This window comes from Pelophylax lessonae, assembly GCF_965119305.1.
Source record: "Pelophylax lessonae genome assembly, chromosome: 2".
Classification (NCBI taxonomy): domain Eukaryota; kingdom Metazoa; phylum Chordata; class Amphibia; order Anura; family Ranidae; genus Pelophylax; species Pelophylax lessonae.
The window spans coordinates 167079848-167368205 of NC_138769.1; positions in this window are offsets into that span (position 1 = coordinate 167079848).

Here is a 288358-nt window from a genome sequence, read left to right on the forward strand (position 1 = left end):
TAATATGCAGGCAGAAGAGGGGCACGTGGTATATAATCACATTTTGCGTTGCCTTAGATCTCTGCTTGCCTCGGCAGCACATATACTAAAATTGGAACGATACAGAGAAGATTAGCATGGCCCCTGCGCAAGGATGACACGCAAATTCGTGAAGCGTTCCATATTTATTTTTTGCTCTGATCTGGACAGAAGGTGAGCCGTTTAGCGCTCAGCAATTTACCCTTTGACGCTAGGGCCCAAAACGCGTGTTGCTGCAACAGGATCTGCTGGGATTATATATCGTTATTTCAGGAGCTAGGTGTCAGTGTTACATAGTAAGTGAGGTTGAATAAAGACAATAGTCCATCCAGTTCAACCTGTGTAGGTGTGTGTGGTTGTAATCATTTCCCATACGCCTGAATGTTTTGATCCTTGAGGTGTACATCCAAGAATCTTTTAAAAGTAGCCATACTCCCCAAAGTTACTACCATTTGTGGTAGAGAATTCCACAGTCTAGTATCCCTTTCTGTAAAGAACCCACTGCGTAGCCTGAGGTTAAAACGCTTCTCCTCTAATCACATTGTATGGCCTCGTGTCCTCATGCATTCCTTGCGACTGAATAGGTTTTTTCCTATGTTGAGATCACCGTTGAGGTATTTATAAATCGCTATCATGTCCCTTCTCAGGCGTCTCCTCTCCAGGGAGAATAAATCAAGCGCTTGTAAGCGCTCATCATAATTAAGGTCCTCCAATCCCCTAATCAGTTTAGTTGCCCTTCTCTGGACTCTCTCCAGCTCCAACACATCCCTTCTGAGGACTGGTGACCAAAACTGGACAGAATACTCCAGATGCGGTCGGACCAGTGTTTTATAAAGTGGTAGGATTATAGTTTTATCTCTGGAATACATCCCCTTCCTTATGCATGCTAATATTCTGCCGGCCTTGGCAGCTGCAGCTTGACATTGCATGCTATTGCTAAGTCTATCTTCTACTAAGCTCCCCAGATCTTTCTCCATTTTTGATTTCCCCACAGTTTCACCCCCTAATGTGTATTGTGCTTTTATGTTTTTTTTTGTCCCCAAATGCAATACCTTACACTTCTCCACATTAAACCTCATGTAGTTGCCCACTCTGCGATTTTGTTCAGGGCATTCTGTAAGATTCCTGCCTGACGATGCGAAGGTATCGCCCTGCTTAATTTTGTGTCATCTGCAAAAACCAATATCGAGCTGCTGATCCCATCCTCAATGCTATTTATGAATAAATTGAACAAGATTGGTCCCAGGGCTAAACCTTGGGGGACCCCACTTTCCACACCAGACAAGTCTGAGAATGCGTTATTTATTACCACCCTTTGACCAGTTGTTTCTCCAAAAGCATACCTTATTTTCTATAATAAGCATTTGTGGGGAGCTGTAGCAAACACCTTAGCAAAGGTCAGGTACACCACATCCACAGGTCTCCTCCTATCTAGCTCACAGCTCACCTCCTCGTAGAATGTTAACAGATTGGTCAACCTTCCTTCCTGCACATTTCTCTCTTTTCTTTGACCTTTAGAAAATGATTTTGCTATTTTCCCTCTTCTCATGAAATCTGCTGACTTGGCAGTTTGACCGCAGCTGCTTTCCCTTCTTGCATTCTCTGGCTCTACAGGAAATCTGCCTCCACTAAGTGATCAGCATAATTTATTCGCTTTTGGTGCTAATGGAAAACCAGCTCATGGAAAATCCTGATGTTTCCGACCAGTAAATTCAATTTTGGCTAAGAATATTTTGCCCCATCTCATTTGCCCCTAAGCTTTCGGAAGGCTTGATGCTTCAAAACTATTATGGAAGCTCATATGCGACTCTCCCTAATATGCAGGCAGAAGAGGGGCACGTGGTATATAATCACATTTTGCGTTGCCTTAGATCTGTGCTTGCCTCGGCAGCACATATACTAAAATTGGAACGATACAGAGAAGATTAGCATGGCCCCTGCGCAAGGATGACACGCAAATTCGTGAAGCGTTCCATATTTATTTTTTGCTCTGATCTGGACAGAAGGTGAGCCGTTTAGCGCTCAGCAATTTACCCTTTGACGCTAGGGCCCAAAACGCGTGTTGCTGCAACAGGATCTGCTGGGATTATATATCGTTATTTCAGGAGCTAGGTGTCAGTGTTACATAGTAAGTGAGGTTGAATAAAGACAATAGTCCATCCAGTTCAACCTGTGTAGGTGTGTGTGGTTGTAATCATTTCCCATACGCCTGAATGTTTTGATCCTTGAGGTGTACATCCAAGAATCTTTTAAAAGTAGCCATACTCCCCGAAGTTACTACCATTTGTGGTAGAGAATTCCACAGTCTAGTATCCCTTTCTGTAAAGAACCCACTGCGTAGCCTGAGGTTAAAACGCTTCTCCTCTAATCGCATTGTATGGCCTCGTGTCCTCATGCATTCCTTGCGACTGAATAGTTTTTTTCCTATGTTGAGATCACCATTGAGGTATTTATAAATCGCTATCATGTCCCTTCTCAGGCGTCTCCTCTCCAGGGAGAATAAATCAAGCGCTTGTAAGCGCTCATCATAATTAAGGTCCTCCAATCCCCTAATCAGTTTAGTTGCCCTTCTCTGGACTCTCTCCAGCTCCAACACATCCCTTCTGAGGACTGGTGACCAAAACTGGACAGAATACTCCAGATGCGGTCGGACCAGTGTTTTATAAAGTGGTAGGATTATAGTTTTATCTCTGGAATACATCCCCTTCCTTATGCATGCTAATATTCTGCCGGTCTTGGCAGCTGCAGCTTGACATTGCATGCTATTGCTAAGTCTATCTTCTACTAAGCTCCCCAGATCTTTCTCCATTTTTGATTTCCCCACAGTTTCACCCCCTAATGTGTATTGTGCTTTTATGTTTTTTTTTGTCCCCAAATGCAATACCTTACACTTCTCCACATTAAACCTCATTTGCCATGTAGTTGCCCACTCTGCGATTTTGTTCAGGGCATTCTGTAAGATTCCTGCCTGACGATGCGAAGGTATCGCCCTGCTTAATTTTGTGTCATCTGCAAAAACCAATATCGAGCTGCTGATCCCATCCTCAATGCTATTTATGAATAAATTGAACAAGATTGGTCCCAGGGCTAAACCTTGGGGGACCCCACTTTCCACACCAGACAAGTCTGAGAATGCGTTATTTATTACCACCCTTTGACCAGTTGTTTCTCCAAAAGCATACCTTATTTTCTATAATAAGCATTTGTGGGGAGCTGTAGCAAACACCTTAGCAAAAGTCAGGTACACCACATCCACAGGTCTCCTCCTATCTAGCTCACAGCTCACCTCCTCGTAGAATGTTAACAGATTGGTCAACCTTCCTTCCTGCACATTTCTCTCTTTTCTTTGACCTTTAGAAAATGATTTTGCTATTTTCCCTCTTCTTATGAAATCTGCTGACTTGGCAGTTTGACCGCAGCTGCTTTCCCTTCTTGCATTCTCTGGCTCTACAGGAAATCTGCCTCCACTAAGTGATCAGCATAATTTATTCGCTTTTGGTGCTAATGGAAAACCAGCTCATGGAAAATCCTGATGTTTCCGACCAGTAAATTCAATTTTGGCTAAGAATATTTTGCCCCATCTCATTTGCCCCTAAGCTTTCGGAAGGCTTGATGCTTCAAAACTATTATGGAAGCTCATATGCGACTCTCCCTAATATGCAGGCAGAAGAGGGGCACGTGGTATATAATCACATTTTGCATTGCCTTAGATCTGTGCTTGCCTCGGCAGCACATATACTAAAATTGGAACGATACAGAGAAGATTAGCATGGCCCCTGCGCAAGGATGACACGCAAATTCGTGAAGCGTTCCATATTTATTTTTTGCTCTGATCTGGACAGAAGGTGAGCCGTTTAGCGCTCAGCAATTTACCCTTTGACGCTAGGGCCCAAAACGCGTGTTGCTGCAACAGGATCTGCTGGGATTATATATCGTTATTTCAGGAGCTAGGTGTCAGTGTTACATAGTAAGTGAGGTTGAATAAAGACAATAGTCCATCCAGTTCAACCTGTGTAGGTGTGTGTGGTTGTAATCATTTCCCATACGCCTGAATGTTTTGATCCTTGAGGTGTACATCCAAGAATCTTTTAAAAGTAGCCATACTCCCCGAAGTTACTACCATTTGTGGTAGAGAATTCCACAGTCTAGTATCCCTTTCTGTAAAGAACCCACTGCGTAGCCTGAGGTTAAAACGCTTCTCCTCTAATCGCATTGTATGGCCTCGTGTCCTCATGCATTCCTTGCGACTGAATAGGTTTTTTCCTATGTTGAGATCACCGTTGAGGTATTTATAAATCGCTATCATGTCCCTTCTCAGGCGTCTCCTCTCCAGGGAGAATAAATCAAGCGCTTGTAAGCGCTCATCATAATTAAGGTCCTCCAATCCCCTAATCAGTTTAGTTGCCCTTCTCTGGACTCTCTCCAGCTCCAACACATCCCTTCTGAGGACTGGTGACCAAAACTGGACAGAATACTCCAGATGCGGTCGGACCAGTGTTTTATAAAGTGGTAGGATTATAGTTTTATCTCTGGAATACATCCCCTTCCTTATGCATGCTAATATTCTGCCGGCCTTGGCAGCTGCAGCTTGACATTGCATGCTATTGCTAAGTCTATCTTCTACTAAGCTCCCCAGATCTTTCTCCATTTTTGATTTCCCCACAGTTTCACCCCCTAATGTGTATTGTGCTTTTATGTTTTTTTTTGTCCCCAAATGCAATACCTTACACTTCTCCACATTAAACCTCATGTAGTTGCCCACTCTGCGATTTTGTTCAGGGCATTCTGTAAGATTCCTGCCTGACGATGCGAAGGTATCGCCCTGCTTAATTTTGTGTCATCTGCAAAAACCAATATCGAGCTGCCGATCCCATCCTCAATGCTATTTATGAATAAATTGAACAAGATTGGTCCCAGGGCTAAACCTTGGGGGACCCCACTTTCCACACCAGACAAGTCTGAGAATGCGTTATTTATTACCACCCTTTGACCAGTTGTTTCTCCAAAAGCATACCTTATTTTCTATAATAAGCATTTGTGGGGAGCTGTAGCAAACACCTTAGCAAAGGTCAGGTACACCACATCCACAGGTCTCCTCCTATCTAGCTCACAGCTCACCTCCTCGTAGAATGTTAACAGATTGGTCAACCTTCCTTCCTGCACATTTCTCTCTTTTCTTTGACCTTTAGAAAATGATTTTGCTATTTTCCCTCTTCTCATGAAATCTGCTGACTTGGCAGTTTGACCGCAGCTGCTTTCCCTTCTTGCATTCTCTGGCTCTACAGGAAATCTGCCTCCACTAAGTGATCAGCATAATTTATTCGCTTTTGGTGCTAATGGAAAACCAGCTCATGGAAAATCCTGATGTTTCCGACCAGTAAATTCAATTTTGGCTAAGAATATTTTGCCCCATCTCATTTGCCCCTAAGCTTTCGGAAGGCTTGATGCTTCAAAACTATTATGGAAGCTCATATGCGACTCTCCCTAATATGCAGGCAGAAGAGGGGCACGTGGTATATAATCACATTTTGCGTTGCCTTAGATCTGTGCTTGCCTCGGCAGCACATATACTAAAATTGGAACGATACAGAGAAGATTAGCATGGCCCCTGCGCAAGGATGACACGCAAATTCGTGAAGCGTTCCATATTTATTTTTTGCTCTGATCTGGACAGAAGGTGAGCCGTTTAGCGCTCAGCAATTTACCCTTTGACGCTAGGGCCCAAAACGCGTGTTGCTGCAACAGGATCTGCTGTTATTATATATCGTTATTTCAGGAGCTAGGTGTCAGTGTTACATAGTAAGTGAGGTTGAATAAAGACAATAGTCCATCCAGTTCAACCTGTGTAGGTGTGTGTGGTTGTAATCATTTCCCATACGCCTGAATGTTTTGATCCTTGAGGTGTACATCCAAGAATCTTTTAAAAGTAGCCATACTCCCCAAAGTTACTACCATTTGTGGTAGAGAATTCCACAGTCTAGTATCCCTTTCTGTAAAGAACCCACTGCGTAGCCTGAGGTTAAAACGCTTCTCCTCTAATCACATTGTATGGCCTCGTGTCCTCATGCATTCCTTGCGACTGAATAGGTTTTTTCCTATGTTGAGATCACCGTTGAGGTATTTATAAATCGCTATCATGTCCCTTCTCAGGCGTCTCCTCTCCAGGGAGAATAAATCAAGCGCTTGTAAGCGCTCATCATAATTAAGGTCCTCCAATCCCCTAATCAGTTTAGTTGCCCTTCTCTGGACTCTCTCCAGCTCCAACACATCCCTTCTGAGGACTGGTGACCAAAACTGGACAGAATACTCCAGATGCGGTCGGACCAGTGTTTTATAAAGTGGTAGGATTATAGTTTTATCTCTGGAATACATCCCCTTCCTTATGCATGCTAATATTCTGCCGGCCTTGGCAGCTGCAGCTTGACATTGCATGCTATTGCTAAGTCTATCTTCTACTAAGCTCCCCAGATCTTTCTCCATTTTTGATTTCCCCACAGTTTCACCCCCTAATGTGTATTGTGCTTTTATGTTTTTTTTTGTCCCCAAATGCAATACCTTACACTTCTCCACATTAAACCTCATTTGCCATGTAGTTGCCTACTCTGCGATTTTGTTCAGGGCATTCTGTAAGATTCCTGCCTGACGATGCGAAGGTATCGCCCTGCTTAATTTTGTGTCATCTGCAAAAACCAATATCGAGCTGCTGATCCCATCCTCAATGCTATTTATGAATAAATTGAACAAGATTGGTCCCAGGGCTAAACCTTGGGGGACCCCACTTTCCACACCAGACAAGTCTGAGAATGCGTTATTTATTACCACCCTTTGACCAGTTGTTTCTCCAAAAGCATACCTTATTTTCTATAATAAGCATTTGTGGGGAGCTGTAGCAAACACCTTAGCAAAGGTCAGGTACACCACATCCACAGGTCTCCTCCTATCTAGCTCACAGCTCACCTCCTCGTAGAATGTTAACAGATTGGTCAACCTTCCTTCCTGCACATTTCTCTCTTTTCTTTGACCTTTAGAAAATGATTTTGCTATTTTCCCTCTTCTCATGAAATCTGCTGACTTGGCAGTTTGACCGCAGCTGCTTTCCCTTCTTGCATTCTCTGGCTCTACAGGAAATCTGCCTCCACTAAGTGATCAGCATAATTTATTCGCTTTTGGTGCTAATGGAAAACCAGCTCATGGAAAATCCTGATGTTTCCGACCAGTAAATTCAATTTTGGCTAAGAATATTTTGCCCCATCTCATTTGCCCCTAAGCTTTCGGAAGGCTTGATGCTTCAAAACTATTATGGAAGCTCATATGCGACTCTCCCTAATATGCAGGCAGAAGAGGGGCACGTGGTATATAATCACATTTTGCGTTGCCTTAGATCTGTGCTTGCCTCGGCAGCACATATACTAAAATTGGAACGATACAGAGAAGATTAGCATGGCCCCTGCGCAAGGATGACACGCAAATTCGTGAAGCGTTCCATATTTATTTTTTGCTCTGATCTGGACAGAAGGTGAGCCGTTTAGCGCTCAGCAATTTACCCTTTGACGCTAGGGCCCAAAACGCGTGTTGCTGCAACAGGATCTGCTGGGATTATATATCGTTATTTCAGGAGCTAGGTGTCAGTGTTACATAGTAAGTGAGGTTGAATAAAGACAATAGTCCATCCAGTTCAACCTGTGTAGGTGTGTGTGGTTGTAATCATTTCCCATACGCCTGAATGTTTTGATCCTTGAGGTGTACATCCAAGAATCTTTTAAAAGTAGCCATACTCCCCGAAGTTACTACCATTTGTGGTAGAGAATTCCACAGTCTAGTATCCCTTTCTGTAAAGAACCCACTGCGTAGCCTGAGGTTAAAACGCTTCTCCTCTAATCGCATTGTATGGCCTCGTGTCCTCATGCATTCCTTGCGACTGAATAGTTTTTTTCCTATGTTGAGATCACCGTTGAGGTATTTATAAATCGCTATCATGTCCCTTCTCAGGCGTCTCCTCTCCAGGGAGAATAAATCAAGCGCTTGTAAGCGCTCATCATAATTAAGGTCCTCCAATCCCCTAATCAGTTTAGTTGCCCTTCTCTGGACTCTCTCCAGCTCCAACACATCCCTTCTGAGGACTGGTGACCAAAACTGGACAGAATACTCCAGATGCGGTCGGACCAGTATTTTATAAAGTGGTAGGATTATAGTTTTATCTCTGGAATACATCCCCTTCCTTATGCATGCTAATATTCTGCCGGCCTTGGCAGCTGCAGCTTGACATTGCATGCTATTGCTAAGTCTATCTTCTACTAAGCTCCCCAGATCTTTCTCCATTTTTGATTTCCCCACAGTTTCACCCCCTAATGTGTATTGTGCTTTTATGTTTTTTTTTGTCCCCAAATGCAATACCTTACACTTCTCCACATTAAACCTCATGTAGTTGCCCACTCTGCGATTTTGTTCAGGGCATTCTGTAAGATTCCTGCCTGACGATGCGAAGGTATCGCCCTGCTTAATTTTGTGTCATCTGCAAAAACCAATATCGAGCTGCTGATCCCATCCTCAATGCTATTTATGAATAAATTGAACAAGATTGGTCCCAAGGCTAAACCTTGGGGGACCCCACTTTCCACACCAGACAAGTCTGAGAATGCGTTATTTATTACCACCCTTTGACCAGTTGTTTCTCCAAAAGCATACCTTATTTTCTATAATAAGCATTTGTGGGGAGCTGTAGCAAACACCTTAGCAAAGGTCAGGTACACCACATCCACAGGTCTCCTCCTATCTAGCTCACAGCTCACCTCCTCGTAGAATGTTAACAGATTGGTCAACCTTCCTTCCTGCACATTTCTCTCTTTTCTTTGACCTTTAGAAAATGATTTTGCTATTTTCCCTCTTCTCATGAAATCTGCTGACTTGGCAGTTTGACCGCAGCTGCTTTCCCTTCTTGCATTCTCTGGCTCTACAGGAAATCTGCCTCCACTAAGTGATCAGCATAATTTATTCGCTTTTGGTGCTAATGGAAAACCAGCTCATGGAAAATCCTGATGTTTCCGACCAGTAAATTCAATTTTGGCTAAGAATATTTTGCCCCATCTCATTTGCCCCTAAGCTTTCGGAAGGCTTGATGCTTCAAAACTATTATGGAAGCTCATATGCGACTCTCCCTAATATGCAGGCAGAAGAGGGGCACGTGGTATATAATCACATTTTGCGTTGCCTTAGATCTGTGCTTGCCTCGGCAGCACATATACTAAAATTGGAACGATACAGAGAAGATTAGCATGGCCCCTGCGCAAGGATGACACGCAAATTCGTGAAGCGTTCCATATTTATTTTTTGCTCTGATCTGGACAGAAGGTGAGCCGTTTAGCGCTCAGCAATTTACCCTTTGACGCTAGGGCCCAAAACGCGTGTTGCTGCAACAGGATCTGCTGGGATTATATATCGTTATTTCAGGAGCTAGGTGTCAGTGTTACATAGTAAGTGAGGTTGAATAAAGACAATAGTCCATCCAGTTCAACCTGTGTAGGTGTGTGTGGTTGTAATCATTTCCCATACGCCTGAATGTTTTGATCCTTGAGGTGTACATCCAAGAATCTTTTAAAAGTAGCCATACTCCCCAAAGTTACTACCATTTGTGGTAGAGAATTCCACAGTCTAGTATCCCTTTCTGTAAAGAACCCACTGCGTAGCCTGAGGTTAAAACGCTTCTCCTCTAATCACATTGTATGGCCTCGTGTCCTCATGCATTCCTTGCGACTGAATAGGTTTTTTCCTATGTTGAGATCACCGTTGAGGTATTTATAAATCGCTATCATGTCCCTTCTCAGGCGTCTCCTCTCCAGGGAGAATAAATCAAGCGCTTGTAAGCGCTCATCATAATTAAGGTCCTCCAATCCCCTAATCAGTTTAGTTGCCCTTCTCTGGACTCTCTCCAGCTCCAACACATCCCTTCTGAGGACTGGTGACCAAAACTGGACAGAATACTCCAGATGCGGTCGGACCAGTGTTTTATAAAGTGGTAGGATTATAGTTTTATCTCTGGAATACATCCCCTTCCTTATGCATGCTAATATTCTGCCGGCCTTGGCAGCTGCAGCTTGACATTGCATGCTATTGCTAAGTCTATCTTCTACTAAGCTCCCCAGATCTTTCTCCATTTTTGATTTCCCCACAGTTTCACCCCCTAATGTGTATTGTGCTTTTATGTTTTTTTTTGTCCCCAAATGCAATACCTTACACTTCTCCACATTAAACCTCATGTAGTTGCCCACTCTGCGATTTTGTTCAGGGCATTCTGTAAGATTCCTGCCTGACGATGCGAAGGTATCGCCCTGCTTAATTTTGTGTCATCTGCAAAAACCAATATCGAGCTGCTGATCCCATCCTCAATGCTATTTATGAATAAATTGAACAAGATTGGTCCCAGGGCTAAACCTTGGGGGACCCCACTTTCCACACCAGACAAGTCTGAGAATGCGTTATTTATTACCACCCTTTGACCAGTTGTTTCTCCAAAAGCATACCTTATTTTCTATAATAAGCATTTGTGGGGAGCTGTAGCAAACACCTTAGCAAAGGTCAGGTACACCACATCCACAGGTCTCCTCCTATCTAGCTCACAGCTCACCTCCTCGTAGAATGTTAACAGATTGGTCAACCTTCCTTCCTGCACATTTCTCTCTTTTCTTTGACCTTTAGAAAATGATTTTGCTATTTTCCCTCTTCTCATGAAATCTGCTGACTTGGCAGTTTGACCGCAGCTGCTTTCCCTTCTTGCATTCTCTGGCTCTACAGGAAATCTGCCTCCACTAAGTGATCAGCATAATTTATTCGCTTTTGGTGCTAATGGAAAACCAGCTCATGGAAAATCCTGATGTTTCCGACCAGTAAATTCAATTTTGGCTAAGAATATTTTGCCCCATCTCATTTGCCCCTAAGCTTTCGGAAGGCTTGATGCTTCAAAACTATTATGGAAGCTCATATGCGACTCTCCCTAATATGCAGGCAGAAGAGGGGCACGTGGTATATAATCACATTTTGCGTTGCCTTAGATCTGTGCTTGCCTCGGCAGCACATATACTAAAATTGGAACGATACAGAGAAGATTAGCATGGCCCCTGCGCAAGGATGACACGCAAATTCGTGAAGCGTTCCATATTTATTTTTTGCTCTGATCTGGACAGAAGGTGAGCCGTTTAGCGCTCAGCAATTTACCCTTTGACGCTAGGGCCCAAAACGCGTGTTGCTGCAACAGGATCTGCTGGGATTATATATCGTTATTTCAGGAGCTAGGTGTCAGTGTTACATAGTAAGTGAGGTTGAATAAAGACAATAGTCCATCCAGTTCAACCTGTGTAGGTGTGTGTGGTTGTAATCATTTCCCATACGCCTGAATGTTTTGATCCTTGAGGTGTACATCCAAGAATCTTTTAAAAGTAGCCATACTCCCCGAAGTTACTACCATTTGTGGTAGAGAATTCCACAGTCTAGTATCCCTTTCTGTAAAGAACCCACTGCGTAGCCTGAGGTTAAAACGCTTCTCCTCTAATCGCATTGTATGGCCTCGTGTCCTCATGCATTCCTTGCGACTGAATAGTTTTTTTCCTATGTTGAGATCACCGTTGAGGTATTTATAAATCGCTATCATGTCCCTTCTCAGGCGTCTCCTCTCCAGGGAGAATAAATCAAGCGCTTGTAAGCGCTCATCATAATTAAGGTCCTCCAATCCCCTAATCAGTTTAGTTGCCCTTCTCTGGACTCTCTCCAGCTCCAACACATCCCTTCTGAGGACTGGTGACCAAAACTGGACAGAATACTCCAGATGCGGTCGGACCAGTATTTTATAAAGTGGTAGGATTATAGTTTTATCTCTGGAATACATCCCCTTCCTTATGCATGCTAATATTCTGCCGGCCTTGGCAGCTGCAGCTTGACATTGCATGCTATTGCTAAGTCTATCTTCTACTAAGCTCCCCAGATCTTTCTCCATTTTTGATTTCCCCACAGTTTCACCCCCTAATGTGTATTGTGCTTTTATGTTTTTTTTTGTCCCCAAATGCAATACCTTACACTTCTCCACATTAAACCTCATGTAGTTGCCCACTCTGCGATTTTGTTCAGGGCATTCTGTAAGATTCCTGCCTGACGATGCGAAGGTATCGCCCTGCTTAATTTTGTGTCATCTGCAAAAACCAATATCGAGCTGCTGATCCCATCCTCAATGCTATTTATGAATAAATTGAACAAGATTGGTCCCAAGGCTAAACCTTGGGGGACCCCACTTTCCACACCAGACAAGTCTGAGAATGCGTTATTTATTACCACCCTTTGACCAGTTGTTTCTCCAAAAGCATACCTTATTTTCTATAATAAGCATTTGTGGGGAGCTGTAGCAAACACCTTAGCAAAGGTCAGGTACACCACATCCACAGGTCTCCTCCTATCTAGCTCACAGCTCACCTCCTCGTAGAATGTTAACAGATTGGTCAACCTTCCTTCCTGCACATTTCTCTCTTTTCTTTGACCTTTAGAAAATGATTTTGCTATTTTCCCTCTTCTCATGAAATCTGCTGACTTGGCAGTTTGACCGCAGCTGCTTTCCCTTCTTGCATTCTCTGGCTCTACAGGAAATCTGCCTCCACTAAGTGATCAGCATAATTTATTCGCTTTTGGTGCTAATGGAAAACCAGCTCATGGAAAATCCTGATGTTTCCGACCAGTAAATTCAATTTTGGCTAAGAATATTTTGCCCCATCTCATTTGCCCCTAAGCTTTCGGAAGGCTTGATGCTTCAAAACTATTATGGAAGCTCATATGCGACTCTCCCTAATATGCAGGCAGAAGAGGGGCACGTGGTATATAATCACATTTTGCGTTGCCTTAGATCTCTGCTTGCCTCGGCAGCACATATACTAAAATTGGAACGATACAGAGAAGATTAGCATGGCCCCTGCGCAAGGATGACACGCAAATTCGTGAAGCGTTCCATATTTATTTTTTGCTCTGATCTGGACAGAAGGTGAGCCGTTTAGCGCTCAGCAATTTACCCTTTGACGCTAGGGCCCAAAACGCGTGTTGCTGCAACAGGATCTGCTGGGATTATATATCGTTATTTCAGGAGCTAGGTGTCAGTGTTACATAGTAAGTGAGGTTGAATAAAGACAATAGTCCATCCAGTTCAACCTGTGTAGGTGTGTGTGGTTGTAATCATTTCCCATACGCCTGAATGTTTTGATCCTTGAGGTGTACATCCAAGAATCTTTTAAAAGTAGCCATACTCCCCAAAGTTACTACCATTTGTGGTAGAGAATTCCACAGTCTAGTATCCCTTTCTGTAAAGAACCCACTGCGTAGCCTGAGGTTAAAACGCTTCTCCTCTAATCACATTGTATGGCCTCGTGTCCTCATGCATTCCTTGCGACTGAATAGGTTTTTTCCTATGTTGAGATCACCGTTGAGGTATTTATAAATCGCTATCATGTCCCTTCTCAGGCGTCTCCTCTCCAGGGAGAATAAATCAAGCGCTTGTAAGCGCTCATCATAATTAAGGTCCTCCAATCCCCTAATCAGTTTAGTTGCCCTTCTCTGGACTCTCTCCAGCTCCAACACATCCCTTCTGAGGACTGGTGACCAAAACTGGACAGAATACTCCAGATGCGGTCGGACCAGTGTTTTATAAAGTGGTAGGATTATAGTTTTATCTCTGGAATACATCCCCTTCCTTATGCATGCTAATATTCTGCCGGCCTTGGCAGCTGCAGCTTGACATTGCATGCTATTGCTAAGTCTATCTTCTACTAAGCTCCCCAGATCTTTCTCCATTTTTGATTTCCCCACAGTTTCACCCCCTAATGTGTATTGTGCTTTTATGTTTTTTTTTGTCCCCAAATGCAATACCTTACACTTCTCCACATTAAACCTCATGTAGTTGCCCACTCTGCGATTTTGTTCAGGGCATTCTGTAAGATTCCTGCCTGACGATGCGAAGGTATCGCCCTGCTTAATTTTGTGTCATCTGCAAAAACCAATATCGAGCTGCTGATCCCATCCTCAATGCTATTTATGAATAAATTGAACAAGATTGGTCCCAGGGCTAAACCTTGGGGGACCCCACTTTCCACACCAGACAAGTCTGAGAATGCGTTATTTATTACCACCCTTTGACCAGTTGTTTCTCCAAAAGCATACCTTATTTTCTATAATAAGCATTTGTGGGGAGCTGTAGCAAACACCTTAGCAAAGGTCAGGTACACCACATCCACAGGTCTCCTCCTATCTAGCTCACAGCTCACCTCCTCGTAGAATGTTAACAGATTGGTCAACCTTCCTTCCTGCACATTTCTCTCTTTTCTTTGACCTTTAGAAAATGATTTTGCTATTTTCCCTCTTCTCATGAAATCTGCTGACTTGGCAGTTTGACCGCAGCTGCTTTCCCTTCTTGCATTCTCTGGCTCTACAGGAAATCTGCCTCCACTAAGTGATCAGCATAATTTATTCGCTTTTGGTGCTAATGGAAAACCAGCTCATGGAAAATCCTGATGTTTCCGACCAGTAAATTCAATTTTGGCTAAGAATATTTTGCCCCATCTCATTTGCCCCTAAGCTTTCGGAAGGCTTGATGCTTCAAAACTATTATGGAAGCTCATATGCGACTCTCCCTAATATGCAGGCAGAAGAGGGGCACGTGGTATATAATCACATTTTGCGTTGCCTTAGATCTGTGCTTGCCTCGGCAGCACATATACTAAAATTGGAACGATACAGAGAAGATTAGCATGGCCCCTGCGCAAGGATGACACGCAAATTCGTGAAGCGTTCCATATTTATTTTTTGCTCTGATCTGGACAGAAGGTGAGCCGTTTAGCGCTCAGCAATTTACCCTTTGACGCTAGGGCCCAAAACGCGTGTTGCTGCAACAGGATCTGCTGGGATTATATATCGTTATTTCAGGAGCTAGGTGTCAGTGTTACATAGTAAGTGAGGTTGAATAAAGACAATAGTCCATCCAGTTCAACCTGTGTAGGTGTGTGTGGTTGTAATCATTTCCCATACGCCTGAATGTTTTGATCCTTGAGGTGTACATCCAAGAATCTTTTAAAAGTAGCCATACTCCCCGAAGTTACTACCATTTGTGGTAGAGAATTCCACAGTCTAGTATCCCTTTCTGTAAAGAACCCACTGCGTAGCCTGAGGTTAAAACGCTTCTCCTCTAATCGCATTGTATGGCCTCGTGTCCTCATGCATTCCTTGCGACTGAATAGGTTTTTTCCTATGTTGAGATCACCGTTGAGGTATTTATAAATCGCTATCATGTCCCTTCTCAGGCGTCTCCTCTCCAGGGAGAATAAATCAAGCGCTTGTAAGCGCTCATCATAATTAAGGTCCTCCAATCCCCTAATCAGTTTAGTTGCCCTTCTCTGGACTCTCTCCAGCTCCAACACATCCCTTCTGAGGACTGGTGACCAAAACTGGACAGAATACTCCAGATGCGGTCGGACCAGTGTTTTATAAAGTGGTAGGATTATAGTTTTATCTCTGGAATACATCCCCTTCCTTATGCATGCTAATATTCTGCCGGTCTTGGCAGCTGCAGCTTGACATTGCATGCTATTGCTAAGTCTATCTTCTACTAAGCTCCCCAGATCTTTCTCCATTTTTGATTTCCCCACAGTTTCACCCCCTAATGTGTATTGTGCTTTTATGTTTTTTTTTGTCCCCAAATGCAATACCTTACACTTCTCCACATTAAACCTCATGTAGTTGCCCACTCTGCGATTTTGTTCAGGGCATTCTGTAAGATTCCTGCCTGACGATGCGAAGGTATCGCCCTGCTTAATTTTGTGTCATCTGCAAAAACCAATATCGAGCTGCTGATCCCATCCTCAATGCTATTTATGAATAAATTGAACAAGATTGGTCCCAGGGCTAAACCTTGGGGGACCCCACTTTCCACACCAGAAAAGTCTGAGAATGCGTTATTTATTACCACCCTTTGACCAGTTGTTTCTCCAAAAGCATACCTTATTTTCTATAATAAGCATTTGTGGGGAGCTGTAGCAAACACCTTAGCAAAGGTCAGGTACACCACATCCACAGGTCTCCTCCTATCTAGCTCACAGCTCACCTCCTCGTAGAATGTTAACAGATTGGTCAACCTTCCTTCCTGCACATTTCTCTCTTTTCTTTGACCTTTAGAAAATGATTTTGCTATTTTCCCTCTTCTCATGAAATCTGCTGACTTGGCAGTTTGACCGCAGCTGCTTTCCCTTCTTGCATTCTCTGGCTCTACAGGAAATCTGCCTCCACTAAGTGATCAGCATAATTTATTCGCTTTTGGTGCTAATGGAAAACCAGCTCATGGAAAATCCTGATGTTTCCGACCAGTAAATTCAATTTTGGCTAAGAATATTTTGCCCCATCTCATTTGCCCCTAAGCTTTCGGAAGGCTTGATGCTTCAAAACTATTATGGAAGCTCATATGCGACTCTCCCTAATATGCAGGCAGAAGAGGGGCACGTGGTATATAATCACATTTTGCGTTGCCATAGATCTGTGCTTGCCTCGGCAGCACATATACTAAAATTGGAACGATACAGAGAAGATTAGCATGGCCCCTGCGCAAGGATGACACGCAAATTCGTGAAGCGTTCCATATTTATTTTTTGCTCTGATCTGGACAGAAGGTGAGCCGTTTAGCGCTCAGCAATTTACCCTTTGACGCTAGGGCCCAAAACGCGTGTTGCTGCAACAGGATCTGCTGGGATTATATATCGTTATTTCAGGAGCTAGGTGTCAGTGTTACATAGTAAGTGAGGTTGAATAAAGACAATAGTCCATCCAGTTCAACCTGTGTAGGTGTGTGTGGTTGTAATCATTTCCCATACGCCTGAATGTTTTGATCCTTGAGGTGTACATCCAAGAATCTTTTAAAAGTAGCCATACTCCCCAAAGTTACTACCATTTGTGGTAGAGAATTCCACAGTCTAGTATCCCTTTCTGTAAAGAACCCACTGCGTAGCCTGAGGTTAAAACGCTTCTCCTCTAATCACATTGTATGGCCTCGTGTCCTCATGCATTCCTTGCGACTGAATAGGTTTTTTCCTATGTTGAGATCACCGTTGAGGTATTTATAAATCGCTATCATGTCCCTTCTCAGGCGTCTCCTCTCCAGGGAGAATAAATCAAGCGCTTGTAAGCGCTCATCATAATTAAGGTCCTCCAATCCCCTAATCAGTTTAGTTGCCCTTCTCTGGACTCTCTCCAGCTCCAACACATCCCTTCTGAGGACTGGTGACCAAAACTGGACAGAATACTCCAGATGCGGTCGGACCAGTGTTTTATAAAGTGGTAGGATTATAGTTTTATCTCTGGAATACATCCCCTTCCTTATGCATGCTAATATTCTGCCGGCCTTGGCAGCTGCAGCTTGACATTGCATGCTATTGCTAAGTCTATCTTCTACTAAGCTCCCCAGATCTTTCTCCATTTTTGATTTCCCCACAGTTTCACCCCCTAATGTGTATTGTGCTTTTATGTTTTTTTTTGTCCCCAAATGCAATACCTTACACTTCTCCACATTAAACCTCATGTAGTTGCCCACTCTGCGATTTTGTTCAGGGCATTCTGTAAGATTCCTGCCTGACGATGCGAAGGTATCGCCCTGCTTAATTTTGTGTCATCTGCAAAAACCAATATCGAGCTGCTGATCCCATCCTCAATGCTATTTATGAATAAATTGAACAAGATTGGTCCCAGGGCTAAACCTTGGGGGACCCCACTTTCCACACCAGACAAGTCTGAGAATGCGTTATTTATTACCACCCTTTGACCAGTTGTTTCTCCAAAAGCATACCTTATTTTCTATAATAAGCATTTGTGGGGAGCTGTAGCAAACACCTTAGCAAAGGTCAGGTACACCACATCCACAGGTCTCCTCCTATCTAGCTCACAGCTCACCTCCTCGTAGAATGTTAACAGATTGGTCAACCTTCCTTCCTGCACATTTCTCTCTTTTCTTTGACCTTTAGAAAATGATTTTGCTATTTTCCCTCTTCTCATGAAATCTGCTGACTTGGCAGTTTGACCGCAGCTGCTTTCCCTTCTTGCATTCTCTGGCTCTACAGGAAATCTGCCTCCACTAAGTGATCAGCATAATTTATTCGCTTTTGGTGCTAATGGAAAACCAGCTCATGGAAAATCCTGATGTTTCCGACCAGTAAATTCAATTTTGGCTAAGAATATTTTGCCCCATCTCATTTGCCCCTAAGCTTTCGGAAGGCTTGATGCTTCAAAACTATTATGGAAGCTCATATGCGACTCTCCCTAATATGCAGGCAGAAGAGGGGCACGTGGTATATAATCACATTTTGCGTTGCCTTAGATCTGTGCTTGCCTCGGCAGCACATATACTAAAATTGGAACAGATACAGAGAAGATTAGCATGGCCCCTGCGCAAGGATGACACGCAAATTCGTGAAGCGTTCCATATTTATTTTTTGCTCTGATCTGGACAGAAGGTGAGCCGTTTAGCGCTCAGCAATTTACCCTTTGACGCTAGGGCCCAAAACGCGTGTTGCTGCAACAGGATCTGCTGGGATTATATATCGTTATTTCAGGAGCTAGGTGTCAGTGTTACATAGTAAGTGAGGTTGAATAAAGACAATAGTCCATCCAGTTCAACCTGTGTAGGTGTGTGTGGTTGTAATCATTTCCCATACGCCTGAATGTTTTGATCCTTGAGGTGTACATCCAAGAATCTTTTAAAAGTAGCCATACTCCCCGAAGTTACTACCATTTGTGGTAGAGAATTCCACAGTCTAGTATCCCTTTCTGTAAAGAACCCACTGCGTAGCCTGAGGTTAAAACGCTTCTCCTCTAATCGCATTGTATGGCCTCGTGTCCTCATGCATTCCTTGCGACTGAATAGTTTTTTTCCTATGTTGAGATCACCGTTGAGGTATTTATAAATCGCTATCATGTCCCTTCTCAGGCGTCTCCTCTCCAGGGAGAATAAATCAAGCGCTTGTAAGCGCTCATCATAATTAAGGTCCTCCAATCCCCTAATCAGTTTAGTTGCCCTTCTCTGGACTCTCTCCAGCTCCAACACATCCCTTCTGAGGACTGGTGACCAAAACTGGACAGAATACTCCAGATGCGGTCGGACCAGTGTTTTATAAAGTGGTAGGATTATAGTTTTATCTCTGGAATACATCCCCTTCCTTATGCATGCTAATATTCTGCCGGTCTTGGCAGCTGCAGCTTGACATTGCATGCTATTGCTAAGTCTATCTTCTACTAAGCTCCCCAGATCTTTCTCCATTTTTGATTTCCCCACAGTTTCACCCCCTAATGTGTATTGTGCTTTTATGTTTTTTTTTGTCCCCAAATGCAATACCTTACACTTCTCCACATTAAACCTCATGTAGTTGCCCACTCTGCGATTTTGTTCAGGGCATTCTGTAAGATTCCTGCCTGACGATGCGAAGGTATCGCCCTGCTTAATTTTGTGTCATCTGCAAAAACCAATATCGAGCTGCTGATCCCATCCTCAATGCTATTTATGAATAAATTGAACAAGATTGGTCCCAGGGCTAAACCTTGGGGGACCCCACTTTCCACACCAGAAAAGTCTGAGAATGCGTTATTTATTACCACCCTTTGACCAGTTGTTTCTCCAAAAGCATACCTTATTTTCTATAATAAGCATTTGTGGGGAGCTGTAGCAAACACCTTAGCAAAGGTCAGGTACACCACATCCACAGGTCTCCTCCTATCTAGCTCACAGCTCACCTCCTCGTAGAATGTTAACAGATTGGTCAACCTTCCTTCCTGCACATTTCTCTCTTTTCTTTGACCTTTAGAAAATGATTTTGCTATTTTCCCTCTTCTCATGAAATCTGCTGACTTGGCAGTTTGACCGCAGCTGCTTTCCCTTCTTGCATTCTCTGGCTCTACAGGAAATCTGCCTCCACTAAGTGATCAGCATAATTTATTCGCTTTTGGTGCTAATGGAAAACCAGCTCATGGAAAATCCTGATGTTTCCGACCAGTAAATTCAATTTTGGCTAAGAATATTTTGCCCCATCTCATTTGCCCCTAAGCTTTCGGAAGGCTTGATGCTTCAAAACTATTATGGAAGCTCATATGCGACTCTCCCTAATATGCAGGCAGAAGAGGGGCACGTGGTATATAATCACATTTTGCGTTGCCTTAGATCTGTGCTTGCCTCGGCAGCACATATACTAAAATTGGAACGATACAGAGAAGATTAGCATGGCCCCTGCGCAAGGATGACACGCAAATTCGTGAAGCGTTCCATATTTATTTTTTGCTCTGATCTGGACAGAAGGTGAGCCGTTTAGCGCTCAGCAATTTACCCTTTGACGCTAGGGCCCAAAACGCGTGTTGCTGCAACAGGATCTGCTGGGATTATATATCGTTATTTCAGGAGCTAGGTGTCAGTGTTACATAGTAAGTGAGGTTGAATAAAGACAATAGTCCATCCAGTTCAACCTGTGTAGGTGTGTGTGGTTGTAATCATTTCTCATACGCCTGAATGTTTTGATCCTTGAGGTGTACATCCAAGAATCTTTTAAAAGTAGCCATACTCCCCGAAGTTACTACGGTTTGTGGTAGAGAATTCCACAGTCTAGTATCCCTTTCTGTAAAGAACCCACTGCGTAGCCTGAGGTTAAAACGCTTCTCCTCTAATCGCATTGTATGGCCTCGTGTCCTCATGCATTCCTTGCGACTGAATAGTTTTTTTCCTATGTTGAGATCACCGTTGAGGTATTTATAAATCGCTATCATGTCCCTTCTCAGGCGTCTCCTCTCCAGGGAGAATAAATCAAGCGCTTGTAAGCGCTCATCATAATTAAGGTCCTCCAATCCCCTAATCAGTTTAGTTGCCCTTCTCTGGACTCTCTCCAGCTCCAACACATCCCTTCTGAGGACTGGTGACCAAAACTGGACAGAATACTCCAGATGCGGTCGGACCAGTGTTTTATAAAGTGGTAGGATTATAGTTTTATCTCTGGAATACATCCCCTTCCTTATGCATGCTAATATTCTGCCGGCCTTGGCAGCTGCAGCTTGACATTGCATGCTATTGCAAAGTCTATCTTCTACTAAGCTCCCCAGATCTTTCTCCATTTTTGATTTCCCCACAGTTTCACCCCCTAATGTGTATTGTGCTTTTATGTTTTTTTTTGTCCCCAAATGCAATACCTTACACTTCTCCACATTAAACCTCATTTGCCATGTAGTTGCCCACTCTGCGATTTTGTTCAGGGCATTCTGTAAGATTCCTGCCTGACGATGTGAAGGTATCGCCCTGCTTAATTTTGTGTCATCTGCAAAAACCAATATCAAGCTGCTGATCCCATCCTCAATGCTATTTATGAATAAATTGAACAAGATTGGTCCCAGGGCTAAACCTTGGGGGACCCCACTTTCCACACCAGACAAGTCTGAGAATGCGTTATTTATTACCACCCTTTGACCAGTTGTTTCTCCAAAAGCATACCTTATTTTCTATAATAAGCATTTGTGGGGAGCTGTAGCAAACACCTTAGCAAAGGTCAGGTACACCACATCCACAGGTCTCCTCCTATCAAGCTCACAGCTCACCTCCTCGTAGAATGTTAACAGATTGGTCAACCTTCCTTTCTGCACATTTCTCTCTTTTCTTTGACCTTTAGAAAATGATTTTGCCATTTTCCCTCTTCTCATGAAATCTGCTGACTTGGCAGTTTGACCGCAGCTGCTTTCCCTTCTTGCATTCTCTGGCTCTACAGGAAATCTGCCTCCACTAAGTTATCAGCATAATTTATTCGCTTTTGGTGCTAATGGAAAACCAGCTCATGGAAAATCCTGATGTTTCCGACCAGTAAATTCAATTTTGGCTAAGAATATTTTGCCCCATCTCATTTGCCCCTAAGCTTTCGGAAGGCTTGATGCTTCAAAACTATTATGGAAGCTCATATGCGACTCTCCCTAATATGCAGGCAGAAGAGGGGCACGTGGTATATAATCACATTTTGCGTTGCCTTAGATCTGTGCTTGCCTCGGCAGCACATATACTAAAATTGGAACGATACAGAGAAGATTAGCATGGCCCCTGCGCAAGGATGACACGCAAATTCGTGAAGCGTTCCATATTTATTTTTTGCTCTGATCTGGACAGAAGGTGAGCCGTTTAGCGCTCAGCAATTTACCCTTTGACGCTAGGGCCCAAAACGCGTGTTGCTGCAACAGGATCTGCTGGGATTATATATCGTTATTTCAGGAGCTAGGTGTCAGTGTTACATAGTAAGTGAGGTTGAATAAAGACAATAGTCCATCCAGTTCAACCTGTGTAGGTGTGTGTGGTTGTAATCATTTCCCATACGCCTGAATGTTTTGATCCTTGAGGTGTACATCCAAGAATCTTTTAAAAGTAGCCATACTCCCCGAAGTTACTACCATTTGTGGTAGAGAATTCCACAGTCTAATATCCCTTTCTGTAAAGAACCCACTGCGTAGCCTGAGGTTAAAACGCTTCTCCTCTAATCGCATTGTATGGCCTCGTGTCCTCATGCATTCCTTGCGACTGAATAGTTTTTTTCCTATGTTGAGATCACCGTTGAGGTATTTATAAATCGCTATCATGTCCCTTCTCAGGCGTCTCCTCTCCAGGGAGAATAAATCAAGCGCTTGTAAGCGCTCATCATAATTAAGGTCCTCCAATCCCCTAATCAGTTTAGTTGCCCTTCTCTGGACTCTCTCCAGCTCCAACACATCCCTTCTGAGCACTGGTGACCAAAACTGGACAGAATACTCCAGATGCGGTCGGACCAGTGTTTTATAAAGTGGTAGGATTATAGTTTTATCTCTGGAATACATCCCCTTCCTTATGCATGCTAATATTCTGCCGGTCTTGGCAGCTGCAGCTTGACATTGCATGCTATTGCTAAGTCTATCTTCTACTAAGCTCCCCAGATCTTTCTCCATTCTTGATTTCCCCACAGTTTCACCCCCTAATGTGTATTGTGCTTTTATGTTTTTTTTGTCCCCAAATGCAATACCTTACACTTCTCCACATTAAACCTCATTTGCCATGTAGTTGCCCACTCTGCGATTTTGTTCAGGGCATTCTGTAAGATTCCTGCCTGACGATGCGAAGGTATCGCCCTGCTTAATTTTGTGTCATCTGCAAAAACCAATATCGAGCTGCTGATCCCATCCTCAATGCTATTTATGAATAAATTGAATAAGATTGATCCCAAGGCTAAACCTTGGGGGACCCCACTTTCCACACCAGACAAGTCTGAGAATGCGTTATTTATTACCACCCTTTGACCAGTTGTTTCTCCAAAAGCATACCTTATTTTCTATAATAAGCATTTGTGGGGAGCTGTAGCAAACACCTTAGAAAAGGTCAGGTACACCACATCCACAGGTCTCCTCCTATCTAGCTCACAGCTCACCTCCTCGTAGAATGTTAACAGATTGGTCAACCTTCCTTCCTGCAAATTTCTCTCTTTTCTTTGACCTTTAGAAAATGATTTTGCTATTTTCCCTCTTCTCATGAAATCTGCTGACTTGGCAGTTTGACCGCAGCTGCTTTCCCTTCTTGCATTCTCTGGCTCTACAGGAAATCTGCCTCCACTAAGTGATCAGCATAATTTATTCGCTTTTGGTGCTAATGGAAAACCAGCTCATGGAAAATCCTGATGTTTCCGACCAGTAAATTCAATTTTGGCTAAGAATATTTTGCCCCATTTCATTTGCCCCTAAGCTTTCGGAAGGCTTGATGCTTCAAAACTATTATGGAAGCTCATATGCGACTCTCCCTAATATGCAGGCAGAAGAGGGGCACGTGGTATATAATCACATTTTGCGTTGCCTTAGATCTGTGCTTGCCTCGGCAGCACATATACTAAAATTGGAACGATACAGAGAAGATTAGCATGGCCCCTGCGCAAGGATGACACGCAAATTCGTGAAGCGTTCCATATTTATTTTTTGCTCTGATCTGGACAGAAGGTGAGCCGTTTAGCGCTCAGCAATTTACCCTTTGACGCTAGGGCCCAAAACGCGTGTTGCTGCAACAGGATCTGCTGGGAATATATATCGTTATTTCAGGAGCTAGGTGTCAGTGTTACATAGTAAGTGAGGTTGAATAAAGACAATAGTCCATCCAGTTCAACCTGTGTAGGTGTGTGTGGTTGTAATCATTTCCCATACGCCTGAATGTTTTGATCCTTGAGGTGTACATCCAAGAATCTTTTAAAAGTAGCCATACTCCCCGAAGTTACTACCATTTGTGGTAGAGAATTCCACAGTCTAGTATCCCTTTCTGTAAAGAACCCACTGCGTAGCCTGAGGTTAAAACGCTTCTCCTCTAATCGCATTGTATGGCCTCGTGTCCTCATGCATTCCTTGCGACTGAATAGTTTTTTTCCTATGTTGAGATCACCGTTGAGGTATTTATAAATCGCTATCATGTCCCTTCTCAGGCGTCTCCTCTCCAGGGAGAATAAATCAAGCGCTTGTAAGCGCTCATCATAATTAAGGTCCTCCAATCCCCTAATCAGTTTAGTTGCCCTTCTCTGGACTCTCTCCAGCTCCAACACATCCCTTCTGAGGACTGGTGACCAAAACTGGACAGAATACTCTAGATGCGGTCGGACCAGTGTTTTATAAAGTGGTAGGATTATAGTTTTATCTCTGGAATACATCCCCTTCCTTATGCATGCTAATATTCTGCCGGCCTTGGCAGCTGCAGCTTGACATTGCATGCTATTGCTAAGTCTATCTTCTACTAAGCTCCCCAGATCTTTCTCCATTTTTGATTTCCCCACAGTTTCACCCCCTAATGTGTATTGTGCTTTTATGTTTTTTTTTGTCCCCAAATGCAATACCTTACACTTCTCCACATTAAACCTCATTTGCCATGTAGTTGCCCACTCTGCGATTTTGTTCAGGGCATTCTGTAAGATTCCTGCCTGACGATGCGAAGGTATCGCCCTGCTTAATTTTGTGTCATCTGCAAAAACCAATATCGAGCTGCTGATCCCATCCTCAATGCTATTTATGAATAAATTGAACAAGATTGGTCCCAGGGCTAAACCTTGGGGGACCCCACTTTCCACACCAGACAAGTCTGAGAATGCATTATTTATTACCACCCTTTGACCAGTTGTTTCTCCAAAAGCATACCTTATTTTCTATAATAAGCATTTGTGGGGAGCTGTAGCAAACACCTTAGCAAAGGTCAGGTACACCACATCCACAGGTCTCCTCCTATCTAGCTCACAGCTCACCTCCTCGTAGAATGTTAACAGATTGGTCAACCTTCCTTCCTGCACATTTCTCTCTTTTCTTTGACCTTTAGAAAATGATTTTGCCATTTTCCCTCTTCTCATGAAATCTGCTGACTTGGCAGTTTGACCGCAGCTGCTTTCCCTTCTTGCATTCTCTGGCTCTACAGGAAATCTGCCTCCACTAAGTGATCAGCATAATTTATTCGCTTTTGGTGCTAATGGAAAACCAGCTCATGGAAAATCCTGATGTTTCCGACCAGTAAATTCAATTTTGGCTAAGAATATTTTGCCCCATCTCATTTGCCCCTAAGCTTTCGGAAGGCTTGATGCTTCAAAACTATTATGGAAGCTCATATGCGACTCTCCCTAATATGCAGGCAGAAGAGGGGCACGTGGTATATAATCACATTTTGCATTGCCTTAGATCTGTGCTTGCCTCGGCAGCACATATACTAAAATTGGAACGATACAGAGAAGATTAGCATGGCCCCTGCGCAAGGATGACACGCAAATTCGTGAAGCGTTCCATATTTATTTTTTGCTCTGATCTGGACAGAAGGTGAGCCGTTTAGCGCTCAGCAATTTACCCTTTGACGCTAGGACCCAAAACGCGTGTTGCTGCAACAGGATCTGCTGTTATTATATATCGTTATTTCAGGAGCTAGGTGTCAGTGTTACATAGTAAGTGAGGTTGAATAAAGACAATAGTCCATCCAGTTCAACCTGTGTAGGTGTGTGTGGTTGTAATCATTTCCCATACGCCTGAATGTTTTGATCCTTGAGGTGTACATCCAAGAATCTTTTAAAAGTAGCCATACTCCCCGAAGTTACTACCATTTGTGGTAGAGAATTCCACAGTCTAGTATCCCTTTCTGTAAAGAACCCACTGCGTAGCCTGAGGTTAAAACGCTTCTCCTCTAATCGCATTGTATGGCCTCGTGTCCTCATGCATTCCTTGCGACTGAATAGGTTTTTTCCTATGTTGAGATCACCGTTGAGGTATTTATAAATCGCTATCATGTCCCTTCTCAGGCGTCTCCTCTCCAGGGAGAATAAATCAAGCGCTTGTAAGCGCTCATCATAATTAAGGTCCTCCAATCCCCTAATCAGTTTAGTTGCCCTTCTCTGGACTCTCTCCAGCTCCAACACATCCCTTCTGAGGACTGGTGACCAAAACTGGACAGAATACTCCAGATGCGGTCGGACCAGTGTTTTATAAAGTGGTAGGATTATAGTTTTATCTCTGGAATACATCCCCTTCCTTATGCATGCTAATATTCTGCCGGCCTTGGCAGCTGCAGCTTGACATTGCATGCTATTGCTAAGTCTATCTTCTACTAAGCTCCCCAGATCTTTCTCCATTTTTGATTTCCCCACAGTTTCACCCCCTAATGTGTATTGTGCTTTTATGTTTTTTTTTGTCCCCAAATGCAATACCTTACACTTCTCCACATTAAACCTCATGTAGTTGCCCACTCTGCGATTTTGTTCAGGGCATTCTGTAAGATTCCTGCCTGACGATGCGAAGGTATCGCCCTGCTTAATTTTGTGTCATCTGCAAAAACCAATATCGAGCTGCTGATCCCATCCTCAATGCTATTTATGAATAAATTGAACAAGATTGGTCCCAGGGCTAAACCTTGGGGGACCCCACTTTCCACACCAGACAAGTCTGAGAATGCGTTATTTATTACCACCCTTTGACCAGTTGTTTCTCCAAAAGCATACCTTATTTTCTATAATAAGCATTTGTGGGGAGCTGTAGCAAACACCTTAGCAAAGGTCAGGTACACCACATCCACAGGTCTCCTCCTATCTAGCTCACAGCTCACCTCCTCGTAGAATGTTAACAGATTGGTCAACCTTCCTTCCTGCACATTTCTCTCTTTTCTTTGACCTTTAGAAAATGATTTTGCTATTTTCCCTCTTCTCATGAAATCTGCTGACTTGGCAGTTTGACCGCAGCTGCTTTCCCTTCTTGCATTCTCTGGCTCTACAGGAAATCTGCCTCCACTAAGTGATCAGCATAATTTATTCGCTTTTGGTGCTAATGGAAAACCAGCTCATGGAAAATCCTGATGTTTCCGACCAGTAAATTCAATTTTGGCTAAGAATATTTTGCCCCATCTCATTTGCCCCTAAGCTTTCGGAAGGCTTGATGCTTCAAAACTATTATGGAAGCTCATATGCGACTCTCCCTAATATGCAGGCAGAAGAGGGGCACGTGGTATATAATCACATTTTGCGTTGCCTTAGATCTGTGCTTGCCTCGGCAGCACATATACTAAAATTGGAACGATACAGAGAAGATTAGCATGGCCCCTGCGCAAGGATGACACGCAAATTCGTGAAGCGTTCCATATTTATTTTTTGCTCTGATCTGGACAGAAGGTGAGCCGTTTAGCGCTCAGCAATTTACCCTTTGACGCTAGGGCCCAAAACGCGTGTTGCTGCAACAGGATCTGCTGGGATTATATATCGTTATTTCAGGAGCTAGGTGTCAGTGTTACATAGTAAGTGAGGTTGAATAAAGACAATAGTCCATCCAGTTCAACCTGTGTAGGTGTGTGTGGTTGTAATCATTTCCCATACGCCTGAATGTTTTGATCCTTGAGGTGTACATCCAAGAATCTTTTAAAAGTAGCCATACTCCCCGAAGTTACTACCATTTGTGGTAGAGAATTCCACAGTCTAATATCCCTTTCTGTAAAGAACCCACTGCGTAGCCTGAGGTTAAAACGCTTCTCCTCTAATCGCATTGTATGGCCTCGTGTCCTCATGCATTCCTTGCGACTGAATAGTTTTTTTCCTATGTTGAGATCACCGTTGAGGTATTTATAAATCGCTATCATGTCCCTTCTCAGGCGTCTCCTCTCCAGGGAGAATAAATCAAGCGCTTGTAAGCGCTCATCATAATTAAGGTCCTCCAATCCCCTAATCAGTTTAGTTGCCCTTCTCTGGACTCTCTCCAGCTCCAACACATCCCTTCTGAGCACTGGTGACCAAAACTGGACAGAATACTCCAGATGCGGTCGGACCAGTGTTTTATAAAGTGGTAGGATTATAGTTTTATCTCTGGAATACATCCCCTTCCTTATGCATGCTAATATTCTGCCGGTCTTGGCAGCTGCAGCTTGACATTGCATGCTATTGCTAAGTCTATCTTCTACTAAGCTCCCCAGATCTTTCTCCATTCTTGATTTCCCCACAGTTTCACCCCCTAATGTGTATTGTGCTTTTATGTTTTTTTTGTCCCCAAATGCAATACCTTACACTTCTCCACATTAAACCTCATTTGCCATGTAGTTGCCCACTCTGCGATTTTGTTCAGGGCATTCTGTAAGATTCCTGCCTGACGATGCGAAGGTATCGCCCTGCTTAATTTTGTGTCATCTGCAAAAACCAATATCGAGCTGCTGATCCCATCCTCAATGCTATTTATGAATAAATTGAATAAGATTGATCCCAAGGCTAAACCTTGGGGGACCCCACTTTCCACACCAGACAAGTCTGAGAATGCGTTATTTATTACCACCCTTTGACCAGTTGTTTCTCCAAAAGCATACCTTATTTTCTATAATAAGCATTTGTGGGGAGCTGTAGCAAACACCTTAGAAAAGGTCAGGTACACCACATCCACAGGTCTCCTCCTATCTAGCTCACAGCTCACCTCCTCGTAGAATGTTAACAGATTGGTCAACCTTCCTTCCTGCAAATTTCTCTCTTTTCTTTGACCTTTAGAAAATGATTTTGCTATTTTCCCTCTTCTCATGAAATCTGCTGACTTGGCAGTTTGACCGCAGCTGCTTTCCCTTCTTGCATTCTCTGGCTCTACAGGAAATCTGCCTCCACTAAGTGATCAGCATAATTTATTTGCTTTTGGTGCTAATGGAAAACCAGCTCATGGAAAATCCTGATGTTTCCGACCAGTAAATTCAATTTTGGCTAAGAATATTTTGCCCCATTTCATTTGCCCCTAAGCTTTCGGAAGGCTTGATGCTTCAAAACTATTATGGAAGCTCATATGCGACTCTCCCTAATATGCAGGCAGAAGAGGGGCACGTGGTATATAATCACATTTTGCGTTGCCTTAGATCTGTGCTTGCCTCGGCAGCACATGTACTAAAATTGGAACGATACAGAGAAGATTAGCATGGCCCCTGCGCAAGGATGACACGCAAATTCGTGAAGCGTTCCATATTTATTTTTTGCTCTGATCTGGACAGAAGGTGAGCCGTTTAGCGCTCAGCAATTTACCCTTTGACGCTAGGGCCCAAAACGCGTGTTGCTGCAACAGGATCTGCTGGGAATATATATCGTTATTTCAGGAGCTAGGTGTCAGTGTTACATAGTAAGTGAGGTTGAATAAAGACAATAGTCCATCCAGTTCAACCTGTGTAGGTGTGTGTGGTTGTAATCATTTCCCATACGCCTGAATGTTTTGATCCTTGAGGTGTACATCCAAGAATCTTTTAAAAGTAGCCATACTCCCCGAAGTTACTACCATTTGTGGTAGAGAATTCCACAGTCTAGTATCCCTTTCTGTAAAGAACCCACTGCGTAGCCTGAGGTTAAAACGCTTCTCCTCTAATCGCATTGTATGGCCTCGTGTCCTCATGCATTCCTTGCGACTGAATAGTTTTTTTCCTATGTTGAGATCACCGTTGAGGTATTTATAAATCGCTATCATGTCCCTTCTCAGGCGTCTCCTCTCCAGGGAGAATAAATCAAGCGCTTGTAAGCGCTCATCATAATTAAGGTCCTCCAATCCCCTAATCAGTTTAGTTGCCCTTCTCTGGACTCTCTCCAGCTCCAACACATCCCTTCTGAGGACTGGTGACCAAAACTGGACAGAATACTCTAGATGCGGTCGGACCAGTGTTTTATAAAGTGGTAGGATTATAGTTTTATCTCTGGAATACATCCCCTTCCTTATGCATGCTAATATTCTGCCGGCCTTGGCAGCTGCAGCTTGACATTGCATGCTATTGCTAAGTCTATCTTCTACTAAGCTCCCCAGATCTTTCTCCATTTTTGATTTCCCCACAGTTTCACCCCCTAATGTGTATTGTGCTTTTATGTTTTTTTTTGTCCCCAAATGCAATACCTTACACTTCTCCACATTAAACCTCATTTGCCATGTAGTTGCCCACTCTGCGATTTTGTTCAGGGCATTCTGTAAGATTCCTGCCTGACGATGCGAAGGTATCGCCCTGCTTAATTTTGTGTCATCTGCAAAAACCAATATCGAGCTGCTGATCCCATCCTCAATGCTATTTATGAATAAATTGAACAAGATTGGTCCCAGGGCTAAACCTTGGGGGACCCCACTTTCCACACCAGACAAGTCTGAGAATGCATTATTTATTACCACCCTTTGACCAGTTGTTTCTCCAAAAGCATACCTTATTTTCTATAATAAGCATTTGTGGGGAGCTGTAGCAAACACCTTAGCAAAGGTCAGGTACACCACATCCACAGGTCTCCTCCTATCTAGCTCACAGCTCACCTCCTCGTAGAATGTTAACAGATTGGTCAACCTTCCTTCCTGCACATTTCTCTCTTTTCTTTGACCTTTAGAAAATGATTTTGCCATTTTCCCTCTTCTCATGAAATCTGCTGACTTGGCAGTTTGACCGCAGCTGCTTTCCCTTCTTGCATTCTCTGGCTCTACAGGAAATCTGCCTCCACTAAGTGATCAGCATAATTTATTCGCTTTTGGTGCTAATGGAAAACCAGCTCATGGAAAATCCTGATGTTTCCGACCAGTAAATTCAATTTTGGCTAAGAATATTTTGCCCCATCTCATTTGCCCCTAAGCTTTCGGAAGGCTTGATGCTTCAAAACTATTATGGAAGCTCATATGCGACTCTCCCTAATATGCAGGCAGAAGAGGGGCACGTGGTATATAATCACATTTTGCATTGCCTTAGATCTGTGCTTGCCTCGGCAGCACATATACTAAAATTGGAACGATACAGAGAAGATTAGCATGGCCCCTGCGCAAGGATGACACGCAAATTCGTGAAGCGTTCCATATTTATTTTTTGCTCTGATCTGGACAGAAGGTGAGCCGTTTAGCGCTCAGCAATTTACCCTTTGACGCTAGGACCCAAAACGCGTGTTGCTGCAACAGGATCTGCTGTTATTATATATCGTTATTTCAGGAGCTAGGTGTCAGTGTTACATAGTAAGTGAGGTTGAATAAAGACAATAGTCCATCCAGTTCAACCTGTGTAGGTGTGTGTGGTTGTAATCATTTCCCATACGCCTGAATGTTTTGATCCTTGAGGTGTACATCCAAGAATCTTTTAAAAGTAGCCATACTCCCCGAAGTTACTACCATTTGTGGTAGAGAATTCCACAGTCTAGTATCCCTTTCTGTAAAGAACCCACTGCGTAGCCTGAGGTTAAAACGCTTCTCCTCTAATCGCATTGTATGGCCTCGTGTCCTCATGCATTCCTTGCGACTGAATAGGTTTTTTCCTATGTTGAGATCACCGTTGAGGTATTTATAAATCGCTATCATGTCCCTTCTCAGGCGTCTCCTCTCCAGGGAGAATAAATCAAGCGCTTGTAAGCGCTCATCATAATTAAGGTCCTCCAATCCCCTAATCAGTTTAGTTGCCCTTCTCTGGACTCTCTCCAGCTCCAACACATCCCTTCTGAGGACTGGTGACCAAAACTGGACAGAATACTCCAGATGCGGTCGGACCAGTGTTTTATAAAGTGGTAGGATTATAGTTTTATCTCTGGAATACATCCCCTTCCTTATGCATGCTAATATTCTGCCGGCCTTGGCAGCTGCAGCTTGACATTGCATGCTATTGCTAAGTCTATCTTCTACTAAGCTCCCCAGATCTTTCTCCATTTTTGATTTCCCCACAGTTTCACCCCCTAATGTGTATTGTGCTTTTATGTTTTTTTTTGTCCCCAAATGCAATACCTTACACTTCTCCACATTAAACCTCATGTAGTTGCCCACTCTGCGATTTTGTTCAGGGCATTCTGTAAGATTCCTGCCTGACGATGCGAAGGTATCGCCCTGCTTAATTTTGTGTCATCTGCAAAAACCAATATCGAGCTGCTGATCCCATCCTCAATGCTATTTATGAATAAATTGAACAAGATTGGTCCCAGGGCTAAACCTTGGGGGACCCCACTTTCCACACCAGACAAGTCTGAGAATGCGTTATTTATTACCACCCTTTGACCAGTTGTTTCTCCAAAAGCATACCTTATTTTCTATAATAAGCATTTGTGGGGAGCTGTAGCAAACACCTTAGGAAAGGTCAGGTACACCACATCCACAGGTCTCCTCCTATCTAGCTCACAGCTCACCTCCTCGTAGAATGTTAACAGATTGGTCAACCTTCCTTCCTGCACATTTCTCTCTTTTCTTTGACCTTTAGAAAATGATTTTGCTATTTTCCCTCTTCTCATGAAATCTGCTGACTTGGCAGTTTGACCGCAGCTGCTTTCCCTTCTTGCATTCTCTGGCTCTACAGGAAATCTGCCTCCACTAAGTGATCAGCATAATTTATTCGCTTTTGGTGCTAATGGAAAACCAGCTCATGGAAAATCCTGATGTTTCCGACCAGTAAATTCAATTTTGGCTAAGAATATTTTGCCCCATCTCATTTGCCCCTAAGCTTTCGGAAGGCTTGATGCTTCAAAACTATTATGGAAGCTCATATGCGACTCTCCCTAATATGCAGGCAGAAGAGGGGCACGTGGTATATAATCACATTTTGCGTTGCCTTAGATCTGTGCTTGCCTCGGCAGCACATATACTAAAATTGGAACGATACAGAGAAGATTAGCATGGCCCCTGCGCAAGGATGACACGCAAATTCGTGAAGCGTTCCATATTTATTTTTTGCTCTGATCTGGACAGAAGGTGAGCCGTTTAGCGCTCAGCAATTTACCCTTTGACGCTAGGGCCCAAAACGCGTGTTGCTGCAACAGGATCTGCTGGGATTATATATCGTTATTTCAGGAGCTAGGTGTCAGTGTTACATAGTAAGTGAGGTTGAATAAAGACAATAGTCCATCCAGTTCAACCTGTGTAGGTGTGTGTGGTTGTAATCATTTCCCATACGCCTGAATGTTTTGATCCTTGAGGTGTACATCCAAGAATCTTTTAAAAGTAGCCATACTCCCCGAAGTTACTACCATTTGTGGTAGAGAATTCCACAGTCTAGTATCCCTTTCTGTAAAGAACCCACTGCGTAGCCTGAGGTTAAAACGCTTCTCCTCTAATCGCATTGTATGGCCTCGTGTCCTCATGCATTCCTTGCGACTGAATAGTTTTTTTCCTATGTTGAGATCACCGTTGAGGTATTTATAAATCGCTATCATGTCCCTTCTCAGGCGTCTCCTCTCCAGGGAGAATAAATCAAGCGCTTGTAAGCGCTCATCATAATTAAGGTCCTCCAATCCCCTAATCAGTTTAGTTGCCCTTCTCTGGACTCTCTCCAGCTCCAACACATCCCTTCTGAGGACTGGTGACCAAAACTGGACAGAATACTCCAGATGCGGTCGGACCAGTGTTTTATAAAGTGGTAGGATTATAGTTTTATCTCTGGAATACATCCCCTTCCTTATGCATGCTAATATTCTGCCGGTCTTGGCAGCTGCAGCTTGACATTGCATGCTATTGCTAAGTCTATCTTCTACTAAGCTCCCCAGATCTTTCTCCATTTTTGATTTCCCCACAGTTTCACCCCCTAATGTGTATTGTGCTTTTATGTTTTTTTTTGTCCCCAAATGCAATACCTTACACTTCTCCACATTAAACCTCATGTAGTTGCCCACTCTGCGATTTTGTTCAGGGCATTCTGTAAGATTCCTGCCTGACGATGCGAAGGTATCGCCCTGCTTAATTTTGTGTCATCTGCAAAAACCAATATCGAGCTGCTGATCCCATCCTCAATGCTATTTATGAATAAATTGAACAAGATTGGTCCCAGGGCTAAACCTTGGGGGACCCCACTTTCCACACCAGAAAAGTCTGAGAATGCGTTATTTATTACCACCCTTTGACCAGTTGTTTCTCCAAAAGCATACCTTATTTTCTATAATAAGCATTTGTGGGGAGCTGTAGCAAACACCTTAGCAAAGGTCAGGTACACCACATCCACAGGTCTCCTCCTATCTAGCTCACAGCTCACCTCCTCGTAGAATGTTAACAGATTGGTCAACCTTCCTTCCTGCACATTTCTCTCTTTTCTTTGACCTTTAGAAAATGATTTTGCTATTTTCCCTCTTCTCATGAAATCTGCTGACTTGGCAGTTTGACCGCAGCTGCTTTCCCTTCTTGCATTCTCTGGCTCTACAGGAAATCTGCCTCCACTAAGTGATCAGCATAATTTATTCGCTTTTGGTGCTAATGGAAAACCAGCTCATGGAAAATCCTGATGTTTCCGACCAGTAAATTCAATTTTGGCTAAGAATATTTTGCCCCATCTCATTTGCCCCTAAGCTTTCGGAAGGCTTGATGCTTCAAAACTATTATGGAAGCTCATATGCGACTCTCCCTAATATGCAGGCAGAAGAGGGGCACGTGGTATATAATCACATTTTGCGTTGCCTTAGATCTGTGCTTGCCTCGGCAGCACATATACTAAAATTGGAACGATACAGAGAAGATTAGCATGGCCCCTGCGCAAGGATGACACGCAAATTCGTGAAGCGTTCCATATTTATTTTTTGCTCTGATCTGGACAGAAGGTGAGCCGTTTAGCGCTCAGCAATTTACCCTTTGACGCTAGGGCCCAAAACGCGTGTTGCTGCAACAGGATCTGCTGGGATTATATATCGTTATTTCAGGAGCTAGGTGTCAGTGTTACATAGTAAGTGAGGTTGAATAAAGACAATAGTCCATCCAGTTCAACCTGTGTAGGTGTGTGTGGTTGTAATCATTTCTCATACGCCTGAATGTTTTGATCCTTGAGGTGTACATCCAAGAATCTTTTAAAAGTAGCCATACTCCCCGAAGTTACTACCGTTTGTGGTAGAGAATTCCACAGTCTAGTATCCCTTTCTGTAAAGAACCCACTGCGTAGCCTGAGGTTAAAACGCTTCTCCTCTAATCGCATTGTATGGCCTCGTGTCCTCATGCATTCCTTGCGACTGAATAGTTTTTTTCCTATGTTGAGATCACCGTTGAGGTATTTATAAATCGCTATCATGTCCCTTCTCAGGCGTCTCCTCTCCAGGGAGAATAAATCAAGCGCTTGTAAGCGCTCATCATAATTAAGGTCCTCCAATCCCCTAATCAGTTTAGTTGCCCTTCTCTGGACTCTCTCCAGCTCCAACCCATCCCTTCTGAGGACTGGTGACCAAAACTGGACAGAATACTCCAGATGCGGTCGGACCAGTGTTTTATAAAGTGGTAGGATTATAGTTTTATCTCTGGAATACATCCCCTTCCTTATGCATGCTAATATTCTGCCGGCCTTGGCAGCTGCAGCTTGACATTGCATGCTATTGCTAAGTCTATCTTCTACTAAGCTCCCCAGATCTTTCTCCATTTTTGATTTCCCCACAGTTTCACCCCCTAATGTGTATTGTGCTTTTATGTTTTTTTTTGTCCCCAAATGCAATACCTTACACTTCTCCACATTAAACCTCATTTGCCATGTAGTTGCCCACTCTGCGATTTTGTTCAGGGCATTCTGTAAGATTCCTGCCTGACGATGCGAAGGTATCACCCTGCTTAATTTTGTGTCATCTGCAAAAACCAATATCAAGCTGCTGATCCCATCCTCAATGCTATTTATGAATAAATTGAACAAGATTGGTCCCAGGGCTAAACGTTGGGGGACCCCACTTTCCACACCAGACAAGTCTGAGAATGCGTTATTTATTACAACCCTTTGACCAGTTGTTTCTCCAAAAGCATACCTTATTTTCTATAATAAGCATTTGTGGGGAGCTGTAGCAAACACCTTAGCAAAGGTCAGGTACACCACATCCACAGGTCTCCTCCTATCAAGCTCACAGCTCACCTCCTCGTAGAATGTTAACAGATTGGTCAACCTTCCTTTCTGCACATTTCTCTCTTTTCTTTGACCTTTAGAAAATGATTTTGCCATTTTCCCTCTTCTCATGAAATCTGCTGACTTGGCAGTTTGACCGCAGCTGCTTTCCCTTCTTGCATTCTCTGGCTCTACAGGAAATCTGCCTCCACTAAGTGATCAGCATAATTTATTCGCTTTTGGTGCTAATGGAAAACCAGCTCATGGAAAATCCTGATGTTTCCGACCAGTAAATTCAATTTTGGCTAAGAATATTTTGCCCCATCTCATTTGCCCCTAAGCTTTCGGAAGGCTTGATGCTTCAAAACTATTATGGAAGCTCATATGCGACTCTCCCTAATATGCAGGCAGAAGAGGGGCATGTGGTATATAATCACATTTTGCGTTGCCTTAGATCTGTGCTTGCCTCGGCAGCACATATACTAAAATTGGAACGATACAGAGAAGATTAGCATGGCCCCTGCGCAAGGATGACACGCAAATTCGTGAAGCGTTCCATATTTATTTTTTGCTCTGATCTGGACAGAAGGTGAGCCGTTTAGCGCTCAGCAATTTACCCTTTGACGCTAGGGCCCAAAACGCGTGTTGCTGCAACAGGATCTGCTGGGATTATATATCGTTATTTCAGGAGCTAGGTGTCAGTGTTACATAGTAAGTGAGGTTGAATAAAGACAATAGTCCATCCAGTTCAACCTGTGTAGGTGTGTGTGGTTGTAATCATTTCCCATACGCCTGAATGTTTTGATCCTTGAGGTGTACATCCAAGAATCTTTTAAAAGTAGCCATACTCCCCGAAGTTACTACCATTTGTGGTAGAGAATTCCACAGTCTAATATCCCTTTCTGTAAAGAACCCACTGCGTAGCCTGAGGTTAAAACGCTTCTCCTCTAATCGCATTGTATGGCCTCGTGTCCTCATGCATTCCTTGCGACTGAATAGTTTTTTTCCTATGTTGAGATCACCGTTGAGGTATTTATAAATCGCTATCATGTCCCTTCTCAGGCGTCTCCTCTCCAGGGAGAATAAATCAAGCGCTTGTAAGCGCTCATCATAATTAAGGTCCTCCAATCCCCTAATCAGTTTAGTTGCCCTTCTCTGGACTCTCTCCAGCTCCAACACATCCCTTCTGAGCACTGGTGACCAAAACTGGACAGAATACTCCAGATGCGGTCGGACCAGTGTTTTATAAAGTGGTAGGATTATAGTTTTATCTCTGGAATACATCCCCTTCCTTATGCATGCTAATATTCTGCCGGTCTTGGCAGCTGCAGCTTGACATTGCATGCTATTGCTAAGTCTATCTTCTACTAAGCTCCCCAGATCTTTCTCCATTTTTGATTTCCCCACAGTTTCACCCCCTAATGTGTATTGTGCTTTTATGTTTTTTTTGTCCCCAAATGCAATACCTTACACTTCTCCACATTAAACCTCATTTGCCATGTAGTTGCCCACTCTGCGATTTTGTTCAGGGCATTCTGTAAGATTCCTGCCTGACGATGCGAAGGTATCGCCCTGCTTAATTTTGTGTCATCTGCAAAAACCAATATCGAGCTGCTGATCCCATCCTCAATGCTATTTATGAATAAATTGAACAAGATTGATCCCAAGGCTAAACCTTGGGGGACCCCACTTTCCACACCAGACAAGTCTGAGAATGCGTTATTTATTACCACCCTTTGACCAGTTGTTTCTCCAAAAGCATACCTTATTTTCTATAATAAGCATTTGTGGGGAGCTGTAGCAAACACCTTAGAAAAGGTCAGGTACACCACATCCACAGGTCTCCTCCTATCTAGCTCACAGCTCACCTCCTCGTAGAATGTTAACAGATTGGTCAACCTTCCTTCCTGCAAATTTCTCTCTTTTCTTTGACCTTTAGAAAATGATTTTGCTATTTTCCCTCTTCTCATGAAATCTGCTGACTTGGCAGTTTGACCGCAGCTGCTTTCCCTTCTTGCATTCTCTGGCTCTACAGGAAATCTGCCTCCACTAAGTGATCAGCATAATTTATTCGCTTTTGGTGCTAATGGAAAACCAGCTCATGGAAAATCCTGATGTTTCCGACCAGTAAATTCAATTTTGGCTAAGAATATTTTGCCCCATCTCATTTGCCCCTAAGCTTTCGGAAGGCTTGATGCTTCAAAACTATTATGGAAGCTCATATGCGACTCTCCCTAATATGCAGGCAGAAGAGGGGCACGTGGTATATAATCACATTTTGCGTTGCCTTAGATCTGTGCTTGCCTCGGCAGCACATATACTAAAATTGGAACGATACAGAGAAGATTAGCATGGCCCCTGCGCAAGGATGACACGCAAATTCGTGAAGCGTTCCATATTTATTTTTTGCTCTGATCTGGACAGAAGGTGAGCCGTTTAGCGCTCAGCAATTTACCCTTTGACGCTAGGGCCCAAAACGCGTGTTGCTGCAACAGGATCTGCTGGGATTATATATCGTTATTTCAGGAGCTAGGTGTCAGTGTTACATAGTAAGTGAGGTTGAATATAGACAATAGTCCATCCAGTTCAACCTGTGTAGGTGTGTGTGGTTGTAATCATTTCCCATACGCCTGAATGTTTTGATCCTTGAGGTGTACATCCAAGAATCTTTTAAAAGTAGCCATACTCCCCGAAGTTACTACCGTTTGTGGTAGAGAATTCCACAGTCTAGTATCCCTTTCTGTAAAGAACCCACTGCGTAGCCTGAGGTTAAAACGCTTCTCCTCTAATCGCATTGTATGGCCTCGTGTCCTCATGCATTCCTTGCGACTGAATAGTTTTTTTCCTATGTTGAGATCACCGTTGAGGTATTTATAAATCGCTATCATGTCCCTTCTCAGGCGTCTCCTCTCCAGGGAGAATAAATCAAGCGCTTGTAAGCGCTCATCATAATTAAGGTCCTCCAATCCCCTAATCAGTTTAGTTGCCCTTCTCTGGACTCTCTCCAGCTCCAACACATCCCTTCTGAGGACTGGTGACCAAAACTGGACAGAATACTCCAGATGCGGTCGGACCAGTGTTTTATAAAGTGGTAGGATTATAGTTTTATCTCTGGAATACATCCCCTTCCTTATGCATGCTAATATTCTGCCGGCCTTGGCAGCTGCAGCTTGACATTGCATGCTATTGCTAAGTCTATCTTCTACTAAGCTCCCCAGATCTTTCTCCATTTTTGATTTCCCCACAGTTTCACCCCCTAATGTGTATTGTGCTTTTATGTTTTTTTTTGTCCCCAAATGCAATACCTTACACTTCTCCACATTAAACCTCATTTGCCATGTAGTTGCCCACTCTGCGATTTTGTTCAGGGCATTCTGTAAGATTCCTGCCTGACGATGCGAAGGTATCGCCCTGCTTAATTTTGTGTCATCTGCAAAAACAAATATCGAGCTGCTGATCCCGTCCTCAATGCTATTTATGAATAAATTGAACAAGATTGGTCCCAGGGCTAAACCTTGGGGGACCCCACTTTCCACACCAGACAAGTCTGAGAATGCATTATTTATTACCACCCTTTGACCAGTTGTTTCTCCAAAAGCATACCTTATTTTCTATAATAAGCATTTGTGGGGAGCTGTAGCAAACACCTTAGCAAAGGTCAGGTACACCACATCCACAGGTCTCCTCCTATCTAGCTCACAGCTCACCTCCTCGTAGAATGTTAACAGATTGGTCAACCTTCCTTCCTGCACATTTCTCTCTTTTCTTTGACCTTTAGAAAATGATTTTGCCATTTTCCCTCTTCTCCTGAAATCTGCTGACTTGGCAGTTTGACCGCAGCTGCTTTCCCTTCTTGCATTCTCTGGCTCTACAGGAAATCTGCCTCCACTAAGTGATCAGCATAATTTATTCGCTTTTGGTGCTAATGGAAAACCAGCTCATGGAAAATCCTGATGTTTCCGACCAGTAAATTCAATTTTGGCTAAGAATATTTTGCCCCATTTCATTTGCCCCTAAGCTTTCGGAAGGCTTGATGCTTCAAAACTATTATGGAAGCTCATATGCGACTCTCCCTAATATGCAGGCAGAAGAGGGGCACGTGGTATATAATCACATTTTGCGTTGCCTTAGATCTGTGCTTGCCTCGGCAGCACATATACTAAAATTGGAACGATACAGAGAAGATTAGCATGGCCCCTGCGCAAGGATGACACGCAAATTCGTGAAGCGTTCCATATTTATTTTTTGCTCTGATCTGGACAGAAGGTGAGCCGTTTAGCGCTCAGCAATTTACCCTTTGACGCTAGGGCCCAAAACGCGTGTTGCTGCAACAGGATCTGCTGGGAATATATATCGTTATTTCAGGAGCTAGGTGTCAGTGTTACATAGTAAGTGAGGTTGAATAAAGACAATAGTCCATCCAGTTCAACCTGTGTAGGTGTGTGTGGTTGTAATCATTTCCCATACGCCTGAATGTTTTGATCCTTGAGGTGTACATCCAAGAATCTTTTAAAAGTAGCCATACTCCCCGAAGTTACTACCATTTGTGGTAGAGAATTCCACAGTCTAGTATCCCTTTCTGTAAAGAACCCACTGCGTAGCCTGAGGTTAAAACGCTTCTCCTCTAATCGCATTGTATGGCCTCGTGTCCTCATGCATTCCTTGCGACTGAATAGTTTTTTTCCTATGTTGAGATCACCGTTGAGGTATTTATAAATCGCTATCATGTCCCTTCTCAGGCGTCTCCTCTCCAGGGAGAATAAATCAAGCGCTTGTAAGCGCTCATCATAATTAAGGTCCTCCAATCCCCTAATCAGTTTAGTTGCCCTTCTCTGGACTCTCTCCAGCTCCAACACATCCCTTCTGAGGACTGGTGACCAAAACTGGACAGAATACTCTAGATGCGGTCGGACCAGTGTTTTATAAAGTGGTAGGATTATAGTTTTATCTCTGGAATACATCCCCTTCCTTATGCATGCTAATATTCTGCCGGCCTTGGCAGCTGCAGCTTGACATTGCATGCTATTGCTAAGTCTATCTTCTACTAAGCTCCCCAGATCTTTCTCCATTTTTGATTTCCCCACAGTTTCACCCCCTAATGTGTATTGTGCTTTTATGTTTTTTTTTGTCCCCAAATGCAATACCTTACACTTCTCCACATTAAACCTCATTTGCCATGTAGTTGCCCACTCTGCGATTTTGTTCAGGGCATTCTGTAAGATTCCTGCCTGACGATGCGAAGGTATCGCCCTGCTTAATTTTGTGTCATCTGCAAAAACAAATATCGAGCTGCTGATCCCGTCCTCAATGCTATTTATGAATAAATTGAACAAGATTGGTCCCAGGGCTAAACCTTGGGGGACCCCACTTTCCACACCAGACAAGTCTGAGAATGCATTATTTATTACCACCCTTTGACCAGTTGTTTCTCCAAAAGCATACCTTATTTTCTATAATAAGCATTTGTGGGGAGCTGTAGCAAACACCTTAGCAAAGGTCAGGTACACCACATCCACAGGTCTCCTCCTATCTAGCTCACAGCTCACCTCCTCGTAGAATGTTAACAGATTGGTCAACCTTCCTTCCTGCACATTTCTCTCTTTTCTTTGACCTTTAGAAAATGATTTTGCCATTTTCCCTCTTCTCCTGAAATCTGCTGACTTGGCAGTTTGACCGCAGCTGCTTTCCCTTCTTGCATTCTCTGGCTCTACAGGAAATCTGCCTCCACTAAGTGATCAGCATAATTTATTCGCTTTTGGTGCTAATGGAAAACCAGCTCATGGAAAATCCTGATGTTTCCGACCAGTAAATTCAATTTTGGCTAAGAATATTTTGCCCCATTTCATTTGCCCCTAAGCTTTCGGAAGGCTTGATGCTTCAAAACTATTATGGAAGCTCATATGCGACTCTCCCTAATATGCAGGCAGAAGAGGGGCACGTGGTATATAATCACATTTTGCGTTGCCTTAGATCTGTGCTTGCCTCGGCAGCACATATACTAAAATTGGAACGATACAGAGAAGATTAGCATGGCCCCTGCGCAAGGATGACACGCAAATTCGTGAAGCGTTCCATATTTATTTTTTGCTCTGATCTGGACAGAAGGTGAGCCGTTTAGCGCTCAGCAATTTACCCTTTGACGCTAGGGCCCAAAACGCGTGTTGCTGCAACAGGATCTGCTGGGAATATATATCGTTATTTCAGGAGCTAGGTGTCAGTGTTACATAGTAAGTGAGGTTGAATAAAGACAATAGTCCATCCAGTTCAACCTGTGTAGGTGTGTGTGGTTGTAATCATTTCCCATACGCCTGAATGTTTTGATCCTTGAGGTGTACATCCAAGAATCTTTTAAAAGTAGCCATACTCCCCGAAGTTACTACCATTTGTGGTAGAGAATTCCACAGTCTAGTATCCCTTTCTGTAAAGAACCCACTGCGTAGCCTGAGGTTAAAACGCTTCTCCTCTAATCGCATTGTATGGCCTCGTGTCCTCATGCATTCCTTGCGACTGAATAGTTTTTTTCCTATGTTGAGATCACCGTTGAGGTATTTATAAATCGCTATCATGTCCCTTCTCAGGCGTCTCCTCTCCAGGGAGAATAAATCAAGCGCTTGTAAGCGCTCATCATAATTAAGGTCCTCCAATCCCCTAATCAGTTTAGTTGCCCTTCTCTGGACTCTCTCCAGCTCCAACACATCCCTTCTGAGGACTGGTGACCAAAACTGGACAGAATACTATAGATGCGGTCGGACCAGTGTTTTATAAAGTGGTAGGATTATAGTTTTATCTCTGGAATACATCCCCTTCCTTATGCATGCTAATATTCTGCCGGCCTTGGCAGCTGCAGCTTGACATTGCATGCTATTGCTAAGTCTATCTTCTACTAAGCTCCCCAGATCTTTCTCCATTTTTGATTTCCCCACAGTTTCACCCCCTAATGTGTATTGTGCTTTTATGTTTTTTTTTGTCCCCAAATGCAATACCTTACACTTCTCCACATTAAACCTCATTTGCCATGTAGTTGCCCACTCTGCGATTTTGTTCAGGGCATTCTGTAAGATTCCTGCCTGACGATGCGAAGGTATCGCCCTGCTTAATTTTGTGTCATCTGCAAAAACCAATATCGAGCTGCTGATCCCATCCTCAATGCTATTTATGAATAAATTGAACAAGATTGGTCCCAGGGCTAAACCTTGGGGGACCCCACTTTCCACACCAGACAAGTCTGAGAATGCATTATTTATTACCACCCTTTGACCAGTTGTTTCTCCAAAAGCATACCTTATTTTCTATAATAAGCATTTGTGGGGAGCTGTAGCAAACACCTTAGCAAAGGTCAGGTACACCACATCCACAGGTCTCCTCCTATCTAGCTCACAGCTCACCTCCTCGTAGAATGTTAACAGATTGGTCAACCTTCCTTCCTGCACATTTCTCTCTTTTCTTTGACCTTTAGAAAATGATTTTGCCATTTTCCCTCTTCTCATGAAATCTGCTGACTTGGCAGTTTGACCGCAGCTGCTTTCCCTTCTTGCATTCTCTGGCTCTACAGGAAATCTGCCTCCACTAAGTGATCAGCATAATTTATTCGCTTTTGGTGCTAATGGAAAACCAGCTCATGGAAAATCCTGATGTTTCCGACCAGTAAATTCAATTTTGGCTAAGAATATTTTGCCCCATCTCATTTGCCCCTAAGCTTTCGGAAGGCTTGATGCTTCAAAACTATTATGGAAGCTCATATGCGACTCTCCCTAATATGCAGGCAGAAGAGGGGCACGTGGTATATAATCACATTTTGCATTGCCTTAGATCTGTGCTTGCCTCGGCAGCACATATACTAAAATTGGAACGATACAGAGAAGATTAGCATGGCCCCTGCGCAAGGATGACACGCAAATTCGTGAAGCGTTCCATATTTATTTTTTGCTCTGATCTGGACAGAAGGTGAGCCGTTTAGCGCTCAGCAATTTACCCTTTGACGCTAGGGCCCAAAACGCGTGTTGCTGCAACAGGATCTGCTGGGATTATATATCGTTATTTCAGGAGCTAGGTGTCAGTGTTACATAGTAAGTGAGGTTGAATAAAGACAATAGTCCATCCAGTTCAACCTGTGTAGGTGTGTGTGGTTGTAATCATTTCCCATACGCCTGAATGTTTTGATCCTTGAGGTGTACATCCAAGAATCTTTTAAAAGTAGCCATACTCCCCGAAGTTACTACCATTTGTGGTAGAGAATTCCACAGTCTAATATCCCTTTCTGTAAAGAACCCACTGCGTAGCCTGAGGTTAAAACGCTTCTCCTCTAATCGCATTGTATGGCCTCGTGTCCTCATGCATTCCTTGCGACTGAATAGTTTTTTTCCTATGTTGAGATCACCGTTGAGGTATTTATAAATCGCTATCATGTCCCTTCTCAGGCGTCTCCTCTCCAGGGAGAATAAATCAAGCGCTTGTAAGCGCTCATCATAATTAAGGTCCTCCAATCCCCTAATCAGTTTAGTTGCCCTTCTCTGGACTCTCTCCAGCTCCAACACATCCCTTCTGAGCACTGGTGACCAAAACTGGACAGAATACTCCAGATGCGGTCGGACCAGTGTTTTATAAAGTGGTAGGATTATAGTTTTATCTCTGGAATACATCCCCTTCCTTATGCATGCTAATATTCTGCCGGTCTTGGCAGCTGCAGCTTGACATTGCATGCTATTGCTAAGTCTATCTTCTACTAAGCTCCCCAGATCTTTCTCCATTTTTGATTTCCCCACAGTTTCACCCCCTAATGTGTATTGTGCTTTTATGTTTTTTTTGTCCCCAAATGCAATACCTTACACTTCTCCACATTAAACCTCATTTGCCATGTAGTTGCCCACTCTGCGATTTTGTTCAGGGCATTCTGTAAGATTCCTGCCTGACGATGCGAAGGTATCGCCCTGCTTAATTTTGTGTCATCTGCAAAAACCAATATCGAGCTGCTGATCCCATCCTCAATGCTATTTATGAATAAATTGAACAAGATTGATCCCAAGGCTAAACCTTGGGGGACCCCACTTTCCACACCAGACAAGTCTGAGAATGCGTTATTTATTACCACCCTTTGACCAGTTGTTTCTCCAAAAGCATACCTTATTTTCTATAATAAGCATTTGTGGGGAGCTGTAGCAAACACCTTAGAAAAGGTCAGGTACACCACATCCACAGGTCTCCTCCTATCTAGCTCACAGCTCACCTCCTCGTAGAATGTTAACAGATTGGTCAACCTTCCTTCCTGCAAATTTCTCTCTTTTCTTTGACCTTTAGAAAATGATTTTGCTATTTTCCCTCTTCTCATGAAATCTGCTGACTTGGCAGTTTGACCGCAGCTGCTTTCCCTTCTTGCATTCTCTGGCTCTACAGGAAATCTGCCTCCACTAAGTGATCAGCATAATTTATTCGCTTTTGGTGCTAATGGAAAACCAGCTCATGGAAAATCCTGATGTTTCCGACCAGTAAATTCAATTTTGGCTAAGAATATTTTGCCCCATCTCATTTGCCCCTAAGCTTTCGGAAGGCTTGATGCTTCAAAACTATTATGGAAGCTCATATGCGACTCTCCCTAATATGCAGGCAGAAGAGGGGCACGTGGTATATAATCACATTTTGCGTTGCCTTAGATCTGTGCTTGCCTCGGCAGCACATATACTAATATTGGAACGATACAGAGAAGATTAGCATGGCCCCTGCGCAAGGATGACACGCAAATTCGTGAAGCGTTCCATATTTATTTTTTGCTCTGATCTGGACAGAAGGTGAGCCGTTTAGCGCTCAGCAATTTACCCTTTGACGCTAGGGCCCAAAACGCGTGTTGCTGCAACAGGATCTGCTGGGATTATATATCGTTATTTCAGGAGCTAGGTGTCAGTGTTACATAGTAAGTGAGGTTGAATAAAGACAATAGTCCATCCAGTTCAACCTGTGTAGGTGTGTGTGGTTGTAATCATTTCCCATACGCCTGAATGTTTTGATCCTTGAGGTGTACATCCAAGAATCTTTTAAAAGTAGCCATACTCCCCGAAGTTACTACCATTTGTGGTAGAGAATTCCACAGTCTAGTATCCCTTTCTGTAAAGAACCCACTGCGTAGCCTGAGGTTAAAACGCTTCTCCTCTAATCGCATTGTATGGCCTCGTGTCCTCATGCATTCCTTGCGACTGAATAGTTTTTTTCCTATGTTGAGATCACCGTTGAGGTATTTATAAATCGCTATCATGTCCCTTCTCAGGCGTCTCCTCTCCAGGGAGAATAAATCAAGCGCTTGTAAGCGCTCATCATAATTAAGGTCCTCCAATCCCCTAATCAGTTTAGTTGCCCTTCTCTGGACTCTCTCCAGCTCCAACACATCCCTTCTGAGGACTGGTGACCAAAACTGGACAGAATACTCTAGATGCGGTCGGACCAGTGTTTTATAAAGTGGTAGGATTATAGTTTTATCTCTGGAATACATCCCCTTCCTTATGCATGCTAATATTCTGCCGGCCTTGGCAGCTGCAGCTTGACATTGCATGCTATTGCTAAGTCTATCTTCTACTAAGCTCCCCAGATCTTTCTCCATTTTTGATTTCCCCACAGTTTCACCCCCTAATGTGTATTGTGCTTTTATGTTTTTTTTTGTCCCCAAATGCAATACCTTACACTTCTCCACATTAAACCTCATTTGCCATGTGGTTGCCCACTCTGCGATTTTGTTCAGGGCATTCTGTAAGATTCCTGCCTGACGATGCGAAGGTATCGCCCTGCTTAATTTTGTGTCATCTGCAAAAACCAATATCGAGCTGCTGATCCCATCCTCAATGCTATTTATGAATAAATTGAACAAGATTGGTCCCAGGGCTAAACCTTGGGGGACCCCACTTTCCACACCAGACAAGTCTGAGAATGCATTATTTATTACCACCCTTTGACCAGTTGTTTCTCCAAAAGCATACCTTATTTTCTATAATAAGCATTTGTGGGGAGCTGTAGCAAACACCTTAGCAAAGGTCAGGTACACCACATCCACAGGTCTCCTCCTATCTAGCTCACAGCTCACCTCCTCGTAGAATGTTAACAGATTGGTCAACCTTCCTTCCTGCACATTTCTCTCTTTTCTTTGACCTTTAGAAAATGATTTTGCCATTTTCCCTCTTCTCATGAAATCTGCTGACTTGGCAGTTTGACCGCAGCTGCTTTCCCTTCTTGCATTCTCTGGCTCTACAGGAAATCTGCCTCCACTAAGTGATCAGCATAATTTATTCGCTTTTGGTGCTAATGGAAAACCAGCTCATGGAAAATCCTGATGTTTCCGACCAGTAAATTCAATTTTGGCTAAGAATATTTTGCCCCATCTCATTTGCCCCTAAGCTTTCGGAAGGCTTGATGCTTCAAAACTATTATGGAAGCTCATATGCGACTCTCCCTAATATGCAGGCAGAAGAGGGGCACGTGGTATATAATCACATTTTGCATTGCCTTAGATCTGTGCTTGCCTCGGCAGCACATATACTAAAATTGGAACGATACAGAGAAGATTAGCATGGCCCCTGCGCAAGGATGACACGCAAATTCGTGAAGCGTTCCATATTTATTTTTTGCTCTGATCTGGACAGAAGGTGAGCCGTTTAGCGCTCAGCAATTTACCCTTTGACGCTAGGACCCAAAACGCGTGTTGCTGCAACAGGATCTGCTGTTATTATATATCGTTATTTCAGGAGCTAGGTGTCAGTGTTACATAGTAAGTGAGGTTGAATAAAGACAATAGTCCATCCAGTTCAACCTGTGTAGGTGTGTGTGGTTGTAATCATTTCCCATACGCCTGAATGTTTTGATCCTTGAGGTGTACATCCAAGAATCTTTTAAAAGTAGCCATACTCCCCGAAGTTACTACCATTTGTGGTAGAGAATTCCACAGTCTAGTATCCCTTTCTGTAAAGAACCCACTGCGTAGCCTGAGGTTAAAACGCTTCTCCTCTAATCGCATTGTATGGCCTCGTGTCCTCATGCATTCCTTGCGACTGAATAGGTTTTTTCCTATGTTGAGATCACCGTTGAGGTATTTATAAATCGCTATCATGTCCCTTCTCAGGCGTCTCCTCTCCAGGGAGAATAAATCAAGCGCTTGTAAGCGCTCATCATAATTAAGGTCCTCCAATCCCCTAATCAGTTTAGTTGCCCTTCTCTGGACTCTCTCCAGCTCCAACACATCCCTTCTGAGGACTGGTGACCAAAACTGGACAGAATACTCCAGATGCGGTCGGACCAGTGTTTTATAAAGTGGTAGGATTATAGTTTTATCTCTGGAATACATCCCCTTCCTTATGCATGCTAATATTCTGCCGGCCTTGGCAGCTGCAGCTTGACATTGCATGCTATTGCTAAGTCTATCTTCTACTAAGCTCCCCAGATCTTTCTCCATTTTTGATTTCCCCACAGTTTCACCCCCTAATGTGTATTGTGCTTTTATGTTTTTTTTTTGTCCCCAAATGCAATACCTTACACTTCTCCACATTAAACCTCATGTAGTTGCCCACTCTGCGATTTTGTTCAGGGCATTCTGTAAGATTCCTGCCTGACGATGTGAAGGTATCGCCCTGCTTAATTTTGTGTCATCTGCAAAAACCAATATCGAGCTGCTGATCCCATCCTCAATGCTATTTATGAATAAATTGAACAAGATTGGTCCCAGGGCTAAACCTTGGGGGACCCCACTTTCCACACCAGACAAGTCTGAGAATGCGTTATTTATTACCACCCTTTGACCAGTTGTTTCTCCAAAAGCATACCTTATTTTCTATAATAAGCATTTGTGGGGAGCTGTAGCAAACACCTTAGAAAAGGTCAGGTACACCACATCCACAGGTCTCCTCCTATCTAGCTCACAGCTCACCTCCTCGTAGAATGTTAACAGATTGGTCAACCTTCCTTCCTGCACATTTCTCTCTTTTCTTTGACCTTTAGAAAATGATTTTGCTATTTTCCCTCTTCTCATGAAATCTGCTGACTTGGCAGTTTGACCGCAGCTGTTTTCCCTTCTTGCATTCTCTGGCTCTACAGGAAATCTGCCTCCACTAAGTGATCAGCATAATTTATTCGCTTTTGGTGCTAATGGAAAACCAGCTCATGGAAAATCCTGATGTTTCCGACCAGTAAATTCAATTTTGGCTAAGAATATTTTGCCCCATCTCATTTGCCCCTAAGCTTTCGGAAGGCTTGATGCTTCAAAACTATTATGGAAGCTCATATGCGACTCTCCCTAATATGCAGGCAGAAGAGGGGCACGTGGTATATAATCACATTTTGCGTTGCCTTAGATCTGTGCTTGCCTCGGCAGCACATATACTAAAATTGGAACGATACAGAGAAGATTAGCATGGCCCCTGCGCAAGGATGACACGCAAATTCGTGAAGCGTTCCATATTTATTTTTTGCTCTGATCTGGACAGAAGGTGAGCCGTTTAGCGCTCAGCAATTTACCCTTTGACGCTAGGGCCCAAAACGCGTGTTGCTGCAACAGGATCTGCTGGGATTATATATCGTTATTTCAGGAGCTAGGTGTCAGTGTTACATAGTAAGTGAGGTTGAATAAAGACAATAGTCCATCCAGTTCAACCTGTGTAGGTGTGTGTGGTTGTAATCATTTCCCATACGCCTGAATGTTTTGATCCTTGAGGTGTACATCCAAGAATCTTTTAAAAGTAGCCATACTCCCCGAAGTTACTACCATTTGTGGTAGAGAATTCCACAGTCTAGTATCCCTTTCTGTAAAGAACCCACTGCGTAGCCTGAGGTTAAAACGCTTCTCCTCTAATCGCATTGTATGGCCTCGTGTCCTCATGCATTCCTTGCGACTGAATAGTTTTTTTCCTATGTTGAGATCACCATTGAGGTATTTATAAATCGCTATCATGTCCCTTCTCAGGCGTCTCCTCTCCAGGGAGAATAAATCAAGCGCTTGTAAGCGCTCATCATAATTAAGGTCCTCCAATACCCTAATCAGTTTAGTTGCCCTTCTCTGGACTCTCTCCAGCTCCAACACATCCCTTCTGAGGACTGGTGACCAAAACTGGACAGAATACTCCAGATGCGGTCGGACCAGTGTTTTATAAAGTGGTAGGATTATAGTTTTATCTCTGGAATACATCCCCTTCCTTATGCATGCTAATATTCTGCCGGTCTTGGCAGCTGCAGCTTGACATTGCATGCTATTGCTAAGTCTATCTTCTACTAAGCTCCCCAGATCTTTCTCCATTTTTGATTTCCCCACAGTTTCACCCCCTAATGTGTATTGTGCTTTTATGTTTTTTTTTGTCCCCAAATGCAATACCTTACACTTCTCCACATTAAACCTCATGTAGTTGCCCACTCTGCGATTTTGTTCAGGGCATTCTGTAAGATTCCTGCCTGACGATGCGAAGGTATCGCCCTGCTTAATTTTGTGTCATCTGCAAAAACCAATATCGAGCTGCCGATCCCATCCTCAATGCTATTTATGAATAAATTGAACAAGATTGGTCCCAGGGCTAAACCTTGGGGGACCCCACTTTCCACACCAGACAAGTCTGAGAATGCGTTATTTATTACCACCCTTTGACCAGTTGTTTCTCCAAAAGCATACCTTATTTTCTATAATAAGCATTTGTGGGGAGCTGTAGCAAACACCTTAGCAAAGGTCAGGTACACCACATCCACAGGTCTCCTCCTATCTAGCTCACAGCTCACCTCCTCGTAGAATGTTAACAGATTGGTCAACCTTCCTTCCTGCACATTTCTCTCTTTTCTTTGACCTTTAGAAAATGATTTTGCTATTTTCCCTCTTCTCATGAAATCTGCTGACTTGGCAGTTTGACCGCAGCTGCTTTCCCTTCTTGCATTCTCTGGCTCTACAGGAAATCTGCCTCCACTAAGTGATCAGCATAATTTATTCGCTTTTGGTGCTAATGGAAAACCAGCTCATGGAAAATCCTGATGTTTCCGACCAGTAAATTCAATTTTGGCTAAGAATATTTTGCCCCATCTCATTTGCCCCTAAGCTTTCGGAAGGCTTGATGCTTCAAAACTATTATGGAAGCTCATATGCGACTCTCCCTAATATGCAGGCAGAAGAGGGGCACGTGGTATATAATCACATTTTGCATTGCTTTAGATCTGTGCTTGCCTCGGCAGCACATATACTAAAATTGGAACGATACAGAGAAGATTAGCATGGCCCCTGCGCAAGGATGACACGCAAATTCGTGAAGCGTTCCATATTTATTTTTTGCTCTGATCTGGACAGAAGGTGAGCCGTTTAGCGCTCAGCAATTTACCCTTTGACGCTAGGGCCCAAAACGCGTGTTGCTGCAACAGGATCTGCTGGGATTATATATCGTTATTTCAGGAGCTAGGTGTCAGTGTTACATAGTAAGTGAGGTTGAATAAAGACAATAGTCCATCCAGTTCAACCTGTGTAGGTGTGTGTGGTTGTAATCATTTCCCATACGCCTGAATGTTTTGATCCTTGAGGTGTACATCCAAGAATCTTTTAAAAGTAGCCATACTCCCCGAAGTTACTACCATTTGTGGTAGAGAATTCCACAGTCTAGTATCCCTTTCTGTAAAGAACCCACTGCGTAGCCTGAGGTTAAAACGCTTCTCCTCTAATCGCATTGTATGGCCTCGTGTCCTCATGCATTCCTTGCGACTGAATAGGTTTTTTCCTATGTTGAGATCACCGTTGAGGTATTTATAAATCGCTATCATGTCCCTTCTCAGGCGTCTCCTCTCCAGGGAGAATAAATCAAGCGCTTGTAAGCGCTCATCATAATTAAGGTCCTCCAATCCCCTAATCAGTTTAGTTGCCCTTCTCTGGACTCTCTCCAGCTCCAACACATCCCTTCTGAGGACTGGTGACCAAAACTGGACAGAATACTCCAGATGCGGTCGGACCAGTGTTTTATAAAGTGGTAGGATTATAGTTTTATCTCTGGAATACATCCCCTTCCTTATGCATGCTAATATTCTGCCGGCCTTGGCAGCTGCAGCTTGACATTGCATGCTATTGCTAAGTCTATCTTCTACTAAGCTCCCCAGATCTTTCTCCATTTTTGATTTCCCCACAGTTTCACCCCCTAATGTGTATTGTGCTTTTATGTTTTTTTTTGTCCCCAAATGCAATACCTTACACTTCTCCACATTAAACCTCATTTGCCATGTAGTTGCCTACTCTGCGATTTTGTTCAGGGCATTCTGTAAGATTCCTGCCTGACGATGCGAAGGTATCGCCCTGCTTAATTTTGTGTCATCTGCAAAAACCAATATCGAGCTGCTGATCCCATCCTCAATGCTATTTATGAATAAATTGAACAAGATTGGTCCCAGGGCTAAACCTTGGGGGACCCCACTTTCCACACCAGACAAGTCTGAGAATGCGTTATTTATTACCACCCTTTGACCAGTTGTTTCTCCAAAAGCATACCTTATTTTCTATAATAAGCATTTGTGGGGAGCTGTAGCAAACACCTTAGCAAAGGTCAGGTACACCACATCCACAGGTCTCCTCCTATCTAGCTCACAGCTCACCTCCTCGTAGAATGTTAACAGATTGGTCAACCTTCCTTCCTGCACATTTCTCTCTTTTCTTTGACCTTTAGAAAATGATTTTGCTATTTTCCCTCTTCTCATGAAATCTGCTGACTTGGCAGTTTGACCGCAGCTGCTTTCCCTTCTTGCATTCTCTGGCTCTACAGGAAATCTGCCTCCACTAAGTGATCAGCATAATTTATTCGCTTTTGGTGCTAATGGAAAACCAGCTCATGGAAAATCCTGATGTTTCCGACCAGTAAATTCAATTTTGGCTAAGAATATTTTGCCCCATCTCATTTGCCCCTAAGCTTTCGGAAGGCTTGATGCTTCAAAACTATTATGGAAGCTCATATGCGACTCTCCCTAATATGCAGGCAGAAGAGGGGCACGTGGTATATAATCACATTTTGCATTGCCTTAGATCTGTGCTTGCCTCGGCAGCACATATACTAAAATTGGAACGATACAGAGAAGATTAGCATGGCCCCTGCGCAAGGATGACACGCAAATTCGTGAAGCGTTCCATATTTATTTTTTGCTCTGATCTGGACAGAAGGTGAGCCGTTTAGCGCTCAGCAATTTACCCTTTGACGCTAGGACCCAAAACGCGTGTTGCTGCAACAGGATCTGCTGTTATTATATATCGTTATTTCAGGAGCTAGGTGTCAGTGTTACATAGTAAGTGAGGTTGAATAAAGACAATAGTCCATCCAGTTCAACCTGTGTAGGTGTGTGTGGTTGTAATCATTTCCCATACGCCTGAATGTTTTGATCCTTGAGGTGTACATCCAAGAATCTTTTAAAAGTAGCCATACTCCCCGAAGTTACTACCATTTGTGGTAGAGAATTCCACAGTCTAGTATCCCTTTCTGTAAAGAACCCACTGCGTAGCCTGAGGTTAAAACGCTTCTCCTCTAATCGCATTGTATGGCCTCGTGTCCTCATGCATTCCTTGCGACTGAATAGGTTTTTTCCTATGTTGAGATCACCGTTGAGGTATTTATAAATCGCTATCATGTCCCTTCTCAGGCGTCTCCTCTCCAGGGAGAATAAATCAAGCGCTTGTAAGCGCTCATCATAATTAAGGTCCTCCAATCCCCTAATCAGTTTAGTTGCCCTTCTCTGGACTCTCTCCAGCTCCAACACATCCCTTCTGAGGACTGGTGACCAAAACTGGACAGAATACTCCAGATGCGGTCGGACCAGTGTTTTATAAAGTGGTAGGATTATAGTTTTATCTCTGGAATACATCCCCTTCCTTATGCATGCTAATATTCTGCCGGCCTTGGCAGCTGCAGCTTGACATTGCATGCTATTGCTAAGTCTATCTTCTACTAAGCTCCCCAGATCTTTCTCCATTTTTGATTTCCCCACAGTTTCACCCCCTAATGTGTATTGTGCTTTTATGTTTTTTTTTGTCCCCAAATGCAATACCTTACACTTCTCCACATTAAACCTCATGTAGTTGCCCACTCTGCGATTTTGTTCAGGGCATTCTGTAAGATTCCTGCCTGACGATGCGAAGGTATCGCCCTGCTTAATTTTGTGTCATCTGCAAAAACCAATATCGAGCTGCTGATCCCATCCTCAATGCTATTTATGAATAAATTGAACAAGATTGGTCCCAGGGCTAAACCTTGGGGGACCCCACTTTCCACACCAGACAAGTCTGAGAATGCGTTATTTATTACCACCCTTTGACCAGTTGTTTCTCCAAAAGCATACCTTATTTTCTATAATAAGCATTTGTGGGGAGCTGTAGCAAACACCTTAACAAAGGTCAGGTACACCACATCCACAGGTCTCCTCCTATCTAGCTCACAGCTCACCTCCTCGTAGAATGTTAACAGATTGGTCAACCTTCCTTCCTGCACATTTCTCTCTTTTCTTTGACCTTTAGAAAATGATTTTGCTATTTTCCCTCTTCTCATGAAATCTGCTGACTTGGCAGTTTGACCGCAGCTGCTTTCCCTTCTTGCATTCTCTGGCTCTACAGGAAATCTGCCTCCACTAAGTGATCAGCATAATTTATTCGCTTTTGGTGCTAATGGAAAACCAGCTCATGGAAAATCCTGATGTTTCCGACCAGTAAATTCAATTTTGGCTAAGAATATTTTGCCCCATCTCATTTGCCCCTAAGCTTTCGGAAGGCTTGATGCTTCAAAACTATTATGGAAGCTCATATGCGACTCTCCCTAATATGCAGGCAGAAGAGGGGCACGTGGTATATAATCACATTTTGCGTTGCCTTAGATCTGTGCTTGCCTCGGCAGCACATATACTAAAATTGGAACGATACAGAGAAGATTAGCATGGCCCCTGCGCAAGGATGACACGCAAATTCGTGAAGCGTTCCATATTTATTTTTTGCTCTGATCTGGACAGAAGGTGAGCCGTTTAGCGCTCAGCAATTTACCCTTTGACGCTAGGGCCCAAAACGCGTGTTGCTGCAACAGGATCTGCTGGGATTATATATCGTTATTTCAGGAGCTAGGTGTCAGTGTTACATAGTAAGTGAGGTTGAATAAAGACAATAGTCCATCCAGTTCAACCTGTGTAGGTGTGTGTGGTTGTAATCATTTCCCATACGCCTGAATGTTTTGATCCTTGAGGTGTACATCCAAGAATCTTTTAAAAGTAGCCATACTCCCCGAAGTTACTACCATTTGTGGTAGAGAATTCCACAGTCTAGTATCCCTTTCTGTAAAGAACCCACTGCGTAGCCTGAGGTTAAAACGCTTCTCCTCTAATCGCATTGTATGGCCTCGTGTCCTCATGCATTCCTTGCGACTGAATAGTTTTTTTCCTATGTTGAGATCACCATTGAGGTATTTATAAATCGCTATCATGTCCCTTCTCAGGCGTCTCCTCTCCAGGGAGAATAAATCAAGCGCTTGTAAGCGCTCATCATAATTAAGGTCCTCCAATCCCCTAATCAGTTTAGTTGCCCTTCTCTGGACTCTCTCCAGCTCCAACACATCCCTTCTGAGGACTGGTGACCAAAACTGGACAGAATACTCTAGATGCGGTCGGACCAGCGTTTTATAAAGTGGTAGGATTATAGTTTTATCTCTGGAATACATCCCCTTCCTTATGCATGCTAATATTCTGCCGGCCTTGGCAGCTGCAGCTTGACATTGCATGCTATTGCTAAGTCTATCTTCTACTAAGCTCCCCAGATCTTTCTCCATTTTTGATTTCCCCACAGTTTCACCCCCTAATGTGTATTGTGCTTTTATGTTTTTTTTTGTCCCCAAATGCAATACCTTACACTTCTCCACATTAAACCTCATTTGCCATGTAGTTGCCCACTCTGCGATTTTGTTCAGGGCATTCTGTAAGATTCCTGCCTGACGATGCGAAGGTATCGCCCTGCTTAATTTTGTGTCATCTGCAAAAACCAATATCGAGCTGCTGATCCCATCCTCAATGCTATTTATGAATAAATTGAACAAGATTGGTCCCAGGGCTAAACCTTGGGGGACCCCACTTTCCACACCAGACAAGTCTGAGAATGCATTATTTATTACCACCCTTTGACCAGTTGTTTCTCCAAAAGCATACCTTATTTTCTATAATAAGCATTTGTGGGGAGCTGTAGCAAACACCTTAGCAAAGGTCAGGTACACCACATCCACAGGTCTCCTCCTATCTAGCTCACAGCTCACCTCCTCGTAGAATGTTAACAGATTGGTCAACCTTCCTTCCTGCACATTTCTCTCTTTTCTTTGACCTTTAGAAAATGATTTTGCCATTTTCCCTCTTCTCATGAAATCTGCTGACTTGGCAGTTTGACCGCAGCTGCTTTCCCTTCTTGCATTCTCTGGCTCTACAGGAAATCTGCCTCCACTAAGTGATCAGCATAATTTATTCGCTTTTGGTGCTAATGGAAAACCAGCTCATGGAAAATCCTGATGTTTCCGACCAGTAAATTCAATTTTGGCTAAGAATATTTTGCCCCATCTCATTTGCCCCTAAGCTTTCGGAAGGCTTGATGCTTCAAAACTATTATGGAAGCTCATATGCGACTCTCCCTAATATGCAGGCAGAAGAGGGGCACGTGGTATATAATCACATTTTGCATTGCCTTAGATCTGTGCTTGCCTCGGCAGCACATATACTAAAATTGGAACGATACAGAGAAGATTAGCATGGCCCCTGCGCAAGGATGACACGCAAATTCGTGAAGCGTTCCATATTTATTTTTTGCTCTGATCTGGACAGAAGGTGAGCCGTTTAGCGCTCAGCAATTTACCCTTTGACGCTAGGACCCAAAACGCGTGTTGCTGCAACAGGATCTGCTGTTATTATATATCGTTATTTCAGGAGCTAGGTGTCAGTGTTACATAGTAAGTGAGGTTGAATAAAGACAATAGTCCATCCAGTTCAACCTGTGTAGGTGTGTGTGGTTGTAATCATTTCCCATACGCCTGAATGTTTTGATCCTTGAGGTGTACATCCAAGAATCTTTTAAAAGTAGCCATACTCCCCGAAGTTACTACCATTTGTGGTAGAGAATTCCACAGTCTAGTATCCCTTTCTGTAAAGAACCCACTGCGTAGCCTGAGGTTAAAACGCTTCTCCTCTAATCGCATTGTATGGCCTCGTGTCCTCATGCATTCCTTGCGACTGAATAGGTTTTTTCCTATGTTGAGATCACCGTTGAGGTATTTATAAATCGCTATCATGTCCCTTCTCAGGCGTCTCCTCTCCAGGGAGAATAAATCAAGCGCTTGTAAGCGCTCATCATAATTAAGGTCCTCCAATCCCCTAATCAGTTTAGTTGCCCTTCTCTGGACTCTCTCCAGCTCCAACACATCCCTTCTGAGGACTGGTGACCAAAACTGGACAGAATACTCCAGATGCGGTCGGACCAGTGTTTTATAAAGTGGTAGGATTATAGTTTTATCTCTGGAATACATCCCCTTCCTTATGCATGCTAATATTCTGCCGGCCTTGGCAGCTGCAGCTTGACATTGCATGCTATTGCTAAGTCTATCTTCTACTAAGCTCCCCAGATCTTTCTCCATTTTTGATTTCCCCACAGTTTCACCCCCTAATGTGTATTGTGCTTTTATGTTTTTTTTTGTCCCCAAATGCAATACCTTACACTTCTCCACATTAAACCTCATGTAGTTGCCCACTCTGCGATTTTGTTCAGGGCATTCTGTAAGATTCCTGCCTGACGATGCGAAGGTATCGCCCTGCTTAATTTTGTGTCATCTGCAAAAACCAATATCGAGCTGCTGATCCCATCCTCAATGCTATTTATGAATAAATTGAACAAGATTGGTCCCAGGGCTAAACCTTGGGGGACCCCACTTTCCACACCAGACAAGTCTGAGAATGCGTTATTTATTACCACCCTTTGACCAGTTGTTTCTCCAAAAGCATACCTTATTTTCTATAATAAGCATTTGTGGGGAGCTGTAGCAAACACCTTAGCAAAGGTCAGGTACACCACATCCACAGGTCTCCTCCTATCTAGCTCACAGCTCACCTCCTCGTAGAATGTTAACAGATTGGTCAACCTTCCTTCCTGCACATTTCTCTCTTTTCTTTGACCTTTAGAAAATGATTTTGCTATTTTCCCTCTTCTCATGAAATCTGCTGACTTGGCAGTTTGACCGCAGCTGCTTTCCCTTCTTGCATTCTCTGGCTCTACAGGAAATCTGCCTCCACTAAGTGATCAGCATAATTTATTCGCTTTTGGTGCTAATGGAAAACCAGCTCATGGAAAATCCTGATGTTTCCGACCAGTAAATTCAATTTTGGCTAAGAATATTTTGCCCCATCTCATTTGCCCCTAAGCTTTCGGAAGGCTTGATGCTTCAAAACTATTATGGAAGCTCATATGCGACTCTCCCTAATATGCAGGCAGAAGAGGGGCACGTGGTATATAATCACATTTTGCGTTGCCTTAGATCTGTGCTTGCCTCGGCAGCACATATACTAAAATTGGAACGATACAGAGAAGATTAGCATGGCCCCTGCGCAAGGATGACACGCAAATTCGTGAAGCGTTCCATATTTATTTTTTGCTCTGATCTGGACAGAAGGTGAGCCGTTTAGCGCTCAGCAATTTACCCTTTGACGCTAGGGCCCAAAACGCGTGTTGCTGCAACAGGATCTGCTGGGATTATATATCGTTATTTCAGGAGCTAGGTGTCAGTGTTACATAGTAAGTGAGGTTGAATAAAGACAATAGTCCATCCAGTTCAACCTGTGTAGGTGTGTGTGGTTGTAATCATTTCCCATACGCCTGAATGTTTTGATCCTTGAGGTGTACATCCAAGAATCTTTTAAAAGTAGCCATACTCCCCGAAGTTACTACCATTTGTGGTAGAGAATTCCACAGTCTAGTATCCCTTTCTGTAAAGAACCCACTGCGTAGCCTGAGGTTAAAACGCTTCTCCTCTAATCGCATTGTATGGCCTCGTGTCCTCATGCATTCCTTGCGACTGAATAGTTTTTTTCCTATGTTGAGATCACCGTTGAGGTATTTATAAATCGCTATCATGTCCCTTCTCAGGCGTCTCCTCTCCAGGGAGAATAAATCAAGCGCTTGTAAGCGCTCATCATAATTAAGGTCCTCCAATCCCCTAATCAGTTTAGTTGCCCTTCTCTGGACTCTCTCCAGCTCCAACACATCCCTTCTGAGGACTGGTGACCAAAACTGGACAGAATACTCCAGATGCGGTCGGACCAGTGTTTTATAAAGTGGTAGGATTATAGTTTTATCTCTGGAATACATCCCCTTCCTTATGCATGCTAATATTCTGCCGGTCTTGGCAGCTGCAGCTTGACATTGCATGCTATTGCTAAGTCTATCTTCTACTAAGCTCCCCAGATCTTTCTCCATTTTTGATTTCCCCACAGTTTCACCCCCTAATGTGTATTGTGCTTTTATGTTTTTTTTTGTCCCCAAATGCAATACCTTACACTTCTCCACATTAAACCTCATGTAGTTGCCCACTCTGCGATTTTGTTCAGGGCATTCTGTAAGATTCCTGCCTGACGATGCGAAGGTATCGCCCTGCTTAATTTTGTGTCATCTGCAAAAACCAATATCGAGCTGCTGATCCCATCCTCAATGCTATTTATGAATAAATTGAACAAGATTGGTCCCAGGGCTAAACCTTGGGGGACCCCACTTTCCACACCAGAAAAGTCTGAGAATGCGTTATTTATTACCACCCTTTGACCAGTTGTTTCTCCAAAAGCATACCTTATTTTCTATAATAAGCATTTGTGGGGAGCTGTAGCAAACACCTTAGCAAAGGTCAGGTACACCACATCCACAGGTCTCCTCCTATCTAGCTCACAGCTCACCTCCTCGTAGAATGTTAACAGATTGGTCAACCTTCCTTCCTGCACATTTCTCTCTTTTCTTTGACCTTTAGAAAATGATTTTGCTATTTTCCCTCTTCTCATGAAATCTGCTGACTTGGCAGTTTGACCGCAGCTGCTTTCCCTTCTTGCATTCTCTGGCTCTACAGGAAATCTGCCTCCACTAAGTGATCAGCATAATTTATTCGCTTTTGGTGCTAATGGAAAACCAGCTCATGGAAAATCCTGATGTTTCCGACCAGTAAATTCAATTTTGGCTAAGAATATTTTGCCCCATCTCATTTGCCCCTAAGCTTTCGGAAGGCTTGATGCTTCAAAACTATTATGGAAGCTCATATGCGACTCTCCCTAATATGCAGGCAGAAGAGGGGCACGTGGTATATAATCACATTTTGCGTTGCCTTAGATCTGTGCTTGCCTCGGCAGCACATATACTAAAATTGGAACGATACAGAGAAGATCAGCATGGCCCCTGCGCAAGGATGACACGCAAATTCGTGAAGCGTTCCATATTTATTTTTTGCTCTGATCTGGACAGAAGGTGAGCCGTTTAGCGCTCAGCAATTTACCCTTTGACGCTAGGGCCCAAAACGCGTGTTGCTGCAACAGGATCTGCTGGGATTATATATCGTTATTTCAGGAGCTAGGTGTCAGTGTTACATAGTAAGTGAGGTTGAATAAAGACAATAGTCCATCCAGTTCAACCTGTGTAGGTGTGTGTGGTTGTAATCATTTCTCATACGCCTGAATGTTTTGATCCTTGAGGTGTACATCCAAGAATCTTTTAAAAGTAGCCATACTCCCCGAAGTTACTACCGTTTGTGGTAGAGAATTCCACAGTCTAGTATCCCTTTCTGTAAAGAACCCACTGCGTAGCCTGAGGTTAAAACGCTTCTCCTCTAATCGCATTGTATGGCCTCGTGTCCTCATGCATTCCTTGCGACTGAATAGTTTTTTTCCTATGTTGAGATCACCGTTGAGGTATTTATAAATCGCTATCATGTCCCTTCTCAGGCGTCTCCTCTCCAGGGAGAAAAAATCAAGCGCTTGTAAGCGCTCATCATAATTAAGGTCCTCCAATCCCCTAATCAGTTTAGTTGCCCTTCTCTGGACTCTCTCCAGCTCCAACACATCCCTTCTGAGGACTGGTGACCAAAACTGGACAGAATACTCCAGATGCGGTCGGACCAGTGTTTTATAAAGTGGTAGGATTATAGTTTTATCTCTGGAATACATCCCCTTCCTTATGCATGCTAATATTCTGCCGGCCTTGGCAGCTGCAGCTTGACATTGCATGCTATTGCTAAGTCTATCTTCTACTAAGCTCCCCAGATCTTTCTCCATTTTTGATTTCCCCACAGTTTCACCCCCTAATGTGTATTGTGCTTTTATGTTTTTTTTTGTCCCCAAATGCAATACCTTACACTTCTCCACATTAAACCTCATTTGCCATGTAGTTGCCCACTCTGCGATTTTGTTCAGGGCATTCTGTAAGATTCCTGCCTGACGATGCGAAGGTATCGCCCTGCTTAATTTTGTGTCATCTGCAAAAACCAATATCAAGCTGCTGATCCCATCCTCAATGCTATTTATGAATAAATTGAACAAGATTGGTCCCAGGGCTAAACCTTGGGGGACCCCACTTTCCACACCAGACAAGTCTGAGAATGCGTTATTTATTACAACCCTTTGACCAGTTGTTTCTCCAAAAGCATACCTTATTTTCTATAATAAGCATTTGTGGGGAGCTGTAGCAAACACCTTAGCAAAGGTCAGGTACACCACATCCACAGATCTCCTCCTATCAAGCTCACAGCTCACCTCCTCGTAGAATGTTAACAGATTGGTCAACCTTCCTTCCTGCACATTTCTCTCTTTTCTTTGACCTTTAGAAAATGATTTTGCTATTTTCCCTCTTCTCATGAAATCTGCTGACTTGGCAGTTTGACCGCAGCTGCTTTCCCTTCTTGCATTCTCTGGCTCTACAGGAAATCTGCCTCCACTAAGTGATCAGCATAATTTATTCGCTTTTGGTGCTAATGGAAAACCAGCTCATGGAAAATCCTGATGTTTCCGACCAGTAAATTCAATTTTGGCTAAGAATATTTTGCCCCATCTCATTTGCCCCTAAGCTTTCGGAAGGCTTGATGCTTCAAAACTATTATGGAAGCTCATATGCGACTCTCCCTAATATGCAGGCAGAAGAGGGGCACGTGGTATATAATCACATTTTGCATTGCCTTAGATCTGTGCTTGCCTCGGCAGCACATATACTAAAATTGGAACGATACAGAGAAGATTAGCATGGCCCCTGCGCAAGGATGACACGCAAATTCGTGAAGCGTTCCATATTTATTTTTTGCTCTGATCTGGACAGAAGGTGAGCCGTTTAGCGCTCAGCAATTTACCCTTTGACGCTAGGACCCAAAACGCGTGTTGCTGCAACAGGATCTGCTGTTATTATATATCGTTATTTCAGGAGCTAGGTGTCAGTGTTACATAGTAAGTGAGGTTGAATAAAGACAATAGTCCATCCAGTTCAACCTGTGTAGGTGTGTGTGGTTGTAATCATTTCCCATACGCCTGAATGTTTTGATCCTTGAGGTGTACATCCAAGAATCTTTTAAAAGTAGCCATACTCCCCGAAGTTACTACCATTTGTGGTAGAGAATTCCACAGTCTAGTATCCCTTTCTGTAAAGAACCCACTGCGTAGCCTGAGGTTAAAACGCTTCTCCTCTAATCGCATTGTATGGCCTCGTGTCCTCATGCATTCCTTGCGACTGAATAGGTTTTTTCCTATGTTGAGATCACCGTTGAGGTATTTATAAATCGCTATCATGTCCCTTCTCAGGCGTCTCCTCTCCAGGGAGAATAAATCAAGCGCTTGTAAGCGCTCATCATAATTAAGGTCCTCCAATCCCCTAATCAGTTTAGTTGCCCTTCTCTGGACTCTCTCCAGCTCCAACACATCCCTTCTGAGGACTGGTGACCAAAACTGGACAGAATACTCCAGATGCGGTCGGACCAGTGTTTTATAAAGTGGTAGGATTATAGTTTTATCTCTGGAATACATCCCCTTCCTTATGCATGCTAATATTCTGCCGGCCTTGGCAGCTGCAGCTTGACATTGCATGCTATTGCTAAGTCTATCTTCTACTAAGCTCCCCAGATCTTTCTCCATTTTTGATTTCCCCACAGTTTCACCCCCTAATGTGTATTGTGCTTTTATGTTTTTTTTTGTCCCCAAATGCAATACCTTACACTTCTCCACATTAAACCTCATGTAGTTGCCCACTCTGCGATTTTGTTCAGGGCATTCTGTAAGATTCCTGCCTGACGATGCGAAGGTATCGCCCTGCTTAATTTTGTGTCATCTGCAAAAACCAATATCGAGCTGCTGATCCCATCCTCAATGCTATTTATGAATAAATTGAACAAGATTGGTCCCAGGGCTAAACCTTGGGGGACCCCACTTTCCACACCAGACAAGTCTGAGAATGCGTTATTTATTACCACCCTTTGACCAGTTGTTTCTCCAAAAGCATACCTTATTTTCTATAATAAGCATTTGTGGGGAGCTGTAGCAAACACCTTAACAAAGGTCAGGTACACCACATCCACAGGTCTCCTCCTATCTAGCTCACAGCTCACCTCCTCGTAGAATGTTAACAGATTGGTCAACCTTCCTTCCTGCACATTTCTCTCTTTTCTTTGACCTTTAGAAAATGATTTTGCTATTTTCCCTCTTCTCATGAAATCTGCTGACTTGGCAGTTTGACCGCAGCTGCTTTCCCTTCTTGCATTCTCTGGCTCTACAGGAAATCTGCCTCCACTAAGTGATCAGCATAATTTATTCGCTTTTGGTGCTAATGGAAAACCAGCTCATGGAAAATCCTGATGTTTCCGACCAGTAAATTCAATTTTGGCTAAGAATATTTTGCCCCATCTCATTTGCCCCTAAGCTTTCGGAAGGCTTGATGCTTCAAAACTATTATGGAAGCTCATATGCGACTCTCCCTAATATGCAGGCAGAAGAGGGGCACGTGGTATATAATCACATTTTGCGTTGCCTTAGATCTGTGCTTGCCTCGGCAGCACATATACTAAAATTGGAACGATACAGAGAAGATTAGCATGGCCCCTGCGCAAGGATGACACGCAAATTCGTGAAGCGTTCCATATTTATTTTTTGCTCTGATCTGGACAGAAGGTGAGCCGTTTAGCGCTCAGCAATTTACCCTTTGACGCTAGGGCCCAAAACGCGTGTTGCTGCAACAGGATCTGCTGGGATTATATATCGTTATTTCAGGAGCTAGGTGTCAGTGTTACATAGTAAGTGAGGTTGAATAAAGACAATAGTCCATCCAGTTCAACCTGTGTAGGTGTGTGTGGTTGTAATCATTTCCCATACGCCTGAATGTTTTGATCCTTGAGGTGTACATCCAAGAATCTTTTAAAAGTAGCCATACTCCCCGAAGTTACTACCATTTGTGGTAGAGAATTCCACAGTCTAGTATCCCTTTCTGTAAAGAACCCACTGCGTAGCCTGAGGTTAAAACGCTTCTCCTCTAATCGCATTGTATGGCCTCGTGTCCTCATGCATTCCTTGCGACTGAATAGTTTTTTTCCTATGTTGAGATCACCATTGAGGTATTTATAAATCGCTATCATGTCCCTTCTCAGGCGTCTCCTCTCCAGGGAGAATAAATCAAGCGCTTGTAAGCGCTCATCATAATTAAGGTCCTCCAATCCCCTAATCAGTTTAGTTGCCCTTCTCTGGACTCTCTCCAGCTCCAACACATCCCTTCTGAGGACTGGTGACCAAAACTGGACAGAATACTCTAGATGCGGTCGGACCAGCGTTTTATAAAGTGGTAGGATTATAGTTTTATCTCTGGAATACATCCCCTTCCTTATGCATGCTAATATTCTGCCGGCCTTGGCAGCTGCAGCTTGACATTGCATGCTATTGCTAAGTCTATCTTCTACTAAGCTCCCCAGATCTTTCTCCATTTTTGATTTCCCCACAGTTTCACCCCCTAATGTGTATTGTGCTTTTATGTTTTTTTTTGTCCCCAAATGCAATACCTTACACTTCTCCACATTAAACCTCATTTGCCATGTAGTTGCCCACTCTGCGATTTTGTTCAGGGCATTCTGTAAGATTCCTGCCTGACGATGCGAAGGTATCGCCCTGCTTAATTTTGTGTCATCTGCAAAAACCAATATCGAGCTGCTGATCCCATCCTCAATGCTATTTATGAATAAATTGAACAAGATTGGTCCCAGGGCTAAACCTTGGGGGACCCCACTTTCCACACCAGACAAGTCTGAGAATGCATTATTTATTACCACCCTTTGACCAGTTGTTTCTCCAAAAGCATACCTTATTTTCTATAATAAGCATTTGTGGGGAGCTGTAGCAAACACCTTAGCAAAGGTCAGGTACACCACATCCACAGGTCTCCTCCTATCTAGCTCACAGCTCACCTCCTCGTAGAATGTTAACAGATTGGTCAACCTTCCTTCCTGCACATTTCTCTCTTTTCTTTGACCTTTAGAAAATGATTTTGCCATTTTCCCTCTTCTCATGAAATCTGCTGACTTGGCAGTTTGACCGCAGCTGCTTTCCCTTCTTGCATTCTCTGGCTCTACAGGAAATCTGCCTCCACTAAGTGATCAGCATAATTTATTCGCTTTTGGTGCTAATGGAAAACCAGCTCATGGAAAATCCTGATGTTTCCGACCAGTAAATTCAATTTTGGCTAAGAATATTTTGCCCCATCTCATTTGCCCCTAAGCTTTCGGAAGGCTTGATGCTTCAAAACTATTATGGAAGCTCATATGCGACTCTCCCTAATATGCAGGCAGAAGAGGGGCACGTGGTATATAATCACATTTTGCATTGCCTTAGATCTGTGCTTGCCTCGGCAGCACATATACTAAAATTGGAACGATACAGAGAAGATTAGCATGGCCCCTGCGCAAGGATGACACGCAAATTCGTGAAGCGTTCCATATTTATTTTTTGCTCTGATCTGGACAGAAGGTGAGCCGTTTAGCGCTCAGCAATTTACCCTTTGACGCTAGGACCCAAAACGCGTGTTGCTGCAACAGGATCTGCTGTTATTATATATCGTTATTTCAGGAGCTAGGTGTCAGTGTTACATAGTAAGTGAGGTTGAATAAAGACAATAGTCCATCCAGTTCAACCTGTGTAGGTGTGTGTGGTTGTAATCATTTCCCATACGCCTGAATGTTTTGATCCTTGAGGTGTACATCCAAGAATCTTTTAAAAGTAGCCATACTCCCCGAAGTTACTACCATTTGTGGTAGAGAATTCCACAGTCTAGTATCCCTTTCTGTAAAGAACCCACTGCGTAGCCTGAGGTTAAAACGCTTCTCCTCTAATCGCATTGTATGGCCTCGTGTCCTCATGCATTCCTTGCGACTGAATAGGTTTTTTCCTATGTTGAGATCACCGTTGAGGTATTTATAAATCGCTATCATGTCCCTTCTCAGGCGTCTCCTCTCCAGGGAGAATAAATCAAGCGCTTGTAAGCGCTCATCATAATTAAGGTCCTCCAATCCCCTAATCAGTTTAGTTGCCCTTCTCTGGACTCTCTCCAGCTCCAACACATCCCTTCTGAGGACTGGTGACCAAAACTGGACAGAATACTCCAGATGCGGTCGGACCAGTGTTTTATAAAGTGGTAGGATTATAGTTTTATCTCTGGAATACATCCCCTTCCTTATGCATGCTAATATTCTGCCGGCCTTGGCAGCTGCAGCTTGACATTGCATGCTATTGCTAAGTCTATCTTCTACTAAGCTCCCCAGATCTTTCTCCATTTTTGATTTCCCCACAGTTTCACCCCCTAATGTGTATTGTGCTTTTATGTTTTTTTTTGTCCCCAAATGCAATACCTTACACTTCTCCACATTAAACCTCATGTAGTTGCCCACTCTGCGATTTTGTTCAGGGCATTCTGTAAGATTCCTGCCTGACGATGCGAAGGTATCGCCCTGCTTAATTTTGTGTCATCTGCAAAAACCAATATCGAGCTGCTGATCCCATCCTCAATGCTATTTATGAATAAATTGAACAAGATTGGTCCCAGGGCTAAACCTTGGGGGACCCCACTTTCCACACCAGACAAGTCTGAGAATGCGTTATTTATTACCACCCTTTGACCAGTTGTTTCTCCAAAAGCATACCTTATTTTCTATAATAAGCATTTGTGGGGAGCTGTAGCAAACACCTTAGCAAAGGTCAGGTACACCACATCCACAGGTCTCCTCCTATCTAGCTCACAGCTCACCTCCTCGTAGAATGTTAACAGATTGGTCAACCTTCCTTCCTGCACATTTCTCTCTTTTCTTTGACCTTTAGAAAATGATTTTGCTATTTTCCCTCTTCTCATGAAATCTGCTGACTTGGCAGTTTGACCGCAGCTGCTTTCCCTTCTTGCATTCTCTGGCTCTACAGGAAATCTGCCTCCACTAAGTGATCAGCATAATTTATTCGCTTTTGGTGCTAATGGAAAACCAGCTCATGGAAAATCCTGATGTTTCCGACCAGTAAATTCAATTTTGGCTAAGAATATTTTGCCCCATCTCATTTGCCCCTAAGCTTTCGGAAGGCTTGATGCTTCAAAACTATTATGGAAGCTCATATGCGACTCTCCCTAATATGCAGGCAGAAGAGGGGCACGTGGTATATAATCACATTTTGCGTTGCCTTAGATCTGTGCTTGCCTCGGCAGCACATATACTAAAATTGGAACGATACAGAGAAGATTAGCATGGCCCCTGCGCAAGGATGACACGCAAATTCGTGAAGCGTTCCATATTTATTTTTTGCTCTGATCTGGACAGAAGGTGAGCCGTTTAGCGCTCAGCAATTTACCCTTTGACGCTAGGGCCCAAAACGCGTGTTGCTGCAACAGGATCTGCTGGGATTATATATCGTTATTTCAGGAGCTAGGTGTCAGTGTTACATAGTAAGTGAGGTTGAATAAAGACAATAGTCCATCCAGTTCAACCTGTGTAGGTGTGTGTGGTTGTAATCATTTCCCATACGCCTGAATGTTTTGATCCTTGAGGTGTACATCCAAGAATCTTTTAAAAGTAGCCATACTCCCCGAAGTTACTACCATTTGTGGTAGAGAATTCCACAGTCTAGTATCCCTTTCTGTAAAGAACCCACTGCGTAGCCTGAGGTTAAAACGCTTCTCCTCTAATCGCATTGTATGGCCTCGTGTCCTCATGCATTCCTTGCGACTGAATAGTTTTTTTCCTATGTTGAGATCACCGTTGAGGTATTTATAAATCGCTATCATGTCCCTTCTCAGGCGTCTCCTCTCCAGGGAGAATAAATCAAGCGCTTGTAAGCGCTCATCATAATTAAGGTCCTCCAATCCCCTAATCAGTTTAGTTGCCCTTCTCTGGACTCTCTCCAGCTCCAACACATCCCTTCTGAGGACTGGTGACCAAAACTGGACAGAATACTCCAGATGCGGTCGGACCAGTGTTTTATAAAGTGGTAGGATTATAGTTTTATCTCTGGAATACATCCCCTTCCTTATGCATGCTAATATTCTGCCGGTCTTGGCAGCTGCAGCTTGACATTGCATGCTATTGCTAAGTCTATCTTCTACTAAGCTCCCCAGATCTTTCTCCATTTTTGATTTCCCCACAGTTTCACCCCCTAATGTGTATTGTGCTTTTATGTTTTTTTTTGTCCCCAAATGCAATACCTTACACTTCTCCACATTAAACCTCATGTAGTTGCCCACTCTGCGATTTTGTTCAGGGCATTCTGTAAGATTCCTGCCTGACGATGCGAAGGTATCGCCCTGCTTAATTTTGTGTCATCTGCAAAAACCAATATCGAGCTGCTGATCCCATCCTCAATGCTATTTATGAATAAATTGAACAAGATTGGTCCCAGGGCTAAACCTTGGGGGACCCCACTTTCCACACCAGAAAAGTCTGAGAATGCGTTATTTATTACCACCCTTTGACCAGTTGTTTCTCCAAAAGCATACCTTATTTTCTATAATAAGCATTTGTGGGGAGCTGTAGCAAACACCTTAGCAAAGGTCAGGTACACCACATCCACAGGTCTCCTCCTATCTAGCTCACAGCTCACCTCCTCGTAGAATGTTAACAGATTGGTCAACCTTCCTTCCTGCACATTTCTCTCTTTTCTTTGACCTTTAGAAAATGATTTTGCTATTTTCCCTCTTCTCATGAAATCTGCTGACTTGGCAGTTTGACCGCAGCTGCTTTCCCTTCTTGCATTCTCTGGCTCTACAGGAAATCTGCCTCCACTAAGTGATCAGCATAATTTATTCGCTTTTGGTGCTAATGGAAAACCAGCTCATGGAAAATCCTGATGTTTCCGACCAGTAAATTCAATTTTGGCTAAGAATATTTTGCCCCATCTCATTTGCCCCTAAGCTTTCGGAAGGCTTGATGCTTCAAAACTATTATGGAAGCTCATATGCGACTCTCCCTAATATGCAGGCAGAAGAGGGGCACGTGGTATATAATCACATTTTGCGTTGCCTTAGATCTGTGCTTGCCTCGGCAGCACATATACTAAAATTGGAACGATACAGAGAAGATCAGCATGGCCCCTGCGCAAGGATGACACGCAAATTCGTGAAGCGTTCCATATTTATTTTTTGCTCTGATCTGGACAGAAGGTGAGCCGTTTAGCGCTCAGCAATTTACCCTTTGACGCTAGGGCCCAAAACGCGTGTTGCTGCAACAGGATCTGCTGGGATTATATATCGTTATTTCAGGAGCTAGGTGTCAGTGTTACATAGTAAGTGAGGTTGAATAAAGACAATAGTCCATCCAGTTCAACCTGTGTAGGTGTGTGTGGTTGTAATCATTTCTCATACGCCTGAATGTTTTGATCCTTGAGGTGTACATCCAAGAATCTTTTAAAAGTAGCCATACTCCCCGAAGTTACTACCGTTTGTGGTAGAGAATTCCACAGTCTAGTATCCCTTTCTGTAAAGAACCCACTGCGTAGCCTGAGGTTAAAACGCTTCTCCTCTAATCGCATTGTATGGCCTCGTGTCCTCATGCATTCCTTGCGACTGAATAGTTTTTTTCCTATGTTGAGATCACCGTTGAGGTATTTATAAATCGCTATCATGTCCCTTCTCAGGCGTCTCCTCTCCAGGGAGAAAAAATCAAGCGCTTGTAAGCGCTCATCATAATTAAGGTCCTCCAATCCCCTAATCAGTTTAGTTGCCCTTCTCTGGACTCTCTCCAGCTCCAACACATCCCTTCTGAGGACTGGTGACCAAAACTGGACAGAATACTCCAGATGCGGTCGGACCAGTGTTTTATAAAGTGGTAGGATTATAGTTTTATCTCTGGAATACATCCCCTTCCTTATGCATGCTAATATTCTGCCGGCCTTGGCAGCTGCAGCTTGACATTGCATGCTATTGCTAAGTCTATCTTCTACTAAGCTCCCCAGATCTTTCTCCATTTTTGATTTCCCCACAGTTTCACCCCCTAATGTGTATTGTGCTTTTATGTTTTTTTTTGTCCCCAAATGCAATACCTTACACTTCTCCACATTAAACCTCATTTGCCATGTAGTTGCCCACTCTGCGATTTTGTTCAGGGCATTCTGTAAGATTCCTGCCTGACGATGCGAAGGTATCGCCCTGCTTAATTTTGTGTCATCTGCAAAAACCAATATCAAGCTGCTGATCCCATCCTCAATGCTATTTATGAATAAATTGAACAAGATTGGTCCCAGGGCTAAACCTTGGGGGACCCCACTTTCCACACCAGACAAGTCTGAGAATGCGTTATTTATTACAACCCTTTGACCAGTTGTTTCTCCAAAAGCATACCTTATTTTCTATAATAAGCATTTGTGGGGAGCTGTAGCAAACACCTTAGCAAAGGTCAGGTACACCACATCCACAGATCTCCTCCTATCAAGCTCACAGCTCACCTCCTCGTAGAATGTTAACAGATTGGTCAACCTTCCTTTCTGCACATTTCTCTCTTTTCTTTGACCTTTAGAAAATGATTTTGCCATTTTCCCTCTTCTCATGAAATCTGCTGACTTGGCAGTTTGACCGCAGCTGCTTTCCCTTCTTGCATTCTCTGGCTCTACAGGAAATCTGCCTCCACTAAGTGATCAGCATAATTTATTCGCTTTTGGTGCTAATGGAAAACCAGCTCATGGAAAATCCTGATGTTTCCGACCAGTAAATTCAATTTTGGCTAAGAATATTTTGCCCCATCTCATTTGCCCCTAAGCTTTCGGAAGGCTTGATGCTTCAAAACTATTATGGAAGCTCATATGCGACTCTCCCTAATATGCAGGCAGAAGAGGGGCACGTGGTATATAATCACATTTTGCGTTGCCTTAGATCTGTGCTTGCCTCGGCAGCACATATACTAAAATTGGAACGATACAGAGAAGATTAGCATGGCCCCTGCGCAAGGATGACACGCAAATTCGTGAAGCGTTCCATATTTATTTTTTGCTCTGATCTGGACAGAAGGTGAGCCGTTTAGCGCTCAGCAATTTACCCTTTGACGCTAGGGCCCAAAACGCGTGTTGCTGCAACAGGATCTGCTGGGATTATATATCGTTATTTCAGGAGCTAGGTGTCAGTGTTACATAGTAAGTGAGGTTGAATAAAGACAATAGTCCATCCAGTTCAACCTGTGTAGGTGTGTGTGGTTGTAATCATTTCCCATACGCCTGAATGTTTTGATCCTTGAGGTGTACATCCAAGAATCTTTTAAAAGTAGCCATACTCCCCGAAGTTACTACCATTTGTGGTAGAGAATTCCACAGTCTAATATCCCTTTCTGTAAAGAACCCACTGCGTAGCCTGAGGTTAAAACGCTTCTCCTCTAATCGCATTGTATGGCCTCGTGTCCTCATGCATTCCTTGCGACTGAATAGTTTTTTTCCTATGTTGAGATCACCGTTGAGGTATTTATAAATCGCTATCATGTCCCTTCTCAGGCGTCTCCTCTCCAGGGAGAATAAATCAAGCGCTTGTAAGCGCTCATCATAATTAAGGTCCTCCAATCCCCTAATCAGTTTAGTTGCCCTTCTCTGGACTCTCTCCAGCTCCAACACATCCCTTCTGAGCACTGGTGACCAAAACTGGACAGAATACTCCAGATGCGGTCGGACCAGTGTTTTATAAAGTGGTAGGATTATAGTTTTATCTCTGGAATACATCCCCTTCCTTATGCATGCTAATATTCTGCCGGTCTTGGCAGCTGCAGCTTGACATTGCATGCTATTGCTAAGTCTATCTTCTACTAAGCTCCCCAGATCTTTCTCCATTTTTGATTTCCCCACAGTTTCACCCCCTAATGTGTATTGTGCTTTTATGTTTTTTTTGTCCCCAAATGCAATACCTTACACTTCTCCACATTAAACCTCATTTGCCATGTAGTTGCCCACTCTGCGATTTTGTTCAGGGCATTCTGTAAGATTCCTGCCTGACGATGCGAAGGTATCGCCCTGCTTAATTTTGTGTCATCTGCAAAAACCAATATCGAGCTGCTGATCCCATCCTCAATGCTATTTATGAATAAATTGAACAAGATTGATCCCAAGGCTAAACCTTGGGGGACCCCACTTTCCACACCAGACAAGTCTGAGAATGCGTTATTTATTACCACCCTTTGACCAGTTGTTTCTCCAAAAGCATACCTTATTTTCTATAATAAGCATTTGTGGGGAGCTGTAGCAAACACCTTAGAAAAGGTCAGGTACACCACATCCACAGGTCTCCTCCTATCTAGCTCACAGCTCACCTCCTCGTAGAATGTTAACAGATTGGTCAACCTTCCTTCCTGCAAATTTCTCTCTTTTCTTTGACCTTTAGAAAATGATTTTGCTATTTTCCCTCTTCTCATGAAATCTGCTGACTTGGCAGTTTGACCGCAGCTGCTTTCCCTTCTTGCATTCTCTGGCTCTACAGGAAATCTGCCTCCACTAAGTGATCAGCATAATTTATTCGCTTTTGGTGCTAATGGAAAACCAGCTCATGGAAAATCCTGATGTTTCCGACCAGTAAATTCAATTTTGGCTAAGAATATTTTGCCCCATCTCATTTGCCCCTAAGCTTTCGGAAGGCTTGATGCTTCAAAACTATTATGGAAGCTCATATGCGACTCTCCCTAATATGCAGGCAGAAGAGGGGCACGTGGTATATAATCACATTTTGCGTTGCCTTAGATCTGTGCTTGCCTCGGCAGCACATATACTAAAATTGGAACGATACAGAGAAGATTAGCATGGCCCCTGCGCAAGGATGACACGCAAATTCGTGAAGCGTTCCATATTTATTTTTTGCTCTGATCTGGACAGAAGGTGAGCCGTTTAGCGCTCAGCAATTTACCCTTTGACGCTAGGGCCCAAAACGCGTGTTGCTGCAACAGGATCTGCTGGGATTATATATCGTTATTTCAGGAGCTAGGTGTCAGTGTTACATAGTAAGTGAGGTTGAATAAAGACAATAGTCCATCCAGTTCAACCTGTGTAGGTGTGTGTGGTTGTAATCATTTCCCATACGCCTGAATGTTTTGATCCTTGAGGTGTACATCCAAGAATCTTTTAAAAGTAGCCATACTCCCCGAAGTTACTACCGTTTGTGGTAGAGAATTCCACAGTCTAGTATCCCTTTCTGTAAAGAACCCACTGCGTAGCCTGAGGTTAAAACGCTTCTCCTCTAATCGCATTGTATGGCCTCGTGTCCTCATGCATTCCTTGCGACTGAATAGTTTTTTTCCTATGTTGAGATCACCGTTGAGGTATTTATAAATCGCTATCATGTCCCTTCTCAGGCGTCTCCTCTCCAGGGAGAATAAATCAAGCGCTTGTAAGCGCTCATCATAATTAAGGTCCTCCAATCCCCTAATCAGTTTAGTTGCCCTTCTCTGGACTCTCTCCAGCTCCAACACATCCCTTCTGAGGACTGGTGACCAAAACTGGACAGAATACTCCAGATGCGGTCGGACCAGTGTTTTATAAAGTGGTAGGATTATAGTTTTATCTCTGGAATACATCCCCTTCCTTATGCATGCTAATATTCTGCCGGCCTTGGCAGCTGCAGCTTGACATTGCATGCTATTGCTAAGTCTATCTTCTACTAAGCTCCCCAGATCTTTCTCCATTTTTGATTTCCCCACAGTTTCACCCCCTAATGTGTATTGTGCTTTTATGTTTTTTTTTGTCCCCAAATGCAATACCTTACACTTCTCCACATTAAACCTCATTTGCCATGTAGTTGCCCACTCTGCGATTTTGTTCAGGGCATTCTGTAAGATTCCTGCCTGACGATGCGAAGGTATCGCCCTGCTTAATTTTGTGTCATCTGCAAAAACAAATATCGAGCTGCTGATCCCGTCCTCAATGCTATTTATGAATAAATTGAACAAGATTGGTCCCAGGGCTAAACCTTGGGGGACCCCACTTTCCACACCAGACAAGTCTGAGAATGCATTATTTATTACCACCCTTTGACCAGTTGTTTCTCCAAAAGCATACCTTATTTTCTATAATAAGCATTTGTGGGGAGCTGTAGCAAACACCTTAGCAAAGGTCAGGTACACCACATCCACAGGTCTCCTCCTATCTAGCTCACAGCTCACCTCCTCGTAGAATGTTAACAGATTGGTCAACCTTCCTTCCTGCACATTTCTCTCTTTTCTTTGACCTTTAGAAAATGATTTTGCCATTTTCCCTCTTCTCCTGAAATCTGCTGACTTGGCAGTTTGACCGCAGCTGCTTTCCCTTCTTGCATTCTCTGGCTCTACAGGAAATCTGCCTCCACTAAGTGATCAGCATAATTTATTCGCTTTTGGTGCTAATGGAAAACCAGCTCATGGAAAATCCTGATGTTTCCGACCAGTAAATTCAATTTTGGCTAAGAATATTTTGCCCCATTTCATTTGCCCCTAAGCTCTCGGAAGGCTTGATGCTTCAAAACTATTATGGAAGCTCATATGCGACTCTCCCTAATATGCAGGCAGAAGAGGGGCACGTGGTATATAATCACATTTTGCGTTGCCTTAGTTCTGTGCTTGCCTCGGCAGCACATATACTAAAATTGGAACGATACAGAGAAGATTAGCATGGCCCCTGCGCAAGGATGACACGCAAATTCGTGAAGCGTTCCATATTTATTTTTTGCTCTGATCTGGACAGAAGGTGAGCCGTTTAGCGCTCAGCAATTTACCCTTTGACGCTAGGGCCCAAAACGCGTGTTGCTGCAACAGGATCTGCTGGGAATATATATCGTTATTTCAGGAGCTAGGTGTCAGTGTTACATAGTAAGTGAGGTTGAATAAAGACAATAGTCCATCCAGTTCAACCTGTGTAGGTGTGTGTGGTTGTAATCATTTCCCATACGCCTGAATGTTTTGATCCTTGAGGTGTACATCCAAGAATCTTTTAAAAGTAGCCATACTCCCCGAAGTTACTACCATTTGTGGTAGAGAATTCCACAGTCTAGTATCCCTTTCTGTAAAGAACCCACTGCGTAGCCTGAGGTTAAAACGCTTCTCCTCTAATCGCATTGTATGGCCTCGTGTCCTCATGCATTCCTTGCGACTGAATAGTTTTTTTCCTATGTTGAGATCACCGTTGAGGTATTTATAAATCGCTATCATGTCCCTTCTCAGGCGTCTCCTCTCCAGGGAGAATAAATCAAGCGCTTGTAAGCGCTCATCATAATTAAGGTCCTCCAATCCCCTAATCAGTTTAGTTGCCCTTCTCTGGACTCTCTCCAGCTCCAACACATCCCTTCTGAGGACTGGTGACCAAAACTGGACAGAATACTCTAGATGCGGTCGGACCAGTGTTTTATAAAGTGGTAGGATTATAGTTTTATCTCTGGAATACATCCCCTTCCTTATGCATGCTAATATTCTGCCGGCCTTGGCAGCTGCAGCTTGACATTGCATGCTATTGCTAAGTCTATCTTCTACTAAGCTCCCCAGATCTTTCTCCATTTTTGATTTCCCCACAGTTTCACCCCCTAATGTGTATTGTGCTTTTATGTTTTTTTTTGTCCCCAAATGCAATACCTTACACTTCTCCACATTAAACCTCATTTGCCATGTAGTTGCCCACTCTGCGATTTTGTTCAGGGCATTCTGTAAGATTCCTGCCTGACGATGCGAAGGTATCGCCCTGCTTAATTTTGTGTCATCTGCAAAAACCAATATTGAGCTGCCGATCCCATCCTCAATGCTATTTATGAATAAATTGAACAAGATTGGTCCCAGGGCTAAACCTTGGGGGACCCCACTTTCCACACCAGACAAGTCTGAGAATGCGTTATTTATTACCACCCTTTGACCAGTTGTTTCTCCAAAAGCATACCTTATTTTCTATAATAAGCATTTGTGGGGAGCTGTAGCAAACACCTTAGCAAAGGTCAGGTACACCACATCCACAGGTCTCCTCCTATCTAGCTCACAGCTCACCTCCTCGTAGAATGTTAACAGATTGGTCAACCTTCCTTCCTGCACATTTCTCTCTTTTCTTTGACCTTTAGAAAATGATTTTGCTATTTTCCCTCTTCTCATGAAATCTGCTGACTTGGCAGTTTGACCGCAGCTGCTTTCCCTTCTTGCATTCTCTGGCTCTACAGGAAATCTGCCTCCACTAAGTGATCAGCATAATTTATTCGCTTTTGGTGCTAATGGAAAACCAGCTCATGGAAAATCCTGATGTTTCCGACCAGTAAATTCAATTTTGGCTAAGAATATTTTGCCCCATCTCATTTGCCCCTAAGCTTTCGGAAGGCTTGATGCTTCAAAACTATTATGGAAGCTCATATGCGACTCTCCCTAATATGCAGGCAGAAGAGGGGCACGTGGTATATAATCACCTTTTGCGTTGCCTTAGATCTGTGCTTGCCTCGGCAGCACATATACTAAAATTGGAACGATACAGAGAAGATTAGCATGGCCCCTGCGCAAGGATGACACGCAAATTCGTGAAGCGTTCCATATTTATTTTTTGCTCTGATCTGGACAGAAGGTGAGCCGTTTAGCGCTCAGCAATTTACCCTTTGACGCTAGGGCCCAAAACGCGTGTTGCTGCAACAGGATCTGCTGGGATTATATATCGTTATTTCAGGAGCTAGGTGTCAGTGTTACATAGTAAGTGAGGTTGAATAAAGACAATAGTCCATCCAGTTCAACCTGTGTAGGTGTGTGTGGTTGTAATCATTTCCCATACGCCTGAATGTTTTGATCCTTGAGGTGTACATCCAAGAATCTTTTAAAAGTAGCCATACTCCCCGAAGTTACTACCATTTGTGGTAGAGAATTCCACAGTCTAGTATCCCTTTCTGTAAAGAACCCACTGCGTAGCCTGAGGTTAAAACGCTTCTCCTCTAATCGCATTGTATGGCCTCGTGTCCTCATGCATTCCTTGCGACTGAATAGTTTTTTTCCTATGTTGAGATCACCATTGAGGTATTTATAAATCGCTATCATGTCCCTTCTCAGGCGTCTCCTCTCCAGGGAGAATAAATCAAGCGCTTGTAAGCGCTCATCATAATTAAGGTCCTCCAATCCCCTAATCAGTTTAGTTGCCCTTCTCTGGACTCTCTCCAGCTCCAACACATCCCTTCTGAGGACTGGTGACCAAAACTGGACAGAATACTCCAGATGCGGTCGGACCAGTGTTTTATAAAGTGGTAGGATTATAGTTTTATCTCTGGAATACATCCCCTTCCTTATGCATGCTAATATTCTGCCGGTCTTGGCAGCTGCAGCTTGACATTGCATGCTATTGCTAAGTCTATCTTCTACTAAGCTCCCCAGATCTTTCTCCATTTTTGATTTCCCCACAGTTTCACCCCCTAATGTGTATTGTGCTTTTATGTTTTTTTTTGTCCCCAAATGCAATACCTTACACTTCTCCACATTAAACCTCATGTAGTTGCCCACTCTGCGATTTTGTTCAGGGCATTCTGTAAGATTCCTGCCTGACGATGCGAAGGTATCGCCCTGCTTAATTTTGTGTCATCTGCAAAAACCAATATCGAGCTGCCGATCCCATCCTCAATGCTATTTATGAATAAATTGAACAAGATTGGTCCCAGGGCTAAACCTTGGGGGACCCCACTTTCCACACCAGACAAGTCTGAGAATGCGTTATTTATTACCACCCTTTGACCAGTTGTTTCTCCAAAAGCATACCTTATTTTCTATAATAAGCATTTGTGGGGAGCTGTAGCAAACACCTTAGCAAAGGTCAGGTACACCACATCCACAGGTCTCCTCCTATCTAGCTCACAGCTCACCTCCTCGTAGAATGTTAACAGATTGGTCAACCTTCCTTCCTGCACATTTCTCTCTTTTCTTTGACCTTTAGAAAATGATTTTGCTATTTTCCCTCTTCTCATGAAATCTGCTGACTTGGCAGTTTGACCGCAGCTGCTTTCCCTTCTTGCATTCTCTGGCTCTACAGGAAATCTGCCTCCACTAAGTGATCAGCATAATTTATTCGCTTTTGGTGCTAATGGAAAACCAGCTCATGGAAAATCCTGATGTTTCCGACCAGTAAATTCAATTTTGGCTAAGAATATTTTGCCCCATCTCATTTGCCCCTAAGCTTTCGGAAGGCTTGATGCTTCAAAACTATTATGGAAGCTCATATGCGACTCTCCCTAATATGCAGGCAGAAGAGGGGCACGTGGTATATAATCACATTTTGCATTGCCTTAGATCTGTGCTTGCCTCGGCAGCACATATACTAAAATTGGAACGATACAGAGAAGATTAGCATGGCCCCTGCGCAAGGATGACACGCAAATTCGTGAAGCGTTCCATATTTATTTTTTGCTCTGATCTGGACAGAAGGTGAGCCGTTTAGCGCTCAGCAATTTACCCTTTGACGCTAGGGCCCAAAACGCGTGTTGCTGCAACAGGATCTGCTGGGATTATATATCGTTATTTCAGGAGCTAGGTGTCAGTGTTACATAGTAAGTGAGGTTGAATAAAGACAATAGTCCATCCAGTTCAACCTGTGTAGGTGTGTGTGGTTGTAATCATTTCCCATACGCCTGAATGTTTTGATCCTTGAGGTGTACATCCAAGAATCTTTTAAAAGTAGCCATACTCCCCGAAGTTACTACCATTTGTGGTAGAGAATTCCACAGTCTAGTATCCCTTTCTGTAAAGAACCCACTGCGTAGCCTGAGGTTAAAACGCTTCTCCTCTAATCGCATTGTATGGCCTCGTGTCCTCATGCATTCCTTGCGACTGAATAGGTTTTTTCCTATGTTGAGATCACCGTTGAGGTATTTATAAATCGCTATCATGTCCCTTCTCAGGCGTCTCCTCTCCAGGGAGAATAAATCAAGCGCTTGTAAGCGCTCATCATAATTAAGGTCCTCCAATCCCCTAATCAGTTTAGTTGCCCTTCTCTGGACTCTCTCCAGCTCCAACACATCCCTTCTGAGGACTGGTGACCAAAACTGGACAGAATACTCCAGATGCGGTCGGACCAGTGTTTTATAAAGTGGTAGGATTATAGTTTTATCTCTGGAATACATCCCCTTCCTTATGCATGCTAATATTCTGCCGGTCTTGGCAGCTGCAGCTTGACATTGCATGCTATTGCTAAGTCTATCTTCTACTAAGCTCCCCAGATCTTTCTCCATTTTTGATTTCCCCACAGTTTCACCCCCTAATGTGTATTGTGCTTTTATGTTTTTTTTTGTCCCCAAATGCAATACCTTACACTTCTCCACATTAAACCTCATTTGCCATGTAGTTGCCTACTCTGCGATTTTGTTCAGGGCATTCTGTAAGATTCCTGCCTGACGATGCGAAGGTATCGCCCTGCTTAATTTTGTGTCATCTGCAAAAACCAATATCGAGCTGCTGATCCCATCCTCAATGCTATTTATGAATAAATTGAACAAGATTGGTCCCAGGGCTAAACCTTGGGGGACCCCACTTTCCACACCAGACAAGTCTGAGAATGCGTTATTTATTACCACCCTTTGACCAGTTGTTTCTCCAAAAGCATACCTTATTTTCTATAATAAGCATTTGTGGGGAGCTGTAGCAAACACCTTAGCAAAGGTCAGGTACACCACATCCACAGGTCTCCTCCTATCTAGCTCACAGCTCACCTCCTCGTAGAATGTTAACAGATTGGTCAACCTTCCTTCCTGCACATTTCTCTCTTTTCTTTGACCTTTAGAAAATGATTTTGCTATTTTCCCTCTTCTCATGAAATCTGCTGACTTGGCAGTTTGACCGCAGCTGCTTTCCCTTCTTGCATTCTCTGGCTCTACAGGAAATCTGCCTCCACTAAGTGATCAGCATAATTTATTCGCTTTTGGTGCTAATGGAAAACCAGCTCATGGAAAATCCTGATGTTTCCGACCAGTAAATTCAATTTTGGCTAAGAATATTTTGCCCCATCTCATTTGCCCCTAAGCTTTCGGAAGGCTTGATGCTTCAAAACTATTATGGAAGCTCATATGCGACTCTCCCTAATATGCAGGCAGAAGAGGGGCACGTGGTATATAATCACATTTTGCATTGCCTTAGATCTGTGCTTGCCTCGGCAGCACATATACTAAAATTAGAACGATACAGAGAAGATTAGCATGGCCCCTGCGCAAGGATGACACGCAAATTCGTGAAGCGTTCCATATTTATTTTTTGCTCTGATCTGGACAGAAGGTGAGCCGTTTAGCGCTCAGCAATTTACCCTTTGACGCTAGGGCCCAAAACGCGTGTTGCTGCAACAGGATCTGCTGTTATTATATATCGTTATTTCAGGAGCTAGGTGTCAGTGTTACATAGTAAGTGAGGTTGAATAAAGACAATAGTCCATCCAGTTCAACCTGTGTAGGTGTGTGTGGTTGTAATCATTTCCCATACGCCTGAATGTTTTGATCCTTGAGGTGTACATCCAAGAATCTTTTAAAAGTAGCCATACTCCCCGAAGTTACTACCATTTGTGGTAGAGAATTCCACAGTCTAGTATCCCTTTCTGTAAAGAACCCACTGCGTAGCCTGAGGTTAAAACGCTTCTCCTCTAATCGCATTGTATGGCCTCGTGTCCTCATGCATTCCTTGCGACTGAATAGTTTTTTTCCTATGTTGAGATCACCATTGAGGTATTTATAAATCGCTATCATGTCCCTTCTCAGGCGTCTCCTCTCCAGGGAGAATAAATCAAGCGCTTGTAAGCGCTCATCATAATTAAGGTCCTCCAATCCCCTAATCAGTTTAGTTGCCCTTCTCTGGACTCTCTCCAGCTCCAACACATCCCTTCTGAGGACTGGTGACCAAAACTGGACAGAATACTCCAGATGCGGTCGGACCAGTGTTTTATAAAGTGGTAGGATTATAGTTTTATCTCTGGAATACATCCCCTTCCTTATGCATGCTAATATTCTGCCGGTCTTGGCAGCTGCAGCTTGACATTGCATGCTATTGCTAAGTCTATCTTCTACTAAGCTCCCCAGATCTTTCTCCATTTTTGATTTCCCCACAGTTTCACCCCCTAATGTGTATTGTGCTTTTATGTTTTTTTTTGTCCCCAAATGCAATACCTTACACTTCTCCACATTAAACCTCATTTGCCATGTAGTTGCCTACTCTGCGATTTTGTTCAGGGCATTCTGTAAGATTCCTGCCTGACGATGCGAAGGTATCGCCCTGCTTAATTTTGTGTCATCTGCAAAAACCAATATCGAGCTGCTGATCCCATCCTCAATGCTATTTATGAATAAATTGAACAAGATTGGTCCCAGGGCTAAACCTTGGGGGACCCCACTTTCCACACCAGACAAGTCTGAGAATGCGTTATTTATTACCACCCTTTGACCAGTTGTTTCTCCAAAAGCATACCTTATTTTCTATAATAAGCATTTGTGGGGAGCTGTAGCAAACACCTTAGCAAAGGTCAGGTACACCACATCCACAGGTCTCCTCCTATCTAGCTCACAGCTCACCTCCTCGTAGAATGTTAACAGATTGGTCAACCTTCCTTCCTGCACATTTCTCTCTTTTCTTTGACCTTTAGAAAATGATTTTGCTATTTTCCCTCTTCTCATGAAATCTGCTGACTTGGCAGTTTGACCGCAGCTGCTTTCCCTTCTTGCATTCTCTGGCTCTACAGGAAATCTGCCTCCACTAAGTGATCAGCATAATTTATTCGCTTTTGGTGCTAATGGAAAACCAGCTCATGGAAAATCCTGATGTTTCCGACCAGTAAATTCAATTTTGGCTAAGAATATTTTGCCCCATCTCATTTGCCCCTAAGCTTTCGGAAGGCTTGATGCTTCAAAACTATTATGGAAGCTCATATGCGACTCTCCCTAATATGCAGGCAGAAGAGGGGCACGTGGTATATAATCACATTTTGCATTGCTTTAGATCTGTGCTTGCCTCGGCAGCACATATACTAAAATTGGAATGATACAGAGAAGATTAGCATGGCCCCTGCGCAAGGATGACACGCAAATTCGTGAAGCGTTCCATATTTATTTTTTGCTCTGATCTGGACAGAAGGTGAGCCGTTTAGCGCTCAGCAATTTACCCTTTGACGCTAGGACCCAAAACGCGTGTTGCTGCAACAGGATCTGCTGTTATTATATATCGTTATTTCAGGAGCTAGGTGTCAGTGTTACATAGTAAGTGAGGTTGAATAAAGACAATAGTCCATCCAGTTCAACCTGTGTAGGTGTGTGTGGTTGTAATCATTTCCCATACGCCTGAATGTTTTGATCCTTGAGGTGTACATCCAAGAATCTTTTAAAAGTAGCCATACTCCCCGAAGTTACTACCATTTGTGGTAGAGAATTCCACAGTCTAGTATCCCTTTCTGTAAAGAACCCACTGCGTAGCCTGAGGTTAAAACGCTTCTCCTCTAATCGCATTGTATGGCCTCGTGTCCTCATGCATTCCTTGCGACTGAATAGTTTTTTTCCTATGTTGAGATCACCGTTGAGGTATTTATAAATCGCTATCATGTCCCTTCTCAGGCGTCTCCTCTCCAGGGAGAATAAATCAAGCGCTTGTAAGCGCTCATCATAATTAAGGTCCTCCAATCCCCTAATCAGTTTAGTTGCCCTTCTCTGGACTCTCTCCAGCTCCAACACATCCCTTCTGAGGACTGGTGACCAAAACTGGACAGAATACTCCAGATGCGGTCGGACCAGTGTTTTATAAAGTGGTAGGATTATAGTTTTATCTCTGGAATACATCCCCTTCCTTATGCATGCTAATATTCTGCCGGCCTTGGCAGCTGCAGCTTGACATTGCATGCTATTGCTAAGTCTATCTTCTACTAAGCTCCCCAGATCTTTCTCCATTTTTGATTTCCCCACAGTTTCACCCCCTAATGTGTATTGTGCTTTTATGTTTTTTTTTGTCCCCAAATGCAATACCTTACACTTCTCCACATTAAACCTCATGTAGTTGCCCACTCTGCGATTTTGTTCAGGGCATTCTGTAAGATTCCTGCCTGACGATGCGAAGGTATCGCCCTGCTTAATTTTGTGTCATCTGCAAAAACCAATATCGAGCTGCTGATCCCATCCTCAATGCTATTTATGAATAAATTGAACAAGATTGGTCCCAGGGCTAAACCTTGGGGGACCCCACTTTCCACACCAGACAAGTCTGAGAATGCGTTATTTATTACCACCCTTTGACCAGTTGTTTCTCCAAAAGCATACCTTATTTTCTATAATAAGCATTTGTGGGGAGCTGTAGCAAACACCTTAGCAAAGGTCAGGTACACCACATCCACAGGTCTCCTCCTATCTAGCTCACAGCTCACCTCCTCGTAGAATGTTAACAGATTGGTCAACCTTCCTTCCTGCACATTTCTCTCTTTTCTTTGACCTTTAGAAAATGATTTTGCTATTTTCCCTCTTCTCATGAAATCTGCTGACTTGGCAGTTTGACCGCAGCTGCTTTCCCTTCTTGCATTCTCTGGCTCTACAGGAAATCTGCCTCCACTAAGTGATCAGCATAATTTATTCGCTTTTGGTGCTAATGGAAAACCAGCTCATGGAAAATCCTGATGTTTCCGACCAGTAAATTCAATTTTGGCTAAGAATATTTTGCCCCATCTCATTTGCCCCTAAGCTTTCGGAAGGCTTGATGCTTCAAAACTATTATGGAAGCTCATATGCGACTCTCCCTAATATGCAGGCAGAAGAGGGGCACGTGGTATATAATCACATTTTGCATTGCTTTAGATCTGTGCTTGCCTCGGCAGCACATATACTAAAATTGGAACGATACAGAGAAGATTAGCATGGCCCCTGCGCAAGGATGACACGCAAATTCGTGAAGCGTTCCATATTTATTTTTTGCTCTGATCTGGACAGAAGGTGAGCCGTTTAGCGCTCAGCAATTTACCCTTTGACGCTAGGGCCCAAAACGCGTGTTGCTGCAACAGGATCTGCTGGGATTATATATCGTTATTTCAGGAGCTAGGTGTCAGTGTTACATAGTAAGTGAGGTTGAATAAAGACAATAGTCCATCCAGTTCAACCTGTGTAGGTGTGTGTGGTTGTAATCATTTCCCATACGCCTGAATGTTTTGATCCTTGAGGTGTACATCCAAGAATCTTTTAAAAGTAGCCATACTCCCCGAAGTTACTACCATTTGTGGTAGAGAATTCCACAGTCTAGTATCCCTTTCTGTAAAGAACCCACTGCGTAGCCTGAGGTTAAAACGCTTCTCCTCTAATCGCATTGTATGGCCTCGTGTCCTCATGCATTCCTTGCGACTGAATAGTTTTTTTCCTATGTTGAGATCACCATTGAGGTATTTATAAATCGCTATCATGTCCCTTCTCAGGCGTCTCCTCTCCAGGGAGAATAAATCAAGCGCTTGTAAGCGCTCATCATAATTAAGGTCCTCCAATCCCCTAATCAGTTTAGTTGCCCTTCTCTGGACTCTCTCCAGCTCCAACACATCCCTTCTGAGGACTGGTGACCAAAACTGGACAGAATACTCCAGATGCGGTCGGACCAGTGTTTTATAAAGTGGTAGGATTATAGTTTTATCTCTGGAATACATCCCCTTCCTTATGCATGCTAATATTCTGCCGGTCTTGGCAGCTGCAGCTTGACATTGCATGCTATTGCTAAGTCTATCTTCTACTAAGCTCCCCAGATCTTTCTCCATTTTTGATTTCCCCACAGTTTCACCCCCTAATGTGTATTGTGCTTTTATGTTTTTTTTTGTCCCCAAATGCAATACCTTACACTTCTCCACATTAAACCTCATGTAGTTGCCCACTCTGCGATTTTGTTCAGGGCATTCTGTAAGATTCCTGCCTGACGATGCGAAGGTATCGCCCTGCTTAATTTTGTGTCATCTGCAAAAACCAATATCGAGCTGCCGATCCCATCCTCAATGCTATTTATGAATAAATTGAACAAGATTGGTCCCAGGGCTAAACCTTGGGGGACCCCACTTTCCACACCAGACAAGTCTGAGAATGCGTTATTTATTACCACCCTTTGACCAGTTGTTTCTCCAAAAGCATACCTTATTTTCTATAATAAGCATTTGTGGGGAGCTGTAGCAAACACCTTAGCAAAGGTCAGGTACACCACATCCACAGGTCTCCTCCTATCTAGCTCACAGCTCACCTCCTCGTAGAATGTTAACAGATTGGTCAACCTTCCTTCCTGCACATTTCTCTCTTTTCTTTGACCTTTAGAAAATGATTTTGCTATTTTCCCTCTTCTCATGAAATCTGCTGACTTGGCAGTTTGACCGCAGCTGCTTTCCCTTCTTGCATTCTCTGGCTCTACAGGAAATCTGCCTCCACTAAGTGATCAGCATAATTTATTCGCTTTTGGTGCTAATGGAAAACCAGCTCATGGAAAATCCTGATGTTTCCGACCAGTAAATTCAATTTTGGCTAAGAATATTTTGCCCCATCTCATTTGCCCCTAAGCTTTCGGAAGGCTTGATGCTTCAAAACTATTATGGAAGCTCATATGCGACTCTCCCTAATATGGAGGCAGAAGAGGGGCACGTGGTATATAATCACATTTTGCATTGCCTTAGATCTGTGCTTGCCTCGGCAGCACATATACTAAAATTGGAACGATACAGAGAAGATTAGCATGGCCCCTGCGCAAGGATGACACGCAAATTCGTGAAGCGTTCCATATTTATTTTTTGCTCTGATCTGGACAGAAGGTGAGCCGTTTAGCGCTCAGCAATTTACCCTTTGACGCTAGGGCCCAAAACGCGTGTTGCTGCAACAGGATCTGCTGGGATTATATATCGTTATTTCAGGAGCTAGGTGTCAGTGTTACATAGTAAGTGAGGTTGAATAAAGACAATAGTCCATCCAGTTCAACCTGTGTAGGTGTGTGTGGTTGTAATCATTTCCCATACGCCTGAATGTTTTGATCCTTGAGGTGTACATCCAAGAATCTTTTAAAAGTAGCCATACTCCCCGAAGTTACTACCATTTGTGGTAGAGAATTCCACAGTCTAGTATCCCTTTCTGTAAAGAACCCACTGCGTAGCCTGAGGTTAAAACGCTTCTCCTCTAATCGCATTGTATGGCCTCGTGTCCTCATGCATTCCTTGCGACTGAATAGTTTTTTTCCTATGTTGAGATCACCATTGAGGTATTTATAAATCGCTATCATGTCCCTTCTCAGGCGTCTCCTCTCCAGGGAGAATAAATCAAGCGCTTGTAAGCGCTCATCATAATTAAGGTCCTCCAATCCCCTAATCAGTTTAGTTGCCCTTCTCTGGACTCTCTCCAGCTCCAACACATCCCTTCTGAGGACTGGTGACCAAAACTGGACAGAATACTCCAGATGCGGTCGGACCAGTGTTTTATAAAGTGGTAGGATTATAGTTTTATCTCTGGAATACATCCCCTTCCTTATGCATGCTAATATTCTGCCGGTCTTGGCAGCTGCAGCTTGACATTGCATGCTATTGCTAAGTCTATCTTCTACTAAGCTCCCCAGATCTTTCTCCATTTTTGATTTCCCCACAGTTTCACCCCCTAATGTGTATTGTGCTTTTATGTTTTTTTTTGTCCCCAAATGCAATACCTTACACTTCTCCACATTAAACCTCATGTAGTTGCCCACTCTGCGATTTTGTTCAGGGCATTCTGTAAGATTCCTGCCTGACGATGCGAAGGTATCGCCCTGCTTAATTTTGTGTCATCTGCAAAAACCAATATCGAGCTGCCGATCCCATCCTCAATGCTATTTATGAATAAATTGAACAAGATTGGTCCCAGGGCTAAACCTTGGGGGACCCCACTTTCCACACCAGACAAGTCTGAGAATGCGTTATTTATTACCACCCTTTGACCAGTTGTTTCTCCAAAAGCATACCTTATTTTCTATAATAAGCATTTGTGGGGAGCTGTAGCAAACACCTTAGCAAAGGTCAGGTACACCACATCCACAGGTCTCCTCCTATCTAGCTCACAGCTCACCTCCTCGTAGAATGTTAACAGATTGGTCAACCTTCCTTCCTGCACATTTCTCTCTTTTCTTTGACCTTTAGAAAATGATTTTGCTATTTTCCCTCTTCTCATGAAATCTGCTGACTTGGCAGTTTGACCGCAGCTGCTTTCCCTTCTTGCATTCTCTGGCTCTACAGGAAATCTGCCTCCACTAAGTGATCAGCATAATTTATTCGCTTTTGGTGCTAATGGAAAACCAGCTCATGGAAAATCCTGATGTTTCCGACCAGTAAATTCAATTTTGGCTAAGAATATTTTGCCCCATCTCATTTGCCCCTAAGCTTTCGGAAGGCTTGATGCTTCAAAACTATTATGGAAGCTCATATGCGACTCTCCCTAATATGCAGGCAGAAGAGGGGCACGTGGTATATAATCACATTTTGCATTGCCTTAGATCTGTGCTTGCCTCGGCAGCACATATACTAAAATTGGAACGATACAGAGAAGATTAGCATGGCCCCTGCGCAAGGATGACACGCAAATTCGTGAAGCGTTCCATATTTATTTTTTGCTCTGATCTGGACAGAAGGTGAGCCGTTTAGCGCTCAGCAATTTACCCTTTGACGCTAGGGCCCAAAACGCGTGTTGCTGCAACAGGATCTGCTGGGATTATATATCGTTATTTCAGGAGCTAGGTGTCAGTGTTACATAGTAAGTGAGGTTGAATAAAGACAATAGTCCATCCAGTTCAACCTGTGTAGGTGTGTGTGGTTGTAATCATTTCCCATACGCCTGAATGTTTTGATCCTTGAGGTGTACATCCAAGAATCTTTTAAAAGTAGCCATACTCCCCGAAGTTACTACCATTTGTGGTAGAGAATTCCACAGTCTAGTATCCCTTTCTGTAAAGAACCCACTGCGTAGCCTGAGGTTAAAACGCTTCTCCTCTAATCGCATTGTATGGCCTCGTGTCCTCATGCATTCCTTGCGACTGAATAGTTTTTTTCCTATGTTGAGATCACCATTGAGGTATTTATAAATCGCTATCATGTCCCTTCTCAGGCGTCTCCTCTCCAGGGAGAATAAATCAAGCGCTTGTAAGCGCTCATCATAATTAAGGTCCTCCAATCCCCTAATCAGTTTAGTTGCCCTTCTCTGGACTCTCTCCAGCTCCAACACATCCCTTCTGAGGACTGGTGACCAAAACTGGACAGAATACTCCAGATGCGGTCGGACCAGTGTTTTATAAAGTGGTAGGATTATAGTTTTATCTCTGGAATACATCCCCTTCCTTATGCATGCTAATATTCTGCCGGTCTTGGCAGCTGCAGCTTGACATTGCATGCTATTGCTAAGTCTATCTTCTACTAAGCTCCCCAGATCTTTCTCCATTTTTGATTTCCCCACAGTTTCACCCCCTAATGTGTATTGTGCTTTTATGTTTTTTTTTGTCCCCAAATGCAATACCTTACACTTCTCCACATTAAACCTCATGTAGTTGCCCACTCTGCGATTTTGTTCAGGGCATTCTGTAAGATTCCTGCCTGACGATGCGAAGGTATCGCCCTGCTTAATTTTGTGTCATCTGCAAAAACCAATATCGAGCTGCCGATCCCATCCTCAATGCTATTTATGAATAAATTGAACAAGATTGGTCCCAGGGCTAAACCTTGGGGGACCCCACTTTCCACACCAGACAAGTCTGAGAATGCGTTATTTATTACCACCCTTTGACCAGTTGTTTCTCCAAAAGCATACCTTATTTTCTATAATAAGCATTTGTGGGGAGCTGTAGCAAACACCTTAGCAAAGGTCAGGTACACCACATCCACAGGTCTCCTCCTATCTAGCTCACAGCTCACCTCCTCGTAGAATGTTAACAGATTGGTCAACCTTCCTTCCTGCACATTTCTCTCTTTTCTTTGACCTTTAGAAAATGATTTTGCTATTTTCCCTCTTCTCATGAAATCTGCTGACTTGGCAGTTTGACCGCAGCTGCTTTCCCTTCTTGCATTCTCTGGCTCTACAGGAAATCTGCCTCCACTAAGTGATCAGCATAATTTATTCGCTTTTGGTGCTAATGGAAAACCAGCTCATGGAAAATCCTGATGTTTCCGACCAGTAAATTCAATTTTGGCTAAGAATATTTTGCCCCATCTCATTTGCCCCTAAGCTTTCGGAAGGCTTGATGCTTCAAAACTATTATGGAAGCTCATATGCGACTCTCCCTAATATGCAGGCAGAAGAGGGGCACGTGGTATATAATCACATTTTGCATTGCCTTAGATCTGTGCTTGCCTCGGCAGCACATATACTAAAATTGGAACGATACAGAGAAGATTAGCATGGCCCCTGCGCAAGGATGACACGCAAATTCGTGAAGCGTTCCATATTTATTTTTTGCTCTGATCTGGACAGAAGGTGAGCCGTTTAGCGCTCAGCAATTTACCCTTTGACGCTAGGGCCCAAAACGCGTGTTGCTGCAACAGGATCTGCTGGGATTATATATCGTTATTTCAGGAGCTAGGTGTCAGTGTTACATAGTAAGTGAGGTTGAATAAAGACAATAGTCCATCCAGTTCAACCTGTGTAGGTGTGTGTGGTTGTAATCATTTCCCATACGCCTGAATGTTTTGATCCTTATAGTGTACATCCAAGAATCTTTTAAAAGTAGCCATACTCCCCGAAGTTACTACCATTTGTGGTAGAGAATTCCACAGTCTAGTATCCCTTTCTGTAAAGAACCCACTGCGTAGCCTGAGGTTAAAACGCTTCTCCTCTAATCGCATTGTATGGCCTCGTGTCCTCATGCATTCCTTGCGACTGAATAGGTTTTTTCCTATGTTGAGATCACCGTTGAGGTATTTATAAATCGCTATCATGTCCCTTCTCAGGCGTCTCCTCTCCAGGGAGAATAAATCAAGCGCTTGTAAGCGCTCATCATAATTAAGGTCCTCCAATCCCCTAATCAGTTTAGTTGCCCTTCTCTGGACTCTCTCCAGCTCCAACACATCCCTTCTGAGGACTGGTGACCAAAACTGGACAGAATACTCCAGATGCGGTCGGACCAGTGTTTTATAAAGTGGTAGGATTATAGTTTTATCTCTGGAATACATCCCCTTCCTTATGCATGCTAATATTCTGCCGGCCTTGGCAGCTGCAGCTTGACATTGCATGCTATTGCTAAGTCTATCTTCTACTAAGCTCCCCAGATCTTTCTCCATTTTTGATTTCCCCACAGTTTCACCCCCTAATGTGTATTGTGCTTTTATGTTTTTTTTTGTCCCCAAATGCAATACCTTACACTTCTCCACATTAAACCTCATGTAGTTGCCCACTCTGCGATTTTGTTCAGGGCATTCTGTAAGATTCCTGCCTGACGATGCGAAGGTATCGCCCTGCTTAATTTTGTGTCATCTGCAAAAACCAATATCGAGCTGCCGATCCCATCCTCAATGCTATTTATGAATAAATTGAACAAGATTGGTCCCAGGGCTAAACCTTGGGGGACCCCACTTTCCACACCAGACAAGTCTGAGAATGCGTTATTTATTACCACCCTTTGACCAGTTGTTTCTCCAAAAGCATACCTTATTTTCTATAATAAGCATTTGTGGGGAGCTGTAGCAAACACCTTAGCAAAGGTCAGGTACACCACATCCACAGGTCTCCTCCTATCTAGCTCACAGCTCACCTCCTCGTAGAATGTTAACAGATTGGTCAACCTTCCTTCCTGCACATTTCTCTCTTTTCTTTGACCTTTAGAAAATGATTTTGCTATTTTCCCTCTTCTCATGAAATCTGCTGACTTGGCAGTTTGACCGCAGCTGCTTTCCCTTCTTGCATTCTCTGGCTCTACAGGAAATCTGCCTCCACTAAGTGATCAGCATAATTTATTCGCTTTTGGTGCTAATGGAAAACCAGCTCATGGAAAATCCTGATGATTCCGACCAGTAAATTCAATTTTGGCTAAGAATATTTTGCCCCATCTCATTTGCCCCTAAGCTTTCGGAAGGCTTGATGCTTCAAAACTATTATGGAAGCTCATATGCGACTCTCCCTAATATGCAGGCAGAAGAGGGGCACGTGGTATATAATCACATTTTGCGTTGCCTTAGATCTGTGCTTGCCTCGGCAGCACATATACTAAAATTGGAACGATACAGAGAAGATTAGCATGGCCCCTGCGCAAGGATGACACGCAAATTCGTGAAGCGTTCCATATTTATTTTTTGCTCTGATCTGGACAGAAGGTGAGCCGTTTAGCGCTCAGCAATTTACCCTTTGACGCTAGGGCCCAAAACGCGTGTTGCTGCAACAGGATCTGCTGTTATTATATATCGTTATTTCAGGAGCTAGGTGTCAGTGTTACATAGTAAGTGAGGTTGAATAAAGACAATAGTCCATCCAGTTTAACCTGTGTAGGTGTGTGTGGTTGTAATCATTTCCCATACGCCTGAATGTTTTGATCCTTGAGGTGTACATCCAAGAATCTTTTAAAAGTAGCCATACTCCCCAAAGTTACTACCATTTGTGGTAGAGAATTCCACAGTCTAGTATCCCTTTCTGTAAAGAACCCACTGCGTAGCCTGAGGTTAAAACGCTTCTCCTCTAATCACATTGTATGGCCTCGTGTCCTCATGCATTCCTTGCGACTGAATAGGTTTTTTCCTATGTTGAGATCACCGTTGAGGTATTTATAAATCGCTATCATGTCCCTTCTCAGGCGTCTCCTCTCCAGGGAGAATAAATCAAGCGCTTGTAAGCGCTCATCATAATTAAGGTCCTCCAATCCCCTAATCAGTTTAGTTGCCCTTCTCTGGACTCTCTCCAGCTCCAACACATCCCTTCTGAGGACTGGTGACCAAAACTGGACAGAATACTCCAGATGCGGTCGGACCAGTGTTTTATAAAGTGGTAGGATTATAGTTTTATCTCTGGAATACATCCCCTTCCTTATGCATGCTAATATTCTGCCGGCCTTGGCAGCTGCAGCTTGACATTGCATGCTATTGCTAAGTCTATCTTCTACTAAGCTCCCCAGATCTTTCTCCATTTTTGATTTCCCCACAGTTTCACCCCCTAATGTGTATTGTGCTTTTATGTTTTTTTTTGTCCCCAAATGCAATACCTTACACTTCTCCACATTAAACCTCATTTGCCATGTAGTTGCCCACTCTGCGATTTTGTTCAGGGCATTCTGTAAGATTCCTGCCTGACGATGCGAAGGTATCGCCCTGCTTAATTTTGTGTCATCTGCAAAAACCAATATCGAGCTGCTGATCCCATCCTCAATGCTATTTATGAATAAATTGAACAAGATTGATCCCAAGGCTAAACCTTGGGGGACCCCACTTTCCACACCAGACAAGTCTGAGAATGCGTTATTTATTACCACCCTTTGACCAGTTGTTTCTCCAAAAGCATACCTTATTTTCTATAATAAGCATCTGTGGGGAGCTGTAGCAAACACCTTAGAAAAGGTCAGGTACACCACATCCACAGGTCTCCTCCTATCAAGCTCACAGCTCACCTCCTCGTAGAATGTTAACAGATTGGTCAACCTTCCTTCCTGCAAATTTCTCTCTTTTCTTTGACCTTTAGAAAATGATTTTGCTATTTTCCCTCTTCTCATGAAATCTGCTGACTTGGCAGTTTGACCGCAGCTGCTTTCCCTTCTTGCATTCTCTGGCTCTACAGGAAATCTGCCTCCACTAAGTGATCAGCATAATTTATTCGCTTTTGGTGCTAATGGAAAACCAGCTCATGGAAAATCCTGATGTTTCCGACCAGTAAATTCAATTTTGGCTAAGAATATTTTGCCCCATCTCATTTGCCCCTAAGCTTTCGGAAGGCTTGATGCTTCAAAACTATTATGGAAGCTCATATGCGACTCTCCCTAATATGCAGGCAGAAGAGGGGCACGTGGTATATAATCACATTTTGCGTTGCCTTAGATCTGTGCTTGCCTCGGCAGCACATATACTAAAATTGGAACGATACAGAGAAGATTAGCATGGCCCCTGCGCAAGGATGACACGCAAATTTGTGAAGCGTTCCATATTTATTTTTTGCTCTGATCTGGACAGAAGGTGAGCCGTTTAGCGCTCAGCAATTTACCCTTTGACGCTAGGGCCCAAAACGCGTGTTGCTGCAACAGGATCTGCTGGGATTATATATCGTTATTTCAGGAGCTAGGTGTCAGTGTTACATAGTAAGTGAGGTTGAATAAAGACAATAGTCCATCCAGTTCAACCTGTGTAGGTGTGTGTGGTTGTAATCATTTCCCATACGCCTGAATGTTTTGATCCTTGAGGTGTACATCCAAGAATCTTTTAAAAGTAGCCATACTCCCCAAAGTTACTACCATTTGTGGTAGAGAATTCCACAGTCTAGTATCCCTTTCTGTAAAGAACCCACTGCGTAGCCTGAGGTTAAAACGCTTCTCCTCTAATCGCATTGTATGGCCTCGTGTCCTCATGCATTCCTTGCGACTGAATAGTTTTTTTCCTATGTTGAGATCACCGTTGAGGTATTTATAAATCGCTATCATGTCCCTTCTCAGGCGTCTCCTCTCCAGGGAGAATAAATCAAGCGCTTGTAAGCGCTCATCATAATTAAGGTCCTCCATTCCCCTAATCAGTTTAGTTGCCCTTCTCTGGACTCTCTCCAGCTCCAACACATCCCTTCTGAGGACTGGTGACCAAAACTGGACAGAATACTCCAGATGCGGTCGGACCAGTGTTTTATAAAGTGGTAGGATTATAGTTTTATCTCTGGAATACATCCCCTTCCTTATGCATGCTAATATTCTGCCGGCCTTGGCAGCTGCAGCTTGACATTGCATGCTATTGCTAAGTCTATCTTCTACTAAGCTCCCCAGATCTTTCTCCATTTTTGATTTCCCCACAGTTTCACCCCCTAATGTGTATTGTGCTTTTATGTTTTTTTTTGTCCCCAAATGCAATACCTTACACTTCTCCACATTAAACCTCATGTAGTTGCCCACTCTGCGATTTTGTTCAGGGCATTCTGTAAGATTCCTGCCTGACGATGCGAAGGTATCGCCCTGCTTAATTTTGTGTCATCTGCAAAAACCAATATCGAGCTGCCGATCCCATCCTCAATGCTATTTATGAATAAATTGAACAAGATTGGTCCCAGGGCTAAACCTTGGGGGACCCCACTTTCCACACCAGACAAGTCTGAGAATGCGTTATTTATTACCACCCTTTGACCAGTTGTTTCTCCAAAAGCATACCTTATTTTCTATAATAAGCATTTGTGGGGAGCTGTAGCAAACACCTTAGCAAAGGTCAGGTACACCACATCCACAGGTCTCCTCCTATCTAGCTCACAGCTCACCTCCTCGTAGAATGTTAACAGATTGGTCAACCTTCCTTCCTGCACATTTCTCTCTTTTCTTTGACCTTTAGAAAATGATTTTGCTATTTTCCCTCTTCTCATGAAATCTGCTGACTTGGCAGTTTGACCGCAGCTGCTTTCCCTTCTTGCATTCTCTGGCTCTACAGGAAATCTGCCTCCACTAAGTGATCAGCATAATTTATTCGCTTTTGGTGCTAATGGAAAACCAGCTCATGGAAAATCCTGATGATTCCGACCAGTAAATTCAATTTTGGCTAAGAATATTTTGCCCCATCTCATTTGCCCCTAAGCTTTCGGAAGGCTTGATGCTTCAAAACTATTATGGAAGCTCATATGCGACTCTCCCTAATATGCAGGCAGAAGAGGGGCACGTGGTATATAATCACATTTTGCGTTGCCTTAGATCTGTGCTTGCCTCGGCAGCACATATACTAAAATTGGAACGATACAGAGAAGATTAGCATGGCCCCTGCGCAAGGATGACATGCAAATTCGTGAAGCGTTCCATATTTATTTTTTGCTCTGATCTGGACAGAAGGTGAGCCGTTTAGCGCTCAGCAATTTACCCTTTGACGCTAGGGCCCAAAACGCGTGTTGCTGCAACAGGATCTGCTGTTATTATATATCGTTATTTCAGGAGCTAGGTGTCAGTGTTACATAGTAAGTGAGGTTGAATAAAGACAATAGTCCATCCAGTTTAACCTGTGTAGGTGTGTGTGGTTGTAATCATTTCCCATACGCCTGAATGTTTTGATCCTTGAGGTGTACATCCAAGAATCTTTTAAAAGTAGCCATACTCCCCAAAGTTACTACCATTTGTGGTAGAGAATTCCACAGTCTAGTATCCCTTTCTGTAAAGAACCCACTGCGTAGCCTGAGGTTAAAACGCTTCTCCTCTAATCACATTGTATGGCCTCGTGTCCTCATGCATTCCTTGCGACTGAATAGGTTTTTTCCTATGTTGAGATCACCGTTGAGGTATTTATAAATCGCTATCATGTCCCTTCTCAGGCGTCTCCTCTCCAGGGAGAATAAATCAAGCGCTTGTAAGCGCTCATCATAATTAAGGTCCTCCAATCCCCTAATCAGTTTAGTTGCCCTTCTCTGGACTCTCTCCAGCTCCAACACATCCCTTCTGAGGACTGGTGACCAAAACTGGACAGAATACTCCAGATGCGGTCGGACCAGTGTTTTATAAAGTGGTAGGATTATAGTTTTATCTCTGGAATACATCCCCTTCCTTATGCATGCTAATATTCTGCCGGCCTTGGCAGCTGCAGCTTGACATTGCATGCTATTGCTAAGTCTATCTTCTACTAAGCTCCCCAGATCTTTCTCCATTTTTGATTTCCCCACAGTTTCACCCCCTAATGTGTATTGTGCTTTTATGTTTTTTTTTGTCCCCAAATGCAATACCTTACACTTCTCCACATTAAACCTCATTTGCCATGTAGTTGCCCACTCTGCGATTTTGTTCAGGGCATTCTGTAAGATTCCTGCCTGACGATGCGAAGGTATCGCCCTGCTTAATTTTGTGTCATCTGCAAAAACCAATATCGAGCTGCTGATCCCATCCTCAATGCTATTTATGAATAAATTGAACAAGATTGATCCCAAGGCTAAACCTTGGGGGACCCCACTTTCCACACCAGACAAGTCTGAGAATGCGTTATTTATTACCACCCTTTGACCAGTTGTTTCTCCAAAAGCATACCTTATTTTCTATAATAAGCATCTGTGGGGAGCTGTAGCAAACACCTTAGAAAAGGTCAGGTACACCACATCCACAGGTCTCCTCCTATCAAGCTCACAGCTCACCTCCTCGTAGAATGTTAACAGATTGGTCAACCTTCCTTCCTGCAAATTTCTCTCTTTTCTTTGACCTTTAGAAAATGATTTTGCTATTTTCCCTCTTCTCATGAAATCTGCTGACTTGGCAGTTTGACCGCAGCTGCTTTCCCTTCTTGCATTCTCTGGCTCTACAGGAAATCTGCCTCCACTAAGTGATCAGCATAATTTATTCGCTTTTGGTGCTAATGGAAAACCAGCTCATGGAAAATCCTGATGTTTCCGACCAGTAAATTCAATTTTGGCTAAGAATATTTTGCCCCATCTCATTTGCCCCTAAGCTTTCGGAAGGCTTGATGCTTCAAAACTATTATGGAAGCTCATATGCGACTCTCCCTAATATGCAGGCAGAAGAGGGGCACGTGGTATATAATCACATTTTGCGTTGCCTTAGATCTGTGCTTGCCTCGGCAGCACATATACTAAAATTGGAACGATACAGAGAAGATTAGCATGGCCCCTGCGCAAGGATGACACGCAAATTTGTGAAGCGTTCCATATTTATTTTTTGCTCTGATCTGGACAGAAGGTGAGCCGTTTAGCGCTCAGCAATTTACCCTTTGACGCTAGGGCCCAAAACGCGTGTTGCTGCAACAGGATCTGCTGGGATTATATATCGTTATTTCAGGAGCTAGGTGTCAGTGTTACATAGTAAGTGAGGTTGAATAAAGACAATAGTCCATCCAGTTCAACCTGTGTAGGTGTGTGTGGTTGTAATCATTTCCCATACGCCTGAATGTTTTGATCCTTGAGGTGTACATCCAAGAATCTTTTAAAAGTAGCCATACTCCCCAAAGTTACTACCATTTGTGGTAGAGAATTCCACAGTCTAGTATCCCTTTCTGTAAAGAACCCACTGCGTAGCCTGAGGTTAAAACGCTTCTCCTCTAATCGCATTGTATGGCCTCGTGTCCTCATGCATTCCTTGCGACTGAATAGTTTTTTTCCTATGTTGAGATCACCGTTGAGGTATTTATAAATCGCTATCATGTCCCTTCTCAGGCGTCTCCTCTCCAGGGAGAATAAATCAAGCGCTTGTAAGCGCTCATCATAATTAAGGTCCTCCATTCCCCTAATCAGTTTAGTTGCCCTTCTCTGGACTCTCTCCAGCTCCAACACATCCCTTCTGAGGACTGGTGACCAAAACTGGACAGAATACTCCAGATGCGGTCGGACCAGTGTTTTATAAAGTGGTAGGATTATAGTTTTATCTCTGGAATACATCCCCTTCCTTATGCATGCTAATATTCTGCCGGCCTTGGCAGCTGCAGCTTGACATTGCATGCTATTGCTAAGTCTATCTTCTACTAAGCTCCCCAGATCTTTCTCCATTTTTGATTTCCCCACAGTTTCACCCCCTAATGTGTATTGTGCTTTTATGTTTTTTTTTGTCCCCAAATGCAATACCTTACACTTCTCCACATTAAACCTCATTTGCCATGTAGTTGCCCACTCTGCGATTTTGTTCAGGGCATTCTGTAAGATTCCTGCCTGACGATGCGAAGGTATCGCCCTGCTTAATTTTGTGTCATCTGCAAAAACCAATATCGAGCTGCTGATCCCGTCCTCAATGCTATTTATGAATAAATTGAACAAGATTGGTCCCAGGGCTAAACCTTGGGGGACCCCACTTTCCACACCAGACAAGTCTGAGAATGCGTTATTTATTACCACCCTTTGACCAGTTGTTTCTCCAAAAGCATACCTTATTTTCTAAAATAAGCATTTGTGGGGAGCTGTAGCAAACACCTTAGCAAAGGTCAGGTACACCACATCCACAGATCTCCTCCTATCTAGCTCACAGCTCACCTCCTCGTAGAATGTTAACAGATTGGTCAACCTTCCTTCCTGCACATTTCTCTCTTTTCTTTGACCTTTAGAAAATGATTTTGCTATTTTCCCTCTTCTCATGAAATCTGCTGACTTGGCAGTTTGACCGCAGCTGCTTTCCCTTCTTGCATTCTCTGGCTCTACAGGAAATCTGCCTCCACTAAGTGATCAGCATAATTTATTCGCTTTTGGTGCTAATGGAAAACCAGCTCATGGAAAATTCTGATGTTTCCGACCAGTAAATTCAATTTTGGCTAAGAATATCTTGCCCCATCTCATTTGCCCCTAAGCTTTCGGAAGGCTTGATGCTTCAAAACTATTATGGAAGCTCATATGCGACTCTCCCTAATATGCAGGCAGAAGAGGGGCACGTGGTATATAATCACATTTTGCGTTGCCCTAGATCTGTGCTTGCCTCGGCAGCACATATACTAAAATTGGAACGATACAGAGAAGATTAGCATGGCCCCTGCGCAAGGATGACACGCAAATTCGTGAAGCGTTCCATATTTATTTTTTGCTCTGATCTGGACAGAAGGTGAGCCGTTTAGCGCTCAGCAATTTACCCTTTGACGCTAGGGCCCAAAACGCGTGTTGCTGCAACAGGATCTGCTGGGATTATATATCGTTATTTCAGGAGCTAGGTGTCAGTGTTACATAGTAAGTGAGGTTGAATAAAGACAATAGTCCATCCAGTTCAACCTGTGTAGGTGTGTGTGGTTGTAATCATTTCTCATACGCCTGAATGTTTTGATCCTTGAGGTGTACATCCAAGAATCTTTTAAAAGTAGCCATACTCCCCGAAGTTACTACCGTTTGTGGTAGAGAATTCCACAGTCTAGTATCCCTTTCTGTAAAGAACCCACTGCGTAGCCTGAGGTTAAAACGCTTCTCCTCTAATCGCATTGTATGGCCTCGTGTCCTCATGCATTCCTTGCGACTGAATAGTTTTTTTCCTATGTTGAGATCACCGTTGAGGTATTTATAAATCGCTATCATGTCCCTTCTCAGGCGTCTCCTCTCCAGGGAGAATAAATCAAGCGCTTGTAAGCGCTCATCATAATTAAGGTCCTCCAATCCCCTAATCAGTTTAGTTGCCCTTCTCTGGACTCTCTCCAGCTCCAACACATCCCTTCTGAGGACTGGTGACCAAAACTGGACAGAATACTCCAGATGCGGTCGGACCAGTGTTTTATAAAGTGGTAGGATTATAGTTTTATCTCTGGAATACATCCCCTTCCTTATGCATGCTAATATTCTGCCGGCCTTGGCAGCTGCAGCTTGACATTGCATGCTATTGCTAAGTCTATCTTCTACTAAGCTCCCCAGATCTTTCTCCATTTTTGATTTCCCCACAGTTTCACCCCCTAATGTGTATTGTGCTTTTATGTTTTTTTTTGTCCCCAAATGCAATACCTTACACTTCTCCACATTAAACCTCATTTGCCATGTAGTTGCCCACTCTGCGATTTTGTTCAGGGCATTCTGTAAGATTCCTGCCTGACGATGCGAAGGTATCGCCCTGCTTAATTTTGTGTCATCTGCAAAAACCAATATCAAGCTGCTGATCCCATCCTCAATGCTATTTATGAATAAATTGAACAAGATTGGTCCCAGGGCTAAACCTTGGGGGACCCCACTTTCCACACCAGACAAGTCTGAGAATGCGTTATTTATTACCACCCTTTGACCAGTTGTTTCTCCAAAAGCATACCTTATTTTCTATAATAAGCATTTGTGGGGAGCTGTAGCAAACACCTTAGCAAAGGTCAGGTACACCACATCCACAGGTCTCCTCCTATCAAGCTCACAGCTCACCTCCTCGTAGAATGTTAACAGATTGGTCAACCTTCCTTTCTGCACATTCCTCTCTTTTCTTTGACCTTTAGAAAATGATTTTGCCATTTTCCCTCTTCTCATGAAATCTGCTGACTTGGCAGTTTGACCGCAGCTGCTTTCCCTTCTTGCATTCTCTGGCTCTACAGGAAATCTGCCTCCACTAAGTGATCAGCATAATTTATTCGCTTTTGGTGCTAATGGAAAACCAGCTCATGGAAAATCCTGATGTTTCCGACCAGTAAATTCAATTTTGGCTAAGAATATTTTGCCCCATCTCATTTGCCCCTAAGCTTTCGGAAGGCTTGATGCTTCAAAACTATTATGGAAGCTCATATGCGACTCTCCCTAATATGCAGGCAGAAGAGGGGCACGTGGTATATAATCACATTTTGCGTTGCCTTAGATCTGTGCTTGCCTCGGCAGCACATATACTAAAATTGGAACGATACAGAGAAGATTAGCATGGCCCCTGCGCAAGGATGACACGCAAATTCGTGAAGCGTTCCATATTTATTTTTTGCTCTGATCTGGACAGAAGGTGAGCCGTTTAGCGCTCAGCAATTTACCCTTTGACGCTAGGGCCCAAAACGCGTGTTGCTGCAACAGGATCTGCTGGGATTATATATCGTTATTTCAGGAGCTAGGTGTCAGTGTTACATAGTAAGTGAGGTTGAATAAAGACAATAGTCCATCCAGTTCAACCTGTGTAGGTGTGTGTGGTTGTAATCATTTCCCATACGCCTGAATGTTTTGATCCTTGAGGTGTACATCCAAGAATCTTTTAAAAGTAGCCATACTCCCCGAAGTTACTACCATTTGTGGTAGAGAATTCCACAGTCTAGTATCCCTTTCTGTAAAGAACCCACTGCGTAGCCTGAGGTTAAAACGCTTCTCCTCTAATCGCATTGTATGGCCTCGTGTCCTCATGCATTCCTTGCGACTGAATAGTTTTTTTCCTATGTTGAGATCACCGTTGAGGTATTTATAAATCGCTATCATGTCCCTTCTCAGGCGTCTCCTCTCCAGGGAGAATAAATCAAGCGCTTGTAAGCGCTCATCATAATTAAGGTCCTCCAATCCCCTAATCAGTTTAGTTGCCCTTCTCTGGACTCTCTCCAGCTCCAACACATCCCTTCTGAGGACTGGTGACCAAAACTGGACAGAATACTCCAGATGCGGTCGGACCAGTGTTTTATAAAGTGGTAGGATTATAGTTTTATCTCTGGAATACATCCCCTTCCTTATGCATGCTAATATTCTGCCGGTCTTGGCAGCTGCAGCTTGACATTGCATGCTATTGCTAAGTCTATCTTCTACTAAGCTCCCCAGATCTTTCTCCATTTTTGATTTCCCCACAGTTTCACCCCCTAATGTGTATTGTGCTTTTATGTTTTTTTTGTCCCCAAATGCAATACCTTACACTTCTCCACATTAAACCTCATTTGCCATGTAGTTGCCCACTCTGCGATTTTGTTCAGGGCATTCTGTAAGATTCCTGCCTGACGATGCGAAGGTATCGCCCTGCTTAATTTTGTGTCATCTGCAAAAACCAATATCGAGCTGCTGATCCCATCCTCAATGCTATTTATGAATAAATTGAACAAGATTGATCCCAAGGCTAAACCTTGGGGGACCCCACTTTCCACACCAGACAAGTCTGAGAATGCGTTATTTATTACCACCCTTTGACCAGTTGTTTCTCCAAAAGCATACCTTATTTTCTATAATAAGCATCTGTGGGGAGCTGTAGCAAACACCTTAGAAAAGGTCAGGTACACCACATCCACAGGACTCCTCCTATCTAGCTCACAGCTCACCTCCTCGTAGAATGTTAACAGATTGGTCAACCTTCCTTCCTGCAAATTTCTCTCTTTTCTTTGACCTTTAGAAAATGATTTTGCTATTTTCCCTCTTCTCATGAAATCTGCTGACTTGGCAGTTTGACCGCAGCTGCTTTCCCTTCTTGCATTCTCTGGCTCTACAGGAAATCTGCCTCCACTAAGTGATCAGCATAATTTATTCGCTTTTGGTGCTAATGGAAAACCAGCTCATGGAAAATCCTGATGTTTCCGACCAGTAAATTCAATTTTGGCTAAGAATATTTTGCCCCATCTCATTTGCCCCTAAGCTTTCGGAAGGCTTGATGCTTCAAAACTATTATGGAAGCTCATATGCGACTCTCCCTAATATGCAGGCAGAAGAGGGGCACGTGGTATATAATCACATTTTGCGTTGCCTTAGATCTGTGCTTGCCTCGGCAGCACATATACTAAAATTGGAACGATACAGAGAAGATTAGCATGGCCCCTGCGCAAGGATGACACGCAAATTTGTGAAGCGTTCCATATTTATTTTTTGCTCTGATCTGGACAGAAGGTGAGCCGTTTAGCGCTCAGCAATTTACCCTTTGACGCTAGGGCCCAAAACGCGTGTTGCTGCAACAGGATCTGCTGGGATTATATATCGTTATTTCAGGAGCTAGGTGTCAGTGTTACATAGTAAGTGAGGTTGAATAAAGACAATAGTCCATCCAGTTCAACCTGTGTAGGTGTGTGTGGTTGTAATCATTTCCCATACGCCTGAATGTTTTGATCCTTGAGGTGTACATCCAAGAATCTTTTAAAAGTAGCCATACTCCCCAAAGTTACTACCATTTGTGGTAGAGAATTCCACAGTCTAGTATCCCTTTCTGTAAAGAACCCACTGCGTAGCCTGAGGTTAAAACGCTTCTCCTCTAATCGCATTGTATGGCCTCGTGTCCTCATGCATTCCTTGCGACTGAATAGTTTTTTTCCTATGTTGAGATCACCGTTGAGGTATTTATAAATCGCTATCATGTCCCTTCTCAGGCGTCTCCTCTCCAGGGAGAATAAATCAAGCGCTTGTAAGCGCTCATCATAATTAAGGTCCTCCATTCCCCTAATCAGTTTAGTTGCCCTTCTCTGGACTCTCTCCAGCTCCAACACATCCCTTCTGAGGACTGGTGACCAAAACTGGACAGAATACTCCAGATGCGGTCGAACCAGTGTTTTATAAAGTGGTAGGATTATAGTTTTATCTCTGGAATACATCCCCTTCCTTATGCATGCTAATATTCTGCCGGCCTTGGCAGCTGCAGCTTGACATTGCATGCTATTGCTAAGTCTATCTTCTACTAAGCTCCCCAGATCTTTCTCCATTTTTGATTTCCCCACAGTTTCACCCCCTAATGTGTATTGTGCTTTTATGTTTTTTTTTGTCCCCAAATGCAATACCTTACACTTCTCCACATTAAACCTCATGTAGTTGCCCACTCTGCGATTTTGTTCAGGGCATTCTGTAAGATTCCTGCCTGACGATGCGAAGGTATCGCCCTGCTTAATTTTGTGTCATCTGCAAAAACCAATATCGAGCTGCTGATCCCGTCCTCAATGCTATTTATGAATAAATTGAACAAGATTGGTCCTAGGGCTAAACCTTGGGGGACCCCACTTTCCACACCAGACAAGTCTGAGAATGCGTTATTTATTACCACCCTTTGACCAGTTGTTTCTCCAAAAGCATACCTTATTTTCTAAAATAAGCATTTGTGGGGAGCTGTAGCAAACACCTTAGCAAAGGTCAGGTACACCACATCCACAGATCTCCTCCTATCTAGCTCACAGCTCACCTCCTCGTAGAATGTTAACAGATTGGTCAACCTTCCTTCCTGCACATTTCTCTCTTTTCTTTGACCTTTAGAAAATGATTTTGGTATTTTCCCTCTTCTCATGAAATCTGCTGACTTGGCAGTTTGACCGCAGCTGCTTTCCCTTCTTGCATTCTCTGGCTCTACAGGAAATCTGCCTCCACTAAGTGATCAGCATAATTTATTCGCTTTTGGTGCTAATGGAAAACCAGCTCATGGAAAATTCTGATGTTTCCGACCAGTAAATTCAATTTTGGCTAAGAATATTTTGCCCCATCTCATTTGCCCCTAAGCTTTCGGAAGGCTTGATGCTTCAAAACTATTATGGAAGCTCATATGCGACTCTCCCTAATATGCAGGCAGAAGAGGGGCACGTGGTATATAATCACATTTTGCGTTGCCCTAGATCTGTGCTTGCCTCGGCAGCACATATACTAAAATTGGAACGATACAGAGAAGATTAGCATGGCCCCTGCGCAAGGATGACACGCAAATTCGTGAAGCGTTCCATATTTATTTTTTGCTCTGATCTGGACAGAAGGTGAGCCGTTTAGCGCTCAGCAATTTACCCTTTGACGCTAGGGCCCAAAACGCGTGTTGCTGCAACAGGATCTGCTGGGATTATATATCGTTATTTCAGGAGCTAGGTGTCAGTGTTACATAGTAAGTGAGGTTGAATAAAGACAATAGTCCATCCAGTTCAACCTGTGTAGGTGTGTGTGGTTGTAATCATTTCTCATACGCCTGAATGTTTTGATCCTTGAGGTGTACATCCAAGAATCTTTTAAAAGTAGCCATACTCCCCGAAGTTACTACCGTTTGTGGTAGAGAATTCCACAGTCTAGTATCCCTTTCTGTAAAGAACCCACTGCGTAGCCTGAGGTTAAAACGCTTCTCCTCTAATCGCATTGTATGGCCTCGTGTCCTCATGCATTCCTTGCGACTGAATAGTTTTTTTCCTATGTTGAGATCACCGTTGAGGTATTTATAAATCGCTATCATGTCCCTTCTCAGGCGTCTCCTCTCCAGGGAGAATAAATCAAGCGCTTGTAAGCGCTCATCATAATTAAGGTCCTCCAATCCCCTAATCAGTTTAGTTGCCCTTCTCTGGACTCTCTCCAGCTCCAACACATCCCTTCTGAGGACTGGTGACCAAAACTGGACAGAATACTCCAGATGCGGTCGGACCAGTGTTTTATAAAGTGGTAGGATTATAGTTTTATCTCTGGAATACATCCCCTTCCTTATGCATGCTAATATTCTGCCGGCCTTGGCAGCTGCAGCTTGACATTGCATGCTATTGCTAAGTCTATCTTCTACTAAGCTCCCCAGATCTTTCTCCATTTTTGATTTCCCCACAGTTTCACCCCCTAATGTGTATTGTGCTTTTATGTTTTTTTTTGTCCCCAAATGCAATACCTTACACTTCTCCACATTAAACCTCATTTGCCATGTAGTTGCCCACTCTGCGATTTTGTTCAGGGCATTCTGTAAGATTCCTGCCTGACGATGCGAAGGTATCGCCCTGCTTAATTTTGTGTCATCTGCAAAAACCAATATCAAGCTGCTGATCCCATCCTCAATGCTATTTATGAATAAATTGAACAAGATTGGTCCCAGGGCTAAACCTTGGGGGACCCCACTTTCCACACCAGACAAGTCTGAGAATGCGTTATTTATTACCACCCTTTGACCAGTTGTTTCTCCAAAAGCATACCTTATTTTCTATAATAAGCATTTGTGGGGAGCTGTAGCAAACACCTTAGCAAAGGTCAGGTACACCACATCCACAGGTCTCCTCCTATCAAGCTCACAGCTCACCTCCTCGTAGAATGTTAACAGATTGGTCAACCTTCCTTTCTGCACATTCCTCTCTTTTCTTTGACCTTTAGAAAATGATTTTGCCATTTTCCCTCTTCTCATGAAATCTGCTGACTTGGCAGTTTGACCGCAGCTGCTTTCCCTTCTTGCATTCTCTGGCTCTACAGGAAATCTGCCTCCACTAAGTGATCAGCATAATTTATTCGCTTTTGGTGCTAATGGAAAACCAGCTCATGGAAAATCCTGATGTTTCCGACCAGTAAATTCAATTTTGGCTAAGAATATTTTGCCCCATCTCATTTGCCCCTAAGCTTTCGGAAGGCTTGATGCTTCAAAACTATTATGGAAGCTCATATGCGACTCTCCCTAATATGCAGGCAGAAGAGGGGCACGTGGTATATAATCACATTTTGCGTTGCCTTAGATCTGTGCTTGCCTCGGCAGCACATATACTAAAATTGGAACGATACAGAGAAGATTAGCATGGCCCCTGCGCAAGGATGACACGCAAATTCGTGAAGCGTTCCATATTTATTTTTTGCTCTGATCTGGACAGAAGGTGAGCCGTTTAGCGCTCAGCAATTTACCCTTTGACGCTAGGGCCCAAAACGCGTGTTGCTGCAACAGGATCTGCTGGGATTATATATCGTTATTTCAGGAGCTAGGTGTCAGTGTTACATAGTAAGTGAGGTTGAATAAAGACAATAGTCCATCCAGTTCAACCTGTGTAGGTGTGTGTGGTTGTAATCATTTCCCATACGCCTGAATGTTTTGATCCTTGAGGTGTACATCCAAGAATCTTTTAAAAGTAGCCATACTCCCCGAAGTTACTACCATTTGTGGTAGAGAATTCCACAGTCTAGTATCCCTTTCTGTAAAGAACCCACTGCGTAGCCTGAGGTTAAAACGCTTCTCCTCTAATCGCATTGTATGGCCTCGTGTCCTCATGCATTCCTTGCGACTGAATAGTTTTTTTCCTATGTTGAGATCACCGTTGAGGTATTTATAAATCGCTATCATGTCCCTTCTCAGGCGTCTCCTCTCCAGGGAGAATAAATCAAGCGCTTGTAAGCGCTCATCATAATTAAGGTCCTCCAATCCCCTAATCAGTTTAGTTGCCCTTCTCTGGACTCTCTCCAGCTCCAACACATCCCTTCTGAGGACTGGTGACCAAAACTGGACAGAATACTCCAGATGCGGTCGGACCAGTGTTTTATAAAGTGGTAGGATTATAGTTTTATCTCTGGAATACATCCCCTTCCTTATGCATGCTAATATTCTGCCGGTCTTGGCAGCTGCAGCTTGACATTGCATGCTATTGCTAAGTCTATCTTCTACTAAGCTCCCCAGATCTTTCTCCATTTTTGATTTCCCCACAGTTTCACCCCCTAATGTGTATTGTGCTTTTATGTTTTTTTTGTCCCCAAATGCAATACCTTACACTTCTCCACATTAAACCTCATTTGCCATGTAGTTGCCCACTCTGCGATTTTGTTCAGGGCATTCTGTAAGATTCCTGCCTGACGATGCGAAGGTATCGTCCTGCTTAATTTTGTGTCATCTGCAAAAACCAATATCGAGCTGCTGATCCCGTCCTCAATGCTATTTATGAATAAATTGAACAAGATTGGTCCCAGGGCTGAGCCTTGGGGGACCCCACTTTCCACACCAGACAAGTCTGAGAATGCGTTATTTATTACCACCCTTTGACCAGTTGTTTCTCCAAAAGCATATCTTATTTTCTATAATAAGCATTTGTGGGGAGCTGTAGCAAACACCTTAGCAAAGGCCAGGTACACCACATCCACAGCTCACCTCCTCGTAGAATGTTAACAGATTGGTCAACCTTCCTTCCTGCACATTTCTCTCTTTTCTTTGACCTTTAGAAAATGATTTTGCCATTTTCCCTCTTCTCATGAAATCTGCTGACTTGGCAGTTTGACCGCAGCTGCTTTCCCTTCTTGGATTCTCTGGCTCTACAGGAAATCTGCCTCCACTAAGTGATCAGCATAATTGATTCGCTTTTGGTGCTAATGGAAAACCAGCTCATGGAAAATCCTGATGTTTCCGACCAGTAAATTCAATTTTGGCTAAGAATATTTTGCCCCATCTCATTTGCCCCTAAGCTTTCGGAAGGCTTGATGCTTCAAAACTATTATGGAAGCTCATATGCGACTCTCCCTAATATGCAGGCAGAAGAGGGGCACGTGGTATATAATCACATTTTGCGTTGCCTTAAATCTGTGCTTGCCTCGGCAGCACATATACTAAAATTGGAACGATACAGAGAAGATTAGCATGGCCCCTGCGCAAGGATGACACGCAAATTCGTGAAGCGTTCCATATTTATTTTTTGCTCTGATCTGGACAGAAGGTGAGCCGTTTAGCGCTCAGCAATTTACCCTTTGACGCTAGGGCCCAAAAAGCGTGTTGCTGCAACAGGATCTGCTGGGATTATATATCGTTATTTCAGGAGCTAGGTGTCAGTGTTACATAGTAAGTGAGGTTGAATAAAGACAATAGTCCATCCAGTTCAACCTGTGTAGGTGTGTGTGGTTGTAATCATTTCCCATACGCCTGAATGTTTTGATCCTTGAGGTGTACATCCAAGAATCTTTTAAAAGTAGCCATACTCCCCGAAGTTACTACCATTTGTGGTAGAGAATTCCACAGTCTAGTATCCCTTTCTGTAAAGAACCCACTGCGTAGCCTGAGGTTAAAACGCTTCTCCTCTAATCGCATTGTATGGCCTCGTGTCCTCATGCATTCCTTGCGACTGAATAGTTTTTTTCCTATGTTGAGATCACCGTTGAGGTATTTATAAATCGCTATCATGTCCCTTCTCAGGCGTCTCCTCTCCAGGGAGAATAAATCAAGCGCTTGTAAGCGCTCATCATAATTAAGGTCCTCCAATCCCCTAATCAGTTTAGTTGCCCTTCTCTGGACTCTCTCCAGCTCCAACACATCCCTTCTGAGGACTGGTGACCAAAACTGGACAGAATACTCCAGATGCGGTCGGACCAGTGTTTTATAAAGTGGTAGGATTATAGTTTTATCTCTGGAATACATCCCCTTCCTTATGCATGCTAATATTCTGCCGGCCTTGGCAGCTGCAGCTTGACATTGCATGCTATTGCTAAGTCTATCTTCTACTAAGCTCCCCAGATCTTTCTCCATTTTTGATTTCCCCACAGTTTCACCCCCTAATGTGTATTGTGCTTTTATGTTTTTTTTTGTCCCCAAATGCAATACCTTACACTTCTCCACATTAAACCTCATTTGCCATGTAGTTGCCCACTCTGCGATTTTGTTCAGGGCATTCTGTAAGATTCCTGCCTGACGATGCGAAGGTATCGCCCTGCTTAATTTTGTGTCATCTGCAAAAACCAATATCGAGCTGCTGATCCCGTCCTCAATGCTATTTATGAATAAATTGAACAAGATTGGTCCCAGGGCTGAGCCTTGGGGGACCCCACTTTCCACACCAGACAAGTCTGAGAATGCGTTATTTATTACCACCCTTTGACCAGTTGTTTCTCCAAAAGCATATCTTATTTTCTATAATAAGCATTTGTGGGGAGCTGTAGCAAACACCTTAGCAAAGGCCAGGTACACCACATCCACAGCTCACCTCCTCGTAGAATGTTAACAGATTGGTCAACCTTCCTTCCTGCACATTTCTCTCTTTTCTTTGACCTTTAGAAAATGATTTTGCCATTTTCCCTCTTCTCATGAAATCTGCTGACTTGGCAGTTTAACCGCAGCTGCTTTCCCTTCTTGCATTCTCTGGCTCTACAGGAAATCTGCCTCCACTAAGTGATCAGCATAATTTATTCGCTTTTGGTGCTAATGGAAAACCAGCTCATGGAAAATCCTGATGTTTCCGACCAGTAAATTCAATTTTGGCTAAGAATATTTTGCCCCATCTCATTTGCCCCTAAGCTTTCGGAAGGCTTGATGCTTCAAAACTATTATGGAAGCTCATATGCGACTCTCCCTAATATGCAGGCAGAAGAGGGGCACGTGGTATATAATCACATATTGCGTTGCCTTAAATCTGTGCTTGCCTCGGCAGCACATATACTAAAATTGGAACGATACAGAGAAGATTAGCATGGCCCCTGCGCAAGGATGACACGCAAATTCGTGAAGCGTTCCATATTTATTTTTTGCTCTGATCTGGACAGAAGGTGAGCCGTTTAGCGCTCAGCAATTTACCCTTTGACGCTAGGGCCCAAAAAGCGTGTTGCTGCAACAGGATCTGCTGGGATTATATATCGTTATTTCAGGAGCTAGGTGTCAGTGTTACATAGTAAGTGAGGTTGAATAAAGACAATAGTCCATCCAGTTCAACCTGTGTAGGTGTGTGTGGTTGTAATCATTTCCCATACGCCTGAATGTTTTGATCCTTGAGGTGTACATCCAAGAATCTTTTAAAAGTAGCCATACTCCCCGAAGTTACTACCATTTGTGGTAGAGAATTCCACAGTCTAGTATCCCTTTCTGTAAAGAACCCACTGCGTAGCCTGAGGTTAAAACGCTTCTCCTCTAATCGCATTGTATGGCCTTGTGTCCTCATGCATTCCTTGCGACTGAATAGTTTTTTTCCTATGTTGAGATCACCTTTGAGGTATTTATAAATCGCTATCATGTCCCTTCTCAGGCGTCTCCTCTCCAGGGAGAATAAATCAAGCGCTTGTAAGCGCTCATCATAATTAAGGTCCTCCAGTCCCCTAATCAGTTTAGTTGCCCTTCTCTGGACTCTCTCCAGCTCCAACACATCCCTTCTGAGGACTGGTGACCAAAACTGGACAGAATACTCCAGATGCGGTCGGACCAGTGTTTTATAAAGTGGTAGGATTATAGTTTTATCTCTGGAATACATCCCCTTCCTTATGCATGCTAATATTCTGCCGGCCTTGGCAGCTGCAGCTTGACATTGCATGCTATTGCTAAGTCTATCTTCTACTAAGCTCCCCAGATCTTTCTCCATTTTTGATTTCCCCACAGTTTCACCCCCTAATGTGTATTGTGCTTTTATGTTTTTTTTTGTCCCCAAATGCAATACCTTACACTTCTCCACATTAAACCTCATTTGCCATGTAGTTGCCCACTCTGCGATTTTGTTCAGGGCATTCTGTAAGATTCCTGCCTGACGATGCGAAGGTATCGCCCTGCTTAATTTTGTGTCATCTGCAAAAACCAATATCGAGCTGCTGATCCCGTCCTCAATGCTATTTATGAATAAATTGAACAAGATTGGTCCCAGGGCTGAGCCTTGGGGGACCCCACTTTCCACACCAGACAAGTCTGAGAATGCGTTATTTATTACCACCCTTTGACCAGTTGTTTCTCCAAAAGCATATCTTATTTTCTATAATAAGCATTTGTGGGGAGCTGTAGCAAACACCTTAGCAAAGGCCAGGTACACCACATCCACAGCTCACCTCCTCGTAGAATGTTAACAGATTGGTCAACCTTCCTTCCTGCACATTTCTCTCTTTTCTTTGACCTTTAGAAAATGATTTTGCCATTTTCCCTCTTCTCATGAAATCTGCTGACTTGGCAGTTTGACCGCAGCTGCTTTCCCTTCTTGCATTCTCTGGCTCTACAGGAAATCTGGCTCCACTAAGTGATCAGCGTAATTTATTCGCTTTTGGTGCTAATGGAAAACCAGCTCATGGAAAATCCTGATGTTTCCGACCAGTAAATTCAATTTTGGCTAAGAATATTTTGCCCCATCTCATTTGCCCCTAAGCTTTCGGAAGGCTTGATGCTTCAAAACTATTATGGAAGCTCATATGCGACTCTCCCTAATATGCAGGCAGAAGAGGGGCACGTGGTATATAATCACATTTTGCGTTGCCTTAAATCTGTGCTTGCCTCGGCAGCACATATACTAAAATTGGAACGATACAGAGAAGATTAGCATGGCCCCTGCGCAAGGATGACACGCAAATTCGTGAAGCGTTCCATATTTATTTTTTGCTCTGATCTGGACAGGTGAGCCGTTTAGCGCTCAGCAATTTACCCTTTGACGCTAGGGCCCAAAAAGCGTGTTGCTGCAACAGGATCTGCTGGGATTATATATCGTTATTTCAGGAGCTAGGTGTCAGTGTTACATAGTAAGTGAGGTTGAATAAAGACAATAGTCCATCCAGTTCAACCTGTGTAGGTGTGTGTGGTTGTAATCATTTCCCATACGCCTGAATGTTTTGATCCTTGAGGTGTACATCCAAGAATCTTTTAAAAGTAGCCATACTCCCCGAAGTTACTACCATTTGTGGTAGAGAATTCCACAGTCTAGTATCCCTTTCTGTAAAGAACCCACTGCGTAGCCTGAGGTTAAAACGCTTCTCCTCTAATCGCATTGTATGGCCTCGTGTCCTCATGCATTCCTTGCGACTGAATAGTTTTTTTCCTATGTTGAGATCACCTTTGAGGTATTTATAAATCGCTATCATGTCCCTTCTCAGGCGTCTCCTCTCCAGGGAGAATAAATCAAGCGCTTGTAAGCGCTCATCATAATTAAGGTCCTCCAGTCCCCTAATCAGTTTAGTTGCCCTTCTCTGGACTCTCTCCAGCTCCAACACATCCCTTCTGAGGACTGGTGACCAAAACTGGACAGAATACTCCAGATGCGGTCGGACCAGTGTTTTATAAAGTGGTAGGATTATAGTTTTATCTCTGGAATACATCCCCTTCCTTATGCATGCTAATATTCTGCCCGGCCTTGGCAGCTGCAGCTTGACATTGCATGCTATTGCTAAGTCTATCTTCTACTAAGCTCCCCAGATCTTTCTCCATTTTTGATTTCCCCACAGTTTCACCCCCTAATGTGTATTGTGCTTTTATGTTTTTTTTTGTCCCCAAATGCAATACCTTACACTTCTCCACATTAAACCTCATTTGCCATGTAGTTGCCCACTCTGCGATTTTGTTCAGGGCATTCTGTAAGATTCCTGCCTGACGATGCGAAGGTATCGCCCTGCTTAATTTTGTGTCATCTGCAAAAACCAATATCGAGCTGCTGATCCCGTCCTCAATGCTATTTATGAATAAATTGAACAAGATTGGTCCCAGGGCTGAGCCTTGGGGGACCCCACTTTCCACACCAGACAAGTCTGAGAATGCGTTATTTATTACCACCCTTTGACCAGTTGTTTCTCCAAAAGCATATCTTATTTTCTATAATAAGCATTTGTGGGGAGCTGTAGCAAACACCTTAGCAAAGGCTAGGTACACCACATCCACAGCTCACCTCCTCATAGAATGTTAACAGATTGGTCAACCTTCCTTCCTGCACATTTCTCTCTTTTCTTTGACCTTTAGAAAATGATTTTGCCATTTTCCCTCTTCTCATGAAATCTGCTGACTTGGCAGTTTGACCGCAGCTGCTTTCCCTTCTTGCATTCTCTGGCTCTACAGGAAATCTGCCTCCACTAAGTGATCAGCATAATTTATTCGCTTTTGGTGCTAATGGAAAACCAGCTCATGGAAAATCCTGATGTTTCCGACCAGTAAATTCAATTTTGGCTAAGAATATTTTGCCCCATCTCATTTGCCCCTAAGCTTTCGGAAGGCTTGATGCTTCAAAACTATTATGGAAGCTCATATGCGACTCTCCCTAATATGCAGGCAGAAGAGGGGCACGTGGTATATAATCACATTTTGCGTTGCCTTAAATCTGTGCTTGCCTCGGCAGCACATATACTAAAATTGGAACGATACAGAGAAGATTAGCATGGCCCCTGCGCAAGGATGACACGCAAATTCGTGAAGCGTTCCATATTTATTTTTTGCTCTGATCTGGACAGAAGGTGAGCCGTTTAGCGCTCAGCAATTTACCCTTTGACGCTAGGGCCCAAAAAGCGTGTTGCTGCAACAGGATCTGCTGGGATTATATATCGTTATTTCAGGAGCTAGGTGTCAGTGTTACATAGTAAGTGAGGTTGAATAAAGACAATAGTCCATCCAGTTCAACCTGTGTAGGTGTGTGTGGTTGTAATCATTTCCCATACGCCTAAATGTTTTGATCCTTGAGGTGTACATCCAAGAATCTTTTAAAAGTAGCCATACTCCCCGAAGTTACTACCATTTGTGGTAGAGAATTCCACAGTCTAGTATCCCTTTCTGTAAAGAACCCACTGCGTAGCCTGAGGTTAAAACGCTTCTCCTCTAATCGCATTGTATGGCCTCGTGTCCTCATGCATTCCTTGCGACTGAATAGTTTTTTTCCTATGTTGAGATCACCGTTGAGGTATTTATAAATCGCTATCATGTCCCTTCTCAGGCGTCTCCTCTCCAGGGAGAATAAATCAAGCGCTTGTAAGCGCTCATCATAATTAAGGTCCTCCAATCCCCTAATCAGTTTAGTTGCCCTTCTCTGGACTCTCTCCAGCTCCAACACATCCCTTCTGAGGACTGGTGACCAAAACTGGACAGAATACTCCAGATGCGGTCGGACCAGTGTTTTATAAAGTGGTAGGATTATAGTTTTATCTCTGGAATACATCCCCTTCCTTATGCATGCTAATATTCTGCCGGCCTTGGCAGCTGCAGCTTGACATTGCATGCTATTGCTAAGTCTATCTTCTACTAAGCTCCCCAGATCTTTCTCCATTTTTGATTTCCCCACAGTTTCACCCCCTAATGTGTATTGTGCTTTTATGTTTTTTTTTGTCCCCAAATGCAATACCTTACACTTCTCCACATTAAACCTCATTTGCCATGTAGTTGCCCACTCTGCGATTTTGTTCAGGGCATTCTGTAAGATTCCTGCCTGACGATGCGAAGGTATCGCCCTGCTTAATTTTGTGTCATCTGCAAAAACCAATATCGAGCTGCTGATCCCGTCCTCAATGCTATTTATGAATAAATTGAACAAGATTGGTCCCAGGGCTGAGCCTTGGGGGACCCCACTTTCCACACCAGACAAGTCTGAGAATGCGTTATTTATTACCACCCTTTGACCAGTTGTTTCTCCAAAAGCATATCTTATTTTCTATAATAAGCATTTGTGGGGAGCTGTAGCAAACACCTTAGCAAAGGCCAGGTACACCACATCCACAGCTCACCTCCTCGTAGAATGTTAACAGATTGGTCAACCTTCCTTCCTGCACATTTCTCTCTTTTCTTTGACCTTTAGAAAATGATTTTGCCATTTTCCCTCTTCTCATGAAATCTGCTGACTTGGCAGTTTGACCGCAGCTGCTTGCCCTTCTTGCATTCTCTGGCTCTACAGGAAATCTGCCTCCACTAAGTGATCAGCATAATTTATTCGCTTTTGGTGCTAATGGAAAACCAGCTCATGGAAAATCCTGATGTTTCCGACCAGTAAATTCAATTTTGGCTAAGAATATTTTGCCCCATCTCATTTGCCCCTAAGCTTTCGGAAGGCTTGATGCTTCAAAACTATTATGGAAGCTCATATGCGACTCTCCCTAATATGCAGGCAGAAGAGGGGCACGTGGTATATAAACACATTTTGCGTTGCCTTAAATCTGTGCTTGCCTCGGCAGCACATATACTAAAATTGGAACGATACAGAGAAGATTAGCATGGCCCCTGCGCAAGGATGACACGCAAATTCGTGAAGCGTTCCATATTTATTTTTTGCTCTGATCTGGACAGAAGGTGAGCCGTTTAGCGCTCAGCAATTTACCCTTTGACGCTAGGGCCCAAAAAGCGTGTTGCTGCAACAGGATCTGCTGGGATTATATATCGTTATTTCAGGAGCTAGGTGTTAGTGTTACATAGTAAGTGAGGTTGAATAAAGACAATAGTCCATCCAGTTCAACCTGTGTAGGTGTGTGTGGTTGTAATCATTTCCCATACGCCTGAATGTTTTGATCCTTGAGGTGTACATCCAAGAATCTTTTAAAAGTAGCCATACTCCCCGAAGTTACTACCATTTGTGGTAGAGAATTCCACAGTCTAGTATCCCTTTCTGTAAAGAACCCACTGCGTAGCCTGAGGTTAAAACGCTTCTCCTCTAATCGCATTGTATGGCCTCGTGTCCTCATGCATTCCTTGCGACTGAATAGTTTTTTCCTATGTTGAGATCACCGTTGAGGTATTTATAAATCGCTATCATGTCCCTTCTCAGGCGTCTCCTCTCCAGGGAGAATAAATCAAGCGCTTGTAAGCGCTCATCATAATTAATGTCCTCCAATCCCCTAATCAGTTTAGTTGCCCTTCTCTGGACTCTCTCCAGCTCCAACACATCCCTTCTGAGGACTGGTGACCAAAACTGGACAGAATACTCCAGATGCGGTCGGACCAGTGTTTTATAAAGTGGTAGGATTATAGTTTTATCTCTGGAATACATCCCCTTCCTTATGCATGCTAATATTCTGCCGGCCTTGGCAGCTGCAGCTTGACATTGCATGCTATTGCTAAGTCTATCTTCTACTAAGCTCCCCAGATCTTTCTCCATTTTTGATTTCCCCACAGTTTCACCCCCTAATGTGTATTGTGCTTTTATGTTTTTTTTTTGTCCCCAAATGCAATACCTTACACTTCTCCACATTAAACCTCATTTGCCATGTAGTTGCCCACTCTGCGATTTTGTTCAGGGCATTCTGTAAGATTCCTGCCTGACGATGCGAAGGTATCGCCCTGCTTAATTTTGTGTCATCTGCAAAAACCAATATCGAGCTGCTGATCCCGTCCTCAATGCTATTTATGAATAAATTGAACAAGATTGGTCCCAGGGCTGAGCCTTGGGGGACCCCACTTTCCACACCAGACAAGTCTGAGAATGCGTTATTTATTACCACCCTTTGACCAGTTGTTTCTCCAAAAGCATATCTTATTTTCTATAATAAGCATTTGTGGGGAGCTGTAGCAAACACCTTAGCAAAGGCCAGGTACACCACATCCACAGCTCACCTCCTCGTAGAATGTTAACAGATTGGTCAACCTTCCTTCCTGCACATTTCTCTCTTTTATTTGACCTTTAGAAAATGATTTTGCCATTTTCCCTCTTCTCATGAAATCTGCTGACTTGGCAGTTTGACCGCAGCTGCTTTCCCTTCTTGCATTCTCTGGCTCTACAGGAAATCTGCCTCCACTAAATGATCAGCATAATTTATTCGCTTTTGGTGCTAATGGAAAACCAGCTCATGGAAAATCCTGATGTTTCCGACCAGTAAATTCAATTTTGGCTAAGAATATTTTGCCCCATCTCATTTGCCCCTAAGCTTTCGGAAAGCTTGATGCTTCAAAACTATTATGGAAGCTCATATGCGACTCTCCCTAATATGCAGGCAGAAGAGGGGCACGTGGTATATAATCACATTTTGCGTTGCCTTAAATCTGTGTTTGCCTCGGCAGCACATATATTAAAATTGGAACGATACAGAGAAGATTAGCATGGCCCCTGCGCAAGGATGACACGCAAATTCGTGAAGCGTTCCATATTTATTTTTTGCTCTGATCTGGACAGAAGGTGAGCCGTTTAGCGCTCAGCAATTTACCCTTTGACGCTAGGGCCCAAAAAGCGTGTTGCTGCAACAGGATCTGCTGGGATTATATATCGTTATTTCAGGAGCTAGGTGTTAGTGTTACATAGTAAGTGAGGTTGAATAAAGACAATAGTCCATCCAGTTCAACCTGTGTAGGTGTGTGTGGTTGTAATCATTTCCCATACGCCTGAATGTTTTGATCCTTGAGGTGTACATCCAAGAATCTTTTAAAAGTAGCCATACTCCCCAAAGTTACTACCATTTGTGGTAGAGAATTCCACAGTCTAGTATCCCTTTCTGTAAAGAACCCACTGCGTAGCCTGAGGTTAAAACGCTTCTCCACTAATCGCATTGTATGGCCTCGTGTCCTCATGCATTCCTTGCGACTGAATAGTTTTTTCCTATGTTGAGATCACCGTTGAGGTATTTATAAATCGCTATCATGTCCCTTCTCAGGCGTCTCCTCTCCAGGGAGAATAAATCAAGCGCTTGTAAGCGCTCATCATAATTAATGTCCTCCAATCCCCTAATCAGTTTAGTTGCCCTTCTCTGGACTCTCTCCAGCTCCAACACATCCCTTCTGAGGACTGGTGACCAAAACTGGACAGAATACTCCAGATGCGGTCGGACCAGTGTTTTATAAAGTGGTAGGATTATAGTTTTATCTCTGGAATACATCCCCTTCCTTATGCATGCTAATATTCTGCCGGCCTTGGCAGCTGCAGCTTGACATTGCATGCTATTGCTAAGTCTATCTTCTACTAAGCTCCCCAGATCTTTCTCCATTTTTGATTTCCCCACAGTTTCACCCCCTAATGTGTATTGTGCTTTTATGTTTTTTTTTGTCCCCAAATGCAATACCTTACACTTCTCCACATTAAACCTCATTTGCCATGTAGTTGCCCACTCTGCGATTTTGTTCAGGGCATTCTGTAAGATTCCTGCCTGACGATGCGAAGGTATCGCCCTGCTTAATTTTGTGTCATCTGCAAAAACCAATATCGAGCTGCTGATCCCGTCCTCAATGCTATTTATGAATAAATTGAACAAGATTGGTCCCAGGGCTGAGCCTTGGGGGACCCCACTTTCCACACCAGACAAGTCTGAGAATGCGTTATTTATTACCACCCTTTGACCAGTTGTTTCTCCAAAAGCATATCTTATTTTCTATAATAAGCATTTGTGGGGAGCTGTAGCAAACACCTTAGCAAAGGCCAGGTACACCACATCCACAGCTCACCTCCTCGTAGAATGTTAACAGATTGGTCAACCTTCCTTCCTGCACATTTCTCTCTTTTCTTTGACCTTTAGAAAATTATTTTGCCATTTTCCCTCTTCTCATGAAATCTGCTGACTTGGCAGTTTGACCGCAGCTGCTTTCCCTTCTTGCATTCTCTGGCTCTACAGGAAATCTGCCTCCACTAAGTGATCAGCATAATTTATTCGCTTTTGGTGCTAATGGAAAACCAGCTCATGGAAAATCCTGATGTTTCCGACCAGTAAATTCAATTTTGGCTAAGAATATTTTGCCCCATCTCATTTGCCCCTAAGCTTTCGGAAGGCTTGATGCTTCAAAACTATTATGGAAGCTCATATGCGACTCTCCCTAATATGCAGGCAGAAGAGGGGCACGTGGTATATAAACACATTTTGCGTTGCCTTAAATCTGTGCTTGCCTCGGCAGCACATATACTAAAATTGGAACGATACAGAGAAGATTAGCATGGCCCCTGCGCAAGGATGACACGCAAATTCGTGAAGCGTTCCATATTTATTGTTTGCTCTGATCTGGACAGAAGGTGAGCCGTTTAGCGCTCAGCAATTTACCCTTTGACGCTAGGGCCCAAAAAGCGTGTTGCTGCAACAGGATCTGCTGGGATTATATATCGTTATTTCAGGAGCTAGGTGTCAGTGTTACACAGTAAGTGAGGTTGAATAAAGACAATAGTCCATCCAGTTCAACCTGTGTAGGTGTGTGTGGTTGTAATCATTTCCCATACGCCTGAATGTTTTGATCCTTGAGGTGTACATCCAAGAATCTTTTAAAAGTAGCCATACTCCCCGAAGTTACTACCATTTGTGGTAGAGAATTCCACAGTCTAGTATCCCTTTCTGTAAAGAACCCACTGCGTAGCCTGAGGTTAAAACGCTTTTCCTCTAATCGCATTGTATGGCCTCGTGTCCTCATGCATTCCTTGCGACTGAATAGTTTTTTTCCTATGCTGAGATCACCGTTGAGGTATTTATAAATCGCTATCATGTCCCTTCTCAGGCGTCTCCTCTCCAGGGAGAATAAATCAAGCACTTGTAAGCGCTCATCATAATTAAGGTCCTCCAATCCCCTAATCAGTTTAGTTGCCCTTCTCTGGACTCTCTCCAGCTCCAACACATCCCTTCTGAGGACTGGTGACCAAAACTGGACAGAATACTCCAGATGCGGTCGGACCAGTGTTTTATAAAGTGGTAGGATTATAGTTTTATCTCTGGAATACATCCCCTTCCTTATGCATGCTAATATTCTGCCGGCCTTGGCAGCTGCAGCTTGACATTGCATGCTATTGCTAAGTCTATCTTCTACTAAGCTCCCCAGATCTTTCTCCATTTTTGATTTCACCACAGTTTCACCCCCTAATGTGTATTGTGCTTTTATGTTTTTTTTTGTCCCCAAATGCAATACCTTATACTTCTCCACATTAAACCTCATTTGCCATGTAGTTGCCCACTCTGCGATTTTGTTCAGGGCATTCTGTAAGATTCCTGCCTGACGATGCGAAGGTATCGCCCTGCTTAATTTTGTGTCATCTGCAAAAACCAATATCGAGCTGCTGATCCCGTCCTCAATGCTATTTATGAATAAATTGAACAAGATTGGTCCCAGGGCTGAGCCTTGGGGGACCCCACTTTCCACACCAGACAAGTCTGAGAATGCGTTATTTATTACCACCCTTTGACCAGTTGTTTCTCCAAAAGCATATCTTATTTTCTATAATAAGCATTTGTGGGGAGCTGTAGCAAACACCTTAGCAAAGGCCAGGTACACCACATCCACAGCTCACCTCCTCGTAGAATGTTAACAGATTGGTCAACCTTCCTTCCTGCACATTTCTCTCTTTTCTTTGACCTTTAGAAAATGATTTTGCCATTTTCCCTCTTCTCATGAAATCTGCTGACTTGGCAGTTTGACCGCAGCTGCTTTCCCTTCTTGCATTCTCTGGCTCTACAGGAAATCTGCCTCCACTAAGTGATCAGCATAATTTATTCGCTTTTGGTGCTAATGGAAAACCAGCTCATGGAAAATCCTGATGTTTCCGACCAGTAAATTCAATTTTGGCTAAGAATATTTTGCCCCATCTCATTTGCCCCTAAGCTTTCGGAAGGCTTGATGCTTCAAAACTATTATGGAAGCTCATATGCGACTCTCCCTAATATGCAGGCAGAAGAGGGGCACGTGGTATATAATCACATTTTGCGTTGCCTTAAATCTGTGCTTGCCTCGGCAGCACATATACTAAAATTGGTACGATACAGAGAAGATTAGCATGGCCCCTGCGCAAGGATGACACGCAAATTCGTGAAGCGTTCCATATTTATTTTTTGCTCTGATCTGGACAGAAGGTGAGCCGTTTAGCGCTCAGCAATTTACCCTTTGACGCTAGGGCCCAAAAAGCGTGTTGCTGCAACAGGATCTGCTGGGATTATATATCGGTATTTCAGGAGCTAGGTGTCAGTGTTACATAGTAAGTGAGGTTGAATAAAGACAATAGTCCATCCAGTTCAACCTGTGTAGGTGTGTGTGGTTGTAATCATTTCCCATACGCCTGAATGTTTTGATCCTTGAGGTGTACATCCAAGAATCTTTTAAAAGTAGCCATACTCCCCGAAGTTACTACCATTTGTGGTAGAGAATTCCAGTCTAGTATCCCTTTCTGTAAAGAACCCACTGCGTAGCCTGAGGTTAAAACGCTTCTCCTCTAATCGCATTGTATGGCCTCGTGTCCTCATGCATTCCTTGCGACTGAATAGTTTTTTCCTATGTTGAGATCACCGTTGAGGTATTTATAAATCGCTATCATGTCCCTTCTCAGGCGTCTCCTCTCCAGGGAGAATAAATCAAGCGCTTGTAAGCGCTCATCATAATTAAGGTCCTCCAATCCCCTAATCAGTTTAGTTGCCCTTCTCTGGACTCTCTCCAGCTCCAACACATCCCTTCTGAGGACTGGTGACCAAAACTGGACAGAATACTCCAGATGCGGTCGGACCAGTGTTTTATAAAGTGGTAGGATTATAGTTTTATCTCTGGAATACATCCCCTTCCTTATGCATGCTAATATTCTGCCGGCCTTGGCAGCTGCAGCTTGACATTGCATGCTATTGCTAAGTCTATCTTCTACTAAGCTCCCCAGATCTTTCTCCATTTTTGATTTCCCCACAGTTTCACCCCCTAATGTGTATTGTGCTTTTATGTTTTTTTTTGTCCCCAAATGCAATACCTTACACTTCTCCACATTAAACCTCATTTGCCATGTAGTTGCCCACTCTGCGATTTTGTTCAGGGCATTCTGTAAGATTCCTGCCTGACGATGCGAAGGTATCGCCCTGCTTAATTTTGTGTCATCTGCAAAAACCAATATTGAGCTGCTGATCCCGTCCTCAATGCTATTTATGAATAAATTGAACAAGATTGGTCCCAGGGCTGAGCCTTGGGGGACCCCACTTTCCACACCAGACAAGTCTGAGAATTCGTTATTTATTACCACCCTTTGACCAGTTGTTTCTCCAAAAGCATATCTTATTTTCTATAATAAGCATTTGTGGGGAGCTGTAGCAAACACCTTAGCAAAGGCCAGGTACACCACATCCACAGCTCACCTCCTCGTAGAATGTTAACAGATTGGTCAACCTTCCTTCCTGCACATTTCTCTCTTTTCTTTGACCTTTAGAAAATGATTTTGCCATTTTCCCTCTTCTCATGAAATCTGCTGACTTGGCAGTTTGACCGCAGCTGCTTTCCCTTCTTGCATTCTCTGGCTCTACAGGAAATCTGCCTCCACTAAATGATCAGCATAATTTATTCGCTTTTGGTGCTAATGGAAAACCAGCTCATGGAAAATCCTGATGTTTCCGACCAGTAAATTCAATTTTGGCTAAGAATATTTTGCCCCATCTCATTTGCCCCTAAGCTTTCGGAAGGCTTGATGCTTCAAAACTATTATGGAAGCTCATATGCGACTCTCCCTAATATGCAGGCAGAAGAGGGGCACGTGGTATATAATCACATTTTGCGTTGCCTTAAATCTGTGCTTGCCTCGGCAGCACATATACTAAAATTGGAACGATACAGAGAAGATTAGCATGGCCCCTGCGCAAGGATGACACGCAAATTCGTGAAGCGTTCCATATTTATTGTTTGCTCTGATCTGGACAGAATGTGAGCCGTTTAGCGCTCAGCAATTTACCCTTTGACGCTAGGGCCCAAAAAGCGTGTTGCTGCAACAGGATCTGCTGGGATTATATATCGTTATTTCAGGAGCTAGGTGTCAGTGTTACATAGTAAGTGAGGTTGAATAAAGACAATAGTCCATCCAGTTCAACCTGTGTAGGTGTGTGTGGTTGTAATCATTTCCCATACGCCTGAATGTTTTGATCCTTGAGGTGTACATCCAAGAATCTTTTAAAAGTAGCCATACTCCCCGAAGTTACTACCATTTGTGGTAGAGAATTCCACAGTCTAGTATCCCTTTCTGTAAAGAACCCACTGCGTAGCCTGAGGTTAAAACGCTTCTCCTCTAATCGCATTGTATGGCCTCGTGTCCTCATGCATTCCTTGCGACTGAATAGTTTTTTTCCTATGTTGAGATCACCGTTGAGGTATTTATAAATCGCTATCATGTCCCTTCTCAGGCGTCTCCTCTCCAGGGAGAATAAATCAAGCGCTTGTAAGCGCTCATCATAATTAAGGTCCTCCAATCCCCTAATCAGTTTAGTTGCCCTTCTCTGGACTCTCTCCAGCTCCAACACATCCCTTCTGAGGACTGGTGACCAAAACTGGACAGAATACTCCAGATGCGGTCGGACCAGTGTTTTATAAAGTGGTAGGATTATAGTTTTATCTCTGGAATACATCCCCTTCCTTATGCATGCTAATATTCTGCCGGCCTTGGCAGCTGCAGCTTGACATTGCATGCTATTGCTAAGTCTATCTTCTACTAAGCTCCCCAGATCTTTCTCCATTTTTGATTTCCCCACAGTTTCACCCCCTAATGTGTATTGTGCTTTTATGTTTTTTTTTGTCCCCAAATGCAATACCTTACACTTCTCCACATTTAACCTCATTTGCCATGTAGTTGCCCACTCTGCGATTTTGTTCAGGGCATTCTGTAAGATTCCTGCCTGACGATGCGAAGGTATCGCCCTGCTTAATTTTGTGTCATCTGCAAAAACCAATATCGAGCTGCTGATCCCGTCCTCAATGCTATTTATGAATAAATTGAACAAGATTGGTCCCAGGGCTGAGCCTTGGGGGACCCCACTTTCCACACCAGACAAGTCTGAGAATGCGTTATTTATTACCACCCTTTGACCAGTTGTTTCTCCAAAAGCATATCTTATTTTCTATAATAAGCATTTGTGGGGAGCTGTAGCAAACACCTTAGCAAAGGCCAGGTACACCACATCCACAGCTCACCTCCTCATAGAATGTTAACAGATTGGTCAACCTTCCTTCCTGCACATTTCTCTCTTTTCTTTGACCTTTAGAAAATGATTTTGCCATTTTCCCTCTTCTCATGAAATCTGCTGACTTGGCAGTTTGACCGCAGCTGCTTTCCCTTCTTGCATTCTCTGGCTCTACAGGAAATCTGCCTCCACTAAGTGATCAGCATAATTTATTCGCTTTTGGTGCTAATGGAAAACCAGCTCATGGAAAATCCTGATGTTTCCGACCAGTAAATTCAATTTTGGCTAAGAATATTTTTCCCCATCTCATTTGCCCCTAAGCTTTCGGAAAGCTTGATGCTTCAAAACTATTATGGAAGCTCATATGCGACTCTCCCTAATATGCAGGCAGAAGAGGGGCACGTGGTATATAATCACATTTTGCGTTGCCTTAAATCTGTGCTTGCCTCGGCAGCACATATATTAAAATTGGAACGATACAGAGAAGATTAGCATGGCCCCTGCGCAAGGATGACACGCAAATTCGTGAAGCGTTCCATATTTATTTTTTGCTCTGATCTGGACAGAAGGTGAGCCGTTTAGCGCTCAGCAATTTACCCTTTGACGCTAGGGCCCAAAAAGCGTGTTGCTGCAACAGGATCTGCTGGGATTATATATCGTTATTTCAGGAGCTAGGTGTTAGTGTTACATAGTAAGTGAGGTTGAATAAAGACAATAGTCCATCCAGTTCAACCTGTGTAGGTGTGTGTGGTTGTAATCATTTCCCATACGCCTGAATGTTTTGATCCTTGAGGTGTACATCCAAGAATCTTTTAAAAGTAGCCATACTCCCCGAAGTTACTACCATTTGTGGTAGAGAATTCCACAGTCTAGTATCCCTTTCTGTAAAGAACCCACTGCGTAGCCTGAGGTTAAAACGCTTCTCCTCTAATCGCATTGTATGGCCTCGTGTCCTCATGCATTCCTTGCGACTGAATAGTTTTTTCCTATGTTGAGATCACCGTTGAGGTATTTATAAATCGCTATCATGTCCCTTCTCAGGCGTCTCCTCTCCAGGGAGAATAAATCAAGCGCTTGTAAGCGCTCATCATAATTAATGTCCTCCAATCCCCTAATCAGTTTAGTTGCCCTTCTCTGGACTCTCTCCAGCTCCAACACATCCCTTCTGAGGACTGGTGACCAAAACTGGACAGAATACTCCAGATGCGGTCGGACCAGTGTTTTATAAAGTGGTAGGATTATAGTTTTATCTCTGGAATACATCCCCTTCCTTATGCATGCTAATATTCTGCCGGCCTTGGCAGCTGCAGCTTGACATTGCATGCTATTGCTAAGTCTATCTTCTACTAAGCTCCCCAGATCTTTCTCCATTTTTGATTTCCCCACAGTTTCACCCCCTAATGTGTATTGTGCTTTTATGTTTTTTTTTTGTCCCCAAATGCAATACCTTACACTTCTCCACATTAAACCTCATTTGCCATGTAGTTGCCCACTCTGCGATTTTGTTCAGGGCATTCTGTAAGATTCCTGCCTGACGATGCGAAGGTATCGCCCTGCTTAATTTTGTGTCATCTGCAAAAACCAATATCGAGCTGCTGATCCCGTCCTCAATGCTATTTATGAATAAATTGAACAAGATTGGTCCCAGGGCTGAGCCTTGGGGGACCCCACTTTCCACACCAGACAAGTCTGAGAATGCGTTATTTATTACCACCCTTTGACCAGTTGTTTCTCCAAAAGCATATCTTATTTTCTATAATAAGCATTTGTGGGGAGCTGTAGCAAACACCTTAGCAAAGGCCAGGTACACCACATCCACAGCTCACCTCCTCGTAGAATGTTAACAGATTGGTCAACCTTCCTTCCTGCACATTTCTCTCTTTTATTTGACCTTTAGAAAATGATTTTGCCATTTTCCCTCTTCTCATGAAATCTGCTGACTTGGCAGTTTGACCGCAGCTGCTTTCCCTTCTTGCATTCTCTGGCTCTACAGGAAATCTGCCTCCACTAAATGATCAGCATAATTTATTCGCTTTTGGTGCTAATGGAAAACCAGCTCATGGAAAATCCTGATGTTTCCGACCAGTAAATTCAATTTTGGCTAAGAATATTTTGCCCCATCTCATTTGCCCCTAAGCTTTCGGAAGGCTTGATGCTTCAAAACTATTATGGAAGCTCATATGCGACTCTCCCTAATATGCAGGCAGAAGAGGGGCACGTGGTATATAAACACATTTTGCGTTGCCTTAAATCTGTGCTTGCCTCGGCAGCACATATACTAAAATTGGAACGATACAGAGAAGATTAGCATGGCCCCTGCGCAAGGATGACACGCAAATTCGTGAAGTGTTCCATATTTATTTTTTGCTCTGATCTGGACAGAAGGTGAGCTGTTTAGCGCTCAGCAATTTACCCTTTGACGCCAGGGCCCAAAAAGCGTGTTGCTGCAACAGGATCTGCTGGGATTATATATCGTTATTTCAGGAGCTAGGTGTCAGTGTTACATAGTAAGTGAGGTTGAATAAAGACAATAGTCCATCCAGTTCAACCTGTGTAGGTGTGTGTGGTTGTAATCATTTCCCATACGCCTGAATGTTTTGATCCTTGAGGTGTACATCCAAGAATCTTTTAAAAGTAGCCATACTCCCCGAAGTTACTACCATTTGTGGTAGAGAATTCCACAGTCTAGTATCCCTTTCTGTAAAGAACCCACTGCGTAGCCTGAGTTTAAAACGCTTCTCCTCTAATCGCATTGTATGGCCTCGTGTCCTCATGCATTCCTTGCGACTGAATAGTTTTTTTCCTATGTTGAGATCACCGTTGAGGTATTTATAAATCGCTATCATGTCCCTTCTCAGGCGTCTCCTCTCCAGGGAGAATAAATCAAGCGCTTGTAAGCGCTCATCATAATTAAGGTCCTCCAATCCCCTAATCAGTTTAGTTGCCCTTCTCTGGACTCTCTCCAGCTCCAACACATCCCTTCTGAGGACTGGTGACCAAAACTGGACAGAATACTCCAGATGCGGTCGGACCAGTGTTTTATAAAGTGGTAGGATTATAGTTTTATCTCTGGAATACATCCCCTTCCTTATGCATGCTAATATTCTGCCGGCCTTGGCAGCTGCAGCTTGACATTGCATGCTATTGCTAAGTCTATCTTCTACTAAGCTCCCCAGATCTTTCTCCATTTTTGATTTCCCCACAGTTTCACCCCCTAATGTGTATTGTGCTTTTATGTTTTTTTTTGTCCCCAAATGCAATACCTTACACTTCTCCACATTAAACCTCATTTGCCATGTAGTTGCCCACTCTGCGATTTTGTTCAGGGCATTCTGTAAGATTCCTGCCTGACGATGCGAAGGTATCGCCCTGCTTAATTTTGTGTCATCTGCAAAAACCAATATCGAGCTGCTGATCCCGTCCTCAATGCTATTTATGAATAAATTGAACAAGATTGGTCCCAGGGCTGAGCCTTGGGGGACCCCACTTTCCACACCAGACAAGTCTGAGAATGCGTTATTTATTACCACCCTTTGACCAGTTGTTTCTCCAAAAGCATATCTTATTTTCTATAATAAGCATTTGTGGGGAGCTGTAGCAAACACCTTAGCAAAGGCCAGGTACACCACATCCACAGCTCACCTCCTCGTAGAATGTTAACAGATTGGTCAACCTTCCTTCCTGCACATTTCTCTCTTTTCTTTGACCTTTAGAAAATGATTTTGCCATTTTCCCTCTTCTCATGAAATCTGCTGACTTGGCAGTTTGACCGCAGCTGCTTTCCCTTCTTGCATTCTCTGGCTCTACAGGAAATCTGCCTCCACTAAGTGATCAGCATAATTTATTTGCTTTTGGTGCTAATGGAAAACCAGCTCATGGAAAATCCTGATGTTTCCGACCAGTAAATTCAATTTTGGCTAAGAATATTTTGCCCCATCTCATTTGCCCCTAAGCTTTCGGAAAGCTTGATGCTTCAAAACTATTATGGAAGCTCATATGCGACTCTCCCTAATATGCAGGCAGAAGAGGGGCACGTGGTATATAATCACATTTTGCGTTGCCTTAAATCTGTGCTTGCCTCGGCAGCACATATACTAAAATTGGAACGATACAGAGAAGATTAGCATGGCCCCTGTGCAAGGATGACACGCAAATTCGTGAAGCGTTCCATATTTATTTTTTGCTCTGATCTGGACAGAAGGTGAGCCGTTTAGCGCTCAGCAATTTACCCTTTGACGCTAGGGCCCAAAAAGCGTGTTGCTGCAACAGGATCTGCTGGGATTATATATCGTTATTTCAGGAGCTAGGTGTCAGTGTTACATAGTAAGTGAGGTTGAATAAAGACAATAGTCCATCCAGTTCAACCTGTGTAGGTGTGTGTGGTTGTAATCATTTCCCATACGCCTGAATGTTTTGATCCTTGAGGTGTACATCCAAGAATCTTTTAAAAGTAGCCATACTCCCCGAAGTTACTACCATTTGTGGTAGAGAATTCCACAGTCTAGTATCCCTTTCTGTAAAGAACCCACTGCGTAGCCTGAGGTTAAAACGCTTCTCCTCTAATCGCATTGTATGGCCTCGTGTCCTCATGCATTCCTTGCGACTGAATAGTTTTTTCCTATGTTGAGATCACCGTTGAGGTATTTATAAATCGCTATCATGTCCCTTCTCAGGCGTCTCCTCTCCAGGGAGAATAAATCAAGCGCTTGTAAGCGCTCATCATAATTAAGGTCCTCCAATCCCCTAATCAGTTTAGTTGCCCTTCTCTGGACTCTCTCCAGCTCCAACACATCCCTTCTGAGGACTGGTGACCAAAACTGGACAGAATACTCCAGATGCGGTCGGACCAGTGTTTTATAAAGTGGTAGGATTATAGTTTTATCTCTGGAATACATCCCCTTCCTTATGCATGCTAATATTCTGCCGGCCTTGGCAGCTGCAGCTTGACATTGCATGCTATTGCTAAGTCTATCTTCTACTAAGCTCCCCAGATCTTTCTCCATTTTTGATTTCCCCACGGTTTCACCCCCTAATGTGTATTGTGCTTTTATGTTTTTTTTTGTCCCCAAATGCAATACCTTACACTTCTCCACATTAAACCTCATTTGCCATGTAGTTGCCCACTCTGCGATTTTGTTCAGGGCATTCTGTAAGATTCCTGCCTGACGATGCGAAGGTATCGCCCTGCTTAATTTTGTGTCATCTGCAAAAACCAATATCGAGCTGCTGATCCCGTCCTCAATGCTATTTATGAATAAATTGAACAAGATTGGTCCCAGGGCTGAGCCTTGGGGGACCCCACTTTCCACACCAGACAAGTCTGAGAATGCGTTATTTATTACCACCCTTTGACCAGTTGTTTCTCCAAAAGCATATCTTATTTTCTATAATAAGCATTTGTGGGGAGCTGTAGCAAACACCTTAGCAAAGGCCAGGTACACCACATCCACAGCTCACCTCCTCGTAGAATGTTAACAGATTGGTCAACCTTCCTTCCTGCACATTTCTCTCTTTTCTTTGACCTTTAGAAAATGATTTTGCCATTTTCCCTCTTCTCATGAAATCTGCTGACTTGGCAGTTTGACCGCAGCTGCTTTCCCTTCTTGCATTCTCTGGCTCTACAGGAAATCTGCCTCCACTAAGTGATCAGCATAATTTATTTGCTTTTGGTGCTAATGGAAAACCAGCTCATGGAAAATCCTGATGTTTCCGACCAGTAAATTCAATTTTGGCTAAGAATATTTTGCCCCATCTCATTTGCCCCTAAGCTTTCGGAAAGCTTGATGCTTCAAAACTATTATGGAAGCTCATATGCGACTCTCCCTAATATGCAGGCAGAAGAGGGGCACGTGGTATATAATCACATTTTGCGTTGCCTTAAATCTGTGCTTGCCTCGGCAGCACATATACTAAAATTGGAACGATACAGAGAAGATTAGCATGGCCCCTGCGCAAGGATGACACGCAAATTCGTGAAGCGTTCCATATTTATTTTTTGCTCTGATCTGGACAGAAGGTGAGCCGTTTAGCGCTCAGCAATTTACCCTTTGACGCTAGGGCCCAAAAAGCGTGTTGCTGCAACAGGATCTGCTGGGATTATATATCGGTATTTCAGGAGCTAGGTGTCAGTGTTACATAGTAAGTGAGGTTGAATAAAGACAATAGTCCATCCAGTTCAACCTGTGTAGGTGTGTGTGGTTGTAATCATTTCCCATACGCCTGAATGTTTTGATCCTTGAGGTGTACATCCAAGAATCTTTTAAAAGTAGCCATACTCCCCGAAGTTACTACCATTTGTGGTAGAGAATTCCAGTCTAGTATCCCTTTCTGTAAAGAACCCACTGCGTAGCCTGAGGTTAAAACGCTTCTCCTCTAATCGCATTGTATGGCCTCGTGTCCTCATGCATTCCTTGCGACTGAATAGTTTTTTCCTATGTTGAGATCACCGTTGAGGTATTTATAAATCGCTATCATGTCCCTTCTCAGGCGTCTCCTCTCCAGGGAGAATAAATCAAGCGCTTGTAAGCGCTCATCATAATTAAGGTCCTCCAATCCCCTAATCAGTTTAGTTGCCCTTCTCTGGACTCTCTCCAGCTCCAACACATCCCTTCTGAGGACTGGTGACCAAAACTGGACAGAATACTCCAGATGCGGTCGGACCAGTGTTTTATAAAGTGGTAGGATTATAGTTTTATCTCTGGAATACATCCCCTTCCTTATGCATGCTAATATTCTGCCGGCCTTGGCAGCTGCAGCTTGACATTGCATGCTATTGCTAAGTCTATCTTCTACTAAGCTCCCCAGATCTTTCTCCATTTTTGATTTCCCCACAGTTTCACCCCCTAATGTGTATTGTGCTTTTATGTTTTTTTTTGTCCCCAAATGCAATACCTTACACTTCTCCACATTAAACCTCATTTGCCATGTAGTTGCCCACTCTGCGATTTTGTTCAGGGCATTCTGTAAGATTCCTGCCTGACGATGCGAAGGTATCGCCCTGCTTAATTTTGTGTCATCTGCAAAAACCAATATCGAGCTGCTGATCCCGTCCTCAATGCTATTTATGAATAAATTGAACAAGATTGGTCCCAGGGCTGAGCCTTGGGGGACCCCACTTTCCACACCAGACAAGTCTGAGAATGCGTTATTTATTACCACCCTTTGACCAGTTGTTTCTCCAAAAGCATATCTTATTTTCTATAATAAGCATTTGTGGGGAGCTGTAGCAAACACCTTAGCAAAGGCCAGGTACACCACATCCACAGCTCACCTCCTCGTAGAATGTTAACAGATTGGTCAACCTTCCTTCCTGCACATTTCTCTCTTTTCTTTGACCTTTAGAAAATGATTTTGCCATTTTCCCTCTTCTCATGAAATCTGCTGACTTGGCAGTTTGACCGCAGCTGCTTTCCCTTCTTGCATTCTCTGGCTCTACAGGAAATCTGCCTCCACTAAATGATCAGCATAATTTATTCGCTTTTGGTGCTAATGGAAAACCAGCTCATGGAAAATCCTGATGTTTCCGACCAGTAAATTCAATTTTGGCTAAGAATATTTTGCCCCATCTCATTTGCCCCTAAGCTTTCGGAAGGCTTGATGCTTCAAAACTATTATGGAAGCTCATATGCGACTCTCCCTAATATGCAGGCAGAAGAGGGGCACGTGGTATATAAACACATTTTGCGTTGCCTTAAATCTGTGCTTGCCTCGGCAGCACATATACTAAAATTGGAACGATACAGAGAAGATTAGCATGGCCCCTGCGCAAGGATGACACGCAAATTCGTGAAGTGTTCCATTTTTTTTTTTTTGCTCTGATCTGGACAGAAGGTGAGCTGTTTAGCGCTCAGCAATTTACCCTTTGACGCCAGGGCCCAAAAAGCGTGTTGCTGCAACAGGATCTGCTGGGATTATATATCGTTATTTCAGGAGCTAGGTGTCAGTGTTACATAGTAAGTGAGGTTGAATAAAGACAATAGTCCATCCAGTTCAACCTGTGTAGGTGTGTGTGGTTGTAATCATTTCCCATACGCCTGAATGTTTTGATCCTTGAGGTGTACATCCAAGAATCTTTTAAAAGTAGCCATACTCCCCGAAGTTACTACCATTTGTGGTAGAGAATTCCACAGTCTAGTATCCCTTTCTGTAAAGAACCCACTGCGTAGCCTGAGTTTAAAACGCTTCTCCTCTAATCGCATTGTATGGCCTCGTGTCCTCATGCATTCCTTGCGACTGAATAGTTTTTTTCCTATGTTGAGATCACCGTTGAGGTATTTATAAATCGCTATCATGTCCCTTCTCAGGCGTCTCCTCTCCAGGGAGAATAAATCAAGCGCTTGTAAGCGCTCATCATAATTAAGGTCCTCCAATCCCCTAATCAGTTTAGTTGCCCTTCTCTGGACTCTCTCCAGCTCCAACACATCCCTTCTGAGGACTGGTGACCAAAACTGGACAGAATACTCCAGATGCGGTCGGACCAGTGTTTTATAAAGTGGTAGGATTATAGTTTTATCTCTGGAATACATCCCCTTCCTTATGCATGCTAATATTCTGCCGGCCTTGGCAGCTGCAGCTTGACATTGCATGCTATTGCTAAGTCTATCTTCTACTAAGCTCCCCAGATCTTTCTCCATTTTTGATTTCCCCACAGTTTCACCCCCTAATGTGTATTGTGCTTTTATGTTTTTTTTTGTCCCCAAATGCAATACCTTACACTTCTCCACATTAAACCTCATTTGCCATGTAGTTGCCCACTCTGCGATTTTGTTCAGGGCATTCTGTAAGATTCCTGCCTGACGATGCGAAGGTATCGCCCTGCTTAATTTTGTGTCATCTGCAAAAACCAATATCGAGCTGCTGATCCCGTCCTCAATGCTATTTATGAATAAATTGAACAAGATTGGTCCCAGGGCTGAGCCTTGGGGGACCCCACTTTCCACACCAGACAAGTCTGAGAATGCGTTATTTATTACCACCCTTTGACCAGTTGTTTCTCCAAAAGCATATCTTATTTTCTATAATAAGCATTTGTGGGGAGCTGTAGCAAACACCTTAGCAAAGGCCAGGTACACCACATCCACAGCTCACCTCCTCGTAGAATGTTAACAGATTGGTCAACCTTCCTTCCTGCACATTTCTCTCTTTTCTTTGACCTTTAGAAAATGATTTTGCCATTTTCCCTCTTCTCATGAAATCTGCTGACTTGGCAGTTTGACCGCAGCTGCTTTCCCTTCTTGCATTCTCTGGCTCTACAGGAAATCTGCCTCCACTAAATGATCAGCATAATTTATTCGCTTTTGGTGCTAATGGAAAACCAGCTCATGGAAAATCCTGATGTTTCCGACCAGTAAATTCAATTTTGGCTAAGAATATTTTGCCCCATCTCATTTGCCCCTAAGCTTTCGGAAGGCTTGATGCTTCAAAACTATTATGGAAGCTCATATGCGACTCTCCCTAATATGCAGGCAGAAGAGGGGCACGTGGTATATAAACACATTTTGCGTTGCCTTAAATCTGTGCTTGCCTCGGCAGCACATATACTAAAATTGGAACGATACAGAGAAGATTAGCATGGCCCCTGCGCAAGGATGACACGCAAATTCGTGAAGTGTTCCATATTTATTTTTTGCTCTGATCTGGACAGAAGGTGAGCTGTTTAGCGCTCAGCAATTTACCCTTTGACGCCAGGGCCCAAAAAGCGTGTTGCTGCAACAGGATCTGCTGGGATTATATATCGTTATTTCAGGAGCTAGGTGTCAGTGTTACATAGTAAGTGAGGTTGAATAAAGACAATAGTCCATCCAGTTCAACCTGTGTAGGTGTGTGTGGTTGTAATCATTTCCCATACGCCTGAATGTTTTGATCCTTGAGGTGTACATCCAAGAATCTTTTAAAAGTAGCCATACTCCCCGAAGTTACTACCATTTGTGGTAGAGAATTCCACAGTCTAGTATCCCTTTCTGTAAAGAACCCACTGCGTAGCCTGAGTTTAAAACGCTTCTCCTCTAATCGCATTGTATGGCCTCGTGTCCTCATGCATTCCTTGCGACTGAATAGTTTTTTTCCTATGTTGAGATCACCGTTGAGGTATTTATAAATCGCTATCATGTCCCTTCTCAGGCGTCTCCTCTCCAGGGAGAATAAATCAAGCGCTTGTAAGCGCTCATCATAATTAAGGTCCTCCAATCCCCTAATCAGTTTAGTTGCCCTTCTCTGGACTCTCTCCAGCTCCAACACATCCCTTCTGAGGACTGGTGACCAAAACTGGACAGAATACTCCAGATGCGGTCGGACCAGTGTTTTATAAAGTGGTAGGATTATAGTTTTATCTCTGGAATACATCCCCTTCCTTATGCATGCTAATATTCTGCCGGCCTTGGCAGCTGCAGCTTGACATTGCATGCTATTGCTAAGTCTATCTTCTACTAAGCTCCCCAGATCTTTCTCCATTTTTGATTTCCCCACAGTTTCACCCCCTAATGTGTATTGTGCTTTTATGTTTTTTTTTGTCCCCAAATGCAATACCTTACACTTCTCCACATTAAACCTCATTTGCCATGTAGTTGCCCACTCTGCGATTTTGTTCAGGGCATTCTGTAAGATTCCTGCCTGACGATGCGAAGGTATCGCCCTGCTTAATTTTGTGTCATCTGCAAAAACCAATATCGAGCTGCTGATCCCGTCCTCAATGCTATTTATGAATAAATTGAACAAGATTGGTCCCAGGGCTGAGCCTTGGGGGACCCCACTTTCCACACCAGACAAGTCTGAGAATGCGTTATTTATTACCACCCTTTGACCAGTTGTTTCTCCAAAAGCATATCTTATTTTCTATAATAAGCATTTGTGGGGAGCTGTAGCAAACACCTTAGCAAAGGCCAGGTACACCACATCCACAGCTCACCTCCTCGTAGAATGTTAACAGATTGGTCAACCTTCCTTCCTGCACATTTCTCTCTTTTCTTTGACCTTTAGAAAATGATTTTGCCATTTTCCCTCTTCTCATGAAATCTGCTGACTTGGCAGTTTGACCGCAGCTGCTTTCCCTTCTTGCATTCTCTGGCTCTACAGGAAATCTGCCTCCACTAAGTGATCAGCATAATTTATTTGCTTTTGGTGCTAATGGAAAACCAGCTCATGGAAAATCCTGATGTTTCCGACCAGTAAATTCAATTTTGGCTAAGAATATTTTGCCCCATCTCATTTGCCCCTAAGCTTTCGGAAAGCTTGATGCTTCAAAACTATTATGGAAGCTCATATGCGACTCTCCCTAATATGCAGGCAGAAGAGGGGCACGTGGTATATAATCACATTTTGCGTTGCCTTAAATCTGTGCTTGCCTCGGCAGCACATATACTAAAATTGGAACGATACAGAGAAGATTAGCATGGCCCCTGCGCAAGGATGACACGCAAATTCGTGAAGCGTTCCATATTTATTTTTTGCTCTGATCTGGACAGAAGGTGAGCCGTTTAGCGCTCAGCAATTTACCCTTTGACGCTAGGGCCCAAAAAGCGTGTTGCTGCAACAGGATCTGCTGGGATTATATATCGTTATTTCAGGAGCTAGGTGTCAGTGTTACATAGTAAGTGAGGTTGAATAAAGACAATAGTCCATCCAGTTCAACCTGTGTAGGTGTGTGTGGTTGTAATCATTTCCCATACGCCTGAATGTTTTGATCCTTGAGGTGTACATCCAAGAATCTTTTAAAAGTAGCCATACTCCCCGAAGTTACTACCATTTGTGGTAGAGAATTCCACAGTCTAGTATCCCTTTCTGTAAAGAACCCACTGCGTAGCCTGAGGTTAAAACGCTTCTCCTCTAATCGCATTGTATGGCCTCGTGTCCTCATGCATTCCTTGCGACTGAATAGTTTTTTCCTATGTTGAGATCACCGTTGAGGTATTTATAAATCGCTATCATGTCCCTTCTCAGGCGTCTCCTCTCCAGGGAGAATAAATCAAGCGCTTGTAAGCGCTCATCATAATTAAGGTCCTCCAGTCCCCTAATCAGTTTAGTTGCCCTTCTCTGGACTCTCTCCAGCTCCAACACATCCCTTCTGAGGACTGGTGACCAAAACTGGACAGAATACTCCAGATGCGGTCGGACCAGTGTTTTATAAAGTGGTAGGATTATAGTTTTATCTCTGGAATACATCCCCTTCCTTATGCATGCTAATATTCTGCCGGCCTTGGCAGCTGCAGCTTGACATTGCATGCTATTGCTAAGTCTATCTTCTACTAAGCTCCCCAGATCTTTCTCCATTTTTGATTTCCCCACGGTTTCACCCCCTAAATGTGTATTGTGCTTTTATGTTTTTTTTTGTCCCCAAATGCAATACCTTACACTTCTCCACATTAAACCTCATTTGCCATGTAGTTGCCCACTCTGCGATTTTGTTCAGGGCATTCTGTAAGATTCCTGCCTGACGATGCGAAGGTATCGCCCTGCTTAATTTTGTGTCATCTGCAAAAACCAATATCGAGCTGCTGATCCCGTCCTCAATGCTATTTATGAATAAATTGAACAAGATTGGTCCCAGGGCTGAGCCTTGGGGGACCCCACTTTCCACACCAGACAAGTCTGAGAATGCGTTATTTATTACCACCCTTTGACCAGTTGTTTCTCCAAAAGCATATCTTATTTTCTATAATAAGCATTTGTGGGGAGCTGTAGCAAACACCTTAGCAAAGGCCAGGTACACCACATCCACAGCTCACCTCCTCGTAGAATGTTAACAGATTGGTCAACCTTCCTTCCTGCACATTTCTCTCTTTTCTTTGACCTTTAGAAAATGATTTTGCCATTTTCCCTCTTCTCATGAAATCTGCTGACTTGGCAGTTTGACCGCAGCTGCTTTCCCTTCTTGCATTCTCTGGCTCTACAGGAAATCTGCCTCCACTAAGTGATCAGCATAATTTATTTGCTTTTGGTGCTAATGGAAAACCAGCTCATGGAAAATCCTGATGTTTCCGACCAGTAAATTCAATTTTGGCTAAGAATATTTTGCCCCATCTCATTTGCCCCTAAGCTTTCGGAAAGCTTGATGCTTCAAAACTATTATGGAAGCTCATATGCGACTCTCCCTAATATGCAGGCAGAAGAGGGGCACGTGGTATATAATCACATTTTGCGTTGCCTTAAATCTGTGCTTGCCTCGGCAGCACATATACTAAAATTGGAACGATACAGAGAAGATTAGCATGGCCCCTGCGCAAGGATGACACGCAAATTCGTGAAGCGTTCCATATTTATTTTTTGCTCTGATCTGGACAGAAGGTGAGCCGTTTAGCGCTCAGCAATTTACCCTTTGACGCTAGGGCCCAAAAAGCGTGTTGCTGCAACAGGCTCTGCTGGGATTATATATCGTTATTTCAGGAGCTAGGTGTCAGTGTTACATAGTAAGTGAGGTTGAATAAAGACAATAGTCCATCCAGTTCAACCTGTGTAGGTGTGTGTGGTTGTAATCATTTCCCATACGCCTGAATGTTTTGATCCTTGAGGTGTACATCCAAGAATCTTTTAAAAGTAGCCATACTCCCCGAAGTTACTACCATTTGTGGTAGAGAATTCCACAGTCTAGTATCCCTTTCTGTAAAGAACCCACTGCGTAGCCTGAGGTTAAAACGCTTCTCCTCTAATCGCATTGTATGGCCTCGTGTCCTCATGCATTCCTTGCGACTGAATAGTTTTTTCCTATGTTGAGATCACCGTTGAGGTATTTATAAATCGCTATCATGTCCCTTCTCAGGCGTCTCCTCTCCAGGGAGAATAAATCAAGCGCTTGTAAGCGCTCATCATAATTAAGGTCCTCCAATCCCCTAATCAGTTTAGTTGCCCTTCTCTGGACTCTCTCCAGCTCCAACACATCCCTTCTGAGGACTGGTGACCAAAACTGGACAGAATACTCCAGATGCGGTCGGACCAGTGTTTTATAAAGTGGTAGGATTATAGTTTTATCTCTGGAATACATCCCCTTCCTTATGCATGCTAATATTCTGCCGGCCTTGGCAGCTGCAGCTTGACATTGCATGCTATTGCTAAGTCTATCTTCTACTAAGCTCCCCAGATCTTTCTCCATTTTTGATTTCCCCACAGTTTCACCCCCTAATGTGTATTGTGCTTTTATGTTTTTTTTTGTCCCCAAATGCAATACCTTACACTTCTCCACATTAAACCTCATTTGCCATGTAGTTGCCCACTCTGCGATTTTGTTCAGGGCATTCTGTAAGATTCCTGCCTGACGATGCGAAGGTATCGCCCTGCTTAATTTTGTGTCATCTGCAAAAACCAATATCGAGCTGCTGATCCCGTCCTCAATGCTATTTATGAATAAATTGAACAAGATTGGTCCCAGGGCTGAGCCTTGGGGGACCCCACTTTCCACACCAGACAAGTCTGAGAATGCGTTATTTATTACCACCCTTTGACCAGTTGTTTCTCCAAAAGCATATCTTATTTTCTATAATAAGCATTTGTGGGGAGCTGTAGCAAACACCTTAGCAAAGGCCAGGTACACCACATCCACAGCTCACCTCCTCGTAGAATGTTAACAGATTGGTCAACCTTCCTTCCTGCACATTTCTCTCTTTTCTTTGACCTTTAGAAAATGATTTTGCCATTTTCCCTCTTCTCATGAAATCTGCTGACTTGGCAGTTTGACCGCAGCTGCTTTCCCTTCTTGCATTCTCTGGCTCTACAGGAAATCTGCCTCCACTAAGTGATCAGCATAATTTATTTGCTTTTGGTGCTAATGGAAAACCAGCTCATGGAAAATCCTGATGTTTCCGACCAGTAAATTCAATTTTGGCTAAGAATATTTTGCCCCATCTCATTTGCCCCTAAGCTTTCGGAAAGCTTGATGCTTCAAAACTATTATGGAAGCTCATATGCGACTCTCCCTAATATGCAGGCAGAAGAGGGGCACGTGGTATATAATCACATTTTGCGTTGCCTTAAATCTGTGCTTGCCTCGGCAGCACATATACTAAAATTGGAACGATACAGAGAAGATTAGCATGGCCCCTGCGCAAGGATGACACGCAAATTCGTGAAGCGTTCCATATTTATTTTTTGCTCTGATCTGGACAGAAGGTGAGCCGTTTAGCGCTCAGCAATTTACCCTTTGACGCTAGGGCCCAAAAAGCGTGTTGCTGCAACAGGATCTGCTGGGATTATATATCGTTATTTCAGGAGCTAGGTGTCAGTGTTACATAGTAAGTGAGGTTGAATAAAGACAATAGTCCATCCAGTTCAACCTGTGTAGGTGTGTGTAGGTGTGTGTGGTTGTAATCATTTCCCATACGCCTGAATGTTTTGATCCTTGAGGTGTACATCCAAGAATCTTTTAAAAGTAGCCATACTCCCCGAAGTTACTACCATTTGTGGTAGAGAATTCCACAGTCTAGTATCCCTTTCTGTAAAGAACCCACTGCGTAGCCTGAGGTTAAAACGCTTCTCCTCTAATCGCATTGTATGGCCTCGTGTCCTCATGCATTCCTTGCGACTGAATAGTTTTTTCCTATGTTGAGATCACCGTTGAGGTATTTATAAATCGCTATCATGTCCCTTCTCAGGCGTCTCCTCTCCAGGGAGAATAAATCAAGCGCTTGTAAGCGCTCATCATAATTAAGGTCCTCCAGTCCCCTAATCAGTTTAGTTGCCCTTCTCTGGACTCTCTCCAGCTCCAACACATCCCTTCTGAGGACTGGTGACCAAAACTGGACAGAATACTCCAGATGCGGTCGGACCAGTGTTTTATAAAGTGGTAGGATTATAGTTTTATCTCTGGAATACATCCCCTTCCTTATGCATGCTAATATTCTGCCGGCCTTGGCAGCTGCAGCTTGACATTGCATGCTATTGCTAAGTCTATCTTCTACTAAGCTCCCCAGATCTTTCTCCATTTTTGATTTCCCCACGGTTTCACCCCCTAAATGTGTATTGTGCTTTTATGTTTTTTTTTGTCCCCAAATGCAATACCTTACACTTCTCCACATTAAACCTCATTTGCCATGTAGTTGCCCACTCTGCGATTTTGTTCAGGGCATTCTGTAAGATTCCTGCCTGACGATGCGAAGGTATCGCCCTGCTTAATTTTGTGTCATCTGCAAAAACCAATATCGAGCTGCTGATCCCGTCCTCAATGCTATTTATGAATAAATTGAACAAGATTGGTCCCAGGGCTGAGCCTTGGGGGACCCCACTTTCCACTTCAGACAAGTCTGAGAATGCGTTATTTATTACCACCCTTTGACCAGTTGTTTCTCCAAAAGCATATCTTATTTTCTATAATAAGCATTTGTGGGGAGCTGTAGCAAACACCTTAGCAAAGGCCAGGTACACCACATCCACAGCTCACCTCCTCGTAGAATGTTAACAGATTGGTCAACCTTCCTTCCTGCACATTTCTCTCTTTTCTTTGACCTTTAGAAAATGATTTTGCCATTTTCCCTCTTCTCATGAAATCTGCTGACTTGGCAGTTTGACCGCAGCTGCTTTCCCTTCTTGCATTCTCTGGCTCTACAGGAAATCTGCCTCCACTAAGTGATCAGCATAATTTATTTGCTTTTGGTGCTAATGGAAAACCAGCTCATGGAAAATCCTGATGTTTCCGACCAGTAAATTCAATTTTGGCTAAGAATATTTTGCCCCATCTCATTTGCCCCTAAGCTTTCGGAAAGCTTGATGCTTCAAAACTATTATGGAAGCTCATATGCGACTCTCCCTAATATGCAGGCAGAAGAGGGGCACGTGGTATATAATCACATTTTGCGTTGCCTTAAATCTGTGCTTGCCTCGGCAGCACATATACTAAAATTGGAACGATACAGAGAAGATTAGCATGGCCCCTGCGCAAGGATGACACGCAAATTCGTGAAGCGTTCCATATTTATTTTTTGCTCTGATCTGGACAGAAGGTGAGCCGTTTAGCGCTCAGCAATTTACCCTTTGACGCTAGGGCCCAAAAAGCGTGTTGCTGCAACAGGCTCTGCTGGGATTATATATCGTTATTTCAGGAGCTAGGTGTCAGTGTTACATAGTAAGTGAGGTTGAATAAAGACAATAGTCCATCCAGTTCAACCTGTGTAGGTGTGTGTAGGTGTGTGTGGTTGTAATCATTTCCCATACGCCTGAATGTTTTGATCCTTGAGGTGTACATCCAAGAATCTTTTAAAAGTAGCCATACTCCCCGAAGTTACTACCATTTGTGGTAGAGAATTCCACAGTCTAGTATCCCTTTCTGTAAAGAACCCACTGCGTAGCCTGAGGTTAAAACGCTTCTCCTCTAATCGCATTGTATGGCCTCGTGTCCTCATGCATTCCTTGCGACTGAATAGTTTTTTCCTATGTTGAGATCACCGTTGAGGTATTTATAAATCGCTATCATGTCCCTTCTCAGGCGTCTCCTCTCCAGGGAGAATAAATCAAGCGCTTGTAAGCGCTCATCATAATTAAGGTCCTCCAATCCCCTAATCAGTTTAGTTGCCCTTCTCTGGACTCTCTCCAGCTCCAACACATCCCTTCTGAGGACTGGTGACCAAAACTGGACAGAATACTCCAGATGCGGTCGGACCAGTGTTTTATAAAGTGGTAGGATTATAGTTTTATCTCTGGAATACATCCCCTTCCTTATGCATGCTAATATTCTGCCGGCCTTGGCAGCTGCAGCTTGACATTGCATGCTATTGCTAAGTCTATCTTCTACTAAGCTCCCCAGATCTTTCTCCATTTTTGATTTCCCCACAGTTTCACCCCCTAATGTGTATTGTGCTTTTATGTTTTTTTTTGTCCCCAAATGCAATACCTTACACTTCTCCACATTAAACCTCATTTGCCATGTAGTTGCCCACTCTGCGATTTTGTTCAGGGCATTCTGTAAGATTCCTGCCTGACGATGCGAAGGTATCGCCCTGCTTAATTTTGTGTCATCTGCAAAAACCAATATCGAGCTGCTGATCCCGTCCTCAATGCTATTTATGAATAAATTGAACAAGATTGGTCCCAGGGCTGAGCCTTGGGGGACCCCACTTTCCACACCAGACAAGTCTGAGAATGCGTTATTTATTACCACCCTTTGACCAGTTGTTTCTCCAAAAGCATATCTTATTTTCTATAATAAGCATTTGTGGGGAGCTGTAGCAAACACCTTAGCAAAGGCCAGGTACACCACATCCACAGCTCACCTCCTCGTAGAATGTTAACAGATTGGTCAACCTTCCTTCCTGCACATTTCTCTCTTTTCTTTGACCTTTAGAAAATGATTTTGCCATTTTCCCTCTTCTCATGAAATCTGCTGACTTGGCAGTTTGACCGCAGCTGCTTTCCCTTCTTGCATTCTCTGGCTCTACAGGAAATCTGCCTCCACTAAGTGATCAGCATAATTTATTTGCTTTTGGTGCTAATGGAAAACCAGCTCATGGAAAATCCTGATGTTTCTGACCAGTAAATTCAATTTTGGCTAAGAATATTTTGCCCCATCTCATTTGCCCCTAAGCTTTCGGAAAGCTTGATGCTTCAAAACTATTATGGAAGCTCATATGCGACTCTCCCTAATATGCAGGCAGAAGAGGGGCACGTGGTATATAATCACATTTTGCGTTGCCTTAAATCTGTGCTTGCCTCGGCAGCACATATACTAAAATTGGAACGATACAGAGAAGATTAGCATGGCCCCTGCGCAAGGATGACACGCAAATTCGTGAAGCGTTCCATATTTATTTTTTGCTCTGATCTGGACAGAAGGTGAGCCGTTTAGCGCTCAGCAATTTACCCTTTGACGCTAGGGCCCAAAAAGCGTGTTGCTGCAACAGGATCTGCTGGGATTATATATCATTATTTCAGGAGCTAGGTGTCAGTGTTACATAGTAAGTGAGGTTGAATAAAGACAATAGTCCATCCAGTTCAACCTGTGTAGGTGTGTGTGGTTGTAATCATTTCCCATACGCCTGAATGTTTTGATCCTTGAGGTGTACATCCAAGAATCTTTTAAAAGTAGCCATACTCCCCGAAGTTACTACCATTTGTGGTAGAGAATTCCACAGTCTAGTATCCCTTTCTGTAAAGAACCCACTGCGTAGCCTGAGGTTAAAACGCTTCTCCTCTAATCGCATTGTATGGCCTCGTGTCCTCATGCATTCCTTGCGACTGAATAGTTTTTTCCTATGTTGAGATCACCGTTGAGGTATTTATAAATCGCTATCATGTCCCTTCTCAGGCGTCTCCTCTCCAGGGAGAATAAATCAAGCGCTTGTAAGCGCTCATCATAATTAAGGTCCTCCAATCCCCTAATCAGTTTAGTTGCCCTTCTCTGGACTCTCTCCAGCTCCAACACATCCCTTCTGAGGACTGGTGACCAAAACTGGACAGAATACTCCAGATGCGGTCGGACCAGTGTTTTATAAAGTGGTAGGATTATAGTTTTATCTCTGGAATACATCCCCTTCCTTATGCATGCTAATATTCTGCCGGCCTTGGCAGCTGCAGCTTGACATTGCATGCTATTGCTAAGTCTATCTTCTACTAAGCTCCCCAGATCTTTCTCCATTTTTGATTTCCCCACGGTTTCACCCCCTAAATGTGTATTGTGCTTTTATGTTTTTTTTTGTCCCCAAATGCAATACCTTACACTTCTCCACATTAAACCTCATTTGCCATGTAGTTACCCACTCTGCGATTTTGTTCAGGGCATTCTGTAAGATTCCTGCCTGACGATGCGAAGGTATCGCCCTGCTTAATTTTGTGTCATCTGCAAAAACCAATATCGAGCTGCTGATCCCGTCCTCAATGCTATTTATGAATAAATTGAACAAGATTGGTCCCAGGGCTGAGCCTTGGGGGACCCCACTTTCCACACCAGACAAGTCTGAGAATGCGTTATTTATTACCACCCTTTGACCAGTTGTTTCTCCAAAAGCATATCTTATTTTCTATAATAAGCATTTGTGGGGAGCTGTAGCAAACACCTTAGCAAAGGCCAGGTACACCACATCCACAGCTCACCTCCTCGTAGAATGTTAACAGATTGGTCAACCTTCCTTCCTGCACATTTCTCTCTTTTCTTTGACCTTTAGAAAATGATTTTGCCATTTTCCCTCTTCTCATGAAATCTGCTGACTTGGCAGTTTGACCGCAGCTGCTTTCCCTTCTTGCATTCTCTGGCTCTACAGGAAATCTGCCTCCACTAAGTGATCAGCATAATTTATTTGCTTTTGGTGCTAATGGAAAACCAGCTCATGGAAAATCCTGATGTTTCCGACCAGTAAATTCAATTTTGGCTAAGAATATTTTGCCCCATCTCATTTGCCCCTAAGCTTTCGGAAAGCTTGATGCTTCAAAACTATTATGGAAGCTCATATGCGACTCTCCCTAATATGCAGGCAGAAGAGGGGCACGTGGTATATAATCACATTTTGCGTTGCCTTAAATCTGTGCTTGCCTCGGCAGCACATATACTAAAATTGGAACGATACAGAGAAGATTAGCATGGCCCCTGTGCAAGGATGACACGCAAATTCGTGAAGCGTTCCATATTTATTTTTTGCTCTGATCTGGACAGAAGGTGAGCCGTTTAGCGCTCAGCAATTTACCCTTTGACGCTAGGGCCCAAAAAGCGTGTTGCTGCAACAGGATCTGCTGGGATTATATATCGTTATTTCAGGAGCTAGGTGTCAGTGTTACATAGTAAGTGAGGTTGAATAAAGACAATAGTCCATCCAGTTCAACCTGTGTAGGTGTGTGTGGTTGTAATCATTTCCCATACGCCTGAATGTTTTGATCCTTGAGGTGTACATCCAAGAATCTTTTAAAAGTAGCCATACTCCCCGAAGTTACTACCATTTGTGGTAGAGAATTCCACAGTCTAGTATCCCTTTCTGTAAAGAACCCACTGCGTAGCCTGAGGTTAAAACGCTTCTCCTCTAATCGCATTGTATGGCCTCGTGTCCTCATGCATTCCTTGCGACTGAATAGTTTTTTCCTATGTTGAGATCACCGTTGAGGTATTTATAAATCGCTATCATGTCCCTTCTCAGGCGTCTCCTCTCCAGGGAGAATAAATCAAGCGCTTGTAAGCGCTCATCATAATTAAGGTCCTCCAATCCCCTAATCAGTTTAGTTGCCCTTCTCTGGACTCTCTCCAGCTCCAACACATCCCTTCTGAGGACTGGTGACCAAAACTGGACAGAATACCCCAGATGCGTTCGGACCAGTGTTTTATAAAGTGGTAGGATTATAGTTTTATCTCTGGAATACATCCCCTTCCTTATGCATGCTAATATTCTGCCGGCCTTGGCAGCTGCAGCTTGACATTGCATGCTATTGCTAAGTCTATCTTCTACTAAGCTCCCCAGATCTTTCTCCATTTTTGATTTCCCCACAGTTTCACCCCCTAATGTGTATTGTGCTTTTATGTTTTTTTTTGTCCCCAAATGCAATACCTTACACTTCTCCACATTAAACCTCATTTGCCATGTAGTTGCCCACTCTGCGATTTTGTTCAGGGCATTCTGTAAGATTCCTGCCTGACGATGCGAAGGTATCGCCCTGCTTAATTTTGTGTCATCTGCAAAAACCAATATCGAGCTGCTGATCCCGTCCTCAATGCTATTTATGAATAAATTGAACAAGATTGGTCCCAGGGCTGAGCCTTGGGGGACCCCACTTTCCACACCAGACAAGTCTGAGAATGCGTTATTTATTACCACCCTTTGACCAGTTGTTTCTCCAAAAGCATATCTTATTTTCTATAATAAGCATTTGTGGGGAGCTGTAGCAAACACCTTAGCAAAGGCCAGGTACACCACATCCACAGCTCACCTCCTCGTAGAATGTTAACAGATTGGTCAACCTTCCTTCCTGCACATTTCTCTCTTTTCTTTGACCTTTAGAAAATGATTTTGCCATTTTCCCTCTTCTCATGAAATCTGCTGACTTGGCAGTTTGACCGCAGCTGCTTTCCCTTCTTGCATTCTCTGGCTCTACAGGAAATCTGCCTCCACTAAATGATCAGCATAATTTATTCGCTTTTGGTGCTAATGGAAAACCAGCTCATGGAAAATCCTGATGTTTCCGACCAGTAAATTCAATTTTGGCTAAGAATATTTTGCCCCATCTCATTTGCCCCTAAGCTTTCGGAAGGCTTGATGCTTCAAAACTATTATGGAAGCTCATATGCGACTCTCCCTAATATGCAGGCAGAAGAGGGGCACGTGGTATATAATCACATTTTGCGTTGCCTTAAATCTGTGCTTGCCTCGGCAGCACATATACTAAAATTGGAACGATACAGAGAAGATTAGCATGGCCCCTGCGCCAGGATGACACGCAAATTCGTGAAGCGTTCCATATTTATTTTTTGCTCTGATCTGGACAGAAGGTGAGCCGTTTAGCGCTCAGCAATTTACCCTTTGACGCTAGGGCCCAAAAAGCGTGTTGCTGCAACAGGATCTGCTGGGATTATATATCGTTATTTCAGGAGCTAGGTGTCAGTGTTACATAGTAAGTGAGGTTGAATAAAGACAATAGTCCATCCAGTTCAACCTGTGTAGGTGTGTGTAGGTGTGTGTGGTTGTAATCATTTCCCATACGCCTGACTGTTTTGATCCTTGAGGTGTACATCCAAGAATCTTTTAAAAGTAGCCATACTCCCCGAAGTTACTACCATTTGTGGTAGAGAATTCCACAGTCTAGTATCCCTTTCTGTAAAGAACCCACTGCGTAGCCTGAGGTTAAAACGCTTCTCCTCTAATCGCATTGTATGGCCTCGTGTCCTCATGCATTCCTTGCGACTGAATAGTTTTTTCCTATGTTGAGATCACCGTTGAGGTATTTATAAATCGCTATCATGTCCCTTCTCAGGCGTCTCCTCTCCAGGGAGAATAAATCAAGCGCTTGTAAGCGCTCATCATAATTAAGGTCCTCCAGTCCCCTAATCAGTTTAGTTGCCCTTCTCTGGACTCTCTCCAGCTCCAACACATCCCTTCTGAGGACTGGTGACCAAAACTGGACAGAATACTCCAGATGCGGTCGGACCAGTGTTTTATAAAGTGGTAGGATTATAGTTTTATCTCTGGAATACATCCCCTTCCTTATGCATGCTAATATTCTGCCGGCCTTGGCAGCTGCAGCTTGACATTGCATGCTATTGCTAAGTCTATCTTCTACTAAGCTCCCCAGATCTTTCTCCATTTTTGATTTCCCCACGGTTTCACCCCCTAAATGTGTATTGTGCTTTTATGTTTTTTTTTGTCCCCAAATGCAATACCTTACACTTCTCCACATTAAACCTCATTTGCCATGTAGTTGCCCACTCTGCGATTTTGTTCAGGGCATTCTGTAAGATTCCTGCCTGACGATGCGAAGGTATCGCCCTGCTTAATTCTGTGTCATCTGCAAAAACCAATATCGAGCTGCTGATCCCGTCCTCAATGCTATTTATGAATAAATTGAACAAGATTGGTCCCAGGGCTGAGCCTTGGGGGACCCCACTTTCCACACCAGACAAGTCTGAGAATGCGTTATTTATTACCACCCTTTGACCAGTTGTTTCTCCAAAAGCATATCTTATTTTCTATAATAAGCATTTGTGGGGAGCTGTAGCAAACACCTTAGCAAAGGCCAGGTACACCACATCCACAGCTCACCTCCTCGTAGAATGTTAACAGATTGGTCAACCTTCCTTCCTGCACATTTCTCTCTTTTCTTTGACCTTTAGAAAATGATTTTGCCATTTTCCCTCTTCTCATGAAATCTGCTGACTTGGCAGTTTGACCGCAGCTGCTTTCCCTTCTTGCATTCTCTGGCTCTACAGGAAATCTGCCTCCACTAAGTGATCAGCATAATTTATTTGCTTTTGGTGCTAATGGAAAACCAGCTCATGGAAAATCCTGATGTTTCCGACCAGTAAATTCAATTTTGGCTAAGAATATTTTGCCCCATCTCATTTGCCCCTAAGCTTTCGGAAAGCTTGATGCTTCAAAACTATTATGGAAGCTCATATGCGACTCTCCCTAATATGCAGGCAGAAGAGGGGCACGTGGTATATAATCACATTTTGCGTTGCCTTAAATCTGTGCTTGCCTCGGCAGCACATATACTAAAATTGGAACGATACAGAGAAGATTAGCATGGCCCCTGCGCAAGGATGACACGCAAATTCGTGAAGCGTTCCATATTTATTTTTTGCTCTGATCTGGACAGAAGGTGAGCCGTTTAGCGCTCAGCAATTTACCCTTTGACGCTAGGGCCCAAAAAGCGTGTTGCTGCAACAGGCTCTGCTGGGATTATATATCGTTATTTCAGGAGCTAGGTGTCAGTGTTACATAGTAAGTGAGGTTGAATAAAGACAATAGTCCATCCAGTTCAACCTGTGTAGGTGTGTGTGGTTGTAATCATTTCCCATACGCCTGAATGTTTTGATCCTTGAGGTGTACATCCAAGAATCTTTTAAAAGTAGCCATACTCCCCGAAGTTACTACCATTTGTGGTAGAGAATTCCACAGTCTAGTATCCCTTTCTGTAAAGAACCCACTGCGTAGCCTGAGGTTAAAACGCTTCTCCTCTAATCGCATTGTATGGCCTCGTGTCCTCATGCATTCCTTGCGACTGAATAGTTTTTTCCTATGTTGAGATCACCGTTGAGGTATTTATAAATCGCTATCATGTCCCTTCTCAGGCGTCTCCTCTCCAGGGAGAATAAATCAAGCGCTTGTAAGCGCTCATCATAATTAAGGTCCTCCAATCCCCTAATCAGTTTAGTTGCCCTTCTCTGGACTCTCTCCAGCTCCAACACATCCCTTCTGAGGACTGGTGACCAAAACTGGACAGAATACTCCAGATGCGGTCGGACCAGTGTTTTATAAAGTGGCAGGATTATAGTTTTATCTCTGGAATACATCCCCTTCCTTATGCATGCTAATATTCTGCCGGCCTTGGCAGCTGCAGCTTGACATTGCATGCTATTGCTAAGTCTATCTTCTACTAAGCTCCCCAGATCTTTCTCCATTTTTGATTTCCCCACAGTTTCACCCCCTAATGTGTATTGTGCTTTTATGTTTTTTTTTGTCCCCAAATGCAATACCTTACACTTCTCCACATTAAACCTCATTTGCCATGTAGTTGCCCACTCTGCGATTTTGTTCAGGGCATTCTGTAAGATTCCTGCCTGACGATGCGAAGGTATCGCCCTGCTTAATTTTGTGTCATCTGCAAAAACCAATATCGAGCTGCTGATCCCGTCCTCAATGCTATTTATGAATAAATTGAACAAGATTGGTCCCAGGGCTGAGCCTTGGGGGACCCCACTTTCCACACCAGACAAGTCTGAGAATGCGTTATTTATTACCACCCTTTGACCAGTTGTTTCTCCAAAAGCATATCTTATTTTCTATAATAAGCATTTGTGGGGAGCTGTAGCAAACACCTTAGCAAAGGCCAGGTACACCACATCCACAGCTCACCTCCTCGTAGAATGTTAACAGATTGGTCAACCTTCCTTCCTGCACATTTCTCTCTTTTCTTTGACCTTTAGAAAATGATTTTGCCATTTTCCCTCTTCTCATGAAATCTGCTGACTTGGCAGTTTGACCGCAGCTGCTTTCCCTTCTTGCATTCTCTGGCTCTACAGGAAATCTGCCTCCACTAAGTGATCAGCATAATTTATTTGCTTTTGGTGCTAATGGAAAACCAGCTCATGGAAAATCCTGATGTTTCCGACCAGTAAATTCAATTTTGGCTAAGAATATTTTGCCCCATCTCATTTGCCCCTAAGCTTTCGGAAAGCTTGATGCTTCAAAACTATTATGGAAGCTCATATGCGACTCTCCCTAATATGCAGGCAGAAGAGGGGCACGTGGTATATAATCACATTTTGCGTTGCCTTAAATCTGTGCTTGCCTCGGCAGCACATATACTAAAATTGGAACGATACAGAGAAGATTAGCATGGCCCCTGCGCAAGGATGACACGCAAATTCGTGAAGCGTTCCATATTTATTTTTTGCTCTGATCTGGACAGAAGGTGAGCCGTTTAGCGCTCAGCAATTTACCCTTTGACGCTAGGGCCCAAAAAGCGTGTTGCTGCAACAGGCTCTGCTGGGATTATATATCGTTATTTCAGGAGCTAGGTGTCAGTGTTACATAGTAAGTGAGGTTGAATAAAGACAATAGTCCATCCAGTTCAACCTGTGTAGGTGTGTGTGGTTGTAATCATTTCCCATACGCCTGAATGTTTTGATCCTTGAGGTGTACATCCAAGAATCTTTTAAAAGTAGCCATACTCCCCGAAGTTACTACCATTTGTGGTAGAGAATTCCACAGTCTAGTATCCCTTTCTGTAAAGAACCCACTGCGTAGCCTGAGGTTAAAACGCTTCTCCTCTAATCGCATTGTATGGCCTTGTGTCCTCATGCATTCCTTGCGACTGAATAGTTTTTTCCTATGTTGAGATCACCGTTGAGGTATTTATAAATCGCTATCATGTCCCTTCTCAGGCGTCTCCTCTCCAGGGAGAATAAATCAAGCGCTTGTAAGCGCTCATCATAATTAAGGTCCTCCAATCCCCTAATCAGTTTAGTTGCCCTTCTCTGGACTCTCTCCAGCTCCAACACATCCCTTCTGAGGACTGGTGACCAAAACTGGACAGAATACTCCAGATGCGGTCGGACCAGTGTTTTATAAAGTGGCAGGATTATAGTTTTATCTCTGGAATACATCCCCTTCCTTATGCATGCTAATATTCTGCCGGCCTTGGCAGCTGCAGCTTGACATTGCATGCTATTGCTAAGTTTATCTTCTACTAAGCTCCCCAGATCTTTCTCCATTTTTGATTTCCCCACAGTTTCACCCCCTAATGTGTATTGTGCTTTTATGTTTTTTTTTGTCCCCAAATGCAATACCTTACACTTCTCCACATTAAACCTCATTTGCCATGTAGTTGCCCACTCTGCGATTTTGTTCAGGGCATTCTGTAAGATTCCTGCCTGACGATGCGAAGGTATCGCCCTGCTTAATTTTGTGTCATCTGCAAAAACCAATATCGAGCTGCTGATCCCGTCCTCAATGCTATTTATGAATAAATTGAACAAGATTGGTCCCAGGGCTGAGCCTTGGGGGACCCCACTTTCCACACCAGACAAGTCTGAGAATGCGTTATTTATTACCACCCTTTGACCAGTTGTTTCTCCAAAAGCATATCTTATTTTCTATAATAAGCATTTGTGGGGAGCTGTAGCAAACACCTTAGCAAAGGCCAGGTACACCACATCCACAGCTCACCTCCTCGTAGAATGTTAACAGATTGGTCAACCTTCCTTCCTGCACATTTCTCTCTTTTCTTTGACCTTTAGAAAATGATTTTGCCATTTTCCCTCTTCTCATGAAATCTGCTGACTTGGCAGTTTGACCGCAGCTGCTTTCCCTTCTTGCATTCTCTGGCTCTACAGGAAATCTGCCTCCACTAAATGATCAGCATAATTTATTCGCTTTTGGTGCTAATGGAAAACCAGCTCATGGAAAATCCTGATGTTTCCGACCAGTAAATTCAATTTTGGCTAAGAATATTTTGCCCCATCTCATTTGCCCCTAAGCTTTCGGAAAGCTTGATGCTTCAAAACTATTATGGAAGCTCATATGCGACTCTCCCTAATATGCAGGCAGAAGAGGGGCACGTGGTATATAATCACATTTTGCGTTGCCTTAAATCTGTGCTTGCCTCGGCAGCACATATACTAAAATTGGAACGATACAGAGAAGATTAGCATGGCCCCTGCGCAAGGATGACACGCAAATTCGTGAAGCGTTCCATATTTATTTTTTGCTCTGATCTGGACAGAAGGTGAGCCGTTTAGCGCTCAGCAATTTACCCTTTGACGCTAGGGCCCAAAAAGCGTGTTGCTGCAACAGGATCTGCTGGGATTATATATCGTTATTTCAGGAGCTAGGTGTCAGTGTTACATAGTAAGTGAGGTTGAATAAAGACAATAGTCCATCCAGTTCAACCTGTGTAGGTGTGTGTGGTTGTAATCATTTCCCATACGCCTGAATGTTTTGATCCTTGAGGTGTACATCCAAGAATCTTTTAAAAGTAGCCATACTCCCCGAAGTTACTACCATTTGTGGTAGAGAATTCCACAGTCTAGTATCCCTTTCTGTAAAGAACCCACTGCGTAGCCTGAGGTTAAAACGCTTCTCCTCTAATCGCATTGTATGGCCTCGTGTCCTCATGCATTCCTTGCGACTGAATAGTTTTTTCCTATGTTGAGATCACCGTTGAGGTATTTATAAATCGCTATCATGTCCCTTCTCAGGCGTCTCCTCTTCAGGGAGAATAAATCAAGCGCTTGTAAGCGCTCATCATAATTAAGGTCCTCCAATCCCCTAATCAGTTTAGTTGCCCTTCTCTGGACTCTCTCCAGCTCCAACACATCCCTTCTGAGGACTGGTGACCAAAACTGGACAGAATACTCCAGATGCGGTCGGACCAGTGTTTTATAAAGTGGTAGGATTATAGTTTTATCTCTGGAATACATCCCCTTCCTTATGCATGCTAATATTCTGCCGGCCTTGGCAGCTGCAGCTTGACATTGCATGCTATTGCTAAGTCTATCTTCTACTAAGCTCCCCAGATCTTTCTCCATTTTTGATTTCCCCACGGTTTCACCCCCTAAATGTGTATTGTGCTTTTATGTTTTTTTTTGTCCCCAAATGCAATACCTTACACTTCTCCACATTAAACCTCATTTGCCATGTAGTTACCCACTCTGCGATTTTGTTCAGGGCATTCTGTAAGATTCCTGCCTGACGATGCGAAGGTATCGCCCTGCTTAATTTTGTGTCATCTGCAAAAACCAATATCGAGCTGCTGATCCCGTCCTCAATGCTATTTATGAATAAATTGAACAAGATTGGTCCCAGGGCTGAGCCTTGGGGGACCCCACTTTCCACACCAGACAAGTCTGAGAATGCGTTATTTATTACCACCCTTTGACCAGTTGTTTCTCCAAAAGCATATCTTATTTTCTATAATAAGCATTTGTGGGGAGCTGTAGCAAACACCTTAGCAAAGGCCAGGTACACCACATCCACAGCTCACCTCCTCGTAGAATGTTAACAGATTGGTCAACCTTCCTTCCTGCACATTTCTCTCTTTTCTTTGACCTTTAGAAAATGATTTTGCCATTTTCCCTCTTCTCATGAAATCTGCTGACTTGGCAGTTTGACCGCAGCTGCTTTCCCTTCTTGCATTCTCTGGCTCTACAGGAAATCTGCCTCCACTAAGTGATCAGCATAATTTATTTGCTTTTGGTGCTAATGGAAAACCAGCTCATGGAAAATCCTGATGTTTCCGACCAGTAAATTCAATTTTGGCTAAGAATATTTTGCCCCATCTCATTTGCCCCTAAGCTTTCGGAAAGCTTGATGCTTCAAAACTATTATGGAAGCTCATATGCGACTCTCCCTAATATGCAGGCAGAAGAGGGGCACGTGGTATATAATCACATTTTGCGTTGCCTTAAATCTGTGCTTGCCTCGGCAGCACATATACTAAAATTGGAACGATACAGAGAAGATTAGCATGGCCCCTGCGCAAGGATGACACGCAAATTCGTGAAGCGTTCCATATTTATTTTTTGCTCTGATCTGGACAGAAGGTGAGCCGTTTAGCGCTCAGCAATTTACCCTTTGACGCTAGGGCCCAAAAAGCGTGTTGCTGCAACAGGATCTGCTGGGATTATATATCGTTATTTCAGGAGCTAGGTGTCAGTGTTACATAGTAAGTGAGGTTGAATAAAGACAATAGTCCATCCAGTTCAACCTGTGTAGGTGTGTGTGGTTGTAATCATTTCCCATACGCCTGAATGTTTTGATCCTTGAGGTGTACATCCAAGAATCTTTTAAAAGTAGCCATACTCCCCGAAGTTACTACCATTTGTGGTAGAGAATTCCACAGTCTAGTATCCCTTTCTGTAAAGAACCCACTGCGTAGCCTGAGGTTAAAACGCTTCTCCTCTAATCGCATTGTATGGCCTCGTGTCCTCATGCATTCCTTGCGACTGAATAGTTTTTTCCTATGTTGAGATCACCGTTGAGGTATTTATAAATCGCTATCATGTCCCTTCTCAGGCGTCTCCTCTCCAGGGAGAATAAATCAAGCGCTTGTAAGCGCTCATCATAATTAAGGTCCTCCAATCCCCTAATCAGTTTAGTTGCCCTTCTCTGGACTCTCTCCAGCTCCAACACATCCCTTCTGAGGACTGGTGACCAAAACTGGACAGAATACCCCAGATGCGTTCGGACCAGTGTTTTATAAAGTGGTAGGATTATAGTTTTATCTCTGGAATACATCCCCTTCCTTATGCATGCTAATATTCTGCCGGCCTTGGCAGCTGCAGCTTGACATTGCATGCTATTGCTAAGTCTATCTTCTACTAAGCTCCCCAGATCTTTCTCCATTTTTGATTTCCCCACAGTTTCACCCCCTAATGTGTATTGTGCTTTTATGTTTTTTTTTGTCCCCAAATGCAATACCTTACACTTCTCCACATTAAACCTCATTTGCCATGTAGTTGCCCACTCTGCGATTTTGTTCAGGGCATTCTGTAAGATTCCTGCCTGACGATGCGAAGGTATCGCCCTGCTTAATTTTGTGTCATCTGCAAAAACCAATATCGAGCTGCTGATCCCGTCCTCAATGCTATTTATGAATAAATTGAACAAGATTGGTCCCAGGGCTGAGCCTTGGGGGACCCCACTTTCCACACCAGACAAGTCTGAGAATGCGTTATTTATTACCACCCTTTGACCAGTTGTTTCTCCAAAAGCATATCTTATTTTCTATAATAAGCATTTGTGGGGAGCTGTAGCAAACACCTTAGCAAAGGCCAGGTACACCACATCCACAGCTCACCTCCTCGTAGAATGTTAACAGATTGGTCAACCTTCCTTCCTGCACATTTCTCTCTTTTCTTTGACCTTTAGAAAATGATTTTGCCATTTTCCCTCTTCTCATGAAATCTGCTGACTTGGCAGTTTGACCGCAGCTGCTTTCCCTTCTTGCATTCTCTGGCTCTACAGGAAATCTGCCTCCACTAAATGATCAGCATAATTTATTCGCTTTTGGTGCTAATGGAAAACCAGCTCATGGAAAATCCTGATGTTTCCGACCAGTAAATTCAATTTTGGCTAAGAATATTTTGCCCCATCTCATTTGCCCCTAAGCTTTCGGAAGGCTTGATGCTTCAAAACTATTATGGAAGCTCATATGCGACTCTCCCTAATATGCAGGCAGAAGAGGGGCACGTGGTATATAATCACATTTTGCGTTGCCTTAAATCTGTGCTTGCCTCGGCAGCACATATACTAAAATTGGAACGATACAGAGAAGATTAGCATGGCCCCTGCGCCAGGATGACACGCAAATTCGTGAAGCGTTCCATATTTATTTTTTGCTCTGATCTGGACAGAAGGTGAGCCGTTTAGCGCTCAGCAATTTACCCTTTGACGCTAGGGCCCAAAAAGCGTGTTGCTGCAACAGGATCTGCTGGGATTATATATCGTTATTTCAGGAGCTAGGTGTCAGTGTTACATAGTAAGTGAGGTTGAATAAAGACAATAGTCCATCCAGTTCAACCTGTGTAGGTGTGTGTAGGTGTGTGTGGTTGTAATCATTTCCCATACGCCTGAATGTTTTGATCCTTGAGGTGTACATCCAAGAATCTTTTAAAAGTAGCCATACTCCCCGAAGTTACTACTATTTGTGGTAGAGAATTCCACAGTCTAGTATCCCTTTCTGTAAAGAACCCACTGCGTAGCCTGAGGTTAAAACGCTTCTCCTCTAATCGCATTGTATGGCCTCGTGTCCTCATGCATTCCTTGCGACTGAATAGTTTTTTCCTATGTTGAGATCACCGTTGAGGTATTTATAAATCGCTATCATGTCCCTTCTCAGGCGTCTCCTCTCCAGGGAGAATAAATCAAGCGCTTGTAAGCGCTCATCATAATTAAGGTCCTCCAGTCCCCTAATCAGTTTAGTTGCCCTTCTCTGGACTCTCTCCAGCTCCAACACATCCCTTCTGAGGACTGGTGACCAAAACTGGACAGAATACTCCAGATGCGGTCGGACCAGTGTTTTATAAAGTGGTAGGATTATAGTTTTATCTCTGGAATACATCCCCTTCCTTATGCATGCTAATATTCTGCCGGCCTTGGCAGCTGCAGCTTGACATTGCATGCTATTGCTAAGTCTATCTTCTACTAAGCTCCCCAGATCTTTCTCCATTTTTGATTTCCCCACGGTTTCACCCCCTAAATGTGTATTGTGCTTTTATGTTTTTTTTTGTCCCCAAATGCAATACCTTACACTTCTCCACATTAAACCTCATTTGCCATGTAGTTGCCCACTCTGCGATTTTGTTCAGGGCATTCTGTAAGATTCCTGCCTGACGATGCGAAGGTATCGCCCTGCTTAATTCTGTGTCATCTGCAAAAACCAATATCGAGCTGCTGATCCCGTCCTCAATGCTATTTATGAATAAATTGAACAAGATTGGTCCCAGGGCTGAGCCTTGGGGGACCCCACTTTCCACACCAGACAAGTCTGAGAATGCGTTATTTATTACCACCCTTTGACCAGTTGTTTCTCCAAAAGCATATCTTATTTTCTATAATAAGCATTTGTGGGGAGCTGTAGCAAACACCTTAGCAAAGGCCAGGTACACCACATCCACAGCTCACCTCCTCGTAGAATGTTAACAGATTGGTCAACCTTCCTTCCTGCACATTTCTCTCTTTTCTTTGACCTTTAGAAAATGATTTTGCCATTTTCCCTCTTCTCATGAAATCTGCTGACTTGGCAGTTTGACCGCAGCTGCTTTCCCTTCTTGCATTCTCTGGCTCTACAGGAAATCTGCCTCCACTAAGTGATCAGCATAATTTATTTGCTTTTGGTGCTAATGGAAAACCAGCTCATGGAAAATCCTGATGTTTCCGACCAGTAAATTCAATTTTGGCTAAGAATATTTTGCCCCATCTCATTTGCCCCTAAGCTTTCGGAAAGCTTGATGCTTCAAAACTATTATGGAAGCTCATATGCGACTCTCCCTAATATGCAGGCAGAAGAGGGGCACGTGGTATATAATCACATTTTGCGTTGCCTTAAATCTGTGCTTGCCTCGGCAGCACATATACTAAAATTGGAACGATACAGAGAAGATTAGCATGGCCCCTGCGCAAGGATGACACGCAAATTCGTGAAGCGTTCCATATTTATTTTTTGCTCTGATCTGGACAGAAGGTGAGCCGTTTAGCGCTCAGCAATTTACCCTTTGACGCTAGGGCCCAAAAAGCGTGTTGCTGCAACAGGCTCTGCTGGGATTATATATCGTTATTTCAGGAGCTAGGTGTCAGTGTTACATAGTAAGTGAGGTTGAATAAAGACAATAGTCCATCCAGTTCAACCTGTGTAGGTGTGTGTGGTTGTAATCATTTCCCATACGCCTGAATGTTTTGATCCTTGAGGTGTACATCCAAGAATCTTTTAAAAGTAGCCATACTCCCCGAAGTTACTACCATTTGTGGTAGAGAATTCCACAGTCTAGTATCCCTTTCTGTAAAGAACCCACTGCGTAGCCTGAGGTTAAAACGCTTCTCCTCTAATCGCATTGTATGGCCTCGTGTCCTCATGCATTCCTTGCGACTGAATAGTTTTTTCCTATGTTGAGATCACCGTTGAGGTATTTATAAATCGCTATCATGTCCCTTCTCAGGCGTCTCCTCTCCAGGGAGAATAAATCAAGCGCTTGTAAGCGCTCATCATAATTAAGGTCCTCCAATCCCCTAATCAGTTTAGTTGCCCTTCTCTGGACTCTCTCCAGCTCCAACACATCCCTTCTGAGGACTGGTGACCAAAACTGGACAGAATACTCCAGATGCGGTCGGACCAGTGTTTTATAAAGTGGCAGGATTATAGTTTTATCTCTGGAATACATCCCCTTCCTTATGCATGCTAATATTCTGCCGGCCTTGGCAGCTGCAGCTTGACATTGCATGCTATTGCTAAGTCTATCTTCTACTAAGCTCCCCAGATCTTTCTCCATTTTTGATTTCCCCACAGTTTCACCCCCTAATGTGTATTGTGCTTTTATGTTTTTTTTTGTCCCCAAATGCAATACCTTACACTTCTCCACATTAAACCTCATTTGCCATGTAGTTGCCCACTCTGCGATTTTGTTCAGGGCATTCTGTAAGATTCCTGCCTGACGATGCGAAGGTATCGCCCTGCTTAATTTTGTGTCATCTGCAAAAACCAATATCGAGCTGCTGATCCCGTCCTCAATGCTATTTATGAATAAATTGAACAAGATTGGTCCCAGGGCTGAGCCTTGGGGGACCCCACTTTCCACACCAGACAAGTCTGAGAATGCGTTATTTATTACCACCCTTTGACCAGTTGTTTCTCCAAAAGCATATCTTATTTTCTATAATAAGCATTTGTGGGGAGCTGTAGCAAACACCTTAGCAAAGGCCAGGTACACCACATCCACAGCTCACCTCCTCGTAGAATGTTAACAGATTGGTCAACCTTCCTTCCTGCACATTTCTCTCTTTTCTTTGACCTTTAGAAAATGATTTTGCCATTTTCCCTCTTCTCATGAAATCTGCTGACTTGGCAGTTTGACCGCAGCTGCTTTCCCTTCTTGCATTCTCTGGCTCTACAGGAAATCTGCCTCCACTAAGTGATCAGCATAATTTATTTGCTTTTGGTGCTAATGGAAAACCAGCTCATGGAAAATCCTGATGTTTCCGACCAGTAAATTCAATTTTGGCTAAGAATATTTTGCCCCATCTCATTTGCCCCTAAGCTTTCGGAAAGCTTGATGCTTCAAAACTATTATGGAAGCTCATATGCGACTCTCCCTAATATGCAGGCAGAAGAGGGGCACGTGGTATATAATCACATTTTGCGTTGCCTTAAATCTGTGCTTGCCTCGGCAGCACATATACTAAAATTGGAACGATACAGAGAAGATTAGCATGGCCCCTGCGCAAGGATGACACGCAAATTCGTGAAGCGTTCCATATTTATTTTTTGCTCTGATCTGGACAGAAGGTGAGCCGTTTAGCGCTCAGCAATTTACCCTTTGACGCTAGGGCCCAAAAAGCGTGTTGCTGCAACAGGCTCTGCTGGGATTATATATCGTTATTTCAGGAGCTAGGTGTCAGTGTTACATAGTAAGTGAGGTTGAATAAAGACAATAGTCCATCCAGTTCAACCTGTGTAGGTGTGTGTGGTTGTAATCATTTCCCATACGCCTGAATGTTTTGATCCTTGAGGTGTACATCCAAGAATCTTTTAAAAGTAGCCATACTCCCCGAAGTTACTACCATTTGTGGTAGAGAATTCCACAGTCTAGTATCCCTTTCTGTAAAGAACCCACTGCGTAGCCTGAGGTTAAAACGCTTCTCCTCTAATCGCATTGTATGGCCTTGTGTCCTCATGCATTCCTTGCGACTGAATAGTTTTTTCCTATGTTGAGATCACCGTTGAGGTATTTATAAATCGCTATCATGTCCCTTCTCAGGCGTCTCCTCTCCAGGGAGAATAAATCAAGCGCTTGTAAGCGCTCATCATAATTAAGGTCCTCCAATCCCCTAATCAGTTTAGTTGCCCTTCTCTGGACTCTCTCCAGCTCCAACACATCCCTTCTGAGGACTGGTGACCAAAACTGGACAGAATACTCCAGATGCGGTCGGACCAGTGTTTTATAAAGTGGCAGGATTATAGTTTTATCTCTGGAATACATCCCCTTCCTTATGCATGCTAATATTCTGCCGGCCTTGGCAGCTGCAGCTTGACATTGCATGCTATTGCTAAGTCTATCTTCTACTAAGCTCCCCAGATCTTTCTCCATTTTTGATTTCCCCACAGTTTCACCCCCTAATGTGTATTGTGCTTTTATGTTTTTTTTTGTCCCCAAATGCAATACCTTACACTTCTCCACATTAAACCTCATTTGCCATGTAGTTGCCCACTCTGCGATTTTGTTCAGGGCATTCTGTAAGATTCCTGCCTGACGATGCGAAGGTATCGCCCTGCTTAATTTTGTGTCATCTGCAAAAACCAATATCGAGCTGCTGATCCCGTCCTCAATGCTATTTATGAATAAATTGAACAAGATTGGTCCCAGGGCTGAGCCTTGGGGGACCCCACTTTCCACACCAGACAAGTCTGAGAATGCGTTATTTATTACCACCCTTTGACCAGTTGTTTCTCCAAAAGCATATCTTATTTTCTATAATAAGCATTTGTGGGGAGCTGTAGCAAACACCTTAGCAAAGGCCAGGTACACCACATCCACAGCTCACCTCCTCGTAGAATGTTAACAGATTGGTCAACCTTCCTTCCTGCACATTTCTCTCTTTTCTTTGACCTTTAGAAAATGATTTTGCCATTTTCCCTCTTCTCATGAAATCTGCTGACTTGGCAGTTTGACCGCAGCTGCTTTCCCTTCTTGCATTCTCTGGCTCTACAGGAAATCTGCCTCCACTAAATGATCAGCATAATTTATTCGCTTTTGGTGCTAATGGAAAACCAGCTCATGGAAAATCCTGATGTTTCCGACCAGTAAATTCAATTTTGGCTAAGAATATTTTGCCCCATCTCATTTGCCCCTAAGCTTTCGGAAGGCTTGATGCTTCAAAACTATTATGGAAGCTCATATGCGACTCTCCCTAATATGCAGGCAGAAGAGGGGCACGTGGTATATAATCACATTTTGCGTTGCCTTAAATCTGTGCTTGCTTCGGCAGCACATATACTAAAATTGGAACGATACAGAGAAGATTAGCATGGCCCCTGCGCAAGGATGACACGCAAATTCGTGAAGCGTTCCATATTTATTTTTTGCTCTGATCTGGACAGAAGGTGAGCCGTTTAGCGCTCAGCAATTTACCCTTTGACGCTAGGGCCCAAAAAGCGTGTTGCTGCAACAGGATCTGCTGGGATTATATATCGTTATTTCAGGAGCTAGGTGTCAGTGTTACATAGTAAGTGAGGTTGAATAAAGACAATAGTCCATCCAGTTCAACCTGTGTAGGTGTGTGTAGGTGTGTGTGGTTGTAATCATTTCCCATACGCCTGAATGTTTTGATCCTTGAGGTGTACATCCAAGAATCTTTTAAAAGTAGCCATACTCCCCGAAGTTACTACCATTTGTGGTAGAGAATTCCACAGTCTAGTATCCCTTTCTGTAAAGAACCCACTGCGTAGCCTGAGGTTAAAACGCTTCTCCTCTAATCGCATTGTATGGCCTCGTGTCCTCATGCATTCCTTGCGACTGAATAGTTTTTTCCTATGTTGAGATCACCGTTGAGGTATTTATAAATCGCTATCATGTCCCTTCTCAGGCGTCTCCTCTCCAGGGAGAATAAATCAAGCGCTTGTAAGCGCTCATCATAATTAAGGTCCTCCAATCCCCTAATCAGTTTAGTTGCCCTTCTCTGGACTCTCTCCAGCTCCAACACATCCCTTCTGAGGACTGGTGACCAAAACTGGACAGAATACTCCAGATGCGGTCGGACCAGTGTTTTATAAAGTGGTAGGATTATAGTTTTATCTCTGGAATACATCCCCTTCCTTATGCATGCTAATATTCTGCCGGCCTTGGCAGCTGCAGCTTGACATTGCATGCTATTGCTAAGTCTATCTTCTACTAAGCTCCCCAGATCTTTCTCCATTTTTGATTTCCCCACAGTTTCACCCCCTAATGTGTATTGTGCTTTTATGTTTTTTTTTGTCCCCAAATGCAATACCTTACACTTCTCCACATTAAACCTCATTTGCCATGTAGTTGCCCACTCTGCGATTTTGTTCAGGGCATTCTGTAAGATTCCTGCCTGACGATGCGAAGGTATCGCCCTGCTTAATTTTGTGTCATCTGCAAAAACCAATATCGAGCTGCTGATCCCGTCCTCAATGCTATTTATGAATAAATTGAACAAGATTGGTCCCAGGGCTGAGCCTTGGGGGACCCCACTTTCCACACCAGACAAGTCTGAGAATGCGTTATTTATTACCACCCTTTGACCAGTTGTTTCTCCAAAAGCATATCTTATTTTCTATAATAAGCATTTGTGGGGAGCTGTAGCAAACACCTTAGCAAAGGCCAGGTACACCACATCCACAGCTCACCTCCTCGTAGAATGTTAACAGATTGGTCAACCTTCCTTCCTGCACATTTCTCTCTTTTCTTTGACCTTTAGAAAATGATTTTGCCATTTTCCCTCTTCTCATGAAATCTGCTGACTTGGCAGTTTGACCGCAGCTGCTTTCCCTTCTTGCATTCTCTGGCTCTACAGGAAATCTGCCTCCACTAAATGATCAGCATAATTTATTCGCTTTTAGTGCTAATGGAAAACCAGCTCATGGAAAATCCTGATGTTTCCGACCAGTAAATTCAATTTTGGCTAAGAATATTTTGCCCCATCTCATTTGCCCCTAAGCTTTCGGAAGGCTTGATGCTTCAAAACTATTATGGAAGCTCATATGCGACTCTCCCTAATATGCAGGCAGAAGAGGGGCACGTGGTATATAATCACATTTTGCGTTGCCTTAAATCTGTGCTTGCTTCGGCAGCACATATACTAAAATTGGAACGATACAGAGAAGATTAGCATGGCCCCTGCGCAAGGATGACACGCAAATTCGTGAAGCGTTCCATATTTATTTTTTGCTCTGATCTGGACAGAAGGTGAGCCGTTTAGCGCTCAGCAATTTACCCTTTGACGCTAGGGCCCAAAAAGCGTGTTGCTGCAACAGGATCTGCTGGGATTATATATCGTTATTTCAGGAGCTAGGTGTCAGTGTTACATAGTAAGTGAGGTTGAATAAAGACAATAGTCCATCCAGTTCAACCTGTGTAGGTGTGTGTGGTTGTAATCATTTCCCATACGCCTGAATGTTTTGATCCTTGAGGTGTACATCCAAGAATCTTTTAAAAGTAGCCATACTCCCCGAAGTTACTACCATTTGTGGTAGAGAATTCCACAGTCTAGTATCCCTTTCTGTAAAGAACCCACTGCGTAGCCTGAGTTTAAAACGCTTCTCCTCTAATCGCATTGTATGGCCTCGTGTCCTCATGCATTCCTTGCGACTGAATAGTTTTTTTCCTATGTTGAGATCACCGTTGAGGTATTTATAAATCGCTATCATGTCCCTTCTCAGGCGTCTCCTCTCCAGGGAGAATAAATCAAGCGCTTGTAAGCGCTCATCATAATTAAGGTCCTCCAATCCCCTAATCAGTTTAGTTGCCCTTCTCTGGACTCTCTCCAGCTCCAACACATCCCTTCTGAGGACTGGTGACCAAAACTGGACAGAATACTCCAGATGCGGTCGGACCAGTGTTTTATAAAGTGGTAGGATTATAGTTTTATCTCTGGAATACATCCCCTTCCTTATGCATGCTAATATTCTGCCGGCCTTGGCAGCTGCAGCTTGACATTGCATGCTATTGCTAAGTCTATCTTCTACTAAGCTCCCCAGATCTTTCTCCATTTTTGATTTCCCCACCGTTTCACCCCCTAATGTGTATTGTGCTTTTATGTTTTTTTTTGTCCCCAAATGCAATACCTTACACTTCTCCACATTAAACCTCATTTGCCATGTAGTTGCCCACTCTGCGATTTTGTTCAGGGCATTCTGTAAGATTCCTGCCTGACGATGCGAAGGTATCGCCCTGCTTAATTTTGTGTCATCTGCAAAAACCAATATCGAGCTGCTGATCCCGTCCTCAATGCTATTTATGAATAAATTGAACAAGATTGGTCCCAGGGCTGAGCCTTGGGGGACCCCACTTTCCACACCAGACAAGTCTGAGAATGCGTTATTTATTACCACCCTTTGACCAGTTGTTTCTCCAAAAGCATATCTTATTTTCTATAATAAGCATTTGTGGGGAGCTGTAGCAAACACCTTAGCAAAGGCCAGGTACACCACATCCACAGCTCACCTCCTCGTAGAATGTTAACAGATTGGTCAACCTTCCTTCCTGCACATTTCTCTCTTTTCTTTGACCTTTAGAAAATGATTTTGCCATTTTCCCTCTTCTCATGAAATCTGCTGACTTGGCAGTTTGACCGCAGCTGCTTTCCCTTCTTGCATTCTCTGGCTCTACAGGAAATCTGCCTCCACTAAGTGATCAGCATAATTTATTTGCTTTTGGTGCTAATGGAAAACCAGCTCATGGAAAATCCTGATGTTTCCGACCAGTAAATTCAATTTTGGCTAAGAATATTTTGCCCCATCTCATTTGCCCCTAAGCTTTCGGAAAGCTTGATGCTTCAAAACTATTATGGAAGCTCATATGCGACTCTCCCTAATATGCAGGCAGAAGAGGGGCACGTGGTATATAATCACATTTTGCGTTGCCTTAAATCTGTGCTTGCCTCGGCAGCACATATACTAAAATTGGAACGATACAGAGAAGATTAGCATGGCCCCTGCGCAAGGATGACACGCAAATTCGTGAAGCGTTCCATATTTATTTTTTGCTCTGATCTGGACAGAAGGTGAGCCGTTTAGCGCTCAGCAATTTACCCTTTGACGCTAGGGCCCAAAAAGCGTGTTGCTGCAACAGGATCTGCTGGGATTATATATCGTTATTTCAGGAGCTAGGTGTCAGTGTTACATAGTAAGTGAGGTTGAATAAAGACAATAGTCCATCCAGTTCAACCTGTGTAGGTGTGTGTGGTTGTAATCATTTCCCATACGCCTGAATGTTTTGATCCTTGAGGTGTACATCCAAGAATCTTTTAAAAGTAGCCATACTCCCCGAAGTTACTACCATTTGTGGTAGAGAATTCCACAGTCTAGTATCCCTTTCTGTAAAGAACCCACTGCGTAGCCTGAGGTTAAAACGCTTCTCCTCTAATCGCATTGTATGGCCTCGTGTCCCCATGCATTCCTTGCGACTGAATAGTTTTTTCCTATGTTGAGATCACCGTTGAGGTATTTATAAATCGCTATCATGTCCCTTCTCAGGCGTCTCCTCTCCAGGGAGAATAAATCAAGCGCTTGTAAGCGCTCATCATAATTAAGGTCCTCCAATCCCCTAATCAGTTTAGTTGCCCTTCTCTGGACTCTCTCCAGCTCCAACACATCCCTTCTGAGGACTGGTGACCAAAACTGGACAGAATACTCCAGATGCGGTCGGACCAGTGTTTTATAAAGTGGTAGGATTATAGTTTTATCTCTGGAATACATCCCCTTCCTTATGCATGCTAATATTCTGCCGGCCTTGGCAGCTGCAGCTTGACATTGCATGCTATTGCTAAGTCTATCTTCTACTAAGCTCCCCAGATCTTTCTCCATTTTTGATTTCCCCACAGTTTCACCCCCTAATGTGTATTGTGCTTTTATGTTTTTTTTTGTCCCCAAATGCAATACCTTACACTTCTCCACATTAAACCTCATTTGCCATGTAGTTGCCCACTCTGCGATTTTGTTCAGGGCATTCTGTAAGATTCCTGCCTGACGATGCGAAGGTATCGCCCTGCTTAATTTTGTGTCATCTGCAAAAACCAATATCGAGCTGCTGATCCCGTCCTCAATGCTATTTATGAATAAATTGAACAAGATTGGTCCCAGGGCTGAGCCTTGGGGGACCCCACTTTCCACACCAGACAAGTCTGAGAATGCGTTATTTATTACCACCCTTTGACCAGTTGTTTCTCCAAAAGCATATCTTATTTTCTATAATAAGCATTTGTGGGGAGCTGTAGCAAACACCTTAGCAAAGGCCAGGTACACCACATCCACAGCTCACCTCCTTGTAGAATGTTAACAGATTGGTCAACCTTCCTTCCTGCACATTTCTCTCTTTTCTTTGACCTTTAGAAAATGATTTTGCCATTTTCCCTCTTCTCATGAAATCTGCTGACTTGGCAGTTTGACCGCAGCTGCTTTCCCTTCTTGCATTCTCTGGCTCTACAGGAAATCTGCCTCCACTAAGTGATCAGCATAATTTATTCGCTTTTGGTGCTAATGGAAAACCAGCTCATGGAAAATCCTGATGTTTCCGACCAGTAAATTCAATTTTGGCTAAGAATATTTTGCCCCATCTCATTTGCCCCTAAGCTTTCGGAAAGCTTGATGCTTCAAAACTATTATGGAAGCTCATATGCGACTCTCCCTAATATGCAGGCAGAAGAGGGGCACGTGGTATATAATCACATTTTGCGTTGCCTTAAATCTGTGCTTGCCTCGGCAGCACATATACTAAAATTGGAACGATACAGAGAAGATTAGCATGGCCCCTGCGCAAGGATGACACGCAAATTCGTGAAGCGTTCCATATTTATTTTTTGCTCTGATCTGGACAGAAGGTGAGCCGTTTAGCGCTCAGCAATTTACCCTTTGACGCTAGGGCCCAAAAAGCGTGTTGCTGCAACAGGATCTGCTGGGATTATATATCGTTATTTCAGGAGCTAGGTGTCAGTGTTACATAGTAAGTGAGGTTGAATAAAGACAATAGTCCATCCAGTTCAACCTGTGTAGGTGTGTGTGGTTGTAATCATTTCCCATACGCCTGAATGTTTTGATCCTTGAGGTGTACATCCAAGAATCTTTTAAAAGTAGCCATACTCCCCGAAGTTACTACCATTTGTGGTAGAGAATTCCACAGTCTAGTATCCCTTTCTGTAAAGAACCCACTGCGTAGCCTGAGGTTAAAACGCTTCTCCTCTAATCGCATTGTATGGCCTCGTGTCCCCATGCATTCCTTGCGACTGAATAGTTTTTTCCTATGTTGAGATCACCGTTGAGGTATTTATAAATCGCTATCATGTCCCTTCTCAGGCGTCTCCTCTCCAGGGAGAATAAATCAAGCGCTTGTAAGCGCTCATCATAATTAAGGTCCTCCAATCCCCTAATCAGTTTAGTTGCCCTTCTCTGGACTCTCTCCAGCTCCAACACATCCCTTCTGAGGACTGGTGACCAAAACTGGACAGAATACTCCAGATGCGGTCGGACCAGTGTTTTATAAAGTGGTAGGATTATAGTTTTATCTCTGGAATACATCCCCTTCCTTATGCATGCTAATATTCTGCCGGCCTTGGCAGCTGCAGCTTGACATTGCATGCTATTGCTAAGTCTATCTTCTACTAAGCTCCCCAGATCTTTCTCCATTTTTGATTTCCCCACAGTTTCACCCCCTAATGTGTATTGTGCTTTTATGTTTTTTTTTGTCCCCAAATGCAATACCTTACACTTCTCCACATTAAACCTCATTTGCCATGTAGTTGCCCACTCTGCAATTTTGTTCAGGGCATTCTGTAAGATTCCTGCCTGACGATGCGAAGGTATCGCCCTGCTTAATTTTGTGTCATCTGCAAAAACCAATATCGAGCTGCTGATCCCGTCCTCAATGCTATTTATGAATAAATTGAACAAGATTGGTCCCAGGGCTGAGCCTTGGGGGACCCCACTTTCCACACCAGACAAGTCTGAGAATGCGTTATTTATTACCACCCTTTGACCAGTTGTTTCTCCAAAAGCATATCTTATTTTCTATAATAAGCATTTGTGGGGAGCTGTAGCAAACACCTTAGCAAAGGCCAGGTACACCACATCCACAGCTCACCTCCTTGTAGAATGTTAACAGATTGGTCAACCTTCCTTCCTGCACATTTCTCTCTTTTCTTTGACCTTTAGAAAATGATTTTGCCATTTTCCCTCTTCTCATGAAATCTGCTGACTTGGCAGTTTGACCGCAGCTGCTTTCCCTTCTTGCATTCTCTGGCTCTACAGGAAATCTGCCTCCACTAAGTGATCAGCATAATTTATTCGCTTTTGGTGCTAATGGAAAACCAGCTCATGGAAAATCCTGATGTTTCCGACCAGTAAATTCAATTTTGGCTAAGAATATTTTGCCCCATCTCATTTGCCCCTAAGCTTTCGGAAAGCTTGATGCTTCAAAACTATTATGGAAGCTCATATGCGACTCTCCCTAATATGCAGGCAGAAGAGGGGCACGTGGTATATAATCACATTTTGCATTGCCTTAAATCTGTGCTTGCCTCGGCAGCACATATACTAAAATTGGAACGATACAGAGAAGATTAGCATGGCCCCTGCGCAAGGATGACACGCAAATTCGTGAAGCATTCCATATTTATTTTTTGCTCTGATCTGGACAGAAGGTGAGCCGTTTAGCGCTCAGCAATTTACCCTTTGACGCTAGGGCCCAAAAAGCGTGTTGCTGCAACAGGATCTGCTGGGATTATATATCGTTATTTCAGGAGCTAGGTGTTAGTGTTACATAGTAAGTGAGGTTGAATAAAGACAATAGTCCATCCAGTTCAACCTGTGTAGGTGTGTGTGGTTGTAATCATTTCCCATACGCCTGAATGTTTTGATCCTTGAGGTGTACATCCAAGAATCTTTTAAAAGTAGCCATACTCCCCGAAGTTACTACCATTTGTGGTAGAGAATTCCACAGTCTAGTATCCCTTTCTGTAAAGAACCCACTGCGTAGCCTGAGGTTAAAACGCTTCTCCTCTAATCGCATTGTATGGCCTCGTGTCCTCATGCATTCCTTGCGACTGAATAGTTTTTTCCTATGTTGAGATCACCGTTGAGGTATTTATAAATCGCTATCATGTCCCTTCTCAGGCGTCTCCTCTCCAGGGAGAATAAATCAAGCGCTTGTAAGCGCTCATCATAATTAATGTCCTCCAATCCCCTAATCAGTTTAGTTGCCCTTCTCTGGACTCTCTCCAGCTCCAACACATCCCTTCTGAGGACTGGTGACCAAAACTGGACAGAATACTCCAGATGCGGTCGGACCAGTGTTTTATAAAGTGGTAGGATTATAGTTTTATCTCTGGAATACATCCCCTTCCTTATGCATGCTAATATTCTGCCGGCCTTGGCAGCTGCAGCTTGACATTGCATGCTATTGCTAAGTCTATCTTCTACTAAGCTCCCCAGATCTTTCTCCATTTTTGATTTCCCCACAGTTTCACCCCCTAATGTGTATTGTGCTTTTATGTTTTTTTTTGTCCCCAAATGCAATACCTTACACTTCTCCACATTAAACCTCATTTGCCATGTAGTTGCCCACTCTGCGATTTTGTTCAGGGCATTCTGTAAGATTCCTGCCTGACGATGCGAAGGTATCGCCCTGCTTAATTTTGTGTCATCTGCAAAAACCAATATCGAGCTGCTGATCCCGTCCTCAATGCTATTTATGAATAAATTGAACAAGATTGGTCCCAGGGCTGAGCCTTGGGGGACCCCACTTTCCACACCAGACAAGTCTGAGAATGCGTTATTTATTACCACCCTTTGACCAGTTGTTTCTCCAAAAGCATATCTTATTTTCTATAATAAGCATTTGTGGGGAGCTGTAGCAAACACCTTAGCAAAGGCCAGGTACACCACATCCACAGCTCACCTCCTCGTAGAATGTTAACAGATTGGTCAACCTTCCTTCCTGCACATTTCTCTCTTTTCTTTGACCTTTAGAAAATGATTTTGCCATTTTCCCTCTTCTCATGAAATCTGCTGACTTGGCAGTTTGACCGCAGCTGCTTTCCCTTCTTGCATTCTCTGGCTCTACAGGAAATCTGCCTCCACTAAGTGATCAGCATAATTTATTCGCTTTTGGTGCTAATGGAAAACCAGCTCATGGAAAATCCTGATGTTTCCGACCAGTAAATTCAATTTTGGCTAAGAATATTTTGCCCCATCTCATTTACCCCTAAGCTTTCGGAAGGCTTGATGCTTCAAAACTATTATGGAAGCTCATATGCGACTCTCCCTAATATGCAGGCAGAAGAGGGGCACGTGGTATATAAACACATTTTGCGTTGCCTTAAATCTGTGCTTGCCTCGGCAGCACATATACTAAAATTGGAACGATACAGAGAAGATTAGCATGGCCCCTGCGCAAGGATGACATGCAAATTCGTGAAGTGTTCCATATTTATTTTTTGCTCTGATCTGGACAGAAGGTGAGCTGTTTAGCGCTCAGCAATTTACCCTTTGACGCCAGGGCCCAAAAAGCGTGTTGCTGCAACAGGATCTGCTGGGATTATATATCGTTATTTCAGGAGCTAGGTGTCAGTGTTACATAGTAAGTGAGGTTGAATAAAGACAATAGTCCATCCAGTTCAACCTGTGTAGGTGTGTGTGGTTGTAATCATTTCCCATACGCCTGAATGTTTTGATCCTTGAGGTGTACATCCAAGAATCTTTTAAAAGTAGCCATACTCCCCGAAGTTACTACCATTTGTGGTAGAGAATTCCACAGTCTAGTATCCCTTTCTGTAAAGAACCCACTGCGTAGCCTGAGTTTAAAACGCTTCTCCTCTAATCGCATTGTATGGCCTCGTGTCCTCATGCATTCCTTGCGACTGAATAGTTTTTTTCCTATGTTGAGATCACCGTTGAGGTATTTATAAATCGCTATCATGTCCCTTCTCAGGCGTCTCCTCTCCAGGGAGAATAAATCAAGCGCTTGTAAGCGCTCATCATAATTAAGGTCCTCCAATCCCCTAATCAGTTTAGTTGCCCTTCTCTGGACTCTCTCCAGCTCCAACACATCCCTTCTGAGGACTGGTGACCAAAACTGGACAGAATACTCCAGATGCGGTCGGACCAGTGTTTTATAAAGTGGTAGGATTATAGTTTTATCTCTGGAATACATCCCCTTCCTTATGCATGCTAATATTCTGCCGGCCTTGGCAGCTGCAGCTTGACATTGCATGCTATTGCTAAGTCTATCTTCTACTAAGCTCCCCAGATCTTTCTCCATTTTTGATTTCCCCACAGTTTCACCCCCTAATGTGTATTGTGCTTTTATGTTTTTTTTTGTCCCCAAATGCAATACCTTACACTTCTCCACATTAAACCTCATTTGCCATGTAGTTGCCCACTCTGCGATTTTGTTCAGGGCATTCTGTAAGATTCCTGCCTGACGATGCGAAGGTATCGCCCTGCTTAATTTTGTGTCATCTGCAAAAACCAATATCGAGCTGCTGATCCCGTCCTCAATAGTGTTGAGCGAACACGGACTGTATTATTCGTGTTCGTACCGAATAATTGGATTTTTTGTACCCGAACACGGACACGGACACTTTACTGTATGTTCGGGTAAAAATCCGTGTTCGGTCGTTTTATTTCCGGGTTTTGCATGCTTTGGCGCTCTTTTCATGGCGGGCTTTCAACAGCCAATCAACAATCGTTTAACTGGTGTGCCTTAAGCCATCCCAGCCATGCCTGCAAATGTCTCAGTAGCTGTGATTGGCCGTCTGAAGCATGTGACCAAGTCTTTATAAGTTCGAGGCAGCCGCAGCGGCGTCATTATGCTGCTTAGATTCAGGGACAGAGCACACATCAACGTGCTGGCTGCTGATTAGGGAAAGATAGGCAGGAAAAAACCATTTGTGTCCGGATAGAATTGAGGGACAGGTCGGAGTGTTTAGGCAGGGCGAGTTGTAGGCATTTTAGGGATAGAGTCTGCTGAATTATAGGGTCAGTGTCTTCTACAAACTACAATCGATATTGCTGTGTGGGGGGTGGGGTGAATCTGCACTCAATCCTGATCTACGATCTCTTCTCAATCCTGTTAGGGACAGAGTCTGCTGAATTTTAGGGAAACTGTGTTCTACAAACTACAATCGATATTGCTGTGTGGTGTGGGATTGGAGATAGGCAGGTGTCAGTGATCCACATCCATTTTTCTGTGTGTGAGCTGCAGTGAACACAATCTTTTTGGGCTGCAGTGAACACAATCTTTTTGGGCTGCAGTGAACACAATCTTTTTGGGCTGCAGTGAACACAATCTTTTTGGGCTGCAGTGAACACAATCTTTTTGGGGTGCAGTGAACAAAATCTTTTTGGGGTGCAGTGAACACAATCCTTTTTGGTGTGCAGTGAACACAATCTTTGTGGGGTGCAGTGAACAAAATCCTTTGTGGGGTGCAGTGAACACAATCTTTTTGGGGTGCAGTGAACAAAATCCTTTTTGGGGTGCAGTGAACAACATCCTTTTTGGGGTGCAGTGAACACAATCTTTTTGGGGTGCAGTGAACAAAATCCTTTGTGGGGTGCAGTGAACACAATCTTTTTGGGGTGGAGTGAACAACATCCTTTTTGGGGTGCAGTGAACAAAATCCTTTTTGGGGTGCAGTGAACAAAATCATTTTTGGGGTGCAGTGAACACAATCTTTTTGGGGTGCAGTGAACACAATCTTTGTGGGGTGCAGTGAACACAATCTTTTTGGGGTGGAGTGAACAACATCCTTTTTGGGGTGCAGTGAACAACATCCTTTTTGGGGTGCAGTGAACACAATCTTTTTGGGGTGCAGTGAACACAATCTTTGTGGGGTACAGTGAACAGAATCTTTGTGGGGTGCAGTGAACACAATCTTTGGGGGGTACAGTGAACACAATCTTTGTGAGGTGCAGTGAACACAATCTTTGTGGGGTGCAGTGAACACAATCATTGTGGGGTGCAGTGAACTCAATCTTTGTGGGGTACAGTGAACACAATCTCATACTTCTGAAGGTTTGAGGGTGCTGCCTGTTCCATACTCCCCCTACTCCTCATCTAGCCTTTTAGGGGTACAAACAATAGTAATTGGGGCCTAGTGTGGTTGTGTACGTGTGATATACATACACTTTTTTGGGATCATATTTTCTATTCCGCTATTTAATCAAAAACCTTTGGGGATCAGTTAAATTGGGGGATAGTCTGTGTTGGTACGTGTGAGAGAGATCCACCTTTCCAAGTTGTTGGGGTTCATCTCATACTTCTGAAGGTTTGAGGGTGCTGCCTGTTCCATACTCCCCCTACTCCTAGCCTTTTAGGGGTACAAACAATAGTAATTGGGGCCTAGTGTGGTTGTGTACGTGTGATATACATACACTTTTTTGGGATCATATTTTCTATTCCGCTATTTAATCAAAAACCTTTGGGGATCAGTTAAATTGGGGGATAGTCTGTGTTGGTACGTGTGAGAGAGATCCACCTTTCCAAGTTGTTGGGGTTCATCTCATACTTCTGAAGGTTTGAGGGTGCTGCCTGTTCCATACTCCCCCTACTCCTAGCCTTTTAGGGGTACAAACAATAGTAATTGGGGCCTAGTGTGGTTGTGTACGTGTGATATACATACACTTTTTTGGGATCATATTTTCTATTCCGCTATTTAATCAAAAACCTTTGGGGATCAGTTAAATTGGGGGATAGTCTGTGTTGGTACGTGTGAGAGAGATCCACCTTTCCAAGTTGTTGGGGTTCATCTCATACTTCTGAAGGTTTGAGGGTGCTGCCTGTTCCATACTCCCCCCTACTCCTAGCCTTTTAGGGGTACAAACAATAGTAATTGGGGCCTAGTGTGGTTGTGTACGTGTGATATACATACACTTTTTTGGGATCATATTTTCTATTCCGCTATTTAATCAAAAACCTTTGGGGATCAGTTAAATTGGGGGATAGTCTGTGTTGGTACGTGTGAGAGAGATCCACCTTTCCAAGTTGTTGGGGTTCATCTCATACTTCTGAAGGTTTGAGGGTGCTGCCTGTTCCATACTCCCCCTACTCCTAGCCTTTTAGGGGTACAAACAATAGTAATTGGGGCCTAGTGTGGTTGTGTACGTGTGATATACATACACTTTTTTGGGATCATATTTTCTATTCCGCTATTTAATCAAAAACCTTTGGGGATCAGTTAAATTGGGGGATAGTCTGTGTTGGTACGTGTGAGAGAGATCCACCTTTCCAAGTTGTTGGGGTTCATCTCATACTTCTGAAGGTTTGAGGGTGCTGCCTGTTCCATACTCCCCCTACTCCTAGCCTTTTAGGGGTACAAACAATAGTAATTGGGGCCTAGTGTGGTTGTGTACGTGTGATATACATACACTTTTTTGGGATCATATTTTCTATTCCGCTATTTAATCAAAAACCTTTGGGGATCAGTTAAATTGGGGGATAGTCTGTGTTGGTACGTGTGAGAGAGATCCACCTTTCCAAGTTGTTGGGGTTCATCTCATACTTCTGAAGGTTTGAGGGTGCTGCCTGTTCCATACTCCCCCTACTCCTAGCCTTTTAGGGGTACAAACAATAGTAATTGGGGCCTAGTGTGGTTGTGTACGTGTGATATACATACACTTTTTTGGGATCATATTTTCTATTCCGCTATTTAATCAAAAACCTTTGGGGATCAGTTAAATTGGGGGATAGTCTGTGTTGGTACGTGTGAGAGAGATCCACCTTTCCAAGTTGTTGGGGTTCATCTCATACTTCTGAAGGTTTGAGGGTGCTGCCTGTTCCATACTCCCCCTACTCCTAGCCTTTTAGGGGTACAAACAATAGTAATTGGGGCCTAGTGTGGTTGTGTACGTGTGATATACATACACTTTTTTGGGATCATATTTTCTATTCCGCTATTTAATCAAAAACCTTTGGGGATCAGTTAAATTGGGGGATAGTCTGTGTTGGTACGTGTGAGAGAGATCCACCTTTCCAAGTTGTTGGGGTTCATCTCATACTTCTGAAGGTTTGAGGGTGCTGCCTGTTCCATACTCCCCCTACTCCTAGCCTTTTAGGGGTACAAACAATAGTAATTGGGGCCTAGTGTGGTTGTGTACGTGTGATATACATACACTTTTTTGGGATCATATTTTCTATTCCGCTATTTAATCAAAAACCTTTGGGGATGAGTTAAATTGGGGGATAGTCTGTGTTGGTACGTGTGAGAGAGATCCACCTTTCCAAGTTGTTGGGGTTCATCTCATACTTCTGAAGGTTTGAGGGTGCTGCCTGTTCCATACTCCCCCTACTCCTAGCCTTTTAGGGGTACAAACAATAGTAATTGGGGCCTAGTGTGGTTGTGTACGTGTGATATACATACACTTTTTTGGGATCATATTTTCTATTCCGCTATTTAATCAAAAACCTTTGGGGATCAGTTAAATTGGGGGATAGTCTGTGTTGGTACGTGTGAGAGAGATCCACCTTTCCAAGTTGTTGGGGTTCATCTCATACTTCTGAAGGTTTGAGGGTGCTGCCTGTTCCATACTCCCCCTACTCCTAGCCTTTTAGGGGTACAAACAATAGTAATTGGGGCCTAGTGTGGTTGTGTACGTGTGATATACATACACTTTTTTGGGATCATATTTTCTATTCCGCTATTTAATCAAAAACCTTTGGGGATCAGTTAAATTGGGGGATAGTCTGTGTTGGTACGTGTGAGAGAGATCCACCTTTCCAAGTTGTTGGGGTTCATCTCATACTTCTGAAGGTTTGAGGGTGCTGCCTGTTCCATACTCCCCCTACTCCTAGCCTTTTAGGGGTACAAACAATAGTAATTGGGGCCTAGTGTGGTTGTGTACGTGTGATATACATACACTTTTTTGGGATCATATTTTCTATTCCGCTATTTAATCAAAAACCTTTGGGGATCAGTTAAATTGGGGGATAGTCTGTGTTGGTACGTGTGAGAGAGATCCACCTTTCCAAGTTGTTGGGGTTCATCTCATACTTCTGAAGGTTTGAGGGTGCTGCCTGTTCCATACTCCCCCTACTCCTAGCCTTTTAGGGGTACAAACAATAGTAATTGGGGCCTAGTGTGGTTGTGTACGTGTGATATACATACACTTTTTTGGGATCATATTTTCTATTCCGCTATTTAATCAAAAACCTTTGGGGATCAGTTAAATTGGGGGATAGTCTGTGTTGGTACGTGTGAGAGAGATCCACCTTTCCAAGTTGTTGGGGTTCATCTCATACTTCTGAAGGTTTGAGGGTGCTGCCTGTTCCATACTCCCCCTACTCCTAGCCTTTTAGGGGTACAAACAATAGTAATTGGGGCCTAGTGTGGTTGTGTACGTGTGATATACATACACTTTTTTGGGATCATATTTTCTATTCCGCTATTTAATCAAAAACCTTTGGGGATGAGTTAAATTGGGGGATAGTCTGTGTTGGTACGTGTGAGAGAGATCCACCTTTCCAAGTTGTTGGGGTTCATCTCATACTTCTGAAGGTTTGAGGGTGCTGCCTGTTCCATACTCCCCCTACTCCTAGCCTTTTAGGGGTACAAACAATAGTAATTGGGGCCTAGTGTGGTTGTGTACGTGTGATATACATACACTTTTTTGGGATCATATTTTCTATTCCGCTATTTAATCAAAAACCTTTGGGGATCAGTTAAATTGGGGGATAGTCTGTGTTGGTACGTGTGAGAGAGATCCACCTTTCCAAGTTGTTGGGGTTCATCTCATACTTCTGAAGGTTTGAGGGTGCTGCCTGTTCCATACTCCCCCTACTCCTAGCCTTTTAGGGGTACAAACAATAGTAATTGGGGCCTAGTGTGGTTGTGTACGTGTGATATACATACACTTTTTTGGGATCATATTTTCTATTCCGCTATTTAATCAAAAACCTTTGGGGATCAGTTAAATTGGGGGATAGTCTGTGTTGGTACGTGTGAGAGAGATCCACCTTTCCAAGTTGTTGGGGTTCATCTCATACTTCTGAAGGTTTGAGGGTGCTGCCTGTTCCATACTCCCCCTACTCCTAGCCTTTTAGGGGTACAAACAATAGTAATTGGGGCCTAGTGTGGTTGTGTACGTGTGATATACATACACTTTTTTGGGATCATATTTTCTATTCCGCTATTTAATCAAAAACCTTTGGGGATCAGTTAAATTGGGGGATAGTCTGTGTTGGTACGTGTGAGAGAGATCCACCTTTCCAAGTTGTTGGGGTTCATCTCATACTTCTGAAGGTTTGAGGGTGCTGCCTGTTCCATACTCCCCCTACTCCTAGCCTTTTAGGGGTACAAACAATAGTAATTGGGGCCTAGTGTGGTTGTGTACGTGTGATATACATACACTTTTTTGGGATCATATTTTCTATTCCGCTATTTAATCAAAAACCTTTGGGGATCAGTTAAATTGGGGGATAGTCTGTGTTGGTACGTGTGAGAGAGATCCACCTTTCCAAGTTGTTGGGGTTCATCTCATACTTCTGAAGGTTTGAGGGTGCTGCCTGTTCCATACTCCCCCTACTCCTAGCCTTTTAGGGGTACAAACAATAGTAATTGGGGCCTAGTGTGGTTGTGTACGTGTGATATACATACACTTTTTTGGGATCATATTTTCTATTCCGCTATTTAATCAAAAACCTTTGGGGATCAGTTAAATTGGGGGATAGTCTGTGTTGGTACGTGTGAGAGAGATCCACCTTTCCAAGTTGTTGGGGTTCATCTCATACTTCTGAAGGTTTGAGGGTGCTGCCTGTTCCATACTCCCCCTACTCCTAGCCTTTTAGGGGTACAAACAATAGTAATTGGGGCCTAGTGTGGTTGTGTACGTGTGATATACATACACTTTTTTGGGATCATATTTTCTATTCCGCTATTTAATCAAAAACCTTTGGGGATCAGTTAAATTGGGGGATAGTCTGTGTTGGTACGTGTGAGAGAGATCCACCTTTCCAAGTTGTTGGGGTTCATCTCATACTTCTGAAGGTTTGAGGGTGCTGCCTGTTCCATACTCCCCCTACTCCTAGCCTTTTAGGGGTACAAACAATAGTAATTGGGGCCTAGTGTGGTTGTGTACGTGTGATATACATACACTTTTTTTGGATCATATTTTCTATTCCGCTATTTAATCAAAAACCTTTGGGGATCAGTTAAATTGGGGGATAGTCTGTGTTGGTACGTGTGAGAGAGATCCACCTTTCCAAGTTGTTGGGGTTCATCTCATACTTCTGAAGGTTTGAGGGTGCTGCCTGTTCCATACTCCCCCTACTCCTCATCTAGCCTTTTAGGGGTACAAACAATAGTAATTGGGGCCCAGTGTGGTTGTGTACGTGTGATATACATACACTTTTTTGGGATCATATTTTCTATTCCGCTATTTAATCAAAAACCTTTGGGGATCAGTTAAATTGGGGGATAGTCTGTGTCGGTACGTGTGAGAGAGATCCACCTTTCCAAGTTGTTGGGGTTCATCTCATACTTCTGAAGGTTTGAGGGTGCTGCCTGTTCCATACCCCCCCTACTCCTCATCTAGCCTTTTAGGGGTACAAACAATAGTAATTGGGGCCTAGTGTGGTTGTGTACATGCGAGATACATACACTTTTTTTGATCATATTTCCTATTCCGCTATTCAATAAAAACCTTTGAGGATCAATTGAATTGCGGGATAGTCTGTGTCGGTACGTGTGAGAGAGATCCACCTTTCCAAGTTGTTGGGGTTCATCTCATACTTCTGAAGGTTTGAGGGTGCTGCCTGTTCCATACTCCCCCTACTCCTCATCTAGCCTTTTAGGGGTACAAACAATAGTAATTGGGGCCTAGTGTGGTTGTGTACGTGTGATATACATACACTTTTTTTGGATCATATTTTCTATTCCGCTATTTAATCAAAAACCTTTGGGGATCAGTTAAATTGGGGGATAGTCTGTGTTGGTACGTGTGAGAGAGATCCACCTTTCCAAGTTGTTGGGGTTCATCTCATACTTCTGAAGGTTTGAGGGTGCTGCCTGTTCCATACTCCCCCTACTCCTCATCTAGCCTTTTAGGGGTACAAACAATAGTAATTGGGGCCCAGTGTGGTTGTGTACGTGTGATATACATACACTTTTTTGGGATCATATTTTCTATTCCGCTATTTAATCAAAAACCTTTGGGGATCAGTTAAATTGGGGGATAGTCTGTGTCGGTACGTGTGAGAGAGATCCACCTTTCCAAGTTGTTGGGGTTCATCTCATACTTCTGAAGGTTTGAGGGTGCTGCCTGTTCCATACCCCCCCTACTCCTCATCTAGCCTTTTAGGGGTACAAACAATAGTAATTGGGGCCTAGTGTGGTTGTGTACGTGTGATATACATACACTTTTTTTGGATCATATTTTCTATTCCGCTATTTAATCAAAAACCTTTGGGGATCAGTTAAATTGGGGGATAGTCTGTGTCGGTACGTGTGAGAGAGATCCACCTTTCCAAGTTGTTGGGGTTCATCTCATACTTCTGAAGGTTTGAGGGTGCTGCCTGTTCCATACCCCCCCTACTCCTCATCTAGCCTTTTAGGGGTACAAACAATAGTAATTGGGGCCTAGTGTGGTTGTGTACGTGTGATATACATACACTTTTTTTGGATCATATTTTCTATTCCGCTATTTAATCAAAAACCTTTGGGGATCAGTTAAATTGGGGGATAGTCTGTGTTGGTACGTGTGAGAGAGATCCACCTTTCCAAGTTGTTGGGGTTCATCTCATACTTCTGAAGGTTTGAGGGTGCTGCCTGTTCCATACCCCCCCTACTCCTCATCTAGCCTTTTAGGGGTACAAACAATAGTAATTGGGGCCTAGTGTGGTTGTGTACGTGCGAGATACATACACTTTTTTTGATCATATTTCCTATTCCGCTATTCAATAAAAACCTTTGAGGATCAATTGAATTGCGGGATAGTCTGTGTCGGTACGTGTGAGAGAGATCCACCTTTCCAAGTTGTTGGGGTTCATCTCATACTTCTGAAGGTTTGAGGGTGCTGCCTGTTCCATACTCCCCCTACTCCTCATCTAGCCTTTTAGGGGTACAAACAATAGTAATTGGGGCCCAGTGTGGTTGTGTACGTGTGATATACATACACTTTTTTTGGATCATATTTTCTATTCCGCTATTTAATTTAACTGGGCCTCCATGCGAGACCTGTGTGCCTTGTTGCGCTGTTTTGAGTACTCCACCAACATGGCCAGTGGCAATGACGCCGTTCTCAGCTTAACTATCCCACTTCTATGCCTCCTTGAAAAAACAATTCGGGCGATGATGGAAGAGGATGTGGCACAGGATGAGGAGGAGGAGGAGGATGAAGAGGTAACATTTCCAAGGCTTTCAGGGCAGTCATTCGCAAGGGGCTCCGAGGGTGGGTTCCTGCACACGCAAACGCCAGGGACGCAATTGTCCAGCAGGGGCACAGTTCTGGAGGATGAGGAGGATGAGGAGGAGGAGGAGCTGGAGGAGGAGATGGAACCATGTTCACAGCAGGGTGGCACCCAGGCCAGCTCATGGCCATCACTGGTGCGTGGCTGGGGGGATACAGAGGACACGGACGATACACCTCCCACAGAGGACAGCCTTTCGTTGCCTCTGGGCAGCCTGGCACACATGAGCGATTACATGCTGCAGTGTCTCCACAACGACCGCCGAGTTGCCCACATTCTAACTTGTGCTGATTACTGGGTGGCCACGCTGCTGGATCCCCGTTACAAGGACAACGTACCGTCCTTAATTCACTCACTGGAGCGCGATCGCAAGATGCGCGAGTACAAGCGCACGCTGGTAGACGCCATGCTGCTGGCATTCCCATCTGACAGCGGGGCCACAGTGGAAGCACAAGGCAGAGGAGGAGGAGGAGGAGGTCGCCAACGCAACCAGGGCACCGCCAGCACCTCAGAAGGCAGGGTTAGCATGGCCGAAATGTGGAAAAGCTTTGTCAGCACGCCACAACAAACAGCAGCACCAGCAGCTCAGATGGAACGTCTTAGCAGGAGGCAGCATTTTACCAACATGGTGGAGCAGTATGTGTGCACACGCCTACATGTAGTGAATGACGGGTCTGCCCCCTTCAACTTCTGGGTCTCCAAATTGGGCACATGGCTTGAGCTTGCCCTTTACGCCTTGGAGGTGCTGGCGTGCCCTGCAGCCAGTGTATTATCTGAACGGGTATTTAGCACGGCTGGGGGCGTTATAACAGACAAGCGCAGCCGCCTGTCCAGAGACAATGTGGACAAGCTCACGTTCATTAAAATGAACCAGGCATGGATCCCACGGGACTTTTCCGTACCTTATGCAGAATAGCAATGGATACCGACCTTACCCACCCATTGTTCCATTTTTGCTCTTTCTCACTCTTTTGGGGTGTACCCTCATTTAAAATTTTTGAAAAGAAGCAGTGTTGGCTACCTCGTCCTCCTCCTCAGGGCCAGATTAATATAGGGGCTATTGGAGCTGCAGCTCCAGGCCCCTACCTTTTATATAGGCCCCGGGTTGGCCATATTCACTGTTACCGCTCTTCTGTCACTTGTAAACACAGAAGTCTGGCTTCTATGCTCGCTTCCCCAGGCAGCACCCTCAGAACCTCCCCACACAGCGTGAAGGCCGGACAAGGAGGGACAGTTGGCGATGCATGGATGTGTTTATGGGCTTCAGAGACAGCATCCCATGTTGAATTAGGCATGCATGGCTGCACCCTTCCTCCTCTGGGTGCATGGCAAGGCACGGCCCTTAAGGCCCTTCAAAATCCTCAGCACCAAGCCCATGATGCTGTTAATCCGGCCCTGGTCCTCCTCCACCGCCGCTTCCACCTACACCGCCCATAGGTGTGCGCAGCCTATTGCATTAAGGTGTGCACCCCAAAGTTGAAATACACATGCATGTGTTTGCCAGCAGGGAGAGTAATGTATCGGGGCCATGTACCTGTAGGCAAGGAGAAATAGAGCAGAGCAGGTCCCAGGGAGATCTTTCCCATCTCCTCACTGGCAATGCTATGTGCCCTAGGTGATTAGGGTGTGCCCAGGCACACCCAGCACACCCTGTGCGCACGCCTATGTCACCGCCACATCCACCACCACCTCAACCTCCCTCCTACTCCATATGGGCCTCGTCCTTCAGAGATGAAGAAGAACATTGTTTTATTTTTCTGTTTTTTTTTTTGTTGTTTTAAGTTATTTCCCTATCCACATTTGTTTGCAGAGCACTTGCCATGCTCTTAATTACGTTTTGCTGCCATTTGCAGCACTCTAGCCCTTTCCTTTGGTGTTTTAGAGCCATTTTAGTGCCTTAAAGTTCGGGTCCCCATTGACTTCAATGGGGTTCGGTGTCCGGGAAAAGTTCGGTAAAAGTCCGGGACACGGACCCGGACTTTTTTTTAAAGTTCGGCCGAACCCGTCGAACACGGACATCTAGGTGTTCGCTCAACCCTAGTCCTCAATGCTATTTATGAATAAATTGAACAAGATTGGTCCCAGGGCTGAGCCTTGGGGGACCCCACTTTCCACACCAGACAAGTCTGAGAATGCGTTATTTATTACCACCCTTTGACCAGTTGTTTCTCCAAAAGCATATCTTATTTTCTATAATAAGCATTTGTGGGGAGCTGTAGCAAACACCTTAGCAAAGGCCAGGTACACCACATCCACAGCTCACCTCCTCGTAGAATGTTAACAGATTGGTCAACCTTCCTTCCTGCACATTTCTCTCTTTTCTTTGACCTTTAGAAAATGATTTTGCCATTTTCCCTCTTCTCATGAAATCTGCTGACTTGGCAGTTTGACCGCAGCTGCTTTCCCTTCTTGCATTCTCTGGCTCTACAGGAAATCTGCCTCCACTAAGTGATCAGCATAATTTATTTGCTTTTGGTGCTAATGGAAAACCAGCTCATGGAAAATCCTGATGTTTCCGACCAGTAAATTCAATTTTGGCTAAGAATATTTTGCCCCATCTCATTTGCCCCTAAGCTTTCGGAAAGCTTGATGCTTCAAAACTATTATGGAAGCTCATATGCGACTCTCCCTAATATGCAGGCAGAAGAGGGGCACGTGGTATATAATCACATTTTGCGTTGCCTTAAATCTGTGCTTGCCTCGGCAGCACATATACTAAAATTGGAACAATACAGAGAAGATTAGCATGGCCCCTGCGCAAGGATGACACGCAAATTCGTGAAGCGTTCCATATTTATTTTTTGCTCTGATCTGGACAGAAGGTGAGCCGTTTAGCGCTCAGCAATTTACCCTTTGACGCTAGGGCCCAAAAAGCGTGTTGCTGCAACAGGATCTGCTGGGATTATATATCGTTATTTCAGGAGCTAGGTGTCAGTGTTACATAGTAAGTGAGGTTGAATAAAGACAATAGTCCATCCAGTTCAACCTGTGTAGGTGTGTGTGGTTGTAATCATTTCCCATACGCCTGAATGTTTTGATCCTTGAGGTGTACATCCAAGAATCTTTTAAAAGTAGCCATACTCCCCGAAGTTACTACCATTTGTGGTAGAGAATTCCACAGTCTAGTATCCCTTTCTGTAAAGAACCCACTGCGTAGCCTGAGGTTAAAACGCTTCTCCTCTAATCGCATTGTATGGCCTCGTGTCCTCATGCATTCCTTGCGACTGAATAGTTTTTTCCTATGTTGAGATCACCGTTGAGGTATTTATAAATCGCTATCATGTCCCTTCTCAGGCGTCTCCTCTCCAGGGAGAATAAATCAAGCGCTTGTAAGCGCTCATCATAATTAAGGTCCTCCAATCCCCTAATCAGTTTAGTTGCCCTTCTCTGGACTCTCTCCAGCTCCAACACATCCCTTCTGAGGACTGGTGACCAAAACTGGACAGAATACTCCAGATGCGGTCGGACCAGTGTTTTATAAAGTGGTAGGATTATAGTTTTATCTCTGGAATACATCCCCTTCCTTATGCATGCTAATATTCTGCCGGCCTTGGCAGCTGCAGCTTGACATTGCATGCTATTGCTAAGTCTATCTTCTACTAAGCTCCCCAGATCTTTCTCCATTTTTGATTTCCCCACGGTTTCACCCCCTAAATGTGTATTGTGCTTTTATGTTTTTTTTTGTCCCCAAATGCAATACCTTACACTTCTCCACATTAAACCTCATTTGCCATGTAGTTGCCCACTCTGCGATTTTGTTCAGGGCATTCTGTAAGATTCCTGCCTGACGATGCGAAGGTATCGCCCTGCTTAATTTTGTGTCATCTGCAAAAACCAATATCGAGCTGCTGATCCCGTCCTCAATGCTATTTATGAATAAATTGAACAAGATTGGTCCCAGGGCTGAGCCTTGGGGGACCCCACTTTCCACACCAGACAAGTCTGAGAATGCGTTATTTATTACCACCCTTTGACCAGTTGTTTCTCCAAAAGCATATCTTATTTTCTATAATAAGCATTTGTGGGGAGCTGTAGCAAACACCTTAGCAAAGGCCAGGTACACCACATCCACAGCTCACCTCCTCGTAGAATGTTAACAGATTGGTCAACCTTCCTTCCTGCACATTTCTCTCTTTTCTTTGACCTTTAGAAAATGATTTTGCCATTTTCCCTCTTCTCATGAAATCTGCTGACTTGGCAGTTTGACCGCAGCTGCTTTCCCTTCTTGCATTCTCTGGCTCTACAGGAAATCTGCCTCCACTAAGTGATCAGCATAATTTATTTGCTTTTGGTGCTAATGGAAAACCAGCTCATGGAAAATCCTGATGTTTCCGACCAGTAAATTCAATTTTGGCTAAGAATATTTTGCCCCATCTCATTTGCCCCTAAGCTTTCGGAAAGCTTGATGCTTCAAAACTATTATGGAAGCTCATATGCGACTCTCCCTAATATGCAGGCAGAAGAGGGGCACGTGGTATATAATCACATTTTGCGTTGCCTTAAATCTGTGCTTGCCTCGGCAGCACATATACTAAAATTGGAACGATACAGAGAAGATTAGCATGGCCCCTGCGCAAGGATGACACGCAAATTCGTGAAGCGTTCCATATTTATTTTTTGCTCTGATCTGGACAGAAGGTGAGCCGTTTAGCGCTCAGCAATTTACCCTTTGACGCTAGGGCCCAAAAAGCGTGTTGCTGCAACAGGATCTGCTGGGATTATATATCGTTATTTCAGGAGCTAGGTGTCAGTGTTACATAGTAAGTGAGGTTGAATAAAGACAATAGTCCATCCAGTTCAACCTGTGTAGGTGTGTGTGGTTGTAATCATTTCCCATACGCCTGAATGTTTTGATCCTTGAGGTGTACATCCAAGAATCTTTTAAAAGTAGCCATACTCCCCGAAGTTACTACCATTTGTGGTAGAGAATTCCACAGTCTAGTATCCCTTTCTGTAAAGAACCCACTGCGTAGCCTGAGGTTAAAACGCTTCTCCTCTAATCGCATTGTATGGCCTCGTGTCCTCATGCATTCCTTGCGACTGAATAGTTTTTTTCCTATGTTGAGATCACCGTTGAGGTATTTATAAATCGCTATCATGTCCCTTCTCAGGCGTCTCCTCTCCAGGGAGAATAAATCAAGCGCTTGTAAGCGCTCATCATAATTAAGGTCCTCCAATCCCCTAATCAGTTTAGTTGCCCTTCTCTGGACTCTCTCCAGCTCCAACACATCCCTTCTGAGGACTGGTGACCAAAACTGGACAGAATACTCCAGATGCGGTCGGACCAGTGTTTTATAAAGTGGTAGGATTATAGTTTTATCTCTGGAATACATCCCCTTCCTTATGCATGCTAATATTCTGCCGGCCTTGGCAGCTGCAGCTTGACATTGCATGCTATTGCTAAGTCTATCTTCTACTAAGCTCCCCAGATCTTTCTCCATTTTTGATTTCCCCACAGTTTCACCCCTAATGTGTATTGTGCTTTTATGGTTTTTTTTGTCCCCAAATGCAATACCTTACACTTCTCCACATTAAACCTCATTTGCCATGTAGTTGCCCACTCTGCGATTTTGTTCAGGGCATTCTGTAAGATTCCTGCCTGACGATGCGAAGGTATCGCCCTGCTTAATTTTGTGTCATCTGCAAAAACCAATTTCGAGCTGCTGATCCCGTCCTCAATGCTATTTATGAATAAATTGAACAAGATTGGTCCCAGGGCTGAGCCTTGGGGGACCCCACTTTCCACACCAGACAAGTCTGAGAATGCGTTATTTATTACCACCCTTTGACCAGTTGTTTCTCCAAAAGCATATCTTATTTTCTATAATAAGCATTTGTGGGGAGCTGTAGCAAACACCTTAGCAAAGGCCAGGTACACCACATCCACAGCTCACCTCCTCGTAGAATGTTAACAGATTGGTCAACCTTCCTTCCTGCACATTTCTCTCTTTTCTTTGACCTTTAGAAAATGATTTTGCCATTTTCCCTCTTCTCATGAAATCTGCTGACTTGGCAGTTTGACCGCAGCTGCTTTCCCTTCTTGCATTCTCTGGCTCTACAGGAAATCTGCCTCCACTAAGTGATCAGCATAATTTATTCGCTTTTGGTGCTAATGGAAAACCAGCTCATGGAAAATCCTGATGTTTCCGACCAGTAAATTCAATTTTGGCTAAGAATATTTTGCCCCATCTCATTTGCCCCTAAGCTTTCGGAAGGCTTGATGCTTCAAAACTATTATGGAAGCTCATATGCGACTCTCCCTAATATGCAGGCAGAAGAGGGGCACGTGGTATATAATCACATTTTGCGTTGCCTTAAATCTGTGCTTGCTTTGGCAGCACATATACTAAAATTGGAACGATACAGAGAAGATTAGCATGGCCCCTGCGCAAGGATGACACGCAAATTCGTGAAGCGTTCCATATTTATTTTATGCTCTGATCTGGACAGAAGGTGAGCCGTTTAGCGCTCAGCAATTTACCCTTTGACGCTAGGGCCCAAAAAGCGTGTTGCTGCAACAGGATCTGCTGGGATTATATATCGTTATTTCAGGAGCTAGGTGTCAGTGTTACATAGTAAGTGAGGTTGAATAAAGACAATAGTCCATCCAGTTCAACCTGTGTAGGTGTGTGTGGTTGTAATCATTTCCCATACGCCTGAATGTTTTGATCCTTGAGGTGTACATCCAAGAATCTTTTAAAAGTAGCCATACTCCCCGAAGTTACTACCATTTGTGGTAGAGAATTCCACAGTCTAGTATCCCTTTCTGTAAAGAACCCACTGCGTAGCCTGAGGTTAAAACGCTTCTCCTCTAATCGCATTGTATGGCCTCGTGTCCTCATGCATTCCTTGCGACTGAATAGTTTTTTTCCTATGTTGAGATCACCGTTGAGGTATTTATAAATCGCTATCATGTCCCTTCTCAGGCGTCTCCTCTCCAGGGAGAATAAATCAAGCGCTTGTAAGCGCTCATCATAATTAAGGTCCTCCAATCCCCTAATCAGTTTAGTTGCCCTTCTCTGGACTCTCTCCAGCTCCAACACATCCCTTCTGAGGACTGGTGACCAAAACTGGACAGAATACTCCAGATGCGGTCGGACCAGTGTTTTATAAAGTGGTAGGATTATAGTTTTATCTCTGGAATACATCCCCTTCCTTATGCATGCTAATATTCTGCCGGCCTTGGCAGCTGCAGCTTGACATTGCATGCTATTGCTAAGTCTATCTTCTACTAAGCTCCCCAGATCTTTCTCCATTTTTGATTTCCCCACAGTTTCACCCCCTAATGTGTATTGTGCTTTTATGTTTTTTTTTGTCCCCAAATGCAATACCTTACACTTCTCCACATTAAACCTCATTTGCCATGTAGTTGCCCACTCTGCGATTTTGTTCAGGGCATTCTGTAAGATTCCTGCCTGACGATGCGAAGGTATCGCCCTGCTTAATTTTGTGTCATCTGCAAAAACCAATATCGAGCTGCTGATCCCGTCCTCAATGCTATTTATGAATAAATTGAACAAGATTGGTCCCAGGGCTGAGCCTTGGGGGACCCCACTTTCCACACCAGACAAGTCTGAGAATGCGTTATTTATTACCACCCTTTGACCAGTTGTTTCTCCAAAAGCATATCTTATTTTCTATAATAAGCATTTGTGGGGAGCTGTAGCAAACACCTTAGCAAAGGCCAGGTACACCACATCCACAGCTCACCTCCTCGTAGAATGTTAACAGATTGGTCAACCTTCCTTCCTGCACATTTCTCTCTTTTCTTTGACCTTTAGAAAATGATTTTGCCATTTTCCCTCTTCTCATGAAATCTGCTGACTTGGCAGTTTGACCGCAGCTGCTTTCCCTTCTTGCATTCTCTGGCTCTACAGGAAATCTGCCTCCACTAAGTGATCAGCATAATTTATTCGCTTTTGGTGCTAATGGAAAACCAGCTCATGGAAAATCCTGATGTTTCCGACCAGTAAATTCAATTTTGGCTAAGAATATTTTGCCCCATCTCATTTGCCCCTAAGCTTTCGGAAGGCTTGATGCTTCAAAACTATTATGGAAGCTCATATGCGACTCTCCCTAATATGCAGGCAGAAGAGGGGCACGTGGTATATAATCACATTTTGCGTTGCCTTAAATCTGTGCTTGCTTCGGCAGCACATATACTAAAATTGGAACGATACAGAGAAGATTAGCATGGCCCCTGCGCAAGGATGACACGCAAATTCGTGAAGCGTTCCATATTTATTTTATGCTCTGATCTGGACAGAAGGTGAGCTGTTTAGCGCTCAGCAATTTACCCTTTGACGCTAGGGCCCAAAAAGCGTGTTGCTGCAACAGGATCTGCTGGGATTATATATCGTTACTTCAGGAGCTAGGTGTCAGTGTTACATAGTAAGTGAGGTTGAATAAAGACAATAGTCCATCCAGTTCAACCTGTGTAGGTGTGTGTGGTTGTAATCATTTCCCATACGCCTGAATGTTTTGATCCTTGAGGTGTACATCCAAGAATCTTTTAAAAGTAGCCATACTCCCCGAAGTTACTACCATTTGTGGTAGAGAATTCCACAGTCTAGTATCCCTTTCTGTAAAGAACCCACTGCGTAGCCTGAGGTTAAAACGCTTCTCCTCTAATCGCATTGTATGGCCTCGTGTCCTCATGCATTCCTTGCGACTGAATAGTTTTTTTCCTATGTTGAGATCACCGTTGAGGTATTTATAAATCGCTATCATGTCCCTTCTCGGGCGTCTCCTCTCCAGGGAGAATAAATCAAGCGCTTGTAAGCGCTCATCATAATTAAGGTCCTCCAATCCCCTAATCAGTTTAGTTGCCCTTCTCTGGACTCTCTCCAGCTCCAACACATCCCTTCTGAGGACTGGTGACCAAAACTGGACAGAATACTCCAGATGCGGTCGGACCAGTGTTTTATAAAGTGGTAGGATTATAGTTTTATCTCTGGAATACATCCCCTTCCTTATGCATGCTAATATTCTGCCGGCCTTGGCAGCTGCAGCTTGACATTGCATGCTATTGCTAAGTCTATCTTCTACTAAGCTCCCCAGATCTTTCTCCATTTTTGATTTCCCCACAGTTTCACCCCTAATGTGTATTGTGCTTTTATGGTTTTTTTTGTCCCCAAATGCAATACCTTACACTTCTCCACATTAAACCTCATTTGCCATGTAGTTGCCCACTCTGCGATTTTGTTCAGGGCATTCTGTAAGATTCCTGCCTGACGATGCGAAGGTATCGCCCTGCTTAATTTTGTGTCATCTGCAAAAACCAATATCGAGCTGCTGATCCCGTCCTCAATGCTATTTATGAATAAATTGAACAAGATTGGTCCCAGGGCTGAGCCTTGGGGGACCCCACTTTCCACACCAGACAAGTCTGAGAATGCGTTATTTATTACCACCCTTTGACCAGTTGTTTCTCCAAAAGCATATCTTATTTTCTATAATAAGCATTTGTGGGGAGCTGTAGCAAACACCTTAGCAAAGGCCAGGTACACCACATCCACAGCTCACCTCCTCGTAGAATGTTAACAGATTGGTCAACCTTCCTTCCTGCACATTTCTCTCTTTTCTTTGACCTTTAGAAAATGATTTTGCCATTTTCCCTCTTCTCATGAAATCTGCTGACTTGGCAGTTTGACCGCAGCTGCTTTCCCTTCTTGCATTCTCTGGCTCTACAGGAAATCTGCCTCCACTAAGTGATCAGCATAATTTATTCGCTTTTGGTGCTAATGGAAAACCAGCTCATGGAAAATCCTGATGTTTCCGACCAGTAAATTCAATTTTGGCTAAGAATATTTTGCCCCATCTCATTTGCCCCTAAGCTTTCGGAAAGGCTTAATGCTTCAAAACTATTATGGAAGCTCATATGCGACTCTCCCTAATATGCAGGCAGAAGAGGGGCACGTGGTATATAATCACATTTTGCGTTGCCTTAAATCTGTGCTTGCTTCGGCAGCACATATACTAAAATTGGAACGATACAGAGAAGATTAGCATGGCCCCTGCGCAAGGATGACACGCAAATTCGTGAAGCGTTCCATATTTATTTTATGCTCTGATCTGGACAGAAGGTGAGCCGTTTAGCGCTCAGCAATTTACCCTTTGACGCTAGGGCCCAAAAAGCGTGTTGCTGCAACAGGATCTGCTGGGATTATATATCGTTATTTCAGGAGCTAGGTGTCAGTGTTACATAGTAAGTGAGGTTGAATAAAGACAATAGTCCATCCAGTTCAACCTGTGTAGGTGTGTGTGGTTGTAATCATTTCCCATACGCCTGAATGTTTTGATCCTTGAGGTGTACATCCAAGAATCTTTTAAAAGTAGCCATACTCCCCGAAGTTACTACCATTTGTGGTAGAGAATTCCACAGTCTAGTATCCCTTTCTGTAAAGAACCCATTGCGTAGCCTGAGGTTAAAACGCTTTTCCTCTAATCGCATTGTATGGCCTCGTGTCCTCATGCATTCCTTGCGACTGAATAGTTTTTTTCCTATGTTGAGATCACCGTTGAGGTATTTATAAATCGCTATCATGTCCCTTCTCAGGCGTCTCCTCTCCAGGGAGAATAAATCAAGCGCTTGTAAGCGCTCATTATAATTAAGGTCCTCCAATCCCCTAATCAGTTTAGTTGCCCTTCTCTGGACTCTCTCCAGCTCCAACACATCCCTTCTGAGGACTGGTGACCAAAACTGGACAGAATACTCCAGATGCGGTCGGACCAGTGTTTTATAAAGTGGTAGGATTATAGTTTTATCTCTGGAATACATCCCCTTCCTTATGCATGCTAATATTCTGCCGGCCTTGGCAGCTGCAGCTTGACATTGCATGCTATTGCTAAGTCTATCTTCTACTAAGCTCCCCAGATCTTTCTCCATTTTTGATTTCCCCACAGTTTCACCCCCTAATGTGTATTGTGCTTTTATGTTTTTTTTTTGTCCCCAAATGCAATACCTTACACTTCTCCACATTAAACCTCATTTGCCATGTAGTTGCCCACTCTGCGATTTTGTTCAGGGCATTCTGTAAGATTCCTGCCTGACGATGCGAAGGTATCGCCCTGCTTAATTTTGTGTCATCTGCAAAAACCAATATCGAGCTGCTGATCCCGTCCTCAATGCTATTTATGAATAAATTGAACAAGATTGGTCCCAGGGCTGAGCCTTGGGGGACCCCACTTTCCACACCAGACAAGTCTGAGAATGCGTTATTTATTACCACCCTTTGACCAGTTGTTTCTCCAAAAGCATATCTTATTTTCTATAATAAGCATTTGTGGGGAGCTGTAGCAAACACCTTAGCAAAGGCCAGGTACACCACATCCACAGCTCACCTCCTCGTAGAATGTTAACAGATTGGTCAACCTTCCTTCCTGCACATTTCTCTCTTTTCTTTGACCTTTAGAAAATGATTTTGCCATTTTCCCTCTTCTCATGAAATCTGCTGACTTGGCAGTTTGACCGCAGCTGCTTTCCCTTCTTGCATTCTCTGGCTCTACAGGAAATCTGCCTCCACTAAGTGATCAGCATAATTTATTCGCTTTTGGTGCTAATGGAAAACCAGCTCATGGAAAATCCTGATGTTTCCGACCAGTAAATTCAATTTTGGCTAAGAATATTTTGCCCCATCTCATTTGCCCCTAAGCTTTCGGAAGGCTTGATGCTTCAAAACTATTATGGAAGCTCATATGCGACTCTCCCTAATATGCAGGCAGAAGAGGGGCACGTGGTATATAATCACATTTTGCGTTGCCTTAAATCTGTGCTTGCTTCGGCAGCACATATACTAAAATTGGAACGATACAGAGAAGATTAGCATGGCCCCTGCGCAAGGATGACACGCAAATTCGTGAAGCGTTCCATATTTATTTTATGCTCTGATCTGGACAGAAGGTGAGCCGTTTAGCGCTCAGCAATTTACCCTTTGACGCTAGGGCCCAAAAAGCGTGTTGCTGCAACAGGATCTGCTGGGATTATATATCGTTATTTCAGGAGCTAGGTGTTACATAGTAAGTGAGGTTGAATAAAGACAATAGTCCATCCAGTTCAACCTGTGTAGGTGTGTGTGGTTGTAATCATTTCCCATACGCCTGAATGTTTTGATCCTTGAGGTGTACATCCAAGAATCTTTTAAAAGTAGCCATACTCCCCGAAGTTACTACCATTTGTGGTAGAGAATTCCACAGTCTAGTATCCCTTTCTGTAAAGAACCCACTGCGTAGCCTGAGGTTAAAACGCTTCTCCTCTAATCGCATTGTATGGCCTCGTGTCCTCATGCATTCCTTGCGACTGAATAGTTTTTTTCCTATGTTGAGATCACCGTTGAGGTATTTATAAATCGCTATCATGTCCCTTCTCAGGCGTCTCCTCTCCAGGGAGAATAAATCAAGCGCTTGTAAGCGCTCATCATAATTAAGGTCCTCCAATCCCCTAATCAGTTTAGTTGCCCTTCTCTGGACTCTCTCCAGCTCCAACACATCCCTTCTGAGGACTGGTGACCAAAACTGGACAGAATACTCCAGATGCGGTCGGACCAGTGTTTTATAAAGTGGTAGGATTATAGTTTTATCTCTGGAATACATCCCCTTCCTTATGCATGCTAATATTCTGCCGGCCTTGGCAGCTGCAGCTTGACATTGCATGCTATTGCTAAGTCTATCTTCTACTAAGCTCCCCAGATCTTTCTCCATTTTTGATTTCCCCACAGTTTCACCCCCTAATGTGTATTGTGCTTTTATGTTTTTTTTTGTCCCCAAATGCAATACCTTACACTTCTCCACATTAAACCTCATTTGCCATGTAGTTGCCCACTCTGCGATTTTGTTCACTGCATTCTGTAAGATTCCTGCCTGACGATGCGAAGGTATCGCCCTGCTTAATTTTGTGTCATCTGCAAAAACCAATATCGAGCTGCTGATCCCGTCCTCAATGCTATTTATGAATAAATTGAACAAGATTGGTCCCAGGGCTGAGCCTTGGGGGACCCCACTTTCCACACCAGACAAGTCTGAGAATGCGTTATTTATTACCACCCTTTGACCAGTTGTTTCTCCAAAAGCATATCTTATTTTCTATAATAAGCATTTGTGGGGAGCTGTAGCAAACACCTTAGCAAAGGCCAGGTACACCACATCCACAGCTCACCTCCTCATAGAATGTTAACAGATTGGTCAACCTTCCTTCCTGCACATTTCTCTCTTTTCTTTGACCTTTAGAAAATGATTTTGCCATTTTCCCTCTTCTCATGAAATCTGCTGACTTGGCAGTTTGACCGCAGCTGCTTTCCCTTCTTGCATTCTCTGGCTCTACAGGAAATCTGCCTCCACTAAGTGATCAGCATAATTTATTCGCTTTTGGTGCTAATGGAAAACCAGCTCATGGAAAATCCTGATGTTTCCGACCAGTAAATTCAATTTTGGCTAAGAATATTTTGCCCCATCTCATTTGCCCCTAAGCTTTCGGAAGGCTTGATGCTTCAAAACTATTATGGAAGCTCATATGCGACTCTCCCTAATATGCAGGCAGAAGAGGGGCACGTGGTATATAATCACATTTTGCGTTGCCTTAAATCTGTGCTTGCTTCGGCAGCACATATACTAAAATTGGAACGATACAGAGAAGATTAGCATGGCCCCTGCGCAAGGATGACACGCAAATTCGTGAAGCGTTCCATATTTATTTTATGCTCTGATCTGGACAGAAGGTGAGCCGTTTAGCGCTCAGCAATTTACCCTTTGACGCTAGGGCCCAAAAAGCGTGTTGCTGCAACAGGATCTGCTGGGATTATATATCGTTATTTCAGGAGCTAGGTGTCAGTGTTACATAGTAAGTGAGGTTGAATAAAGACAATAGTCCATCCAGTTCAACCTGTGTAGGTGTGTGTGGTTGTAATGATTTCCCATACGCCTGAATGTTTTGATCCTTGAGGTGTACATCCAAGAATCTTTTAAAAGTAGCCATACTCCCCGAAGTTACTACCATTTGTGGTAGAGAATTCCACAGTCTAGTATCCCTTTCTGTAAAGAACCCACTGCGTAGCCTGAGGTTAAAACGCTTCTCCTCTAATCGCATTGTATGGCCTCGTGTCCTCATGCATTCCTTGCGACTGAATAGTTTTTTTCCTATGTTGAGATCACCGTTGAGGTATTTATAAATCGCTATCATGTCCCTTCTCAGGCGTCTCCTCTCCAGGGAGAATAAATCAAGCGCTTGTAAGCGCTCATCATAATTAAGGTCCTCCAATCCCCTAATCAGTTTAGTTGCCCTTCTCTGGACTCTCTCCAGCTCCAACACATCCCTTCTGAGGACTGGTGACCAAAACTGGACAGAATACTCCAGATGCGGTCGGACCAGTGTTTTATAAAGTGGTAGGATTATAGTTTTATCTCTGGAATACATCCCCTTCCTTATGCATGCTAATATTCTGCCGGCCTTGGCAGCTGCAGCTTGACATTGCATGCTATTGCTAAGTCTATCTTCTACTAAGCTCCCCAGATCTTTCTCCATTTTTGATTTCCCCACAGTTTCACCCCCTAATGTGTATTGTGCTTTTATGTTTTTTTTTGTCCCCAAATGCAATACCTTACACTTCTCCACATTAAACCTCATTTGCCATGTAGTTGCCCACTCTGCGATTTTGTTCACTGCATTCTGTAAGATTCCTGCCTGACGATGCGAAGGTATCGCCCTGCTTAATTTTGTGTCATCTGCAAAAACCAATATCGAGCTGCTGATCCCGTCCTCAATGCTATTTATGAATAAATTGAACAAGATTGGTCCCAGGGCTGAGCCTTGGGGGACCCCACTTTCCACACCAGACAAGTCTGAGAATGCGTTATTTATTACCACCCTTTGACCAGTTGTTTCTCCAAAAGCATATCTTATTTTCTATAATAAGCATTTGTGGGGAGCTGTAGCAAACACCTTAGCAAAGGCCAGGTACACCACATCCACAGCTCACCTCCTCGTAGAATGTTAACAGATTGGTCAACCTTCCTTCCTGCACATTTCTCTCTTTTCTTTGACCTTTAGAAAATGATTTTGCCATTTTCCCTCTTCTCATGAAATCTGCTGACTTGGCAGTTTGACCGCAGCTGCTTTCCCTTCTTGCATTCTCTGGCTCTACAGGAAATCTGCCTCCACTAAGTGATCAGCATAATTTATTCGCTTTTGGTGCTAATGGAAAACCAGCTCATGGAAAATCCTGATGTTTCCGACCAGTAAATTCAATTTTGGCTAAGAATATTTTGCCCCATCTCATTTGCCCCTAAGCTTTCGGAAGGCTTGATGCTTCAAAACTATTATGGAAGCTCATATGCGACTCTCCCTAATATGCAGGCAGAAGAGGGGCACGTGGTATATAATCACATTTTGCGTTGCCTTAAATCTGTGCTTGCTTCGGCAGCACATATACTAAAATTGGAACGATACAGAGAAGATTAGCATGGCCCCTGCGCAAGGATGACACGCAAATTCGTGAAGCGTTCCATATTTATTTTATGCTCTGATCTGGACAGAAGGTGAGCCGTTTAGCGCTCAGCAATTTACCCTTTGACGCTAGGGCCCAAAAAGCGTGTTGCTGCAACAGGATCTGCTGGGATTATATATCGTTATTTCAGGAGCTAGGTGTCAGTGTTACATAGTAAGTGAGGTTGAATAAAGACAATAGTCCATCCAGTTCAACCTGTGTAGGTGTGTGTGGTTGTAATGATTTCCCATACGCCTGAATGTTTTGATCCTTGAGGTGTACATCCAAGAATCTTTTAAAAGTAGCCATACTCCCCGAAGTTACTACCATTTGTGGTAGAGAATTCCACAGTCTAGTATCCCTTTCTGTAAAGAACCCACTGCGTAGCCTGAGGTTAAAACGCTTCTCCTCTAATCGCATTGTATGGCCTCGTGTCCTCATGCATTCCTTGCGACTGAATAGTTTTTTTCCTATGTTGAGATCACCGTTGAGGTATTTATAAATCGCTATCATGTCCCTTCTCAGGCGTCTCCTCTCCAGGGAGAATAAATCAAGCGCTTGTAAGCGCTCATCATAATTAAGGTCCTCCAATCCCCTAATCAGTTTAGTTGCCCTTCTCTGGACTCTCTCCAGCTCCAACACATCCCTTCTGAGGACTGGTGACCAAAACTGGACAGAATACTCCAGATGCGGTCGGACCAGTGTTTTATAAAGTGGTAGGATTATAGTTTTATCTCTGGAATACATCCCCTTCCTTATGCATGCTAATATTCTGCCGGCCTTGGCAGCTGCAGCTTGACATTGCATGCTATTGCTAAGTCTATCTTCTACTAAGCTCCCCAGATCTTTCTCCATTTTTGATTTCCCCACAGTTTCACCCCCTAATGTGTATTGTGCTTTTATGTTTTTTTTTGTCCCCAAATGCAATACCTTACACTTCTCCACATTAAACCTCATTTGCCATGTAGTTGCCCACTCTGCGATTTTGTTCAGGGCATTCTGTAAGATTCCTGCCTGACGATGCGAAGGTATCGCCCTGCTTAATTTTGTGTCATCTGCAAAAACCAATATCGAGCTGCTGATCCCGTCCTCAATGCTATTTATGAATAAATTGAACAAGATTGGTCCCAGGGCTGAGCCTTGGGGGACCCCACTTTCCACACCAGACAAGTCTGAGAATGCGTTATTTATTACCACCCTTTGACCAGTTGTTTCTCCAAAAGCATATCTTATTTTCTATAATAAGCATTTGTGGGGAGCTGTAGCAAACACCTTAGCAAAGGCCAGGTACACCACATCCACAGCTCACCTCCTCGTAGAATGTTAACAGATTGGTCAACCTTCCTTCCTGCACATTTCTCTCTTTTCTTTGACCTTTAGAAAATGATTTTGCCATTTTCCCTCTTCTCATGAAATCTGCTGACTTGGCAGTTTGACCGCAGCTGCTTTCCCTTCTTGCATTCTCTGGCTCTACAGGAAATCTGCCTCCACTAAGTGATCAGCATAATTTATTCGCTTTTGGTGCTAATGGAAAACCAGCTCATGGAAAATCCTGATGTTTCCGACCAGTAAATTCAATTTAGGCTAAGAATATTTTGCCCCATCTCATTTGCCCCTAAGCTTTCGGAAGGCTTGATGCTTCAAAACTATTATGGAAGCTCATATGCGACTCTCCCTAATATGCAGGCAGAAGAGGGGCACGTGGTATATAATCACATTTTGCGTTGCCTTAAATCTGTGCTTGCTTCGGCAGCACATATACTAAAATTGGAACGATACAGAGAAGATTAGCATGGCCCCTGTGCAAGAAAGACACGCAAATTCGTGAAGCGTTCCATATTTATTTTATGCTCTGATCTGGACAGAAGGTGAGCCGTTTAGCGCTCAGCAATTTACCCTTTGACGCTAGGGCCCAAAAAGCGTGTTGCTGCAACAGGATCTGCTGGGATTATATATCGTTATTTCAGGAGCTAGGTGTTACATAGTAAGTGAGGTTGAATAAAGACAATAGTCCATCCAGTTCAACCTGTGTAGGTGTGTGTGGTTGTAATGATTTCCCATACGCCTGAATGTTTTGATCCTTGAGGTGTACATCCAAGAATCTTTTAAAAGTAGCCATACTCCCCGAAGTTACTACCATTTGTGGTAGAGAATTCCACAGTCTAGTATCCCTTTCTGTAAAGAACCCACTGCGAAGCCTGAGGTTAAAACGCTTCTCCTCTAATCGCATTGTATGGCCTCATGTCCTCATGCATTCCTTGCGAATGAATAGTTTTTTTCCTATGTTGAGATCACCGTTGAGGTATTTATAAATCGCTATCATGTCCCTTCTCAGGCGTCTCCTCTCCAGGGAGAATAAATCAAGCGCTTGTAAGCGCTCATCATAATTAAGGTCCTCCAATCCCCTAATCAGTTTAGTTGCCCTTCTCTGGACTCTCTCCAGCTCCAACACATCCCTTCTGAGGACTGGTGACCAAAACTGGACAGAATACTCCAGATGCGGTCGGACCAGTGTTTTATAAAGTGGTAGGATTATAGTTTTATCTCTGGAATACATCCCCTTCCTTATGCATGCTAATATTCTGCCGGCCTTGGCAGCTGCAGCTTGACATTGCATGCTATTGCTAAGTCTATCTTCTACTAAGCTCCCCAGATCTTTCTCCATTTTTGATTTCCCCACAGTTTCACCCCCTAATGTGTATTGTGCTTTTATGTTTTTTTTTGTCCCCAAATGCAATACCTTACACTTCTCCACATTAAACCTCATTTGCCATGTAGTTGCCCACTCTGCGATTTTGTTCAGGGCATTCTGTAAGATTCCTGCCTGACGATGCGAAGGTATCGCCCTGCTTAATTTTGTGTCATCTGCAAAAACCAATATCGAGCTGCTGATCCCGTCCTCAATGCTATTTATGAATAAATTGAACAAGATTGGTCCCAGGGCTGAGCCTTGGGGGACCCCACTTTCCACACCAGACAAGTCTGAGAATGCGTTATTTATTACCACCCTTTGACCAGTTGTTTCTCCAAAAGCATATCTTATTTTCTATAATAAGCATTTGTGGGGAGCTGTAGCAAACACCTTAGCAAAGGCCAGGTACACCACATCCACAGCTCACCTCCTCGTAGAATGTTAACAGATTGGTCAACCTTCCTTCCTGCACATTTCTCTCTTTTCTTTGACCTTTAGAAAATGATTTTGCCATTTTCCCTCTTCTCATGAAATCTGCTGACTTGGCAGTTTGACCGCAGCTGCTTTCCCTTCTTGCATTCTCTGGCTCTACAGGAAATCTGCCTCCACTAAGTGATCAGCATAATTTATTCGCTTTTGGTGCTAATGGAAAACCAGCTCATGGAAAATCCTGATGTTTCCGACCAGTAAATTCAATTTTGGCTAAGAATATTTTGCCCCATCTCATTTGCCCCTAAGCTTTCGGAAGGCTTGATGCTTCAAAACTATTATGGAAGCTCATATGCGACTCTCCCTAATATGCAGGCAGAAGAGGGGCACGTGGTATATAATCACATTTTGCGTTGCCTTAAATCTGTGCTTGCTTCGGCAGCACATATACTAAAATTGGAACGATACAGAGAAGATTAGCATGGCCCCTGTGCAAGGATGACACGCAAATTCGTGAAGCGTTCCATATTTATTTTATGCTCTGATCTGGACAGAAGGTGAGCCGTTTAGCGCTCAGCAATTTACCCTTTGACGCTAGGGCCCAAAAAGCGTGTTGCTGCAACAGGATCTGCTGGGATTATATATCGTTATTTCAGGAGCTAGGTGTTACATAGTAAGTGAGGTTGAATAAAGACAATAGTCCATCCAGTTCAACCTGTGTAGGTGTGTGTGGTTGTAATGATTTCCCATACGCCTGAATGTTTTGATCCTTGAGGTGTACATCCAAGAATCTTTTAAAAGTAGCCATACTCCCCGAAGTTACTACCATTTGTGGTAGAGAATTCCACAGTCTAGTATCCCTTTCTGTAAAGAACCCACTGCGTAGCCTGAGGTTAAAACGCTTCTCCTCTAATCGCATTGTATGGCCTCGTGTCCTCATGCATTCCTTGCGAATGAATAGTTTTTTTCCTATGTTGAGATCACCGTTGAGGTATTTATAAATCGCTATCATGTCCCTTCTCAGGCGTCTCCTCTCCAGGGAGAATAAATCAAGCGCTTGTAAGCGCTCATCATAATTAAGGTCCTCCAATCCCCTAATCAGTTTAGTTGCCCTTCTCTGGACTCTCTCCAGCTCCAACACATCCCTTCTGAGGACTGGTGACCAAAACTGGACAGAATACTCCAGATGCGGTCGGACCAGTGTTTTATAAAGTGGTAGGATTATAGTTTTATCTCTGGAATACATCCCCTTCCTTATGCATGCTAATATTCTGCCGGCCTTGGCAGCTGCAGCTTGACATTGCATGCTATTGCTAAGTCTATCTTCTACTAAGCTCCCCAGATCTTTCTCCATTTTTGATTTCCCCACAGTTTCACCCCCTAATGTGTATTGTGCTTTTATGTTTTTTTTTGTCCCCAAATGCAATACCTTACACTTCTCCACATTAAACCTCATTTGCCATGTAGTTGCCCACTCTGCGATTTTGTTCAGGGCATTCTGTAAGATTCCTGCCTGACGATGCGAAGGTATCGCCCTGCTTAATTTTGTGTCATCTGCAAAAACCAATATCGAGCTGCTGATCCCGTCCTCAATGCTATTTATGAATAAATTGAACAAGATTGGTCCCAGGGCTGAGCCTTGGGGGACCCCACTTTCCACACCAGACAAGTCTGAGAATGCGTTATTTATTACCACCCTTTGACCAGTTGTTTCTCCAAAAGCATATCTTATTTTCTATAATAAGCATTTGTGGGGAGCTGTAGCAAACACCTTAGCAAAGGCCAGGTACACCACATCCACAGCTCACCTCCTCGTAGAATGTTAACAGATTGGTCAACCTTCCTTCCTGCACATTTCTCTCTTTTCTTTGACCTTTAGAAAATGATTTTGCCATTTTCCCTCTTCTCATGAAATCTGCTGACTTGGCAGTTTGACCGCAGCTGCTTTCCCTTCTTGCATTCTCTGGCTCTACAGGAAATCTGCCTCCACTAAGTGATCAGCATAATTTATTCGCTTTTGGTGCTAATGGAAAACCAGCTCATGGAAAATCCTGATGTTTCCGACCAGTAAATTCAATTTAGGCTAAGAATATTTTGCCCCATCTCATTTGCCCCTAAGCTTTCGGAAGGCTTGATGCTTCAAAACTATTATGGAAGCTCATATACGACTCTCCCTAATATGCAGGCAGAAGAGGGGCACGTGGTATATAATCACATTTTGCGTTGCCTTAAATCTGTGCTTGCTTCGGCAGCACATATACTAAAATTGGAATGATACAGAGAAGATTAGCATGGCCTCTGTGCAAGGATGACACGCAAATTCGTGAAGCGTTCCATATTTATTTTATGCTCTGATCTGGACAGAAGGTGAGCCGTTTAGCGCTCAGCAATTTACCCTTTGACGCTAGGGCCCAAAAAGCGTGTTGCTGCAACAGGATCTGCTGGGATTATATATCGTTATTTCAGGAGCTAGGTGTTACATAGTAAGTGAGGTTGAATAAAGACAATAGTCCATCCAGTTCAACCTGTGTAGGTGTGTGTGGTTGTAATGATTTCCCATACGCCTGAATGTTTTGATCCTTGAGGTGTACATCCAAGAATCTTTTAAAAGTAGCCATACTCCCCGAAGTTACTACCATTTGTGGTAGAGAATTCCACAGTCTAGTATCCCTTTCTGTAAAGAACCCACTGCGAAGCCTGAGGTTAAAACGCTTCTCCTCTAATCGCATTGTATGGCCTCATGTCCTCATGCATTCCTTGCGAATGAATAGTTTTTTTCCTATGTTGAGATCACCGTTGAGGTATTTATAAATCGCTATCATGTCCCTTCTCAGGCGTCTCCTCTCCAGGGAGAATAAATCAAGCGCTTGTAAGCGCTCATCATAATTAAGGTCCTCCAATCCCCTAATCAGTTTAGTTGCCCTTCTCTGGACTCTCTCCAGCTCCAACACATCCCTTCTGAGGACTGGTGACCAAAACTGGACAGAATACTCCAGATGCGGTCGGACCAGTGTTTTATAAAGTGGTAGGATTATAGTTTTATCTCTGGAATACATCCCCTTCCTTATGCATGCTAATATTCTGCCGGCCTTGGCAGCTGCAGCTTGACATTGCATGCTATTGCTAAGTCTATCTTCTACTAAGCTCCCCAGATCTTTCTCCATTTTTGATTTCCCCACAGTTTCACCCCCTAATGTGTATTGTGCTTTTATGTTTTTTTTTGTCCCCAAATGCAATACCTTACACTTCTCCACATTAAACCTCATTTGCCATGTAGTTGCCCACTCTGCGATTTTGTTCAGGGCATTCTGTAAGATTCCTGCCTGACGATGCGAAGGTATCGCCCTGCTTAATTTTGTGTCATCTGCAAAAACCAATATCGAGCTGCTGATCCCGTCCTCAATGCTATTTATGAATAAATTGAACAAGATTGGTCCCAGGGCTGAGCCTTGGGGGACCCCACTTTCCACACCAGACAAGTCTGAGAATGCGTTATTTATTACCACCCTTTGACCAGTTGTTTCTCCAAAAGCATATCTTATTTTCTATAATAAGCATTTGTGGGGAGCTGTAGCAAACACCTTAGCAAAGGCCAGGTACACCACATCCACAGCTCACCTCCTCGTAGAATGTTAACAGATTGGTCAACCTTCCTTCCTGCACATTTCTCTCTTTTCTTTGACCTTTAGAAAATGATTTTGCCATTTTCCCTCTTCTCATGAAATCTGCTGACTTGGCAGTTTGACCGCAGCTGCTTTCCCTTCTTGCATTCTCTGGCTCTACAGGAAATCTGCCTCCACTAAGTGATCAGCATAATTTATTCGCTTTTGGTGCTAATGGAAAACCAGCTCATGGAAAATCCTGATGTTTCCGACCAGTAAATTCAATTTTGGCTAAGAATATTTTGCCCCATCTCATTTGCCCCTAAGCTTTCGGAAGGCTTGATGCTTCAAAACTATTATGGAAGCTCATATGCGACTCTCCCTAATATGCAGGCAGAAGAGGGGCACGTGGTATATAATCACATTTTGCGTTGCCTTAAATCTGTGCTTGCTTCGGCAGCACATATACTAAAATTGGAACGATACAGAGAAGATTAGCATGGCCCCTGTGCAAGGATGACACGCAAATTCGTGAAGCGTTCCATATTTATTTTATGCTCTGATCTGGACAGAAGGTGAGCCGTTTAGCGCTCAGCAATTTACCCTTTGACGCTAGGGCCCAAAAAGCGTGTTGCTGCAACAGGATCTGCTGGGATTATATATCGTTATTTCAGGAGCTAGGTGTTACATAGTAAGTGAGGTTGAATAAAGACAATAGTCCATCCAGTTCAACCTGTGTAGGTGTGTGTGGTTGTAATGATTTCCCATACGCCTGAATGTTTTGATCCTTGAGGTGTACATCCAAGAATCTTTTAAAAGTAGCCATACTCCCCGAAGTTACTACCATTTGTGGTAGAGAATTCCACAGTCTAGTATCCCTTTCTGTAAAGAACCCACTGCGTAGCCTGAGGTTAAAACGCTTCTCCTCTAATCGCATTGTATGGCCTCGTGTCCTCATGCATTCCTTGCGAATGAATAGTTTTTTTCCTATGTTGAGATCACCGTTGAGGTATTTATAAATCGCTATCATGTCCCTTCTCAGGCGTCTCCTCTCCAGGGAGAATAAATCAAGCGCTTGTAAGCGCTCATCATAATTAAGGTCCTCCAATCCCCTAATCAGTTTAGTTGCCCTTCTCTGGACTCTCTCCAGCTCCAACACATCCCTTCTGAGGACTGGTGACCAAAACTGGACAGAATACTCCAGATGCGGTCGGACCAGTGTTTTATAAAGTGGTAGGATTATAGTTTTATCTCTGGAATACATCCCCTTCCTTATGCATGCTAATATTCTGCCGGCCTTGGCAGCTGCAGCTTGACATTGCATGCTATTGCTAAGTCTATCTTCTACTAAGCTCCCCAGATCTTTCTCCATTTTTGATTTCCCCACAGTTTCACCCCCTAATGTGTATTGTGCTTTTATGTTTTTTTTTGTCCCCAAATGCAATACCTTACACTTCTCCACATTAAACCTCATTTGCCATGTAGTTGCCCACTCTGCGATTTTGTTCAGGGCATTCTGTAAGATTCCTGCCTGACGATGCGAAGGTATCGCCCTGCTTAATTTTGTGTCATCTGCAAAAACCAATATCGAGCTGCTGATCCCGTCCTCAATGCTATTTATGAATAAATTGAACAAGATTGGTCCCAGGGCTGAGCCTTGGGGGACCCCACTTTCCACACCAGACAAGTCTGAGAATGCGTTATTTATTACCACCCTTTGACCAGTTGTTTCTCCAAAAGCATATCTTATTTTCTATAATAAGCATTTGTGGGGAGCTGTAGCAAACACCTTAGCAAAGGCCAGGTACACCACATCCACAGCTCACCTCCTCGTAGAATGTTAACAGATTGGTCAACCTTCCTTCCTGCACATTTCTCTCTTTTCTTTGACCTTTAGAAAATGATTTTGCCATTTTCCCTCTTCTCATGAAATCTGCTGACTTGGCAGTTTGACCGCAGCTGCTTTCCCTTCTTGCATTCTCTGGCTCTACAGGAAATCTGCCTCCACTAAGTGATCAGCATAATTTATTCGCTTTTGGTGCTAATGGAAAACCAGCTCATGGAAAATCCTGATGTTTCCGACCAGTAAATTCAATTTTGGCTAAGAATATTTTGCCCCATCTCATTTGCCCCTAAGCTTTCGGAAGGCTTGATGCTACAAAACTATTATGGAAGCTCATATGCGACTCTCCCTAATATGCAGGCAGAAGAGGGGCACGTGGTATATAATCACATTTTGCGTTGCCTCAAATCTGTGCTTGCTTCGGCAGCACATATACTAAAATTGGAACGATACAGAGAAGATTAGCATGGCCCCTGCGCAAGGATGACACGCAAATTTGTGAAGCGTTCCATATTTATTTTATGCTCTGATCTGGACAGAAGGTGAGCCGTTTAGCGCTCAGCAATTTACCCTTTGACGCTAGGGCCCAAAAAGCGTGTTGCTGCAACAGGATCTGCTGGGATTATATATCGTTATTTCAGGAGCTAGGTGTCAGTGTTACATAGTAAGTGAGGTTGAATAAAGACAATAGTCCATCCAGTTCAACCTGTGTAGGTGTGTGTGGTTGTAATCATTTCCCATACGCCTGAATGTTTTGATCCTTGAGGTGTACATCCAAGAATCTTTTAAAAGTAGCCATACTCCCCGAAGTTACTACCATTTGTGGTAGAGAATTCCACAGTCTAGTATCCCTTTCTGTAAAGAACCCACTGCGTAGCCTGAGGTTAAAACGCTTCTCCTCTAATCGCATTGTATGGCCTCGTGTCCTCATGCATTCCTTGCGACTGAATAGTTTTTTTCCTATGTTGAGATCACCGTTGAGGTATTTATAAATCGCTATCATGTCCCTTCTCAGGCGTCTCCTCTCCAGGGAGAATAAATCAAGCGCTTGTAAGCGCTCATCATAATTAAGGTCCTCCAATCCCCTAATCAGTTTAGTTGCCCTTCTCTGGACTCTCTCCAGCTCCAACACATCCCTTCTGAGGACTGGTGACCAAAACTGGACAGAATACTCCAGATGCGGTCGGACCAGTGTTTTATAAAGTGGTAGGATTTTAGTTTTATCTCTGGAATACATCCCCTTCCTTATGCATGCTAATATTCTGCCGGCCTTGGCAGCTGCAGCTTGACATTGCATGCTATTGCTAGGTCTATCTTCTACTAAGCTCCCCAGATCTTTCTCCATTTTTGATTTCCCCACAGTTTCACCCCCTAATGTGTATTGTGCTTTTATGTTTTTTTTTGTCCCCAAATGCAATACCTTACACTTCTCCACATTAAACCTCATTTGCCATGTAGTTGTCCACTCTGCGATTTTGTTCAGGGCATTCTGTAAGATTCCTGCCTGACGATGCGAAGGTATCGCCCTGCTTAATTTTGTGTCATCTGCAAAAACCAATATCGAGCTGCTGATCCCGTCCTCAATGCTATTTATGAATAAATTGAACAAGATTGGTCCCAGGGCTGAGCCTTGGGGGACCCCACTTTCCACACCAGACAAGTCTGAGAATGCGTTATTTATTACCACCCTTTGACCAGTTGTTTCTCCAAAAGCATATCTTATTTTCTATAATAAGCATTTGTGGGGAGCTGTAGCAAACACCTTAGCAAAGGCCAGGTACACCACATCCACAGCTCACCTCCTCGTAGAATGTTAACAGATTGGTCAACCTTCCTTCCTGCACATTTCTCTCTTTTCTTTGACCTTTAGGAAATGATTTTGCCATTTTCCCTCTTCTCATGAAATCTGCTGACTTGGCAGTTTGACCGCAGCTGCTTTCCCTTCTTGCATTCTCTGGCTCTACAGGAAATCTGCCTCCACTAAGTGATCAGCATAATTTATTCGCTTTTGGTGCTAATGGAAAACCAGCTCATGGAAAATCCTGATGTTTCCGACCAGTAAATTCAATTTTGGCTAAGAATATTTTGCCCCATCTCATTTGCCCCTAAGCTTTCGGAAGGCTTGATGCTTCAAAACTATTATGGAAGCTCATATGCGACTCTCCCTAATATGCAGGCAGAAGAGGGGCACGTGGTATATAATCACATTTTGCGTTGCCTTAAATCTGAGCTTGCTTCGGCAGCACATATACTAAAATTGGAACGATACAGAGAAGATTAGCATGGCCCCTGCGCAAGGATGACACGCAAATTCGTGAAGCGTTCCATATTTATTTTATGCTCTGATCTGGACAGAAGGTGAGCCGTTTAGCGCTCAGCAATTTACCCTTTGACGCTAGGGCCCAAAAAGCGTGTTGCTGCAACAGGATCTGCTGGGATTATATATCGTTATTTCAGGAGCTAGGTGTCAGTGTTACATAGTAAGTGAGGTTGAATAAAGACAATAGTCCATCCAGTTCAACCTGTGTAGGTGTGTGTGGTTGTAATCATTTCCCATACGCCTGAATGTTTTGATCCTTGAGGTGTACATCCAAGAATCTTTTAAAAGTAGCCATACTCCCCGAAGTTACTACCATTTGTGGTAGAGAATTCCACAGTCTAGTATCCCTTTCTGTAAAGAACCCAACGCGTAGCCTGAGGTTATAACGCTTCTCCTCTAATCGCATTGTATGGCCTCGTGTCCTTTTAATGCATTCCTTGCGACTGAATAGTTTTTTTCCTATGTTGAGATCACCGTTGAGGTATTTATAAATCGCTATCATGTCCCTTCTCAGGCGTCTCCTCTCCAGGGAGAATAAATCAAGCGCTTGTAAGCGCTCATCATAATTAAGGTCCTCCAATCCCCTAATCAGTTTAGTTGCCCTTCTTTGGACTCTCTCCAGCTCCAACACATCCCTTCTGAGGACTGGTGACCAAAACTGGACAGAATACTCCAGATGCGGTCGGACCAGTGTTTTATAAAGTGGTAGGATTATAGTTTTATCTCTGGAATACATCCCCTTCCTTATGCATGCTAATATTCTGCCGGCCTTGGCAGCTGCAGCTTGACATTGCATGCTATTGCTAAGTCTATCTTCTACTAAGCTCCCCAGATCTTTCTCCATTTTTGATTTCCCCACAGTTTCACCCCCTAATGTGTATTGTGCTTTTATGTTTTTTTTTTGTCCCCAAATGCAATACCTTACACTTCTCCACATTAAACCTCATTTGCCATGTAGTTGCCCACTCTGCGATTTTGTTCAGGGCATTCTGTAAGATTCCTGCCTGACGATGCGAAGGTATCGCCCTGCTTAATTTTGTGTCATCTGCAAAAACCAATATCGAGCTGCTGATCCCGTCCTCAATGCTATTTATGAATAAATTGAACAAGATTGGTCCCAGGGCTGAGCCTTGGGGGACCCCACTTTCCACACCAGACAAGTCTGAGAATGCGTTATTTATTACCACCCTTTGACCAGTTGTTTCTCCAAAAGCATATCTTATTTTCTATAATAAGCATTTGTGGGGAGCTGTAGCAAACACCTTAGCAAAGGCCAGGTACACCACATCCACAGCTCACCTCCTCGTAGAATGTTAACAGATTGGTCAACCTTCCTTCCTGCACATTTCTCTCTTTTCTTTGACCTTTAGGAAATGATTTTGCCATTTTCCCTCTTCTCATGAAATCTGCTGACTTGGCAGTTTGACCGCAGCTGCTTTCCCTTCTTGCATTCTCTGGCTCTACAGGAAATCTGCCTCCACTAAGTGATCAGCATAATTTATTCGCTTTTGGTGCTAATGGAAAACCAGCTCATGGAAAATCCTGATGTTTCCGACCAGTAAATTCAATTTTGGCTAAGAATATTTTGCCCCATCTCATTTGCCCCTAAGCTTTCGGAAGGCTTGATGCTTCAAAACTATTATGGAAGCTCATATGCGACTCTCCCTAATATGCAGGCAGAAGAGGGGCACGTGGTATATAATCACATTTTGCGTTGCCTTAAATCTGTGCTTGCTTGAGCAGCACATATACTAAAATTGGAACGATACAGAGAAGATTAGCATGGCCCCTGTGCAAGGATGACACGCAAATTCGTGAAGCGTTCCATATTTATTTTATGCTCTGATCTGGACAGAAGGTGAGCCGTTTAGCGCTCAGCAATTTACCCTTTGATGCTAGGGCCCAAAAAGCGTGTTGCTGCAACAGGATCTGCTGGGATTATATATCGTTATTTCAGGAGCTAGATGTCAGTGTTACATAGTAAGTGAGGTTGAATAAAGACAATAGTCCATCCAGTTCAACCTGTGTAGGTGTGTGTGGTTGTAATCATTTCCCATACGCCTGAATGTTTTGATCCTTGAGGTGTACATCCAAGAATCTTTTAAAAGTAGCCATACTCCCCGAAGTTACTACCATTTGTGGTAGAGAATTCCACAGTCTAGTATCCCTTTCTGTAAAGAACCCACTGCGTAGCCTGAGGTTAAAACGCTTCTCCTCTAATCGCATTGTATGGCCTCGTGTCCTCATGCATTCCTTGCGACTGAATAGTTTTTTTCCTATGTTGAGATCACCGTTGAGGTATTTATAAATCGCTATCATGTCCCTTCTCAGGCGTCTCCTCTCCAGGGAGAATAAATCAAGCGCTTGTAAGCGCTCATCATAATTAAGGTCCTCCAATCCCCTAATCAGTTTAGTTGCCCTTCTCTGGACTCTCTCCAGCTCCAACACATCCCTTCTGAGGACTGGTGACCAAAACTGGACAGAATACTCCAGATGCGGTCGGACCAGTGTTTTATAAAGTGGTAGGATTATAGTTTTATCTCTGGAATACATCCCCTTCCTTATGCATGCTAATATTCTGCCGGCCTTGGCAGCTGCAGCTTGACATTGCATGCTATTGCTAAGTCTATCTTCTACTAAGCTCCCCAGATCTTTCTCCATTTTTGATTTCCCCACAGTTTCACCCCCTAATGTGTATTGTGCTTTTATGTTTTTTTTTTGTCCCCAAATGCAATACCTTACACTTCTCCACATTAAACCTCATTTGCCATGTAGTTGCCCACTCTGCGATTTTGTTCAGGGCATTCTGTAAGATTCCTGCCTGACGATGCGAAGGTATCGCCCTGCTTAATTTTGTGTCATCTGCAAAAACCAATATCGAGCTGCTGATCCCGTCCTCAATGCTATTTATGAATAAATTGAACAAGATTGGTCCCAGGGCTGAGCCTTGGGGGACCCCACTTTCCACACCAGACAAGTCTGAGAATGCGTTATTTATTACCACCCTTTGACCAGTTGTTTCTCCAAAAGCATATCTTATTTTCTATAATAAGCATTTGTGGGGAGCTGTAGCAAACACCTTAGCAAAGGCCAGGTACACCACATCCACAGCTCACCTCCTCGTAGAATGTTAACAGATTGGTCAACCTTCCTTCCTGCACATTTCTCTCTTTTCTTTGACCTTTAGGAAATGATTTTGCCATTTTCCCTCTTCTCATGAAATCTGCTGACTTGGCAGTTTGACCGCAGCTGCTTTCCCTTCTTGCATTCTCTGGCTCTACAGGAAATCTGCCTCCACTAAGTGATCAGCATAATTTATTCGCTTTTGGTGCTAATGGAAAACCAGCTCATGGAAAATCCTGATGTTTCCGACCAGTAAATTCAATTTTGGCTAAGAATATTTTGCCCCATCTCATTTGCCCCTAAGCTTTCGGAAGGCTTGATGCTTCAAAACTATTATGGAAGCTCATATGCGACTCTCCCTAATATGCAGGCAGAAGAGGGGCACGTGGTATATAATCACATTTTGCGTTGCCTTAAATCTGTGCTTGCTTGAGCAGCACATATACTAAAATTGGAACGATACAGAGAAGATTAGCATGGCCCCTGTGCAAGGATGACACGCAAATTCGTGAAGCGTTCCATATTTATTTTATGCTCTGATCTGGACAGAAGGTGAGCCGTTTAGCGCTCAGCAATTTACCCTTTGATGCTAGGGCCCAAAAAGCGTGTTGCTGCAACAGGATCTGCTGGGATTATATATCGTTATTTCAGGAGCTAGATGTCAGTGTTACATAGTAAGTGAGGTTGAATAAAGACAATAGTCCATCCAGTTCAACCTGTGTAGGTGTGTGTGGTTGTAATCATTTCCCATACGCCTGAATGTTTTGATCCTTGAGGTGTACATCCAAGAATCTTTTAAAAGTAGCCATACTCCCCGAAGTTACTACCATTTGTGGTAGAGAATTCCACAGTCTAGTATCCCTTTCTGTAAAGAACCCACTGCGTAGCCTGAGGTTAAAACGCTTCTCCTCTAATCGCATTGTATGGCCTCGTGTCCTCATGCATTCCTTGCGACTGAATAGTTTTTTTCCTATGTTGAGATCACCGTTGAGGTATTTATAAATCGCTATCATGTCCCTTCTCAGGCGTCTCCTCTCCAGGGAGAATAAATCAAGCGCTTGTAAGCGCTCATCATAATTAAGGTCCTCCAATCCCCTAATCAGTTTAGTTGCCCTTCTCTGGACTCTCTCCAGCTCCAACACATCCCTTCTGAGGACTGGTGACCAAAACTGGACAGAATACTCCAGATGCGGTCGGACCAGTGTTTTATAAAGTGGTAGGATTATAGTTTTATCTCTGGAATACATCCCCTTCCTTATGCATGCTAATATTCTGCCGGCCTTGGCAGCTGCAGCTTGACATTGCATGCTATTGCTAAGTCTATCTTCTACTAAGCTCCCCAGATCTTTCTCCATTTTTGATTTCCCCACAGTTTCACCCCCTAATGTGTATTGTGCTTTTATGTTTTTTTTTTGTCCCCAAATGCAATACCTTACACTTCTCCACATTAAACCTCATTTGCCATGTAGTTGCCCACTCTGCGATTTTGTTCAGGGCATTCTGTAAGATTCCTGCCTGACGATGCGAAGGTATCGCCCTGCTTAATTTTGTGTCATCTGCAAAAACCAATATCGAGCTGCTGATCCCGTCCTCAATGCTATTTATGAATAAATTGAACAAGATTGGTCCCAGGGCTGAGCCTTGGGGGACCCCACTTTCCACACCAGACAAGTCTGAGAATGCGTTATTTATTACCACCCTTTGACCAGTTGTTTCTCCAAAAGCATATCTTATTTTCTATAATAAGCATTTGTGGGGAGCTGTAGCAAACACCTTAGCAAAGGCCAGGTACACCACATCCACAGCTCACCTCCTCGTAGAATGTTAACAGATTGGTCAACCTTCCTTCCTGCACATTTCTCTCTTTTCTTTGACCTTTAGGAAATGATTTTGCCATTTTCCCTCTTCTCATGAAATCTGCTGACTTGGCAGTTTGACCGCAGCTGCTTTCCCTTCTTGCATTCTCTGGCTCTACAGGAAATCTGCCTCCACTAAGTGATCAGCATAATTTATTCGCTTTTGGTGCTAATGGAAAACCAGCTCATGGAAAATCCTGATGTTTCCGACCAGTAAATTCAATTTTGGCTAAGAATATTTTGCCCCATCTCATTTGCCCCTAAGCTTTCGGAAGGCTTGATGCTTCAAAACTATTATGGAAGCTCATATGCGACTCTCCCTAATATGCAGGCAGAAGAGGGGCACGTGGTATATAATCACATTTTGCGTTGCTTCAAATCTGTGCTTGCTTCGGCAGCACATATACTAAAATTGGAACGATACAGAGAAGATTAGCATGGCCCCTGCGCAAGGATGACACGCAAATTTGTGAAGCGTTCCATATTTATTTTATGCTCTGATCTGGACAGAAGGTGAGCCGTTTAGCGCTCAGCAATTTACCCTTTGACGCTAGGGCCCAAAAAGCGTGTTGCTGCAACAGGATCTGCTGGGATTATATATCGTTATTTCAGGAGCTAGGTGTCAGTGTTACATAGTAAGTGAGGTTGAATAAAGACAATAGTCCATCCAGTTCAACCTGTGTAGGTGTGTGTGGTTGTAATCATTTCCCATACGCCTGAATGTTTTGATCCTTGAGGTGTACATCCAAGAATCTTTTAAAAGTAGCCATACTCCCCGAAGTTACTACCATTTGTGGTAGAGAATTCCACAGTCTAGTATCCCTTTCTGTAAAGAACCCACTGCGTAGCCTGAGGTTAAAACGCTTCTCCTCTAATCGCATTGTATGGCCTCGTGTCCTCATGCATTCCTTGCGACTGAATAGTTTTTTTCCTATGTTGAGATCACCGTTGAGGTATTTATAAATCGCTATCATGGCCCTTCTCAGGCGTCTCCTCTCCAGGGAGAATAAATCAAGCGCTTGTAAGCGCTCATCATAATTAAGGTCCTCCAATCCCCTAATCAGTTTAGTTGCCCTTCTCTGGACTCTCTCCAGCTCCAACACATCCCTTCTGAGGACTGGTGACCAAAACTGGACAGAATACTCCAGATGCGGTCGGACCAGTGTTTTATAAAGTGGTAGGATTATAGTTTTATCTCTGGAATACATCCCCTTCCTTATGCATGCTAATATTCTGCCGGCCTTGGCAGCTGCAGCTTGACATTGCATGCTATTGCTAAGTCTATCTTCTACTAAGCTCCCCAGATCTTTCTCCATTTTTGATTTCCCCACAGTTTCACCCCCTAATGTGTATTGTGCTTTTATGTTTTTTTTTGTCCCCAAATGCAATACCTTACACTTCTCCACATTAAACCTCATTTGCCATGTAGTAGCCCACTCTGCGATTTTGTTCAGGGCATTCTGTAAGATTCCTGCCTGACGATGCGAAGGTATCGCCCTGCTTAATTTTGTGTCATCTGCAAAAACCAATATCGAGCTGCTGATCCCGTCCTCAATGCTATTTATGAATAAATTGAACAAGATTGGTCCCAGGGCTGAGCCTTGGGGGACCCCACTTTCCACACCAGACAAGTCTGAGAATGCGTTATTTATTACCACCCTTTGACCAGTTGTTTCTCCAAAAGCATATCTTATTTTCTATAATAAGCATTTGTGGGGAGCTGTAGCAAACACCTTAGCAAAGGCCAGGTACACCACATCCACAGCTCACCTCCTCGTAGAATGTTAACAGATTGGTCAACCTTCCTTCCTGCACATTTCTCTCTTTTCTTTGACCTTTAGAAAATGATTTTGCCATTTTCCCTCTTCTCATGAAATCTGCTGACTTGGCAGTTTGACCGCAGCTGCTTTCCCTTCTTGCATTCTCTGGCTCTACAGGAAATCTGCCTCCACTAAGTGATCAGCATAATTTATTCGCTTTTGGTGCTAATGGAAAACCAGCTCATGGAAAATCCTGATGTTTCCGACCAGTAAATTCAATTTTGGCTAAGAATATTTTGCCCCATCTCATTTGCCCCTAAGCTTTCGGAAGGCTTGATGCTTTAAAACTATTATGGAAGCTCATATGCGACTCTCCCTAATATGCAGGCAGAAGAGGGGCACGTGGTATATAAACACATTTTGCGTTGCTTTAAATCTGTGCTTGCCTCGGCAGCACATATACTAAAATTGGAACGATACAGAGAAGATTAGCATGGCCCCTGCGCAAGGATGACACGCAAATTCGTGAAGCGTTCCATATTTATTTTATGCTCTGATCTGGACAGAAGGTGAGCCGTTTAGCGCTCAGCAATTTACCCTTTGACGCTAGGGCCCAAAAAGCGTGTTGCTGCAACAGGATCTGCTGGGATTATATATCGTTATTTCAGGAGCTAGGTGTCAGTGTTACATAGTAAGTGAGGTTGAATAAAGACAATAGTCCATCCAGTTCAACCTGTGTAGGTGTGTGTGGTTGTAATCATTTCCCATACGCCTGAATGTTTTGATCCTTGAGGTGTACATCCAAGAATCTTTTAAAAGTAGCCATACTCCCCGAAGTTACTACCATTTGTGGTAGAGAATTCCACAGTCTAGTATCCCTTTCTGTAAAGAACCCACTGCGTAGCCTGAGGTTAAAACGCTTCTCCTCTAATCGCATTGTATGGCCTCGTGTCCTCATGCATTCCTTGCGACTGAATAGTTTTTTTCCTATGTTGAGATCACCGTTGAGGTATTTATAAATCGCTATCATGTTCCTTCTCAGGCGTCTCCTCTCCAGGGAGAATAAATCAAGCGCTTGTAAGCGCTCATCATAATTAAGGTCCTCCAATCCCCTAATCAGTTTAGTTGCCCTTCTCTGGACTCTCTCCAGCTCCAACACATCCCTTCTGAGGACTGGTGACCAAAACTGGACAGAATACTCCAGATGCGGTCGGACCAGTGTTTTATAAAGTGGTAGGATTATAGTTTTATCTCTGGAATACATCCCCTTCCTTATGCATGCTAATATTCTGCCGGCCTTGGCAGCTGCAGCTTGACATTGCATGCTATTGCTAAGTCTATCTTCTACTAAGCTCCCCAGATCTTTCTCCATTTTTGATTTCCCCACAGTTTCACCCCCTAATGTGTATTGTGCTTTTATGTTTTTTTTTGTCCCCAAATGCAATACCTTACACTTCTCCACATTAAACCTCATTTGCCATGTAGTTGCCCACTCTGCGATTTTGTTCAGGGCATTCTGTAAGATTCCTGCCTGACCATGCGAAGGTATCGCCCTGCTTAATTTTGTGTCATCTGCAAAAACCAATATCGAGCTGCTGATCCCGTCCTCAATGCTATTTATGAATAAATTGAACAAGATTGGTCCCAGGGCTGAGCCTTGGGGGACCCCACTTTCCACACCAGACAAGTCTGAGAATGCGTTATTTATTACCACCCTTTGACCAGTTGTTTCTCCAAAAGCATATCTTATTTTCTATAATAAGCATTTGTGGGGAGCTGTAGCAAACACCTTAGCAAAGGCCAGGTACACCACATCCACAGCTCACCTCCTCGTAGAATGTTAACAGATTGGTCAACCTTCCTTCCTGCACATTTCTCTCTTTTCTTTGACCTTTAGAAAATGATTTTGCCATTTTCCCTCTTCTCATGAAATCTGCTGACTTGGCAGTTTGACCGCAGCTGCTTTCCCTTCTTGCATTCTCTGGCTCTACAGGAAATCTGCCTCCACTAAGTGATCAGCATAATTTATTCGCTTTTGGTGCTAATGGAAAACCAGCTCATGGAAAATCCTGATGTTTCCGACCAGTAAATTCAATTTTGGCTAAGAATATTTTGCCCCATCTCATTTGCCCCTAAGCTTTCGGAAGGCTTGATGCTTCAAAACTATTATGGAAGCTCATATGCGACTCTCCCTAATATGCAGGCAGAAGAGGGGCACGTGGTATATAATCACATTTTGCGTTGCCTTAAATCTGTGCTTGCTTCGGCAGCACATATACTAAAATTGGAACGATACAGAGAAGATTAGCATGGCCCCTGCGCAAGGATGACACGCAAATTCGTGAAGCGTTCCATATTTATTTTATGCTCTGATCTGGACAGAAGGTGAGCCGTTTAGCGCTCAGCAATTTACCCTTTGACGCTAGGGCCCAAAAAGCGTGTTGCTGCAACAGGATCTGCTGGGATTATATATCGTTATTTCAGGAGCTAGGTGTCAGTGTTACATAGTAAGTGAGGTTGAATAAAGACAATAGTCCATCCAGTTCAACCTGTGTAGGTGTGTGTGGTTGTAATCATTTCCCATACGCCTGAATGTTTTGATCCTTGAGGTGTACATCCAAGAATCTTTTAAAAGTAGCCATACTCCCCGAAGTTACTACCATTTGTGGTAGAGAATTCCACAGTCTAGTATCCCTTTCTGTAAAGAACCCACTGCGTAGCCTGAGGTTAAAACGCTTCTCCTCTAATCGCATTGTATGGCCTCGTGTCCTCATGCATTCCTTGCGACTGAATAGTTTTTTTCCTATGTTGAGATCACCGTTGAGGTATTTATAAATCGCTATCATGTTCCTTCTCAGGCGTCTCCTCTCCAGGGAGAATAAATCAAGCGCTTGTAAGCGCTCATCATAATTAAGGTCCTCCAATCCCCTAATCAGTTTAGTTGCCCTTCTCTGGACTCTCTCCAGCTCCAACACATCCCTTCTGAGGACTGGTGACCAAAACTGGACAGAATACTCCAGATGCGGTCGGACCAGTGTTTTATAAAGTGGTAGGATTATAGTTTTATCTCTGGAATACATCCCCTTCCTTATGCATGCTAATATTCTGCCGGCCTTGGCAGCTGCAGCTTGACATTGCATGCTATTGCTAAGTCTATCTTCTACTAAGCTCCCCAGATCTTTCTCCATTTTTGATTTCCCCACAGTTTCACCCCCTAATGTGTATTGTGCTTTTATGTTTTTTTTTGTCCCCAAATGCAATACCTTACACTTCTCCACATTAAACCTCATTTGCCATGTAGTTGCCCACTCTGCGATTTTGTTCAGGGCATTCTGTAAGATTCCTGCCTGACGATGCGAAGGTATCGCCCTGCTTAATTTTGTGTCATCTGCAAAAACCAATATCGAGCTGCTGATCCCGTCCTCAATGCTATTTATGAATAAATTGAACAAGATTGGTCCCAGGGCTGAGCCTTGGGGGACCCCACTTTCCACACCAGACAAGTCTGAGAATGCGTTATTTATTACCACCCTTTGACCAGTTGTTTCTCCAAAAGCATATCTTATTTTCTATAATAAGCATTTGTGGGGAGCTGTAGCAAACACCTTAGCAAAGGCCAGGTACACCACATCCACAGCTCACCTCCTCGTAGAATGTTAACAGATTGGTCAACCTTCCTTCCTGCACATTTCTCTCTTTTCTTTGACCTTTAGAAAATGATTTTGCCATTTTCCCTCTTCTCATGAAATCCGCTGACTTGGCAGTTTGACCGCAGCTGCTTTCCCTTCTTGCATTCTCTGGCTCTACAGGAAATCTGCCTCCACTAAGTGATCAGCATAATTTATTCGCTTTTGGTGCTAATGGAAAACCAGCTCATGGAAAATCCTGATGTTTCCGACCAGTAAATTCAATTTTGGCTAAGAATATTTTGCCCCATCTCATTTGCCCCTAAGCTTTCGGAAGGCTTGATGCTTCAAAACTATTATGGAAGCTCATATGCGACTCTCCCTAATATGCAGGCAGAAGAGGGGCACGTGGTATATAATCACATTTTGCGTTGCTTTAAATCTGTGCTTGCTTCGGCAGCACATATACTAAAATTGGAACGATACAGAGAAGATTAGCATGGCCCCTGCGCAAGGATGACACGCAAATTCGTGAAGCGTTCCATATTTATTTTATGCTCTGATCTGGACAGAAGGTGAGCCGTTTAGCGCTCAGCAATTTACCCTTTGACGCTAGGGCCCAAAAAGCGTGTTGCTGCAACAGGATCTGCTGGGATTATATATCGTTATTTCAGGAGCTAGGTGTCAGTGTTACATAGTAAGTGAGGTTGAATAAAGACAATAGTCCATCCAGTTCAACCTGTGTAGGTGTGTGTGGTTGTAATCATTTCCCATACGCCTGAATGTTTTGATCCTTGAGGTGTACATCCAAGAATCTTTTAAAAGTAGCCATACTCCCCGAAGTTACTACCATTTGTGGTAGAGAATTCCACAGTCTAGTATCCCTTTCTGTAAAGAACCCACTGCGTAGCCTGAGGTTAAAACGCTTCTCCTCTAATCGCATTGTATGGCCTCGTGTCCTCATGCATTCCTTGCGACTGAATCGTTTTTTTCCTATGTTGAGATCACCGTTGAGGTATTTATAAATCGCTATCATGTTCCTTCTCAGGCGTCTCCTCTCCAGGGAGAATAAATCAAGCGCTTGTAAGCGCTCATCATAATTAAGGTCCTCCAATCCCCTAATCAGTTTAGTTGCCCTTCTCTGGACTCTCTCCAGCTCCAACACATCCCTTCTGAGGACTGGTGACCAAAACTGGACAGAATACTCCAGATGCGGTCGGACCAGTGTTTTATAAAGTGGTAGGATTATAGTTTTATCTCTGGAATACATCCCCTTCCTTATGCATGCTAATATTCTGCCGGCCTTGGCAGCTGCAGCTTGACATTGCATGCTATTGCTAAGTCTATCTTCTACTAAGCTCCCCAGATCTTTCTCCATTTTTGATTTCCCCACAGTTTCACCCCCTAATGTGTATTGTGCTTTTATGTTTTTTTTTGTCCCCAAATGCAATACCTTACACTTCTCCACATTAAACCTCATTTGCCATGTAGTTGCCCACTCTGCGATTTTGTTCAGGGCATTCTGTAAGATTCCTGCCTGACGATGCGAAGGTATCGCCCTGCTTAATTTTGTGTCATCTGCAAAAACCAATATCGAGCTGCTGATCCCGTCCTCAATGCTATTTATGAATAAATTGAACAAGATTGGTCCCAGGGCTGAGCCTTGGGGGACCCCACTTTCCACACCAGACAAGTCTGAGAATGCGTTATTTATTACCACCCTTTGACCAGTTGTTTCTCCAAAAGCATATCTTATTTTCTATAATAAGCATTTGTGGGGAGCTGTAGCAAACACCTTAGCAAAGGCCAGGTACACCACATCCACAGCTCACCTCCTCGTAGAATGTTAACAGATTGGTCAACCTTCCTTCCTGCACATTTCTCTCTTTTCTTTGACCTTTAGAAAATGATTTTGCCATTTTCCCTCTTCTCATGAAATCTGCTGACTTGGCAGTTTGACCGCAGCTGCTTTCCCTTCTTGCATTCTCTGGCTCTACAGGAAATCTGCCTCCACTAAGTGATCAGCATAATTTATTCGCTTTTGGTGCTAATGGAAAACCAGCTCATGGAAAATCCTGATGTTTCCGACCAGTAAATTCAATTTTGGCTAAGAATATTTTGCCCCATCTCATTTGCCCCTAAGCTTTCGGAAGGCTTGATGCTTCAAAACTATTATGGAAGCTCATATGCGACTCTCCCTAATATGCAGGCAGAAGAGGGGCACGTGGTATATAATCACATTTTGCGTTGCCTTAAATCTGTGCTTGCTTCGGCAGCACATATACTAAAATTGGAACGATACAGAGAAGATTAGCATGGCCCCTGCGCAAGGATGACACGCAAATTCGTGAAGCGTTCCATATTTATTTTATGCTCTGATCTGGACAGAAGGTGAGCCGTTTAGCGCTCAGCAATTTACCCTTTGATGCTAGGGCCCAAAAAGCGTGTTGCTGCAACAGGATCTGCTGGGATTATATATCGTTATTTCAGGAGCTAGGTGTCAGTGTTACATAGTAAGTGAGGTTGAATAAAGACAATAGTCCATCCAGTTCAACCTGTGTAGGTGTGTGTGGTTGTAATCATTTCCCATACGCCTGAATGTTTTGATCCTTGAGGTGTACATCCAAGAATCTTTTAAAAGTAGCCATACTCCCCGAAGTTACTACCATTTGTGGTAGAGAATTCCACAGTCTAGTATCCCTTTCTGTAAAGAACCCACTGCGTAGCCTGAGGTTAAAACGCTTCTCCTCTAATCGCATTGTATGGCCTCGTGTCCTCATGCATTCCTTGCGACTGAATAGTTTTTTTCCTATGTTGAGATCACCGTTGAGGTATTTATAAATCGCTATCATGGCCCTTCTCAGGCGTCTCCTCTCCAGGGAGAATAAATCAAGCGCTTGTAAGCGCTCATCATAATTAAGGTCCTCCAATCCCCTAATCAGTTTAGTTGCCCTTCTCTGGACTCTCTCCAGCTCCAACACATCCCTTCTGAGGACTGGTGACCAAAACTGGACAGAATACTCCAGATGCGGTCGGACCAGTGTTTTATAAAGTGGTAGGATTATAGTTTTATCTCTGGAATACATCCCCTTCCTTATGCATGCTAATATTCTGCCGGCCTTGGCAGCTGCAGCTTGACATTGCATGCTATTGCTAAGTCTATCTTCTACTAAGCTCCCCAGATCTTTCTCCATTTTTGATTTCCCCACAGTTTCACCCCCTAATGTGTATTGTGCTTTTATGTTTTTTTTTGTCCCCAAATGCAATACCTTACACTTCTCCACATTAAACCTCATTTGCCATGTAGTAGCCCACTCTGCGATTTTGTTCAGGGCATTCTGTAAGATTCCTGCCTGACGATGCGAAGGTATCGCCCTGCTTAATTTTGTGTCATCTGCAAAAACCAATATCGAGCTGCTGATCCCGTCCTCAATGCTATTTATGAATAAATTGAACAAGATTGGTCCCAGGGCTGAGCCTTGGGGGACCCCACTTTCCACACCAGACAAGTCTGAGAATGCGTTATTTATTACCACCCTTTGACCAGTTGTTTCTCCAAAAGCATATCTTATTTTCTATAATAAGCATTTGTGGGGAGCTGTAGCAAACACCTTAGCAAAGGCCAGGTACACCACATCCACAGCTCACCTCCTCGTAGAATGTTAACAGATTGGTCAACCTTCCTTCCTGCACATTTCTCTCTTTTCTTTGACCTTTAGAAAATGATTTTGCCATTTTCCCTCTTCTCATGAAATCTGCTGACTTGGCAGTTTGACCGCAGCTGCTTTCCCTTCTTGCATTCTCTGGCTCTACAGGAAATCTGCCTCCACTAAGTGATCAGCATAATTTATTCGCTTTTGGTGCGAATGGAAAACCAGCTCATGGAAAATCCTGATGTTTCCGACCAGTAAATTCAATTTTGGCTAAGAATATTTTGCCCCATCTCATTTGCCCCTAAGCTTTCGGAAGGCTTGATGCTTCAAAACTATTATGGAAGCTCATATGCGACTCTCCCTAATATGCAGGCAGAAGAGGGGCACGTGGTATATAATCACATTTTGCGTTGCCTTAAATCTTTGCTTGCTTCGGCAGCACATATACTAAAATTGGAACGATACAGAGAAGATTAGCATGGCCCCTGCGCAAGGATGACACGCAAATTCGTGAAGCGTTCCATATTTATTTTATGCTCTGATCTGGACAGAAGGTGAGCCGTTTAGCGCTCAGCAATTTACCCTTTGATGCTAGGGCCCAAAAAGCGTGTTGCTGCAACAGGATCTGCTGGGATTATATATCGTTATTTCAGGAGCTAGGTGTCAGTGTTACATAGTAAGTGAGGTTGAATAAAGACAATAGTCCATCCAGTTCAACCTGTGTAGGTGTGTGTGGTTGTAATCATTTCCCATACGCCTGAATGTTTTGATCCTTGAGGTGTACATCCAAGAATCTTTTAAAAGTAGCCATACTCCCCGAAGTTACTACCATTTGTGGTAGAGAATTCCACAGTCTAGTATCCCTTTCTGTAAAGAACCCACTGCGTAGCCTGAGGTTAAAACGCTTCTCCTCTAATCGCATTGTATGGCCTCGTGTCCTCATGCATTCCTTGCGACTGAATAGTTTTTTTCCTATGTTGAGATCACCGTTGAGGTATTTATAAATCGCTATCATGGCCCTTCTCAGGCGTCTCCTCTCCAGGGAGAATAAATCAAGCGCTTGTAAGCGCTCATCATAATTAAGGTCCTCCAATCCCCTAATCAGTTTAGTTGCCCTTCTCTGGACTCTCTCCAGCTCCAACACATCCCTTCTGAGGACTGGTGACCAAAACTGGACAGAATACTCCAGATGCGGTCGGACCAGTGTTTTATAAAGTGGTAGGATTATAGTTTTATCTCTGGAATACATCCCCTTCCTTATGCATGCTAATATTCTGCCGGCCTTGGCAGCTGCAGCTTGACATTGCATGCTATTGCTAAGTCTATCTTCTACTAAGCTCCCCAGATCTTTCTCCATTTTTGATTTCCCCACAGTTTCACCCCCTAATGTGTATTGTGCTTTTATGTTTTTTTTTGTCCCCAAATGCAATACCTTACACTTCTCCACATTAAACCTCATTTGCCATGTAGTAGCCCACTCTGCGATTTTGTTCAGGGCATTCTGTAAGATTCCTGCCTGACGATGCGAAGGTATCGCCCTGCTTAATTTTGTGTCATCTGCAAAAACCAATATCGAGCTGCTGATCCCGTCCTCAATGCTATTTATGAATAAATTGAACAAGATTGGTCCCAGGGCTGAGCCTTGGGGGACCCCACTTTCCACACCAGACAAGTCTGAGAATGCGTTATTTATTACCACCCTTTGACCAGTTGTTTCTCCAAAAGCATATCTTATTTTCTATAATAAGCATTTGTGGGGAGCTGTAGCAAACACCTTAGCAAAGGCCAGGTACACCACATCCACAGCTCACCTCCTCGTAGAATGTTAACAGATTGGTCAACCTTCCTTCCTGCACATTTCTCTCATTTCTTTGACCTTTAGAAAATGATTTTGCCATTTTCCCTCTTCTCATGAAATCTGCTGACTTGGCAGTTTGACCGCAGCTGCTTTCCCTTCTTGCATTCTCTGGCTCTACAGGAAATCTGCCTCCACTAAGTGATCAGCATAATTTATTCGCTTTTGGTGCTAATGGAAAACCAGCTCATGGAAAATCCTGATGTTTCCGACCAGTAAATTCAATTTTGGCTAAGAATATTTTGCCCCATCTCATTTGCCCCTAAGCTTTCGGAAGGCTTGATGCTTCAAAACTATTATGGAAGCTCATATGCGACTCTCCCTAATATGCAGGCAGAAGAGGGGCACGTGGTATATAAACACATTTTGCGTTGCTTTAAATCTGTGCTTGCCTCGGCAGCACATATACTAAAATTGGAACGATACAGAGAAGATTAGCATGGCCCCTGCGCAAGGATGACACGCAAATTCGTGAAGCGTTCCATATTTATTTTTTGCTCTGATCTGGACAGAAGGTGAGCCGTTTAGCGCTCAGCAATTTACCCTTTGACGCTAGGGCCCAAAAAGCGTGTTGCTGCAACAGGATCTGCTGGGATTATATCGTTATTTCAGGAGCTAGGTGTCAGTGTTACATAGTAAGTGAGGTTGAATAAAGACAATAGTCCATCCAGTTCAACCTGTGTAGGTATGTGTGGTTGTAATCATTTCCCATACGCCTGAATGTTTTGATCCTTGAGGTGTACATCCAAGAATCTTTTAAAAGTAGCCATACTCCCCGAAGTTACTACCATTTGTGGTAGAGAATTCCACAGTCTAGTATCCCTTTCTGTAAAGAACCCACTGCGTAGCCTGAGGTTAAAACGCTTCTCCTCTAATCGCATTGTATGGCCTCGTGTCCTCATGCATTCCTTGCGACTGAATAGTTTTTTTCCTATGTTGAGATCACCGTTGAGGTATTTATAAATCGCTATCATGTTCCTTCTCAGGCGTCTCCTCTCCAGGGAGAATAAATCAAGCGCTTGTAAGCGCTCATCATAATTAAGGTCCTCCAATCCCCTAATCAGTTTAGTTGCCCTTCTCTGGACTCTCTCCAGCTCCAACACATCCCTTCTGAGGACTGGTGACCAAAACTGGACAGAATACTCCAGATGCGGTCGGACCAGTGTTTTATAAAGTGGTAGGATTATAGTTTTATCTCTGGAATACATCCCCTTCCTTATGCATGCTAATATTCTGCCGGCCTTGGCAGCTGCAGCTTGACATTGCATGCTATTGCTAAGTCTATCTTCTACTAAGCTCCCCAGATCTTTCTCCATTTTTGATTTCCCCACAGTTTCACCCCCTAATGTGTATTGTGCTTTTATGTTTTTTTTTTGTCCCCAAATGCAATACCTTACACTTCTCCACATTAAACCTCATTTGCCATGTAGTTGTCCACTCTGCGATTTTGTTCAGGGCATTCTGTAAGATTCCTGCCTGACGATGCGAAGGTATCGCCCTGCTTAATTTTGTGTCATCTGCAAAAACCAATATCGAGCTGCTGATCCCGTCCTCAATGCTATTTATGAATAAATTGAAAAAGATTGGTCCCAGGGCTGAGCCTTGGGGGACCCCACTTTCCACACCAGACAAGTCTGAGAATGCGTTATTTATTACCACCCTTTGACCAGTTGTTTCTCCAAAAGCATATCTTATTTTCTATAATAAGCATTTGTGGGGAGCTGTAGCAAACACCTCAGCAAAGGCCAGGTACACCACATCCACAGCTCACCTCCTCGTAGAATGTTAACAGATTGGTCAACCTTCCTTCCTGCACATTTCTCTCTTTTCTTTGACCTTTAGAAAATGATTTTGCCATTTTCCCTCTTCTCATGAAATCTGCTGACTTGGCAGTTTGACCGCAGCTGCTTTCCCTTCTTGCATTCTCTGGCTCTACAGGAAATCTGCCTCCACTAAGTGATCAGCATAATTTATTCGCTTTTGGTGCTAATGGAAAACCAGCTCATGGAAAATCCTGATGTTTCCGACCAGTAAATTCAATTTTGGCTAAGAATATTTTGCCCCATCTCATTTGCCCCTAAGCTTTCGGAAGGCTTGATGCTTCAAAACTATTATGGAAGCTCATATGCGACTCTCCCTAATATGCAGGCAGAAGAGGGGCACGTGGTATATAATCACATTTTGCGTTGCTTTAAATCTGTGCTTGCTTCGGCAGCACATATACTAAAATTGGAACGATACAGAGAAGATTAGCATGGCCCCTGCGCAAGGATGACACGCAAATTCGTGAAGCGTTCCATATTTATTTTATGCTCTGATCTGGACAGAAGGTGAGCCGTTTAGCGCTCAGCAATTTACCCTTTGACGCTAGGGCCCAAAAAGCGTGTTGCTGCAACAGGATCTGCTGGGATTATATATCGTTATTTCAGGAGCTAGGTGTCAGTGTTGCATAGTAAGTGAGGTTGAATAAAGACAATAGTCCATCCAGTTCAACCTGTGTAGGTGTGTGTGGTTGTAATCATTTCCCATACGCCTGAATGTTTTGATCCTTGAGGTGTACATCCAAGAATCTTTTAAAAGTAGCCATACTCCCCGAAGTTACTACCATTTGTGGTAGAGAATTCCACAGTCTAGTATCCCTTTCTGTAAAGAACCCACTGCGTAGCCTGAGGTTAAAACGCTTCTCCTCTAATCGCATTGTATGGCCTCGTGTCCTCATGCATTCCTTGCGACTGAATAGTTTTTTTCCTATGTTGAGATCACCGTTGAGGTATTTATAAATCGCTATCATGGCCCTTCTCAGGCGTCTCCTCTCCAGGGAGAATAAATCAAGCGCTTGTAAGCGCTCATCATAATTAAGGTCCTCCAATCCCCTAATCAGTTTAGTTGCCCTTCTCTGGACTCTCTCCAGCTCCAACACATCCCTTCTGAGGACTGGTGACCAAAACTGGACAGAATACTCCAGATGCGGTCGGACCAGTGTTTTATAAAGTGGTAGGATTATAGTTTTATCTCTGGAATACATCCCCTTCCTTATGCATGCTAATATTCTGCCGGCCTTGGCAGCTGCAGCTTGACATTGCATGCTATTGCTAAGTCTATCTTCTACTAAGCTCCCCAGATCTTTCTCCATTTTTGATTTCCCCACAGTTTCACCCCCTAATGTGTATTGTGCTTTTATGTTTTTTTTTTGTCCCCAAATGCAATACCTTACACTTCTCCACATTAAACCTCATTTGCCATGTAGTTGTCCACTCTGCGATTTTGTTCAGGGCATTCTGTAAGATTCCTGCCTGACGATGCGAAGGTATCGCCCTGCTTAATTTTGTGTCATCTGCAAAAACCAATATCGAGCTGCTGATCCCGTCCTCAATGCTATTTATGAATAAATTGAAAAAGATTGGTCCCAGGGCTGAGCCTTGGGGGACCCCACTTTCCACACCAGACAAGTCTGAGAATGCGTTATTTATTACCACCCTTTGACCAGTTGTTTCTCCAAAAGCATATCTTATTTTCTATAATAAGCATTTGTGGGGAGCTGTAGCAAACACCTCAGCAAAGGCCAGGTACACCACATCCACAGCTCACCTCCTCGTAGAATGTTAACAGATTGGTCAACCTTCCTTCCTGCACATTTCTCTCTTTTCTTTGACCTTTAGAAAATGATTTTGCCATTTTCCCTCTTCTCATGAAATCTGCTGACTTGGCAGTTTGACCGCAGCTGCTTTCCCTTCTTGCATTCTCTGGCTCTACAGGAAATCTGCCTCCACTAAGTGATCAGCATAATTTATTCGCTTTTGGTGCTAATGGAAAACCAGCTCATGGAAAATCCTGATGTTTCCGACCAGTAAATTCAATTTTGGCTAAGAATATTTTGCCCCATCTCATTTGCCCCTAAGCTTTCGGAAGGCTTGATGCTTCAAAACTATTATGGAAGCTCATATGCGACTCTCCCTAATATGCAGGCAGAAGAGGGGCACGTGGTATATAATCACATTTTGCGTTGCTTTAAATCTGTGCTTGCTTCGGCAGCACATATACTAAAATTGGAACGATACAGAGAAGATTAGCATGGCCCCTGCGCAAGGATGACACGCAAATTCGTGAAGCGTTCCATATTTATTTTATGCTCTGATCTGGACAGAAGGTGAGCCGTTTAGCGCTCAGCAATTTACCCTTTGACGCTAGGGCCCAAAAAGCGTGTTGCTGCAACAGGATCTGCTGGGATTATATATCGTTATTTCAGGAGCTAGGTGTCAGTGTTGCATAGTAAGTGAGGTTGAATAAAGACAATAGTCCATCCAGTTCAACCTGTGTAGGTGTGTGTGGTTGTAATCATTTCCCATACGCCTGAATGTTTTGATCCTTGAGGTGTACATCCAAGAATCTTTTAAAAGTAGCCATACTCCCCGAAGTTACTACCATTTGTGGTAGAGAATTCCACAGTCTAGTATCCCTTTCTGTAAAGAACCCACTGCGTAGCCTGAGGTTAAAACGCTTCTCCTCTAATCGCATTGTATGGCCTCGTGTCCTCATGCATTCCTTGCGACTGAATAGTTTTTTTCCTATGTTGAGATCACCGTTGAGGTATTTATAAATCGCTATCATGTCCCTTCTCAGGCGTCTCCTCTCCAGGGAGAATAAATCAAGCGCTTGTAAGCGCTCATCATAATTAAGGTCCTCCAATCCCCTAATCAGTTTAGTTGCCCTTCTCTGGACTCTCTCCAGCTCCAACACATCCCTTCTGAGGACTGGTGACCAAAACTGGACAGAATACTCCAGATGCGGTCGGACCAGTGTTTTATAAAGTGGTAGGATTATAGTTTTATCTCTGGAATACATCCCCTTCCTTATGCATGCTAATATTCTGCCGGCCTTGGCAGCTGCAGCTTGACATTGCATGCTATTGCTAAGTCTATCTTCTACTAAGCTCCCCAGATCTTTCTCCATTTTTGATTTCCCCACAGTTTCACCCCCTAATGTGTATTGTGCTTTTATGTTTTTTTTTGTCCCCAAATGCAATACCTTACACTTCTCCACATTGAACCTCATTTGCCATGTAGTTGCCCACTCTGCGATTTTGTTCAGGGCATTCTGTAAGATTCCTGCCTGACGATGCGAAGGTATCGCCCTGCTTAATTTTGTGTCATCTGCAAAAACCAATATCGAGCTGCTGATCCCGTCCTAAATGCTATTTATGAATAAATTGAACAAGATTGGTCCCAGGGCTGAGCCTTGGGGGACCCCACTTTCAAAACCAGACAAGTCTGAGAATGCGTTATTTATTACCACCCTTTGACCAGTTGTTTCTCCAAAAGCATATCTTATTTTCTATAATAAGCATTTGTGGGGAGCTGTAGCAAACACCTTAGCAAAGGCCAGGTACACCACATCCACAGCTCACCTCCTCGTAGAATGTTAACAGATTGGTCAACCTTCCTTCCTGCACATTTCTCTCTTTTCTTTGACCTTTAGAAAATGATTTTGCCATTTTCCCTCTTCTCATGAAATCTGCTGACTTGGCAGTTTGACCGCAGCTGCTTTCCCTTCTTGCATTCTCTGGCTCTACAGGAAATCTGCCTCCACTAAGTGATCAGCATAATTTATTCGCTTTTGGTGCTAATGGAAAACCAGCTCATGGAAAATCCTGATGTTTCCGACCAGTAAATTCAATTTTGGCTAAGAATATTTTGCCCCATCTCATTTGCCCCTAAGCTTTCGGAAGGCTTGATGCTTCAAAACTATTATGGAAGCTCATATGCGACTCTCCCTAATATGCAGGCAGAAGAGGGGCACGTGGTATATAAACACATTTTGCGTTGCTTTAAATCTGTGCTTGCCTCGGCAGCACATATACTAAAATTGGAACGATACAGAGAAGATTAGCATGGCCCCTGCGCAAGGATGACACACAAATTCGTGAAGCGTTCCATATTTATTTTTTGCTCTGATCTGGACAGAAGGTGAGCCGTTTAGCGCTCAGCAATTTACCCTTTGACGCTAGGGCCCAAAAAGCGTGTTGCTGCAACAGGATCTGCTGGGATTATATATCGTTATTTCAGGAGCTAGGTGTCAGTGTTACATAGTAAGTGAGGTTGAATAAAGACAATAGTCCATCCAGTTCAACCTGTGTAGGTGTGTGTGGTTGTAATCATTTCCCATACGCCTGAATGTTTTGATCCTTGAGGTGTACATCCAAGAATCTTTTAAAAGTAGCCATACTCCCCGAAGTTACTACCATTTGTGGTAGAGAATTCCACAGTCTAGTATCCCTTTCTGTAAAGAACCCACTGCGTAGCCTGAGGTTAAAACGCTTCTCCTCTAATCGCATTGTATGGCCTCGTGTCCTCATGCATTCCTTGCGACTGAATAGTTTTTTTCCTATGTTGAGATCACCGTTGAGGTATTTATAAATCGCTATCATGGCCCTTCTCAGGCGTCTCCTCTCCAGGGAGAATAAATCAAGCGCTTGTAAGCGCTCATCATAATTAAGGTCCTCCAATCCCCTAATCAGTTTAGTTGCCCTTCTCTGGACTCTCTCCAGCTCCAACACATCCCTTCTGAGGACTGGTGACCAAAACTGGACAGAATACTCCAGATGCGGTCGGACCAGTGTTTTATAAAGTGGTAGGATTATAGTTTTATCTCTGGAATACATCCCCTTCCTTATGCATGCTAATATTCTGCCGGCCTTGGCAGCTGCAGCTTGACATTGCATGCTATTGCTAAGTCTATCTTCTACTAAGCTCCCCAGATCTTTCTCCATTTTTGATTTCCCCACAGTTTCACCCCCTAATGTGTATTGTGCTTTTATGTTTTTTTTTGTCCCCAAATGCAATACCTTACACTTCTCCACATTAAACCTCATTTGCCATGTAGTAGCCCACTCTGCGATTTTGTTCAGGGCATTCTGTAAGATTCCTGCCTGACGATGCGAAGGTATCGCCCTGCTTAATTTTGTGTCATCTGCAAAAACCAATATCGAGCTGCTGATCCCGTCCTCAATGCTATTTATGAATAAATTGAACAAGATTGGTCCCAGGGCTGAGCCTTGGGGGACCCCACTTTCCACACCAGACAAGTCTGAGAATGCGTTATTTATTACCACCCTTTGACCAGTTGTTTCTCCAAAAGCATATCTTATTTTCTATAATAAGCATTTGTGGGGAGCTGTAGCAAACACCTTAGCAAAGGCCAGGTACACCACATCCACAGCTCACCTCCTCGTAGAATGTTAACAGATTGGTCAACCTTCCTTCCTGCACATTTCTCTCTTTTCTTTGACCTTTAGAAAATGATTTTGCCATTTTCCCTCTTCTCATGAAATCTGCTGACTTGGCAGTTTGACCGCAGCTGCTTTCCCTTCTTGCATTCTCTGGCTCTACAGGAAATCTGCCTCCACTAAGTGATCAGCATAATTTATTCGCTTTTGGTGCTAATGGAAAACCAGCTCATGGAAAATCCTGATGTTTCCGACCAGTAAATTCAATTTTGGCTAAGAATATTTTGCCCCATCTCATTTGCCCCTAAGCTTTCGGAAGGCTTGATGCTTCAAAACTATTATGGAAGCTCATATGCGACTCTCCCTAATATGCAGGCAGAAGAGGGGCACGTGGTATATAATCACATTTTGCGTTGCCTTAAATCTGTGCTTGCTTCGGCAGCACATATACTAAAATTGGAACGATACAGAGAAGATTAGCATGGCCCCTGCGCAAGGATGACACGCAAATTCGTGAAGCGTTCCATATTTATTTTATGCTCTGATCTGGACAGAAGGTGAGCCGTTTAGCGCTCAGCAATTTACCCTTTGACGCTAGGGCCCAAAAAGCGTGTTGCTGCAACAGGATCTGCTGGGATTATATATCGTTATTTCAGGAGCTAGGTGTCAGTGTTACATAGTAAGTGAGGTTGAATAAAGACAATAGTCCATCCAGTTCAACCTGTGTAGGTGTGTGTGGTTGTAATCATTTCCCATACGCCTGAATGTTTTGATCCTTGAGGTGTACATCCAAGAATCTTTTAAAAGTAGCCATACTCCCCGAAGTTACTACCATTTGTGGTAGAGAATTCCACAGTCTAGTATCCCTTTCTGTAAAGAACCCACTGCGTAGCCTGAGGTTAAAACGCTTCTCCTCTAATCGCATTGTATGGCCTCGTGTCCTCATGCATTCCTTGCGACTGAATAGTTTTTTTCCTATGTTGAGATCACCGTTGAGGTATTTATAAATCGCTATCATGTCCCTTCTCAGGCGTCTCCTCTCCAGGGAGAATAAATCAAGCGCTTGTAAGCGCTCATCATAATTAAGGTCCTCCAATCCCCTAATCAGTTTAGTTGCCCTTCTCTGGACTCTCTCCAGCTCCAACACATCCCTTCTGAGGACTGGTGACCAAAACTGGACAGAATACTCCAGATGCGGTCGGACCAGTGTTTTATAAAGTGGTAGGATTATAGTTTTATCTCTGGAATACATCCCCTTCCTTATGCATGCTAATATTCTGCCGGCCTTGGCAGCTGCAGCTTGACATTGCATGCTATTGCTAAGTCTATCTTCTACTAAGCTCCCCAGATCTTTCTCCATTTTTGATTTCCCCACAGTTTCACCCCCTAATGTGTATTGTGCTTTTATGTTTTTTTTTGTCCCCAAATGCAATACCTTACACTTCTCCACATTGAACCTCATTTGCCATGTAGTTGCCCACTCTGCGATTTTGTTCAGGGCATTCTGTAAGATTCCTGCCTGACGATGCGAAGGTATCGCCCTGCTTAATTTTGTGTCATCTGCAAAAACCAATATCGAGCTGCTGATCCCGTCCTCAATGCTATTTATGAATAAATTGAACAAGATTGGTCCCAGGGCTGAGCCTTGGGGGACCCCACTTTCAAAACCAGACAAGTCTGAGAATGCGTTATTTATTACCACCCTTTGACCAGTTGTTTCTCCAAAAGCATATCTTATTTTCTATAATAAGCATTTGTGGGGAGCTGTAGCAAACACCTTAGCAAAGGCCAGGTACACCACATCCACAGCTCACCTCCTCGTAGAATGTTAACAGATTGGTCAACCTTCCTTCCTGCACATTTCTCTCTTTTCTTTGACCTTTAGAAAATGATTTTGCCATTTTCCCTCTTCTCATGAAATCTGCTGACTTGGCAGTTTGACCGCAGCTGCTTTCCCTTCTTGCATTCTCTGGCTCTACAGGAAATCTGCCTCCACTAAGTGATCAGCATAATTTATTCGCTTTTGGTGCTAATGGAAAACCAGCTCATGGAAAATCCTGATGTTTCCGACCAGTAAATTCAATTTTGGCTAAGAATATTTTGCCCCATCTCATTTGCCCCTAAGCTTTCGGAAGGCTTGATGCTTCAAAACTATTATGGTCGCTCATATGCGACTCTCCCTAATATGCAGGCAGAAGAGGGGCACGTGGTATATAATCACATTTTGCGTTGCCTTAAATCTGTGCTTGCCTCGGCAGCACATATACTAAAATTGGAACGATACAGAGAAGATTAGCATGGCCCCTGCGCAAGGATGACGCGCAAATTCGTGAAGCGTTCCATATTTATTTTTTGCTCTGATCTGGACAGAAGGTGAGCCGTTTAGCGCTCAGCAATTTACCCTTTGACGCTAGGGCCCAAAAAGCGTGTTGCTGCAACAGGATCTGCTGGGATTATATATCGTTATTTCAGGAGCTAGGTGTCAGTGTTACATAGTAAGTGAGGTTGAATAAAGACAATAGTCCATCCAGTTCAACCTGTGTAGGTGTGTGTGGTTGTAATCATTTCCCATACGCCTGAATGTTTTGATCCTTGAGGTGTACATCCAAGAATCTTTTAAAAGTAGCCATACTCCCCGAAGTTACTACCATTTGTGGTAGAGAATTCCACAGTCTAGTATCCCTTTCTGTAAAGAACCCACTGCGTAGCCTGAGGTTAAAACGCTTCTCCTCTAATCGCCCCTGCGCAGGGATGACACGCAAATTCGTGAAGCGTTCCATATTTATTTTTTGCTCTGATCTGGACAGAAGGTGAGCCGTTTAGCGCTCAGCAATTTACCCTTTGACGCTAGGGCCCAAAAAGCGTGTTGCTGCAACAGGATCTGCTGGGATTATATATCGTTATTTCAGGAGCTAGGTGTCAGTGTTACATAGTAAGTGAGGTTGAATAAAGACAATACTCCATCCAGTTCAACCTGTGTAGGTGTGTGTGGTTGTAATCATTTCCCATACGCCTGAATGTTTTGATCCTTGAGGTGTACATCCAAGAATCTTTTAAAAGTAGCCATACTCCCCGAAGTTACTACTATTTGTGGTAGAGAATTCCACAGTCTAGTATCCCTTTCTGTAAAGAACCCACTGCGTAGCCTGAGGTTAAAACACTTCTCCTCTAATCGCATTGTATGGCCTCGTGTCCTCATGCATTCCTTGCGACTGAATAGTTTTTTTCCTATGTTGAGATCACCGTTGAGGTATTTATAAATCGCTATCATGTCCCTTCTCAGGCGTCTCCTCTCCAGGGAGAATAAATCAAACGCTTGTAAGCGCTCATCATAATTAAGGTCCTCCAATCCCCTAATCAGTTTAGTTGCCCTTCTCTGGACTCTCTCCAGCTCCAACACATCCCTTCTGAGGACTGGTGACCAAAACTGGACAGAATACTCCAGATGCGGTCGGACCAGTGTTTTATAAAGTGGTAGGATTATAGTTTTATCTCTGGAATACATCCCCTTCCTTATGCATGCTAATATTCTGCCGGCCTTGGCAGCTGCAGCTTGACATTGCATGCTATTGCTAAGTCTATCTTCTACTAAGCTCCCCAGATCTTTCTCCATTTTTGATTTCCCCACAGTTTCACCCCCTAATGTGTATTGTGCTTTTATGTTTTTTTTTGTCCCCAAATGCAATACCTTACACTTCTCCACATTAAACCTCATTTGCCATGTAGTTGCCCACTCTGCGATTTTGTTCAGGGCATTCTGTAAGATTCCTGCCTGACGATGCGAAGGTATCGCCCTGCTTAATTTTGTGTCATCTGCAAAAACCAATATCGAGCTACTGATCCCGTCCTCAATGCTATTTATGAATAAATTGAACAAGATTGGTCCCAGGGCTGAGCCTTGGGGGACCCCACTTTCCACACCAGACAAGTCTGAGAATGCGTTATTTATTACCACCCTTTGAACAGTTGTTTCTCCAAAAGCATATCTTATTTTCTATAATAAGCATTTGTGGGGAGCTGTAGCAAACACCTTAGCAAAGGTCAGGTACACCACATCCACAGGTCTCCTCCTATCTAGCTCACAGCTCACCTCCTCGTAGAATGTTAACAGATTGGTCAACCTTCCTTCCTGCACATTTCTCTCTTTTCTTTGACCTTTAGAAAATGATTTTGCCATTTTCCCTCTTCTCATGAAATCTGCTGACTTGGCAGTTTGACCGCAGCTGCTTTCCCTTCTTGCATTCTCTGGCTCTACAGGAAATCTTCCTCCACTAAGTGATCAGCATAATTTATTCACTTTTGGTGCTAATGGAAAACCAGCTCATGGAAAATCCTGATGTTTCCGACCAGTAAATTCAATTTTGGCTAAGAATATTTTGCCCCATCTCATTTGCCCCTAAGCTTTCGGAAGGCTTGATGCTTCAAAACTATTATGGAAGCTCATATGCGACTCTCCCTAATATGCAGGCAGAAGAGGGGCACGTGGTATATAATCACATTTTGCGTTGCCTTAGATTTGTGCTTCCCTCGGCAGCACATATACTAAAATTGGAACGATACAGAGAAGATTAGCATGGCCCCTGCGCAAGGATGACACGCAAATTCGTGAAGCATTCCATATTTATTTTTTGCTCTGATCTGGACAGAAGGTGAGCCGTTTAGCGCTCAGCAATTTACCCTTTGACGCTAGGGCCCAAAAAGCGTGTTGCTGCAACAGGATCTGCTGGGATTATATATCGTTATTTCAGGAGCTAGGTGTCAGTGTTACATAGTAAGTGAGGTTGAATAAAGACAATAGTCCATCCAGTTCAACCTGTGTAGGTGTGTGTGGTTGTAATCATTTCCCATACGCCTGAATGTTTTGATCCTTGAGGTGTACATCCAAGAATCTTTTAAAAGTAGCCATACTCCCCGAAGTTACTACCATTTGTGGTAGAGAATTCCACAGTCTAGTATCCCTTTCTGTAAAGAACCCACTGCGTAGCCTGAGGTTAAAACGCTTCTCCTCTAATCGCATTGTATGGCCTCGTGTCCTCATGCATTCCTTGCGACTGAATAGTTTTTTTCCTATGTTGAGATCACCGTTGAGGTATTTATAAATCGCTATCATGTCCCTTCTCAGGCGTCTCCTCTCCAGGCAGAATAAATCAAGCGCTTGTAAGCGCTCATCATAATTAAGGTCCTCCAATCCCCTAATCAGTTTAGTTGCCCTTCTCTGGACTCTCTCCAGCTCCAACACATCCCTTCTGAGGACTGGTGACCAAAACTGGACAGAATACTCCAGATGCGGTCGGACCAGTGTTTTATAAAGTGGTAGGATTATAGTTTTATCTCTGGAATACATCTCCTTCCTTATGCATGCTAATATTCTGCCGGCCTTGGCAGCTGCAGCTTGACATTGCATGCTATTGCTAAGTCTATCTTCTACTAAGCTCCCCAGATCTTTCTCCATTTTTGATTTCCCCACAGTTTCACCCCCTAATGTGTATTGTGCTTTTATGTTTTTTTTTTGTCCCCAAATGCAATACCTTACACTTCTCCACATTAAACCTCATTTGCCATGTAGTTGCCCACTCTGCGATTTTGTTCAGGGCATTCTGTAAGATTCCTGCCTGACGATGCGAAGGTATCGCCCTGCTTAATTTTGTGTCATCTGCAAAAACCAATATCGAGCTGCTGATCCCGTCCTAAATGCTATTTATGAATAAATTGAACAAGATTGGTCCCAGGGCTGAGCCTTGGGGGACCCCACTTTCCACACCAGACAAGTCTGAGAATGCGTTATTTATTACCACCCTTTGACCAGTTGTTTCTCCAAAAGCATACCTTATTTTCTATAATAAGCATTTGTGGGGAGCTGTAGTAAACGCCTTAGCAAAGGCCAGGTACACCACATCCACAGGTCTCCTCCTATCTAGCTCACAGCTCACCTCCTCGTAGAATGTTAACAGATTGGTCAACCTTCCTTCCTGCACATTTCTCTCTTTTCTTTGACCTTTAGAAAATAATTTTGCCATTTTCCCTCTTCTCATGAAATCTGCTGACTTGGCAGTTTGACCGCAGCTGCTTTCCCTTCTTGCATTCTCCGGCTCTACAGGAAATCTGCCTCCACTAAGTGATCAGCATAATTTATTCGCTTTTGGTGCTAATAGAAAACCAGCTCATGGAAAATCCTGATGTTTCCGACCAGTAAATTCAATTTTGGCTAAGAATATTTTGCCCCATCTCATTTGCCCCTAAGCTTTCGGAAGGCTTGATGCTTCAAAACTATTATGGAAGCTCATATGCGACTCTCCCTAATATGCAGGCAGAAGAGGGGCACGTGGTATATAATCACATTTTGCGTTGCCTTAGATTTGTGCTTCCCTCGGCAGCACATATACTAAAATTGGAACGATACAGAGAAGATTAGCATGGCCCCTGCGCAAGGATGACACGCAAATTCGTGAAGCATTCCATATTTATTTTTTGCTCTGATCTGGACAGAAGGTGAGCCGTTTAGCGCTCAGCAATTTACCCTTTGACGCTAGGGCCCAAAAAGCGTGTTGCTGCAACAGGATCTGCTGGGATTATATATCGTTATTTCAGGAGCTAGGTGTCAGTGTTACATAGTAAGTGAGGTTGAATAAAGACAATAGTCCATCCAGTTCAACCTGTGTAGGTGTGTGTGGTTGTAATCATTTCCCATACGCCTGAATGTTTTGATCCTTGAGGTGTACATCCAAGAATCTTTTAAAAGTAGCCATACTCCCCGAAGTTACTACCATTTGTGGTAGAGAATTCCACAGTCTAGTATCCCTTTCTGTAAAGAACCCACTGCGTAGCCTGAGGTTAAAACGCTTCTCCTCTAATCGCATTGTATGGCCTCGTGTCCTCATGCATTCCTTGCGACTGAATAGTTTTTTTCCTATGTTGAGATCACCGTTGAGGTATTTATAAATCGCTATCATGTCCCTTCTCAGGCGTCTCCTCTCCAGGCAGAATAAATCAAGCGCTTGTAAGCGCTCATCATAATTAAGGTCCTCCAATCCCCTAATCAGTTTAGTTGCCCTTCTCTGGACTCTCTCCAGCTCCAACACATCCCTTCTGAGGACTGGTGACCAAAACTGGACAGAATACTCCAGATGCGGTCGGACCAGTGTTTTATAAAGTGGTAGGATTATAGTTTTATCTCTGGAATACATCTCCTTCCTTATGCATGCTAATATTCTGCCGGCCTTGGCAGCTGCAGCTTGACATTGCATGCTATTGCTAAGTCTATCTTCTACTAAGCTCCCCAGATCTTTCTCCATTTTTGATTTCCCCACAGTTTCACCCCCTAATGTGTATTGTGCTTTTATGTTTTTTTTTTGTCCCCAAATGCAATACCTTACACTTCTCCACATTAAACCTCATTTGCCATGTAGTTGCCCACTCTGCGATTTTGTTCAGGGCATTCTGTAAGATTCCTGCCTGACGATGCGAAGGTATCGCCCTGCTTAATTTTGTGTCATCTGCAAAAACCAATATCGAGCTGCTGATCCCGTCCTAAATGCTATTTATGAATAAATTGAACAAGATTGGTCCCAGGGCTGAGCCTTGGGGGACCCCACTTTCCACACCAGACAAGTCTGAGAATGCGTTATTTATTACCACCCTTTGACCAGTTGTTTCTCCAAAAGCATACCTTATTTTCTATAATAAGCATTTGTGGGGAGCTGTAGTAAACACCTTAGCAAAGGCCAGGTACACCACATCCACAGGTCTCCTCCTATCTAGCTCACAGCTCACCTCCTCGTAGAATGTTAACAGATTGGTCAACCTTCCTTCCTGCACATTTCTCTCTTTTCTTTGACCTTTAGAAAATAATTTTGCCATTTTCCCTCTTCTCATGAAATCTGCTGACTTGGCAGTTTGACCGCAGCTGCTTTCCCTTCTTGCATTCTCCGGCTCTACAGGAAATCTGCCTCCACTAAGTGATCAGCATAATTTATTCGCTTTTGGTGCTAATGGAAAACCAGCTCATGGAAAATCCTGATGTTTCCGACCAGTAAATTCAATTTTGGCTAAGAATATTTTGCCCCATCTCATTTGCCCCTAAGCTTTCGGAAGGCTTGATGCTTCAAAACTATTATGGAAGCTCATATGCGACTCTCCCTAATATGCAGGCAGAAGAGGGGCACGTGGTATATAAACACATTTTGCGTTGCCTTAAATCTGTGCCTGCCTTGGCAGCACATATACTAAAATTGGAACGATACAGAGAAGATTAGCATGGCCCCTGCGCAAGGATGACACGCAAATTCGTGAAGCTTTCCGTATTTATCTTTTGCTCTGATCTGGACAGAAGGTGAGCCGTTTAGCGCTCAGCAATTTACCCTTTGACACTAGGGCCCAAAAAGCGTGTTGCTGCAACAGGATCTGCTGGGATTATATATCGTTATTTCAGGAGCTAGGTGTCAGTGTTACATAGTAAGTGAGGTTGAATAAAGACAATAGTCCATCCAGTTCAACCTGTGTAGGTGTGTGTGGTTGTAATCATTTCCCATACGCCTGAATGTTTTGATCCTTGAGGTGTACATCCAAGAATCTTTTAAAAGTAGCCATACTCCCCGAAGTTACTACCATTTGTGGTAGAGAATTCCACAGTCTAGTATCCCTTTCTGTAAAGAACCCACTGCGTAGCCTGAGGTTAAAACGCTTCTCCTCTAATCGCCCCTGCGCAAGGATGACACGCAAATTCGTGAAGCGTTCCATATTTATTTTTTGCTCTGATCTGGACAGAAGGTGAGCCGTTTAGCGCTCAGCAATTTACCCTTTGACGCTAGGGCCCAAAAAGCGTGTTGCTGCAACAGGATCTGCTGGGATTATATATCGTTATTTCAGGAGCTAGGTGTCAGTGTTACATAGTAAGTGAGGTTGAATAAAGACAATAGTCCATCCAGTTCCACCTGTGTACGTGTGTGTGGTTGTAATCATTTCCCATACGCCTGAATGTTTTGATCCTTGAGGTGTACATCCAAGAATCTTTTAAAAATAGCCATACTCCCCGAAGTTACTACCATTTGTGGTAGAGAATTCCACAGTCTAGTATCCCTTTCTGTAAAGAACCCACTGCGTAGCCTGAGGTTAAAACGCTTCTCCTCTAATCGCCCCTGCGCAAGGATGACACGCAAATTCGTGAAGCGTTCCATATTTATTTTTTGCTCTGATCTGGACAGAAGGTGAGCCGTTTAGCGCTCAGCAATTTACCCTTTGACGCTAGGGCCCAAAAAGCGTGTTGCTGCAACAGGATCTGCTGGGATTATATATCGTTATTTCAGGAGCTAGGTGTCAGTGTTACATAGTAAGTGAGGTTGAATAAAGACAATAGTCCATCCAGTTCAACCTGTGTAGGTGTGTGTGGTTGTAATCATTTCCCATACGCCTGAATGTTTTGATCCTTGAGGTGTACATCCAAGAATCTTTTAAAAGTAGCCATACTCCCCGAAGTTACTACCATTTGTGGTAGAGAATTCCACAGTCTAGTATCCCTTTCTGTAAAGAACCCACTGCGTAGCCTGAGGTTAAAACGCTTCTCCTCTAATCACATTGTATGGCCTCGTGTCCTCATGCATTCCTTGCGACTGAATAGTTTTTTTCCTATGTTGAGATCACCGTTGAGGTATTTATAAATCGCTATCATGTCCCTTCTCAGGCGTCTCCTCTCCAGGGAGAATAAATCAAGCGCTTGTAAGCGCTCATCATAATTAAGGTCCTCCAATCCCCTAATCAGTTTAGTTGCCCTTCTCTGGACTCTCTCCAGCTCCAACACATCCCTTCTGAGGACTGGTGACCAAAACTGGACAGAATACTCCAGATGCGGTCGGACCAGTGTTTTATAAAGTGGTAGGATTATAGTTTTATCTCTGGAATACATCCCCTTCCTTATGCATGCTAAAATTCTGCCGGCCTTGGCAGCTGCAGCTTGACATTGCATGCTATTGCTAAGTCTATCTTCTACTAAGCTCCCCAGATCTTTCTCCATTTTTGATTTCCCCACAGTTTCACCCCCTAATGTGTATTGTGCTTTTATGTTTTTTTTTGTCCCCAAATGTAATACCTTACACTTCTCCACATTAAACCTCATTTGCCATGTAGTTGCCCACTCTGCGATTTTGTTCAGGGCATTCTGTAAGATTCCTGCCTGACGATGCGAAGGTATCGCCCTGCTTAATTTTGTGTCATCTGCAAAAACCAATATCGAGCTGCTGATCCCGTCCTCAATGCTATTTATGAATAAATTGAACAAGATTGGTCCCAGGGCTGAGCCTTGGGGGACCCCACTTTCCACACCAGACAAGTCTGAGAATGCGTTATTTATTACCACCCTTTGACCAGTTGTTTCTCCAAAAGCATACCTTATTTTCTATAATAAGCATTTGTGGGGAGCTGTAGTAAACACCTTAGCAAAGGCCAGGTACACCACATCCACAGGTCTCCTCCTATCTAGCTCACAGCTCACCTCCTCGTAGAATGTTAACAGATTGGTCAACCTTCCTTCCTGCACATTTCTCTCTTTTCTTTGACCTTTAGAAAATGATTTTGCCATTTTCCCTCTTCTCATGAAATCTGCTGACTTGGCAGTTTGACCGCAGCTGCTTTCCCTTCTTGCATTCTCTGGCTCTACAGGAAATCTGCCTCCACTAAGTGATCAGCATAATTTAGTCGCTTTTGGTGCTAATGGAAAACCAGCTCATGGAAAATCCTGATGTTTCCGACCAGTAAATTCAATTTTGGCTAAGAATATTTTGCCCCATCTCATTTGCCCCTAAGCTTTCGGAAGGCTTGATGCTTCAAAACTATTATGGAAGCTCATATGCGACTCTCCCTAATATGCAGGCAGAAGAGGGGCACGTGGTCTATAATCACATTTTGCGTTGCCTTAGATCTGTGCTTGCCTCGGCAGCACATATACTAAAATTGGAACGATACAGAGAAGATTAGCATGGCCCCTGCGCAAGGATGACACGCAAATTCATGAAGCGTTCCATATTTATTTTTTGCTCTGATCTGGACAGAAGGTGAGCCGTTTAGCGCTCAGCAATTTACCCTTTGACGCTAGGGCCCAAAAAGCGTGTTGCTGCAACAGGATCTGCTGGGATTATATATCGTTATTTCAGGAGCTAGGTGTCAGTGTTACATAGTAAGTGAGGTTGAATAAAGACAATAGTCCATCCAGTTCAACCTGTGTAGGTGTGTGTGGTTGTAATCATTTCCCATACGCCTGAATGTTTTGATCCTTGAGGTGTACATCCAAGAATCTTTTAAAAGTAGCCATACTCCCCGAAGTTACTACCATTTGTGGTAGAGAATTCCACAGTCTAGTATCCCTTTCTGTAAAGAACCCACTGCGTAGCCTGAGGTTAAAACGCTTCTCCTCTAATCGCATTGTATGGCCTCGTGTCCTCATGCATTCCTTGCGACTGAATAGTTTTTTTCCTATGTTGAGATCACCGTTGAGGTATTTATAAATCGCTATCATGTCCCTTCTCAGGCGTCTCCTCTCCAGGCAGAATAAATCAAGCGCTTGTAAGCGCTCATCATAATTAAGGTCCTCCAATCCCCTAATCAGTTTAGTTGCCCTTCTCTGGACTCTCTCCAGCTCCAACACATCCCTTCTGAGGACTGGTGACCAAAACTGGACAGAATACTCCAGATGCGGTCGGACCAGTGTTTTATAAAGTGGTAGGATTATAGTTTTATCTCTGGAATACATCTCCTTCCTTATGCATGCTAATATTCTGCCGGCCTTGGCAGCTGCAGCTTGACATTGCATGCTATTGCTAAGTCTATCTTCTACTAAGCTCCCCAGATCTTTCTCCATTTTTGATTTCCCCACAGTTTCACCCCCTAATGTGTATTGTGCTTTTATGTTTTTTTTTGTCCCCAAATGCAATACCTTACACTTCTCCACATTAAACCTCATTTGCCATGTAGTTGCCCACTCTGCGATTTTGTTCAGGGCATTCTGTAAGATTCCTGCCTGACGATGCGAAGGTATCGCCCTGCTTAATTTTGTGTCATCTGCAAAAACCAATATCGAGCTGCTGATCCCATCCTAAATGCTATTTATGAATAAATTGAACAAGATTGGTCCCAGGGCTGAGCCTTGGGGGACCCCACTTTCCACACCAGACAAGTCTGAGAATGCATTATTTATTACCACCCTTTGACCAGTTGTTTCTCCAAAAGCATACCTTATTTTCTATAATAAGCATTTGTGGGGAGCTGTAGCAAACACCTTAGCAAAGGCCAGGTACACCACATCCACAGGTCTCCTCCTATCTAGCTCACAGCTCACCTCCTCGTAGAATGTTAACAGATTGGTCAACCTTCCTTCCTGCACATTTCTCTCTTTTCTTTGACCTTTAGAAAATAATTTTGCCATTTTCCCTCTTCTCATGAAATCTGCTGACTTGGCAGTTTGACCGCAGCTGCTTTCCCTTCTTGCATTCTCCGGCTCTACAGGAAATCTGCCTCCACTAAGTGATTAGCATAATTTATTCGCTTTTGGTGCTAATGGAAAACCAGCTCATGGAAAATCCTGATGTTTCCGACCAGTAAATTCAATTTTGGCTAAGAATATTTTGCCCCATCTCATTTGCCCCTAAGCTTTCGGAAGGCTTGATGCTTCAAAACTATTATGGAAGCTCATATGCGACTCTCCCTAATATGCAGGCAGAAGAGGGGCACGTGGTCTATAATCACATTTTGCGTTGCCTTAGATCTGTGCTTGCCTCGGCAGCACATATACTAAAATTGGAACGATACAGAGAAGATTAGCATGGCCCCTGCGCAAGGATGACACGCAAATTCATGAAGCGTTCCATATTTATTTTTTGCTCTGATCTGGACAGAAGGTGAGCCGTTTAGCGCTCAGCAATTTACCCTTTGACGCTAGGGCCCAAAAAGCGTGTTGCTGCAACAGGATCTGCTGGGATTATATATCGTTATTTCAGGAGCTAGGTGTCAGTGTTACATAGTAAGTGAGGTTGAATAAAGACAATAGTCCATCCAGTTCAACCTGTGTAGGTGTGTGTGGTTGTAATCATTTCCCATACGCCTGAATGTTTTGATCCTTGAGGTGTACATCCAAGAATCTTTTAAAAGTAGCCATACTCCCCGAAGTTACTACCATTTGTGGTAGAGAATTCCACAGTCTAGTATCCCTTTCTGTAAAGAACCCACTGCGTAGCCTGAGGTTAAAACGCTTCTCCTCTAATCGCATTGTATGGCCTCGTGTCCTCATGCATTCCTTGCGACTGAATAGTTTTTTTCCTATGTTGAGATCACCGTTGAGGTATTTATAAATCGCTATCATGTCCCTTCTCAGGCGTCTCCTCTCCAGGCAGAATAAATCAAGCGCTTGTAAGCGCTCATCATAATTAAGGTCCTCCAATCCCCTAATCAGTTTAGTTGCCCTTCTCTGGACTCTCTCCAGCTCCAACACATCCCTTCTGAGGACTGGTGACCAAAACTGGACAGAATACTCCAGATGCGGTCGGACCAGTGTTTTATAAAGTGGTAGGATTATAGTTTTATCTCTGGAATACATCTCCTTCCTTATGCATGCTAATATTCTGCCGGCCTTGGCAGCTGCAGCTTGACATTGCATGCTATTGCTAAGTCTATCTTCTACTAAGCTCCCCAGATCTTTCTCCATTTTTGATTTCCCCACAGTTTCACCCCCTAATGTGTATTGTGCTTTTATGTTTTTTTTTGTCCCCAAATGCAATACCTTACACTTCTCCACATTAAACCTCATTTGCCATGTAGTTGCCCACTCTGCGATTTTGTTCAGGGCATTCTGTAAGATTCCTGCCTGACGATGCGAAGGTATCGCCCTGCTTAATTTTGTGTCATCTGCAAAAACCAATATCGAGCTGCTGATCCCATCCTAAATGCTATTTATGAATAAATTGAACAAGATTGGTCCCAGGGCTGAGCCTTGGGGGACCCCACTTTCCACACCAGACAAGTCTGAGAATGCATTATTTATTACCACCCTTTGACCAGTTGTTTCTCCAAAAGCATACCTTATTTTCTATAATAAGCATTTGTGGGGAGCTGTAGCAAACACCTTAGCAAAGGCCAGGTACACCACATCCACAGGTCTCCTCCTATCTAGCTCACAGCTCACCTCCTCGTAGAATGTTAACAGATTGGTCAACCTTCCTTCCTGCACATTTCTCTCTTTTCTTTGACCTTTAGAAAATAATTTTGCCATTTTCCCTCTTCTCATGAAATCTGCTGACTTGGCAGTTTGACCGCAGCTGCTTTCCCTTCTTGCATTCTCCGGCTCTACAGGAAATCTGCCTCCACTAAGTGATTAGCATAATTTATTCGCTTTTGGTGCTAATGGAAAACCAGCTCATGGAAAATCCTGATGTTTCCGACCAGTAAATTCAATTTTGGCTAAGAATATTTTGCCCCATCTCATTTGCCCCTAAGCTTTCGGAAGGCTTGATGCTTTAAAACTATTATGGAAGCTCATATGCGACTCTCCCTAATATTCAGGCAGAAGAGGGGCACGTGGTATATAATCACATTTTGCGTTGCCTTAGATTTGTGCTTGCCTCGGCAGCACATATACTAAAATTGGAACGATACAGAGAAGATTAGCATGGCCCCTGCGCAAGGATGACACGCAAATTCGTGAAGCGTTCCATATTTTTTTTTTGCTCTGAACTGGACAGAAGGTGAGCCGTTTAGCGCTCAGCAATTTACCCTTTGACGCTAGGGCCCAAAAAGCGTGTTGCTGCAACAGGATCTGCTGGGATTATATATCGTTATTTCAGGAGCTAGGTGTCAGTGTTACATAGTAAGTGAGGTTGAATAAAGACAATAGTCCATCCAGTTCAACCTGTGTAGGTGTGTGTGGTTGTAATCATTTCCCATACGCCTGAATATTTTGATCCTTGAGGTGTACATCCAAGAATCTTTTAAAAGTAGCCATACTCCCCGAAGTTACTACCATTTGTGGTAGAGAATTCCACAGTCTAGTATCCCTTTCTGTAAAGAACCCACTGCGTAGCCTGAGGTTAAAACGCTTCTCCTCTAATCGCATTGTATGGCCTCGTGTCCTCATGCATTCCTTGCGACTGAATAGTTTTTTTCCTATGTTGAGATCACCGTTGAGGTATTTATAAATCGCTATCATGTCCCTTCTCAGGCGTCTCCTCTCCAGGCAGAATAAATCAAGCGCTTGTAAGCGCTCATCATAATTAAGGTCCTCCAATCCCCTAATCAGTTTAGTTGCCCTTCTCTGGACTCTCTCCAGCTCCAACACATCCCTTCTGAGGACTGGTGACCAAAACTGGACAGAATACTCCAGATGCGGTCGGACCAGTGTTTTATAAAGTGGTAGGATTATAGTTTTATCTCTGGAATACATCTCCTTCCTTATGCATGCTAATATTCTGCCGGCCTTGGCAGCTGCAGCTTGACATTGCATGCTATTGCTAAGTCTATCTTCTACTAAGCTCCCCAGATCTTTCTCCATTTTTGATTTCCCCACAGTTTCACCCCCTAATGTGTATTGTGCTTTTATGTTTTTTTTTGTCCCCAAATGCAATACCTTACACTTCTCCACATTAAACCTCATTTGCCATGTAGTTGCCCACTCTGCGATTTTGTTCAGGGCATTCTGTAAGATTCCTGCCTGACGATGCGAAGGTATCGCCCTGCTTAATTTTGTGTCATCTGCAAAAACCAATATCGAGCTGCTGATCCCGTCCTCAATGCTATTTATGAATAAATTGAACAAGATTGGTTCCAGGGCTGAGCCTTGGGGGACCCCACTTTCCACACCAGACAAGTCTGAGAATGCGTTATTTATTACTTCCCTTTGACCAGTTGTTTCTCCAAGAGCATATGCCAACGCATCAGTGACAACTTAACACCTGTTGTTCAAAGCATTAGGTCCACTGTGCAAAAGACTTTGCTACTGTGCGTGACAAGCATCTGCTGTGCTGTATCCAGCGACAACTGTGGGTCGCATAGCAGTGTGCGTTTTTCACCGCACACAGTTGCCAACGCATCAGTGACAACTTAACGCCTGTTGTTCAAAGCGTTAGGTCCACTGTGCAAAAGCCTTTGCAACTGTGTGTGACATGCATCTGCTGTGCTGTATCCAGCGACAACTGTGGGTCGCATAGCAGTGTGCATTTTTCACCGCACACAGTTGCCAACGCATCAGTGACAAATATGCCTGGTAGACCAAGAAAAGGCATACGTGGCCCTGCTGCGGAAAGGGGCACAGCTTCTAGGGTGTCTAGAGGCAGGGGTGGAACGTGGTGGTCAGTCCTCAGCCAGGCCACCATTTGGATTGTTCTCCGGCAGTGGCCAAGCTATACGTCCACAGTATGTACAGGAGGTGGTGGACTATATGACCAAACCCTCATCATCGGCATCATCTGCAACTACAGTGACCCAGGCAGAGAAAAGTGGTCAGTCTTCTGCAGTTGTCAGAACAAATACAGATGAGTCCATGTCCACCTCACGTCCTCCCTTAGACCCAACTTCAGACATGACAGAGGAGTCAGCTGAGCTGTTTGACCACCGTGTCGGCCATCTACTCCAGCCTGATGCTCAGTCCTTTATGGAGTCTGATGTTGGGTCTGAGTTTGAGGAGGAGGAGGCAGAGCAAACAAGAGGGGAGAGCAGACGGCCCGCTCCATCTAAGGCCGCACCTGTTGTCTCCCGGGCCAGGCCTGATGCTCAGTCTTTGATGGAGTCAGATGTTGGGTCTGAGTTTGAGGAGGAGGCAGAGCAAACAAGAGGGGAGAGCAGACGGCCCGCTCCATCTAAGGCCGCACCTGTTGTCTCCTGGGCCAGGCCTGATGCTCAGTCTTTGATGGAGTCAGATGTTGGGTCTGAGGTTGAGGAGAAGGCAGAGCAAGCAAGAGGGGAGAGCAGACGGCCCGCTCCATCTAAGGCCGCACCTGTTGTCTCCCAGGCCAGGCCTGATGCTCAGTCTTTGATGGAGTCAGATGTTGGGTCTGAGGTTGAGGAGGAGGCAGAGCAAGCAAGAGGGGAGAGCAGACGGCCCGCTCCATCTAAGGCCGCACCTGTTGTCTCCCGGGCCACTATACACACCTCATCTTGCTGGGACTTTTTTTTGAGACATCCCATGCAGACAAAACAGTTGCGATCTGCAAGATTTGTAAGAAGGGTATAAAACGTGGCAGAAATGTCAACCACCTGGGTACAAGCTGCCTAAACAGGCATTTGACAACCCACCACTCGGCCCGTTGGCAGGAGCATTTAAAGAACCCACAAAAGGGCCAAAGATCGGTCAGTCGGCCTCCTAGTCCTCCTCGCGCTCTCCTCATGCTCCACCTGCTCCACCTGCACATCAGTCTGTTCCTGGCCCTGCTATAGTCACTCGTCACCTGTTGGCAGCCTCCACTGACAGGGATGATGATATAGCAGGCAGTGTCGCATCTACTTCCAGCACACCACCAGCTGTAACATCTAGACGCCAAATTTCGATTCCACACATGCTGGAACGAAAAAAAATGTATACTCCCCGCCACCCACATGCCCAGCGTCTAAACAGTAGTTTGGCTAAACTACTGGCTCTGCAACTATTACCATTTAACCTGGTAGAGTCTGCTCCCTTCCGTGACTTCGCAAAATGTGCAGTTCCACAGTGGCAGGTGCCAAGTCGGCATTACTTTGCCCGTAAGGCCCTGCCATCCCTATACCAACATGTGGAAGGCAATGTAGTGTCGTCCCTGGCCAAGTCAGTCAGCCGTAAGATACACTTGACGGCTGACACTTGGTCAAGCAAACATGGGCAGGGACGGTATATTTCTGTCACTGCTCACTGGGTGACACTGCTTGCCAGCGGAAGGGATTGTAGCCAGGGCTCGGTGCTGCAGCCAGTGTTGCCCCCACGTCTGCAAACAGCTGGTGGTGTCGCTGATCCGGGTAGATCGATCACTTCTACCCCCTCCTGCTCCTCCTCCTCTACCTCCTCCATGCCCTCCTCTGCAGAATGGTCCTTTGAATATGATGAGGTACCACGTAAACGTTCAAAGGGCTATTCTATGTCTCAGGCCAAAAGGTGTCACGCAGTGCTGCAGCTTGTGTGTCTAGGGGACAGGCAGCACACTGCCCCTCAGATTCTTGGGGCTCTGCAGGCACAGGCCCAGAGGTGGTTGACACCACGCCAGCTGCAGCCAGGGATGGTGGTTACTGATAATGGGTCAAACCTCCTGGCCGCCCTTCGTCAGGGAAAGTTAACCCATGTGCCATGCCTGGCGCATGTCCTGAATCTCGTGGTACAGCGGTTTTTGAACTCGTGCCAGGGAATGCAGGATGTGCTAAGGATGGCAAGAAGGGTGTGCAGTCACTTCAGGCGGTCGTACAGTGCCACTGCACGTTTAGCCGAAGTGCAGCGCGAGTTTCACCTGCCGGTACACCGCCTCATCTGTGACATGCCCACCCGCTGGAACTCCACCTTGGCTATGCTGCAGCGCCTGTACATGCAGCAGAGGGCCCTCAATGAATACCTATGCGAGTACGGCACCAGCACTGGCTCTGCGCGCCTGGGCTTCTTTTCACCACGGCAGTGGCTTTTGATTAAGGATGCATGCGCTGTCCTCTCGCTATTTGAGGAGGCCACAAGGATGGTCAGCCGGGACAGCGCATGCATCAGTGACACCCTACCGGTACTGTTTTTGTTGGAGCACACTCTGCGTGGCATTATGGACAGGGCACTGGAGGCAGAGCAGCAGGAGGAAGAGGAGGACTTCCTTGCCTCTCAAGGCCCCCTTTATCCTGAGAATCCTGACCCCATTATGCCTAGCTCCCAGAGGCCCGAGCAGGATCCAGGGGTGGAAGAGGAGGAGGAGGACGATTCTGCGGGAACTTTTGCAGGGTTTGAGGAGGAGGAGGAGGAAGACATGCGGCAATCTGCAAGGCCTAGTTTGACTCCCTCGGGACACTTTGGAGTAGTGCGTGGCTGGGAGGAGGAGGAGCCCATTCAAGATAATGTCGTTTTGAGTGACCCCGAGGAGTCAGCTTCTCAGGCCTTCGCTAATTTGCGACGCATGGGAAACATCATGCTTCAGAGCCTGCGAAAGGACCCCAGAATCAAGGCCATTAAACAGACTGACCACTATTGGTTAGCCACCCTACTTGACCCCCTATCAAGTCTACAGTCTCTGAGCTTTTCCCATCCACCCAGAGAGTCCACAGGATCAAATCCCTTGAGGACAGTCTCAAGAGGATTCTGGTGAACACGTTCCCCGACTCCCGTAGGGTTCAGGGGCGGGGACAACCTACCATGGATTCTACTGGTGGTCACGAGAGGAGCGTTGGAGAAGGCGTGCGGTTGACGGATGCCTTTTGGTCTTTTTTTAGTCCTCACCGCCCAGGCCTCTCAGCTGCCACATCGTATCGACAGCGTCTGCATCACATGGTGAACGATTACGTGAGGGCACAAAGTGACACAGAGGGCTTTTCATGTGACGATGCCGATCCACTGGCATACTGGGTCTTACGATTAGACCACTGGCCAGAACTGGCCCAGTATGCCATGGAGTTGTTGGCCTGCCCTGCTTCCAGTGTTCTATCAGAACGGGCATTCAGCGCAGCAGGAGGATTCGTCACAGACCATCGAACGAGACTCTCCACCGACTCAGTCGACCGCTTGACATTGATTAAACTTAATCAGTCGTGGATATCAAGCTTTGATGCACCTGATGCAGACCTTGTAGACTAGGCTATCGTTGTGATGTGGCAGCTGAGCCTCAGTTTAAGCCTGGACCATGGTGCCACCCTCAAACCCTCCTCTCATTCTCTTTACGTTCACAGAACCTCATTTTGGTTATAACAAAAACTACCATGTTTGCGCACCTGTTCCACAGGTGCACACCTTTACAATTTTTGGGCCTCCTTCAACACCAGCTCTTTGGGGTTAAGGTGGGGAGGCTATGCTAAAAAAAAAAACTACCATGTTTGTGCACCTGTTCCACAGGTGCACACCTTTACAATTTTTGGGCCTCCTTCAACACCAGCTCTTTGGGGTTACGGTGGGGAGGCTATTTTTTCTTTAAAGCCCGTGGTGTGTGAGACACACTCAAAAGACTTAACACCCAGTGCATAAAAAAGTGCACACACGCAAACGTGAGACACACAAAAAGTGCACAAGGCGTACGTATGGCCCTCCTCCGAAGAGGAAGGGCCTATACCCTGATCCCCCGGGGCGCGAAGCTCCTGACGGGGACTGAGGTACTCACTTAGGTCCACCCAGCCGAAGCCAGGCAGACCCCGTTTGCTAGGGGGACTGCCGAAACAGCCCTCCCCAAGTACTAGGTGGGGCTCCCCCGAAGGGAGACCCCATGAGAGAGGGCGAACTAAGCCAAAAGGCCATGTCCACCCCCTCCCAAGACTTTCAGGGCAGGCCCGAGGACCTACGCCATACAAGTCGTGCAAGTGACAGTACAACCAAAAAGGGACAAACGTGAACACACAAACAAAGAAAAAAACAGAGTGGGGAAAGGGGAAGTGGAGAAGTGCTGGGTAGTGCCAAAGTGCAAGACCTTGGCAGGCCCCCCGGCCAGGAATAAAAAATTCCTCTGGTGCTGGCCAAAAGGCCCACCCCAAGAGGCAGGTGCAGAAAAAGTGTGATGGTGCAGTGACCAAGGTGCCAAAAAACTCAGGTGAGCTGCCCCTCACCGGTGAGAATTAAGGCACCCCTGGGCTGCCACCCCAGGGGCACGTACACCACGGGCTTTCTCTATCTCGGCCCCTGGCCAGACCCCATGTAGCCCTATCCTACCAGGAGGCATCAGAACTTTAGACAGCTTAGGGTGAACCTGCCTTCAACTGGGGACAAGCCTTTTGCAAGGCCAGATTCAACCCAGGAGGAAAGGCCCTCCCACCGCCATCCGCCGTTCCTTACCAATCGCATCCAGGAGCAGTACTAACTGGACACGCTACAACCCAGTTTTCCCGCTCCCTTCAAACTGGTAGGGGCGGACCTATTCAAACCAGAAGGCAATGGACCCATCCGGCTTTCTCTGATGTGGCTTACTTCCCAGTCCCCCGGTAGTTCCGGAGCGCCCTGGTTCATTTCGGCCCCCACCGATACTAACCATCAGGTTCCATACCAACTGATAAGAACAGATACTATACTTGATCTTAGCCAAAAGGCCGAGAAGCGGCGGGGAGGCTATGCTAAACAAAAACTACCATGTTTGCGAACCTGTTCCACAGGTGCACACCTTTACAATTTTTGGGCCTCCTTCAACACCAGCTCTTTGGGGTTAAAGTGGGGAGGCTATGCTAAACAAAAACTACCATGTTTGCGAACCTGTTCCACAGGTGCACACCTTTACAATTTTTGGGCCTCCTTCAACACCAGCTCTTTGGGGTTATGGTGGGGAGGCTATGCTAAACAAAAACTACCATGTTTGCGAACCTGTTCCACAGGTGCACACCTTTACAATTTTTGGGCCTCCTTCAACACCAGCTCTTTGGGGTTATGGTGGGGAGGCTATGCTAAACAAAAACTACCATGTTTGCGAACCTGTTCCACAGGTGCACACCTTTACAATTTTTGGGCCTCCTTCAACACCAGCTCTTTGGGGTTATGGTGGGGAGGCTATGCTAAAACAAAAACTACCATGTTTGCGAACCTGTTCCACAGGTGCACATCTTTACAATTTTTGGGCCTCCTTCAACACCAGCTCTTTGGGGTTATGGTGGGGAGGCTGCACCAACACCAAAACTACCATGTTTGCGCACCTGTTCCACATGTGCACAACTTCATAATTTTTACGCCTTCTTCAACACCAGCTCTTTGGGCTTACAGTGGTATGGCTCCGCCAACACCCAAACTGTAACAATCCTACAGGCTCACCTGAGTCAGAGGACTGCTGGCCGGAGGTATGAGTGGAGCCCAGTGGCAAGGACCGCAGGCCGATAGTAGGTGCAGGGAGTCTGGCAGAGGCTTGGTCAGATAATCCGGGTTGGCTACGGTGGTAGCGATGCTGGATGCCGGATGGACACCAGGTAGTACTCTGCTGAGGACACGGGTTCACCTGAGTTGTGGAAACTAAGTGATAGCTGGTTTTCAGTAGAGCCCCTAATGGTGGGGATAGACTGCGCTGCAAGCTAACACCAGGACCCGGTCCTCAGGATCACCCAGCCAGGCAGAGTGCAGGTTTGGTCCGAAGGCAGAGGAGCAGACAAGGGATAACCAGAGAGAAGTCAGACGAGCCAAAGGTCGGGGGAGGCAGCAGTAAGCGTGGTCAGACAATCCGGATCAGCAACAGAGGTAGCAGTTCAGTAGGTAGGGACAAAGCAGAAGAGTAGTCGGTAGTCAATTCCTGGTCAGCGTTGGATTTGTGGTAGTAGATAGAGCAGCAGATGAGGAGAAGCTTGATCAGGGCTCAGGAGCTCAATAATCAGCAAGCTTGAGTGCACGGGGCTGGACTTATATAGGGAAGTACCAGGTGTCAGGAATCAAGGGTGATGAGCAAGGCTTGGCAAGACTAAGGCTGAATAATAGGCTTCAGGGAAGAATGTTCAGGGAAGAATGTTCAGGGATGAAAGTCCAGAGAGGATGGTAGCCTAGTAAGCAGGGCTACCACCTGGGATGTGGCTGGTCATGGGTTCGAATCCTGACACAAACAACAATTTTTGCGCACCTGTCACACAGATGCATATCATTGTAATTTTTTTCCTTACAAAGGCAATTATTGCCTTCATTGCCAGCACTTTCATAGGGATATGGTGTCAAGGCATCGCCGGCACCACCAAAGGCCCAATTTTTAAGCATCCTTTACTTCTATTCAAAGTCAAGAGACAACAGTATTCATCCAAAACATCTCTAATCTTCTTCACTCTGCACTACCTTGTGGCCCCTAACCCTAACCCTCAATGTATCCGTGCATATATGTCTGTTTCTTGTGAGAATTCAAGTTAAAGTGCACCAAACACCATTTTACATGAAATAAAGTGCAATTACATACATCTTTGGACTTCTTGAAAACATTTGGTAATAATAGCCCCATTGTGGAAATACACCCGTTACTTATATGCACATTTAAAGAGACAGCACCTTTTTCCAAAAAAAACTCTAATCTTGTTCCCAGTGCACTGCATTATGTCCCCATCATACACATTGGCTGTGCCGTTGATTAGGAGCAAAAGAAAGGTGCGGTTAAGCAAAAAAGTCATTTTTGAAGGTTTGGTATGCTATAATTCTGGTTCTGGACATGCTATAGAGCTGAAACTTCACAGGTACACCTTTTAGACCCCCCAGACACTAAATCCAAAGAAATCTCTTTTTTTTTTTTTTTTTTCAATAATTGGCTCTCTATCAAAAACGACAATTTTTAAGAACTTTTTTTTGTGTGATTAATAGTCCCTGGGGCATGACCCAGAACCCTAGGCACTTTTTAGAGGCATTTATTGGGGTTTAGGGCTTCAAAATGGTGTTTTTTGATTCCAGAAGTTCGGGTCCCATTGATTTCAATGGGGTTCTGGAATCCGAACCGAACTTTTCTGAAATTCGGGTGTTCTGGTCGAACCGAACTTTTCAAAAGTTCGATCATCCCTAACAAACAGTAATTTGCCTGACGCTGCTCATCCTGTCCATCCATGACGGTTCTATTCAGCTGCAGGCATATATAATAGTATGTTACCATGCATGGGTGATTAGTTTTAGTCACCGGCATGTACTGGTTAATTACATCATTAGATATTTATACAAAATTCCCTTTCTTTTGGCATTTCAGTGATGTTTGGGCACAGGTGTTACACCAGCCCTGGGTCCCCGTGACTCGCACTAAACAGTTGGCTTGATAATCGCACTATGCACTTTTCTGCAACATCCTTTCAACATTGGCACCTGTCATCTTTATGATAAGCAGTACCCTATCATCAGCTACATTTTGTGTTGGTATTGGAGAAAATTCATGCACACCAATCCCTCACGGATACGTGAGTACTGCACTATATACACTGTTATACAGCAATATACCGCATGCATTGTCTACATTTGATTTGACATGTTGTATTTATATTATCTTGTTCTCATTTAGATATATACAGTATATGTGAATTGGGATACAGCCTATGAAGGACATCACCCTCTTTATGTCCGAAACATGTCAGGCAATATGTATATTCCATTATCACTATCTAATATGTACAATATATTTTAACAATTTATATACATGTTTATTGTCTCTCCTGTAGTGACATAATCTGTATTGTGTACTCCCTGTATACCTTTTTATTATTTTAAATTTTTTTATTCTTTTATTTTTTTATTTTTAAATAAAACACAATTTATTTTTATGTACGGCATTTGTCAATTTAGGCCATGAGGGGGCATTCAGGCCATTGGCCATTCTCTTTTCTATGTATCTAATTATGGACATGACAAATTCAAGTTGATTCCCTCTATCTGCACTCTAGCTTTTTGTTTCCCATCACCGAGCCCAGTGGGAGCAACGCCATCAGAACCCACAAAGCCACACTCCAGGCTCTCACCGTCCAGCCTCTTCTCCTTCTCCTTCTCCTCTCTCCTCACAATTGTCCTCCACTCCACCTTCATCACGCCGTCCTCACATTTTTCTGGAAAAAGGCAGGCTTCCGTGGCCCAAATGTTCGAGCGTTAAAAAATGATGATGCCGGATAACTGTCTTGCCCAACGGTTGACCGCTAGCTTGTCGGAACTGATAACCCGCCAACTACTGCCATATAAACTGGTGGACTCGGAGGCCTTTTGAAAATTTGTGGCCATTGGGACACCACAATGGAAGGTCCCAGGAAGGAAATATTTCTCACAGAAGGGCATCCCAGAGCTATATGGCCATGTTCAGCGGAAAGTGAATGTATCTCTGGCACACAGTGTTGGTGCCAAGATACATCTGACCACAGACACGTGGTCTAGCAAACACGGGCAGGGAAGGTATATAACTTTTACTGCCCACTGGGTGAACCTTCTGATGGCCGTCAAGTATGTAACCTGTGGCACCCATGTAGATTTGGGTTTACCGCCACGGATTGCATGCAGGCCTGCCTCTTCTCCTCCTCCTACTCCATCCTCCCTCTCCTCCTCGGCTGACTCCTCCTTTTCCGCTGCTACCGTCTCTTCCACTTCGCCGCCAAAGATCCCCAGAACCTATTCGACATGCCAGGTGAGACGTTGCCATGCAGGGCTGAGTCTGTTGTGCCTGGAAGCCAAGAGCCATAATGGTCCTGCACTCCTTTCAGCTTTGCGTTCACAGGCAGATCAGTGACTGACACCGCTCAATTTGACAGTTGGTAAAGTGGTGTGTGACAACGGTGCCAATCTGCTAAGCGCGCTGAAACAGGGCATAATTACACACATGCCATGCATGACACACATCCTGAACTTGGTCGTGCAGCGGTTCATTGTCAAATACCCTGGGGTCCAGGACGTCCTGTGGCAGGTCAGTAAAATCTCGGGCTATTTCAGAAGATCTTACACAGCCATGGCTCACCTTGCTGACATTCAGCGGCGACACAATCTGCCCGTCAGACGTCTTATTTGTGACTGCCCGACGATATGGAACTCAACCTTGTATATGCTTGATAGGCTGCTCCAGCAGAAACGTGCAGTTAACGACTACCTGTACAAACTCTGAGGCAGGACAGGTTCTGGGGAGCTTGGTTTTTTTTTCACTGCGCTAGTGGCTGCTCATGCGCGACGCATGCAGACTTCTGCGGCCATTTGATGAGATCACCAAACTGGTCAGTAGCAGCCAGGGCGCCATCAGTGACATCGTACCTTATGCCTTCTTTCTGGAGCGTGCATTGCGTCGTGTCATTGATCAAGCCATCGAGGAGCAGGAAGATGAGGAAGTCGCAATGCTGGATGAATTCCCAGGGGGGCTATTCCATCTGAGACAAGTCAACAGGAGTCTGAAGAGGAGTCAGAGGAGGATGGTGCCGGGGCGGATGAGGAGGAGCAAGAAGAGCATGCTTTAAAACTTTCTGGGATTCTGTGGATGGGGGGGAGGAGAACGAGGACGACATTATCCTGGATGATGAGCAGGACTGTCACGTACCTGATCCGAGGCCGAGATGCAGAGAGGGCTCCCCTTGCGGCTGAGTGCGGCACACCCCTGGGGTTGAGACAGAAGGTGTAGCGCCCACAGAAGCACTGGTTGCCGGCAGGGTCCTGATGGTAGACAGGCGGTCTCTAGCAAAGTGCTGGGCAGGAATACACCGGACAGTCCAAGGAGGAACCAGGAACAACCAGGCAGTAGGTGTAAGACCGGCCGGGGGTCAAACACAGGGCTCGGCAGGAAGCTGCAACAGGTGCAAGCCAAAGGTATTGCAGGAAGGCCAGAAGCAGAAAAGTCAGTGGGAAAGCCAAGATCAGGTACTGGAGGGCAGGTAGACAGGAAGCAAGTCCGTGAGCCAAGCCGAGATCAGATAACGGGAGAGCCAAACTGAAGCAGGGATGGTCAGATGCCAAAGCCAGGAGAGAGAGCAGACAGGTCAGGAACAAGCCAGGTCAAACTGGAATCCAGGAAGTAGCAATGCTCAGGAAACAGGAAGAGCTGAAGACAATCCAGCAATCTGATGGGCTGAGCAGAGTCCTTTTATAGGCCAGTGAATTAGTATATGGCCTGAGTCCATTGCGGCCATGGGAAGTACTGGCAAAGTTGCCAGTTGCAGCACAGCCATTTCACTGCCAATGAGTCTATGGCCTGAGTCCATTGCGGCCATTGGAAGTACTGGCGGAGTTGCCAGTTGCAGCATGGCTGGTTCTCTGACAGTGCCCCCCCCCCCAAGGGGCAGCCTCCGGATGCCCAACCGGGCCAAGCTTCCCGGGAAACTCCTGTGGAATTCCTGTACCAGCCTGGGGGCATGCAGGTTACTAGCGGGTTCCCAGGAATTGTCTTCAGGGGGGTAACCTTTCCATTTAATAAGATACTGAGTTTGCCTCCTTTTCTTTCGGCAATCCAGTATGGACTCAACTTCAAATTCCGTCTTCCCTTCGATTGAGACAGGAGGTGGAGGTAGCTCCTCTCTCCCAGGAAATGGACTGGGGACAACTGGTTTGAGCAAGGAGATGTGGAAAACTGGGTGTACCTTAAAGGAGTCGGGAAGTGCCAGCTCAAAAGCCACAGGATTGATCACCCTCTTGACTTCAAACGAACCGATGAACCTTGGCCCAACTTCCTGGATGGGCATGAGAGTTTAAGGTTCAAGGCTGACAGCCAGACTTTGTCTCCAATCTTGAGATTCGGTCCCTTCTTTCTTTTACAGCCATGAAACCGTTTATAGTCCTCCTGGGTCTTACGCATGACTTCCTGTAAGGTTTGATAGTTGGTTTGAATGAAGCTGATCCGATCTTGGACAGCAGGAACTGATGCTTCCAGAAGGGTGTTAGGCAGAAAGGAGGGATGAAATCCATAATTTGCCCAGAAAGGGGACTGGTTGGTGGATGCATGAAGAGAATTGTTGTAAGCAAATTCCGCACAGGGGAGGAGCGAGACCCAGTCGTCTTGGGAACAGGTGCAAAAACATTGTAAGTATTGTTCTAGAGTTTGATTAATCCTCTCTGTTTGCCCATTGCTCTGAGGATGGTATGCAGAAGAAAGAGAAACTTCGATGGACAGGGATTTACAGAGATCCCTTCAGAACCTGGAGGTAAATTGCACTCCTCTATTTGAGATAATGTTGTCTGGAGGACCATGTAGCCTGACTATCTCCCTTATGAATATGTTGGCTGTGTCCAGGGCTGAAGGTGTGCCAACCATGGGTAGAAAATGGGCCATTTTGGAAAGGCGATCCGCTACCACCAAGATGGTGGAAAATCCTTCTGAAGGGGGTAGTTCAACAATAAAGTCCATAGATATCTTTCGCCAGGGTTGCTCAGGAATGGGAAGTGGTCTTAGCAAACCCCAAGTCTTGGTACTTGTCCCCTTGTTACGTTGGCAGATGGTACAAGAGCCGATGTAATCCTTGCAATCCTGCCCAAGGTTGGGCCACCAAAAAGAGCATTGGATAAGCTCCGAAGTCTTCCGCACCCCAAAATGCCCAGCAAGTTTACTGTCATGAAATATTTGTAGTAAGTAAGAACTTGAGGTCTTACTTGGGGAGGGACAAAGATTTTATCCTGATGCCACAGCAACCCTTCCTGTTTTTTCAGGGAGGGTACTTCAGGATCCAAGCAAAGGGCTGAGGCCTGTCGGATTGCCGTCATCAGGTCAGGCTGGATAAGGAGGAAAATTATGGGCAGAAAGGATGGTATCGGGTTCTGCTGTTTCTGGGGTATCTGGAAACATCTGGGAGAGAGCATCTGCTTTCCCATTCTTGGAGCCAGGTCGATAAGAAATATGGAAGTTAAACCTGGAGAAAAACAGCGCCCATCGGGCTTGTCTGGGTCTCAAACGTTTGGCAGTCCTGAGGTACTCCAAGTTTTTGTGGTCCGTGAAGATCATAATAGGATGGGTGGCTCCTTCCAATAGATATCTCCACTCTTCTAGTGCAAATTTAATGGCCAACAGTTCGCTGTCGCCAACGTCATAATTCTTCTCCGGAGGTGACATTTTCCTAGAAAAGAAGGTCACAGGATGGAGGAGAGATTTGGGCCCTTGACGTTGCGACAGGATTGCCCCGGTGGCCACTTCCGAGGTATCGACCTCCAACACATAGGGCAGAGCCAGATCAGGGTGTTGTAGGACGGGTGCAGAAATAAATAGCTGTTTAAGTTTGTCAAATGTCATTTGGGCCTCCTTAGACCACAGAAAGCGGGACTGATGGCGGGTTAACTGGGTGATGGGGGAGATGATGGAAGAAAAAATTTTCACAAAACGCCTATAAAAATTAGCAAAGCCCACAAATCTCTGAACACCTTTCTTGTCACAAGGAGCAGGCCAATCTAGGATCGCTTTCACTTTTTGTGGGTCCATTGCGATCCCATCGGTGGAAATGATGAGTCCCAAAAACTGAATGGTCCCCTTTTCAAAGTCACACTTCTCCGCCTTGGCATAGAGTCCATGTTTTCTCAAGGTAGAAAGGACTTTAACGTGAACCCGATGGAGTTCCAGTGAGGCAGAAAAAATGAGGATATCGTCAAGGTATACGATGACGAAGTGGTCAAGAACTCCCGAAAGATATCATTTACCAGGTGCTGGAATGTGGCTGGGGCATTACACAGGCCGAAAGGCATGACAAGGTATTCATAATGTCCAAAACGAGTTCTGAATGCGGTCTTCCACTCATCTCCCTCCCGTATCCGGACAAGGTTATAAGCTCCCCGCAGGTCTAACTTGGTAAAGAGCTGGGCGGTCCGGAACCTCTGGAAGAGTTCGGGGACAAGGGGGAACGGATACCGGTTTTTGATAGTGACCTTATTCAGCTCTCTATAGTCCACACAGGGTCTCAAGGTGCCATCTTTCTTTTCCCCAAAGAATATACCAGCACCTGCAGGAGAAGAAGATGGGCGAATAAACCCCTTTTTCAAATTCTCATTGATATAGACCCGTAGGGCCTCCAGTTCCTTTTCAGAAATGGGGAATATCCTTCCAAACGGGATCTCGGCTCCGGGAAGTATTTCTATAGGGCAATCGTAAGGCTGATGGGGAGGAAAGACCTCGGCTTTTTTCTTGTCAAAGGCGTCCCTGAAGTCCTGGTAAGCAGGTGGGATATCCAGGAGTGGCTCAGGTGTTGGTTGAACAGACAAGCAACTAGCAGGCCCACTAGGTCTTTGAGGGAAGCAATGCTGCTGACAGTAGACAGAGGAAAAGGTGAGTTCCTTCTTGGCCCAATCGATTTGGGGGTTATGGGCTTGCAGCCAAGGAAGTCCCAGGATGACGGGAAACATGGGGGAACAAAGGGCATCAAAACAGATGAACTCCTGATGACCGGAGTCTGCTGTGGTGAGGATGGGTCCAGTCTCTAGGATAACTGGTTCAGAACTGGGTAGGGACCCATCGGCGAGATGGACCTCGAGCCTTTGTGTCTTAGGGATAAGAGGAATATGGAGTCTCTTGGCCAAAGAAATGTCAAGAAAACAGCTGCAGGCCCCAGAGTCAACGATGGCTCGAAGTTGGACCTCCCCTTCCGCCACCTGTAAGGAGACCAGGACAATAAGGTGAGAGAGCGAAAGTCCAGAAACTCGGCAGTTAAATGGGGGCTGAGAATAAGGCTTACTGGGTCTCACGGGGCAGTTCCGAAGAAAATGTCCAGCCCCGCCGCAGTAGAGGCATAGGTTGGCCTGCCGACGTCATAGTCTCTCATCAGGAGTCAGGGAGGAGCGGACCAGGCCCAGCTGCATCGGTTCCCCTTCAGATGCTGCCATGGGGGAAGAGACGGGAGGTGCAGGTGGAGCAGAAGAGATCTTGGGAAGCATCCAGGTAGGCCGGAATCTTTGGAGACGCTCCGAGCGTCTCTCCCGCAGACATCTATCAAGTTGAATGGCGAGTTGTATGAGACCCTCAAGGGTAGCGGGGGTCTCCACTCGAGTCAGCTCATCTTTTAATGGCTCAGAAAGTCCTTGGCGAAACTGATACTTGAGGGCAGCCTCGTTCCAATCAGTGTCAGCAGATCATTTACGGAATTCAAGCGTGTAGTCCTCCACTGGGCGCTTGCCCTGTAGCAGGGTGTGTAGGGCGACCTCTGCGGTGGCCATGCGCTGGGGATCGTCGTAAAGCTGAGCCATAGCCTCAAAGAATGTGGCCCCAGAGTCCAGAACAGGGCTCTTCTGTTCCATTAAGTTATGAGCCCAGGTTTGGGGTTCCTCAGACAGCAAAGAGATGATGAACCCCACTTTCACAGAGTCCAGAGAAAAGGTCTGGGGTTGCAAGGCTAAGTATAGCAAGCAGGCATTCTTAAAGGCCCTGAACTTCTTTCAATATCCAGAAAATCACTCAGGCGTAGGTACTCGTGGTTCAGGAGGCGGGACTAGCATGGAGTTGGTGGAGCTAGTGTGTCCTTGTGGTAACGGGGATGAAGAGGTGCTGATTGGAGTCTGTAGGAGGCGAAACGGCCAGGTGTTGCAGGCGACCTTCCAACTGGAAATAACCCTCCTGGAGTCTTTGCACTGCCTGAGTGAGGGCGGTGACTTGCTGGCACAAAGCCTCAATTGGGGAAGCACCTCTGTCGGCCTCTGACATGGCTGGATTGTACTGTCACGTACCTGATCCGAGGCCGAGATGCAGAGAGGGCTCCCCTTGCGGCTGAGTGCGGCACACCCCTGGGGTTGAGACAGAGGGTGTAGCGCCCACAGAAGCACTGGTTGCCGGCAGGATCCTGATGGTAGACAGGCGGTCTCTAGCAGAGTGCTGGGCAGGAATACACTGGACAGTCCAAGGAGGAACCAGGAACAACCAGGCAGTAGGTGTAAGACCGGCCGGGGGTCAAACACAGGGCTCAGCAGGAAGCTGCAACAGGTGCAAGTCAAAGGTATTGCAGGAAGGCCAGAAGCAGACAAGTCCGTGGGAAAGCCAAGATCAGGTACTGGAGGGCAGGTAGACAGGAAGCAAGTCTGTGAGCCAAGCCGAGATCAGATAACGGGAGAGCCAAACTGGAGCAGGGATGGTCAGACGAAGCCGGGGTCGAAGCCAGGAGAGAGAGATGACAGCTCAGGAATAAGCCGGGTCAAACTGGAATCCAGGAAGTAGCAATGCTCAGGAAACAGGAAGAGCTGAAGACAATCCAGCAATCTGATGCAGAGCAGAGTCCTTTTATAGGCCAGTGAATTAGTCTATGGCCTGAGTCCATTGTGGCCATGGGAAGTACTGGCAAAGTTGCCAGTTGCAGCACAGCCATTTCACTGACAATAAGTCTATGGCCTGAGTCCATTGGAAGTACTGGCGGAGTTGCCAGTTGCAGCATGGCCGTTTCTCTGACAAGGACCCAGGCCACTACACCACTTCCAGTTCAGTGCAAATGGGGGCCTTCATGCTCCAGTGTTTTAAGAGGGACCCCTTGTATAAAAAGCATAAAGGGCATGGACCAGTACTGGGTGGCAACGTACTTAGACCCCCGGTACAAACAAAAAATGGCAGAAATGTTACCACCATCACAGAGGGCTGTCAGAATGCAGCACTTCAAGGCCTTGCTTCGAGAAATGCTGCATTCTGCTTTTGCGTGCACTGGCAGAGGAATTTCCACTCACAGAGAAACAGTTGTGGGTAGCAATCCAACAGCGCCTGCAAGAAGAGGGCGGTTTGAAGATGTGTTGGCCACTTCTGATATGAGATCATTCTTTCAGCCGAGCTATCGACAGCTGTCCTCTGGATCCAGCATCAGGGAACGCCTAGACCGACAGGTGTCCGACTACATTGGGTTAACGGCTGATGTGGACGCTCTGAGAAGTGATGAACCCCTGGACTACTGGGTGGGCAGGCTTGACCTCTGGCCAGAGCTTGCACAATTTGCAATGGAACTGTTGGCTTGCCCCTCGTCGAGTGTCCTGTCCGAAAGGACGTTCAGTGCAGCAGGGGGGATCGTGACCGATAAGCGCACTCCCCTAGCTCACGACAGTGTTGACTACCTCACATTTCTAAAAATGAATGAGGCATGGATTTTGGAGGAATTCAACACATGTGACCAGTAGACCATGTTTGATTCAAATTCCTCATGACAGGCCACAATTATCTGCCACCACCCATAACAATTCATGGTCCCTGTCTTAGGTAAACACAGTGGCATAAAAGGCCTTTTATGTCTCTTGAATACCTAATTTTTGGGGCCTGTAATGGCTGACACTTATTTATCCTGTGAATGCCTAATGTACTTCCAGCCACAGAATCCAAAGTTCTTTGCTGTCAGGTGAAAGCCTGTGGGCTAATTTTTGGGGCCTGTAATGGCTAACACTTCTTTATCCTGTGAATGTCTGATTTTTCAGACTGTAATTGAAAATCAATGGGTCTGTAAACGTTCTGCTAAATTGTGGAATGGATGCGGACCCATTTTACAGATCTGTGAATGGACCCTATATGTATTTGATATGTATTTACCAGCTGCTGTCAGTTCTGGCTGATTAAGGCCAAGCTATTACACTAAAACCGAGCAATATTACAGAAAACAAAATACACGTTCTAACTGTATAAACGATTTATACAACTTTAAATAAATAAAAATTTCAGTGCAACTTTTCCAATAGCAGGATCATCTCCTGCACCCCCTTCATAGCCTGGCGTTGCCTCTCCTCCATGGCCTTCATGCACTCCTGAATTGACAAAATTTTGCAGATAAAAAAAGAATGCTTATCGATTGCAGATTCACTCAATACTTCTGGTATGTCAGTGTCCATGTTGTGGGACTATGTGTGCACAGCTAGTAAGTATTTTGTGGCTGCAAATATGACCTGGAGGTTTTTCATGTTCGCCTGCCATTAAAATGAATGGACCTGCCGCGAACCTGCGGTTCACGAACATTTGAGCGATCGCGTTCGCGAACCATCCCATCAGATGTTTGTCCATCACTAGTCTTTTTCCCTGGCCCAGTATGTTAATAGTAGGTTTGAAGTCAACAAACATGCTGATAAGGAAAGCATGGTTGTTTCTGATAACCCTTGATAACATTTTTGTAAGCGTAAGCTCTTTATGCCTATCTGCAACAACTGGTACTGGTTGTGTAGGAAAGGTGGGCCATGGACGACCCTGTATGCACTCCCAAGTGCCTCAGAATCAGAGTAACAGTCCTGGAACTTGCATCATTGTATATAATTTAGCAGTGTCAGCTTTTATATTTCTATCATTTAACCACTTAAGCCCCGGAGGATTTGGCTGCTAAACGACCAGGGGGTATTTTGCGATTCGGCACTGCGTGACTTTAACGGACAATTGCGCGGTCGTGCGACGCTGTACCTAAACGAATTTGGCGTCCTTTTTTTCCCACAAACAGAACTTTCTTTTGGCGGTATTTGATCACCTGTGCGATTTTTTGATCACGCGCTATAAACAAAAAAAGAGAGTCACTTTTGCAAAAATAGCAATATTTTTCCCTTTTTTTTATATGAAATTCCCACAAAAAAAATGTAAAAATCAAAATTTTTTAACATTTTCGGCCAATTTGTTTTATGCTACCTATGTTTGGTAAAAAAGCGTATTTTGATTGGTTTGCGCAAAAGTTATTGCGTTTACTGACTAAGGGAAAGATTTTTGTCATTTTTGTTGTTTTTTTTTTTAACGTGTAATGGCGGCGATCTGCGATTTTTTTGCGGTACTGCGACATTGCGGCGGACAGATCGGACCCTTGACTGACATTTTTGACACTTTTGGGGTTACCAGTGACATTTCTACAGTAATCAGTGCTATACATATGCACTGTTACTGTAAAAATACACTGGTAGTGAAGGGGTTAACTTTATTTGAGAGGGAGGGGCTGTGTGTGTCCCTAGGGGCGTGATTCTAACTGTGATTGGCTGTGGCTTCAGCTGTATGCAGAGTGATCAACGGATCTACATAGTAGATCCATATGATCAGCTCTCATACAGAGGGGAGAATGACAGGCAGCTTGTTTACACAAGCTGCCTGACTTTCTCCCTCTCCCCCGCCGATCGCAGAGTGGCCGGCGGACATCGGGTCCGCCGGTCACACGCGCGGGGGGGGTCCATGACCACGCGGGAGCGGGAGCGCGTCTCCGGCGGCGCGCGCTCGCTCCCTAGACCCTCACAAGCTAGTGACGTAGCCCTACGTCACTTTGCCTGTGAGGGGCTGACCGCCGACGTAGATAGGCGTGCGGCGGTCGGCAAGTGGTTAACCACTTCCGGACCGCCTGCCGCATAAATACTGTGGCAGGGTGGCCCGGCTGCGCAAAATCACGTAGCTGTAAGGGATTTTGTGCACGAGATCTGGGGGAATACGTGCATGCCGCCGGAACCCTGCTCCCGCTGTGATTGGACCCGCAGATCCTTCCGGGGAGAGGCAGAATGGCGGTCTGCCTATGTAACACAGGGGAAAATTGAGATCTTGCATTTCTGCTAAGCAGGAACACAGATCTCTGTTTTCCTCTAGTGTATCCATTTCCCCCACAGTTAGAAAACACTCCCTAGGAGCTCACTTAACCCTTTTGATGTTAACCCCATCCCTGCCAGTGTTATTAGTACAGTGACAGTGCATTTTGTTTTAGCACTGATTACTGTATTGGTGTCACTTAGCATCAGATTTGTCCGTCGCAATGTTGCAGTCCTTCTAAAAATCGCTGATCACTGTCATTAATAGTAAAAATAATAAAATAAAATAAAAAGTCCATAAATTTATTTCATAGTTTGTAGATGCGTTTGTAGATAACTTTTGCCAATCAATATACACTTATAGGGTTTTTCTTTTTACCAAAAACATGTAACAGAATATATGTTGGTCTAAAATGATGAAGAAATTTGATTTTTTACATTTTTTTATTGGATGTTTTATAGCAGAAAGTAAAAAATATATATATTTTTTTTCAAAATTGTCGGTCTTTTTTTGTTTAATGTGCAAAAAATAGAAACTGCAGAGGCGATAAAATACCACCAAAAGAAAGTTCTATTTGTGGGAAAAAAAAGGACATTTTATTTGGGTATAGCGTCGCACAACCACGCAATTGTTAATTAAAAAAGCACAGTACTGTATTGGAAAAAAATGGCCAGGTAAGGAAGGGGGTAAATGGGAAAAATATAATAGTTTGGGTGAAATTCCATTTTCATTTTTTTAATGTTTGTATGTTTATAATATTATTGTATATATTTTTTTAAAACTATTTTTAAGGGTTAGTTTATTTTATTGACTGAAACTTTGGACTAATCCATATGATAAGAGATGCATCACAATCATGATTAACTCAATTTTGTGTGTAAACTACAGCTTTGACAATAGTTTTTAATTTGCAATATTTTAGATTTACTAGACTATTAAATGGAACAGTAAATTCTTTTTTAAAAGTCCATTTATTTTTTACTGTTCCGTTTAAAAGCATTATCTGATCGACAACACATTTGTAAGTCTTACACTTGGGCACTGGGTGGTGCTATATCTCTATTTTTGTATCATTGTTTCATTAAATGGTTTATAGCAATGTATTTTGGAACTACCCAGAACATTAGCGAAAAAAAATGCTTGTTTTCATCACTGCTACAAATGGACTACATAACGATCAGTACATAATTAGCATGATGGCCAGACTAGGAGCACGACTATCCTTTTTAGTTTTGTCATTAAAATATAAACAGGGAGTCAATCAGGAAATGTATGGTATTTTCAATTATTTTCATTATCTTAATTTCGGTTTAGCAGTAAAAAAAAAAAATTAACAATTAAAGCTGAACTCCAGGCAGGTATAAAGACACAAATAAAGGCAGCTCTATAATAATTAAATAATTGCTCTTTTTATGCTAGCAGTGTGGGTAAATTTGACTTGGTATCATCTCTTGCAGTTCTTGTACACCGGGCTCAGAGAGGGACTGGGGGAAGCAGCAAAAGGAGCCAATCTATTGTGCTGCAGTACAAACAGCATACTGATATTAAGAGACAGCAGAGTTGTAGAGAGATAAGCTCACCAGTGTGCTGCTTCTCTTTTCACTGTCTACTTACCGGGTAATGTGCTAATTAACAGCAGAAAGAGGAAAGTGCCCTACCAGATAGGGCTTGTGTTATGTGGCAAAGCTGTATAAATCTCAGAAGTGGATGGACACATGAATCTTTTGGCAATCAATAGAGCTCCCTTATATGTATGTAGCACCACCCCCGTAGGAGTTGCACGTGTTAGGATTCCCCACTGCTGCTCAGCTAAGCATATAGAATCTTCAACTTTCATCCAGACACAGTGAACAGTCCTTGAGCTTTGTTCTTGTCTTATTAGGAGGTAATAACTTGGATGGGGATGGGAATTATGGGATGCCCAACTTGACAGTAACAAAAACCAGGGGCAATTTCCTCCCTATATACAGCTCCTCTTAATGCTCTGTACAGCTCTAATTGATTTATTCATTTTAGTAACGTAACAGTCTCTGTTAGATTAGCAACAGCCCCTTACAGGCTAGGAACTCTGAGTTGTTTAGAAAAGTAGTACATGTGTTGTGAACTGCATCCTGGAGTACCTCTAACTCCCCTGTAGACACTGGTTCCAGTTCAACCACTGCAGGAAAATGCTAGCCTGCTGCTTTTTCACCAGTCTACCAGACTGTCCCTCTTCACCTATCCACTAAACTGATTCCCTGGAGATCTCCCAGGGCAAGGATGAAGATTTAAGCACACCAATGTCTTCCAGAGAGACCTGCTACATGTGGCAGTCTCTCCACTTGTAAGTCTATTGCACCATGCTGTTGTACTCACTCTGTCCTTTCCTTGCTCCCGTTGCCTCCTCCAAACTTCTCCAGTGGTAGGATACTTCCAGGCCAGCATCTGAGCCATAGCCCAAGGCAGAGCACCTTCCCCATATTAGTGGGTATGCCTCAAGGGCCACAGACAGCCTCCTCAGCACTGCATCTTCAATATTGCTCCTGACTGCCCTCCCAGTATGACTCATGTCTTTTTAGGGGTTACTTAATCCCCTGGCAGGCCCACCTCCTGGGGATTGGCTAAGGTCCCCTAAATATGCAAAACAGCCCCTCCTAGGCCCCATCCGCTAGTTTCTAGAATGTTCTTCAGCTTTCGAGAACCAGTGGGAGGCACCAGAGAGCTGTCTGTATGAGTCATTCTAGCCTGAACTCCAATAACCTTGATCTAATTACAGACTCACAGGCTAAGCATGAGTCAGGGTATAGTTTGCCTACTCTAACACTAGTAGCACACACTAGAGGGTGCTACATGTCCTTTACCTGTGAAAAAGCATATTCTTTTTATTAGAGTAAATACGAAGTACTGCATATCAATGTTTTATGTTTACTCTTTTTCAGCCAGCTAGTGGCAAACTATCTTGGAGTTCTTAGCTACAAAATTGCACAAGTGTAGCGTTCTGTGAATACAGGCACGTAGAGATCATAGAGACTGAATACTTCCATGCCTATTGTGTGCTAGGAAGTCAGCTGTGTGTTTGCTAAGATGTTTTGTTCTGAAGAGCATAGCGTATCTATTCCTCGGGAAGGGGCTGTTGCTTGGACTGTTCACTGAGGGAGGCTTAACCTTCTTAACCACTTAAACCCCGGAAGATTTTACCCCCTTCCTGACCAGGGCCTATTTTGCGATTCGGCACTGCGTGATTTTAACGGACAATTGCGCGGTCGTGCAACTCTGTACCTAAACGAATTTGACGTCCTTTTTTTCTCACAAACAGAGCTTTCTTTTGGTGGTATTTGATCACCTGTGCGATTTTTACTTTTTGCGCTATAAACAAAAAAACAGCGTCAATTTTGCAAAAAATTACAATATTTTTCACATTTTTTTATATGCAATTCCCCCCCCAAAAAAAGTAAAAATCAAAATTTTTTAACATTTTGGGCCAATTTTTTTTTTTTACCATATGTTTGGTAAAAAAAATCGCAAAAAGCGTATTTTGATTGGTTTGCGCAAAAGTTATTGCGTTTACTAACAAAGGGAAAGATTTTTGTCATTTTTGTTGTTTTTTTTAACGCGTAATGGCGGCGATCTGCAATTTTTTTTGCGGGACTGCGACATTGCGGCGGACAGATCAGACCCTTGACTGACATTTTTGACACTTTTGAGGCTACCAGTGACTATTCTACAGTAATCAGTGCTATACATATGCACTGTTACTGTAAAATTACACTGGCAGTGAAAGGGTTAACTTTTTTGAGAGGGAGGGGTTATGTGTATCCCTAGGGGCGTGATTCTAACTGTGATTGGCTGTGGCTTGAGGTGTAGGAACAGTGATCAACGGTCCTACATAGTAGAACCGTATGATCACTGTTTCTACACAGGGGAGAATGACAGGCGGCTTGTTTACATCAGCCGCCTGCCTTTCTCCCTCTCCACCCGACGATTGCGAGTGACCGGCGGACCCGATGTGACATCAGGTCCACCGGTCACACGCGCGGGGGGGTCCGTGACCACGCGGGAGCGAGCCTCCGGTGGTGCGCGCTCGCTCCCTAGACCCTCACAGGCTAGCGACGTATCCCTACGTCACTCTGCCTGTGAGGGGCTGACCGCTAACGTAAATAGTCGTGCGGCGGTCGGCAAGTGGTTAATACTGTCGTGCAGAGCATGCCCATTCTCTGCTACACAGGGACAGTATTCAGAGTTACAAGAGCTCCGAGTTTCAAGGGCAGGTTTAGTGTCCTCAAAGTTCATTAAAGCAAGTTATTGGAGAATCCTATTTTCCCTTATCCCAATCCAAATTCAACCCTTTATTAAAACATCAAAACCAACAACCCTAGACTGTTTCTTGAGCCGAGAGAGAGAAAGTGCATGTGTGCCTGGTTTCTACTGTGTTAGCACTACACTAGCAATAACTATTGATGATCCCAGCACCAACATTTTCGTTCATTTGAATGGGCCACAAAATACAGTGGACCATGGAAAAAGGGCTTGCACTACTTTTTCAAAACTCACTGCGCCAAACCACACGGCACTGCGGTACCATGTGATGTGGTGCCTGCAATACACTGGCACCCACAAACAGATCGCAAGGGCAGTGCGTTCACCTGTGGTGCAGGAAACATGCACAAAATGCTTCTTTCCGCACCACATTCTGGTGTGAACCAGCCCTTAAAGTAGCTATACAAAGTTTGATTCCTCTAACCCTACCTGTCAGTTTTACACTCTACTTTACCTCTTTCCCCTTGCCCCCATCGTTCCTTTTTCACTTGACCTCACTTCATTGTTATCCCCACCTCCTCTTGCCACTTGTTTCTTTCCCACGTTTATCCCCCCCCCCTATTCACTTCTCTTTACCCTTGTTCTGTCTTATTTGACCACCTATTTTCTCTTGTTCTTGCTTGTCTAGAGTGGCTAAAGCACCATCACACACTCCCCCTTCCAGACTCATCTTTCTAAATGCAAAGGGATTGAATACCCCTAAAATCTATCATCTAACATGAGATGAAATGCTTGAAGATGCAAGGGTACTTTATTCAAGAAACACATTTCAAGGTCGTTAATACCCTTGAACTCCAAAACGAATATTACACAAATATCGATCACTGTGACCCCCCCAGATTCAAAGTCCAAAGGTGTTAATTTCTTGATTCCCAAAGCCACATTGTAGCAACTCCTAGACACATGGCATTACACATGTAAACACATGGGGATGGGGACACATATGTATAAAGGAAAAAATGAGGCAATAGGTCTGCACAATTATTCTAAGAGGTTCTCTTATGCTCACCTAACTTGAAACTACAAAAAGCTGCTGAATTCTAAGGGTACAAAACCCCTTATCAAAATACTAAAAATAAAATGTACTGCTCTGTAGTATGAATCTGCAATCATACTACACTTTACATAAACCCAAATCATCCACAAATGATTTAACAATTAAAAAATGTAATAAAAAAACTAAAGATATGTTCCAATCATGTGAAGTGCTCTAATATATATGTTCAAAAAACCAAGTATCCACAGGGGAAGTCTCTTATAAAATCAAACTTTGTTCAAGCGCTCTTTTAAACGTGTGAAATCATAATAATGGGATAAGTTGTGAATGGCAAACAAGCTCACTCCTTCCGTTGCTGATTAAAGGATACTTCCCAAATGTTCAGAAAGTGTTGGAGCCCAGGCAGTAGGCTTTTGTTTAACCCTGATAAGTCCAAGACTGTTAGGTGAACCCTCTCCAAAGGCTGCACATTGCAAACCCACTATTCATCATTTCACAATGAACTGAATTTTTCAAAATCACAGCACAGCTTCCGTACATTTGCTAACCTGTATTTACCAAATCCAAACCAGTTCCCCTTTTGTGGAGACTATCTTCGAACAACTAGAACCCTTTATGGAAGGTAAATATATAAACAAATTCCTCAGTCTTACGCCTATACTGTGAATTAGTCTCCGCGCTCCAGGAAGCACCAGCACACCGGCTGGTAAAAGTTAAAACCAATGTAGCAGCTACTTAAACAAATAAGCAGTATATTTGGTGATAAATAAATAAAGAATAATAGTAGCGCTTGAAACAGTGTTAAAAAAGACTCTAAAATAAGACTCTAAAATAAACCATAAAGAGTCCCCCAAGATGTCACTCTGGTAAGTGTTGAACTCCTCCCAGCATATGGAGAATAGTCCTATAAAGTCATTCACTGTTGGTGTATCAAAACATCCATCCCCTGAGTCTCGGAGTTTCGGATTCTCAGGGGATGGATGTTTTGATACACCAACAGTGAATGACTTTATAGGACTATTCTCCATATGCTGGGAGGAGTTCAACACTTACCAGAGTGACATCTTGGGGGGACTCTTTATGGTTTATTTTAGAGTCTTATTTTAGAGTCTTTTTTAACACTGTTTCAAGCGCTACTATTATTCCTTTATGGAAGGTATTGTTCTCACTGGACAATGCTCTGGGCACATCTCAATTGGTTTGGACTGAATTTTGGCTTATCTAAATGGAAGTCTGGTCAATCGAAATCTCTGGCTGCAGTGGGAAGTAAAACATTTAGCAGCAATATTACTATTTCTACTGAATGTGGCAGCTTCCTGCTTGGGGCTCCTTTTTTTTTTTTTAGGGAGCTGGAGTCTGCTAGCATTCCAACAACCAGTGACATATACCTGGGATTCCTGGCTAAAAGGAGAATGTAAACAAATTGGCAGGGATAGTGAAAAAATGATGTGGGTTTCTCCCCAAACTGATACTAAGCCCTTCAGATCTGTTATAGATTTCAACCACTTGCCTACTGGGCACTTTTACCTCCCTCCTGCCCAGGCTAATTTTCAGCTTTCAGCATTGTCGCACTTTGAATGACAATTGCGTAGACATGCAACACTGCACCCAAACAACATTTTTATAATTTTGTTTTGAGACAGATAGAGCTTTCTTTTGGTGGTATGTAATTGCCACTGGGTTTTTCTATTTTTTGCTAAACAAACGTAAAAGGAAAGAACTAATTTCTTAGTTTCTGTGATAAAAGTATGTAAATATGTTATTTTTCTCCTTCACTGACGTGCGCTGATGAGGCTGCACTGATGGGCACTGATATGCTCCACTGATGGGCACTGATAGGCTGCACTGATGAGGTGGCACTGATGAGGTGGCACTGATTAGGAGGCATTGATAAGGCTGCATGGAAAGGCAGCACTGATGGGCACTAATAGGCGACATGGATAGGCATTGACAAGCATCACTGATGGGCACTGACAGGCAGCAGTGGTGGGCACTGAGAGGCAGCACTGGTGGGCACATTTTGACAGCACTAGTGGGCACTGTTGGGGCTGAACTCATAATCAGGACAGTGATAATCAGTGCTCTGATTATCAGTGTAGGTGTCCCCATGTGGATTTACCAGTTATCCCCTCTCCTCGTGTGTTGTCAGCGTGAGGAGAGGATTACCGGTAACCGGCCAATCCTGTTTACACTGTGATCAGCTGGGATTGGACACATCTGGTCACATGGTAAAAAGCCTTGTGATTGGCTCTTTACCCTGATCTGTAATCAGTTGTGTCTGAAGAACGCAGCGATCACAGATTTCTGCCCATGCACGCTGCAAGGGGCACGTGGGAAGTGCTAGCATAGGAGGACATCACATGACGCCTTCCCGGCAATGTGCGACTGCGCTGTAGCTGTCATTCAGGTATAGCATAATCATAAAGGGGTTAAGGTAGACCCAACAGAACAAAAAGATGAACAGTCTCCCCCAAAATTTATACTTGGCCTTTATCCAAGCATGCAGCCTGTCAGGCCAGGAAGGTGGAGTGGGGGGGAGAGTGTGGGAAGCATCAAGCACCCAGGCTTGTATCTACCCCAGAAAGGCAGATTCTGACGCACAGCATTCTGGGAGTGGGTATAAGTTTGAGGGGAGCACATGACACAGTGTCTTTGGCGGGAAGAAGAGTCCCAGGAGGGAGAGTACCACTGTCTCTCCTCCTGTCAGAGGAATCGGGTGTCCCAGGCGGCTTGCCAGGTGAGAGGGGACAGAAGGCTGAGCTGAGCTGCAGAAAGGATCCGGTGCAGAGGACCAGCGGAGCTGAGAGGGGTCCAGTTTCAGGAAAGCATTCCCAGTTCATGAGTACTGTAAACTGCCCCTGGGGGTCTGCCTAGTGAGAGGGGACCACTCCGGAGAAGGTCGGATAGATGCGGGAGCTAGCTAGCTGGTGCAGGAGCCAAGTAAAGGGGGTGCCAGTGTTGACCCTGAAGAGTAAAGGGGGTGCCAGTGTGTGGACCCTGAAGCGTAGTGGGGGTGCCTAGTGAGAGGACCCTGAAGTATAGAGTGGGTGCCAGTGTGTGGGCTCTGAAGTGTTTGAGTGTACAGCGTACAGTGTGCAGTGTATAGCGTTGAGAGTTGCAGCAGCAGAAGCAGTTACAGAAGCTACCCCAGTCAGGAAGGTCTGGAGGGAGCAGTGTTCAGGACTTTTGAGCTAACCAGAGCGTCAGAAGTTAGTTCTCAGTACAGTCCAGGACTTTTGAGCTAACCAGAGTGTCAGAAGTCAAGTTTCTAGTACAGTACAGCAAGTCAGTGTTTTTCAAGCGCCAGCAAGCATTGGTCGGCATCCAGCTGGCGTCAAGACAGCGCTGAAAGGCATTTTTCTTCAAAGTGTCCCGTTTGTACCTAGTTGAGATGGAGGAGTATCCCACTCATTCCCTTTACCATACCCAATATAAAATAAACAAAACAAACCAAAGATGCCGGACTGGTCCTTGATTCAAATCTCACACTTGGGTATTCAGCTTAAATGGGCTAAAGGTGTTACCGGTGACCATGGCAGACCCATATCAGGCCCAATGCCTGGAAATCCTGCTACAATGTCATAAACCCATTTCTGACCGCCCGCCACAGATGTACTGCGGCAGGCTGGCTTGGCTGCGCAAACTGCCGTACCTGTACTGCAGTCCGCATGAGCGCTCCTGGGGGAAGCTGACTCATGGGGCCGGCAACCGCGATTTTTGCCAGGCCCCCCTGATTGCTTGCCATGGAGAGAGAACAACGGTCTGCTGTTGTAAACACAGCAGGCCGCTGTTCTCTCAGGAATCAGCACAGAGCGCCTGTGATCCTCCTATTTTTTTTTTTATTTCTTAAAAAAGGACTTTTCAAAAAATGTCAAAAACCGTATGTGTTTATTTACTATTTACATTTTTTGTGAATGGGTAGGGGTATACGCCCCTTAATCATTCATGTAGGTAGGGCAGTACCTGGGGACACCCTTATTCTATTTAGTTCCCCTCCCACAGACCACCACATCCAGTTTGTCTTTGTCCTCATTAACCCAAAGACAAGGTGATTTTTCAGAGGGGTACCCCCTGGCAAAGTGTTTCCATGTTGAGGGTATGTGTCCTGGTATGATTCTTGAGGGGGCTTCACATCTCCCCCCCCCTTCTTTTCTGGCCAGCCAGGCTGCATGCTCAGATAATGGTCTTGTATAGATTTTAGGGGAATCCATGTTTTTTTTTAATTTGTCATTTGTGTGAGGTTCGCCCTTTAAAAATATATACAAGACACTTCAGGTCTTTTTTTTGGTGTGGGGTTCCCCATTAACATCTATACCAAAGACTGCCCCCCCCCACCAGTAACATACCCATATTGATCTCTGAGGGTGACCCTATGATCACCTGGGAAGCTCACAAGACCTTCATTCCCGGGGTCTTTATTAAACATGATACCAGACTCAAAAAGGCCAGAATCATATAGATGATGATTCTCTTAGGGGATATACATGATCTGCAGTCCATAAAAAGACCATAGCACAATCTGTGGACCCTAGCCCAATAGTGAAGATCCATACCCGAGAGGTTAAAATCAATAGATATATTTACATTTTTTAGGAAATATTATTCCTCAATATATAATCTCAACACCCCTCTCAATGACCTGCAGCACACTTTCTTTTTTTTTTTCTTTTTCAAAAAGTTTATCAAGGTGTATCAAAATACAATACATGAATATCGAACAGAAAGGAAAGAAAACTAGGAACATTTTCCAAATGCAAGTCATCGATAGATTGCAAGTCATAACAAAAACACAATTGGTAGCAATTGTTCAAAAATACAGAGCAAAATACTTATGATCAAAGAGGATGGACCTCGATTAAAGCAGGCTAAATAAGGTTCATAGTCTACAGATGATGACAATGACAATAGAAAAATCATAGGAATAGAAGAGATGTACTCAATATGGGGGGTTGTCAGAAATGTCAGCAATAAATGGTGGAATTGTTGTCCGATATTGCACCCCATATGGTCTTCTGGAAATACCCCTAGGATGTACTGGTAGACCTGCTGCACACTTTCCTAAAGTATGAGTAAACTCTCATCTCTGATTTTTTCCTATAGGTAAGCCTATAATAAGGCTTACCTATAGGTACTGTAAATATCTCCTGACTGTGCACAGTTTAGGAGATATTTACTGTTCATGCAGCCTGTGATGTCACCAGTGCATGCGCTCTGAAGGAACAGCCACCCAGGCCATTCATCTAGAATCCTGTGCCGTAAGCGGCAGCTCTCGCACACATGCACAGGAGTGATTTTATTGCGGCTTTGGCCACTCACACAGCCAGAGTCTGTGAACCCGGAAGGAAGACTGGGTGAATATGGAAGCCCTCTCAGCGGTGACAGAGCGGCGCTGGAGGGCTTCATTTTCAGGTAAGTTTCACATAATGTGCTAGTATGCGATGCATACTACAACATTATGGCTTTTATATTAAAAAAGAATAGCGCAACCATGCAAAAGAAATGACTATCAAATATGGAGACAATCCATAAATAAAAATGGGGATTTAGTTCCACCATATGGCCATATCGTGCTCAAGCCCACCACTGCGTCAAAGTACCCCATTGTCAGTGGGTCCTACACTATCCATAAAAAAGGGGTGAATCCAGCCTCTCTTACCCTTGGAGACAACACTCCTTGCTGGGAAGGTGTGCTAATGCACTGCAGGGGATGCAGTGTTCATACATGTTCAGGGTTTGCTCCCCCAATTTTTTGCTTGTTTATTATGTATTCGGTCTGACCAGACTTATGTGGTTGAGCATCCCATCCCCCACACACACCTGTACTCTATTGGTGTCCTCTATCAAGTAGATATAGGAGGAGTCCCCTGCAGTGCATTAGCACACCTTCCCAGCAAGGAGTGTTGTCTCCAAGGGTAAGAGAGGCTGGATTCACCCCTTTTTTATGGATAGTGTAGGACCCACCGATAATGGGGTACTTTGACGCAGTGGTGGGCTTGAGCACGATATGGCCATATGGTGGAACTAAATCCCCATTTTTATTTATGGATTGTCTCCATATTTGATAGTCATTTCTTTTGCATGGTTGCGCTATTCTTTTTTAATATACATGTTGCTTGGTCCATAGCTGCACCGGCTTTAGATATACATGTTCAGGGTTTGCTCCCCCAATTTTTTGCTTCTTTATTATGTATTCGGTCTGACCAGACTTATGAGGTTGAGCATCCCATCCCCCACACACACCTGTACTCTATTGGTGTCCTCTATCAAGTAGATATAAGAGGAGTCCCCTGCAGTGCAATAGCACACCTTCCCAGCAAGGAGTGTTGTCTCCAAGGGTAAGAGAGGCTGGATTCACCCCTTTTTTATGGATAGTGTAGGACCCACCGATAATGGGGTACTTTGACGCAGTGGTGGGCTTGAGCACGATATGGCCATATGGTGGAACTAAATCCCCATTTTTATTTATGGATTGTCTCCATATTTGATAGTCACTTCTTTTGCATGGTTGCGCTATTCTTTTTTAATATACATGTTCCTTGGTCCATAGCTGCACCGGCTTTAGATATACATGTTCAGGGTTTGCTCCCCCAATTTTTTGCTTGTTTATTATGTATTCGGTCTGACCAGACTTATGAGGTTGAGCATCCCATCCCCCACACACACCTGTACTCTATTGGTGTCCTCTATCAAGTTGTCATGGTCTTACCTTCTTGCTGTTCTCCTTCGTTTGACATGTGCTGGCGGCCATCTTGGTTTCTGGGTTTCTTGTAGCCTCCCACCCTGCGGCTCCTCCTTCCCACTGGGAGGAGCTGGATGCCTAGCTCATATATATAGGAGGTCTGTGGCTTCAGTTCCCTGCTTGGTCCTCCTGTGTTCACATGCTTCTAAGACTGCTGCTGCTTCTGGTTCCTGATCCTGGCTTCGTCTGACTACCCTGCTGGTTCCTGATCCTGGCTTCGTCTGACTACCCTGCTGGTTCCTGATCCTGGCTTCGTCTGACTACCCTGCTGGTTCCTGACCCCTGGCTTCGCAAAAGACTCTGCATCAGTTTCGCCATCCGTTTGGACTTTTGCTTTACAGCTTGTTTTTCAATAAAGCTTTCTTATTTTCACTTATCTGTTGTTGTATGTCTGGTTCATGGTTCCGTGACACAAGTAGATATAGGAGGAGTCCCCTGCAGTGCATAAGCACACCTTCCCAGCAAGGAGTGTTGTCTCCAAGGGTAAGAGAGGCTGGATTCACCCCTTTTTTATGGATAGTGTAGGACCCACCGATAATGGGGTACTTTGACGCAGTGGTGGGCTTGAGCACGATATGGCCATATGGTGGAACTAAATCCCCATTTTTATTTATGGATTGTCTCCATATTTGATAGTCATTTCTTTTGCATGGTTGCGCTATTCTTTTTTAATATACATGTTGCTTGGTCCATAGCTGCACCGGCTTTAGATATACATGTTCAGGGTTTGCTCCCCCAATTTTTTGCTTGTTTATTATGTATTCGGTCTGACCAGACTTATGAGGTTGAGCATCCGATCCCCCACACACACCTGTACTCTATTGGTGTCCTCTATCAAGTAGATATAGGAGGAGTCCCCTGCAGTGCATTAGCACACCTTCCCAGCAAGGAGTGTTGTCTCCAAGGGTAAGAGAGGCTGGATTCACCCCTTTTTTATGGATAGTGTAGGACCCACCGATAATGGGGTACTTTGACGCAGTGGTGGGCTTGAGCACGATATGGCCATATGATGGAACTAAATTCCCATTTTTATTTATGGATTGTCTCCATATTTGATAGTCATTTCTTTTGCATGGTTGCGCTATTCTTTTTTAATATACATGTTGCTTGGTCCATAGCTGCACCGGCTTTAGATATACATGTTCAGGGTTTGCTTCCCCAATTTTTTGCTTGAACATTATGGCTTTACCTTGCAGGTTGCAAAAAAACACAAACGGCAGTTTACTACCGCTTTAATGGACAGGATTAAAGTGTATGTACTTCCAAAGACAAACATCTAATATATTGCAGCTTACAAATTCTTAAATGTAGTGGCTGTATTAGTATTTTTTCCTTTTTGTTTTTGCCTTATAGTGGCTTCACATTATTAAGGAGCAATGGAGCAATCCTTGGACAGCAGCATTGTTAATCCTTGGAAAAGGTATTGCTAGACGCTAACATATTAAAACCAAACACTAGCTAAAAACTAGCCATTGTAAGCACCCGTGGCAGTGTTAAAATGTTTGTCTCAACTCTCTACCTCCCACTTTTGCTGGACAGCTTGGTCTGTTAAAAGAAGTTGAAAAATAACAGACTTGGCCAGATCAACATGGGGAAAACAAAGTAAAAGTCTTAAAAAAGAAAACAAATGTAGCCAGCACAGCTAAGGATTTGTAAACTGCAACATAAAAGATGTTTTTTTTTCTTGGGTTTAGTTACACTTTAATGCGTACCTTGCTAGCACTCATTTACCCCATATCCCCACTGAAGTAATCACCAAAATAGAGAGTCTAGTCCAGTGTTGTCAACCTACCAGATCTAAATTTACTGGCACGACACCAAAAATTTACTGGGACAGCCAAGTTTTTACTGGCATTTCCAAAAGTTACAAACTTACAATTTTTAAGTGCAAATTTCAGTATTTAGGCTGCAAACAAGTATAACATGCAATTAGCAATGCCATATATCGTGAATATTAAGGCAAAAAACATATTTCTTATTTTATTTTCGATTATAGTAAGTACGTAGCTCAGGGACAGGACTCAGGAGGGCAAGAAATCAGAATGAGCAGGCACACACTCATGGAATTGACTCTCATAGTGAAACTGACAGCAGTATGGAGCAGCACAGATGATGATGACACCTCACTGACACAACATGTTCCCTCCTGAGTCACAGTGACAGTCTCTCTCCACACTAGGTGGTCCCTTCAGTCCACTCCAGTCCAAACAGCCCTGACTTGCCTTGCTCCCATCCCCCAGACCCGCACATGAAGCTCAGGCTGCTCCGCTTGGCTCCCTTGCACCATGACATCACGTGACACGCTCAGGCACCACTTCTGCCAGACCCACCCCCATGCCAGCGCCTCACAAACACTCTGTAGCAGGCACTTGGATGGTCTCTGGCCGGCTCCAGACCAGAATTGTGCATGCAATTGACCACCCCCACGTACCCTACTTGGTACTATAGCCTTTCGGATATTCGTAACTCCAAGGGAGTCGCCATAGGGTTCCGTAAAGGCTCACCCTTTAAACTCATACAAATGGTAGCTGATAAATCTGGGCGTTATTTGTTTCTGAAGGGCACCCTGGGCGGCACTGTTGTCTCTTTTGCAAATATTTATGCTCCTAATCAAGATCAAGTGTCTTATTTAACGACCACCCTGCGCAGGTTCCATGAATTTGCTGACGGAATATCAGTGGTGGCAGGCGATTTCAACGTCCCTATGGACCCCTTGCTGGATACCTCCTCGGGTAAGTCTTATATCTCATATAAACGGTTAAACTATTTGCGTACACAATTGCATGAGTTTCAATTAATAGATGCTTGGCGTGTTTTCCACCCTTCAGATAGGGATTACTCGTATTTTTCCAAAACACATAACTCTTATTCAAGACTTGACTATTTCTTGGTGGACCACTTCCACCTCGAACTAGTTGACTCTGTCACTATTGCTTCATCTTCTATTTCGGATCATTCCCCTATTTGTTTGACCTTGAAGATTCCTTCTCTCCTTTATAAAAAATCCACATGGAAGTTAAATGATTCCCTAATTCTGAGCCCCTTGGACAAACAAAACATAGGTAAAGAACTAGATAATTTTTTTGTGGATAATTCCTTGCCGGAGGTCAATACTGCTGTTCGCTGGGAGGCCCATAAGGCCTATATTACTGGTAAACTAATAGAATTAGGAGCAAGGAAGAAGAAAGAGCGCGTATCATCTCAAAGAACTCTTGTTGCTGAAATACAGGTTATTGAACGCTCTCATAAGGCCTCCCTTGCTATCTCTACCTTACAGTTACTGACTAAAAAACGGGAGGAGCTTAAGGCCCTATTTCATGCACAAAACAAGGCCATATACCGCAAGGTGTCCCAAAGGATATACGAATGGGGTGATAAACCTGGCCGACACCTGGCACGGTCCTTGCAACAACAAAAAGTAGCCTCTTATATTCCTAAAATCAAGCGACATGATGATTCTCTGGCGCACGACTCCACCTCCATCGCGGCCGAATTTCACAAATTCTATTTAAATCTCTATTCTGTTCCGAAAGCTATCTCGGATCCAGAAAAGCGTAGATCACTGATGTTAGAATATCTTGCTAGTGCCAATCTCCCTTCTATCCCACCAGAGAAAGTTAATTCTCTGGAGGATGAAATTTCGGTGGAAGAACTCCGAATTGCTTTAATCTCTACCCCAATGGGCCTCGGCCTTTTACTATAAACAATACACCGAAACCTTGCTCCCTCACTTGGCCTCCTATGCTAATTCTATTCTGGTAGACTCTTCTTTGCGCCCGGAGACTTTGCATGCATATGTTACATTAATCCCGAAAGAGGGTAAAGACCCCTCTTTATGTTCTAGTTATCGTCCCATTTCTTTGTTAAATGTCGATGTTAAACTATATGCCAAGGTAATCGCCAACAGATTGCTCCCCTTTTTACCCGCTAGCATCGCTAACAGTCAAACGGGTTTCATTCCTGGTCGTGAGGTGAGGGACAATGTGTCACGCACAATTTCACTTTTATCTTTTGTTCGCCGGCACTCCCAGCCCACCCTGTTGCTTTCCACGGATGCTGAAAAAGCGTTCGACAGGGTGGACTGGGAGTTCCTGATGGCGACACTACAGGCTTTTGGTCTAGGCCCCCGCCTGTGTCGTTTGATTAATGCGTTATATAAATCCCCTACTGCTCAGATTAAGGTTAATGGTATCCTTAGCGAATCAATTAAGCTCTCTAATGGGACCAGACAGGGCTGCCCGCTCTCCCCTATACTTTTTGTTTTATCTTTGGAACCTTTTTTGGCTAGAATTCAAGCATACCCCTCGATTCACGGTATCACGGTCGGGGCTATGCCACACAAATACGCAGCTTATGCGGACGATGTTCTTTTTATGTACAACAACCCATGATATCCCTGCCTAATCTTCTTTCTGAATTTGATAGATATAGTGCTCTGTCTAACTTCAAAATCAATTTAACGAAGTCGGAAATCCTAAACGTTACAATTGGCCCGGCAATGGCACATGACATCAGCCCAGCTTTCCCCTTTATATGGCAACCCTATTCTTTTAAATACTTAGGGGTACACATTACTGCCCAGGTGGAGGATCTAGCACGAGCAAATTATATTCCTTTACTTAACACAATTAGAGCTAACTTTGCGAATTGGCATCATTTAGCCACCTCTTGGATAGGGAGGGTGAATGTTGTTAAGATGAATGTGCTGCCCAGGGTGCTCTTCATGTTTCAAATGCTCCCGTTTAACATACCCGTCAATTTGGTGAGGACTTTTTTGAACTCTCTGGTTAGAGCATATGTGTGGCGTCGCTCACAGCCTCGGCTTGCGCTCTCGCTATTATCGTGGGACAAAAGCCGGGGGGGGGGTTGGCGGTGCCGGACTTTGGGAGATACCTGAATGCCGTTTCCCTGGTTCGGATAGCCGACTGGAAATCTCATACAGAGGAAAAGCTCTGGGTTCAGCTGGAGCACAAGCTGGCAAATACATCATTATATCCTCAACTTTGGATACCGCCAGAGACTAGAAATTTTGCTGACACTATCTCGCCTTTAACCAGTTCGGTTTTCCGCGTCTGGGATCGGCTTCATAGGCTCCATAAAATTCCATATAATTCACCGCTTATGCCGATTTTAGGCCATAGCCTCTTCCCGCCTGGTCATAAAGACCACTCTTTCTCCCAGTGGCTACCACAGGCCAACGCCACGCTGTTGCATCATATAACGGGGATAGAAGGAATACTCCCATTCTCTAAAATATGCCAGGCCTCACCAAAGACATTTATGGACTGTTGGAAATACCACCAACTTCAGCAATTTGTGAAAAAACTGCCTCACCCCTTACGCAACATACATTCCCTGAACCCGATTGAACAAATTCTAGTACGCCCTGAATCAGGTAAAGGTTTATTATCAAAGTTTTATAAGTCATTGGACGCACTAGGCCCCAACTCCACCCCACACTTTTTGAAACAGTGGCAACTAGACTTTAAGTGCACTTTTTCGCTGACACAGGAGGAGGTTATTCTTCAATTGTCTCATAGTTCAGGAACATCGGCGCGGACAGCAGAAGCCAATTATAAGTTTCTCACTAGATGGCACTACTCTCCCGTTAAGCTACAGAGGATGACACCATCTCTCTCGGCTGCCTGTTGGAGAGGTTGTGGGCTTAGAGCTACGCACGCACATATATGGTGGTTCTGCCCAGCAATTCGACCCTTCTGGACTAGCGTATTATCTTTAATTGAAGAAATTCAGGGTTTACCTATTGCTAGGGATCCGTTGTCTGTCTTATTCCATGACACTAAACTACCTCCGGCCCAGTATCGAAAGTCTATTACCCCTCACCTTTTAAATGCAGCCAAAGCATTAATCCCAAAATATTGGAAACAGTCTACAGTTCCCTCGATACCTCAATGGTTGCGGGCAGTTGACCGTATCTATTATCTGGAAGACATGACATTGGATCTTCGAGGTCAGGCACCTCTGGCACGTAAGATTTGGTCATGTTGGTTAACATTTATCCACACTAACATATATGCTTCATATATGGCTGAGGCCTCTCCAGGCTAGAACGTCTAGACTGGTGAAACACCAAAACACCAAGGGACCCCCCCTTTTCTTTCCTTTTTTTTTCTTCCTTCCTTTCCTTCCCCTCTTTATTGGAGAGCCCCCGCTTAAACAACTGGACTAAAATATTTAACAATCCCAGAAAGATTGATTTTTGTAGGTAAATTACATCGTATGTTTTCTGCATTGGTTCTAGTTATAACGAGCAGGGATTGCCTAACGGTATATAATCTGGGGAGACTCCCCTTTTTTCTTTTCTATTTCATGTTTGTATAATTCGTATAGAATTCAATAAAAAAAATATTAAAAAAAAAAAAAAAAATTGTGCATGCACAGTTCCTAGCTAAGTGTCACAGCCATTTTTTTTATTGGCAACCTTTTCTTGTCACTGGCATTTACTGGCAGGAGAAAAGTGCTCCTTTTTTACTGGCTGCCAGTAAAAGTACTAACGGTTGGCAACACTGGTCTAGTAATCCCAAAGGATGCTGCAATGGCCTTGACTCAAATTCAGAATGGGAAGGCCCAAGACCCTGATCTGTTCACTTTATATTTTAAAACACTTGCTCATTTACTCACCCCATATTCCATAAGGCCATTTAACGTGGTGGGAAAAAGGACACAATTTCCATTGGACTCTTGACTATATTGATATTACTTTAATTCCCAAAGAAGACAAAGTTAATTTTTTCAATGTTTCCAATGAAAGAAAAATAGGTCCCTGGTGCGCTATTTAATTCAAATTTGGTATCTACACCTCAGTGTCACCAAAACTTATTTATAAAAATATATTCTATTGATTGAATTGTAAAGTGACAGGTGCTCTTATTGCCCAGAAATAAATAAATAAAATGACAAAAATTGATAAATGTTTGATGTGCAAAATAATCCTTATGTGAACAATGCTTACAATTCTAAAAGTGTCTGGTGCTCTTTAACCGCTTCCATACAGAGAAGTTAGACCCCCTTCCTGCCCAGACCAATTTTCAGCTTTCAGCACTCTCACACTTTGAATGACAATTGCTCAGTCATGCTACACTGTAACCAAACAAAATTTTTATCATTTTTTTCACACAAATAGAGCTTTCTTTTGGTGGTATTTGATCACAACTGGGGTTTTTTTTTTTTCGTGATATAAGCAAAAAAAGAGCAAAAAGTTTGCAAAAAAAACACTTTTTTTTAGTTTCTATTATAAAATTTTGCAAAAAAATTCATTTTTCTTCATACATTTGGGCCAAAATTTATACTGCTACATATCTTTGGTAAAATTAACCCAAATTAGTGTATATTATTTAGTCTGTGTGAAAGTTATTGAGTCTAGAAGCTATGGTACCAATTACTGAAAATCGATCACACCAGATGTACTGATGGCCTATCTCCTTTCTTGAGGCCCTGAAATGTCAGGACAATACAAATACCCCTCAAATGACCCCTTTTTGTAAAGTAGACAGTCCAAGGTATTTAGTAAGAGGCATGGTGAGTTTTTTTAAGTTATAATTTTTTCCCACAATTCTTGGGAAAATGAAGAAAAAATGTTTCTTTTTTTTCCCCAAAACGTTGTCAATTTATAAGCTATTTCTAACACATAGCATGTACACAGCAAAAATGACACCCCAAAATTCATTCTGCTACTCCTTCTGAGTATGGTGATACCACATGTGTGAGACTTTTACACAGCCTGGCCACAAAAAGAGACTCCACGTCCAAGTAGCACCATAAGGCGTTTTAGGAGCATAATTACACATAAAACTTTCTTACTACCTATCACACTTTTCAAGGCCCTAGAGCACCAATACAATGGAAAAGTCCACAAAATGACCCCATTTTGGAAAGCAAACACTCCAACGTATATTCTATGAGGCATTATGGGTCCTTTGAACATGTCATTTTTTTCCACAAGTTTTTGGAAAATGTGGGAAAAAAATAAAAACTTTTTTTTTTTACACAAAGTTGTCAATTTATAGGATATTCCTAACACATAGCATGTACATAGCAAAAATGACACCCCAAAATACATTCTGCCACTCCTCCTGAGTATGGCAATACCACATGTGTGAGACTTTTTCACAGCCTAGCCATATAGAGGGGCCCAACATCCAAGGAGCATCATCATGCATCCTAGCCACTTGCCTAGGCCTATTTTTGACATTTGGTGTTTACAAGCTAAAATCAGTTGTTTTTGCTAGAAAACTACTTAGAACCCCAAAACATTATACATTATATATTTTTTTTTAGCAGAGACCCTAGAGAATAAAATGGAGATTATTGCAATATTTTTTATCACACCATATTTGCGCAGCGGTCTTCCAAACGCAATTTTTTGGGAAAAAATTCACTTTTTTGAATTAAAAAATAAGAAACCAGTAAAGTTAGCCCAATTGTTTAACATAATGTGAAAGATAATGTTACGCCGAGTAAATAGATACCCAACATGTCATGCTTCAAAATTGCGCACGCTCACAGAATGGTGACAAACTTTGGTACTTAAAAATCCCCATAGGCGACACTTTAAAAATTTCTACAGGTTTCTATCTTAGAGATACAGAGGAGGGCTCAAATTATTGCTCTTGCTCTAACGATCGCGACGATACCTCACATGTGTAGTTTGAACACTGTTTACATATGTGGGCGGGGTTTCCGTATGTGTTCCTTTCTGTGCGCGAGCTCGCGGGGACAGGGCACTTTATTTTTTTTTTTTTACTATTTATTTTATTTATTATTTTTTATTTTTACACTGTTTTTTAAAAAATGATCATTTTTATTTCTATTACAAGAAATGTAAACATTACTTGTAATAGAAAAAGGCACGACAGGACCTCTTTTTTGTGAGATCTGGGGTCAAAAAGTCCTCAGATCTCACAAGTACACTAAAAGATAGAAAAAATAAAAAAAAAATTAAATAAAATGAAAAAAAAAGGGACCTTTAAACTGGTTGCTAGGCAACGACGTTTGCCGTAGCTCCGGTCCTCCAAGACCATAGAGTCGAGTGAGGGCAAGCTTGCCCTCACTCGACATCCTGTCTGTGAGGATCTGGGACCGGACCGTTTTCCCCGCTGCCGGCGGGTCCGGTAAGCGGGGAAAAGGACCAGAATGCGGCGGGAGGGGGGGGGGGCACCTCTTCCGCCACCCCGGAAGGGTGATCCAGCGGCGAATCCGCCGCTGGGACCACCCTTATCGGAAAGCCAACCGTCCACCGTTTAAAAAAATACCAGGGTTATGGCAGTTATCTGCTGCCATAACACCGGTATTTAGGTTTAAACGGAGGACGTATCTAAACCTTTTTGGACTTAGACATGGTGGCTGTATGAAGGGTGACAGGTACTCGGGTACTTTGCTGGGCAGGTGACAGGTACTCTGGTACTGATGAGCAAGTGTCAGGTACTCGAGTACTCCGATAGGCAGGTGACAGGTACTCGGGTACTCTTATGGGCAGGTTACAGGCAGGTGATAGGTACTGATGAGTAGTACTGATACTGATAGGTGATACTGATACTGTACTGATGGGTATGGATGATCAGTACTGATACTGATAGGTACTGATGGGTACTGATGAGTACTGATGAGTAGTAATCAAAAAGGACAGATCCTGCACATGCTGATATACAACAAGTACAAAGAGGAGTACTTCACCAGCCCATGGCGCTGTCCATGTGTTCACCTCCTTTGTTTGTATGTTTTATAGCTGAAATGTCCTGGTTGCTGCTGCTCCTCTCTCACTCCACTGGGGGGGCGGATCAAAACAATTCAAATCTGTAAAGAAAAGCGCACGCAACCTCGGGCAATAACGCTTTAATAAAGGACAACAACACAGTACATTGGAATTGCACTCACACTTTTCCTTTAAGACAATCGCTTTACAGCATTCCAACAGGAGCTACTCGCTCCTCCCGTCCCTCCAGATGGTGACTCTGCGGTCTCCTCATTCGCGGCTGCCGCCGCTGTATCCCCGCTCTCCTTCACTTCCTGTGTTGCCTGGTCACCGGATGCCGGTTCTAGTGCGCCTGCGCACTATACCAACGTAATCTATGGCGCCTCAGGAGAGCCTCAGCCAAAGCCGGAGCCACAAGTTGTACGGAGCTGCGAGGTGGGAGATTCAAGGCACGGGTGCACTGCCTCTGCTGTTACTACGGACAATGCGTTTCGGAGGCGGAGCCTCCTTCCTCAGGTCCCACCTTGCTTCCTGCTAACGCCCCTCCCTATATACCCGGGATACCATCGGCCCTAATTATTTAATTGTGTATTCTTAAAGGGGCCAGTAACCAATAATCCTTATCCACCTTGGCTGGGATGGGAGAAGCAAGGGGCTATCCACTTTTAAAAAACATATATTAAAAAACATATATTAAAAATACAGTTTAAGATATAATTTAAAATACAATTTAAAATTTAAAATACAATTTAATACCAGCGCAGATATTAACCAGAGCTATTATAGATACATGTTTGGATATCACATTCCCTACATAGCAATGGTTGTCTCCTGCTAAAAATACATAAACGTATCCTAAAAGTATATATGTATATAAGACTCTAAGCTACATCAGCATTTCCTAATACCAATAGTCGACGGATCATATTAATTCCACATTATCTCTCATCCATCTACCAGGATAATTTCATAAGTCAGGATAATACACATAATAAATATATAAAAATACTAGTCTCATTAGAATTCAGTAAGATAAGATTCAATTCCATATGGCACATATGCAAATATCAATTAGTATATGAGGATACTACTCCATATAGGGCAGCCGCGAATGAGGAGACCGCAGAGTCACCATCTGGAGGGACGGGAGGAGCGAGTAGCTCCTGTTGGAATGCTGTAAAGCGATTGTCTTAAAGGAAAAATGTGAGTGCAATTCCAATGTACTGTGTTGTTGTCCTTTATTAAAGCGTTATTGCCCGAGGTTGCGTGCGCTTTTCTTTACAGATTTGAACTGATGAGTAGTGATGGGTACTGATGAGCAGGTGGCAAGTACTCGGGTACTTCAGGTGTCAGGTACTCTGATGAGCAGGTGGAAGGTACTCGGGTACTCTGATGGGTAGGTGACAGGTACTCGGGTACTCTGATGGGTAGGTGACAGGTACTCGGGTACTCCGATGACGGGTACTCGGGTACTCCGATGACGGGTACTCGGGTACTCCGGTGATGGGTACTCAAAGTACCAGAGTACCTGTCATCAGAGTACCCGAGTACCCGTCATCAGAGTACCCGAGTACCCGAGTACCTGTCATCAGAGTACCCGAGTACCTGTCATCAGAGTACCCGAGTACCCATCATCAGAGTACCCGAGTACCTGTCACCAGCCCATCAGAGTACCTGTCATCAGCCCATCAGAGTACCCGAGTACCTGTCATCAGAGTACCTGATGGGCTGGTGACAGGTACTCGGGTACTTTGATGGGCTAGTGACAGGTGCTTTTTATTGGGGGGGGGCAATCAGTGTGGTTGGGGTGCACTGTACTTGGTAACTAGCTGTTACCACAATCTCCTCCTCACACAGGATCAGTGTGTAAGGAGGAGAACACGGTGACAGCTAGTTACCTGTTCTCTGATGACATTTGTGACCGGCTGTGATTGGACACAGCCGGTCACGTGTTAAAGAGCCAATTTCATTGGCTCTTTACCTAGATCGGGGATGGGCTCTGTCCGAGGGACGAGCGTCGTCCCCGATCGCCGCGCT